The sequence below is a fragment of the Engystomops pustulosus genome, chromosome 3, assembly GCF_040894005.1.
Source record: "Engystomops pustulosus chromosome 3, aEngPut4.maternal, whole genome shotgun sequence".
In the NCBI taxonomy this organism is placed as follows: domain Eukaryota; kingdom Metazoa; phylum Chordata; class Amphibia; order Anura; family Leptodactylidae; genus Engystomops; species Engystomops pustulosus.
In genome coordinates this window covers 167110913-167399270 of record NC_092413.1, presented here as the reverse complement: position 1 = coordinate 167399270, position 288358 = coordinate 167110913, and the positions used below count along the sequence as shown (strand labels likewise).

The following is a 288358-nucleotide window of genomic DNA, read 5'->3' as shown; positions in this document are numbered from 1 at the left end:
CACGTTTTCTAGATCTCTGCTTGCTGTCCTTCTATATAAAGCATCTGTTTACTTCCAATGGATAGAAACCTGTCCTGGTCATGTGATGGACTCACAGGTGCACCAGCAGTTTGTATTACGCGGCTCTGACTACTCTCTGGGCTGTGCCCCTGTGTGTCCATCACATCACCAGGACAGGTTTCTATCTACTGGAAGTAAACATAGAAGCTATCTATGCAGGACAGCAAGCAGAGATCTAAAAAACTGAGGAATTGATACAAAAAGTATAATGGAAAATTGTAAAACTTACACAAACAATATTCATTATTTGCTGAAAGTAGACAACCCCTTTAACAATGATCAAAAGGCTATCACACCATCAGTAGTCCTGGCAAGTGGAAGGTTATCCTTGGCAATCTTGTTGGCCAGTGTTAAGGTGCCGTGGATCACAATGGAGAGGGGAGGGGTCACCACCCCTCCTCTTCATTGCGCGAATGTTTGCCAGCCGGCCGTTCGTGTGAATGTAGCCCAAGTCTTTTCTGAGCTATTTAATTACAATAAAATTGTGTGTTTTAACTTAACTGGTTCCCTGCCAGAATACTTGGGACGGTTTTTTTTTTTTTTTTGCATCTGTATTTAGTGAAAATGAGGTCCCTGGTGGCAGGTTCCTTTAACCCCTAGGCGCACCTGAACGTTAAAGTACGCCCTTGCGGCTAGATACTCAGCACACTGGGACGTAGTATAGCGTACTGCTTCTGGCACCGGCTCACGCACGGAGTTCCCACTATGGATTGGATCCCCTGTGCCGCTTACCGGGGGATCCGATCCTCTTCTGGGCAGCCCCGAAGTCTGCCATGTGCTCCGGGGCTGCCCGATCTCCTTGGCAGTCAGACCTTTTGGGTCTGACTGTAAACTGTCTGCGCATGCGTCTGCATGCTCAGACAGTTTACACTGCTCTACAATGAATAAGTATTGTAGAGCAGTGTATTGGACTTGAACCAGCGATCAGAGCATCGCTGGTTCAAATTCAAGTAAGTAAAAAAAAAAAAAAGTGAAAACACTAAAAGACTACACATTAAACTAAAAAATACATACCGTATTTTCCGGACTATAAGGCGCACATAAAAGCCTAGGATTTCCTTAGAAATCCAAAGTGCGCCTTATAGTCCGGTGCGCCCTATGTATGGCACAGGGCAGCGGACCCTACTTACATAGGTCCCCGCTACCGGAGACAGCAGATCTCCAGCGGGAACTGCAGACCACGCGGCACGAACAACTTCTGCCGCGTCGGTCTGCAGTTCCCGCAGGAGATCTGCTGTCTCTGGTAGCGGGGACCCATGTAAGTATGGTCCGCTGCCATCCTCCCCCCTGAAAGGACCCCCTTCCCCGCTCACCTCTCCGGTCGCTCCGTCTCCGCTCCGCCACGCCCCCGGAACTCCGCCACGCCCCCGGCCACCCTGCGCCTTATAGTCCGATGCGCCTTATATATGGAATAATTCCATATATAAGGCACATCAGACTGATGCGCCTTATATTCCGGTGCGCCTAATGGCCCGGAAAATACGGTACATAAAAATAGAAGCCCCTAAAATCTCACTTTTTAATTAATACCCTTTAAAAAATGCTCTAAAAAGTGATTTTAAAAAGTTACGCACTCTAAAATAAAACCACTAAAAAGAACAATCCTTCTCGCAAAAAATAAGCCCTTAAACAGATTTGTAAGCCAAAAAATAATTAAAAAAATATACAGGCAGTCCCCGGGTTACATACAAGATAGGGTCTGTAGGTTTGTTCTTAAGTTGAATTTGTATGTAAGTCGGAACTGTATATTTTATCATTGTAATCCCAGACAGAACTTTTTTGGTCTCTGTGACAATTGGATCTTAAAAATGTTGGGTTGTCATAAGAACCAGGATTAACACGAAAGCTTCATTACAGAAACCTGTGATAACTGTTACAGCTGATTATTGTAGCCTAGGACTAAAGCACAATAAATTACCAATATCCAGAGGTCCGTTTGTAACTAGAGGTCGTATGTAAGTCGAGTGTTCTTAAGTAGGGGACCGCCTGTATATATAAAAGATCTTTTCGTAATCGTGGAGACCCATATTATAAAAATTATATACTATTTTTACAGTATGGTAAACCCTCAAAAAAAAAAAAAAAATGTTCCTAAAAATTGATTATTTTCATTTCCTTCACCAACAAAGAGTTAATAAAATTTCACCAATTAGCTATAGATGCCCCAAAATTATGTACCAGAAAAGTGCATGTCCTGTGGCAAAAAAATAAGCCCCTATAGGTCCACAATAAAAAAAACAAATTATAGCCTGTACAATGTGACTATGCACATCTGCTCTGGATGGCGCCTCCTTCCCTTTTTGCCCGTCCGTGTGCCCATACAGCAAGTTTCCACCACATAAGGGGTATCACTGTTTTCGAGAGAAATTGGGTATCACACTTTGTGGAGCCTTTTTTCATTTAATCCATTACAAATGTTTAATTTTCCACCCAAAATTAATGTATTGTGAAAAAATATTACAATTTGCAGACTGCCTCTCCATATTGTTTTAACCCCTATAAAACACCTAAAGTGTTAACAAACTTCTTAAAAGTGGTTTTTCATACGTTGAGGGGTGTAGTTTCCATAATGGGGTCATTCACAATTCTAGCTATTATTTAGGCCTCTCACAGTCAATTAAAAGTTGAGCAGATTTACTGATGGTAGACTTTCCTAACTTACTTGATCGTTATGGTCTCTGGGGGATGGCACCGTGTTTTTTCTTTTAAGTTTTTCAAACATTGCTTTTACAATGAGCACATTTGTTTTTGTATCCCCTTCCAAAAACCCATAACTTTTAATTTTCCACCGAGTGAGGTTTTTTTTTAGTTGATTAAAATATTTTTTTCACTATGTTGTTCACTCTACATGACAATGCAACATGTTATTTGGTTGTGGTGTTATGGACACAGTAATACCAAATAGGTTTTTATTTAAATTAAAATATGCACTTTATATAGGGAAACTGGGATAAATATTTTAACATGGGTATTTTTAATTTTTACTTTATTGACTTTACATTTCTTAGTCCTACCATGGCAGTTCCATATGGAATCGCTTTTATAATAGAATTCAATATTGTCTTGCAGTGCGTTACACACCTCATCTGAATGGGGGGCTTAATAGGATTCCCACATGGCAGACCCAGAGGCCATAGTAAAGAAATTTATGGCATGCTGCACTTGAAAGCAGCCTTAGGCCCCTTCCACACTAGCGAGTGTGATGCGATGAACTCGCATCACACTCGCAACGCAAGCTGCCGGGAACGCACGGCCCGAACGCTGCACCGCGGGAGTGAACTGACATGCTGAGTTCACTCCCGCGGTGCAGCGTTCGGGCCGTGCGTTCCCGGCAGCTTGCGTTGCGAGTGTGATGCGAGTTCATCGCATCACACTCGCTAGTGTGGAAGGGGCCTTAGACTATCCCTTTAAATTGGAATGGTGATGAGGTACAGAATAACCTCCATACACGGAGAGATAATTGGTCTAAAACAATTAGATCTGTAAATGTTTTACTGCCATGTGACTTCTCCATGTAACTTAGTGGTATAGTCTATAGCAGTGATGGCTAACCTATGGCACTAGCGGCAGAGGTGGCACTCAGAGCCCTTTCTGTGGGCACTCAGGCCATCACCAGAGATGACTCCAGGTATCTTCCTGCAGTCCCAGACAGCCCAGGACTTGCTGTGCACAGAGCTATGGTAAAGTGACAGTGCTACCTGGGACTATTTTCTGCTTTATTGGGGTCCTCAGGGCACTGCTATCAATGAAAACTGTGACAGAGAAGGGAGTATAAATCACTTTGTGATAAATAAGCAGGTCTTTGTTGTAGTTTGGGCACTCGACCTCTAAAAGGTTTGCCATCACTGGTCTATAGTATAGAACATTTTGGAAACACATGAGCTTCTTACCACATTTTTTGGATATGGCTAGCTTTATGCAGCGCCGCGTAATCTGTAGTTGCTATATAAAGACTTATTATAATTATATACCTATTAATTGGAACCTTAGGGGAACATTTTGAACTGTACTGGAAGACCCTCCTTGGCATCATTTCAATTTACCCAATCCTTAACAAGCCATTTTCTAATTTTGTGTTTGCTTTTCACTGCCTTTTCAGTTTACAGAGACATGACTACAGGGCCCGCTATCTGAGAAGCAAATTGTATTTTATGGTGGCGCCATTTTCAGCATACAGGGAAGCTGGAAAAAATTGCAAATGTGGTAGCATTGCCAAAACAAAAAAAACACACAACAAATAACACTTCCCCTTTATTAACCCCTTAACGCTCTGCGCCGTAGCTCTACGGCGCAGAGGTATAAGGGATGTATGAAGGGGGCTCACGGGCTGAGTCCTCTTCATACAGAGGTGGGGGTTTTTGCATTTTGCACAAAACCCCCACCGCTAATAACCGTGGTCGGTGCTTTCACCGATCGCGGCTATTAACCCTCTAAACGCCGCCCGCAAAGTCGCGGGCGCCGCCATCTTTTTTCCGATCGCCACGCCCCCGAACGTCATCGGGGGGCGGCGATCGGTTACCATGGTAGCCTCGGGTCTTCTCTTGACACGAGGCTACATGGTTTATGCAGGTTCGTTACAATGAGCCAGTGGCTCATTGTAATGTAAGACCTGCAAAAACGCCATATATTGCAATACTGTAGAATTGCAGTATATGGTAGGAGCGATCTGATCATCTAGGGTTAATGTACCCTAGATGGTCTAAAAAATAGTGAAAAAAAAAAGAAAAAAAAAGTTTAAAAAATAAAAAAAATTAATAAAATATTAAAAGTTCAAATCACCCCCCTTTCCCTAGAACGGATATAAAACATAACAAACAGTAAAAATCACAGACATATTAGGTATCGCCGCGTCCCAAAATGCCCGATCTATCAAAATATAAAAACGGTTACGGCCGGCGGTGACCTCCGAGGCGGGAAATGGCGCCCAAATGTCCGAAATGCGACTTTTACACCTTTTTACATAACATAAAAAATGAAATAAAAAATGATCAAAATGTCGCACAGACCTCAAAATGGTAGCAATGAAAACGTCGCCTCATTTCGCAAAAACCCCTCACACATTTCCGTGCGCCAAAGTATGAAAAAGTTATTAGCGTCAGAAGATGGCAAAATTTTTTTTTTCTTTTTTGTACACATTCGTTTAATTTTTGAAAATGTATTAAAACACAATAAAACCTATATAAATTTGGTATCACCGTGATCGCACCGAACCAAAGAATAAAGTAGGCGTGTTATTTGGAGCGAAGAGTGAAAGTCGTAAAAACTGAGCCCACAAGAACGTCACGTGCGGTTTTTTTTCAATTTTTCCACATTTGGAATTTTTTTTCAGCTTCGCAGTACACGGCATGTTAAAATAAATAACATTACGGGAAAGTAAAATTTGTTACGCACAAAATAAGCCCTCACACAGGACTGTACACGTAAAAATGAAAAAGTTATGGATTTTTGAAGTTGGAGAGCGAGAAATTAGCCGAAAAACCCTCCATCCTTAAGGGGTTAATTGGGTTGGTACGATCACAAAAGTACCAAATTTATTTAGTTTTTCCATATTCTGTCATATTTCAGGGTACAACCTCACAATCAATTTTTCAGATGCAGTTTTTGATGCCCAAAGCAGGAATGGAGTAAAATTAGGAGGAGCAGCACCTTTCAATTATTGGTCTCAACAAATTATCATCTGTACCTGCTTTTCCAAAAACTGACTCCAAAAACTGCATCTGAAAAACTGAGCATGTGGACGCACCCGGAGTGTATAGAGCTGTGTAAGGTACTTTTTTTTCTTACCCTCAGTTTGTCGTAGTGGGGTGTTAAATGGATGGAAGAAGTCCCTTGAATAAGTGACATTTTGAGCTCAGTTGTGCTTATGTGCTTCCCTGGGTATTGCAGGAAGAAGAATTGAAAAGCAATATATAGTATAAGTTGGTGCCAATGCTTGCACTATACACTGTGTGAGTTTGTCCAGCCCATCTTATTCTTCACAGTACCACAGGTTTTTGCTGGAAATTTTAGAGAAATATTAATCAGGCAAACAACCAGTAGGAAAAATGCAAAAAACCAAAACAAAAGACTGAAACATTATGCTCCTTTTCATCACATAGAAAAGAGACTTGTTCAAAGCAGGCCTGGGTGTAGGGATTAGATGTCCGACACTCCAGGCTGCTAATTATCCACGCCTCTGGCACCACCTCCTTTCAGGGGGCCTGCAAAATTAGCACTCCAACCTGATTTTTATAAGTCTCTTTTCTAGGTGATCCCAACATATGAAGACTATGGGAGACAAGAGCTGGGATCAAGATGAAGAGGGGCAAGTATTTTCAGCTTTTTTTTTTTTTTCACTTTTTCATACTGGTTGATTTCCTTTGACTGTATTATGTTTAAAACAGTTTATATTTATTTTCCATCAAAAGATCATTTACACCTTCTATAAGTTGCCTCATTCTAGTTACTCTCTTCCTTGGAGAGTAGCATTCTTTAAAAAAAATCTTATTAAAATGGAATCCATCCTCAGTTTTGACCTTGTAAGGCTCAGTTCACATTTGCATTAGATCATTAGTTATTTCCTTCAGTTATTGTGTAACAAAAGCAGGAGAGGTCAAACACACAGAAACAGGTTCAATCTTCTTAGAGGGATGGTATAACGGAAACACTCACTCTTGTTCCATATGTTTAGCCACTAAGCCCTGGAGAGCTGTATAAGCATACCACCTTGCGTGTTACTCGTAGCACTGTAGCTGGTGCACTGGTATGTGAGATCTCTCCTCTGAGCCCAGCACAGCACCTCCAACAAGTAACTGCTGTAGTATTCAACCAGAAGCAGTCGGTCACCATACTGGATAACAATTTGTGGGCTTAACATCTCAAAAAGTGGAAAACCCAATTTCAGGCTGACCCAACTTCAATCTCAAAATGGCACAGGGCAAGTAAAAGAGGGTCGGTAGTGTGTGACCTCCATGCCCCCGGGCAGGTTACTGATGAGGTGGCAGATCTTCTCCTGAGGGATCTCCTTCCAGACCTGGAAAAGCATCAGCAAACTCTTGTCTGTGGTGAAAATTAGGCGGATGCAAACTGCCCAAATTTAATCCCAGTTTAATAAATTCCTAACTCTTGCCAGGTCAGATAAAGAGCTGCTTCGGCATTAAAACTTACGCAAGTTTGTTATTTTTACTTGATGAAATAGCAATACCATATACCCATAAATAACATATTCCATTCCACCGTGACCAATGAGGGCCCAACAGCAATCTGAATTGCACTGCCAGTAGAAAAAGTCATTATGTCTCTTATTTATTTTTAAATCTGGTTGTGGGTTTCTCTTTTTATTAATATCTTAAAGGAAATAGATCAGGCACCATGTCTGTAGTAAAATCCATATACCCATGGCATCCTTGCTTCTAAAATCACCTTTTAAAATTATGGCAATTAGCCTGAAACACTCTGTGGCATTACAGGAGGCCCTCTGTGCTGCAGCTTCATGGGCTGTTACATTGTGTGGGAGCATGTCTTCCCCTCCCCCAACCATGTGCTGAAAAATCCTCTGCTGCAGTGAGATTACATCAAGCAGAGGGAGGGATAAAGTGCTGAGGGAGCAAGAAAGTCTAACACTGTGAAGCCAGAGGATATAGTGGTAATAGTAACATCCCCCCCCCCCCTGATCTTTTCAGGTGCAAATCTTAAAAGTTGATTCTTAAAAAAATTTTTAGAATGGAGACATGGCACAGAGAACCACACTGGGAAATTGGAAAAAACAAACAAAAACCCTGCTTTGTCCTCATCTAGAAATGGGAGGAGTATGCCGAATCCATACATCACCAAATAGTCTGAAGTAGCACTCACTGCAAGGGAAATTATGTAGCTCTGCGGAATCTGTGTGCGCTATATATGAAGGGATCATATTTAATTAACACCCATCCAGGGCTCTATTCAGACTAAGACACCCCCCCGTGTTGTCTATAAGCCATTCAAAATTCTTCCTTGGAGTTTTCATTCTAGAAAACAAGTATCAGAAGACTACATTGTTAGAAGAAAAATACATTATTGCAGACAGTTTTGTTTTGGCTAAATAAATTCTTTATTTTTTACCATTGTAACTCACATTTATGGGAAAGGTGTGTAATATTAGTTCCACTGTCAAATAAGGTAAAAAGGAAAACATCCCGTTAACTTGGTTTTCAATAATTGAGCGTTTTACAATGTGCCAATGATCATCATGCCCAAGTTCACTAGATACAGCAACTATACACATTATAAATCCTGCTTAGATCAAGACAGCCTTGACAAGTATGCTTGTTACATCAGCATGCCACAATAAGGTTGCAATGTCCATGCACATAATTATAAGTGTTAAAATAGGGTAAAGAAGTCATCCTTCAAATATATATTTTAAATGGTAGGGCTTCAGGGGGCACACAAGGAGATCATACATACTTCTATTCCATACATAGGATAAATACCGTATGTTAGGATACTAAATTGGAGGGCATCCATAAGAATATAGGGATAGGGTAATTGTGTTGTCTTATACAACCATAAACAAATGTATATAGATCTATAACCTACATGAAAACTTATTTTAAAGTTAGAAATGTTCACAAAAAAGGTACAAGGATTGACTAAATACAATTTATTTAACCCCACAAGTTTGTTAAATCATCTTACATCCCCACTCTGGTATACAAGCACATCTGTTCCATCTACACCATGTAATAGTACCATCATCAGCCAACAATTCAGGAGTAATTGCTACAGATGACAAATTCTAACCTGCAACACGTTGTACACGCCGAACATAGGACGACTGAGCTGTAATGCTGAGCTCTGTTCCACAGTTCTACATTTGAGCCAGTAAATACCTGACACACATGGAGCAAACTTGCTTGTGTATAACCGGCCTCAGGAGATAAAGGGGTTGGACACCATCTTATGGTTTTTGTAATGTGTGTAAGTGGGGGCCTGGGGGAGGATATAAGGTAATTTACAGATTTACATCTATTAATAGTTCTGCTCTTAAGTCACAAACCAAAGAGTTGGTGGCCCTGAGACCACCAATGACATTTAATATAGGTGGCCAAGGTGGCTGGCAAAACAAGCAGTTTTGGCAGTTTAAAGGGAACCGGTCACCAATTTGCACATATACAGCGAGTGACAGGTTCCTATAGAGCTCTAATAAGTGACTGACAGAATTCTTTTAGCTAAAAATTGTTTCACTTTCATCCACAGAAATCACCTTTTATCTTGTATTACCGGGCATCAGGGGGGAGTGTCCTGCTCCGCCAGCACCTCCCTAGTCCTACCCGTGCCTTAGGCCTGCTTACAATTCATGTCAGGTGACCAGAGTGACATCTCAGGTCCTTTCGCGTCTTAATAGCAAACTGCATCCCGTACATGTATCTGACCACATGAAGTCACAGCAGCCTCCATGGACTTCTACTCCTCTCTATCCCCCATGGAGGCTGCTGTGATTTTATGTAATCACATACATGGGGTACAGTTTGCTATTCTTAGAAGTCTGAAGGACCTGCGATGTCAACACAAGGCATCTTGTAAAAAGAATGATAATATTTCCCATCTGTAGAGCTTTATATGTCTGTAGTTGAATATTAGCAGGCGGTCCCCAAGTACAAGGAGGCAGAGCAGTGATTTGGAGACAGAGCTGTCATGGGGCGTGGTTCACTAGTATCTCTGACTCCTCTTAGGAAAGTCAGAAAACCTAATTTGCAGATCAGTGTATGTTGGTGTGATTAATTTTCCATCAGATTCCTCATCACATTTCCATGTAGATATTATAGAGCACTTCCTAAAGTAAATGGCCATCCAATCCAGCCACTCAGAAACCAGGCTTTCAGTAAAGCCAGCCCCACACTCCCAGTAAAGGCTGTGATTTGTAATGTAATACAAGTTTTTCTAATCTTTCTGTATGCGATAAATGTTAATATTTGGTCTGCAACCCTTCTTATCCAAGCTCTACCCACCTCTCCCAACCCATAGTCCTATTTATTGGTCAAGAGACAATTATTTACATATTCACAGTTATGAATACATAGGAAATCTGAACATCTGAACTACAAGCATCGAAGAGAAGAGTCGAGTGACTTCCCAGTACGTGATTGCAAACTGAAGCTTAAATGTCCAATATAGAAATCGTGGAATAAAATCTGCAACTCACCCCTGCATAGGAGGCTGCGCCTCTGCTCTCAGAGATCTTAAACTTGCAACTCTAAATTCAGAGATTTGCTGCAGAAATTTGTGTAATTTTCCCATTCACTAGAAAGGGGTTTCCCAAAATCCATGCACATGGATGTAGACACAGATGTGTCATGTGCAAGTCTATCTTTATTATGCGCTGCTTAAGTCTCTCCTCCCTGCACACAGGGAATATCTTCATGAAGGACACAACAACAACTTTAACCATTACTGGCAACCAACAATTCTGCTATGTTTTACAATAATGTATATGCAGATTACTACATATTATAATGCATACTCTGTAACCATATGTTACAGTTAGGTATGGGATGTGTGAACCTAGTTGTATCAACTTTGCAAGCTAGATACGCACAATTCAGGAGTCATCTATAAACTGGTCGTATCTATAACAGCAATGGGACCAAAAGGTAGCACAAATAAGTAAAAAAAAAAAAAAAAGCAAGCTAGGCATATAGCTACACAACCCTGAAGTACCACATTTCTTAAAGTAATTATTTGTATAAGAACTAGTATAGTACAATCCAGTTGGCACTAAAATCACACGGCAGAGCGCCATTCATATTCGTCCATTCATATTCGGACCCTCATTTGTGATGCATAGAGCACCCAGTGTGACATGATCATACACTAGATTAAGAAGCTTCATTTGTGCTATAAATTCCTTTTAGCAAGAATGGTGGACAGTAGCGCCAACTTTGTCATCAGATCTTCACACTTGCATTCAGTAGCAGAAGAAAATAGCAATGCAATCTGCATTAAATAACGCAAGCATGATAGGATCTACCGCTTCAAAAAAAAAAAAAAATAAAAAAAAAAACTCTGGGAAGACCTTCCATCTCTTGTTTCCGATACACTCTACAGAAAGGGGCGAACCCAACGAGGCATGAACGGGTCTGAAATGTGCGTGGTGTTAAATATAAAGAGTTTAGAATGTGGACAGGTTGTAGTAATGTAGGAGCCACACAGTATATGGCACCCATGTGTATACTACAACCTATTGCTTCATAAAAGCTAGCTACACATTTTCTTTAAATGGAAGAGAGGAAAAAGAAAACACAAAATGAATCAAATGGTGTCTTAAGGATTACTCTTTATTTCCCACAACAGCCTAGCTTGTCTTCTACATGAATAAGTTTACAAGCTAGCTAGATTCTGCTTCTAGATTTAACTGTAACCATGTTTCAGATGACAAGGAATGCTGCAAAAATACTCTAATCCAACAAAGTAAGATTCACAAAATAATCTGTATCCACTCTACAGTGTTTTTACCAGTTATCGTTAACACAAAAGTATAGATATCGATGCGAATGGTGGCTATAGTTGTATGTCTTCTAGCAACTTGTTGTTCATGCAACACTTGTGCTCAAAAGGGAAGGCACAGCATTTCTACAATGAGCCACCTTAAAGAGTTCAGCTTCTTCTAGAAATATCCCCGTTGCTTTTAATTTAGTGTGCATTACCTCAGATAGAGGCGGTCTTCCAATTAAAAGACACTTGCATTTGGTCAATGCAAGTAGTAAAAATACAAAGTTATCTCCCTAAAGTGGCTCAAGATAGATTGTTCATGGCTGCCCACATCTACTAGATAAAAGAGTCTAAAACAAGGTAAGGGCTTCGGTATAGGAAAGGTGTTGAGACTATGAATCAGTTTGTACATCTAATCACACCTCCGAAGAATCTGAATGTAGCAGTACAAATGCACCAAATATCTTTTTTTCCCCCAAGTGTCCATATCATTTTCATAGAAAACAAATGTTTGATAACTAACAAGATTGAACACAGCACAGTGTCTACCACAACTGAAACATCTGAACAGGACTCAACAAAATGTATCTAAAAAAAAAAAAAAAAAAGAAAAAAGAAAAAAAAAAATGCTGTTCGTTGCCACATGCAAATATATTCATGAAAATGAAAGGATTGCGTGGAACCATCTCTCTGTATGGCGTCTCGTACGGGGTAGAAACAGAAAATATAAGGGAAATTCTACTTTTCATGCGTATCCTTTTAGTACACAGATCAGCTCTGATGATATGGAACGGTTTGCATAACATCAAACATTTATCTGGTGCAGATGCACAGGGTTGCCTTCTTCAATTTCCTTATTTACTTAAGCAACTTAAAATATTACAAGCCATACAAAGTAGAAACTAAAAGAAAAATTAAAAAAAAAAAAAAATAATTATATAGGAAAGTAAAAGAAAGCACTCAGGCTGCAAGATTAAACCAAAAATCTGCTGCTATAGCGGTCTTTTGTTTTGAAGTCCAGTGTAAGGTAACACTTATGAACTTATTGTATTCTAGGTTTGGGATCAACCCCCTGAAGGCGATTCAAGCTTGCATGCGTTCACATACAGCACCACACCCATACTCTCGTACACACGCCACTCCTGGACTGGGAGTCTGCTTCATGAGTGAATTGCCTCACGTTAGTAAAATGAGCCTGGCTCCACAACACTGTGTCCAGACATTCATTCAATGCTGTCCATTCATACGGAGCTTCTTAGCAAGGCCTGGGTTTATTCTCCTTGGACTTGTGTGGGCATCCTACCCATAGGTTTTTCATTTTAGGCTAACAAGGCTTGATGATGACGACAGTACTGCATTTCCTCAATTGCTCTGTTAGATCAATGATCCCTCTCAGGCACTGAAGATCTTTGACCTGTAGCCCTTTTCCTCTGCACAACCTATATAAGCATTCGGTGTGAAGTTTTCATTACATTTGCCACTCATTCTCACTCGCACCCACTCGCCATCTTGACATCATTTGGTCATCCAAATGAAGTCCGCACATTTCTGTCTCCGATTAATGCAGCAGCAGATCCCATGAGCCAAGCTTGATGGATCAAACCAGTTTTCAGTGCTGCACTGTACCTAACTTCCAACCATTCTTCCTAAAACTGGAACCCTTCTGCTGGTACATTGGCAGCTGAATTGAAATTGAATGTTCCACCCTGTATTGTCTCCGGAACAAGGCTAGAATCTTCATCAATCTATGGGAGAAGAAACAAACGTATACATATCAATATACACAATTTTATACACACAGTGTTCCAAAACTTGTACTCCAAAGTTGCACAGAAATAGCACAAGTCCCTTTGTGATGTAACAGGATGTCATGCAGCTCCTATGTTACCCTCTGTTCAAAACAGAGCTAGTAAAACTTGAATGAAACTTTGAGAACAGTATCAGTTTATTCGTTATGCGAATTTCTCTAGACCTGATAAAGACCACATCAGAGAAAAGAGACTGTATACTATGAATAACCACTGCATGGACAATAGATACACTACAGCTACTTACATCATCTGATGAGAAAAACTGGTCAATTATTTCAAAGGCCAGTTTGTAGATATCTTCATTTTCGTGACTCTGAAGCTGTTCAATTTTTTCCAGACCTATAAGAAGACCACCACATCATTATTAATGAATATGCAAAATAAGTAGTACAATACAATACAATGCATTGAGCTGCAGCAGATTGCTTGAAAATGGGTGTCTGGGATGTCTTACCAGCAGCATATTCTAATAGATACAATACATACTATACAGAGACATACATCATTCACAAAAGAAATTGACACTTGTCAATTTAAAGAGGACAGGTGCAATTTAGGGTGGTTCGTTGAACCCATTTTGGCTTGGACACATACAGATAAGGCATCAGTAAGGTACAGTAAGGCCTCACTGAAAAAATAAAATAAAATTTGAAGCCAGGAAAAGAAAACCAATTTGTATGTGTCTAAGCCAAAATGGGTTCAGTGGAAAAAAAAAAAAAAAAAACCTGATGTAAAAGAAAAACTCCCATCTTTACAGTCCTAGTATTTAATAGCACACACAAGTTTTTCCAATTTATTGTAGTCAGTAAGAGTTCCTGTACTCTGGCAACATAATAAGGTAATGAAAACCCATCCACATCCTAAAGATTTGTCTCAACCCCATGACAGCTTCTGGTCAGAAATTCAAAAAGAGGCCACAGCACTCTACACTGAAGTCCCCAACACATGGACAGCTCTACAAAATGCTCCTTTCTCATCTCAGTCTGCTTCTGGGATCTGCCAGTGATCCAAGTTTATTCTCTTCAATAACCTCTTTGAATCTCATATCTCCATGACTTCTGAGCTGCACCAGTTCTCTAGAATAGCCTACCGTGGGCCATCAGACTAATACCCACCCTCCAATGCTTCAAACATGCTCTTAAAAGCCATCCCTTCAGACAGTCTTATCATTTTCCCTCAAGGCATGCAACTTTCAGCTTAGTCCTGATGTCAAGCTCTCCCCTCCGATGCATAGACTGCTTAATTTGTGTTCTTGGACTTTCTACAACCAATTACCATAAAAGCTATGGGTGATGACACCACACCAGGCCCGAACAGGATTTGGAAAAAGGTTCTCTGACTAAAAATATACTGTTCATGGTTATTAGGTTCCCCTTGAGACTAGAATCTGTGCACATCCACAGAAAAAAAAAAAAAAAAAAAAGTGTTAGAGGCAAGATACAGTGATAAAGTTACCAACCTCCACATTCTTCAATTAGGTTGGCTATAGTTTCAGCCTCGTCGTCAGCCATTTTTAATATGTTGCTCAACCCGTCCAGCACAACTTGAATGACTTGGGCATCTTTCACAGTCAATAGGTTGCAGAATGGTGGAATCACATTTTGCTGGATAAGATATGCAACCTAAAAAAATTAAATTAGCATTTAGCTTACCAGAAAGCATGTGGGAAGACTTTGCAACTATAAAAATACACAACTGTCTTCTCACAAGTAGAAAGTCAATTTAAATTAAAAGGACAGTATAACCAAGAGACAATTACAACTAATTCTTAGCAATCAGACAAATAAGAAATTTTTTTTTACCCAGAAGCTACTCACTTGGTCTTTTCTTCCGCTAATTGTCAAGTTGCTAATAGCCCAAGCAGCCTCCTTCTGTGTCCCAAAATCACCCTATTATATTTAAAAAAAAAAAAAAAAAAAACAACTTTAAGAGGAATAAAAAGTGCACAATAAGATGAAGGCTGCTCAGTAACTTTATGCCACAAGTGAGCACAATACATACGCAACTTTTTCCTTTGAATATTGGCGAATAAAATTTACATTTTAGTGGTCTCTGCTCAGTAACTTTACACTGCATTACCTTATCCAAGAGGTGTATGATCATTGGTACAAGGTTAGCATCAATAACCGCTTGTACTTGTTGCTGGTTGCCAGCTGTGATGTTGGACAAAAACCAAACTGCTTCCTAGAAAGAAAAATTACAGATCAATATTAAACAGTCTAGTTAAAGGAGTTCTGTTAAACACAAGTTTTTATTAAAAGATTAATTCTATAAATGTTAATCAAACAGAGCCATCCAGCTATAATAAGTGCAAGTTCGGATTAGCGCCCCCTGCTGTTTCCTCGATAAGTCTCTGCTTGTTCATACAGTGACAATGTGCAGGTCAGGCATATTCAGTAAAGCTCTCCTCGTTGTGGTATAGTGATTTTCCTACCCCCTTGAAAAGCCCAACATATTCAGTTATAGGAGCAAGAAGAGCAGAGAACCTGACAGCAGTAGCCATAGATAATATGTGACAGAAGGCTCCCAGGCCATCACTACAGAGTTTAAAGGGGCTGTCCGAGTTTTAAAAAAAATAAATAAATAAAAATAAATAAATGTGTCTGGGAGCGGGCTGCCTAAAATAAAGCTGTACTTACCTTCCGGTGCCCTCCGGTATCCAGCGCTGCTGTCGCTCCGGTTGCCTTGTAAACAAACATGGCCGCCGAAGCAGCGCTGCATTCAGCTTCCCGCGTACGCCTATCCGTCCCTATACACAGCATTGTGTATGGGGGCCGGAAAGTTGTTGGGTCCGGCCGGAAGCTGAATGCAGCGCTGCTCCAGCGGCCATGTTTGTTTACATGGCGCTCGGAGCGACAGCAGCGCTGGATACCGGAAGGCACTGTAAGGCAAGTACAGCTTTATTGTTTTAGGCAGCCCGCTCCCGGCCACAAATTTTTTTTTTTTCGCAAAACTCGGACAACCCCTTTAACAGACAGGACTCCTCCTGCAGGTTAGGACATGCCACTTTCAACTATTTTAAAGAAACACATCCTGATCTGTCTGGGACTACAGGAGGAATGAGAAATGAAGGACAGACCAAGATTGTCATTAGAGCTCATGCTATGGCCTATGCGATTCTTCCTGTTTAGGGAATCCTTGAAGGAAACTACGATCAAAATTTCTGTGTTTTTACTGTATTGATAGCCACAGGACCACAATACGATTGTATGTTGTGAGCAGGAAGCAATACAATGCTGTTTAAAGTGCCATGTTGCCACTTTCAATAAACGTGGGTTTTAATTGTAGTTTGGGCACTTAGTCTAAAAAGGTTCCACATCACTGCCCCACATCAAAGGATGTTCTAGGCTAAACATTTAACCCCCCTTTTCTTTCAGCAGTAAGAACAGATGCAAGGAGGCTATAAATTCTGCACTGTAAATCATATGAGCAGCACTCCATACAGCTGGGAGAAACTACATACCTTGTTAATCTTTTCCTTGACATGAGTAAGCAATGCTGGGAAGTGTGAAAGGGCATCACAGTTCAGAACAACCTGTGTCTGCTCATCAGTGCCAGTGACGATATTACCTACAGCTCTCAAGGCAGCAGTCTAAAGAGACAAGACACATTTAAGTACTTACTACATTGATGGTATAAACAATGTGTTAAATACACCAGGTAAATTTTGATGTTGAATAAAAAAAAAAAAAAAAAAAAAAATGGGTAGGACCTGCATCCGTCACTTAAGATATATCTTATGGACATAAATATTAGATGCAAGAACATCCATTTAAGGTTTGTCATCTTTATGAAGGGGGAAGAGATTTGGATAAAATTGTAAAATCTGTTATATTTCTGTTTCAGATAGTAATAAAAAGGAAAGTGTATATAAAGAAAAGGCAACACTCAAAACAAAAATAGACGTGAAAAAAAAAAACAAAAAACGGCTTATTCCATATACAGTGGTGACATAAGCTCAAAACGTATTAAGCCCATAGGTAAAATGGTTATTTTGTTTATGGTAAAATACCAAGGAGGCTAATATATTCCACAATGACACCAAGACTTACCTGTACTTTCACTTCTGGGTTGCTTAGAAGAGGAACCAGGTTTGTCACAATACCAGAATCTATTACCATCTGAATTTGCTCATTACCAGCATCTGTTAGGTAGGAGAGAGCCCAGACTGTGTCCACCAAAATCTAAAGGAAACAATCAGGTTTATTTTATGCACACACACATTAGAAAATAAATTGCATAAAAATGTTAATCATGGGCCAAAGCATCAGAAACTTACATTTACATCTGTGTGGTGAATGAGAACACAGAGTGCTGGCAGAATCTGAAAGAAAAACCAAAACTTAATCTAATGTACAAAAAAAAAAAAAGAAAAAAAAAAGGAAAGTTTCTGTAGAATGCTAAAAAGGGTATTCAAATGCTGTCTGGATCAGATCACAGGTGTGACATAAGCACACCTGTCAGAGATAAGGGTAAACAGGTTATTCAGGGGACCACTGTGGGGCCCTAATCACTGGAATTGTTGCTGTACAGCCCCACTTCTTACAACATTCCTCAGATGCACTCCGAAATCAGCAATACTCTGTAATTTCAGAGTCCCCTTTTAATAACCAGATACGCATGCACTCACACAAACACACAGAATTAAGAACTACAGAAAAACCAATAACTCTATATTACGATATACACATTCTCACTTATACCCCGTGACTCTATTTCATCACATCCAGGAACAGCTACTTGCACATTATCTGCTACATTTCCTGCCCCTGGAAGTTGTATTTACCTCTTGAATGGTTTCCATAGGTGGGGGAGGGTCTTTATGCCGACATAAGTTTACCATGACCCAAGTGACATTTCTCAAGAACGTAATGGGTATTGATGGGTTGATAAAGGAAAGCAGAGGCTTCACTACACCAAGGCTGATAACATAATCCCTGCATTGTGGCCCATCACCTGATGAGAAATTAGAATAAAGTTTAAATATAGCTTATAATATAAGGCAGTGATGGCGAACCTTTTAGCGGCCGAGTGCCCAAACCCCCCCTTATTTATTGTGAAGTGCCAACCAAAAATTAAAGCAGTAACTTATTGCTCCCTGTCCTTCGACAACTTTCAATCATATTGGCCTCCTGAGGACAGCAACACAGTATAAAGATGGAAAATTTGCATCATTTTAGCTTCTTTCCAGTTTTCCTCAGTACTCAAGAGAATCGTAGGGCCAGCAGGAGGTCCTCCAAAGATAATTCTGCCCTTTCTATACATTCTCCCTCTTCCTACAGTCCCAAGTAGCAAAGTAAGTATCAAAATATGACTGAAAGCAGCATCTTTTAAGTTGCTTGGAACTGCAGGAAGATTCTTTATGACCTGTCTGGTGTGCTGGGGCGATGGCCCGGGTGCCCACAGAAAGGGCTCTGAGTGCCGCCTCTGGCACCCGTGCCATAGGTTCGCCACCACTGATATAAGGCCTTTGTACTAAGGGAAATGATTACTAATGGCATGTGTAAGCACAGCACTAGAGATGAGCAGACCTGTTGTCCGCTTTCCCGGACGTATTGCTGGCAGAACAGCCAATCAGGCAAATGAACGGCCCTAGTTACTAGCCATGGCTATAATTGGCCAGGATAATTCCTCCTGGCCAATCAATTAGCCAGACTGGCTGTTCTACTGCTGACATGACCAGGTTGGGTGGCCAAACCCAAAAATCAAGTCAGTTCAACCCTACACAACATATACATGAATCAGACCTTGAGAAGTCATGATTGGTACAAGAAAAATATTGTGAGCAAAAAAAGCAAAAACACACCCCACCCCACACAGTATACTGGGTGGTGGAGACCCTACATACCTATGATGTTCCCAAGTGCCCACACAGCCTGCTCACACACATTCTGATGAGGGGAATGCAGCAGTCTTAGGAATAGAGGAACAGCATCTGTTAAAAAAAATAAATAAATAAATAAAAGGGTTAATCCAGCAATTGCTTTATACAGTTCATTTGTCTAGAAAAGTCCCATCTGTTCTGGCAAATTTCCTTCATGACCTGTTCATATTTATATAGTACAGAACTATATTTTGCTCCAAGGCTCTTCTGTGATGCCATCAAGTTTTGTGATACATTGGACAGCAAGACTGGAGAAGTACAAGATCAGGTAAAATGTGGTGGACCCCTTCATAATGTAATGCTGTTGGCTGTGCATCCTATGGATCAGTCATGACAGAGCCTATATGTAGCAGATGAGCCTAGCACTTCAAAAATCGGTCACAAAACTGTATATAGGTTGAGTACCAGACTTGCACCATAAACATTGGTAGGATAACCAGTTGACTTTATACATTAGCCATGTGGAAAGATTTAGAATATTTTCTTATAAGTGGTAGGGGGAACGAAAAAAAACAAACCAAAAAGTTCTTATGTACTCACGTGATTGAACCACAGCTTGTGTTTGCTCAGATGTTCCTGAAGCAATATTGGTGAGAGCCCATGCAGCTTCAAACTGGAGGGAAGGACTATTGGGGAAAAAAAAAAATAAAAAAATTAAGAACCAATTATTTGCCTAAGCAGAACACAAGGAAAAAAATAGCTTACAGAAACACTTACTTGTCATCTCTTTCTAGACAGTGGACCAGAATTGGTAAAATTCCTGATTTAATAAGATCATCAATTGGTGGATTACGGTCACTGGACAGGAGTTTCCTGATGAAAAAATACCAAGTTAGTGTGTGCCAATGAGGTTCATATATGGTTATCAAGCTCAGATGTCATAAAAAAAGTTAATATCTTGTGTATGTTAAGGTTACCTTGATGTCCATTGTTTCCTACTTATAACAATGCATAGTGGATCAATACTTCCATAGCCCGAGCACGATGCAGTGCCATTAGCAAACCGCTCAGTTATGCACAAGATAAGAACTCATTGACCATTTAAAGTCTGATGGGAACTTTTCATGCATGTATGGATCTAACACACAACGTTCAGTGGTAAATTAAAATCAATAAGTAGAACCTGTTACATAGAGAACAGAACTACTGATAAGACAAAGATTTATGGAAGCTACAAAGAGCAAAACTTTATTTTGTCTTACACTTAATTTCACAAAACTTATATCTTAGCTCAACCTTGAACACTTTAGGCATTTTTAAGGAGGTTTCTGCCATAAAATGCCAAAGGAGAAAAGTCTGCAGGATTTTCACATGTTCCAAAACAAGCAGTCCTGTTAAAAATTCTGCAGAGAACACAGGCAGACACAAACAGAGGAGGAGGGGGGTGCTGCAGGAACAGCCAAGTCCAAAGTAAAGGAAAAGATTCATGGGGATGCTATGATTATTTGTTCATTCTTCAGGTTATTTATTCAAAGACTTTATACTCTGTTTTATTGAAATAGGTCTCAACCTCAATGGAATAAAATATTACCTTGCTGCCTGGACAGCACTGAGCTGAATTCCTTGATGGTCACTGGATGCATTCTGGACACACAACAAAAATTATAAGTTATACAGTTGTCATTCCAAACATGTCTGGATGTTACATTAGTCTAACAAAGGCCAGTTCAGTTTTCACACTGTCTGGGAAACAAGTATACCCACATATATCACATCCAATATGGCAGCTCTCATGTGATTTACTACAATCAAAACTGCATGGAGATTTTTTCCAGTGATTCTACCCAGGCCACAATACAGGCCATTATACTGTATATTAAGGCTAAAAGTTATTGGACCGTTTGTATCAGTAACCTAAAAATCGTATTGAAAAAGGATTTATTTCTAGAACAAAACATGCAGTTCTGAAGGTCTTATCAGGCTTCTCAACTAGGTGATCATCCACCTTGATGTAGCCCATTGTCCATTACAAAAAATGCACTAAGCAGCACTATGGTGGGGGTTTCATTAAGTACATTAACTAGAGGACAACAATGAAGGGAACAGAGCCTGTGTTTCACATTACCTGTACAATTGCTTCCAAAGAAGTGTTTTGCTGCAGGGAATAAAGAAAAATCTGGTTAGATTATTTTAAGTCAATAAAACGGCAATAATATATGCAAAAGAAAGTTTGGCTTAAACTGGTATGCAGAAATGAAGCCTTGACAGATTTATACAACAACGCGCCACAATAACCAATTTTCTTTGGATGCCTTGGGAACTGCTTTAATTTCATGCATAGCCTCTGTTGGTGATGCATTTCTGCACCAATGCCCCAGTGAAATTCTAGTAAGAAGCGCCCCGTTCACTTAGTGTGGAAACCACTCTGTCTCCATTGGTTATGAAATTTAAAAAAAAATCCGCTAGAAAAGTCAATCCCTGGTGACGATTCTGTACGGCTCAAGCTGGGAAAGCTTATCAAAAACCTGGTGTATAACATCTCTTAGCCTTCAAAGTGGAAACATCTGTTCTGAATAACTATACGATGCCATCCCAAGAAGCGCTCCACTTCATTCAAGCCTATGCTTCTGAGAGTCACCTGCTGCAATTTTGACACCAGTCTTAATAAACGAATAAATGCTGTCATATACTTATATTACCGAGGTCTCTAGAAACAAACTCTAGGTACTACAAGATATTACAAAAGCTTATTAGGAAACATGACATCGTGCTGCTAGATGTAACATTATAAGGATAAGAATAGGTAGGTACACCAACACTGCTCTTTTCCCTGTACTCACCACTTTAAAATCTGCATCCACATCAGAGTCCTCGCAGACATCCTCATGGGGAACATTTCTTCTCTTTAACAGATGCTCATCTCTTTTATTCTAATTAAAGAAAAATGAATGTTATGACATCACTAGGTATCTGGGAAAAACCATGGTGCACCAACCAAAGATGACATGATGACAGTAGTGATAATGCAGAAAACACCCACTGTCCCCTTGAGCCCTCTCCAAACCCGCTTAAAAGCATGATGTCCTATTCCGGTATAGGCTGTTAAAGAGTTACCATTTTACGTTTGCTTGCATGTTAGGATTTCGGTAACAACTGTTTTGACCCACAAGGAGATGCCGATTGTTTGTACAACATACTGCATTATTTATGTAGTGCAGTGTATTACACGGTCTGTCAGGAAATAGTATATTATAATAGAAACTTTCTAAAGCCAGTCCTGGGGTCCTTCAATAAATCGCAGGAGTAATGTGATGCCATTAGCCCCCACAAAGGTGGTTGCTGCAACAGAGGAAGTTCACGCCCTCTGATATACCTTAGACACCACTATCCGTGTAGGACACTGTATTAGGAGTAAGCACCCAGGATGGAGATTTTCAAATACTGATACTATGTCATAACACATCCGTAGTAAGGTGGCACAGTAGAAGTAGTACCCTAAAAGACTGATTTAGGGACTAACCCCAGTAGTGTATATTCCAGGAAAATCATACCTTTCTTAGCTCCACAACAACTTCATTCCTCTGTCTTCTCATGCTCTGAAAGACAAGTAAAAACGGTTAAACCCAGGAAACACTGGCAACATTGTGCTTGAGAAACACTTTAAATTGACACCTGGTAACCCACAACTTTAATAGCGAAAAATAAACCATATTATCAATGCCAACTGTAATGGGCTCCAAACTTTGCAACACTGCAGCATTTTTGGTACAATAATACAAAATCTTGCAGTTTGCTGTGATAAAGTGTACCAAAGTGTTGCAGTGATAAAGGGTGTCCGGATTTTTAAGACATGGCTGCTTTCAACCAGAGACCGTAGAGCACATGAATATAGTTAATGTACAGTATTGCAAGTAAGCTCTATTCTTTCTATACAGCTGAGCCGCAATGACAATATATACCATGGTCAGATGTGGTTTGTGGAACAGCTACAATGGAGAGGGGCTCCTATATATACACACACACCACAAGATGCTCCGGCCTCTTATTAGAAGCATAATACTGTAGAATTTCACTGCACTCTTAATAAAAAATCTCAGGTGCTCCGGAAGGGACCACATCCCGTCAAAAAAAAATTCATTTTTGATCTTCAGTTTCACAGTCAGTGTCTGAAGGTGGTCTATAACAGACCAAAACGTCACTTGTTTACTTGAAACTCAAGATCAAAATTGAATTTTTGGTTATCAGTGTGACTGGAATTACACCATCTTAATAGAAGCAGGCGCAATCTCCATCAGGCTACATCTATTTAGGCCTGGAAGAGGTTTCAGCTATAGTCTCTGCTGGTTGGTGTTCAGGGAGAAAATGCTCCGAAATGGTGGAGGGTGGGAGATTTTCATAATAAATCTCCCCCAATGAGTTTACCCTCCTGGTACAACTACTTTATACTGAAATTAGCATGCTTTTTCATTCTAGCTTGAATGACAGCAAAATTCTAAAATCCTCTAAAATGGGAAAAAAAACAAAACAGGAAAGAGGTATTTACAAAAGAAATACTGTAAATACTTGATTATATGCAGACCTGAGTTTAAGCAGTACCCAATTTTACCACCAAAAACTGAGAAAACCTATTGGGGAGGAATTAACAATGTGTCTCAGGCTCTGCCAGTTTCTAGCTGGCAAAAACTAGTCTTGTGCCAGATTTATCACTGTGATGATGAATACTGGTGCAGCATAAGGTTCCTACATTAGACTTACTAATGGTCTTTACTGTGTGCCAGAATTTTGGGCCAATGGACGATTTTCGCAAGCCTCGCCCCTTTCTTGATAGACTACACCACTTTCACAGAGGCCATGCCCCTTATCGGACAAGTCAGGAAAGTGCCAAAAAAAAAAGTTCTAAATGCCTTGATAAATGTGGCGCAAGGCATTTTAGACTGTTTTTGGCTCACATCCACCAGAATTGTGGTGCAAAAGCATTTATAAATTCCCCCATTGACTTGAGTATAAGCATAGGGTGGGAAACGCCTTGGTCACAGCTCCCTGTGGTATATAGCCAGCCCCCCAGTATGGCCAGCACACAACATCTTGGGCAGAAGCTCGTCTGTCTTCATGTGCATTGGTGCTGGCTCTAGGTCCGCAATTGGTTCGGGCGCGCTGCCTGGTCTGCGCTTCATTGCGTCCTATCCTCAGGTATACTCTGTTATTTTATCCTGTGTGCGCTTCAATTTATTCATTCTGATCTGTTTATGATGTGTTGCACTTTAGGCTATGCACTTTATGATATTCATTATATGCCTATTGTATATGCTGGCTGGCCAGCACCTTTATGGTTTTCCCATGTAATCACCTGTATTTGTTTGATGTTCTATTTTTAAGTGTAATCAATAAACTTTACATACTTTTTAAGTACTGTGTGCTCACTACATTCTCCTTTTTGGTAGTGCTTGCTCCTGAGCAAAATAGTTCCATACTATTGGTGTCCTGCCCTACTTGAGCAATTTTCTCTTACATTCTTTACCTTTTGCGGTTCATTTCTTCTAAAATTGGTTTCAGTGGGATTTATAGTCCGGTGTAAGTGCAGTGTTAAATGCCTTCTGATGTGACTATCAGCTGTGTGTGCTCTATGCGAATAGACTGCACCAGTCGCACGTATGTTTAACATCTGCTCAATTTTCTCCAATTCCTCAAACAAAGTTGAACAAAAACGTCGAAATTGAGTAAAATGTGAAAATTGTGCAAGTCTGAGATAAATCTCCCCCCACCCCCAGTAGTAGCAATGAACCCAAATAATCCCCTCCTATGTGGCGTAGTTTTGCGATTAAATTTGTGTTCTTTTGAAAATTCTCAGTTGATAAATGTAGCGTTGCACATTCTGTGGTGTATTTTTCTTTGCCATTGCGTAACTTAAGAGTTGCTGTTTTTCTGGCAAAAAACAAAAAAAAAACCCCAACAAAAACAAAGTTTGTGCAAAAATCTCTCCCATACAGCAGGTCTTTTCTCACAGAGTGGTTGCATGTAGCGTTTAGAAACAAAGTCAAAGCGCACAGGGGGACTGTCAAATCACCATTGCATATGCGTATATGGAAACGAATGAGATCAGTAACCAGCACCTTATATCGTTTAGATGCAAGACACTGGGTGCTGGTTACCAATCGCATGTGTTTCCATAGAAACGAATATGATTTTGGGATGTACGCCCCCCATGCACTTTGATTTTGCACCCTGACAAGATTGCAAATAAAAGATACAACTACATCAGCCTTCACCATGTAGCATCACCAATGAAAAAAACAGAATAAACCAAAGTAATGACAAGACAGAACCAATCAGTGCCCATTCATGTAACCAAATAAACAGTACACCCTTAAAGGGGTTATCCGGGTTTAAAACATTTTTTATGGCCGGGCTTGGGAGGGCTAGTTAAACATAATAAACATGTACTTACCTCCTCCGGCACCGCCGATGACCCGCGCCGCGGTCCCTTCGATCCGTGCCCCTGTTTGTTTACAGGGGCATGGAAGCCGCGCACAGGAAGCTTCCGGTCTGCGATGTGGACGGCTCCTCCCATCCGTCCCCATCTCTCAGCGTTGTAAGCGCTGGGAGATGGTGTCACATGGGAGCATCCGGCCGGCCGGAAGCTCCCTGTGTGCCCTTGTACTGAAACCGGCGCACAGAGAAGACCGGCCGCGGCGCGGGACATCGGCAGCTCCGGAGGAGGTAAGTACATGTTTATTGTGTTTAAATAGCCCTCCCCAGCCCGGCCATAAGAAATTTTTTAAACCCGGATAACCCCTTTAAAACAAAACCAAAAAAGTACAGTGGTAAAATGCAAGAGTCCGATGCCCATGTACACGCAGAGGATGAGGTGAAATAAAGTATATAAATGGACACATAGGTTCCTGATGAGCTATTGAACGGACACCCTTCTTTTAGCAAAAGATTGTTTCCATTAGATTCCCATAATCAACCTTGTATTATATTACATGGCATCAGAGGGGGCTTGCCCTGCTCAGCCATCCCTGTTCTATCTACACCTCCACATGCTTCTTCTCAGCATGTCATGTGTCCATGGCAACATAATCACAGGTCTTTTGGCCTCCTAACATTATTAAACTGTACACCATGCATATATCTGATCACATGGCAGTATCATGGCATGGTTACAGCAGCCACTGTGGACTTCTATTGCTCCCCATCCACCATGGAGGCTGCTGTGATTGCATGTGATCAGATACATACATAGGGTAGATTGTACAAATGTATGTAACAGGACCTTGAAGTGACCAATTATGTTACAAAGCTCTAACTCAACGCTCCACATAGGTCCATTACAGAACTGCAGCTATCAATCAGGAACAAGGAGGCAGAGCAACTTAAGTCAGTCATTAATATACAGGGCTTTATTGGACCCGTGTCAGGTTAGTTGCATACAAATTTACAAACTATTTTTTTTTAACATTGCAGCCATGTAAATGAACCAGGGATAAAGGCAATATAAAGGAAGTATTTATTTTTGGTGGGTCAATTTGCACGACAGGTCCTCTTTAAGAACTGCAATTCACAGTAGCATAGCTTTCAATAGCTCTGGAAATATTGCCCCATGCAGGCAGCATAACCTCTTGCAGTTCTGAGAGTTAGATGGGAGGTATCGATCAGCTGTGAACAGATCATCCTGTTAGGATCTAGTGGATTATAGTTCACCCCTCAAACAGTACTGTGCCATGAAAAACTTCCCAGCCTGATTGCATCCTATTCCCATACATGAAGGTCTGTAATAAATTAGGCTGTGTAGTCACAGCTTTGCCAGGCGATGCCAATTCATGGTGCCCGCATTAATACTGCAGACACTAGGAAATGCATTATCGTTTTCAGCTTCACTGGACAAGAGCCATGGTCCCCAAGTACACAGTGTCCTACAACAGAAGCCAGGCACAGGAGCCATGAGTGTGCAGTATAAATTTAGACAGACTTTGTAATCTGATAATGCAAGGCATGTGGTCCAAAATAGACAATTGTATTAAAACCGAATCAAATAGATCATCCAGGGAGGTAAAGCATGACAAACCACATACAATCCTCATGGTGAGTCAGCAATCGGGGAAGGATCAGCGAGTCAAAACGGGAAGTATGGCAGCACAAATTACCATTTAGAAATGTCCATTGAAAATTAAAAACCAACAACTACTGGGGTCAATATAAAGGTGGTCCACTCTAAAGATGAAGATTATTCTAGTGGAGCAGGGAAATATACAGGGAATAGAGGAACAAAGAGCTAAAGGTAATCCTGTGAATATAACTCAGACAAAATGGGTTTAAGTAAAACAAAGTGCAGAAGTATGGGAGCGTTTGACATTACCAAGCAAAGCTGTGACATTCCCGTGGAAAGTGAATAGCAGTTCTGGAGATACCAGATTGCTGCGCTTGGCAATTTCCCACATTCAGATTGTTTAATGGAGTAGCAGAAAGCATACTTGACCAGCCACTGCATCCAATAGTGTGAACAGGTTCCAAGTTTTACTGAATTCTGGGGGTTCTGGTTCTTGTGGGGTTACTTGAATGCTCACTAAATCATCTTGTGAATAGGGGCCAACTTCAACAAATATGCCATAATGGTCAATAAAATTTGGTGACATATCTGGACTCTTGGATATCTTCAGGACTTCATGGAAGTTAATAGAAAAAGCCATTCGTAAATAAGCATCACTTAAAGCAGTTACGCGTGAAAAAAGTAAAAAAAAAATGCTCTAAACCCTTTAATAAATGTGGTGCACAGCATTTGCGACAGTTTTAGCTGTAGGCAGCTTGATAATCTTGTTAATCTCTCCCACTGTCAAATTAATTCTATGAAAAGGGACAGGATGCAAATATGAGCAGGACTAAGATTTGCTTCAAAAAACAAATAAAAAACACTTTACAGATGTGACAGATGCAGACCTGTGGAAAAAACAGAGTGCACTGCTACACGGACATGCGAGACTGCTGTAAAGAACACGCATGAGATTGCCCAAAAACAGGTTCAAAGCACCACTGTTTCACTGGCAGTTTTAATGCAGTGTGTTTAAAAAAAATGCATGCGTTTTTGAGTTTTTACTAATTATCTTAAATAAGATAATTGGGAAAAATTCTCAAACGGACGCGTTTTTTGACAGACTGATTAAAATCTGCCTAAAATCAGGTTCAAACCACCACATGTGCCACCACCCTTGGTAAAAGCAGTTCATTTTAGCACACAAAAGATAAGGTCAAGGGTGCATTCACACATCCTAAACAGTTTTGAAGTGGTTTTAGGAGCAGAGTCTTATTTTAACAGGTGAAAGACATGAACGGAACAGGTAATTTTATATTTAACAGGTTTCCCCTTCAACATTTAACGCATGCGGTGTTTGATGGACTGCTTAAAAACGGGCCCAAAACATGTTCAAAACACCACGTTTGCCATCACCCTTATGCAGTGGTCAGACACTTTGCTAGTGTTGTGTTCAGAACGCGAAGCTAGCACACGGGGCAGGCTGTGGCCCGATCGCATATGAGTTTCCCGGGAAACACATATGCAATCGGGTCGAGGCCCGTCCCCTCTGCGCTAGTGTCTCAAAACGTCTTACCGCGGCCTCACGGTGACGGTTTTAGTCTGTTTTTAAGCATGCATTTTCAGTCTAAAAACGCATGCGCTTTTTACCTTTTTTTCCAATTATCTCAATAGATAAACAGGTCATAAGCAGCAAAAATGTGTAAAAAAAACGGATGCATTTGTAAACAGACTGAAAACGCATGCTTAAAAACGCCACATGTGGCAACATTTTTTTGATGCATTTCAAAGGCTTTAATCATGATCACATACTGAGGTTACATTGTGTTTTAGCAAAAACAGTGGAAACGCGATGTAACCTTAGCATGTGATCAAAGCTGAAGACTTTAGAATGTGTCAAAAAAGCAGCAAAAACAGTGAGGCAACGCATCCTGTGAAAGCACCTTTAGTTGCAACTTCCCAAAGTTTAAAAAGGTCCTGCTGAGCAATTAAGCTTTTGCACCATTTGTGAAGAGCCAGAAATAAAAGAAGCACAAGACGTCTGTAAGCTTATAACATAAATCTTGATAATTTAGTTTGTGGGAAAACATCAACTGGACCCATGACTCAGTGACCTGGACCAGTCCGCCGCAGATCCATATGACCCACATGAATACAACTCAGCTTCTAGAACCCGAGGATTAGAACAGCAGGGGGAATGCAAATACAGTAACAGAACATTTGTTTTAGTAAATAGGAGTGAACACACATCAGTCATGAGATCAGCTACATTGTACAGGTAGTAACAGGTGCTCCAGCACTCACTGTTGTCTGGTATCCAAGGGAGCGTCTGCACATATAAAACTGCAGGAAGTGGCTTCATACTTGTGCTACTAGACATTGGTAACAGCCCAAGGGCTTACCCTGCTCTGGGCACAGTTCCAGCATTGCCCATTCACCAGGTGATGTGAAACAAGTGATGTCACTGGGGAACACCAAGGACACTGCGAGTCCTGTGATCGCTGACACTTGTGGTGAAACAGCACAAAAGCAATAGTGGAACTGCAAACAGGCGCCGTTTAAGTGCCCCTAACCAGTGTGTTATAGAGCAGGATGAGCTGCACAGTCCGTACATAGCATCTCATCTGCAGGCAGCATTTAATAAAGCAGGAGGAGCCAAACAGATTGCACAGCATATTATTTGAGAAAAGTGCATCTTATTTGCCAGTGGCAGGTTACAGAGCAGGATGAGCTGCCCAAGCTGTACATAGTGCCCGATCTGTATGCAGGACATTGTACAGCAAGAGGAACTGAGCAGAATGACTAGTAGTTTTTATGGGGAAAGACCAAATTACTACACCAAATTACACGTCGGGCACACACACCACTACCGTTAGAAAAACATGGGTCACTGACCCCTATTCCGGGCAAGGATAGGACATGCCCTATCGTCCTCCCGGCTACACAACGGTACCGCTCATGTACAGCGCCCATTACAATCTAGGGGGGAACATGTATACTTCCCCCATACAGCAGTGTGAACATAGCCTTAGTGATAGCTATCCCAGTTTGTTTTAGACAAGCAGGCAGTGCTCCAACACGGAGGTCTATCAATTATTGAGCCCATCCTCTGGACTCCTAAGAATAGCAAATTGACTCAAAACTCAGACAATATGAGTCACAGCCATTTTTGGGCGATGTTAACTGGCGTAAAGTAGACCAAAAGACAGATTTTGGTCCCAGGGACAGAGAATGGTCTCGGAACCAGAAATGTCTCTGCACAGCTCCACAATATTAAATGTGTATCTTCTTTCCGAGAGCAGGTCGGTAACAAAGCCAGTGCAGACACAGACACTATATGTAAATGTCCCCCAGTGACTTATTCAGTACAGAATCCTATGTATCCTATCTATGGACACAAATATTGGTGCTCAATCCTAAAGAGGAATCGTAACTAAGTATATTAGAGATGTGGACTGACTAGTAACCTATGATAGTGTCTAAGCGCTGCTACAGGTAAGGAGCAATGATTATATATGAGAGGGCACAGATTTACAAAATAAGGACACCATGGTTGTCACAGCACCAGGAGCTGGAGGTTCAGGCCTAGTGCAGTCTCATAGCACTCAGTACATAGAGGGCCTGCTCTTATCTGTGACAACAGCCCCCATTATCTGGAGTATAACACCCAGCAGCAGGGGGTGTGGTGCCAACACAAGGACGTCACCTGCCCGCGCCATATGGCTCCAGCCCTCACCTGTGCCCTGCTGTAAGGGGCGGCTGATAATAGCGGACAATAGCCAGCACTCAGGTGCACCGTGCCCTAGTCAGCTGTGCCCCCCGCAGGGGGAGATGATGGGGGCGTCCAGGACACGGCCCCGGGGCAGGGTGCGGGCGGGAGGCGAGGAGCAGGCCCCATCCCGGCACCGCGCCCTCTCCCCACATTCCTCCGGCGGTACATACGTCACAGCCGGGCCCAGGCTGACACGAGGCGGTAGTACACTGCGCGGGGCGCGGACACCTACCTCCAGGTCGCGGCCTTTGTTCTTGAAATTCTTCAGCCGCTGGTTGTCCAGTTTGTCGTTGTCAGCCATGATGGGAGCGCCGGGGCCTCTGTGTGTCAGGGAAGGGGAAGTCTCCGCTGGTCAGACCTCTCGTCACCGTAGTGTGCGCCTCAGGGCCCGCTGCCAGCACGCTATTACACGCCGCCTGTGCTCCGGTACACGCTGCGCGATCCGCTGCCGCTCGTCTGGGCGGAATGCCGGTAACAAGAAAGCCTCGAGCTGGGGAAAATGACTCAGCCCACTCACAGGAATCCCCGCCGCTTATTGGCTGCCCGCTGACCCCGTGGGGTGTCAGTATTGCGCAAGGCTGCTGGGCAGGGAGGGCGCCCTATAGGCTGCGGGCGGAAGGATGGGGGCGTGTCTTTGTGTGGTGACGGCTTCCGGGAGCCGGGGAGCGCGGCTTGTATCTGCATGAACTCCACACATAGGCGGCGCCGTGTATATAGCAAATACATCACATACATGGGCGGCCTGCTCGTCTGTACCACTGCGTACTATGTATTCCGTGCGCTGCTTCTTAGCATTCCTTCACAAGGCAGAAATGGTGCCCGTGGTGTAGGTTACAGTTGGTGCTATGTGATAGTGATGCAGTGCTCTCAGCTCAGTCCTAGGCTACGCTCCGAGGATTTGTAAGCTGTATAATCCACTTTCAGCAAATAATTGATATGGTTTGCATTTTGGCCAAATCCTCTCCCTCTTGTGAGTTTTCGCCATGTAGGAATCCGTGTTTACACTGCGTTTTGTCCTGCATTTTCACTGCGTTTGAAACACATTGCAACAGCTGAGGAGAGGTGATTTGCTTAATTACATTACTGTCTACATTTGTTAATGCAATGTTAACTCATGTGTTAACCAATTGCATGTGTTAATATCGCATTTACTATGCGTTTTGTAAATGGTAATGTTAACAGTAATGTTATTAGGCAAATCACCTCTTCTCAGCTGTTGTAATGTGTTTGAAAACGCAACATGTGAACGCGCCATTAGGGTTTTCTAGATCTCTACTTGCTGTACTGTATAGATAGCTTCTATATTTATATCCATATTTTAAACGGCATGCATTTTTAGTTTGTTTAAAACACATCAAGAACACACCGGGGCACATTTACTTACCCTGCGCACGGAGTTCACTGAAAGTGCATTGTCCGAAGATCGTGCACTAAGATTGTGCGCTGCCATATCCTGCATGTGTCGCTTCCCCGCTCAGGTCCGCCAACGTTTACCATCTTTTTAGTGGTGCATGTAAGTGCTCGGGCTTGCGATGCAATTTAAAAGTTAAATCCTGCGCTCAGTCTGAATAAGTCGGATTGTCCGCCCCCTAAGGGCGCGTTTTGACCGTTTTCATTGCGTTTGAAATGCATATACAACAGCTGAGGAGGGGTAATTTGCCTAATTACATCACTGTTAACATTTCCGTTTACAAAACGCATCATTAACGCATGTGTTTTGTTAACACATGCGTTAACATTGTGTTTACAAACGTAAACGGTAATGTAATTAGGCAAATCACCTCTCATCAACTGTTGTATATGCGTTTCAAACGCAATGAAAACGCGACCAAAACGCAACGTGTGAACGCGCCCTCAATTGTGTCGCATGGAAGCCAACGCAGCTGTTTTTGATGTTGCATTTTTGGTCTACATTTTGAAACACATGTGACTTCATACACAAACAGCAGAGAGAAGATGACTGCATATTTACAGTTTCCAGGAGACACAGCTGCATGCAATTACCGCACATATAGAATTGTGTTTTTAAAAATTCAAACCCAAGCAAACATTTGAAAAACGTATGCGTTTTCAATGCACTTGAAATCTCAGAAATGCAACAAAAATGCCTCAGTGTGGGTCATTTGATCAAGTGATTTTTTTCACTTGATTACACTTAAAATCAAAACCGAATGTAGTTATTTACATTGCAGTTTTCACTGCAATGTGTGAACACACCCTCAAAGTAAACAATTTGCATTCACATGTTGTGTTTGTTGTGCGTTTGGCAGTTTTTAACACCAGTTGAATGCATTAAAATAGAATGTGTGCATTTTATTAAAGAGGTTACACCAAGTTCTATTGTTGTCCCCAAGCTACAGGAAAGGGGATAACAATCTGATCAGGGAGGGTGTGACTGCTAGCCGCACTCCAAACTAGCAATACACAAATCAGTTTCTCTTTACAAGGCTGTGTGGTTCATGCCTCTCACATCTCGCTTCCCTATAGGCCCTTATTAATCTGCTGGATCTATTAGCCCAGGACTGATAATTGGCCACTATCAGATACATCAGTGGGCGTTAAGGTTTGCTGGGGCCATATTATTGATGGGCAATGTTGGTAACTTTGAATAGGAGCTTAGCTCCAATAGCCCAGTACAGACACTACACAGTAGATGGAGCCTCTTACTTCTGGCTGTTTGTTAATTCCCTAGAGTGGCTGAAATCATCTGATCAACCTATTTTAGACCCCTTTAATCAGCTGAATACTATATATTCTATGTACAAGTCAATGATATTAACTTTTTGGACAGAAAAAGCTTGGTAGTGGACAAAGTGCATAATTTGCGTATTCTCTTCCTCCAGCAAAGTAACTGAACATGTCTTTGCTGTAGGTTTATTCAATTTTAGTAAAATTGAAAAAACCTATAATATTAACCCCATAACGCAATAAAGACGTACCCTTACGTCTTGCTGCGCATGGGGGAGTATGAAGAGGGCTCATGGGCTGAGTCTTCTTCATACTCACCGGGCGTTTGCTTCATAATGAAGCAAACGCCCGTTGCTAACACCCGAGTTCGGTGCGTGGGCACCGCCATCTTGGCTGCGTCACCCCCCCCGTGTCGTCACCGGGGAGCGGCGATCCGTTGTCATGACAGCCTCGGATCACACAAAGATCCGAGGCTGTCATGATCGAGGCCAACTATTACAATGTGCGATCTGCACATTGTAATAGATGGTATGCAAAATCCCCATATACTGCCATACTGTAGTATGGTAGGATCAATCAGACAAGCTAGGGTTAAAGTACCCTAGGGAGTCTGAAAAATAGTAAAAAAAAAGTAAAAAAAAAACCTTATATTAAAAAAACATAAAAATTCAAATCACCCCCCTTTCCCTAGAACTGATATAAATATAAATAAACAGTAAAAATCATAAACACATTAGGTATAATAGCCGTTTTTTCACTGCGTTTTACCCCGTAGCGGAAAATAGCGCCCAAAGTATAGAAAAAAATCTATAAAAAGTGATCAAAAGGTCGCAGAGGCCTAAAAATAAAAGCGTTGAAAACGTTATCAGAAGTTGCAAAAAATGACACCACCCACAGCTCTGTACACTAAAGTATGAAAAAGTTATTAGCGCAAGAACACTGTAAAATGAAGAATTTTTTTTCTGTACAGGAGGTTTTAATTTTTGTAAATGTATGAAAACATTATAAAACCTATACAAATTTGGTATCCCAATGAATGAAGTAGACCTGTCATTTGGGGCGCACAGTGAAAGCTGTAAAAACCAAGCCCACAAGAAATGGCACAAATGTGTTTTTTCATCATTTTCACTGCATTTAGAATTTTTTTCCCGCTTCCCAGTACACGGCATGGAATATTTAATACCATCACTATGAAGTGAAATTTGTTACGCAGAAAATAAGACATCACACAGCTCTGTACATGGAAAAATAAAAAAGTTATAGATTTTTGAAGGTGGGGAGTGAAAAATAAAAACGCAAAAACGAAAAAGGGCCTGGTCCTTAAGGGGTTAATAATAATCTTTATTTATATAGCGCCATCAAGTTTCTCTGCATTTTACAAATCATAGGGGACGTATACAAATACAGGCAGTCCCCGGGTTGCATACAAGATAGGGTCTGTAGGTTTGTTCTTAAGTTGAATTTGTATGTAAGTCGGAACTGTATATTTTATCATTGTAATCCCAGCCAGAACTTTTTTGGTCTCTGTGACAATTGGATTTTAAAAATGTTGGGTTGTCATAAGAACCAGGATTAACAATAAAGCTTCATTACAGACACCTTTAGTAACTGTTATAGCTGATCATTGTAGCCTAGGACTAAAGTACAATAAATTACCAATATCTGGATGGTCCGTTTGTAACTAGGGGTTGTATGTAAGTCGAGTGCTCTTAAGTAGGGGACCGCCTGTATATAACATTACAAACTACAAACAGTCATATGGAACAATAGGAGTGAGGGACCTCCTCACAAGAGTTTCCCTTCTGTAAGGATGAGGGGGTGACACAAGAGCTTACATTCTGTAAGGATGAGGGGCTGACATAAGATATACAAGAGCTTGTATAATGGTCCAGCCATTCCTTATAAGGGAACAGAATAAAATAATTTAATAAATAAACATTCTGCCCCTTGCACTTTTCATAAGACGCCATCTTATCTTATTTACAGAGTCCAAGGTGAAAGTGACTGCAGAGAAGCCTGGAGCTTGGTATGTAGCTGGTGCTTGCCGGATAACCGACAGGAGGACAGAGGTTGAATTAGCAAAAAGAGAGTTGACATTTCATGCAGTTAGCAAATGTAATAGGCCTACCTAAAAAAATTGGTTTAAAGAGCACTTTGGGGATTGGGTATTAGTCTGGGGAAAGTCATTCCAGAAAATTGGTGCAGTTTGAATTGTCCTCGAGTCGGGTATTACAGGCTTGAATTAAGGTAGAGATTAAGCTAATATCACTGGCAGATTGGAGAGCACGGGTTGGACAATAAACAGAAATGTGAGAAGAGAGATAGGGAGGTGCAGCAATATGCAGAGCTTTGTGCATGAGGGTTTTTATTTTAAATTGAATTCGGAAGGAGGCGGGCAACCAGTGCAGTGATTGGCACATTCTGTATAGCATTTGGTCTTAAAGGAGCCTGGCTGCTGCGTTAAAAATAACGTAGAGGAGAAAGTTTAGTTAATAATTCCTTAATTTATATAGCGCCTACAGATGGGGCTCACAGTCTAATCAACCTACCAGTATGTTTTGGAGCGTGGGAGGAAACCCACGCAAACACAGAGAGAACATGCAAACTCTTTGCATATGTTAACCCTGGGATTAGTTAGTGGAAGACTGATTAGTAAGGAGTTACAGTAGCCTAGACTAGAGTGAATTAGCATGACAATTAGCATTTTGGAAGGTTCAATTGTCAGATGTTTCTGAGATGCATGAGGCGAGAGATTGAATATACGGTGAAAAGGAGAGGTCAGAGTCCAGTATAACCCCAAGATGGTGGGCCTCTGCCTCAGTGCTAAAGTGATCCCACAGACCGAGATGGCAGGTCAGGGTAGTATTTGTTTTACTCTTCTAGAAGATGAGACTGGTATAGTTGGGCTTAGGTGCGTAACTAGGAGCCTCTGAATGGAGCCCCTCTTTCCCACTTAAAAAAATATACATATTTGTATACAAATATATGATTTACAATCACACACATTTATATATACATCAAATATACACACACATGCAGTGCCATAAACATACGTACAGCATATATACACATACTGTACAGCATATCCACACTATAAACACAGGCCCACATTTATTTAAGCACCCGCGTCAGTTTTTGTCTGATTTTGCACATTCTTTTTCAGTGCAAACTGCTCGCACATATATTGTTAAGGTGCAACACATGGTATAACCGACGCGAAAATTCTGCACTGTAAGGGGTGTTCTGGTGTACAGTCAGACCGTGCTCCACATTTATCAAGCAGTGTCTGACAAAATTTTGTTACATGCTCTATGTTAAAGGTGCACCAAAAAAAATTGGTGCACTCTGTCGGAGCAGTGCAGGGGGTGCCAGATTCATGAAGAACGGGCACCACAAATCATGAATCTGGCGCACCCTGCACAGTTTGCAATGTTTTTGATAAATGTTGGCTACAGTGCCAGAATCCTGGTGTACTTTTATTTTTGACCACTAGTAGCTACTGTTTCAGTCTTATTGTGCTGCACTTTTGTTCCTCACCACTGGATGTATAAACACATCACATATTGTAGCATAATATGTATATAACGGTGCACATCCTCCAATTTTTTAGTGTGTCTGGTTGGTTAACAGGGCCCCATGACACTGCAGGCCCCACAGCAGAGAAAATCATAAGCCCCAGGATATACATATATCTACTATATGGTGCAGTGTTTGTTTTCTCTTCTAGGAGATGAGAATCACATTTTCGTGCTGCAAGCTGTACTTTTGTCTCATCAGACCAGAGAACATTCTCCTAAAACATTATAGGCTTTCTCCGGTAAGTTTTGGCAAACTCCAGCCAAAACTTATGTTTCTGTGTAAGAAGGGGGGTCTTCCTGGGTATCCTACCATACCGTCCACATATAGTATGTGGTGACACTGTTGTACCCTCAGACAGCAGGGCACACATTCGCACAATCTTGCATTGAAATCTCTTGTCAATTTTCCGTTTCCGTCCACATCTAGGGAGGTGCCACAGTGCCATGGGCTTTACACTTCTTTATGACACTACGCGTGGTAGACACAGGAAAATTCAGGTCTTTGGAGATGGACTTGTAGCCTTGAGATTGCTCATGCATCCTCACAACAAAAAAACAAGTATTATCTGTCAGAATTGCAGGGGTGCCAATACTTTTGGCCATCACTGTAGGGTGTATTGAGGGCTGGTACAGAAAATCAGACTACTGGGAGTAAGGGAAAATCTTTGTTTTTTTGGTAAACAATTGGCTTAGCGATAGAGGGCTGAGCCCTCTACATACAAGGTGGGTTTTTGCTGCATATGGCAGAAAACACCCACCGGTAACACCCATGGTAAGCGCTTGGGTGCCGCCATATTGGATTTTATTGGTTACTATGACAGTTTCGAGTCATACAAAGATCTCGAAGCTGTTAGATTGTAACCCATGTATTACAATGTGTGATTTGCACATTGTTATAGATGATGTGTGAAATCCACATATACTGCCAGGCTGTGGACAAGGCGTGCAAGGCTGCACTAGCTAGCCACTCTGGTATTCAGGACCCTGGCTTCCTCCAGCCACGAAAAAGGTCAGGCCCTGGGGGGTGATGTTGCAAGTGGCGTCACAAACAGGATAAATACTTCTGTGCCTTATAATGAAACTGTGAACTGTCTTTTATTGAACTATGTTGCCTAACCCTTCTGCTAAACGGGTTAATGCCCTACTGTGATTGAAATCAGACTATGTAATTATGCTGTTTATTACAGTGTTAATACCCGCAAAGAACTGTGTCCATTCTGCTGTGCCGTGCTGTGAGAGCGCAGCTCCAGCACTGGCGGGGTTAACCTCTGCAAAATCTGTCCTATGCAGCAAGAAATTCTCTGTCAGTCCTGCTGTACACAGTTTCAGTTGCCCCTAGACACGACCCTGTAACTTCTGACTTTAGAGTCGGGCCTCCTTCTTGGATTTCTGTGTGACATACGTTTGCGGAGTTTCTGTCTCTCTCTCTGCTCTGAGCCTGTAGGCCACTTCCCCCAGCATTGACTGCACGGAGCTCACACTGATTCACTTCCTGCCAGAAAACAAATTGTGAGCAGAGAGAGGCTGCAATCTACAAACTACAAGGAGATAAGTGATCCAGGGGAAGGCAGGCACAGGGAACAGAGATGTAGCATTGGTGACAGTGTAAAAGTGTCAGCCTGTGTCTGTCATGCCTCGGTGTAATAGAAATCTCATGCATCTCTGATCTGTCTCATCTCTTTTTCTATGTGTCAGTGTGTTAATACAGATAAAAGTGGATATACACCTGTACCCTAATAATGTAACCACATTGTCACCCCACAGAACTAGATGGATCATAATGTTTCTGCTTAGAAAGTCCCTGCCCACACTGGCACTGAGCAGCGTAGGGAGTGATAGGAGCTAAAACAGCAATAAAACTGAGTAAAATGGTAAAGTAGGGGTTAAAATGATCTTTATTGTGTAAACATCACCTGGGTTTTGAGATGTGAGAATTTTCTTTTGTGGGAAAACCCCTTTAAGGTCTTCAAGACGGTGATTGTTGTGGCAGCGCACCTGATCCAGTGGCCCTCCGCTGCCCACCGGCTGCATAGAGATCTGACTCGGGCCTCCATCCTGAATACCTACCTCAGGTTGGTGACAAAACATGTTCCCCCAGAGGTGTCTCGAGAAGAAGCCCCGACACCTACAGCCGGGGCTGTTCCAGACGTTCCGGCTCCCCCTGTGGTCCCAGCCCAGCCTCCCGCATGCGAACCCACCTGTGGTGGCCTCTGTCAACTACCACATGGAGCCTGAGCCAGCGGCTGATAGACTCCCACCTGCACTGGAAAAATCAGACACCCCGGGGTTGGGGCAAGGTCCTCTGCCACAACCTTTGGGAGGCTATCCTGGACCAACACCTCCAGGAACAAGATGCCCAGTGCTTCATGGCAGGATGGTCTGCAAAAGAAGCTTATGTACAGCAGAACCATACCAACGGACAAGTCCAGTCCTTTGACAAGGGTAGGGGCTTCGTGTTCACCACCGAGGACTATACAGGGCGGGAAGTATTTATTCCTCGTCACTAATTGACTCAATCTCCCGGAGTGCCTCCACAACTTGAAGGTGGGAGAGTATATTGAATTCAACCTCCAGGAGGGACTTCGAGGACCTTGGGCTGTCGGAGTTACCTGGATTCCGAATCCTAAGGAGCCCCTATACTCTAAACCAGATGAAGAAGACTGGTGGTCCAACATCTCCCTGAGCTGCAGTTCCCAAAGCGGTGACCCACATCAGTTCCCCGTCCACGGACCAGGCATAGTCCAAGTAAACACTCCACACGCCTCTCCTCCAGCCAGTGCTACTGGGTCCCAGGGGTCCTTTGTGGAAAGACCGATGGAAGATCTACCTCCAAGTTCTCCGGTAAGAGGCTCCCGACCAGCAGCCCCCTATGAATGGGGGCATGTCATGGCCCCAGATGAGCTGGAAGCTGCCGCTGACACTCATCTTCTTTTTCATGGATCCCTCCATGGCGACGTCTGCTGTGGATTTCCAGGCTGATGCTGCCGACAATCCAGGGACCAGCTTTCCTCTGCCGAAACATTTTCAGGCCAAGTACCCTTTGTGCTAATTACTGCAAATGTGATGTTTACAAATATATAGTAACCATATAATCAATAGCCATCTGGAGGCTGTGTACTACTGTCCAGCCCCAGTCCTTATTAGATTACGGACCATAGCTGGAATCAATTACGGTTTTGGGGTTGGCAACAAACAGATTCTTTGTAAATGTTGAAGAGAGGCCTGGATGCATGAGCCAAACTACAGCGGTAGCAGCCATAGCAGTTACTATGGGGCCTGCAGTGTCAGGGTGCCCCTGCTTCTGATCTGACACACTAAATAATGGAGGATGTGCGCTATTATTTACATATCATGCTGCACATTGTACAGCATAACATATATATAACAGTGCACATCCTCCACAGTACACAGCATAAATCCGCAGCTCAGTTACAAAATATCGGGGGAGAGAGAGGGGTCAGCAGAATCACAGGACTAGGGATCTCTCATCTCTAATTCATGCTGTGTACTTCCCCCATGTGGCCAGCAGCTAGTGGGATAGATCTGTGTAAGTAAGTTTTTAAATGTGTAAGTATACAAATATGTATTTTTTCTGAGGGGTTAGGGGGAACCATTCAGAAGGCTTCTATGGGGCCCTGCCTCTCCTAGTTATGCCACTGCCTGGATGCCTTTCTGGAGAGCAAAAATATCACGGGTTATGGGGAAAAAACATTTATTGAATTTTTTTAATTTTGGACTTGACGGACTTGATAGTGTCTTTTTCCAGCCTTATATACTATAATACTATAAACCCCTGTAACAGAGCCCTATTCTAGTTTAAGACCTCATACAAAGCCTTATATGTAGAAAAGACTCCATATAACAACTCTATTTTAATATGAGACCCCAATGTAAATTTTTGGAAGGAGGAACTCTTTTTTTTAATTATATTTTATTTTATTCTGTATTTCAATAATAATTGCATGGATTACATATTTAAATTTAGAGGTACAAGGTCCCTTTCTACTCAGGTACCTATGAGAGTGGGAACTAACTGACAAGAAATTGTAATAATAATGCAGGTCTATAATTTATTATTATCTTTTTTTTCTGTGACGGGACCAGTCTGTAGAGATTTGCTTTCTAACAGCACCTCCATGTGGAAATTTACAGTACTGCAATAGTTCATATTTCCTTAAAAAGAAATAATAATCTTTATTGATATATAGCGCCATCATATTCCATAGCTTTACAAATCATAGGGGAGAGATACAAATATAATATTACATTACAGACTACAAACAGTCATATGGAACAATAGGAGTGAGGACCCTGCTCACAAGAGCTTACAGTCTATGAGGATGGAGGGGGTGCCACAAGAGCTTACAGTCTATGAGGATGAAGGGGTGACACAAGATATACAAGAACTTGTATAATGTACCAGCCATTCTTTATAAGGGAACAGAATAAAATAATTTCATAAATAAAAATTCTGCTATTTGAACCAGCCATCAGCCGCAATTTTATAAACAGAGTCCAGGGTGAAAGTGACTGCAGAGAAGACTGGAGCTTGGTATATGTCTGGTGTTTGCCAGATAACAGACGGGACATAGGACATAGGACAATTAGCATCTTAGAAGTTTCAATGGTCAGAAATAGGCGGATTCTGTAGATGTTTCTGAGATGCATGCGGCAAAAGTCAGCAAGAGATTGAATATGTGGTGCAAAGGAGAGGTCAGAGTCCAGTATAACCCCAAAACAGAGGACTTGCTGACTCGGTGCTATGATCCACAAAGGATGGAGAGGTCAGGGTTGGTTCGGTTAGTAGATGGTGGAAAGATAAGGAGTTCAGTCTTAAAAAGATTATGTTTTAAGAAAAGAGAGGACATGATGATAGATACAGCAGAGAGACAATCACTATTGTTCTGGAGTTAGGCAGGGGTGATGTTACGTACAGAAGTATATAGCTGGGTGTCATCAGCATAGAGATGATAGTGGAAACCAAATCTGCCTATGGATTGTCCGATGGGGGCAGTATAGAGGGAGAAGAGAAGATAAAGACTGTTCAAAACAAAGAAAAATAGTAATTCTCTATCTATTATACTATTCTTTGGTCATTAATGAGCATTTAAGTTGATCTGTTGAAATCAGAGAAAGTGCAAGGATCTGAGCAAGAACAACAGGAGGCAAATTGTGATAGCTGGATGACTGGGCTAAGGCATCTCTGTAATGTTATGTCTAATATGAGGTCATGAGCTCCCCGGATACATTAATGCATATAAGGAGTAGAGACCAGAGTCTACAATGTATCAGATCTGGACTATAAGACCATGGAAGAAGGAGGACCATGAAAGATGAATCACATCTTCTATTACATCATCTTGTTCAGACACAATAATAGACATTTTCATAACATCCAGGAGACTCCACTTTATCTGGTCGTACAGTGATGTCATCGTATCCAGGCAGTGGCTGTGACCTCATCGCATGATGACTGTTATTCTATGTTCTCTAATAGGAGCAAAGGCTCATTATAGAAGATGAAGACGAGAACAGAGGAGGCTGCAGGATACAGCTCCGGGATACAGATATACATATATATGTGAGTGAGTGGAGCAGTGACAAGTTAGTTCTCAGCCATGCCAGGTAAGTAGTGATTGCTGTGGATGGTAAGTGTTATTGTCAGGTTCGCTAGGGAGATTGCTGGGACTTCTGGTTCTTCTGGTGGTACCAGCAGCGTTCTCCGAACCCCGGCGCGTATCCGCGCAAACTCCACCTCTCGTCCTGGGCAGCGGCTGCTAAGATCTCGCGCTGTCTAGGAGTGGCTGGGACTTTGAACCTCTGCTTGGTGCCTGGTTGTTCTGCACCATGAGGGGTTAATTCCCAGATGCTGTCCAGCTCCTATCAGGTTCTGGAGGTGGAGTTCTGGCTGCATAAATTGCAGCTTCACTAGTCACCTGTGCCAGTGTTTGAAAATCCCTTTCTCCACTCGCTGCTACTAGGTTGTATTGCTCAGTATCTGTATCTGTATTGTTGTTACCTCGGCTAGTTTTTGACTTACTGATTTTGCTATTGACGTACCCTCTCGTTGTGACTCCGGCTTGTTTACTATTCTTTCGTGTTTTATGTTTGTCAGTCTGTTTGTGTTTCCCTTCCCTCACATTTATCCAGCGTATCTCGAGTCTTCAAGTAGTCGCCCCACGGTTTAGCGTGGGGGGGCTATAGGAAGGGACAGAGGTTGGGGCAAGCTCAGGGCACACTTTCCCCTGTCTTTTGTGTACCAATCTTAACAGAAACACTGGCCACACATAGGTCTGCATCCTGTATCCGACCTGCTACATTCTCTCCTCCCATGGAGCCTTTGTCAGCTGTGGTCACTCAGGTCCAGACCCTAACTCAGCTTGTTCAGGATCTAGCCTCCCGTCTCCAAATTCAGGAATCTATGCAGGTTCCACGGCAGACATCACCGCAGGATCCACTGCCACCCACACCTGAACCTAAGGTTCCTCTCCCTGACGTGTTTTTTGGTGACCGTAAGAAATTTTTTTCATTTCGGGAGGGCTGTAAACTTTATTTTTCTTTACGTCCTCGTTCATCGGGCACAGAGATTCAAAGAGTGGGCGTGGTAATTTCCCTGTTGCGTGGGGATCCGCAAAATTGGGCCTTTTCTCTCCCACCTGACTCTCCATCCCGTTCTTCTCTTGACGCTTTTTTTTCTGCTTTAGGCCAGATTTATGACGAACCTGACCGCCGAGCACTTGCAGTTTCCCACCTTAGATCTCTGTGTCAGGGAAAACGGACAGCAGAAGATTATTGTGCCCAGTTCAGACAGTATGTGACTGACTCGCAATGGAATGACTGCGCCCTAAAAGACCAATTTATGTCCGGACTGTCAGACCGAGTACAGGACTTGGTCTTAGCTTTTGCCGAGCCTCAGACATTAGATGATGCTATGACTCTGGTCATCCGAGTTGATCGTCGCCTAAGATCCAGGCGATCACCTCGGGTGTCCTCTGACTGTCAGCCAGCGGCCAGTCTATCTCCAGGTAGTCCGGAATTGGAATCCATGGAGCTGGATAGCATCTCTCCTGCACAGCGGAAGCAACATCGACTGAGACGTCATCTTTGTTTCTACTGTGGAAGTCCTGATCATCTGGTCAACACCTGTTCCAAGAGGCAGCAGCAGGAAAACTTCCGCTCCTAAGCAGTAGTCGGGGGGACTGCTTGGGAGCTCAGGTACTCCCAATTGTGTCTAGAATGTATTTACCTTGTACGGTTAAGTTTCAGTCTGTTTCCTGCACTGGTCGCGCCTTTTTGGATTCAGGTGCTGCGTCTAATTTAATCGATTATAATTTTGTCTCTCAGTTTTGCATGTCATTGATTCCATTGTCCACTCCTATCCAGATGTCGGGTGCGGATTTGACCCCTCTACAGGCAGGGTTGATCAAATTCCGAACCCCGCAGATAAAGCTTATGGTAGGAGCTATGCATGAAGAATGGTGTTCTTTCCTAGTTATGGAAAACTTGTCTGAAAATGTCATTCTTGGTCTACCCTGGCTCCGGATCCATAATCCGGTAATTGATTGGGAAACTCTGGAGCTGGTTCATTGGGGTCCTCACTGTAGGGATCACCTGTCCAAAGTTTCATTATGTACACTAGTGGCGGAAGATCAGAGTCTTCCAGGTTTTCTCTCGGATTACTCAGATGTGTTTTCAAAACCCTTGTCCCAAGTCCTTCCTCCTCACAGGGAGTTTGATTGTAAAATTGACCTTCTTCCTGATGCTAGATTGCCAAAGGGTCGTATATATAACCTGTCAGTACCCGAACGGGAGGCACTGAAGAGTTATATTGATGAGAGTTTGGCAATCGGACATATCCGTCCCTCTGAGTCGCCCACTGGGGCCGGGTTCTTTTTTGTTGAGAAAAAAGATGGTGGTTTACGGCCGTGTATTGATTATCGAGAATTAAATAAGATAAAGGTAAAAAACTCAGGTCCTCTCCCCTTGATCCCGGATCTCTTAAATCAGGTTTCTGGGGGCCCAAGTTTTCTCTAAATTAGATCTCAGAGGGGCTTATAACCTGATTCGGGTCCGAGAAGGGGATGAGTGGAAAACCGCATTTAATACACCTTTGGGGCACTTTGAATACCTGGTTATGCCCTTTCGTTTGAGTAATGCCCCAGCGGTTTTTCAAGGGTTTATGAACTCCATCTTTCATGATTACATCGGTGTGTTTATGGTGGTGTATCTAGACGATATTTTGATTTTCTCTCCTGATATGGTTTCTCACCAGCAACATCTCCGCCAAGTACTTACCAGGTTGCGCAAAAACCACCTCTTCGCTAAGCTGGAAAAGTGTGTTTTTTGCGTCCAGAAGGTTTCCTTCTTAGGTTATGTTGTGACTCCCTCTGATGTACAGATGGATCCGAGTAAGGTTCAGGCGCTCACGGACTGGGTTCGGCCTACCAATCTTAAGGCCCTACAACGTTTTTTAGGTTTCGCTAACTATTATCGGAACTTTATAAAGAGCTTTTCCGTGATCGCCAAACCCCTCACGGATCTGACCCGTAAGGGTGCTGATCCGAACAATTGGTCCCCTGCCGCTTGCACAGCGTTTGAAACTTTAAAAGCGGCATTCTCGTCAGCCCCGGTTTTGGTTCAACCTGACCTCTCTTTACCGTTTGTTGTGGAGGTTGATGCCTCCGAGGTAGGAGTAGGTGCAGTGTTGTCTCAGGGGTCTTCCACTCTCACCAGACTTAGGCCCTGTGCATATTTCTCTAGAAAATTTTCCTCTTGTGAGAGGAATTATGATATTGGTAATCGAGAGCTCCTTGCCATTAAGTGGGCATTTGAAGTCTGGCGACACTTTTTGGAGGGAGCTCTTCATCCGATAACTGTGCTCAAGGATCATAAGAACTTAGTATATTTGGATACGGCTAAACGCTTGAATTCACGTCAGGCTAGGTGGGCCTTGTTTTTCTCTCGCTTCAATTTTGTGGTCACCTACCGACCTGGGTCAAAAAATGTGAAGGCTGATGCCTTGTCCCGTAGCTTCGGGACTCCTGAGCTTCCAGAGGCTGCTGACAGTAATATTTTGTCTCCAGGGGTTGTGCTGGCAGCTGTCTCCTCCCACCTCTCCTCTCAAATTTTAGCAAGACAAAGATCTGCACCTAAAGACCTTCCGGAAGGCAAATTATTTGTTCCTCCTTCTTGTCGTTTGAGAGTGTTGGAGGAGACGCATTGCTCGGTTTTGGCAGGTCATCCGGGAATGCGGAGTACCTTGGATCTCTTAAAGAGAAGTTACTGGTGGCCTCACATGACTAAGGATGTGCACGCATTTGTCCAAGCCTGTCAGGTCTGTGCGCGAGGAAAGACTCCCAGGAGACGTCCTGAGGGGCCTCTTCTTCCGCTTCCAGTTCCCACCAGGCCATGGTCTAAAGTGTCTATGGACTTCGTCACTGATCTGCCAGCATCTCAAGGCTGTTCAGTGGTTTGGGTGGTAGTGGACCGCTTCTCTAAAATGGGACACTTTGTTCCATTAAAAAAGTTGCCTTCAGCTGAAGAATTAGCTGAATTGTTTATACAGAATATTATGCGCCTCCATGGTATACCAGATGATATTGTGTCAGATAGGGGCGTACAATTTGTTTCCAAATTTTGGCGAGCATTTTGTTCTAGACTGGAAGTTAATTTGTCGTTCTCGTCGGCGTTTCACCCTGAGTCTAATGGTCAGTCCGAGAGAATGAATCAGGAGATGATTCAATATCTGCGACTCTTTGTCTCGGACAGTCAGGACCAGTGGGTGAAATTCCTTCCGTTGGCAGAATTTACTATTAATAACCACTGTAGTTCGTCCACACAGGTATCTCCGTTTTTCTGCAATTATGGTTTTCATCCTCGTTTCTCTTTTTCATCTGTGCCTGTCTCTAATATTCCTCGAGCAGAAGCTATTACATCCAAGTTGCGCACGCTCTGGTCACAAGTTCGGGAGAATATTCAGAGGGCACAAAATTCTATGGTCCAACAAACTGAAAGAAGGCGCACTGAATCCGATACGTTTGAGGTGGGGGATAAAGTGTGGTTATCCACGAAAAACCTTAAATTGAAGGTCCCCTCTTTGAAGTTTGCGCCCAGGTTTGTGGGTCCGTTTGTTGTTACTCATATTGTTAACCCAGTTTCCTTCAAGATTACACTTCCAGCAGGGTGGCGGGTCCATAACACCTTCCATAAGAGTCTTCTGAAGCGCTATGTTGAGCCTGTTTTGCCTCTTTCTGACCCTCCTTCTCCATCTATTGTGGAGGGGAATCTGGAATTTGAGGTGGAAAAGGTGGTGAATTCCAGATGGGTAGGTAACTCCCTGGAGTACCTGGTCCATTGGAAAGGTTTTGGTCCTGAGGATAGGTCTTGGGTTCTGGCTAGAGATGTTCATGCTCCACGGTTACTCAGGTTATTTCATCAGACCTACCCTCAGAAGCCGTCTTTAAGATCTAGGGGTCCGAAGGCCCCCCGTCAGGGGGGGGTACTGTTAGGTTCGCTAGGGAGATTGCTGGGACTTCTGGTTCTTCTGGTGGTACCAGCAGCGTTCTCCGAACCCCGGCGCGTATCCGCGCAAACTCCACCTCTCGTCCTGGGCAGCGGCTGCTAAGATCTCGCGCTGTCTAGGAGTGGCTGGGACTTTGAACCTCTGCTTGGTGCCTGGTTGTTCTGCACCATGAGGGGTTAATTCCCAGATGCTGTCCAGCTCCTATCAGGTTCTGGAGGTGGAGTTCTGGCTGCATAAATTGCAGCTTCACTGGTCACCTGTGCCAGTGTTTGAAAATCCCTTTCTCCACTCGCTGCTACTAGGTTGTATTGCTCAGTATCTGTATCTGTATTGTTGTTACCTCGGCTAGTTTTTGACTTTGACTCTTTGCTTACTGATTTTGCTATTGACGTACCCTCTCGTTGTGACTCCGGCTTGTTTACTATTCTTTCGTGTTTTATGTTTGTCAGTCTGTTTGTGTTTCCCTTCCCTCACATTTATCCAGCGTATCTCGAGTCTTCAAGTAGTCGCCCCACGGTTTAGCGTGGGGGGGCTATAGGAAGGGACAGAGGTTGGGGCAAGCTCAGGGCACACTTTCCCCTGTCTTTTGTGTACCAATCTTAACAGTTATTTACTGGATCTCTTATACTGTCTAAGATGTTTTATATATTGCAGTTCCCTTCTGATAGTTGTATTGTGGTGTATAGCAACTTTATAATTATTTCCCAGGAATAACTCCGTAGCCCATATTTCTTTTTGACTTTGCATGATGAATGTGTCGTGCGGTCCGACTGAGCACCGGAAAGCCCCCTTCACGCAAAAATTTGTGTCACATGGAGAATACTGCAGCCGTGACACAAAATGGTTGTGTGCGGCACATATGTGTCTCAGACACTTCCTAAATACCTGTGCAAGTATGCAAAGTCTGACAGAAAACTGGCCCCTTGTAAATGTAGGTGTCAAGATCAGGGGTAGTGGACCCACTGAACCACCACGAGCGATGACGTAAGCTGACACCTGGGACCAGAATGTAAGTGGCACCCAGTATGCACCAGAACCTGCTGCAAAGCGGGTTGGACTTGCTTGGGCGGGATACCACCAGGTCACTCCACAGGCTCTCGGTGGTGGCCAAGGTACATGTTTGGAAGACATATATATCTACTATAGTGTTTATTTTCTCCTTTAGCAGATGAGAATCGTATAGTCGTGCTGTCAGAAGATGAAAAGAAGAGGGGCCCCAGGATATGTATATCTATTATATGGGACAGTGTTTGTTTTTCCCTTCTAGGAGATGAGCATCCTATAGTCGTCCTGTGAGTGCTCCGAGGAAAAAGAGGCACAACTAGGACACAGATCAGAAGATGAAGAGAAGATGAACATAAGCCCCAGGATATACATATATCTACTATAGGGGGCAGTGTTTGTTTTCTCTTTGAGGAGATGAGAATCACATAGTCGTACTGCAAACTCTTGACTGTGATCTATGAAGGAGAGTCGCTGCAGGGAAGCAGGGGTGCTACAGAAAGGAAATCCTACTAGGATCCATAGAAAGGAAATCCTACTAGGATCATGATCAAAAAGATGAAGATGAAAAGATCAGAGGCCCCAGGATATATAAATATATACTTTTGGGGGCATTGTTTGTTTCCTTTTTCAGTAGATGAGAAGCAAGGAAGGAAGGAAGGAGAGGCGCTGCCAGAAAGGACAGAAGGAGGAGAGGTGCTGCCCGGAAGGAAGGAGATGCACTGTCAGGAAGGAAGGAGAGGTGCTGCCAGGAAGGAAAGAGATGCAATGTCGGGGAGGAAGGAGAGGCGCTGCCGGGAAGGAAAGGCGCTGCCGGGAAGGAAGGAAAGCCGCTCCCGGGAAGGAAGGATGGAGAGGCGCTGCCAGAAAGGATGGAGGGAGAGGTGCTGCCGGGAAGGAAGGAGATGCGCTGCCCGAAAGGAAGGAGAGGCGCTGCTGAGAAAGAAGGATGGAGAGGGGCTGCCAGGAAGGAAGAAGAGGCACTGCCGGGAAGGAAGTAGAGGCGTTGCCGTGAATAAAGGAAGGAGAGACACCAGGTTGCTCCACAGGTGCGACTTTGCTCTCGGTGATGGCCAAGGTACAAAATCGGAAGACAGACGGAATCGGAAATCAGACAACTACACAACTAGAACACAGATCAGAAGAGGAAGAAGAAAGAGGCCCCAGGACATATATATATCTACTATAGCGGACAGTGTTTATTTTCTCCTTTAGCAAATGAGAATCATATAGTAGTGCTGTTAGCTCCAGTCTCCGATCTATACAGGAGAATTGCTTTCAGGACATAGATCAGAAGATGAAAAGAAGAGGGGCCTCAGGATATGTATATCTACTATATGGAGCAGTGTTTGTTTTTTCCCTTCTAGGAGATGAGCATTGTGTAGTCGTGCTTTGAGTGCTGCGAGGAAAAAGAGGCACAACTAGGACACAGATCAGAAGATGAAGGAGATGAGAATCACATAGTCGTACTGCAAACTCTAGACTGTGATCTATGAAGGAGAGTCGCTGCAGGGAAGCTACAGGTGCTTCAGAAGGGAGAATCCTACTAGGATCATGATCAAAAAGATGAAGATGAAAAGATCAGAGGCCCCAGGATATATAAATATCTAATATAGGGGGCACTGTTTGTTTCCTTTTTCAGTAGATGAGAAATGTAGAGTCTTTCTGCGTGCTCCAGACTGTGATCAATGAAGGAGAAAAGCTGTCGGGAAGGAGAGGAGCTGCCAGAAAGGACAGAAGGAGGAGAGGTGCTGCCCGGAAGGAAGGAGATGCACTGTCAGGAAGGAAGGACAGGTGCTGCTAGGAAGGAAAGAGAGGTGCTGCCAGGAAGGAAAGAGATGCAATGTCGGAGAGGAAGGAGAGGCGCTGCCGGGAAGGAAGGAAAGCCGCTCCCGGGAAGGAAGGATGGAGAGGCGCTGCCAGAAAGGAAGGAGATGTTTGTTTCCTTTTTCAGTAAATGAGAAATGTAGAGTCTTTCCGTGAGCTCCAGACTGTGATCTATGCAGGAGGGGAATTGCAGGGAAGGAGAAGCTCTGTCGGGAAGGAAGGAGTGGTGCTGCTATAATGGATGGATGAAGAGGCTTTGCCGGGATGGAAGGAAGGAAGGAGAGGCGGTGCTGGGAAGGAAGGAGAGGCGGTGCTAGGAAGGAAGGGGATGTGCTGCTCTGAAGGAAGGAGATGCGCTGCCGGGAAGGAAGGAGATGCGCTGCCGGGAAGGAAGGAGATGCGCTGCCGGGAAGGAAGGAGATGCGCTGCCGGGAAGGAAGGGGATGCGCTGCCGGGAAGGAAGGGGATGCGCTGCCGGGAAGGAAGGGGAATGCGCTGCCGGGAAGGAAGGGGATGCGCTGCCGGGAAGGAAGGGGATGCGCTGCCGGGAAGGAAGGAGAGGCGCTGCCGGGAAGGAAGGAGAGGCGCTGCCGGGAAGGAAGGAGAGGTGCTGCTGGGAAGGAAATCTGCTGCCCGGAAGGATGGATGGAGAGGCGCTACCAGAAAGGTAGTAAGGAAGGAAGGAGAGGTGCTGCTAGGAAGGAAGGAAAGGCGCTGCCGGGAAGGAAGGAGAGGCGCTGCTGGGAATGGTAGGAAAGAGAGGTGCTGCCAGGAAGGAAGGGGATGTTTGTTTCCTTTTTCAGTAAATGAGAAATATAATGAGAGTCTTTCTGTGAGCTCCAGACTGTGATCTATGAAGGAGAGGAATTGCAGGGAAGGAGAGACTCTGTCGGGAAGGAAGGAGTGGTGCTGCTATAATGGATGGATGAAAGGAATGGAAGGAAGGAAAGAGAGGCGCTGCCAGGAAGGAAGGAGAGGCGCTGCCAGGAAGGAAGGAGAGGCGCTGCCGGGAAGGAAGGAGATGCGCTGCCGGGAAGGAAGGAGATGCGCTGCCGGGAAGGAAGGGGATGCGCTGCCGGGAAGGAAGGGGATGCGCTGCCGGGAAGGAAGGGGATGCGCTGCCGGGAAGGAAGGGGATGCGCTGCCGGGAAGGAAGGGGATGCGCTGCCGGGAAGGAAGGGGATGCGCTGCCGGGAAGGAAGGGGATGCGCTGCCGGGAAGGAAGGGGATGCGCTGCCGGGAAGGAAGGGGATGCGCTGCCGGGAAGGAAGGGGATGCGCTGCCGGGAAGGAAGGGGATGCGCTGCCGGGAAGGAAGGGGATGCGCTGCCGGGAAGGAAGGGGATGCGCTGCCGGGAAGGAAGGGGATGCGCTGCCGGGAAGGAAGGAAGGAAAGGTGCTGCCGGGAAGGAAGTAAGGAGATGCACTGTTGGGAAGGAAGGAGAGATGCTGCCGGGAAGGAAGTAGATGCCCTATTAGGAATGAAGGAAAGACGCTGCTGGGAAGGAAGGAAAGGCGCTGCCTGGAAGGAAAGCCACTGCCGGGAAAGAAGGCTGGAGAGGCGCTGCCTGAAATGAAGGAAGGAAGGAGGGGTGCTGCCGGGAAGGAAGGAAATGCACTGTTGGGAAGGAAGGAAAGGCGCTGCTGGGAAGGAAAGCCACTGCCAGGAAGGAAGGATGGAGAGGCACTGCCAGAAAGGAAGGACGGGTGCTGCTGGGAAGGAAGGAAATGCACTGTCGGGAAGGAAGGAGAGGCGCTGCTGGGAATGGTAGGAAAGGCGCTGCCGGGAAGGAGTGATGGAGAGGTGCTGCCAGGAAGGAAGGAAGGAAAGAGAGGTGCTGCCGGGAAAGAAGGAGATGTTTGTTTCCTTTTTCAGTAGATGAGAAATGTAGAGTCTTTCCGTGAGCTCCAGACTGTGATCTATGAAGGAAGGAGAGGTGCTGCCGGGAAGGAAGGAAAGTCGCTGCCGAGAAGGAAGGATGGATAGGTGCTGTCGGGAAGGAAGGAGATGCACTGTCGGGAAGGAGAAGGGCTGCTGGGAAGGAAGGAGAAGGGCTGCTGGGAAGGAAGGAAAGGCACTGCCGCAAAGGAAAGCCGCTGCCAAGGAAGGAAGGAGATGCACTGCGGTAAGGATGGAGATGCACTGCCAAGAAGGAAGGAAAGAGAGACGCAGGGGCTCCTGATATATATATATATATACATTGATATCTACTATAGGGGGCATTTGTTTTACTCTTGTAGGAGATGAGACTCGTATAATTGTGCTCAGGGGGTAACTAGGAGAGACGGGGCCCAAGAGCAGGCCTCTGAATGGAGCCCCTGTTCCAACTTAAAACTAGCACAGTTTGCACTGTTTTTGATAATATGTAAATAACGGTGCACATCCTACTCTTTAGTGAGTCAGGTCAGATGAAAGGGCGCCCTAAAACTGCGCGGCCCAAAGCTGGTATGCTGCTACCACTGTAGTTTCACCCCTGGTTGTGCTGTGAGCGCTGCAGGCAGGGGCGAACTTGGAATTCAAAGTGGCGCTGGAAAAAACTGGCCCCATTCTGTGGGCGGAGTCAAAACATGTAGACGTGACCATGTGACGTGGTGGAGTTACTAAACTTCACACAAACTGTTGATAGATGGTATTAATCAACATGTATAGTGCAGAGAAAGAGACTCATACTGCCTCCCTTGTACAGGAATAAAGCTTCTTTAAAAGAACAAATTTTAATACTGCCTCCTTATATATACACAAAAAACTCTACTACAATACTTTTTCCGATAGAAAGTAACTAGTATAATACTGCCCTTAAGTAAAATATATTATAATACAGCATTTTATGTACAAGATTATAACTACTATAATCCTGCCCCCTATGTACAGGAATATGACTACTATAATACAGCATTTTATGTACAAAAATATAACTACAATAATACTGCCCCCTATGTACAGGAATATAACTACTATAATACTGCCCCCTTTGTACAGGAATATAACTACTATAATACTGCCCCCTTTGTACAGGAATATAACTGCTATAATACTGCCCCCTATGTACAAGAATATAACTACTACAATACAGCTCCCTATGTACAAGAATATAACTACTCCCCCCCCCCTCGGTATACAGCCAGCCAGCCCCCCCCTCAGTATACAGCCAGCCAGCCCCCCCCAGCCCCCCCCTCGGTATACAGCCAGCCAGCCAGCCCCCCCCAGCCCCCCCTCGGTATACAGCCAGCCAGCCCCCCCCCCCCTCGGTATACAGCCAGCCAGCCCCTCCTCAGTATACATTCAGCCTCCCTCGGTATACAGCCAGCGAGCCTTCCCCCTCGGTGTATAGCCAGTCATCCCGCCCTCAGTATACAGCCAGCCTGCCCCACTCTCGGTATACAGCAAGCCTGCCCCCCTCCAATATACAGCCAGCCCCCCCCAGTACACAGCCAGACAGCCCTCAATATAAAGCCATCCCCCTCTCAGTATACAGCCAGTCCCCCTCAGTATACAGCCAGCCCCTCCTTAGTATACAGTCAACATCCTCCTCAGTTTACAGCCAGCTCCCCCTTCAGTATACAGCCAGTCTGCCCCCCTCCAATATAGAGACAGCCATCCCCCCTCCAATATAGAGCCAGACAGCCCTCCTCAGTATACAGCCAGCCTGCCCCCCTCCAATATACAGTCGGCCCCCGCTCAGTATACAGTCAACCCATGCTCATTATACAGCTAGCCCCTCCTCAGTATACAGCCAGCCAACTCCCCCTCAGTATATAGCCAGCCAGCTCCCCTTCAGTATATAGCCAGCCAGCTCCCCTTCAGTATATAGCCAGCCAGCTCCCCTTCAGTATATAGCCAGCCAGCTCCCCTTCAGTATACAGCTAGCCAGCTCCCCCTCAGTATACAGCTAGCCAGCTCCCCCTCAGTATACAGCTAGCCAGCTTCCCCTCACTATACAGCTAGCCAGCTTCCCCTCACTATACAGCCGGCCAGCTCTCCCTCAGTATACAGCCAGCCAGATCCCCCTCAGTATACAGCCAGCATCCCCCCTCAGTATACAGCCAGCCAACTCTCCTCAGTGTACAGCCAGCCCCTCCTCAGTATACAGCCAGCACCCCCTTCAGTATACAGCCAGTCTGCCCCCTCCAATATAGAGGCAGCCATCCCCCCTCCAATATAGAGCCAGACAGCCCCCCTCAGTATACAGCCAGCCTGCCCCCCTCCAATATACAGTCTGCCCCCCGCTCACTTTACAGTCAGCCCATGCTCAGTATACAGCCAGCCAGCTCTCCTCAGTGTACAGCCAGCCCCTCCTCAGTATACAGCCAGCTCCCCTTCAGTATACAGCCAGTCTGCCCCCTCCAATATAGAGCCAGCCATCCCCCCTCCAATATAGAGCCAGACAGCCCCCCTCAGTATACAGCCAGCCTGCCCCCCTCCAATATACAGTCTGTCCCCGCTCACTATACAGTCAGCCCATGCTCAGTATACAGCCAGCATCCCACCTCAGTATACAGCCAGCCAGCTCCCCCTCCAATATACAGTCTGCCCCCGCTCACTTTACAGTCAGCCCATGCTCAGTATACAGCCAGCCAGCTCTCCTCAGTGTACAGCCAGCCCCTCCTCAGTATACAGCCAGCTCCCCCTTCAGTATACAGCCAGCCATCCCCCCTCCAATATAGAGCCAGACAGCCCCCCTCAGTATACAGCTAGCCTGCCCCCCTCCAATATACAGTCTGTCCCCGCTCACTACACAGTCAGCCCATGCTCAGTATACAGCCAGCATCCCACCTCAGTATACAGCCAGCCAGCTCCCCCTCAGTATACAGCCAGCCTGCCCCCTACAATATACAGCCAGCCTGCCCCCCTACAATATACAGTCAGCTCCTGCTCAGTATACTGCCAGACCCCCTCCTCAGTATACAGCCAGCCCCCCTCCTCAGTATACAGCCAGCCAGTCCCCCCTCAGTATACAGCCAGCCCCTCCTTAGTATACAGCCAACATCCTCCTCAGTTTACAGCCAGCTCCCCCTTCAGTATACAGCCAGTCTGCCCCCCTCCAATATAGAGACAGCCATCCCCCTCCAATATAGAGCCAGACAGCCCTCCTCAGTATACAGCCAGCCTGCCCCCCTCCAATATACAGTCAGCCCCCGCTCAGTATACAGTCAACCCATGCTCATTATACAGCTAGCCCCTCCTCAGTATACAGCCAGCCAGCTCCCCCTCAGTATATAGCCAGCCAGCTCCCCCTCAGTATATAGCCAGCCAGCTCCCCCTCAGTATACAGCTAGCCAGCTCCCCCTCAGTATACAGCTAGCCAGCTCCCCCTCAGTATACAGCTAGCCAGCTTCCCCTCACTATACAGCCGGCCAGCTCTCCCTCAGTATACAGCCAGCCAGCTCCCCCTCAGTATACAGCCAGCATCCCCCCTCAGTATACAGCCAGCCAGCTCTCCTCAGTGTACAGCCAGCCCCTCCTCAGTATACAGCCAGCTCCCCCTTCAGTATACAGCCAGTCTGCCCCCTCCAATATAGAGCCAGCCATCCCCCCTCCAATATAGAGCCAGACAGCCCCCCTCAGTATACAGCCAGCCTGCCCCCCTCCAATATACAGTCTGCCCCCGCTCACTTTACAGTCAGCCCATGCTCAGTATACAGCCAGCCCCTCCTCAGTATACAGCCAGCATCCCACCTCAGAATACAGCCAGCCAGCTCCCCCTCAGTATACAGCCAGCCTGCCCCCCCTACAATATACAGTCAGCCCCCGCTCAGTATACAGTCAGCTCCTGCTCAGTATACAGCCTGCCAGCCCCTCCTCAGTATACAGCCAGCCAGCTCCCCCTAAGTATACAGCCAGCCAGCTCCCCCTCAGTATACAGCCAGCCAGTATACAGCCAGCCAGCTCCCCCTCAGTATACAGCCAGCCAGCTCCTCCTCAGTATACAGCCAGCCAGCCACTTTGCATTGCTCCCAGTTCCAGAGAGACACAGCTCAGTGTCTGGGAGCGCCAGTGGTCCGCCGCTGATGGCACAAGTCAAATGGCCACATACATTATTAATGTCAGTGATAGATATTGCCATCTGGTGGCGGCTCACCCTGGGAGCAAGATTGTGGGGGCCTTGGGGCATGCCTCCCCGGAGCCTTTGCCTATAATCCGGCACTGATGGGATGTATCAAGAGAGGACTAGATACTCATGATAACAACATAGTTTTGCCCTTATACAAATCTGGTTTGGGCACCAGTGTATAAAAATGACATAGTAGACGTGGAACAGGTACGCAGCAACCAAGATTATTAGGGGAATGGGGGAACTAGCATATGACAGATTACTAAATTTGGGATTATTCAGTTTAGAAAAAAAGGATGAGGGGAAACCCCTGTACAATGTAGAAATATCTGAATTGGCAGTACAGGGATGTCTCCAAAAATCTTTCTATACCTAGGCCTGTGGCCTGGACTAGGGGGAATCCTCTACAGCTAGAGGAGAGGCGGTTATACCATCACCACAGACAAGAGGCATCCTCTACAATTAGAGGGGAGGCAGTTCTACTATGGCCATAGAGCTGGAGGGGAGGTGGTTTTACTATCTCCATAGACAGGGGGCTTCCTTTACAACTAGAGGAGAGGCAATTCTACCCATAGATAGGGAGATGCCGAGAGGTGAGGGGGTTCTACCATTACCATAGAAAATGAGCATCCTTTACACCAAGAGGAGAAGCAGTTCTACCATCACCATAGACAGGGGGCATCCACTACACCCAGAGGAGAGGAGGTTCTACCATCGCTATATACAGGGGTCATCCTCTATGCCTAGAGGAGAGGAGGTTCTGCCATCACCATAGACAGGGGGCATCCACTACACCTAGAGGAGAGGAGGTTCTAACAACACTATAGACAGGCGACATCCTCTACACCTAGAGGAGAGGCGGTTTTACCATCACCATCGACAGGAGACATCCTCTACATCTAGAGATCATGTAGATAGAAGCTACTGGGACAGATTTGTGTAAGTGTATAAATGTATAATAAATGTATATATCGGTGTATAAATGTGTGTGCATAAGTGTTAAATGTATGAGTATACAAATATGTATATTTCTGAGGGGCTAGGGGGCCACATTTATAAATATGTTATGGGGCCCTGCCACTCCTAGTTACACCACTGATTTGCTACACTGGCTAGTATAGATGAGGGGGGACTTGCATGGTGAATGAATTGTCCACAGCTTTGTCTTCCTTTCTGTCTGTCATCCGCAGACTCAACACAACAATTTATCATTTGAATGAACACCTTGTAATACTAGAGATGTTGCAGAAAAATATCCAGGTGAGAGTTTCCCCAAAATATATCAGCTAGGGACACAGTTTCTGAATGTGCAGCAAAGTCTTGGCTTTCTGCTTCACAGATCATGATCTTGCAAAATAGCAGGTGCATGTTGGGTCCTGAGCTGAGAAGATGTGCCACAATTCCAATCTGTTAGATCAGTAATCATATCATTGAAGGATGCCACTAGTCATTGCACTGAATGGCATGGAACTAAGATGACTATAGATGCCCCAATTAAGTCCTAAAAAAAATGATCATTTGCCCTATGACACTATTAACACCAACTTCAATCATAATGAATACCATCTGGTCAACTGGTGATACAACATAGGTTCTGATAGTTTGTCCTTAGAGGACATCTACATCAGATCGCCTAATGGTAGATGACTATTACGTACCTCCCCATCCCTGTGAATCCTAAGCTTAATTTCTTATATCTTTGCATGGCCGCATTTCTGTAAAAAATTTGTTTACAAGATATGCAAATTAGTCTGTGGTGCTCTGCAGAGCACCATCAGGCTCCACCGTATATAACGGCAGCCACGTTCTAAGAGCCCAGAATGGGGCTAAGTTCTAAGTTCTCAGAATGGGGCTGGCACGGCCCCAGGGCGAGCATAAATTATATTACAGTGGAGCCACAGGCTAATTTGCGTATCTGCTAAACTTAATTTTTACAGAAATGTGGCCATGCAAAGAAAGGAAACTTGGGACACACGGGGACGAGGTGGGAAGGTACGTACATAATTTTCATCTACCATCAGGTAATCTGATGGTGGATTTCCTTTAAGTTGAATGTGTATGTAAGTCAGAACAGGTATATTTTGTAAGTGTTACTCCAGACCAAATTTTTTTTGGATTCTCAAAAATTTTAGATTGCAAAGTGAACAAGAATTTAGACTAAAACTTTACTACAGACACCATCCATCACTGCAGCCTGGGGCTAAGGTTCAGTATATTGCCAGCACCCAGAGACCATCACCAGAGGCAACAGTGGACAGAGAGGTTGTTCACTGCACTGTTGTCCACTGTTCTGTTGTTAAGTCAGAACTACCTGTATATATACTGTAATATATATATAGCAAACATTGTAAAAGAAACACAAATCTTTCTCTGAAATGTTTTTTAACAATGACTCTGTGGCATGAAAAACAGCCCAACAAATAAAAAACTTATCGTTATTAATCACCACCATTGTGGGGAAGGGTCTGTCTACCTGAAATCCCCTCCCATCTCATTGGGCATGCCAATACTGAAATGTAGAGAAACTCTAATGCAGTCATAAGATAATGATTTTTTGGAATATTCAATCAGCTTATTTAGATTATAGAGCCTTGAAGTGACAAATGGGCCACTAGGGGACCCTTCTCACTAGAAATGGATATCGAAAGCAAACAACTTCATTGATCTTAAGGTTTTAGCATGCTATACAGTACGTAGATAGAAAATTACAATGTCCTACTTATTTTACACCTTTTTCCTAGAAATACCTTACGGTATTAGGCTTTTTCCTGATTAGTGTTTAAGGGTCTTATTTGGGATGTGAACAGAGCCTTCTACAGTAAACTAGAAAGCTATGACCTATGTACTGTCACAATGTAAAGCAGCCACTCAAAATAACACAAATTAAAAAAATATGGATTTAATAGAAAACGATGATGTCATTACACTGGTCACATTGATAAAGTCATTTTCTTTTAATATTAACTAAATATAAATAAAGCATTGTGTTTTATACAGAAAATAATTTTCTTCTATCATCTCTATAATACTGATGGTAAGTATTACAACAGTGCAGATATTCCAGATGCATAATAATACCCTACACAGGGCTGAATGTCTTATTCATAGACATAGCACTAACGGTATGTAGCCACCTAATAAGATGCTGCTATTCCAGACAGTCACTTATTTCCCTAATATTGGCCCTTTATACTGTAAGCCTTCTTATTCTGCAGGTTTGTAATTCAGTGCATGTGCATAGCCTCCTATGAATGATGTATTCTTGTGCAGGTAATGACAATGAATAACTTATAACAGCTTTTTATAGCTTTTTCCTTCATTGCTATATTACAGTGTGATGAATCGGTCAGGCTTTACATTTAAGGTGCATAAAGTTAATGGTCCATGAGCTGCAGGGGAGCGTTCACATTTTACGAGACGTTTTCAGTGTTACATTCTGCTTGGTGAATCTCACAGAATCATCTTTCGATCTTTTCACAAATTCCGTCACTTTGTTAAAGCCTTCAGCTAGACCCTGGCCTGTAATGGCACAACATGGCTGGACATACCAATCGCGGTCACTGCAGTATTTCTTCATGTTAAATTTTCGAGTAATTTCATCGGCATTCAGAGCTCCAGGCAGGTCTTGCTTGTTGGCCAGTAAGACCACCGGCACATTCTTTATTAACTCGTTCTGGAGGATGAACTGAAATTGTTTCTTTGCTTCATCCAAAGTGTGTTTATTAGTGCTGTCCACCACGTAGACCAGTCCATCAGTATTTTCAAAGTAGTAGCACCAGAAAGATCTCATCTTCTCTTGTCCTCCAACATCCCAAATAGTTAACTGCAGATGCTTCTCAGTTTGTATCATCTCCACATTAAACCCCACTGTAGGGATCGTTGAAAAGGGCTCCTTGAACTTGAACTTATACAGAACAGTAGATTTCCCTGCTGCATCCAGGCCGAGTAGCAGGATTCTGGCGTGTTTCACCTTGGAATGAGCAGAACCTGCCAAGCCCATGTCTTGTATTTACTAATGATATAGGAAGTAAAGAGGAGAATACATTCAGCATGATGCATTGTAACAGCGGAAGCTGTGTACTTATAGCTTGTCTTATCAGTAAGTAGAAAGGTGTATTGTTTATGAAGGTTTAATGTCCAATGCTTGTCACAAAGGTGGAACCTGTCACGAGTAATAAAGCATGATCGATAAAGGAATCAAAGTGCAAAGTATGTGAGAATGCAATGATGGATGGGAATTGTACTGATACAAGTATCCAAGTTTATTTTACAGTAACTAGGTTAAAATAACAAGCTACTGACTAAGCTGATCAATATATTGAAACTTTGGGAGGGGATCATCGGGCCATCTTTTATAAAATTATAGTTATCATGTTCAGGTCCATTCTTGTACACAGGTCCCTGTGGATCAATACTACAGAGACATAGATAGTCTTTGTCCTCCATATGGTACTCCGGTACATAATAACCTTCGAGAATACCCCTATAAAGGCAATGTGCTACCAAAATAGTTTTTTTTTTTTTTAATTATTTCTCCTTTGAGGAAATAATATATTAATATAATATATTGTGTTGAGGCAACACACTTTACACAGATGATTTGTACATGGTTGAAACCCCTGGATGTCTTGATTGAGGAGGAGTGAGTGTACTGCTTTTGTTCTCCTGAAAGCAGAAGACCAAGTTTTGAAAACAGAGGATTCTGTTCATGGTGCTGTGCGGATCTGGTTGTTGCGGATATGTGTAACAGTTAAAGGAAAACAGGATAATTGTGCAACTTTGTGGGGTAAAGATAATAACACATTTCTTTAGCAGACAATATGGAAGCTTAGCTGTGTTCATGTATATTTCTCTGTCTCTCGATCCTCTCGATCCTGCCCTAGGCAATCTCAGTGCTTACACCCCTTATTGGAGCCATCAAGCTAACGCCTCTGTCCATAATCCCCAGTTAGTTACTAGAAGGGAGCAGCACTGGGCGTAGAAGGAGTCTCTTCAATGATCCACTGTTGGAATTCGATAAAAAAATAGCTTCAGGTTACATTAACACAAAGCAATTGCATTGTGTTTTAAAATGTATTGAGCAAAATGCTTCACCACATGTAAATACATGTTCTTCATTCTCGTTCTTTCTTCCATTGCATGTGATGTGTGACATTGTGGGTGGTCACTATTAATGTTAAAGGAAGTCTACCACCAGTATATGAGGTTTGTTAGCTAAAGGCACTTACTGGTGGGCTCTGTGCTGCTGATCCTGGAACATATCATGGTTAGGCACAAAAACCATAGCTTTTGTCAAAAATCTACTTTAGATGATATTGAAATGAAGCTCAGGTGCTACCTCCACGTCATAGCTTCCCACCCTCACTGCATGTTCATGGCACCTTCCTTCACCTCCCTCACCCCTTCACCTTCACATACTTCCTGATTATGTGAAATACTATTTTACTTGTTTTTATAAATTTTTATAATTTCTGTTGGCCCTCTTATCATTTGGGTCTGGTAACGTGTCTTGGCATCATGCATGGGAAATATAGTGTTATTATTTATCATACCGCATAACCAGATACCTTTCCAAATTTAATGTACCTTTTGGTTATTATTATGTATTTTGCACCATAATATATATATATACACACACTCACTCACCGGCCACTTTATTAGGTACACCATGCTAGTAACGGGTTGGACCCCCTTTTGCCTTCAGAACTGCCTCAATTCTTCGTGGCATAGATTCAACAAGGTGCTGGAAGCATTCCTCAGAGATTTTGGTCCATATTGACATGATGGCATCACACAGTTGCCGCAGATTTGTCGGCTGCACATCCATGATGCGAATCTCCCGTTCCACCGCATCCCAAAGATGCTCTATTGGATTGAGATCTGGTGACTGTGGAGGCCATTTGAGTACAGTGAACTCATTGTCATGTTCAAGAAACCAGTCTGAGATGATTCCAGCTTTATGACATGGCGCATTATCCTGCTGAAAGTAGCCATCAGATGTTGGGTACATTGTGGTCATAAAGGGATGGACATGGTCACCAACAATACTCAGGTAGGCTGTGGCGTTGCAACTATGCTCAATTGGTACCAAGGGGTCCAAAGAGTGCCAAGAAAATATTCCCGACACCACCACCACCACCAGCCTGAACCGTTGATACAAGGCACGATGGATCCATGCTTTCATGTTGTTGACGCCAAATTCTGACCCTACCATCCGAATGTCGCAGCAGAAATCGAGACTCATCAGACCAGGCAACATTTTTCCAATCTTCTACTGTCCAATTTCGATGAGCTTGTGCAAATTGTAGCCTCAGTTTCCTGTTATTAGCTGAAAGGAGTGGCACCCGGTGTGGTCTTCTGCTGCTGTAGCCCATCTGCCTCAAAGTTCGACGTACTGTGCGTTCAGAGATGCTCTTCTGCCTACCTTGGTTGTAACGGGTGGCGATTTGAGTCACTGTTGCCTTTCTATCAGCTCGAACGAATTTGCCCATTCTTCTCTGACCTCTGGCATCAACAAGGCATTTCCGCTCACAGAACTGCCGCTCACTGGATGTTTTTTCTTTTTCGGACCATTCTCTGTAAACCCTAGAGATGGTTGTGCGTGAAAATCCCAGTAGATCAGCAGTTTCTGAAATACTCAGATCAGCCCTTCTGGCACCAACAACCATGCCACGTTCAAAGGCACTCAAATCACCTTTCTTCCCCATACTGATGCTCGGTTTGAACTGCAGGAGATTGTCTTGACCATGTCTACATGCCTAAATGCACTGAGTTGCCGCCATGTGATTGGCTGATTAGAAATTAAGTGTTAACGAGCAGTTGGACAGGTGTACCTAATAAAGTGGCCAGTGAGTGTATGTGTGTATGCATCACTCAGTTTTATGGATGTTTTGCAATATTTTTTCTGTTCCCTTCCTTTTATTTTTGTTCTGTGTACCTGATCACACCTTTAGCGTAACTTACCTGATACAATATCACATCGCGCAGGCGTCTTAGTTAAATGCAAAATGCAGTGTACGACCAGGATCTGTCAGATGACAGTCATTTCATGTAGCGGCGATGTATTGGCTCCTGCTATCCCTACTACGCATGCGCCTGAATATATTGCAATGAATGACATGGTGTGATCACATGCTGCAGAGATGTATTCTATTGGCCAGCTAACTGCTTATAATATTACCTATGACCTGGATGACGCCACCCCCAGACGAAGGCTCAGTTGAGCCGACATGCGGGTCGGGGCTGGAATCACCCAGGACACGTGAACCGGTGTAACCATTATGGGTGAAAAAAACCTTGCTTTCTACTTGGGGCATGTTTGCACATTGCACTTTGCTTTATATTATCTTCCCAAGTTTGCTACTAAGAACACCGTAAGGTTCCCACAGTGTCTAAACTGAGTGATTCCCTTGTTTGTGGTTCACCATCTGTGGTTGTACATTTTTAATAATTTTTGTATATGTATATTGAATAAAGATTTATGATATTATTTGAACCTATGTGGTCTGTGCTTTGGGTTTGTCCATTATGTGGACACAATAGGCTTATAATTCTGCTATCTGGAGTATACATCATCTTCTTCCCGTCAGAACTGAGCTCTGAAGATTTAGATATACAAAAATGTTAGGTTCCTCATTTTACCGTCATCTCCTCCACCTTCTTATGACAAATTCAATAGTGTTCTGTTGATCCCATAGAGATCCCCTACAGTGGCAATACTCACAGCACCTGCCCCCCATAGCCAGTGCTACTCCAAGTAGTCACACAGGGCTTCCCCCTAATAGTCACACATGGCTGCCGCCAAGTAGTCACGCGGTGCTTCCCCCCATTGCCCCAGTAGTCACACAGTGCTGCATCTATTACCCCACTAGTCACACAGTGCTACCCCCATTCCCCCAGTAGTCACACGGTGCTGCCCCCCAGTGCACCAGTAGCCACACAGTGCTGATCCTGTTGCCCGAGTAGTCAAACAGTGCTGCCCCCAAGAAGTCACAGAGCTGCCCCCATTCTCCAGTAGCCAGTGCGGCCACCATGCCCCAGCAGTCCATCAGGTGAATTCCTTGCCAGGACCACAGCACTAAACAGATGGTTAATCGGCCAAGATGAAGCAGCAGACGATCCATCACCTCAGCCACAGGACAGGGACCAGAACGACATAACAGCTTTGCACGGTCTCCTATAACCCAGCGAAACATGCAGTTGCTACCAATGCAATGAAATATTAAAAATTCAATAAAAAGTGATGAAAGGGCCGTACAGTCCTAAAAATAGAAACATCAAAAGTCACAAAAAATGACACCACCCACAGCTCTGTACACCAAAGTATGAAAAAGTTATTAGCACCAGAAGATGGCAAAATTAAAAAAAAATTCTTATGTACAGGAGGTTTTAATTTTTATAAATGTATGATAACATTATAGAAATACAAATTTGGTACCAACCCAAAGAATAAAGTAGATATATAATTTGGGGAACACAGTGAAAGCCGTAAAATCCAAGCCCAGAAGAAAACGTCGCAAATGTGTTTTGTCACCAATTTCACTGCATTTTTTCCTGCATCCCAGTACACAGCATAGAATATTAACCTCTTATCACCGACACTAGTTTTCAGCTCAATGACCAGACTCGATTTTTCAAATCTGACATGTCTCACGATAATTGGTTATAACTTCGGAACGCTTTAACATATCCGGGTGATTTTGAGAATGTTTTCTCGTGACACATTGTACTTCATGTTAGTTATAAAATTTAAGTGATAAGTTTTGCGTTTCGTTCTGAAAAAAAGTGAAAATTTGGCAAAAGTTTGTAAAAATTCTTCATTTTCCAAGTTTGAAATGTTCTGGTTTCCAGACAAGATGTAAAACTACCCAAAAAGTTTGATAATTAACATTTACAGAATGTCTGCTTTATGTTGGGATGATATTTTATGCTTCTGGTCATTTTTCTAGGATTTTTCTTATTTTCATGAAAATTGCCAAAACTCACATTTTGAGGGACAACTCAGCTTTCAAGTAACTTTGAGAGGCCTAAATAATAGTAACACCCCACAAATGACCCCACTATAGAAAGTTCACCCCTCAACATATGTAAAACAACTTCTATTAAGTCTATTAACCCTTTAAGTGTTTCACATGGGTTAAAAAATATGGACCTGCGATTTAGAAACTATGGAATTTTTTTGGAAAATACATTCATTTAGGCCAAAACTGACATTTTCAGAATAAATTAAATGATGAAACGCACTGCAACGCTTGATGCCCAATTCCTCCCGAGTTTACTGATACCCCATATGTGCTGGTAAACTGCTGTACGGGCGCACGGCCGAGTATAGAATGAATGGAGGCGCCATTCACAGCAGATTTCTATTGTCACATTGTACGACCTATAAATTTTTATTTTTTGGTAATACAAACATATGAAGGACTTATTATGTACGGGATGAGATACAATGTATAGATAATTCATTTTGGGGGTCTATAGCTTATTCTTGAGATTTTATTAACTTTCAAGGGGGACACAAACAAAATCATCAATTTTTATTTTGGATTTTTAGCATTTTTTTCCCCCCGCTCACCGTAACGTAAAAATAATATTTTATCTTTATTCTCTGGTTCACTACGATTGCGGTGATACCTCATTTATATAGTTTTTCTTATTTTTGCTCAATTTTCCTGAGCAAAACCAATATTGGAGAAAATCGCATTGTTTTTACTATTGACAACTTTTCAGGGCCATAACTTCTGTATTTTTCTGTTGTCAGATCTGGTTGAGAGCTTATTTTTTGCGAAAACAGTTGTTCTTTTCAGTCGTATCATATTAGGGAACGTAACTTTTTTTGATCACTTTTTAGAACATTTTTTGTGATGGTGTTTGATGGAAAATTGTATATAATGGGAAGTTTTTCGAGTTTTTTTTTTACGTAGTTCACCGAGCGGGTTCAATATTGATTTAGATTTATTGTACAGATTAATACGGACACGGTGATACCAAATATGTACGTTTTATTTACTTTATTTGCATTTTATGTGTTACTGGGGAGATTATGGGACTTTTATTTTATTTATTTATTTATTTATTTAATTATATTATAAAAAGATTTAATTTTTTTTTTTAACTTTTTTTTACACTTTCTACTTCTTGGCTTGAATAAGCGATCATCCGATCGCTTATTCAAGCCTTTACACTGCAATACACTTGCTTTGCATTGTATACTGTAAGTAACTGAGCATGCTGAGCATGCTCAGTTACACACAGCCGGGTCCTGCCAGGAGGCGGAACCCGGCACAGAGAGGAGCCGACAGCCCCGGGTCACTCGTCGGAACCCGGGGCTGAGGCAGGTGGGATCGGATCCCCCGGTAAGCACACCGGGGGGGTCCGATCCACGGGGGACACACTTGCACACACTTGACCGCGGCGTGTAAGGGGTTAAACCCGGGTGTTAGTGCCGGGTCTGGGCTGTGATATCACAGCCCGACACCGGCACCAGTGAGACCCGGTGTCCCGAAAACTTCTTCTGACGCGCCGCCGTAGAAAGGCGTACGCGTCAGAAGAAGTACCCTTAATGACCGCCGTAAAAAGCCGATAGGGCGGTCATTAAGGGCTTAAATACTGTCACTATGAAGTGCAATTTGTTACGCAGAAAACAAGCCCTCACACAGTTCTTAGATTTTTGAAGGTGGGAAAAAGAAAAAGGGCCTTGGCGTTTAAGACAATTATCTGACATACTACAACATGGGTGTCACTTTGTCTCAAGAATGCTACAACCATTGGCTCTATACTGGCACCCAATCATTTTCACGCACAAGTTTCAACCACAACGTAGTTACATAAAGGGGGAAGTTACAAATGTGGAGGCACCAGGTGTAACTTAAGTACATGGAAAGCACAAAACATTTTTTTTCATCTAACAAACAAATGTTTCTGATCAAAAAAATATTTAAACTGTAACTCGGACCATATAGTATACATCATTAAATGCACAACATGTGATGTACAGTACATATGTTGCACCATACGTAAACTAAATGTCCAACTAGCAGAACATATTTCGGCTGTGTCACCTGCCACTATGCCTTAAAAGCATTTTAGGGACCACTACCTCTTGGCACATCATTCCCATTGAATGAGTAAATAAACCTAAGAGGAGGTTACTGGATGAAAAAACTGAGATCCAGAGAAGCATACTGGATCTTAGCACTCGTGTTGCCTCAGGTTTAAATTGTCGTAATGATCTGTTGTGTATCTACTAATATTTTTATTTTTCGCCTTAAAAGATACAAAGGGGTTAATAACCCATCAACACATCCACCAGGTGTTTTTCTCAGTACGGTGTTGGGTACAAAGTTCCGGGGATGAACAAACCACACATAGCTATTTAAGTTTGTTTGCAGCATGTACTTTTAAGACTATGGCTAGGAATTGTAAGATTTGAAACGCGTCAGTTGTTTTTTCTCTTTTTGTCATGACGAATTGAAGCTATGTTTTTAACTAGATGGAAATAAAACTATTTTTTTAACCTAAATGAATAGATGGATATAAATCACTTGCTGGATTCCTTTTTCCATAACAATGGAGAAGGAGTAGTTTGCAATTTTTGTTGGAATCTAAGAGTGCGCCAAAGGAGTGAAGTGAGAAGGGGGAAAGGGTCTGCAATAAAGGTTGGCATTGGGCCTGTCATCCAGAGCAGGCTTGGTAGTGTGAACAGCACATCCATCTGCGTGCGTTTTTGGGAGAGGGAATAGAGGCAAATTGGGTTACTTGAGCTGTATAGTAAATGGCAAAATTGGGAAGTGATTCAGCCTTTTTTGTTTGAAGATGGTAGATGCTAGGTTTTTGTTGTTCCATACAAATTTGGAGATATGGGAGTGGATAAGCTTGAATGTTTTTAAAGGGATTAAAATGGGTAAGGATCGGAAAAGATATAAGAACCGTGGTAGGGTCACAATTTTTATTGTAGAAAGAGTGGGTTTGGACCATTTGCTCAAATCTATGTGGAATTGTTGTATTAGTGGTGTGTAGTTCCAGCAGAATGATGTGGACCTGTGGTTTGTTAGGCGCATCCCAAGATATGTGATGTAGTGTGGTTGAATCTTAAAACCAAAGGAATTAACTAGAGCTTCTTGAGTCCTAGCTGGCATATGTAAACAGAGCGCTTCAGATTTGTCCATATTCACTCTTAGTCCTGATACTGGGTGAAAGCAGGCAAGGAGTTGCGTTAAGTTCAGGAGGGATGTGTGAGGGTTAGTGATGGAGAGGAGCAGAGAGACTTACTTTGTAAGTATCCTGTGTGGTTTTAAAGCCCTGTATATCAGGGTTGGCTCGTATGGCTGCCACCAGAGGTTCCATAGCCAGAGCAAATAGGGCTTGGGATAGGTGAATAGGTGTGGGCTGCATCGTAGGGAGCTTGAGATAAGCAACTGGGTGGTGAGGTGTGCAGTTTTAAAAATGGGGTGATATGTGGGGGGGGGGAGGGTTCTAAAATCCCCATAAAAATGAATTGTCCTCTAAAATTATTCAATGCATCAGTTCAATATCTAGGGAGTGCTGAGTAATGAAGCTCCTGCATAACTTTAGTGCGATGCAGTGGGGAGTGGAGAAAGGATAATCGTGGGAGCAGAAGAAAACTACAGTGTCGTCTAAATTTGTCGCTGCAGACTCTGGACTTGGGCCAGCTGATGTCTAAAGTCAGTGGCCGGTCAGAGTGGGGTTAAGAAAAAAAAACTACTTTAAAAAATGCAATAAACAGTTGCTGCCGTCACGTTGGTTTGTAGATGAAGTGTAGAAAAATATGCAGATTTTATTACCTTACAATGTACATTATCATTCTGTACCAAGATAATACAAACCCATATCTGTATGGTTTTATGAAAATTGTTATCCGCACAATATTGTTGCATCAATGTATCTAATATAAATTGAATTGAACTACCCACAGGGTTTGCACTGTATTTAATGGTATAGCACTTGTCACTTTATTATTTGAGCACCTCTGTCAGTGCTTCGGTATATATAAAACACACGGTTTTAGTACTATTTATCATAATTATATGTATGTTCTACGCACAGTAAATCTCTGATTCTGTATTGAGTATTCATACTCTACCTATTTGTTACTTCTATGGTATTACCTGTATGATAAGCTATGTAAATCGCCTATGGAATATTCCAAACAATTTCTTCTATCTATTTTTTGATTGTGCTACAATATCTCGCCGATATAATCTATTACCACACGTGTTTTGTGGGTATGACATCTTTATTAGTCCGTAGTACCGTTCTCCATCTACAATCAGCATAGTGGGATATTTACCTATGTCGCGGTACATAGCACCGTCTTTTTTCTTATAAATGCGTTCATGTGATATTTCTCCAGCTTGGTGATATACAGTTTGCGTCCCACTTACCTGTTAACCAAGGCCTTACGACGTACCATCGGCTAGTGTGAAATGCATCACGCATGCGCCATTATCTCTCTAGTTCGGTGAGACGCAGCTTGCGCTCCATTTACCAGGTAACCAATGCTTCATGATGTACTTCCGGCTAGAGGGAAATGTACTGCGCATGCGCTACAACCCGGACCGGAACTGCACGCCGAGCAGTTGCAGGTATAAAGGGCAGTCCTCCCCTGTCATATATTTACTTCTGATGAAGCCTACTTGATAGGCAACACGCGTCGGGTCATCCTCCTTCAGACGCAGGTTGGGACCGGTAACTTATTTCTTATTTATTTGTCATGTGCTCGGATTGTGCTTTATACATTTGCTGGCTAGTATAACTCTGGCCATGTAGGAGACTACGATTTTAGACTTATCATACATAGGTACTATTTGTTATATGCATTGGTGCTTTGTTCTATATACTTTGCTCTGGTCTCCATACATATACAGGTATCTTCTATATTCTATAACATGCATTGAGTGCACATCTCTGTCATTTGTCATTGTTACCCTCATGCATAAGTCCCATACCTTTGTCTGACTTTGTTTCTCATGTATGTCCAGTTTAGGACTTTTTAATGGTTTTTAAATTGTGTTTATGTATATGCTGAATAATAAAAACTTATTTTGTTTGATTTTGTACATACGCATCCCTCTTTTTCTTTTGATATTTACACAAACCCATATCTAATAACATAGTAATGTCATAATTGTGTCTCTTGTCTTACAAACGCTACATAACAAAAAGACAATGGTTCATTAATTCCTTTACCTATATAGCGCCATAATATTCTGTAGTGCTTACAAATAATGGGGTACATATACAAACGAAGTAAGACATTATGGAGCAATTATATAATCAGATGACACATCAGGAGTTAGGGCCCTACTCGGGTGACAAAGGAGGTGACATTGCTTGTACAGTGGTCCAGCCATTCTTTATAACGTATCAGAGTAAATAAGTAAAATGTATTTAATCCATTTAAAAAGAAATGTAAAGCACAGCACGTAGGAAGGATAAAAGGACATAAAGGCAACAAGCCTATGCGTTTCGGTATAACACCTTATTCATGTCTGCTGCGTTACTTACTGCAGTATTACCTTATAAACCTGACTTCCGGATCACATGACCATTTGGACAGATTTAACTCTTACCATGCTTAAAAACATAAAAAACAGTCCATTTCATGAATTTCATAAACAACACATGATAAACAAAATCATATATGTTTTAACAAAAGTGAATTAGATCATAAGACCAAGGGGGTTCTCTTGTTTGCAATGTAAATATCCAAAAGGTTTTGTGATTCAGAAGAATTCATTTAAGGTCACCACCCCTTTTTGGTCTAATGATTTTCTCAATTACCCTGCACCTAAGGACACTGTAATCACCCGCATGACAGTCTCTGACATGTTTCGAGGCTGCAGAAATCTTAATTGCATTCTCTGCGTTGACATCTGACAGGTGTCTTCTGATGAATGTTTTAAGGCTATTAATGGTACATCCAATATAATCTATGCAACAAGAAGTGACCGCTGTAGAATCCCGATAGGGCAGTCATTATAGGGTTAAGAAGCTAAAGGACCTGAGATGATGTCACTCTGGTCACATGACATGAACTGTGACCAGTGAGGAGGCATAGGGCATAGGGAGGAGTAGATGGGAGGGGCCGGCCGAGTATTTGCAAAGAGATGGACAACAGTGCAGTGACTGGCACAGACAAGAGGCATCCATGTAGTTTTAGCACTTTCTTATATCTTGTCCAGTCCATCCACAGTGTCCAGGAAACGTCCTTAGGAGAAGTGTCCCTAGGTGAGAGCAAAGCTTCTCCTTGCCTGAATGTTCCTGTTCTTCTTAATTTTGGAACAGGCAATCTAGTTCAAGTATCAGCCTTCCTGGACTCTGGCTCTGCAGGGAATTTCATGATGCCGCCTTGGTCTCCCACCATCACTTTCCTGTGGTTCGTACAGAGAAACCGCTGGCTATCTCTTCAGTCAGTGGACAGATTCTCCACGACCAGGTCCAGTATCGTATGGAGCCTCTGATTCTGCAAATTGGGGCTTTGCAATAGGAGAGACTTTCATTTTATGTGCTCCCCCGGTCAACTGCCTCAGTGCTTTTGGGCCTCCCGTGGTTGCAGCAACAGAGGAAATTCTCCGTTGGGGAACGGAGTGCCATTCTCACTGTCTCATGGCTCTCCATCCAGTGTCCGCCATGCCTTCTGCGGAATCCTCCAAACATCTGGTAGGTCTTCCCGCTTCTTATAAGGACTATGCAGATGTTTTCTCACAGAAGCAAGCAGAGATTCTATCATCGCACCGTCCCATTAACCTGCTGCCGGGTACATCTAACTCAGGAGGTCGGGTATACCCATTATCTGGGCCCGAAACCGCAGCTATGTCGACCTACATCAAAGATAATTTGCAGAAGGGATACCGCCGCAAGTCGTCTTCCCCTGCCGGTACTGCATTCTTCTTTGTGGCCAAGAAGAATGGTTCCGTCCGTCCGTGAATCAATTACCGCGGTCTCAATAAAGTCACCCTTTGTCTCTCATCCCTGAACTTTTTGGTCGCTTACGGGGTGCCACGGTTTTCACCAAGCTAGATCTGCGAGGGGCATATAACCTCATCCGCATCCATGAAGGGGATGAGTGGAAGACAGCCTTCAATACTTGTGACGGACATTTTGAATATCTTTAATGCTATTTCTAATGCTCCAGCAGTGTTCCACGAATTTGTCAACAATATCTTCCGACACTTGCTCTACACTTGTGTCCTTGTCTACTTAGACAAAATTCTGGTGTTTTCTTCTGACCTAGAGTCTCATTAGGTCCACATCCGGTAAATTCTCGGCGCCTAAGGGCCAATCACTTTTATGCCAAGCTCGAGAAATTTCATCAGAGTAGTCTTCCGTTCCTGGGATAAATTATTTCTGACAAAGAACTACAGAAGGATCCTGCCAAGTTGTCTGCCGTACTTCAGTGGCCTTTCCCAGTGGGACTATGTGCCATACAGAGATTTCTGGGCTTCCACATTTCTCCTTTCTTGTATCTTCTATTGTGGCGCAGACCAAGAAGAACGTCAATCCTAGACTCCGGCGGCTGAAGAAGCTTACACTAAGCTGAAGTCTGGCTTTGCCTCTGCTCCAGTTCTCACCTGACTTGATACAGAGAAGCCATTCCAGCTGGAGGTTGAAGCCTCATCCGTTGGTGCTGGAGCCGTTCTCATCCAGAAAGGGCCCAAAGGTCAAACCCTCACCTGCGGCATCTTCTCTAAGATCTTCTCACCCGCAGAGAGGAACTTCTGGCCATAAAGCTAACTTTGGAGGAATGGCGCTATCTTCTGGAAGGAGCTCATCATCCAGTCTATATCTACCCTGACCATAAGAATCTCCTATACCTCCAGACCGCTCAGAGTCTCAATCCTCAACAGGCTTGCTGGTCCCTCTTCTTTTCTCGGTTCAACTTCTTGATTCACTTCTGTCAAGCTGAGAAGAACGTCAAACCATCTCTTGTGCCTCTGATGTTGTTGGGGAAGAACCGGCTCCTCGTCATATCATTCCTCTGAAACATCTGGTTGTTTCTGCTCCTGTGGACATACATCCTGGCAAGATCTATGTCCGACCAGCTCTTCGGAAGAGGATACTAACTTGGGGACACTGCTCTTGTGTGGCTGGGCACCCTGGGCTGCAGAGATCTATCGCTCAAATATCTGGTTACTACTAGTTGCCAGATCTGGTCAATGACATTGGAGATTTTGTACGTTCCTGTGCTTCCTGTGCCCATAACAAGTTGTCCGTTGCCGATACCAAGTTGCCCATGGACTCACATAGCCATGGACTTTATTACGATCTACCATCTTCTTCCGATAATATGTCATCTGGGTGGTTACAGATCGGTTTTCCAAGATGCCCCACTTTGTGCCTCTGCCTGTTCTGCCGTTGCCGTCTTCCCAGCTTGTCCTTTCTTCACATCTTTCGGCTTCATGGGCTTCCTCAACACATCGTCTCGGACTGAAGGGTCCAGTTTGTTTCCAGGTTCTGGCATTCCATGTGCAGCCAACTGCAAGTTAAGCTGGACTTCTCTTCTGCCCATCATCCACAGACTAATGGGCAAGTGAGGGTCAACCAGACTCTGGCCTGCTATCTACGGCACTTTGTCTCTGCTCGTCAGGACAATTGGTCTAACCTCTTACCTTGGGCAGAATTCTCATATAATTCTCTGGACTCCGAATCTGCCGGTACTGCTCCCTTCTTTGTTGTCTTTGGACGACATACACTCCCACCTCTTCCTCTGTCAGTGCCTTCTGATGTTCCTGGCGTGGAGGAATTGGTTTATGTCCATCTGGGAGCAAAAACGTCAGTCTTTACTTCAGGCATCCGCCCGCACCAAAACCCAGGCTGACAAGAGACGCAGGTCTCCTCCAGTCTTCTACCCGAGTGATAAAGTGTGGCTGTCTTCTAGATACGTCTGGCTAAAGATTCCCAATCTTGGTCCTTGCTATCTAGGTCCATTTGAGGTGCTGAAAAGCATCAACCCCATGGCCTACATGCTGCGCCTTCCTCCCACCATGCACATCCCAAATTCCTTCCACATCTCTCTTCTAAAGCCTGTCATTCTTAACCGCTTCTCCTGGCAAGTACCACTTCCAGCTCCTGAGGCGGATTACACCGATGTTTATGACATAAAAGAGGTCCTGGGTATGAAGTCGTCAGAGTGGTTCTTTCTTGTCGACTGGAAGGGGTTCGGGCTGGAGGAGAGGTCTTGGGAGTATGAAGACAACATTCTGGATCGTGGTGTTCTTCAGAGGTTCCTTCAGACCAAAAAGAAGGGGAGACTGAAGGGGGGTGTACTGTCATGGGTGCCCCTGTGACCCATGTCTCGGGTTGCAGGCACACCCATGTGCCTCCGTGTGCTCCTCAGGGCTGCCGACACTTGCAATAACCTCTCCCTATTCCAACAGCATCTCTCGTGGCTCGGCACGCGTGTCCCGACCTCCTTGGGCACGCGCATGCCGGTTCTGTGAAATTTAAATTTAAAGTGCGCCAATTATTGGCCGGGCCGGCTTCCCATTCTGTTAAATATCAGCCCCTTCCTGTGTCCACTGCTGGATCTTTGTGATTTTTTGCCTGCAAAAAAGCTTTGTTCCATGCCCTTTGTGATTCCTTATCCTGATTTCCCGTTGTGACCTCAATACCGTTCCTGACTCCTGTGCTGCCTGTCCTGTGCTACCTGTCCTGACCTATCGCAACGTCCCCGACTCTGATCCTGTGCTGCCTGTCTCAACCTCGTCCGCGGTGTTCCAGAGGATCCACTACCACTGATCCTGACAATAAGTAAACAAGACTGTTTGAAAATTAGTCTTCATGTATGTCTGGGCCCACTGCTACCGTTTCTGTTTGTGAGCTCTGGTTAGGGGTTGTCGAATAGTAGGTTTATGCACCATAGCAAGTCTTTGAAGTACGGTTTGGCAGCAATTAAAATTCATCCACATGGCTAAATCCATTAAAATCCTTCTTTATTATAAACATGCAAGGCACGGATAAATACAAAGCAGATCTACGCAAATCTACTGCATCTTAGTCATGGTCCATAGCAAGTCTTTAAACCTTGAGGTTCGCGGGACTACAGATGCACCAACAGCTTCAAATATCTGTTTGCTGGTTTTTAATGTGTAATGGCACTTTAGCAGCTACTCTCTTACAGTAATGCTGCAAATTCAGCAAATGACCATTTTCAGTTCTTTACAACCTTTATAAAATGTTTTGAAACTCTGCTTTGCATAATAATTTGGAACTGTGCATTTTTCACTGATCAGTGGACACAGGCAGTGATACAACTGCTGCCTGCGCCATTTGTGTGATTGGGCACCGACCTCGTTGCCCAGGTGGCGGCACCTAGATAATAGAGAGGATTAGAGGAGTGTCCACTCCTCTCTATGGAAGTGAAGACGAGCAAGGTAACGTGGGTAATGGCTGCAGGGAGCAGAGGTAGGTGAGTATAAATTTTTTTTATGTGTCATTTGTGGGACTATGGGGCAGATTTACTTACCTGGTCCATTCGCGATCCAGCGGTGCGTTCTCTGCGGTGGATTCGGGTCCGGCCGGGATTCACTAAGGTAGTTCCTCCGACGTCCACCAGGTGGCGCTGCTGCGCTGAAGTTCCCCGAGGCCCGCCAAAATGCACTCAAGTTCACCGGCCTATTCCTGGTGAAGGTAAGCGTGAGTCTCGCGACCCTTTTTTTTTTAAATGCGGCGGTTTTTCCGAATCCTTCGGGTTTCCGTTCAACCACGCCCCCCGATTTCCGTAACGTGCATGCCAGCGCCGATGCGCCACAATCCGATCGCGTGCGCCAAAATCGCGGGGCAATTCAGGGGAAATCGGAGCAAATTGGAAATATTCGAGTAATACGTCGGGAAAACGCGAATCGGGCCCTTAGTAAATGACCCCCTATATGTCTGTATATTGGGGGAGCTTGTGGTGGACATATACACTGGGGGCAAGTGTGAGACTATCTGTATACTGAGGGGGCTGGTGATGGACATGTCTATACATTGGGGGCTTGTGCAGGACTATCTTTATATTGGGCGGCTGGTGGTGTAAATACCTATACACTGGGGGCATGTGTGGGACTATCTGTACACTGGGGGCATGTGTGGAACTATCTGTACACTGGGGGCATGTGTGGGGACTATCTGTATACTGGAGGGCTGGTGGTGGACATAGCTAAGTACTGGGGGAACATTTGGGACTATCTGTATACTGGGGGCACGTGCAGGGACATTCTATATACAGGGGGGGGGGGCAAAAATTGATATTGTTTGTGTAATGAAAAGTTAAAAATTTTTCCATACACTTTCTATGTCAATTCCCCACAGTTTTTTTAGAACTCTGCTTGCTATCTGCTTGCTGTCCTTCTATAGAAAGAATGTTTACTTCCAGTGGAGAGAAATCTGCCATGATGATGTGATGGACAAGCAGGTGCAGGAGATGTTACTATCGCACAACTCCTATTACTCTCTATGATCATAACAGCATGTACATGTAGATCACATCACCATGGACAGATTTGCTTTGCAGGTGGCAGCCAACGGGTTAGCACTCACGCACCCTGCTTGTATGGAGCCCTTTCTATAAAGGACATGTGACATATTCATATGATTGCGCAGCTCTCCAGGGATGCTACCTAACACTGTCTGCAGTTATGCATGGTCAAAACTGACTCCATTTGCACTATCCCTGTGCTGTAATTAAAGGGGTTGTCCAGAGAGAGAAATGTTTGCAATATAAACCCCTGCGTTCAACAGGTTCTCACATTTTGTTTTAACAACAGAAAAACAGGGCAGCATCCCACATTTTTTTACGCTATTAATACAGATGGTCTATTAAAGTCTATGGGGAACGGAAGGAAGACCTTAAACTTTCAACAGAGAGTGTAACAGAAAGCACAGGTGTGAACTGGGCCTCATGCTGCACCTTCTATTTTAAAATGAAGCATCTGTCAGCCACAACACAAAATAATCCCCTTTTCATTCTGGATCTGGAGACAGTCACCTCTCTTCAGGCATTTTTTAAGACTTACCTGTACTGTTTACAAGTGTCTCGGGAGCATTGTGAGAGTGCTGAGATGTGATTTTCTCCAGACATGGAAGAGAGGTTTATTATTTCCTGCTGTTTTCCAGAGGAGCTTCCAGTCAAGAACTAAACAAACTAAATCTCATCCAGAATTAGTATCTAGGACAATGTGGTCAATTCTTGTAGAAGTGTATATTCTTAAGTTCACCAGAGACTCGAGAATCCTTGAGTAACTTTAACAATCAATCTATTCTTGAAATAATAATAATTTTATTTTAATATTCTTTATACAAATAATAAACCTCATTTAGTGTTCATATTGCAGCAATAGTAGGATTTTTACAATAGTCATATCAACTGCAGCTTTTACAGGGATCATTTACCGCCCAGATATCTGGTTGGACATAGTCCATGTGAGTTGTTTCTTGACCTCATTGGGGTTCCTCCTCAATACGATAATCACCAGATACATGAGGATGTTTACACTGGGAGGTGTTCACAGGTTTTCCTTTATGTGACCTTGATAGATGAAGATATCCCTGTTGCCATTTACAACAACAAATCCTTGGAAAATTACATTCATGTAAGTTAGAGAGAAAACTGGAGTGAGTAGTCTTTTATTTTGGGTTGTAATCACATAGTAATGGCAAAAAATCTGCCATATATGTAGTAGGAAATGTGACCGGTGTATTAATGTTGAATACTGGATAGCATGCAGTACACGTTATACTATGGAAATGTGGGTAAAATATTAAAAAGACTGCAGTTCTGATCATGCTGAAATAGATTTTTAGCAACTAACAGGTGACAATTTTGCTCCATTACATACATTCGGTGCAGATCTCCATGATGACTTCTGGCTAAAACTTTGCATTCTCGCCTTTGCAGCACTTCTGCACCACAGAAAATATACTCACAGAGTACAGTGAATGATAGCACACTGTGCAACACTCTGCTGTACCAAACCCACCACCCCTCTACACTATGCCCCCTGAATAAGCAAAGACAGGATTAAAGGGCTCACCTTGAGGCTTACATATTGGGCCCTAAACATTGTCACTTCTCAAAAAGAACTTGTACTTGAATAATACACTTTAATAAGTACCTCTTTGAGAATGTAAAGCTTGAAATGTTGAATATACGTTCAAGATATCAGCTGGTGTGTTACAAGTAATAATTCTTTATTTATATAGCGCCTACGGATTACAATCTAATCAACCTACCAGTATATTTTGGAGTGTGGGAGGAAGCCAAAGGACCCAGAGGAAACCCACGCAAACACAGAGAGAACATACAAACTCTTTGCAGAGGATGACCTGGATGAGACTTGAACCCAGGACCCCACCGTTGTAAGGCTGTAGTGCTAACCATTAACCCGCCGTACAAGTCAATACAACATGTATTATTAGATTTAGTTTTTCAGATTCTTTATCTCACATATGAGCCTGTCATATCACCTCTTTCCAATACTGCTGATTTGTGAGTGTTTTTATCATTTATTGACTGATTCACCTGATTGACTGCACTGTATGTGTATGAGTGCCATCCAGCTTTATCTCAGTGTATTTTGTACACTGGAGGGTACAATGGTCACACTCATGACTTTGCTATCTCTTGCAAACCTTCACCTTTGTAAAAAATAATTGTACCATCTTAGTTATCAGCATTTCCAGGCTTAATTAACATAATGTATTGTGCAATACACAGGATTTTTTTTTTTGTAATTTAGATTTATAGTGTAACTGTCATTCTGAACAAATAAAAGCTAAAATACATAATTCTGCTCCAGGTGTCCCTGGGAACCATTCCTAAAAATATTTTTCCTCTCGGTCCTCATTTAGTGTCTCCTGTTCCGTAGTCTTCTTTATGAAGACGGAATGTCCATAGTAACGGCTATCTGAGAGATCACTGCCATCTAGGGGAAGTCTGCAGAATACAAGAGGAAGGAGCAAGATTTGGGTAACTAATCCAATTGCAAAAGTGCTTAAAATTACCTGCCCTACAACATATCAAAAGTTTTTTGAAATGACGGTTACACTTAAGTACTGTACCTTTTTTATTATAGTTTTCAACTGTTCTTGTGTGATTACTTATTGATCTATAGTGGATCACTTGCTGTAACTCCTGGTTATTCTGATTCACTAACATTTGCTTTTTGTTTGAATATTCTCTTGCTTCTTGGGTTAAACCCTCAAAGTTTTGACCCACTCTGTACTGACTTCTATTCTGTGTAGTTTATCTTGTGTCTTTTTCCCTCCGTCCCTTTGCTTTGCATAAATCAGTGTAGGTACTGCCACCCAGTTGTTTCACAAAGCTTATCACAACTCTGGCAAGTAGGCAAGGACGGATGTTGTGGGGAAGTTTAGAGTTCAAACTTCACTCTTGTCTCAGTGCCTAACTAGGATGCCTAGGGCCCACAAGTGAAATTGATTCTGGAGGCCCACCCCACTGCTGCACAGACATGTTATCTACTATATCACACAAGTACTGAGGAATTTGTAGGGAATGGCAGGCGAGGCAGTAAAATCAAAATAATGAAATACCTTTCTTTCCTCTCTTCTAGGGCATGGTTCTTGGTTTGCATAGAGAGGCTTATTTTAGGTTAGGGCATTAATGTTGGGGATTACCTCTGGTTTTCTGGGAGTTATGCTGGTGGATGGGATTTGGTTAGGGATGTCAGTGTCAGCACTCAGTAGCAAGGTTTACTATAAGAAATTGCTGACAATATTTATAATAACTGATGACCACAACTCCCTGGGTTCGGCACATCCATTAAAGAAGTAAAATTTGTCTCTCTGACAATATTAACTATAATATTACACATGCTGAGAGTTATCACACTTTAGAAGCATATTTAAGTACTGATCAGACATAGGCAAAAGTGGGATCTAGTACCTCACAGACGACATGTCCTCCTTCGATCCAGCATTTCATGACGACTTTGGGTTCAGAAGTATTATGACTTACCACTGCCAGGTCCCAGCAGCACATCTCCACCCCTCCACCCTCCAGCCCCTAAATAAATATTAATGTACTGCTATTTATATCTTGTGTCCCCACCATTTATACATTTGGAAATTATTATGCACATTCAGGCCTCCAGATCTGACCTGGAGGCCACAAGCAGATAAGAGCCAGGGCTCATGTCTGATGAAGACATGGCCGGCGCCAGCACCCGGCTTACCCGGGCAAGTGCCGGGGCCCCAGAGGTCTCAGAGGGGCCCACAGCACACACTGGTAAGATAAGCATACTCAATTACATCGGCATGCTCATTGCCGATGTAATTGAGAGAAGCACCTTATTCACACTGCCGACGCGTCTGACAGGGGGCGGCACCGCAAGCGGACCCCCACAGAACATAATTGCATCGGCGTCGCCAATGTATTTCTGCCACACAGCGCCTATTGCTGTGCAGGACGCTGGCCGACGTGATGACTTCATGCCGCCAGCGTCCCTGGTGCTGCACAGTAGACGCTGTGCTGAAGATGTGGCAGAAGAGCGGTGAGCCCCAGAAGAGATTAAGAAGAAATCGCATGCAGCCCTTGAGGTAAGTTAACGTTTATTTTTTTTTCCTGGGGGGTCTATATTAATGAATTAATGGATCCTGGGGGGTATATATTAATTAATGGAGCCTCAAGGGGGTGTATATTAATTAATGGAGCCTGGGGGTCTATATTGATGAATTAATGGGTCCCGGGGGTATATATTAATTAATGGAGCCTCAAGGGGGTGTATATTAATTAATGGACCCTGGGAGGGTATATATTAATGAATAGAGCCTGGGGGGGATATATTAATTAATGAATTGAGCCCGGGGAGTATATATCAATTAATTAATGGATCCTGGGGGGTATATATTTATTAATGGAGCCTCAAGGGGGTGTATATTAATTAATGGAGCCTGTGGGGTATATATTAATGAATGGAGCCTGGGGGGTGTATATTAATTAATTAATGGAGCCTGGGGGGGGGGTACAGATTAATTAATGGAGCCTGGGGGGGCTTTATATTCTTAATAAATGAAGCCTGGGGTGCTGTATACTGATGGACCTGTATATGGGCTGTATATACGTGATTAATGGAGCCGTGTGTGTGTGGGGGGGGGTAGTTGTATATTAATATTTGTATCTTAAGATTCTGCGTTTTTAATGCCACCACATTTCACTCCTAAGGGGCCCACTGAGGCTCTGTCGCCCAGGGGCCCACTGAAACCTGGAGCCGGCCCTGGATGAAGAGAACTAGTATTCTCGAAAGCTCACCATCAAATATACTCAGTTAGCCTCAAAAAGGTATCGTCTGATTTCTTCACTCTTCTTCTGTTCTCCATGGCTAACACGGTACAAATCTACACTACTTGCACATTTTGGAGACTTTTTGCGACATTTATTTAAAAAAGTTGCAAATTAACTACAGCCCAAACACCACATGTACCAATAAGGAAAAACCACTAAGATACATCTGACCTGCAGGAAAGCCAAGAAAAGTCTCAAAAAAACAGACGGAAAAAGCCGGACTTATACATGAGCGTTTTTGACTAGTTAAATAATTGTGTGTACCACTGCCACCTAGTGATTGAACTTGAAAGTGTATTTTTAATTTTCAAATTTATTTACATCTAATTAATTGTTTTTTTTACCTGTGATGTAACTTGAGAGAACTGGGAGAAACAAGTCCCTATTTGTCAAAATAATGTATTATTCCCGACCAAACCATTATTGTGGAAACACTGCCCACATTTATCAAAACTAGTGCACTCTGCACTATGGTCAGTTTGCCTGTTGAGTGTGCAGGGTTCGCCATCTTAATCAAAACCGGCGCACAGTCTTCATTAATCTGGCACCCCCTGCACTGCCCACGGAGTGGGAACCAGTTTTTGGGGTGTTCTTGCTGCAGAATTGTGGCACAGAGAGAATTGTGATACACGTCAGTAAATGTGGCGCCAACTCCAACTAAGCGCTAACACACCCCTTTAGGTGCAAGTTTAAGGGACACAATGCAGCCGTAATGAGGACACTGCTCACAAGAGCTTACAGTCTATGATAAATAAGTTGAACACATGTAAGAATAAACAAATACTATTTGTGTTTACTAATAAATGAGCAGTTAGTCAAATGGGTCTTGCTAGTTGGGCTGTGTCTCTGCACAGTCTTATACTGTCCAATCAGTGCTTATAGTATTATACTGTGCAGCCACACACATTTATCTGGCAACACCCACTTGGCTAATTATTTATATATTTAATTATTTTAAAATAAAGAACAGCACAATACCGGGTTATAAGACATGATGATCCAGTCATTATTTCAGCCAAGTCAGGAGAGTTGTTGGCTCCCTGTAAGACATTGGCCCACATTTCTCAAAACTAGTTCAAACTGCACTGTGGTCAGTTTGCCTGTGGAGTGTGGAGAGTGCACCAGATTAATCAGAACTGGCGCCCGGTCTTCATTAATCTGGCGCCCCCTGCACTTCTCTGGAAGTGTGCACCATTTTTTCTTTTGGTGCAATTTGCTCATGCTGCAGAATTGTGACACACGTTAGTTATAATTGTGGCGCAAACTCAAACTAAGCACTAACAAGCCCCTTTAGGTGCACCTTTTTCTGTCTTGTCAGACACAGAGCAGCCGCCACACAAATCTGGTGCAGACACTTTATAAATACATGTGCAAGCAGTTTGCAGTGCAAAGTTAGACAGAAATTGGTGCAAACGATTTAATAAATGTGGCCCATTAACTACAAAAAAAAGCAAGTAAACAACTCTCCAAAAATACTTTGATCAAATAATTAATACTGCCTAAAACGGAACCTTAGGGTGTGTCCACATGTTCAGTTTTTCAGATGCAGTGTTTGATGTCTGTCAGGGTTCGGGTCAGTGGACCCCCTGGAGCACCGCGGGAGGTGGTACTAGCCGACACCTGGGACCGGAGTCTAAATTGCACCTGGTTTTCACCAGAGCCCGCCGCAAAGTGGTATGGTCTTGCTGCGGCAGGGTGCCACCAGATCGTTCCACAGATACGACTAGCCCGTGGTGGCAGCCGAGGTCGCAGTACAGAAACGTGATCCAAGCTCAACGTCAGGATGCTGAGGTCAGGTCCAAGGTCGCAACAAGAGGAAAACGCAGAGGCAGGGAACGGGAACAGGGAACGTCACCTGAACTCACTGGGGAGCTTTTTCTATGGCAAATGAGCCCAAAGATCCACCAGGGAATCCGGGGAACAGCCTAGGGAGCGGGGACGTGCGCCTGGACCAGGTCGGACGGGAGCAGGACCGTGGAGAGGTGAGTTTGGTGCTGGGGCTGGGGGCAGCGCCATGGAGAGGGGCACGGGTGTGCCCACGATGTGAGACATGGATCACAAAGGGCACCTGGGATGATGTCCAAACCTGGAGCGGAGTGAAAATAGAGATGGAGAAGCACTTCTAAATGATAAGTTCTCACCCATTATGATCCATACCTGTATTTGTCTTCAAAAACTGCATCTGAAAAACTGAACACACCCGGGAAGCAAATTTCTAATTGTATTCTGGCTAATCGGCTAGGCTGTATGTTATTTCCTGAGATTGTGATTGTTATTCCTTACAGCTGTGCAACTGATACATCTGCAATAATAAAAATGCTTATATACTGCTTTTCAGTACACAAATGGCAAAGACACCAATCTGTAATTTGTTTTGATATTATCATTTATCTGTGAAGATATGTAGAATATGGAGAAGGATTGAACATCCATTGACTTGAGCTCTGCAGTTTACATGAGCATCACTAGATGGCGGCATTTCTACTACGGACAGTTGGCGTAACAGGTTATAAACTATTATTATTTTTATGTATTTCTTTTTTTGGTATGTGTGTTTGTGACTATATGTATATAGATATGATTATGTGCATTTTTATTATTTAATTTTAAGCAATTGTCTTCCAGCATGCTCCTTGAGCTGGGGGTAGGGGGGCTTTGGGTGGTTGAGGTTTTGTTTGTACAGTGAATAACTTTTATAGTATTTTTAAACCTGTTTTGTATTAAAAAAAAATCTTTATAAATAAAGTGTAAAAAAAAGGAAAGTTAAGCCTGATGGTCTGGTCAGGGGCCAAAATTGAAGAGCAAGTACAGCTGACCCCTAGCTACAGATGGACCCCTCTGCCCACTGTAACCTCTGGCAAATCTCTCTGGGTGCTTTACTTTAATACCAGGCTGCACTGATCACCTGTAATGTGTCTGTAATGAAGCTTTATTCATGATCCTTTTTCCCATGACGCATGCTTTTTTTTATGAACTGAAAACGCATGCTTAAAAATGGACCATAAATGCTGTGTGTGGCATCACCCTAATCAGAGCTGTGTGATATAATGAACCTTGCACCTGTGTGACCGTGGACAGATTTCTATCCACTAGAAATAAGCATAAAAGCTTTCTATATAATGACAACAAGCAGAGATCTAGGAAACCACGAGAAATTGATAAAGAAAGTATATTGGAACATTGTATGATTTCTCATCATACAAATGCAACACCCCTGCTAACAGTCTATTAGAGGTAATTAGCAGTGGTAGACCCTGCCTGTACAGCAAGGGTTAACATGGTATGTGTTTTCAACCGTATAAATTATGACAGACACAAAACTAACACCCAGGACAAAGCTGCAGCTTCCATACCTGGACACAGCTACCTCCCAGCCTACATCTACTACCAGGCTGGTGAATCTACTCCTGAGGATCACTCTCCATGACCACTCCAGTAATCTAGAATTCCTCCAATATTGTTTCGGCCTGTTGCCTGCAGTTGTTCCAATAAAGAACCATGAGTTATCTTTGCACCATGTTGCCTCCGTCTGTTCCCTGGATATGGCTGTATCACCATCACGGGTGCCCCATCCATTACTCAGGGACATACATTACAGACACTAAAGTGTTGCCCCAGGGAGAACCAGTGCACCAGCTCTCCCTCCATAATTCTTGCACACACCACCTGCTGGAGTCCTGCCAGGCTGTAGGACAGCCCTCCGGTCCCCATACCAAGCACCGTGACACTAGCATGCCTAGGCCGCAACCGCCAGCCACTCCGGTATTCTGGGCCCCGGCTGCCTCCAGGCCCCAAGAAAAGGCTAGATCCCGTGGGGGATGTTGCACAAACAATAACATTAATTTTCTGAAATGTGAATTACCCCTGTTAGCATACCTCTCAACATTTGTGAAAAGGAAAGAGGGACAAAATGGCGGCACGCGTAGCCCCCTAAGCCACACCCCCAATCACTCCCTGGCCACGCCCCAAATTTTAGCCATATTAAAATAATAAAAATCATCTCAATAAAAAAAAAAAAAAAAAAATTATCCTCATTGGGATTTGAACCCAGAACCTGCAGTGTCCATGTACAATAATAACACAGCGCCCCAACCAACTGAGCTATAATCTCAGTGATTAACAAGATGGAGAATTTTGGTAACTAAGAACTATGACTATATACTGCCTTGGTATATAGGGAGGGATCTTCTCAGATTATTGTAATTATTGAGACTATTATTATTATGGAGATTATTATTATTATTATTATTATTATGGAGATTATTATTATTATTGAGATGATGATTATTATTTTTTCTAGTATTAATAATCATCTCCATAATAATAAAAATAATAAAATTTATAATAATAATAATAATAGTCTCAATAATTACAATAATAATCTCCTGAGAAGATCCCTCTCTATATATCAGTGCATTAGTCTGTATCACAATGTAACACTGGCTGATAACATGTCTTAGTTACCAGATATCCTCAGCTCTGTATCACTGGGCTTATAGCTCAGTTAGTTAAGCTTCTGGCTGCAGTGCAGAGGGTCCCAGGTTCGATTCTCAGCCTGACCAAAACTTTATGTAATTTAATTAAATAAAGAGCTTGTGTCTGGGGAAGATCAGATCAGATACTGATCTGACCTGATGACGTGGTCCCTGCTCTCTCCACTAAGCCGACACTTCTCTGAAAAGGATTCCCTGCCCGATGTCTGCTCTGGGGAACCCTAGGAGATGTGACCATATATGGAGAGATGCTGATCTGACCTGATGACGTGGTCCCTGCTCTCCGCTAAGCCGACACTTCTCTGAAAAGGATTCCCTGCCCATGTCTGCTCTGGGGAACCCTAGGAGATGCAGTGACCATATATGGACAGATACTGATCTGACCTGATGACGTGGTCCCTGCTCTCCGCTAAGCCGACACTTCTCTGAAAAGGATTCCCTGCCCATGTCTGCTCTGGGGAACCCTAGGAGATGCAGTGACCATATACGGACAGATGCTGATCTGACCTGATGACGTGGTCCCTGCTCTCCGCTAAGCCCGACACTTCTCTGAAAAGGATTCCCTCCGATGTCTGTAGAAGCCATTCTGTACTGTGAGTTCAGACTTTCAAAGTATTTACTATGGGGACACAGCGGGACCTGGGGGAGAATCCGTGACAATCTCATAGCTGCCCGTGACACGGGGCAGAGGTACGAAAAACGGGAAAGTCCTGTCAAAATCGGGACGGTTGGGAGCTATGCTGTTAGTACAAACTTGTATGTAACCTGGGGACTGTTTGTATATGATGATATTGATGCTGGTATATCCGTTATATAAATGATACTTGGATACATCATTGTTTTCCCTATTTTCAGTTCTATTTAGCTAGAATAATTTGAGAGAGATGTGGATGGAGACGTTGGTGTATGTCAGTAAGATAAGACATATATGTGAGCTGGACCTGTCTCCCCAGTATCCAGCTGTACATCATCTACACTCCACTAATGCATCATTATCACCGGAGTACAGTGCACCGTATCAGTCTGTAGGGACAGAACCTCTCCTTCCCTTTTCCATCAAGTATGTGCCAGATCTAAAGTTAATGGTCCATGACTGTCATTTTGTAGCTGGATAGACCCGCTTTATATGTCATCTATGATGAAAATGTCTTTGCAGGTGTTCGCTGTGGAAGATGTGGAGAACAATTTACTGTCTTCTAATGATCCATTTAACTGTAGAAAAGCTGGAGGGATGGCCTGTATTTACAGCGAAGATAACATTCCTGCGGTTCCAGAAATATGAAGGTTTTAATTTTTGTACATTTCTTAGGAAAGATAACAGCCACAGGCAGGATGTGTAATGTTTCCATTAACAGTAATGGTGCTGGTGCATGATGGTATGTGGAATGCAAATCTGTCCGCCTGGGGCCATTTCCATTCAGTCTGCGGAGGGCAGTCCCGAAAAAGAGAATATCGCCATGTGAGGGCTGCAGGAAGACACAATGCTGACAGCTATTCATCACAATGGAGGACAGAAGACAAATGGAGCCACTGTTGGGATGACAGACTGAACGGAAATATGTGATGTGGCTTGAATGATTCAGTTCTTAGATGTCCAATAGTTTTTGTTCAGTTTTCAAAATGTTATCCTGACAAAATTTTACAAAAAGTGTGTTAGTGACCCTCCAGCCATAAAACAACATGTGACTATAATCTGTATTTACAAAGCACTATCATATTCTATAGCGTTCAAAGCAGCCAAATGCATTGTAAACAGTAAAAAACGGATGCGTTTTTAAACGGACTGACAACGCATGCTTTAAAACGGTCCAAAAACGGGACGTGTGCCATTACCCATTTACTGGGTGAATAAAGAATTTCATCTTCTTTTTTACATTGATGTCCTAAAGGCGGCGCCTTCTCCCCTGGATTACTATACATTAGGCACATATAGTTAATGCTCACCATTCTGCTACAGGTGCCTCCACAGCTTTATTCACCTTCCTTGTGGAGTCTCTACTGAAATGGCTGATGACTTCTACAAGGAGGTTTGTGTAAGTTACATGCAATAATTTTAGGTGACACCTGGTACAGCAAGTGAATAAAGTAATGGAGTCACGCAGAGCGGTGGACACCACCTTTGTTACTGTTAAATGGGACTCTCTCACCAGCTTTTACTATATTAAAATACCAGCCCCCTCAGGTAGGGTATGGAATTCTACCATTCCCTCTTTTTTTTTAGAATTCTTGTTTGTTTAACTACAAAAACAATCTCTTCCAAAGTCACGTGAAGATAAGCAGAGAAGAGTCACTTTTTGTATGAGATGAATCACTTTAAGAGGCTGATGGGCGAGAATCACTTCAGAAACATACCTGGAAACATATGTTTGCTATATTAACACCATGGCCGGCGCCAGCACCTGGCATACCGGGCAAGTGTCCGAGCTCAGAGCTGTGTGGTTGGCGCACCTACATGTTAGACACAGAGGTCTTCTTCTGACCTGTCATTTCAACCCATAATCACCCTGCGATCATGTTTCCGGGAGACGGGGTGTGACAGAGGTAACACTGTTCCCTCTGTATCTCTCCTTAGCTGCCATGGTCATGCTTGTTTTCAGCAGTCAAAGGGGTCACTTCATGATCCCTCTGTGCTATGAGATGCTGTGTGCTGACAATGTGCTTAGATTATCAGGGTACAGGTTTATCTACACTTTTATTTAGCTTCTGATAATTCTAGTAGTATCTAACACAAAGAAAAGAGAAGTGAGACAGATCATTGATGAGAGACGATGAGAACCATGAGATGGATATAAAACACAATGACACTCAGCTTTTTCTAAGTCACCTTTAACACAAACTGTCAGCTATGCTATATGGTTCCCTCCCCTCGATAAAGACCTTATCTGTGTATAGCTAGTAGAATAAGTCTCTCCACGCTGCTGCTTGCCATCAGGAAGTGCTTGTGTCTGAGCTGGGCTTGTAATGTAGTGGGGGGGCAGGACTGGAGGCACAGAGGTATGCAGACAAGATAAGCTATTTTTAAGAAAAATCCGACTATAGTCAGAAGATTTACAGTGTGATCCACGGACAACCGAAATTGTAAACACCATGACTGATAGAGACAGGTTGGAATTATAACTATGAAATGCTGTATTTTTGTTAACAGTGAATCAGCGAATGTATTATTTTGTCATCCTGAGTACATTGTGTTTGTGGGAAGACCCCTCTAAGGTTAAACTGACTGGCAAGGAGAGATCTCTTTTGTAGGCAGACGCAGCAGGGACTAGGCTGTATGTAACAGCCTGTATATTGCTGCAGATCAGCAACGGCCGCTAATTAGGACAAATTTATATTGTAGTCTGGCATTAAGCAGTTAAAGATGAGAATGTTATCTTTCATATTGTAGAAAGAACAGAAGATACAAACAGCTAAAGAAATAATTATGGAATTCTCACCTTTTCTCCAACTGCCTGTATCTGGTTTTGTAGCAGAACCAGAAGCCTGATGTGGTTTGAAAGATGAGATTCTTCTCTTAACATACTATGGAGCCCAATATAGGGCCATCTTAAGTGACACTCCGCCTCTAAAAGTAACTACTCTCAGGCCAAAAGTGACTTTTCTCTGCTAATCTGCTTATTAAATTGAAGTAAAGGTGGGGAGAATTCACATAAAAGAAGCAATAAAAGAAAGGACACTGCATACCCTACCCGATGACAGTATCGCTTTAATGCCAAATGTATAGTCAAATTGCGGTTTCTGGCTGCATAGATAACACTATAGACTCCAGGTGCTGACAGCAGTACTTTCAAGCCTGAAAACCAACCTGAATAGAATTGCCTACAATACACACTGCTATCCCCCTCTCACCCATTGTATTATGGCCAGCTCCACATGAACATGTTCAGTCCATGTAAACAGGCCATGCGCTGGTCAGATCCCATGACCCGAGCACAGTGCGGTGGACTGGGGTGCTTGTAGCAGACCTGGCTCTCTCATTGGAGATGGAAAAGTGGAGGAGCGCAGAGCCCCTCAGGTTCATTAGCATAATTTCTGTAAACGCCTTTTTTGTAAAAATTAACACCAATTCATAATTGTTTGAAGGGAAAATAAAGGAATTCTGTGCCCGTTCAATTAACAGGTTGTCTGTACCTGTGCTCCCTCTGGTGGTTGGTGTTTGTATTACTCAATGTTCAGAATCTCTGACTTGGTATCACTGACTCCAGCCAACAAGCCTCAACCATGACAACTGACTACTAAACTTGGATTGAATCTTCAGTCTGTTAGTTAATCTTGCTTGTCCAGGAAGTAGAGGGTGTCCTTCCTATTATTCTACCCATTGCCTGAGATTAAGTCTAGGCTAATTTGCTGCCCGTTTGCACTTACACATATCCTTGAATTATTTGGGTTCCCTATTGTGACTTGTGACTCTGCACTTCTTTTGCCTGTCCAGACCTATTACTTCTATTCCATCTTCTGCTTCTCTTTATATGAAGGTTTTGTACTTTAGCTTTCCTCTTAGTCCTTATGAGGTTTGTTTAACTACCTATTCAAGGTAGGGACTGTCGACCAGTTGTCACTTGCAATTAGTTCAAGACTAGCAAGATAGTCAGGGAAAGATGCTTTGGGGGAGATTAGGGATCACTTCTCTCCTTCCTGACAATCTTGTAGTCTAGGACAGGTACTCCAAGTAGAGATACTGCTGTACACTCTAGCCAAGAGGTGACAATCAATATATTATATCAGAGTTTACTACTGGAGTAAAACTCTAAACTGATCAACCCGATTTATGATTTATAGCAAGTCCCTTGTAATATGCTTTATTAATTAACCTGTGCTTACATAGATGGCAATTTTCAGGTGCATGCAGCAAAGCTACTCCCAAAATGATAAATAACTAACTAACAACGAAAGTCAAAAACTATGAAACAAAAAGGTCCTGTAAAATGATCTAGAATCTCAGATACACTTCAGTAAAAATAACTAAATCATCCCCTTTGTAATGTATTTGTAATGATCTATTACCTGCACTTGCGGCGATCCTGTGGTTGGCAGAGCTCTCCTGCTGCATTACTATTGACTGATGCCACATAATTGACATTGAACTGGATGCATTAACAAGCACAGCCAACTGTACAGATGCAGGGAAGAAGGGCGTGCCAAGGAGTAATGTGGCTGCCTTACGCTGCTGTCCTAAAAATAAGCAATATTTAAAGGGGTTTCAAAGATTTGAAAAAAGAAAATCAAATTTTTTTTCCATTATGAGCGCCACATTTATCCTCTGGTATAGTAGAACATACACATTAAATGTCAAGGTCAAACTGCATTACTTGTTTGATATGAGTTTATGTGATTTTTATTTCCAAACATGGGGAAAAAAATCAAATATCACAAACTACAAACTTGTCCTATAACCGTGCAGTGATCTGTGTAATCCTTATAGTGCAGCACGGCGGCTCAGTGGTTCGCTCTACAGCCTTGTAGCACTGGGCTCCTGGGTTCAAGTCCCACTCAGGTCAACATCTGCAAAGAGTTTGTATGTTCTCTCCGTGATTGCATGGATTTCCTCCAGGTCCTCCAGTTTCCTCCTACACTCCAAAACATACTGGTAGATTGTAGATTGTGAGCCCCATGGGGCAGGGACTCATTTGGCAAGCTCTACATAAATAAAGGAGTTACTATTATTATGAGTGGATGTATTGACATGCTGGGCTGCTGCAGCCTACATGCTGTTTTATAGAGAAGATGGAGATTATTATGTGTATATGAAGTATATTATATCGTTGTTAACTCTACATCAATGAATTATCGATGAACAGAACCTTATTCCAGTAAAATCTCTAGGAAAAATTTGTAGCAACTATATGGAGTTTACAAGTCTAATAACCACGTTCCTATGTTCCCCTGCGTGATGTAACTCAAGCGGTTCATGGCGGCCCGAGGCAGGGGTGAAGACCAAGAATACAAAAAGAAAACTCCGGCACTTCTAATCTTGGTGTAACAAAATAATCAAAATTCTTTATCTCGTCTTCATGACTTCATATCAAATAAGAACCTCACATCCCAGCAGTTTACATGTTTCACCATGAGCCTTATTCATTACCGAGTCAGGAAAAGCTGGAGCTAAACACCAAAGAAGGTGTGGGTCAGGAGAATTGACTCCTTGTGGGCTCTAGTCAGAGAGGGAACACAAATGCCACATGTTGAGACTTTTTGGCCTAAATTGAGACAAAAAAGTTTCACCTGCCACAAAAGTCTCAGAAGAAGACCAGACAATTTAGTGATAAATCTGAGTGACTCCTCCTCTGAGTGACTCCTGCCTCAAGGAAATGTCTGGTCATCTGTGAGCGGCCGGTAAATAATAGTAAAGTAAAATTTGTATTTTCAAAGTTTACTTAAAAACTTTTATGCTGCTAATCCATCTGATAGGTTCTCTGATGGTCTCCAGCTCACCTCTCTCCTTTCCTGAAGGATCCTTTAAGCTGATTTAAGGCCAAGATGAAGTTCAATTAGCCAAAAATCACCTATCCTGGGGAGGAGGAAGAGGGGCTAAAGAACAAGTTATCAGACATCTTGTATAAACATACAGCTTTGGTAAATATGTTACCAAAGTCCATAGCATAGTTGTTTAAATTCCTGTTGTTGAGGGCTTGTCGTACAGACTATACTTACTAATAACAAGTATTTTACAAATTGGACAATTTAATGGGAAGCAGTAAAAGAAAAATCTGAATTGCTTTTATGAATGTCATTTACTTTGCAATGTAAATTACATCTTTCCTTTAATGTGTGGCTCAGTATGTTACATGAATACAAAAGGTATAATATTTTTGTTATGTTTATGTTGATTGAATTGCATATGCCTACCAACCATTTCAGTCACCTCTATGATTTATACCATATCATAGAATGGAAATATTTTTATGAGAATTTTTTAAATTTAAATTGTAAAATTGGTGATAATTGGGTATTTGGATGATACTAGCTCTGGCGCCTTAGAGGTTGTATAAAGTTTTACATTTGTTCCCTATTTACAGGATGGATGTTATATCTGTGCTTATGTTTTTGTTAGTGTTTTTTTCAGAGTTAACCTGATTTGATAGACAGAATTCCTTTCCAATCACCTTCTGGCCCTGAATATGGATTCTCATATAAGATCTTCATGATAAGTAATCTTTGCCTGCTGTTGTTTAATAATTATCTAGCTCCTGTTCACAAAGCCTTTTGTATTTTGACTGTTTATCTTGTGATGTTGTACTGCATTTGTCCTCTTGGCTTTGAATCAATTTTAGTGATTCTTCTTCTGTTTATTTATCTTGTCTCCATGTTTGCATTTTGTCACAAGAAGGGAACATCGACACATTATCTGCCTTTAGGATGGGGCAGGCAAGTAGGCAGGGACAGCTGGGGTGGATGATTAGTCTCAGGGCCCTGTCTGTGTCTCCAGTCCATTCCAGACCATGCAAAAGACAAAGGGATATAAGTATGATTGTGCATCCCTCCCCCACCCTCTACATTATCTGCTCAACAGGGGACCATAAGTCTCCCTGACCTGCTAAATATCAGCAGGACTTATGTATTTAGGACCCACAGAAGTAATTGAAATTTAGGATGGAACTCTCTCCTGGATGCTCCTGACTTTAATGAGATTAGACTTTCAGATTGGGTGGGTCGGGGGGCTGTAAATATATATCCTTTCAGAGGCGTAAAACTTGATAAAACCTCTTTAAGACCCCCAGAAAACCCAAGGATAAAGGGACATGAGTGAAACAAACTTCTCAGATGCTATGGTTGCTTATAAACAGACTCAAGCCCCCTTAATGAAATAAATAATGTGGTATTTCATTGACTACAGACTACACTGGGTGAGAAGTTTTTTTAGAACAGTGAAAGAAGGTTATTCATTTTTAAGGACACTAAATAATAAAGCTGAAGTACAGTTCTCAGTCGCTGGACTTTTGGCTAGTAAGCTAGTTGCTGGTTATTCTGCAGATAACACTTCCAATAATGGCTTCATTTCATGGAGGTAGCACTTTTGTAATATCAGGAAGAAACTTACTGATGTTTTTTCATGGTAAACTAGAAAATTCAATGGTTATAGTTTAGCTCCAGAGGAAGAAATGAACTCAAGGATAAGGCGTAAGAAGCCAGCGAGATTACGGTTATTTTAGAGCCGGTAGAATATAAAGGTCGAGCTGACCGATGCACAGGTTAAGTAAATGACAGTGGCAGCTTGTTACTTCCAGCATGTGTCCTTATGTACCACCATCCCATGTAATCTCATTTCTCTTTAAACATGCACCAGGATCTTGACGTTGTGTATGCCAGTACTTGGGCTATTCCCATCAGAGTGGTGCTACCAACAAATGGCTGTGCAAAGAGCTGCAACACATTTTTTTAAAAACTGTGCAGGAGAAGCAGCACTTATGCAACTCCTTTACTTTGAGAATTGTGGGAATCCTGGCGGTCGGTCCATCAGTGACCTTGGGGACATGTCCTCCATGAACTCCTAGGAAATAATTCATTCAAATTTAGTTGCCTTCTGGGAAGCCTCTAGGGTCTTGTAGGAGGATGCTCTGGTATTCTGGTAGGCCAGTCCAACACTGCACCTAAACATCACCAGAATCCCCATATGTGGGGATTACACCACAAGGCCACGTTGATGGGGTTTTCAAAATAATTTATTTTACTGAAAATTGCTTTAAATTAGTGGAATTTGAATTGCACACTTATTTTTATCACTGACAACACAGCTACATACATGTATTTAAAGCCCACCGGTCACCATGAATGTCATTTATAGATGGTAACAGGTTTCACTAGCTTATGCTGATTTTAATAATGCCTTTGACAGGATGCTGAATTATTTCAGTACTTTATAAAACTTTTTTTCACATTACCCGACACCCTGAAAGTGTGTGATGAGTCCCAATTGAGGGGGGCAGCTGTGGCAGTCTGTGTCCTAGTCTCTTCAAGCATTCTTCCTCTCCTTCATACTAATCCAGCTCCCTTCCCCCTCCCCACTTCACTTCATGTGTATTGAGCAAGCAGGGAGCGGTTTGTCTGCTGCTGCTGCAGATGGCCTATACCCCTGGACTCACCACACACTGCTGGAAGGAACCAAGGTAATGTGAAATACATTTTTATATAGTAGTAGCAGTATTTAGGAAACTGACAAAGGCATTTTTAAAATCAGCATAGCATAGGCTATTGAAACCTGTCCCCGGCTAAAAATAACATTTCTGATGATAGATTCGCTTTAAGCTGGGAACCTTTAAAGTGAATCTGTCAGCAGTTTAGTCCATACAAAGTTGTATAGGCAGATTTAAGTATTTGCCATGGAGAGCTGTACCACCATACCTGGGTATGTGTTGTTAGTACAAGCAGTGTTGTGAAAAATGCATTCATATTCCATGTTGCTGGACCCTCAGTCTAGGATTCACAGCAAGTTATTGGTTAAACCTTCCTGTGTATGTACTCTAGTAACCTGACATCACCTCTGTCTGCTGACTACCCTCTTTATTTATGATTTTGTACTGGGCAGACATCTTGGCCTTGATTAACATTGGCGTAGATTATTCTCGTTTGTTATTTTGTCTTGAAGCAATGGTCCTGGTTTTGGGTCAAATTTCCGAATACAGTATTGTCTCTTCACTGGCCTAAGCTTCACCTTTTTTAGTGTAGGGAACATTGCCCAGTTGGGGGTTGTCATTTTGGGCGGTCTTCAATTAGGCAGGGGCAGGTTGGGGGAGGGGGGATAGTATCAGGGCTCACTTACCTTTTCCTCCCATCTGACTTGACAATACCACACAGCACTGTGACTACTACAAGTTTATGTTGTCTTGTTAAACCACAATTCAAAAGCAAAGTCTCATTTATTAGATTTTCAGTAAATTTAAATGTATTATAACTGAAACTAACAAAGGTAATTCCAGTAGCCACTCAATGGGTACCAACAATGTTGTCCATGTGTGATACTACATGATGGTACTTGGTACTGAATGCTCAATGTTTAAATTTAGGCAACATCTCCATATTGGCTGCAGTGTATGTGGACCTTTTATGTATTTGGAGTCAGGCTATCAAGTAGTTCCCAGAAAAAAACATGTGGAACTCTAATAATCATGATAAACCACCAATGTTTTTCATACTTATTTTGGAGATTTTATTAGATGTCTATCATCCATGTTTAAAAATAAGTTGGGAGTATCCCTCTTCATGTCCTAATAACGAGAGCAGACCATAGAAGATGGCAAACAGTTTAGCAGGTAAGCTTTAAATTCGTCTTCAAGGCAAAGCAACGCGTAGGTGACATCATTATTAGAATAATAATAATACATTTTTACATTTTTCACAATGTTTTTCCCTGCATATACATTAGACAAATGGCTGATAAAAGTAAAACACTTGCTTCATTCATTGACAGTGAGGCATGGTTCTCAAATCTCGTATGATGGACCATGGGACTTTTCACCTCCACCCAAAAACAATGCCTTAAAGTTTTTTTGGAGGGGTAACACTTTAATTTAATACAGATAGTTGCTTGTTAAATATGTAACATTGTTGGGTTGTATAATATAAGCTTTCCGTGTAAGTTTACAGTTGATGGATACTTTAGCTGCATGAGTCCATGTTAAGGTCTAGGACATGGATATGGAGTCATGGGGGCAATCTCAATCATGTTTCCACATTTTCCTACCTAATTAAAATAAAATAGTTTGCCTGAAGTCCGTCTGTACATAAGTAAATACCTTATTGTTCATCTGTTCTACTACTATTCCTGAACTTTACTACCATGACTGTTATGTTATCAGGACATCCTCTGTAGAAGGACTGTAACACAATGCTTTTGGCTCCAAAGTGAGGTTCATCCAGGCGTTCTTTAATGAACCGGACAGCTTCTTCATTGCTGAAAGCATCCCAGAGCCCATCAGATGCCAGGATCATGAACTCTGGCTGCAGCTTATCAAGGTCAAAGCTCAGGATATCAGGATCTGATATGATGACGTTCAGATTTTTCAAGGGATAATCCCCTAAAGAACGGGACATTGCCAAAATTCCTTGAACTCTCCAAGAGCCATTGAAACTGATGAAACCACCTGGTAAGAAAAAACAATGAGACTGTTATTCTCGAATAAATAGTCAATAGCAAGTACATTCCACAATCATCGCAGGAACTCCTAATGTTGCATAGATCTACGTACAGATGGCCTTCAGATGGAGTCAAAGGAGCTTATGTGTGTCAGCTATTAATTTTATGCTTGTTCATCTTGTTCACCTTTCGTCTGAAAGGTGTTGGCCACTAATGCAACAGCTTACCAGGACAAGGCACTCACGGTGTCACCAATATCATACTTATCCTGGAAACTTTCCTCTGCAGGAGCTGCAGGTCATGTGACACTGGCAACAGGACTCCCCACTTCCTGTTTGGCTGGCGGGTCACATGACTCCTGTGGACTATAAGATCATTAAGTAAGTTCATTATGGGTAACCCTATTAGGGTCTTATACTTACCCTGATAAACTTTAAATAGTGGCCACCCCTGTAACTATAAAGATGCATAATTGTTACAGTGATCTGTAAAAGAGGACCTTTCATCCACCATAACTCTTATTGTAGGAGGATGTTCTAAGGATTTGGCACATTTGGAATTGTTTTTCTAGTCCTCACTGTTCCCAAACAATCTTTGCTAGTTTTGGCACCCAATATGCTAATTATGCTCTCTAGTGTCAGATGGGCAGTGATGGGCTAGAGCAGACGGCCTGGCACAACTCACTTGACTGCAGTAATAATACTGATGGCTCAGGAATGATGTGGACTGGAGAAAAATATTCCGGCTACCCCAGAATCAGTACAGTTGCGTCATATACAAACAATTTAGGTTGGTGGAAGTGGTAAAAATCCATCTTTAAAGGGGTTATCCTGACGTACTAATACTTTTGATCTATCCATAGGTCAACAATATCACAACAGTGAAATTCCAACAACCAAATAAATATAGCTCAGCTGCAATAACACAGCTAGGCCACTACAAAGAGAACGGAACAGTTCCTCAATATCAATAGGCTTGGGAACCCCTTTAATCTATAATACTATTCTTCTATTCTATAAATGTACTTTCGTAACTGAAAGTAGAGCAATTCAACAAAACAGCAGTTCTCTATTAGACGGAGCTGTGCCTAAGTGTTATGCTGATCAGCACATGCCAGTCGAAAAATCTTTGTGACACTTCCTAATTCTCTAGGGACCAATCACAGGGAATAAATGAGAACATCACGTACACTCCAAATCATTGTGTGCATGATGCTTCTCTAAAAGTTGGTTTTCAGGTCATTTGTTGCTCTGTGTAAGGTTTGCAGAATTAAACAGATATTGGGATTGTTTGCTCAGTTGTTTGTTCTTAGAACATAAAATACATTTATTGTTCAATCTAACAGTAAAAGCAAGACTTCAATAAAGCTGAATGCTGAAGCAGAGATCAATGGTGGCTCAGAGAATTATCCATAAATCTGCATACACATGGGATTAAGATGAAGTTATCTCCAAATGTAATGTGGTAAAATGTGACTCATAGCGCACATTCATTCTTCAGTCTTTTTTTATCTTGATCAAAATCTATCTATATACAACATCTAACTATATCTAGCTATCAAAATGGAAATCCAAGTCAGCACAGTGGTGCAGCTCCTGAGAAGGAGGGTTCCGCTCCCACAGGTCCTGGCAAGGCCTTCAATAGTTAAATGTAGAAACACAGGCAGCACTCCATTGAACCAGATGTAAAAAATAATGGGAAAATGTGGCAACATTTTGGTGCCAACCCCCTTTGTCAAGCCAATAACAAGTGAACCCATCCGTTGTCAAATTTTCAATTAATTCCACCTATTTTTGAAACCTGGTTCCATGGAGTGCAGCTTGCTTTTCTCTATCTATCTATCTATCTATCTATCTATCTATCTATCTATCTATCTATCTATCTATCTATCTAACTTCTATTGTTCATATCATTATGTACAAAAGTTCAGATAATAGTTCTGTAAAAAAAGCTACTTAAAAGTAGAGGAATACCAACTCCTTGGTAAACTGCTGTGGTTTTTTAATATTAAAATTGGGGAACTGTCACACTTTAATGGTGAATTTAGATGTCACAGTACTCCCTGTAAGTAATATGAGTCGTGATGTTGGGCCCAGGGATCTTTTGAGGCCATGCCATCTGTTGAAGAACCCATTCTTCTTCTTTTTGCAGGGTATAACTATTTATGGCAGCGTGTTTGAGGTTCTTTTTATTACTGTGCAATGAAGTTAGGACAGGTTAAAATAACTCTCTGGGCTCCCCCTTGCTAAGGCTCATTTACTCCAGTGTGTGGCAGATACCTGATGATCCATTTCTCACTGGTGGCTTTTAGTGTGTACTTTACAATCATTCTACTCTTACTGTATAATAAACCACCTTCTTCAAGGCTTATACTCTGGTAAACCTTGGCTGGACACAGCTGCTAAATTATCATGTGAAATATTCTCTTGGAATGGAAGGAGTTAAGCTTTAGCCTCCTCTCCTTATCTATTTGTGTATAGACTTGAGAAGGTTTCCAAATACACTGCTCACTGTAGAAGAACAATGCAAAAAATGGGAAACAGAAGAATAAATAAATAAATATATTAGAAAGATTATGATTATTTGTACTGTTTACTACTGAAATAATGATTTTTATTATATTATAGAATTACAACTGATACCTAAAAAATAAAGTATTCACCATAAAATTAAATAAGATCTTATTTGCTTTAATAATGATAACTGCCCACACATATATTAGTGTCCATGCAAACGACCCACAGTGATTTTGGGTGGGTGTTTGGGGAGGAGTACTTCCCAGAAGACTATTTGTCTGTTAGTGCTCTAATTCCTGGCTTAATCTACATCATTCATTACATCCATACTAATAACTGGTCCAGATACTAATACATGAAATCTTATCCTCTGCAATGACTCTTGTGAGCAGTAAAGTAGAAGCGTGTAATGTGTATCTACGCGGCCAGGATCTTACCAGCTCTCTTAATCCTTTTTCTTTCCTTTAGCTGATATGGTTTGTGATCATGTGATAAGGGAATTGCATTTCCATCCTTGTCACACAAGACACCGCGTGAATCCCCAACATTCGCCACTGTCAGTTCTTTGTCAGATAACAAAGCAATTAAACATGTGGTACCTGCAAAGGGAAACAGAGATGTGCTGAGTCTTTTGTAGTCAGAGACATAGGATCTACTTGATAACACACACTGGTTAATTCTTCCTTCTAGTAACATTCATTTTTTAAGAAGACACTTGCCTAATGTTACACAGGATTCTACAATCACACAAAAGCTTCCAGGCTATCCGTGCCTTCCTCATGTACCTGGTTGGCAAGCTTTGTGCTATTTTATAAATATTAAATTAATCATCAGTTTTTTGGGGACAAAATCTAGTACAGGCGGTCCCCAACTTAAGAACACCCAACTTACACATGACCCCTAGTTGCAAACAGGGCTGTGGAAGTATGTAGTTTTCTGTACTTTAGCCCTAGGCTATAATAAACAGCTATAACAGTTATCACAGGTGTCTACAATGAAGCTTTATTATTAATCCTGGTTCTTATGACAACCCAACATTTTTAAAATACAATTGTCACAGAGGCCAGAAAAATTTTGTCTAGAGTTACAATTATAAAATATACAGTTACAACTTGCATACAAATTCAGCTTAAGAACAAACCTACAGACCCTATCTTGTACATAACCGCCTGTATAATTTATACATTTATATTTCTATTAAGTTGAGAAATAATACAGATGGTTGTATCAATAATTGACTTATAGTTTATTGGCTTTTTCTCCCCACAAAACTGTGTATTATCCTGTTCAAGTCATCTTGCTCTATAAGATGCTACCAACATAAGGGAAACTATCCAAAATCTGCTTAGATCCACCTGCTCTAAGACGCGATTCCTGCAGATAGGACACAACCTACTCAGTTCATCCTGCTCTATAACTTACTGCCTGCAGATAGAATACCATGTTAAATCTGCTCCTCCTGCTCTACAACATACTGGCCCAGATATATATATGGTGCAATGTGCCTGGCTTTAGTTTACACTTTCTTGGTGCAAGTTGTACCACATTATTTAATAGTGTTGTACGTTCTTAGCTGATCGGGTCAGTTTCCAGGATGTGACACATTTGCACCTATGTTTTCTTGGTGCACTTGGCTATATGCTATTGCAACAGAATTGTGTCGCATGCCAGTAATAAAAATGGCGTAAACTAGGAACACACACTACCACTTTCTTTTAGGTGCACAGGAGTGCCAGACAAGATAAATTGTGGTGCACACATAATAAATACAAGTGCAAGCTCCAAACACTCTTTTTTCATGCAGACATGGACAAAAAGTGGCACAGCCAGGAACACCAGCATGAACACTAGACCTCACTGCTACTGAGATTGCAGCAGCAACTACAAGAAAATCTTGATGAATTTGTGCTTCACCACGTGGCCCACTGTAGCTCAGTACTTGGCGGCCACAGCGACCAGACAACAGGCCGACTGACTGATGACTGACACCCCAAACTACATAGAAGCACATGATCTCTGGTGCACTAGGATGCCGGGATCTTGGCTGGGAAGAATGCAAATACATTTTCCAAGATGTTAAATGGAAAACAATACCTCCTTTTGCTACCTTGAAAGGCAGCCCCCTTTACACCAAGTATGACCTACTCGAAGTCTAAGAACATGATGTGGGATGAAGCCAATCCAGTATATCTATTCCAGAAGGAACAGACTCCCAACTGTAGACAGCGCTGTTTCGATCTGGTTGGATCTCCTCAGTACAATGTTGGGAATTGGTTTGGCTGTGGTACCTTGGCTGCACATAGCACCTGACCTGAAGGCCAAAATGGAGGTCCTAATAAGGAAAGCACAGGCACCAACTTATGTAAGAAGTCTGAGAAGCGCAGTTGTCGACATTTCAGCTTGTTTAGTATCTTACACTAGTAAATGGTAACTCACAATGCCAGAGGCGTCTATTCATTTACTCTGTCCGGTGGGACATTACTGCTTATCTAATGCCTTTTACTGTACTGAGTCTTGGGTGAATATCAATAGCTGCCGGCCTAGATAAGAAGTAAAGAGAAACGCTTAGTGACTCAAAAGAAGCCCAAGGCTACAGGGGGCCCAGACAGAACAACCAGAATAAGAAGAAATATTGCTTGTTGTAATATACTACAACACAAACGATTATGTGCTGCTCCTGGTTACTACACAGAAATATATAACATCGCAGAACGCCAAAGGTAGCGCGAAATGTGACTCCAAGACCATTAACACTGTTTGTTTTGGACACTTGGAGAACAGAGAGTCTTCTATTAATAATTTACACTTGGTCCCTTTGTTGTGGTGGCCCGGCCTCTTCAGCTGCTGATCCATATCATTTGGAAGCCATGTATTGTGTCTGGATTACTAAATCATGCCCGAGACACACACACGTCCTTCTGGCAGCCCAAAAACAATCATCTCTCACATCCTCTTTATTTAGCTGATGAGTGTTTACACAAGTGTCACATTTGTTTCTTGGCACAACCCATAGGAACTGTTACGTTTCGGCTTCGAAAGAAAACATTTCTGAAGCACCAAGTAGATTTTGCAACTTATTTATATATCTGATAGGGAGATTATATAGGAGCACACACTCCTGGCCTCGCCTTGCATCACCCTGCCGGTTTGGATAACACACAATAATAATAGGGTGCCACCTATGCATTTTCTACTTTTAGCGTTTCAGTTCTTTCATCTCCTCTTTCAAAAGTCAAAATGATTTATTTTTTTTACCATTACTGGCATGCAAAATATTCCATGCAAAATCCTGGGAATCTGGAAAAAATTCCACATGCTGTTAAACTGACGAAAAAAAAAGCATTTGCATATATTGTGCATTCATAAACTCTATTTTTACGGCTTTTCACCATGTGGTCAGATTCCAAACGACACCTTCCCTTTATTCTTTGGGTCAGTACAATCATCCAAAAAAGAAAAAAAATAATTGGCTGTATTGTTATATTCTGACACACAGAAATTGTTCACAGTTTGCTACAAGGAAGTGTGTAAGGTGTATTTTTTTGTTTGGGATATGCTGAAGTCTTCAGTGTTAACATTTTGGAAACTGTATGACCTTTTGATCTCTTTACAAATATTTTTATTTGTGGTGAAATGAAAAAAAGTGGTACGGTTTTGTTTCCATTAAGGTGTTCACTACAGGGATTGATCGGGTATTTTAGGACGCAGCAGTACGTAACACGCTTGTGATTATACTTACCGTATATACTCGAGTGTAAGCCGACCCAAGTATAAGCCAAGACCCCTAATTTCAACACAAAAAACTGGGAAAACCTATTGCATAGGTCACAGCCTCCCAGTATATAGTTTACCAAGCCACTGTAGCATACAGCCTGCCCAGCCCCTGTAGTATACAGCCTGCCCAGCTCCTGTAGTATACAGCCTGCCCAGCTCCTGTAGTCAGAAAAAAAAAATAACACTGTACTCACCTTTCCGACGTCCCCCGTAGGTCCTCTTCTGTCTTAGACTGTCTCAGACAGAAGAGGACCTACGGGTGACGTCAGAAAGGTGAGTTAGACTTTATTTTTTTGTTGACTCGAGTATAAGCCGAGGGTTTTTGAGCACAAATTTTGTGCTGAAAAACTAGGCTTATACTCGAGTATATATGGTATTTATTTATATTTTGGTTCTAAGCTGTTATGTTTATTTATTTTCCTTTTTTTTTAAAGTCAACTAATTTTAGATCTCCTTACTTAGAACTTTGGGTGTTGCTAGCTGGTGGTCCATCCCCACATGCTAGTGGTAAGGGACTGCTGGTCGCCAACCTCTACTCTCAGAATGTGCTAAAAACAAAAGCAATATGAACAAAGAAAAAGAAAGACAGATATACAGACACAAGAGAATTGGGGACATGCTTAGAAATGGCGCTCAGAGTTCAGGCTAGATTTAGGCTCAGGTATAGGGTGAGGGTTCCAGATCAGGTTGGAGTTCAGAGTTCTTGATCAGACAAGATTCAAGCTCAGTTACAGGTTTGGTAGTTATGGATGATGCTGGGGTACAGTGTTCCTGATCAAGCAGGATACATGCTCATGTACAGGTTTAGCATTCTGGATTAGACTGGGGTCTACTACAAATCAGAGGAGAAAGTATAACTAGCCCTAAGTGAACTGAGGATTAGCTATTTAAGTTGTTTCTAGCTTCCATCCTTGGAGCTGACTGGCTCGACTGTCCATCAATCACACCACACCTGAAAACCCCCAGCTCAGAAGCAAGATGAGACCAACCAGCTCAGCCAAGGGAATAAACTCTGCAAGGCAGCTGCCAATCACAGCTGCGGCAGAGAAGGCCCGGGTGTGGTAACAAGCCAGAATCTATTCAGTGGGTTATGACAATCACCGCTGACAGTGCCAGAATGTATAGAGAGAAAATCGTTTTTGAAGGTTTAGGCTACATTCACACGACCGTATGATTTCTCCAGTCCCGTATTTACGGGCCGTATATACGTGACGTTTTTCATCCGTATGCAGCACGTATGTAACCCGTATGTAACCCGTATTTTATACGTCCCCATAGACTTCTAGGGCATACGGAACTGAAATACGGGAGAAAATAGGACATGCTCTATATTTTTATACGGCTAGTATACGGTACGGTACGGAACGGATTTAACAACGGCAATATAAATGGTCAGACGTATTGTCCATTGAAATGAATGTGGCCGTATGTAATCCGTAAAAAAACGGTACGGTACGGATACGGCCGTTTTCATACGTCCGTGTGAATGTAGCCTTACAGTACATAAATTAACACAGTTATTTGATTTTTTTTATGCTAAACATCTTATAATTGTGATGATGATCCAAAGACTAGAAAAAAAATAACTTTCTTGACAATGTGGCCTGATTGGTTTCTACAGTCAACACTGATAATTTTCCTCCAGCAGTCTTTAAACATAAGCCCTATTATCTCTCCTCGCTGACCACAATCTCTGGTAATGAATGCTCTCTTACTATTAGCTACCTCCCTCTACATTAATTAAATACTACTTCACCACAATTTCTACGGGAGACAACATGTCAGGCCAACACTAACATTAGCGCTTCAACCCACATTTGGCACTTTTACATCATAAACCTTCTATACACAATGGCAGATTTGTGAAGATTATCCAGGGCTGAGCATATAGTGGTGCAAATGTTTCATGAGAGCAGCTGTGGCCCTTTAAACCAATTTTGCAAGGCTTTAATGTGCGCTCTGACCGCTAAGTGAACTATTAACCCCCGCTTAGCCAGAGACCCGATCACCCAGAGCAGTACAAATGTGCAAAAGTCTCAGAATTTTCTTGTATTCTTTAAATAAGCGTGCCAGGAACGGACAGGTCATTTTACAGAGTATGAGACCCTGATTATTCATTTGTTCCATTCTGAATTATGACAATAATGTCTATTACAGTTCATTGTTTATGCAGATAAATAGACCAAGGATCCTTAACAGCTACTGCTAGAACCAAGCAACATACTAGGATGAAGAAAGGTGCAGCTTCTTCCAAAATGTATGGGGGCAGGACAACTCGGAACAATGGGAAATTATTCTGACAATAACATAATAACAATAATTTACAGTACATACAGAGAAAATGCTGCTAACTGAAGCATACAATTTCCAGGTAACACCAGACACTATGTATATGTACTGTAAGTATATACCATAAGAATCACTGGCAACAAAACTGAATTTAATTAAATATCAAGTAATTTTGATAAAAGAAGTGAAGCTACAGACATGTCCTTTACTGCACCACAATGGGAGAATTGATGGGTTATTGTATTTTCAGGGAATGAAGTTCTGTTTCTTAATGCAAATATAATGCACATTTTCTCCAATATTATGCTACCATACTTCACTATTGTACCATACCCAATATCCTATTTTGGTTATCGCCCATGGTCGACGAGGACCATGAGGATCACTCTTTGACAGAAAAGTGGAATTAGCATATTGATGAATAGTGAATATTAACCATAGGAAGAAAGTTATGGTGATCCATAATAAACATAAGCAATTTCTAGGCATACACATGCAGATATCTGTCTACACATTTCAAATGTTCCAACAGAACATACAACCAAAAATACAACTTTACACTTACATTATGTAATGCAGTGATGACATCACATATATCCACCCTCATTACTCCTAATGGTTATTGGTTTTATCTTACCGTATTTTCTACTGTTGCCCACAGTCAGTGCCTTGTATTACTTATATCTTATGACCAAAAATGATACAATTGTATTTTAATAAAACACACACCATTTTAAATGAACCTTCTTTTTTTGATAAAAATGTAAGAGAAAGTTTAATCTTACACTGGAACCCGAGTAGCAGACTGTGGTACTGTAACTGATATGGGCCATTTGGGAGGCAGCCCATGGCCCAAAGCTTCTAGGGGGCCCATGGCCATCAAAACCGTCCACCAAGTTTGATCCTTTCCTGAAGAGATAATAAAGAGAGGAACCTCAAGCCCTACAACTCCCATACATACAATGCTCTGGATCTTGAAACACATGGATACAAGACCTCCCAAGACCTTTGATGGTTCCCCTAACATCCTCAAAGTACAGAAGTAAACGCAGACAGAAGGGACCCCCCTCCTTTCCCAAGAAGCTTGGTTCTGGTATCATATGTAGAAACTAAATGCCAGACAACAACTTTCATACAGCCCGGGGCTCAGGCGGTCTCATTCCACCCCTACTATGGTTACAAATGAAATGGTTATGTATGATCCAATCCATAGCTGTAGTCATAGCTCACACATCCTTCTGACTCTAAGTTAATAGATTTCCACCAATAATTACAGTAAACTTTACTTGCAGGATATCAGTCCCTCATGTTTACACATGAATAAACCCCCTTTAAAAGCACTTAACTGGTAAACTGCAAATTGAAGAATTAAAAACAACACAATGTGAAAAGAAAGATTGTTCTACTGGTGCACAGATCAGGAGGTTAAGTGCTGGAATATAGAATCAAGTTAAGAAATTTTGTGTCCGAAGAACTTGGGGATAATTATTTATGAGGAACAAAGATAGGAGCTATAAAAACCGCGGCTGTATGATAATTTGTGGCGCGGATCATGAAGAGACGCTTCTGTAAGTGTTTGCTAATTGCAAAGAGGGCAGGAATTTGTTTCAACTAATAGGCAATGATGAACAGTTACATTTTGAGCCTATTTTAAGAAATCCCAGAAGACAAGTGGCTAACAATATCACGCTAATCAGTGGCATGAAAATGAGAATGACACTTCATTTAAAGACACCATTCTCCATCGTCTCGATGAGCCTGTACATCTGGGCTGCTTCACCACCAAAAGAAACCCAATCTGGGCACGGTTCTACATGTACAATTTTATAGAGCAATTTCGCATAATTACAGCCAGTATTTATCACCAAATTCAGATTTAAAAATAGGTTGGAAAGTACATGAAATTTATGTATTTTCAAAGGACATGTTCATATTAAAGAGCCATTGGCACTCAGTATGTGAAACGCCCAGAGCAGGTATGAAACCGTTGTCACCCTTGAAGCACTGCAGACGGGTCTGTTACAGCTTTTAAGAGAAAGAGTAGGTGGTAAGTATAAAGTTTTTTTTTGTCTGAATATCCTTTCGAGTGTGTGCTTCTGAACACTGTAGCAGAAATGGGAGGTTTTATGTCTGTGTTCTGACCTCTGTTATTATCTTCAGTCACTAAAGCGACAATTATGAATGTCAAAGAGATCTGTTATATTGTCCCTTGATTTCCACTTGCACCACTTCCCTTATTTCTCCCGCTCGTTTGAGTGCCTTATTGTCTTAAAGGGGTTGGCCACTTTAACTCATTTTTTTCTGTATTGTGTGGGAGACAGGATATTAGATAATTTACAGATATACATGTATTAATAGTTCAGCAATGCTTTCCTAATATGTAAAGTAAAGCCCCTGGCTTTATCTCATAATAATAATTTCTGTCCATAAAATAGCACCCGTGGTCCTAACTGTCCTTCCAGAACCTTAACCCCTTAACGACACGTGATGTAATAGTACGTCAAGCCTCGGCTGGGAGTGAGTGGAGAGGGCTCACGGGCATATTGCAGCAATAGTAACCGGTAACACCCACATGTTAAACCGTCCATCGCTGCCGGTGGCTTTAACGTGACGGTGGCGCATGGGCGCCACCATCTTATTGAAGACCGGCACTGCCCGTGACATCATAGTACAATAACGGTTTTTAGCGGCATTTAACCTTGTAACGGAAACTAGTGCCCAAAGTCAAAAATGACATTTTTTGCTATTTTGAAAAGTATAAAAATTCAATAAAAAGTGATCAACAGCGCCGTACACCAAAGTATGAAAAAGTTATTAGCGCCAGAAAATGGCATAGTATTTTTTTTTGTGCAGGAGGTTTTTATTTTTATAAATGTATTAAAACATTATAAAACCTATATAAATGTGTTATCCCGCTTGATTGTACCAGCCCAAAGAATAAAGTAGGCATGTAATTTGGGGCGCACAGTGAAAGTCGTAAAATCCAAGCCCACAAGAGAAAGCTGCAAATGCGTTTTTTTCACCAATTTTACTGCAATGTTTTCCCACTTCCCAGTACATGACATGGAATACTAAATGCCGGCACTATGAAGAGCAATTTGGTACGCAGAAAACAAGCCCTCGCACAGCTCTTTACATGGAAAAATAAAAAAGTTATAGATTTTTGAAGGTGGGGAGTAAAAAATGGAAATGCAAAAACAAAAAAGGGCCAGGTCGTGAAGGGGTTAAGCTTGTATTTCAGTATACTTTAATAAGGTCCTGGAAGGTACATTGGTCATGGACAGTTTGGATCACATGATTCTCCACTTTATAGACAGGAATAGCAGCTGATGAGGTAAAAGACACTTCTGCTCCAGAAGGCTTCACATTTCAGGAAATCTGTACCGAACTTTTAATAGATATATACTGCCCCCAGACATTACAAAAACAAGTTGCCAATTGATCATTGATCTGATCTTAAGAGACATTTGCTTAGAATTATGTATCAGGTTTATAAGCATGAAAACTTAAGCCCTGCTGGGAATATTTAAAAAAAATCGTATTTTACCTTACTACTCATCGTAGGCCAGAAATATTAAGTAATGAATTGTATCCACAGTTTTGAAGCTTGGTTATCAATGATCCCCATACAGGCAGAGATCCTATAGTATAACAGTATATAGTATATATTATCTCTCTACTGAAGAAACCACCAGTAACAGCTATACCATGACTCTGGACTTGTACATGGACAAGAGCAGCAATTGCATCATGAAAAAAACCCATCTGACCTAACCTTCATCCGTCATGCAATTAACCATATGCATGCATTGGCAGCCATCCCCTGGGGATAATTATAAAATCAATTCAGGTGGATCCTAGAATTCAGACCTTTATAATTAGATGCCCACAACCTAGAGTCACATATTTCTTCTATCACATTCTACTGGAACAACAGCTACAGTCTAGAAGTGGCCATACACATCATATCCATGTGCCAATCAAAAGTACAGACCTGACGAAAATTATGTGGCAGGTCTGTACCTTTAATAAAAGAAGAAATTGCATCTGTATCTTTAAGATACAGATACAATTTGTAAAAGCTAAACAATCAAAATGAACCATCTCTATAACCTAGGCAGCATGACGATAACACTGCTGTGCCTGTGCAATGTGTGGAAGAAAATAAGAGTGATAGAAGAGAGGATGATGCTGGTTGTAGTAGCAAATTCTGTAGGTGTTGAGGCTTCTCTGTGTGTAAAGTGCTAAGCTCAGGGTTGAGGAGATACAACGAGCTGCAGGGTGTGAGTGGTGCTGTTATCTGTGGGATGACTGGGCCTTGTGGTGCACCACAGCCTTAGTCACTGACATGTCATGGACTCAGGTGGACACGAGGGCTTCCACAGGAACTGACTACTCTCTGAGGCTTACCTGTAGTCTCTCTCTCTCCTGGGGGCCGCTGTAGAGGTTTTAGGGGGGCCTGCACCCATGTTTGTGGCTTGTTGGGTTGACCTGTAGTTCCCCCAGGGCCAACCCCTGACACTGCTATGCGGCCACATGGCCCTTAAAGATAGTGAGGTGCAGATGGACCAGACAACAGGGAGACAAGGAGGAGGCGGTGTAACAACAACTCTCTTACTGATAACTTACTGGACCTTGTACAGTCCATTTACATAAAGATCTTAATACTGGCAGCTTTGAACGTGTTACTGTGCTTGTGGGTGAAGAGATGGACAGCTTCCTGAAACCCCAGTTTATCACTACCACTTGGATGATAGTCAGCCCCGTAATTCTGACTTTCCCAAAGGAGCTTGAATTTTTTCCCTCCCTATAAGGCAGGGAGCTTTCTATTTAAGTATCTAGGTTCGGGCCAAAAGCTACTGCATGTGTTTCCTAGAATTATCCAAAGGTCCTTGTGCAACTTCTTTGAATTCCAGAAAGATATGGCACAGAAGACGTTTGAAGATTTCCCTGCCTACCAATAACAATGGTACAAGGAATATATAACACAGTTTACGTAAGAACATGCTAACTCATGATACCACATGATACCACATAAGCACTTGTGCACAGATGCCATCCTAGGCCCAGCCGCAGGAATTGTGCTGTGGTACACTACACCTGTATTCTTCTGAAAGTGCCAGGACAGAAGAGCCTATTTTCTGGCTAGCTTACGACCCCCGTTAAAAGGGTTATCCGGGTTTAATTTTTTTTTTATGTCCGGGCTGGGGAGGGCTATTTAAACATAATAAACATGTACTTACCTCCTCCGGTGCTGCCGATGTCCCGCGCCGCGGCCCGTCTTCTCCGTGCGCCGGTTTCATTACACCGGCGCACAGGGAGCTTCCGGCCGGCCGGAAGCTCCCATGCGCACCATCTCCCAGCGCTTACAACGCTGAGAGATAGGGACGCATGGGAGGAGCCGTCCACATTGCGGACCGGAAGCTCCCTGTGCGCGGCTTCCGTGCCCCTGTTTGTTTACAGGGGCACGGATCGAAGTGACCGCGGCGCGGGCCATTGGCGGCGCCGGAGGAGGTAAGTACATGTTTATTATGTTTAACTAGCCCTCCCCAGCTCGGACATAAAAAAAAATTTAAACCCGGATAACCCCTTTAATGTATATTGTTCATTGTCCAGTGAGGCCGCTGGGTGCCAGGCACTTACAAATGACATTCCATGTCAGCAGGACCACCAACAGGGTTGGCTACAGGTTTGCCCAGTATGCCCAGTGCTGGTGCCGGCCCTGACCACAGACAACGAAATATGAACCACTCTTTGCCTGGATGCGGCCCTCGGGCAAACACGTTCCTGTGCAGGAGGTCTTAGGTTCTTTTAGCTCTGTGTTTCGGGAATACATGTCTGGACAGCAGCCTCGGGTAGCAGTCAGATGATTGGGGATTGAGCCGCTGACGCCCTAATGAGAAGATGAAGCCAGAAGAGGGATGATACTGGTTATCTAAGCATCTAGATATAAACTGGAAAGTTGCTTAAATGATATTATACAAATGCAATGGGCGTCTGTGATGCTTAACATCTGAACGAGCGTTATGTGTTGCACAATTGCTGTACTTTTTTATGGCTGTATACTTGTAGAACTATTTTTTTACTTTTATATATTAAATAGATTATATGGTAATTCATACTCAATAACCTTTACTGACAGTACAGTTCAATAGTATAAGACGTGTGCATGTAATTTATATGCCCGCCTAGCATTCTTCAGAAAGGTTTTAATCTTCTCTATATACAACGTGAAAAAACGATTGAAACTGAAATGATGCGCCAGTGAATGGGATCAATACTTATGGATATGCAAGAAGGGTCGTGTTTCCTAGATGAAGCGCAGTTTGCAGCACTGTGGTGGTGGAGTCACTTTAGCTGTAACACTACTTGCTTTAGAAAGATCATTGTTTGATGAGCGGTGAATGGTAGTCATTATATCCTTTGTGTAAACCACTGTAAGGCATAGTGTGAAGAGCTCTAGTGGTATTAACCCCTTAAGGACGCAGCCTGTTTGCAGGTTAAGGCTCGCAACTTTTTTTTGAAATTTGACCTGCGTCTCTTTATATGGTTATAACTTTTGAACACTGTTACTTATCAAAGCGATTCTGATATTGTTTTTTCCCCACATGTTGTACTTCATTTTAGTGGTAAATTTTGGCTGATACGTTTTGCGTTTATTTACAAAAAAAAGAAAAAAGTGATGAATTTTTAGAAAAATTTGCCATTTTCGAAATTCAAAATCACCGCGTTTTCAGGCAGATAGATTTACCACCTAAATAACTTGCAGAATAACATTTCCCATTTGTCTACTTTACATTTTCATAATTTTTGAAATGTCTGGATCATTTATTTTGACGTCACGCGGCCTACAAATCGAATAGCGCTTTTCCGTATTTTCGGAATTGACTATTTTGGGGATAAATACTGTTTGAAATCAAATTTTACATATTTAGCAACAAAACCACCTATATAACCAACCCATTTTCAAATCTGCACCCCTCAAACTATCAGAAACAGCATTTACAAAGATTGTTAACCCCTTGAGATCTTCATAGTAATTGAATCAAAATGGCGGTGAAATTTAGAATGGTCAAATTTTGTCGGTTATACGTTCATCTAGCCCTAAAATTTACACATTTCCAAAAGATAAAAAGAGAAAACTCACCATAAAATTTGTTCTACAATTTCTCCTGAGTGCAGCGACCCCCCACATGTGGACATTACTTGTGTTATGGGGGCACAGCAAGGCGCAGAAGGGAAGGAGCACCCTGCAGCTGCCAGGATTTTAGTTTCCTCGTTGCCCCCTTTTGAAGGCTATAACATTTTCGCTTTTCCGTTATTTGGGCCATGTGACGGCATTTTTTTTGCGGGACGAGATGCTTTTTCCAGTGTTACCATTTTGGGGTTGGTATCACCTATTGTTGAAAATTTTGGAACTTTTTTTGAGGTCATGAGTAGAAAAGCATCAATTCTGTACTGGATTTTTTACTTTTTTTTTTTTTCGTGTTCACCGTATAGCCTAATAATCCTGTTATCTTTATTCTATGGGTCGATACGATTACGGGGATACCAGACATGAATATTTTTTCTTATGTTTTACTAAATTTGCCAAATAAAACCCTAATGTGGGGAAAAATCTATCATTTTTGCATCGCCGTCTTCCAAGTGGCATAACATTGTTACGTTTTTGGCTACAGAGCTGGTTGATGGCTTTTTATTGCATTTTTAGTGGGATATAATAGGTAAAAATCATAATTTTTGGCGGGTTTTTAACGTTTTTTTTTTACGGCGTTCATCATATGGGTTCAATAGTTATTTAGTTTTATTCTATGGATTGTTACGGACGCGGTGATACTATATATGTGGGGTTTGTGTTATGATTTAGACCTTTTTGAGTGTTATATGTCTCTTTATATGTTTTGGGGCTTATGGGCATTTTTAGTGATTTATAAAGTAATTTTTTATTGAAAAACATTTTTTTTACATTTTTTTACATGATCCACCATGGGATATGAACAAGCAATCATCTGATTGCTTGTTCTTGATAATACTCTGCAATACTAATGTATTGCAGGGTATTATCAGTGCCAGCCTATGCAGATGCATAGGCTGACACTTTGCCTTTAAGATGACGTCACAGACGCCATCTTAAAGGTAAAGCCTCCAGGCTTCTCTGGGGTCCCGATCGGACCCCAGAGGTGACAAAACAGCAATCGGCCCCCCCGAAAACGGTGCGGGGGGGCCGATTGTGATGTAAAGACCCCCAGAAGGCATGTTAAAACACCGCGGGTGTTAGCCGGGGATGTCAACGGTAGATTACCGTTGAAATCCCGCGGCTAACGATGCCGGTTCGGCTGCTATACAGCGCTGAACCGGCATCGTCTCTGCGCAGTAGCTGTACTGCGCTGAGCGCTATTCGCGGGACTCAGCGCAGTACAGCCGCTAAGAGCGCTAAGGGGTTAAGTGTAATATACCACTCTCTATGAAAGGAAATGAGATTACTCAGAGCTGAAATCAATGAGTGGGATGTCACAAGCAAAACAGCCTTCTGCACAGTCAAGTGGCCTGCACATTGTAATTCCCTGCAGAAAAGATGGTGGTTACGTGCACTATTACTGCAATATACAAAAAGGCTGAGCGTAGGTGCAATAATACTGTATAGCAAGTAGAGATGTGGCACACGCGATGTGGACAAGGTACACAGACACCACATTCCCGGCACACTCCACAAGATCTGCTCTATAGCCATTACAACCTGTCTATATCCCAGGTGGAAATCATACAATACACATTATTCTGTTCTCCTGTTCACTAGAGGAACCATATGGCGGAGAGTTAGAGAAAAGTATGATATAATCATGGAATATATTTATAATAATATTTAATATAATATATTATATATGGTATTAAAATGACTTTTATCATTGGTATTATGAGAAATACTCAGAAGAACACTAGGGGCACCAAACAAGTACCATATTTTTCAGACTATAACACACACTTTTGAGGCAAGAAAGTGTCTGTGTGTATTTTTTGTGTTGCTATGCGTTTATAGCAGTGCTGGGTGTGTTGTTGTGTGAAGATATAACAGTACTGAGTGTGTTTCATTGTGTGTATAGCCGTGCTGGGTGTGTTTCTGTTTGAGGGTATAACAGTACTGAGTGTGGTTCCTTGTGTATAGAAGTTCGGGGTGTGTTGCTGTATGAAGGTATAACAGTACTGGGTGTGTTTCATTGTGTGTATAGCAGTGCTGGGTGTGTTTCTACGTGTATATAGCAGTGCTAGGTGTGTTGCTGTGTGAAGATATAACAGTACTGAGTGTGTTTCCATGTTATATAACTGGGTGTGTTGCTGTGGCAGGGTATAACAGTACTGAGTGTGCTTCCTTGTGTATAGAAGTGCTGGGTGTGTTGCTGTGTGAGGGTATACCAGTACTGGTTGTGTTTCCATGTGTATGTAGCAGTGTTGGGAGCAGAGGTCGCACTAACATTTTTCCAGAAGGGTAATAATATTCCTCTCACCATTTTTGAGGAGTATTTTTATCCGAGGAAGAGTAGGGAATTTTCAGTAATACAAATATATAACTCCTAGTCGTATACATTGTTAATAGCCAGTCCCAAACCCCCTACCTCCCCACGCTGAGCAGGCTGAGGCTGCCGCCACTAAATTTATTTAATATTTATTTTTGGGGTGTTGAGTTTATTTATTACTAAAGTGTATTGGGCAATAGTCCTTCTCAAAAACATATGCCTTCTGAACAATGCACTTGCGTTCAATAACTAGCAAGATGTATTTGGCCGCGATAAAGTTGCTGCTTACTGTTTTGGTTTGGGGAGGATTTTGTTCAATAGAATGAGTTTCAATACAATGTGAACACAGCCTTAGGGTCTTTGGGGTATTTATTTATTTTATACCTTACTTGAAATGCCTGGATCATTGTACAAGCACTGTCATCTCCTGTATCCCATCCTCCTCATAGATTGTAAGCTCTTGTGACCATTGTACAAGCACTGTCACCTCCTGTGTCCTCTCCTCCTTCTCATATATTGTAAGCTCTTGTGACCATTGTACAAGCACTGTCACCTCCTGTGTCCTCTCCTCCTCCTCATAGATTGTAAGCTCCTGTGACCATTGTACAAGCACTGTCACCTCCTGTGTCCTCTCCTCCTCCTCATAGATTGTAAGCTCCTGTGACCATTGTACAAGCACTGTCACCTCCTGTGTCCTCTCCTCCTCCTCATAGATTGTAAGCTCTTGTGACCATTGTACAAGCACTGGGGAAGGAGGGGAGGCGGAGCAGAGAAACCCAGTAAAGGTCACATGTCCTGTCCTCCTGCCTGTGCCTTGCCCTCAATGTAATGTGATTCCCCTGCTGCTCCCTATATGCTAGTGACACTGGACACAGAGCAGCTGGGAGAAGACAGTGACTGCTCCGTGCTGAGGGGGGCGTGGCCTGAGCTCCTCTTCTGCGGGGGAGGAGCAGATACATCTCTGCAGTGCAGTGGGGCATTGTGCAGGGCACGTGACTGCTCTGTGTCTGAGCTCCGCTGCCAGCTCTGTCACTTACACACTAGCAGGCGGCAGCTGCACATCACCAATGCCGAGAGCCAGACAGCGGTAACACAATTACATCACCAAGTGTATTTATAAGCTTGGTGGTTTTTTTGGAGCGTAAATGAGCCTAGACGCTTGTAGAGGCGTTATTGCAATCTCTGGTTGGGAGTGTTTCTTTGGGAGGGTATAACAGTACTGATTGTGTTTCCATGTTTGTATAGCAGTGAGTGATGGGTGTGTTGCTGTGTGAGGGTATAACAGTACTGAGTGTGTTTGCATGTGTGTGTATAGTAGTGCTGGGTGTGTTGCTGTGTAGAGGTCTAACAGTACTGAGTGTGTTTCCATGTGTGTATAGCAGTGCGTGTGTGTTGCCGTGTGAAGGTATAACAGTACTGAAAGTGTTTCCATGTGTGTATAGCAGTGCTGGGTGTGTTGCTGTGTGTGTATAGTAGTGCTGATTGTGTTTGTGTGTGTTCAGTGTATTGCTTAGTGTATTGCTTGTGAGAGTATATATGTAGCAGACCTGAGTGAGTAAATGGATGTAGTTGAGATGTGTGAATGAATACAATGTAGCAGGGCTGAGTGTATGGATCATAGTACAGCTGAGTAAGTGTATGGATGTAGGAGAACTCTGTGTGCTGTGTTTGTGTGTGACCAACAGAATTCTTAATTAATGTAAAATATATTTTTCCCTTTTTTTGGTTGACTAAATCTGGGGTGTGTCTTATAGCAATAAGTGTTTTTAATCTGAAAAATACAGTATCTTTGAGCAATATGTATAAATGTAAAATTATGCGTTGTATAGTTTCATTATGACATCTAGCATGTATTAATGTGAAGTGCCCCATCCAAGAAGGGAATTGGCTTTGTCTGGTATACCATCAGTGCATTTTATTTCTTTATTATAGATTTTACTGGATTATTCTAAAAAAGAAATTTTTATGATGCTTTATTGATGTCCAAAACTGTAAATGAGGCATCAACAAGATGCATCGTGAGAAGTAAACTTACTGTAAGTGGCTGTCTCTATTTTATTCGTTTCACCTTGCGCTGCATATATAAAACATTTGCCTCTTGGTGTCTGCCAGTAATAGCACAGTGGAAAATACACAGTAAAAAAGAGCTAAATTGAGCACAAATGCTTTATAGATCCCAAGACTCTGCTGGCTCAAGGAGAATGCCAAGAAATGTGGAGAGAAGTTCACGGGGAAATAGAAGCAGCTCGGCCCCTCTGATTACCAGGTGCTTCCAAAACAAATCACTGCCATAAATAAAGGGGCGATGTAGACACTGCAGGACAAAGGGAAATGGCTAATGTATCTTATAGAGGACAAACTGAAAGGAGAAAGAAGAAGTGTTCAGAAAATCTCATCTTTCTCTTCTGTAGCAGACAATCTTGTCCTGATAAATCAAGAGTAAGAAATCTTTACAAGTGTCATGATGATGCCGATCTATACAGCCATTCTTCCTGCTCATGACAAACCATAATAAATGTTACTAAATATTGCTAAACCAGTATCTACATCTTCCAGATGCTCCAAGGAGCTGCCGCTCTATTCTCCAAAAGAAAGGGAACTTTTTCCCCAATGTTAAACAAAAGTAGCTACTCTATAGGTGTCAGTGGGGCCGATCTACTAACACTGGCGATTTGGGTGCTGGAATATAATCTGCATCAGTCCTGGGCTGAAAGAGATGTCAGTTTTCTGATATCCATAAGATATTGCAACTTTTTCATGCACCCAAACAAATTGCCCAATGTGTCCCCTTAAAGGAAAAAGGTCAGCAATTTCTGTTCAGTTATGGGTGGTCCACGGCCCCTACCTACCTCTTCGAGTAAAGGCTGTAGTAGGCTTGTACAGATTTTACTTACAGTGGAGGGGAGGGGCTGTGGAGCTAATAGACCGCCCTCAGAGCACTTGCAGAGCTGCAGTACTGCATTAAGTTTATAATCTGTAGGAAAAAAAAGTTACAGAAATAAAAAGCCAAACCGTAGTAACAAAAAATTTGATGATTTCCATTAAATCCATAAAAAAGCAATATACAGGCAGTCCCCGGGTAATGTACAGGATAGGTTCTGTAGGTTTGTTCTTAAGTTGAATTTGTATGTAAGTCGGAACTGTATATTTTATAATTGTAACCCCAGCCAGAATTTTTTTGGTTTCTGTGACAATTGGATTTAAAAAATGTTAGATTGTCATAAGAACCAGGATTAACAGTAAAGCTTAAATTACTATATCAGTGGCAAGCCCGTGGTTCCTGTAGTGTAGGTTCGTGCCCTAGTCTATCCTCTCTGGAAAACACACCGATAGCTATCTGCCTCTAGGGTCTAATATTATCCTAATTGACCCTGAGTTTATATGAATCTTTTCCGCAGCATTGTGGGAAATGAAACATTTTTAATGGGTTTGACCATGTAGTGGTCCACTTTTAATGCAACTGTGAATAAAAGTTATTTTTTAGAATATCCACAGTCAGATCCCTCTCTATGTATCAGTGAATCCTCTTCCCATTTGAGAGATCTCTAATTTTTGCTATTATCTGTATTTGTCAGTGATTTCTTAAATTACAGACACCTGTGATAACTGTTATAGCTATTCATTGTAGCCTAAGAATAAAGTACAGTAATTTAACAATATCCAGAGGTCCTTTTGTAACTAGGGTCACCTGTAAGTCGGGGACTACCTGTAAAATATATATATATATATATGTGTGTGTGTGTGTTATTGTAACAGCTGCTTTGACTGTATTATTGTAAAAATCATGTAAAAATGATTCAAAAACATTAAAAACAACTTAGACCTAAGGGCCAAAAATGGTTGTGGATGGGTCACACAGTAACATCCAGGGCCGCACTACATCAAGGACATTGAATCTATCCTCAAACGAAGTCTAGAATATTAAAAGAACATTTTTCAAGCAGCAAGATTTTTAAGAGTCAGGGGATAAACGGACTGGAAAGATGTTAGTTCCGTGCTGTAGATTCCTCATTTTTAGCAGTAACACTGCGACTCTTGTACAGGCATTTGGATATTACAGCTTTGCCTTATTAACTTAAATGCAGCTCATTTCCAAGATGAGACGAGGGTCAAGAGGAATATTTTGTATGGAAAAAGCAGGCTATTTTTAAAAGTCTTCTTTAAAAAATTTGAACAATGTTGGAATGGCTGCTTTATTCCAAAAAAAATAAGCAAGTGAACTGTCCATCGGTTGTGTGTAAATCACAGCTCAGATTTTCTAAAGTGAATGGGGCTGAACTGTAATACCACACTCCACCTGTTGACAGGTGTGGCACTGTTTTTAAAAGGAAACTGCCAAGTTATTGTAATCCTGTATAAAGGATTGCATGTCAAGATATTTGTCGGATTAATCATGTATACTTGGATAGCATCAAAACAATGATGTATTCTGTTTTAGCCTGTTACTTACTCACGTGGCAATATGACCCTAAAAACAGTCTTCCTGTAAAGCTAAATAACAAACCAGAAATCTTTATCATGAACTTAAAGAACTGGATAATGGAGAATAAAATTCCACATCATCTTGGAATTTGTTTTCCATTATGTAAACAGGCCACCCATTACTGAAAGGCTAAAACTGAACGGACTACAGCAGGGTTTCCAGTTATTTCAAGTTACCTCCTATGAACAGGATATCAGATTAACCTGCTTATCATTAGGACCCTAGCTATCATTAAAGGAAACCTACCACCACGGATCTACCTATTGAGGGGCGTGGAGTAGACTCTACTGGGGCACAGAACGCCGACTTTGCGGATGAGGGTGTGCAACTACATGCCGAAGATATGCCGGTAGGAGTATCAAAGAGGCTACTGGGGCGTGGAGTGGCCGCGCCATGTAGCATCAGCTCCGGCTACTCCACGTTCCAGTACCCTCTTTAGAAAATTAGCATATTAGGGCAACAAAAGTTATAAAAAGATACAGGGGACGTGAGGATTAGCCCTTAAAAGTGATATCCTCACGTACAATAGAGGCACCTACCACCCGTTCTACCTTAATAGGTAGATCAGTGGTGGTAGGTTTCCTATAAAACAGGGTTCCCTTATACCCTCATATAAATGAAGTAACTGGTCACACAAGGATAGTCATCCATTTCTATGTGACTGCTTGAGACAGTCTACAGTAGTAAACAATCTTTGTCAGCCAAACAGAAGGTAATGGAGAGGCTGTATATGTGCATCCAGCTGTTCCATCCACTGAAATTTACAAGAGACCCACATTTTTATGGAGGGGTTAGACTTTGAATGGTTAGCAATATCTCCCCTACTCGTGAAGATGGGTTATCTGGTAACCACAATACGCAATAAACCAGTCTCTGCGCTATAACTGTAGTATTGGATACTTATGGTATGGCCGATCATAAGAAAACCAGCAAGACCTCATATATACATATGGTTTTATATATGGTTGTGTATATGGTTTTATACAGAACAAATACTCTCCAACATTACATGAAAGTGAAGTCAAGCCTGCAATTCATATTAACATGTGGCCATACATTGGAAATGTTGCCGTCCAGGCAGAGGTAATTATTATGGTATGAGCTATATTAGACAATTTTATTTTTCATGCTCGGTCTCCTATTAATCTATATTGGGTATAATCTTGTAAAATATGGCCACATGTCATCTCTAAGGGATAGTGATTAGCCGATTGTGCTGCCTCAGTAGCTCTACATCATGAATCAATGAAGCAGCTTCTCTTCTACTTTACAAACGCTTCTAAGTTTTCTGTTCTGCAGTTTCTATTTAATGCTACACAGCATCGGTAATAGACCCGCCAGCTTCTCTGCTGCACATTACTGCAATCTAATTCACATACTGACTTCACCGAAAAGCTAAAAAGTGGAAGACAGGCCACAGAACATATTAATAAAAATGATATGTCCTCTAAGTCCTGAACGGAGAGACGCTGGTAGACTATATGGGGTGAGACCATGATTTGTAGCCACTGTACATATTGCATCAGCAGAGTGCATTATTTCCTAAGATAATTATATTTGTAGCAGAATTAATCCTTTGCACGCACAAGCCAATTATAATTCTTAGGCCTTATACAGATGATGGTAGTATGATTTCATATGACTTAGATGTACAAATAATAATTCACCCATCCACTTCTGTAGGATCCCAATTTACCTCTGTACACATCCTAATATGCAGGATCCCTCCTGCACACGGCTCTGCAGACAGGGTCAGCCGAATATCAACACTATTATGTATCCTGTAAGAATTCTTACAATGTCCAACTATGTCAACCTATGACAACAGTCCCATCATATTAAGAAATTGCTTTTGATGTCACAATAAACTTACTCTAAAAAAATGATTGCTGAAAATTAAACTAATACAACACTTTCATTGGCTGCTGAGCAGGTCTGTCTTTATGACTTTATATGAAATCCAAAGAATGTTACATAGGTAGTAGTCTGTTCCTCCCCACCAGGAAGGCAACACCAACAAAGAAAATCTACCACCAAGATCAAGGATTGTAAACCAAGCACACTCACATACCATGTGTTCCCCCTGTGGCAGGATCCGCTCTTCTTTACACTTCCTATGCCCTTGTTTTTAAGGAAAAATGGCTTTACAATTATGCAAATGAGCCTCAGGAGTTCCAGTCTAGATTAACACCTATGCAGCCTGAGGGGCTCCAGGCTCACTTTTAAAAGCCTTTTTGTGTAAAAACCAAGGCATAAACGAAGAGCAGATCCTGGGAGAGAGGACACACACCAGCATGTCAGTGTGCTTGGTTTACAATCCTTCATCCTGGTGGTAGATGTCCTTTAAACGTTATAAGAAGAGGGCATTGGAAACAAAACTGGTTATAATGAATTAATGTATTTTTTAGATTTACTAGCCAAAGATAGATTAACCATTGAGCATTAGGGTTGCTGCTTAGGCTCCATATTAATAGTGAATAGTGAATTTTTAGTATGGTTGGTAAGACAACCTTTAAGAGAATCCCTCAGGGCAATGCAGACCACACTAAACCAATTACAGGTTGTTATGGATGATCCTAATTCTCCTGTTACCTCTCTCTTTATGGCCGCTATACAAACCTAGAGATGAGGCTCATGTGGACCTGTGGGTAGTGTGATTTCCCAAACTGTCTTGACAGGTTCCCTTTAACATACATATTTAGCTTGCCATTATTACCAGTTAACTTAGCTGCTGAATGCCTAAAGAACCCTACTTTCTAGAATACATAGAAACAATAATACAATTTGGAGGAGGAAGGATATTGGAAAAGGCCTTTTTTACGGTTTCGGCTGAATTACTGCACATAAGGGCTATATAAATCCTAAAACATAGAAATCCTTTTTTTAAAATTACATACTTAGTGACTGCACTTAGACACTGTGACTGCTTGCTACCCAGAAGAATTGTCAGAAATGTTTAAGAATTTTTGGGGAAATTTTAAAATATACATAAAGTGAAAATATGTCATTACCCTTATCCTCTCACAATTATATTCTGAAGATCTAGCCTGATACAAATGCCCTAACTAGGGCATATATCACAAATTTATAATAGTGAATAACATTACAATGTTATTTTTATTGTTTATGCATTTTTAGGCGCTTGAATAAAAAATAGTAAAAACAAATACTGTATTGCTCATTTATTAAACCCATTTGAAATAAATACTGCCATTAGTAACCAATTAGAGCTCAGCTTTTGATTTTTTAACTGTTAATCCCTAATTCAGAGGTGAGAAAGATAGAATAAAATTTAGAATTTTAGAAAGAAAGCAAGTGCTTACCCCATTCTTATTGACACTAAAAGCCATGTCATAATATTGTGGGAGCGGCTATAAGAATGCTGGCTTTGATTACCATCCAGTAATCCCTCCTTAGAGACCAATAAATCAAGGTCATTTTACAATCTATTTGGGGGTTTTCCTTGTTGTAATCAATAGAGCTGAAAATTAATAGTCTTTGCTTCCAACCAGAAGAACCACTGCCTGCTCTTTACATAAATAATTACGTGTATTAGCTGTACAGCAAAGGGACTGGAGAAACAAAGTTGCCTGAAGGCTTTCAAAATGAAAAATGAATAGGTGCCCTGGTAGAAAAGTTGGCACATTCTATAATTGGTTGGAAAGCTAGCAATGCAATTAACCATGCTCAATGACTAATGCCAGCAAACAAATAATTAAAAAATTCTGTAAGATCAGGGGAACAAAGTGAAATGTTTCTGATTATTTTTTTCTGAAGCTCAGCAGGTTTTCTTGCTTTGGTATCAGAAGTTACTGTATATCATGAATGGACTTTTTTTTCCTTCCAAGCACAAAAGAACTGTCAGCGGCAATGTCCCAGTGATGAGTGCAGCTTACACGGCGGGAACATTATCCAGTGGGGAGCAGAAGTCAAGGCATCATTTCCATTTTAATGACACCCAAAGGTCATTTAGAGTAGCACATCCTCTTTACAACTTCAAAAGTCAAACTTAACCAGCATAGAAATAGTGGCAGACTTCCTTTCGGTCACTTTTCTTTCAGTTTTGCAGCAGTTAGATACAGTCGTCACAGTCATAAAGAGTAATAAGTAGTTAAGAGCACACATGAGCGCTATGGGGGGGATATGCCGAAAATAAACATGAGAGTTCAGCTAATGCTACAATTTCAGGGTTTATAAAAACCCACACGATTACAATTTTTATCCCACCAAAAAGAGCTGCATATAGCCCTCCACTAATAAATTAAATCATATGGAAAATTGCTAAAGCAGACATGCTGTGCCTCCCTCCGCTAATCCAGAGTTCAGAAATAATGGTCCTGAGCACAAAACGAAATGACAGGCTTGATACCACTTGTGGTTTATTATCATCGCTTTTCATTTAAGGGGTTTTAAAAGGTTAACATTGTTCTAACCACACTCTACACCCACAGAAATGTCTCGTTGAAATCGGTGATCCTGCCGAGTATATTACTCACATTCAATATGCCTTTGTGGTTATAAGTCATGCTTAGTAACTTCTCTTAAAAGAAGAAATATTGCAGGTCCATTATACAAATACAAATATATTCACCAGGTAAGGTGTTGTTATGTTAATAATCATTACAGCTGTCCCTGCCTACTTGCTTTGCCCATCCTAAGTGGTGGGTGGCAATTTCCTGCGCCAAAGAGCAAAACATGGAGATGAAGGCAAAACAGAGAAGAATAGTCACCAGAACAGAGTCAGAACAAAGAGGACAAATGCAGTACAAATACACTAGGTCAAAGGATAGTCTGAATACAAAAAAAAGAGTCAATACACCAGGATACGTAGGGCAGAATAACATAATAACCAAGAGTTTACCAAGTACTAATACTATAGCAGACAAAGAACCTAGGGCAGGCTGACCTCTTATATGAGGTCAGAACCCTGGCCCCAGTATGTCATTGCACCAGAACTCTGAAATCCAGACAAGACAGAACTGCAAGGGAGTGATGTGACTTGATTAGAGTCACAGCGGGTTAACTATTAATGAACTGGAGCATAGCTGCAGGAGACTGACGAGTGTGGACCAAATTCAATCAAAACATAGAAAGTCATAGAATGTAATATACCACACAAATAAAAAAACATCATAAACAGACTGATATGTCCATATGTACCATATGGACAGAGGATGACATAGGCACAGTAACAGTATCCCCTTTTTTATTCTTGCTGGAGACCCTTGTCTGCTTCTCAGGGCCATACCCCTTTTAATTACCAGATACGGAACCCTATAAGAATCCAGAATCTTTTCCACTTTAAACTACAATTCACCCGAACCACAACTGGAGCTGTCAGGTTAGACAATGTTAGAGGTAACGATAATCTGTAGGACAATGGACTTGAAGGTTGGACTTGATGGACTTGCGTCTTTTTCCAGCCTTATATACTATGTTACTATGTAATGGATTAATGATTTCCCAGATGGAACCTTGAGGCGCAGGTACGTGGTAGACAACCACACTTGCTCCCCAAAAACATACTCAGGATTTGGAGATCATTTTCTTTATTTGCCTGAAATCATTGTCTGGCTCGGGCTTTAGATAAGTTAGAAAGAGCCTGGTCCCAGACTGTACACAGGCATTGATACACAGTTTTGGCGAATGATTAACAGACTTTTGAAAATTTTGGGGTTAAACCCATGCTTACAGAAGAAGAGTTGTTGGGAAGTTTACTCTGTTGTGGAAAGCAAATTCGACAAGTCGGAGAAAGTATTTCCATTTCTGTTGAGCCTTTGAGACAAAGCATCTTAAAAATTGTTCCGGTGTTGAGTCTCTCTGTCTGCCCATTAGTTCCTGGATGAAATGCCGATGATAAGGACAGAGAGATTCCCAATCTCCCACAGAATACTCTCCAGAACCTAAGGCCAAACTGGTCTCCCCGATTTCACTAGGTGCTAGATATTGGGTATTAGCAATAGAACTTTCTAGATCATGGGGTATTGTAAAAACTGTGAGAGAGGGAATCTGCCTTGACATTTTCTTTACCAGAATGGTACAGAAAGGTGAAATAAAGGACAGTATAATATAATGCCCAGCAAGCTTGTTTGGGGGAAAAGCGCTTAGCACTATACAAATACAATAGGTTTTTGTTATCTGTAATGTAAGTAAGTGATGTTAGCCCCCTTAAGGAAGTGTCTCTGTTCTTCAAATGGCAATTTGATGGTAAAAAGTTCATTGCAGTTTCCCAATCTGGGGACAATATAAGGATATCATCCAAGTTAACCACTATATATTGATCAAGGAGACCCAAAAAGTGTCATTTACAAACTACTGGAAGACTGACAGGTGCACTACACAACCCAAAGGACATCACTAGGTATTCAACATGTCCTACTATGGTATTAAAAGCAGTCTTCTTCTTGTCTCCTTCTCCTTCTTGTAGGGCTTCCAGAGATCAATCTTACCGAACCAAAAAGTTCACAGCAGTCTATACATGGTGTATAGAGTCCTTCTTCTCAACAAATAAAGTTAGATGGGCGGATGTGTCCCTTTTGAAGTGTGTCCCATATGTATCTTTGCATAACTTTACATTCTGACGGAGATAAATGGAATATCCTTCCTTTGGGATACTTAGATACTGGGAGGAGCTCAATACCACAGTCATAAGGCCTATGTGGGGGTTAAGACTCAGCAGATCTTTTATCAAAAAAGTCAGCAAAATCTGAAATATACTGCAGGTTATTCTCCTCCATCTGACACAAGTAATGAAACGAACAGTATGGGCCCCAATCAACTAAATCCCCAGTACTCCAATCAAAGACTTGGTTATGCAATCCTAACCATGGAAGACCCAAAATAACACAGATGATTAAATATTCAAGATAAAAAAAACTCTCATTGTGGAGTCTTGAAATTAAAAGAAGTATAGTCTGCTCCGATATTAAGGATTGGGGAATCAATTGTAACCAATTACAGGTCTAGAGTCGAGATAAATGCTAATTTAATGAAATTAGTGACATTAATACCCTTCATCTGCCAGTATACCTGCTATCTTCCTTTATGACAGCCCTTAGCAACATCTCCCTAGTTTCCCAGAATTATTCCTGTTCACTTCTATTTGCATATAGTCTATATTAAGAATTAATGTTATTGTTCACAATCTGTCAGCAAGCTTTTACTGATGAGGAGATGTAGCAACTCTCCATTACACCAGGTCACAGGACATGGATCAGTGGACCCACATTCTTAACAAAGGTAATAAGATCTATCAAGTATTTATATTCTGTGGATATTTCATAAATTCCGTTCATGAAAAAACTCCAACAAGAAAGTAGTCATCAGAGACCCGAAAAGGCCATGAATATAAAAGATTAAGATTAACTAAAGTACTGTATAGCGTTTTCCTTCTTCATTGTTATGTTGGACAAGCAAAGCAGCATGTAGGCACAGACTAAACTTTTCAAGCCATAACAATGACATGCCTATATACCTAAAACCATGCATGCTAGAAATTATCCAGCCAAATACAAATGGTAGCAAGATATAGGGACGATGAAAAGAACGGCATAACACCCCCACCTTTCCAATCCTTCAAGTCCTGACAATGAGTGTGCAGGTAAATGGCATTGTTGTAATTTTCTCTCTCTTCACAAAGGTAATAATGCACAAAGAGAGACGGCTCTTGTGACATCTGAATCCAGGAGCTTCCCGTGTGTTCATTACTACCCTATCTCCCTTCTTACCCTCTGAGGTATCTTCTGTGACGACTTTCAGGCATTCGGTTTTCCTCAAAATTGTCTTTTTGTTCCACAGAGCAAAGTTAATTACAAAGGATCATGAACCCATACTTCCCATAACCTGACAGTTTTCTCATTGTATTCTCTCTGTTTAATATAAATCCAGGGACATGAAGCGATTGCTGGGGTGTTCAATCATCTTCGTACAGGGACATGTTTGTACAGTATTAGGAGGGCAACAGCTATTCATTAGACGATTGTAATAATCCAGATGAATCACATTACAAAGCATCAAAATGGATATATGTGTGGAATTAAACACCGTTTATGGTGGACGAGAGAAGGATGAGATTTTGTTCTCTAGTTTTTGACCTTTATGAAGGTCAATATATCATGTAAGGGACCTATGTTAACAAATGACTGTCTTTGAATTGTGAGTTATGAATGGAGATTGCACCCTTAAACCGCCCTCAAAATCAAGAATGATAAACTTGGGAAACGTACTCATGTGACTCTGGCAATCTTCTTATATTTATAATCCATTGCCCCCTGTCCTTCTAAAATAAACTTTTAAAATTATGCTAATAGGCTGTTTCCCACTCTGCTCCTACTCTGCACTTCCCCCCTACTTCTGCCTGATGTAATCTCACTGCAGCACAGGATGTTTCAGTACACAGTAGGAGGGGAAAGTGCACACTGTAAGAGCCCGTGAATCTACAGCATGTAGGAGCTTTGAGAGCTGCCGCAGTAGCCTTTCAGTTTCATTAGCATAATTTAAAAGTTGATTTTGGGTGGAAGGAAGCCACGGATAACAAATTAAAGAAGATCACCACAGTCACAGTGACTGGATAAAGGCAAAAAGATGTCAGCTCACCTATAAATATATTTAAGTTCAAATGGGTTACAAAATGTGAACTGATCATTTTTAGATTTTGAAAGGCGTTGGTCTATGTACCACACATGTTGCACTTTGTATCCACTTTTTTATCTCACTAATACAGTCGTGGTGAATCTATGGCACGGGTGCTAGAGGTGGCACTTGGAGCGCTCTCTGTTAGCACCCAGGTGGTCACCCCAGCACAGAGTTTCCAGACAGGACTCAAAACCTCCTCCTGCAGCCCCTGGCCACCAAGTATGTGCTGTGATTTTAAAGCTACACATCCTTAGCTGCCAGGGATTACAGGAGGAGCATGGAGGTGCAGACACGGCTGTGTTATTATTGGAGCTCCTGCACTGGGCCCCGCAATTCTTCCTGTTCTGGGGACCCTAGAAGGAAGCTACAATGATAATCTGAATTTCTCCTCTTTCTTTCAACTGTATTGGTGTCCTCAGGACGTCAAAACAATTAAAAGCTGTGACAAAACCGATAGCAACATGTTACTACTTAAATTGCCATGTTGGCACTTTGCATTTAAATAAGTGGGGCACTCAGTCTCTAAAAGGTTCGCCATCACTGTATTAATACAATGAAGATATTTTAACTACAACTAGAGTGCTGGAGGATTGTGACTGGATCTATGAGAACGTTTCCCTGGTTTATTCCAATGGTAGATTTCCTTTAAAATGAGCCTGTGAGCAGCGGAGGACCCAATAACCAACTACCAGAATGATGTCAAGCAGATTAACATTTCCCTGATTGTGACTTTTTCATGGATCAATGCGGTGGCACCGTCCAAAATGTATACTTTAAAATGAAAGGTAAAATGGTTGTATAAAGTCAGCACTGAAGTCAAGCTCTCCCTTTCTCAGAATGTACCCTCTGTTGTGATGACATCATGCACCAGACTACAGGTAACCACAAACCAACTGAAAAACCTTTTACTACCTTCACCCACTACACCTCATTGAATCCATTAAGGTGTATTTCTACTTTAGTCCCCATTGTTCTTTAGCAATCATTGCTCCTAGTTTTGACAGCCTCTATAAACAGATGCAAAGAGATGTAAATGATAAAAAGGTTTTCTTGAATCAATCAATCATCTAAAACTGCAATTGAGTTGACAAAAAAAAATAAACTTATGACATCTGACACTGACTTCCCTGCTTCCACCTATATTTGCCTATATATTTACTTTAGTAATGGAGAGTATGAAGAGTTTTACCCCAAGTTTGACCTTCAGTGTAAGGAGCCAGCACAATGGATAAACTGGCTGCTCAAGGTTATCCTCATTTCCTTTCTTAAAAAAGAAAAAACAGATGGCATCTTGAGCTCCCGTCACAATCTGGTAATTCAGCTGGCTACACACAAGAGTTTCCATTGGCCAAGAATACTATATCCACATATTAGAAAAACACATGCAGCAATACATGTGGCCAGCAGACTTGGGAATCCACAACGCTCCTTACAGTTGACTTTTCAGACAGTTAATAATAGACATTATAAAGTATTTCCACATGTATTCTATCTCTTATTTTTTTATATTTTCTTCTAAATTACTATTGAATGCATTAAACTGAGCAGCTGCATTTACCTGAGATGGAGAACTCATTGCGTCCTCTATTCTATTTCAAGAAATACTAAACATAGAACAATAAAGCAACTGAGCAGCAGCTCCTTCTCCCTTTTGATGTTCAGTCTCATATTTAATTACTAATTAACCAATAAATTAGGACATATTTTCTTTTTGTTGCATCACATTAGGCAACTGCCTCGTCTCCTAAGTCTCAACTCTGGATCCTTTCCCAGCCACAAAGATAACAGGTCAGCAGTAAATCCAAGGAAACATATCATCTACATGTATTGCACTAAACAAGCAGTACCCTCTGATACGGTATGAAATAACATTTCTATAATTCCCTCTCTTATGTGAAATCTTGCCATCTAATATATAAAGCCAAATGTATGTGGGTGTGTATGTATGTATGTATATATGTCCGCTAAAGGAATCTGCACCATCGCGTTTACAATCACCAAATTTTGCACAGCCACTTTCTGTTATTCCGGGAACGTCTTAGACTCGGTTTTGAGCAGAAATTTTCACCCCACGCTTTCCAAAATCCACTTATTAACCACCATAAACAGGAGCCAGTGTCTGCTGCTGCTGTGGCAGCTGGAAGATGAGCCAATATTGTCACACAGTTCTGTCCAAGGTCATTAACCCCTTAAGGACCAGGCCCTTTTTCGTTTTTGCGTTTTTATTTTTCACTCCCCACCTTCAAAAATCTATAACTTTTTTATTTTTCCGTGTACAGAGCTATGTGATGGCTTATTTTCTGCGTAACAAATTGCACTTCGTAGTGATGGTATTAAATATTCCATGCCGTGTACTGGGAAGCGGGAAAAAAATTCTAAATGTAGTGAAAATGATGAAAAAACACATTTGCGCCATTTCATGTGGGCTTGCGCCCCAAATGACAGGTCTATTTCATTCATTGGGTCAATACGATCACGGGAATACCAAATTTGTATAGGTTTTATAATGTTTTCATACATTTACAAAAATTAAAACCTCCTGTAGAGAAAAAAAATTCTTCATTTTGCCGTGTTCTTGCGCTAATAACTTTTTCATACTTTGATGTATGGAGCTGTGAGTGGTGTCATTTTTTGCGACTTCTGATGACGTTTTCAATGCTTCTATTTTTAGGACTGTGCGACCTTTTTATCACTTTTTATAGAATTTTTTCTATTTTTCAAAATGGCAAAAAAATGCCATTTGCGACTTCGGGCGCTATTTTCCGCTATGGGGTTAAACGCAGTGAAAAACGGTTATTATATTTTGATAGATCGGGCATTTTCGGCCGCGGCGATACCTAATGTGTTTATGATTTTTATGGTTTATTTATATACTTTAACCCTAGGTTGTCTGATTGATCCTACCATATACTGCCATACTACAGTATGGCAGTATATGGGGATTTTGCATACCATCTATTACAATGTGCAGATCGCACATTGTAATAGATAGCCTCGATCATGACAGCCTCGGATCTTTGTGTGATCCCAGGCTGTCATGGCAACGGATCGCCGCTCCCCGGTGACGTCACGGGGAGTGACGATCGGAGCCAAGATGGCGGCGCCCACGCGCCGCCGGCTCTTTAATGCCGCCGGCAGCTTTGCCGGCGGCGATCAAAGGGTTAACACCCGATCGCGGGTGTTAGCGACGGGCGTTTGCTTCATTATGAAGCAAATGCCCGGTGAGTATGAAGAGGGCTCAGTCCGTGAGCCCTCTTCATACTCCCCCATGCGCAGTAAGACGTAAGGGTACGTCTTATTGCGCTATGGGGTTAATATGAGCTCTGAGCTTTGATTGGTTACTATAGGCCAGTGATGGCGAACCTTTTAGAGACAGAGTGCCCAAACTACAACCAAAATCCACTTATTTACCGTTAAGTGCCAATGTGGCATTTTAAGCAGTAACTTATTGCTACATGTTCTTCCACTTCTTTCAATTGTATGGGCCGCCTAAGGCCTCCAATACAGTAGAAAGAAGGAGGGCAAATTGAGACTTTCATTATAGCTTCTCTCCAAGTTACCTGGAACAGCAGGAAGATTTGATAGATTTGGTCCTGTTTGGTGAACGCTGTCCTGGGCTGATGTCCTGAGTGCCCACAGAAAGGGCTCTGAGTGCCACCTCTGGCACCCGTGCCATAGGTTCGCCATCACTGCTATAGGCAATGAAAGCTTATGTGTGAGGAAATATGGATAGGGATACAGAGATAGGGGGAGATTTATCAGAAATGTCTGAGGTAAAACTGTTCCAGTTGCTCATGGAAACCAATCAGCTGTAATTTATAAACAACTGTGCAAAAATGAAACTTGAGCCAAGTAGTCATGGCCAAGTAGAGCAGTTCTGCTCTCAGACACTCCTCAGACACTCCTTTAAAGAAAAAGGTGGAAATGGACCTGTATATGCAACTTGCATTCCCAACTATGGATTTACTTACACTATTAGGCCGACCCCTGATGAAGCCGGTTATCCGGCGAAATGTGTCGGGGGGGCTAATCTTTGATAATTTTAACCAGCGGAGCGCCTAGGCTATCTATTGGCTATTCTAGCTTATACTTTATGGTGTAGCGGAGCTGCTCTGGGGTCCTGCTAGAGCCCAAAAACTTATACTAACCTGTGACCAGGTAGTTACATACTTCCTCAAGTGGTGCAGTGTACAATCAAGCCTCCGGACGTGAGCACATTGACATCCTAAAGCAGAGTGTGAGGGTTTGGTGTGCAATGGGATCATACTTAAACCCAGTTTGGGATCAAAAGATAATAACCCCTTACATTATTAATTACTAGCTATATTGCTCACTCTGCTCACTAAGAAAAACTTGGTTATATCCTAGACTAGGGAGTACACTCACCGCTTCTGGGCACAGGCAGGGAATACCTGGAGCAGTCCTTACTCCCTGATTTCTTTTGTTTGGGTCCTGGTTATACAATTGCAGCATATCACTTGGTCCCAGGTCCCTACTACGTAACCTGTTAGCCTAAGGCATCTGTGTTTTTAAGCTTTTTGTCTCAAGTGTAGCAGTTAGTAGTGCGTTTACTGCCACGTTTTATATATACAGCATTAAAAGTGACGTTTTAGAAGTTCATTATCTGCCCGGATATGGGTATCTTTGCGCTGCTTTAGGTAGCTTTTTTCGTGTTAGCTATTGTTTCTAAATCCCTGCCGCGACAGTAGGTCCACATGTATTTTTTTGAATTGGCCTTACCAGGTAGTTACAACCTATTTGTATATTTTCCTATACACATCTGTACTATTCTGTATCTGTGGACAGTCAATAGCAGTCAACAACATGAGTTCATGATGTAGCATGGGACATAGAAATAGGTACAAGACAACACATGCCCATGTAAGCACCACTGAACCCCAACAAGGAGTATTTTGATAAAAAAATTCTCAAGGTCAACACAAAAAATTTGCAAGATGATTGGGGCCATGAGGGCCTTGCAATAGCCCTTTAATTACTATTGTTCTTTTATAGATATGTGATAAATGCAGCTCAGAATAAGATTATACATTTTAAATACGGTACATTACTTTATCCCTACTTCAGACCAAGCACCCTGCATATATAGTAAGGAGCAAACACAATATAGATCCCAAATATATTCACTATATACAGTAAAAGTGTTTTTTCTTAGAGAAATTGCACTGCAATACCAATCCTCGCTATGACTCTAAAATTAAAACCGATGAAAAGGCGGCCAGGAAAATGTGTCTGGGTGACATTTCATTGCCTCTATTCAACTGCATTCTAAGATGTTCCATATGTCAATTTCATATGCCGGGCATAGCTGAGCTCATAGAAGAGCGCAGGAGGAAGTGCAGCCGGTGTGCCAATGATTCCTAGTGCTCTAAATGCTCTAAGCTATGGAAGACCTAGAGGAAAATCAATTGCACATAAACTGCCTTCATGTTCTGTCGATATTCACATAATTATATTGAGCTTTTTTGATCTGCAATCCATTGTAATGGAGATTTGTGAGAAAAACAAATACTTCCCTGTGTTTCTTTGTGTAGAACAGAGACTGGTATAAATATCCTCAGGAAAAAATCATTTGTTAAATGAATGATTCCACAGTGGTAAGTCTTCGGAACAAGTTCTTCACTCTAATTTTACTTACAAGCAGACAAGCTCCTTTCCATTCTACTGGAGCAGGCATGAAGAATAGTTTTATGACTACAGGCTAGCCAACAGTATTTAGGTTTTTCTCGATTTCTTTTTATAGAGGAGTCAATTCTTAAAGGGAAACTGTCAGCTGTTTTGACTATGCAGAGATGGAGATCTGTGTTATCATACCTTTGAGTGTGTTGTTAGTAGCAGTAGGGTTGTGAAAAATGCATTTATATTCCAGGATTGTAGGTGGACGTCGAACACTGCTGCACTGGTGTGTGAGATCTCTTCAATGTAGCTGTACAACCCTCCCCTCTGCTGTAGTTTGCTTCTGTTGAATACTACAGCAGTTACTCAGGAGGTAGAGGCAGTGCAGCATTACATTGAAGAAATCTCACAAACCAGTGCAGCAGAATGATCCAAGTTCTGCAACAATCTTGGAATCTAAATGCATTTTTCAAAGTCCTGCTGCTAATAACAACACACACACAAAGGTGTGGTTACATAAATCTCCAGGACCAATACCTTACACTGTCTGCAGTTTTGTATGGTTAAAATTGAAGACAAAATCCATTCACAGAGTTCAAAATCAGTGGACTACCTGAAGAGTAGAAAAATGATTGGTTGTGGCTTACAATAAAACTATAAAATTCTGACCTATATAAAACTGATTTCAACATGTTTTTCAGTAATAGAAAAACGAAAATATGCCATTTGCTTTGATGCATTATTAACCAAACATACCTTGAGAATGCTGTAGCTACACTGATGTAGGCACATATCTTGTTTAATCCCTGAGTTAAGGTTTTGCTGAAAAAACAATTATAAAATTCACGACCTTGAGAAAGATGGATCAACATTACACACGGAGCTTTTTTTGAGCAGCCAAGACAGGACTAATCAACCTGAGCTGGATCACTCATACACAGCAGCTGGGGGATGGTGCAGCAATTGATTATTCTGCCTGTCAGGGACAACACAGTGATTGCATCATTCTCTGCTGCAGTGCATGATTAACGGGAAAGGAGAAGCGCCGAGCCCAGCCACAGAAGCGACAGAGCTTCATTATCATAATTTTATAATAGCTTTTTCAGTAAAACCACTCAACTCAGGGATTAAGCAAGATACATGACAGCATCAGTTTAGCTACAGCATTCTCAAGGTATGTTTGGTTCATAATCCATGAAATCAAATAGTAGGTTTCCTTTAAATCCCATGGTCAGCAAGTGCAGGGGCATGCAAAACAAATGGATATAAAGGATTTAGCTTCCTAAGGTTCATTTTTTTTGTTTGAGTGCATAAATATATACACAGTACATATATACACACAGGAAAATTGTACTAATAAAGCCAGTATCCATATAGGGTCTGCTGCCTGGAGGACCATATTGTAGCTGAGACTCTAAGCATGAACAGAAAGGTGTAAGACGAGATGATAAATCTTATTCTGATACTTCAGATCAATTACCATGGAGGGTTATTTATCATTAGGCCGGCTCTTTGGAACAGTTCTATGTCTGTCTTTGGATCTCCACTGCCCCAGGATTTCTCCTCCAAAAAAGTTGCAAAATGCATCAAAAGTGCCAGCAGGAGTGCAGTTACTATGCAATAGTAAGTCATGAATCCGGCTTTGCACGGCGTTGCACTAGATGTAGTTCTAGGTTTACACCAGAAAAGTGAAGAGATAGAAATAACCCTGTGCAACTTTTTAGCAATGAAAAAACCTGCAACTTTTTTGATCCTTTTTTGACGCCAAAAAATGGTTAAAAACCAATGATGAATAACCATGAAGATCAAGCTTCATGTACAATATCACAAAACATTTTGTCTAACAGAACCGAAAAAAACGTGTATACTATATATCACTTTTTTCCTGTCATCATTAGGAGAAAATGGCCCTGACGTGAACCATACTGGAACCATAAGGAGTGTAGCAGTCACAGGCACATGAATACATTTATATGTACTGTATGTAATGGATTCTTCATACTTGGCAGCAGTGACGCTGAGCACAGTTCAGACATGAGAAGTCAGTGTGACATCTGGCTTCTGATTTACCATGGGCTCTTTTGGCTCGGATTTTCAGGTATGGATTAGGCAATAGGAATGCAGTATTTCCTGATTCCTGAATATAGTGATAGAACACGATGGACTAAGAGCAGAGCACCCCTATAAATTCTCCAGATAATAATCTTTTCTTTTCCATATGCTGGCACATAAGGTGAATTCACAGATCTTCTAGTGTCACTAAAAGCAATAAATTGTTTCATCGTTCTCAAATGTATGGATATAGTTCAATGTATTTAATAATATTCACATCTCTGATACATCTGGTTAGCAGGTCTAAGAGAGGTATGATCAATCTACGGTATTACTTCTGTTCTGTGTTTAAATGGTTTTATTTTAATAGACACTTATCCCCTGTTCATTGGATATTTGTCCTGTGCCCTGCAGTTGGACTCTGCACATTCTTTATAGTGCAAACTGCTTGCACATGTATATAAGAAGTGTCATGCACCTGTGTTATAGGTGCACAAAAAAAAAGTTGGTGCACTTTGTAGGCGCATTGCAGGGTGGGCCAGATTCATGAAGAAAGTGCACCAAAATTCCTGAATTTGGAGTTCTCTGCACAAGGGCGTAACTTGAGGGGTTGCAGAGGGTGTGGTCACCCAAGCCCAAGAGGTTTAGGGGGCCCATAAGGTGTCAATTTCCCATATGAGAAGACTAGTACTATAAACCATACATTATAGTCGGGGGCCTGGCACAGACTTTGCACTGGGGCCCATTAGCTTCTAGTTACGCCACTGTCTCTGCACTATACACAGGCAAAATGCGCATAGTACACCCTGCACTGTTTTTGATAAATGTGGCCCAATGGTTTCCCAACTCTCAGACCGCCTGCAATCAGACATTTATCCCCTACCCTATGCTTAGGAGATAAATGTCCATTGTGTAGATACCTCTTTAACCTTCACGACTGCCATGCGGCTATATATACGTCTTATTTGCACATGCCCTTAGCAGATAGCATGTATATATAACCCTGCTGACAGTGTCAAACTTTAAACGGTCATATCTCCTGAACCATAGCACCTAGAAACACACATTTGGTGTCATATTAATATGAAATATTATTGATTAATAATTCATTATTAATATAATAACCGGATTGTATTTAGAAGAGAAACAGAAATGGAGATATCCACTGTTAAATTTATAGTAAAAAATGTTATTTTTAATACAGTTCTTGATTCCCAACCACAACTTTAAGACTACATATCTCCAGTTCTGTTACACATAGAAAAATATATACAGGAGGTCCCCTACTTAAGAACACCTGACTTACATACGACCCCTAGTTACAAACGGACCTCTGGATATTGTTAAATTAGTGTACTTTATCCTTAGGCTACAATAAACAGCTGTAACAGGTATCAAAGGTGTCTGCAATGAAGCTTTACTGTTAATTCTGGTTCTTATGACAATCCAACATTTTTAAAATCCAATTGTCACTGAGACCAAATAAATTCTGGCTGGGGTTCCAATTTTAAAATATACAGTTCCAACTTACATACAAATTCAACTTAAGAATGAACCTACAGAACCTATCTTGTATGTAACCCAGGGACTGCCATGTATATTATTTTAGGGGAGATTTGAAGCGAACACCCTCTGGCCTGTAAGATGAAGGCAGCAGAAGACACTTTGTAAAAGTACACGCTTTGGTAATGGATGATGGATTGACACTGTTCTTATTTATAACATATTATGGGAAAAGATTTATACAATTATACCGCTGATTAAAAAAAAATTTCAAATTACATAAAAACAAATAGTTTCACATTTTTATTAATTTGTCTACTAATCATATACAAAGAAAAATCTTATCAATGAAATTATTTTATCAAGTTAAAGGCTCACATGTCATGAAAAAAAAATGATTAAGTAAAGTTGTTCAATAGATAAAGTCATTTAAATAAGAGCAGAACTGACCTGTAAAAATTGACTTGGACATTCAGGCACCAATGACCCTCAGTCATGAAGAGGTTAAAAGGACATTCTACGTAAAACAAATTCATTGAATAATGCATAGTGTGGAACCTGCTGGGAGGATCACGTCTCATTTTCATTGTATTCCTAGAACCTTGCTAGAACCTAGAGTCACGTTCCTCCCTACAGTCCCTGCACAAGGTATATTCCAATTAATTAGCTTTAAATGGACTCTTCCTAAAGGTAACCGGATCACTGCCATGCGATGTGAACCCCCTGTTGCTAGATCAATGAGTGACCCTCATTCTTGTCATTGGTGAGAGTCCCTGTGGTTGGACCACACCAACAATACTGTTATCCCCTTCTCTGTGGATAAGAAATAGCAAATGAACTTCGAGACAAAACCCTTTAATGCAGTTGTACAGTCACTACAAGTTTCCCCCTGCAAGGTATATGTGATATGTGAGATCAGGGGCGATAGGTCTCTAGTTATGGTGGCCAGTTGCCTTTTTAGTCTTATTCAGTGGTCGTATGCCCGGGGTCTTCCAGGCTTTTCTTCATTATAGTCTGTTGAGGAGGAAGTATCAATGGAAGGGAAAAGAACAGGCTGAATAGAGTCACCCGGAGAGCTCAAGACACAATCGGGGAAGCGCTGCGTCCTTTTGAGGACGTCTGGCATAGCAGATGCCTAAGGAAACTTGCAATGCTGGAAACAACACTCATCCACTACACCGCACAATCCTACAACTAGAGAGCATGATAAACTACCACTTCCACCAGATGTGCTGCTGGACTTCCAGATTCCCAAATTCCTTCATCCTGAAAACAAACAAACTGTACAACCAAATAGTGTAAAAAATGAAGTAATTAAGTTCCCACACTGATGCATATATTACTGTGCTGACTTGTACTGCTTATTCGTAGTGTTCTGTACAATGTACAAAATGATTCCCACTTGGGGTAAATAAAGTTTTATTTCTATTCTATAATGGATCATTGCAATACTGCAATACGTTGGCAGAGAGGAGTTGCTGGAGTGGAGGGGGCATGTATTATGTGGCAGGCAGTGTCAGAGAAGCTGCTGTGTACAGTGTAATCTCACTATGCTCATCTATCACACTGTTGACTGCTACTGTGCTCCCAAGCTTCTGTCAGTATCATTCAGCACCAGAGCACAGCTGATAGGTGTCTGGAGTATGATGAAGAAGAGCTGGAGATTGCCATAAGGGACTAAGGAGTTGAAGATATACAAGAATAGAAACGGCTACAATTAGATTATTCACAGTAATGATTGTGGCACACAACTGTGGGCAGAAAGCACTTAATATAGCTGTAGCTCCTGGATTAAGACCATGTTATTTAACTGTAGCCACCTAGGCAACATGCTTGTCCTATAGAATTAGCCATCGAGGCAACTTGTTTATTTTATAGGAATAGCCACCTTTGCATGTTATATAGCAGTGGCTTAAGTTGGAAAAAGTAGGCCGGATGAGGAAGTTCTTGCTGCAAGAAAACTGCAGTCACATGTGATAATAGTTGTAGGCAAAAAAGACACAGAGGTAGTAAATTGGTAACAATGAGTGATTCTATCTTCTGGCCAGAGTTACCATGTAGAATATATGAAAGTGATTTTTGTATGGCTTTTCATCTCCTCCAGTATCTTACTAGCCGAGCTCCATAGTCATTTCAGTGCTGCCTTTAGGAAACTAACATTCTTTAAGGAACAAAGTAGTTCCATCTATGCAGACGAGCAGAAGCAGACATCACAGCAAGCCTTCCTCCATTCATCTAGCAAGTCTGTTCATCCTTTAAAGCATAACTTACTAGTTTCGATCTATTTTATGTTGAGCTTGATTTCTATTAATCTCACCCGTCTGTTGCGATTCTGTACAATTGTTGAATGTGGGATAAAATGCCTATGGGGGATGTATTCAGTCTAGAAGCAATCGTCTACCCTCTGCATCCAGACATTAAAAATGCAATATTCTTATACATAAGAAAATCCAGAGTAAAGCACAGACTGTTGTTATGTGTTAATGCCTCTACGGAATAGAACTTCACCAGAGAACTGCTGCCTTTAACTTCACTGCCTGCCATATAGTCACACTCAATTCATACACTAATAGGAAGCAACTTTCTGAAAAATGGAAAAAGGAAACCACAATGCATTTAGCATTTAGTGATTTCTACCTTTGCTTAAAGGACATCTACCACCTGGATCAAGGATTGTAAACCAAGGACACGGGGGAAATATGCAACTAAGTTTTTCAGGATGGGATAAGGAAAACCACGCCTCTGCAAGCTACCTTGTAAGGGATCTCCCTTGACATCAAGCATGACCTACAAGAAGCCTTATGACATAATGCGGGATTAAAACCAAATCAGTATATCTATTCCAGAAGGAACAGATAGTAAAGTAAGCTTCTCCCAGTGCTAAAACCTCTGATAACACTAACAAGCACTGCAGCGCTGTACACTAGAAACGCCGGACCACTCTCATGAGAAGGCAGGATTAGGGACGGTGACTGCCGCTTTGAAAGCTGTCCGGCATTTCTAGTATGCAGCGCGACAGAGTTTGTTAGCGTTATCGAAGGTTTCCGATAGCGCTAGCATTGTAACACTGCTTACTGAAGTACTCAAATATTATGGGAGTGTTAGAAATTAGCAAGCATAAGGCTTGTCTATATCCAGCACTTCCTTTCACGGTCTATATGAGTGCCGGAGATAGCCGAGCCCTGTGCTCTGCAATTTACTACACTCCCATAGTATTGAATGAAGCGGCAGGACCCATACTCATCCTTTATCTATAAGTGAGAACGAGACCCAGTTGTAGGATTTCACCACTGATCCAAGCAGGCAAACTCTGCTGTATGGCAGAGGGCAAATAGGTGGTTTAGGAAGCAAAAAACAGTAATGTGGGGTAATGGTAAAGGTGAGCAGGTAGCAGCTCTATTATATACCTTCCTTGTCAATAGTATAAATGAGATGCCAGCAGTACATATAGCTTGATGGAAAAGGTTTGAGGGTTCTGTACTTGATGATCAAAGAGAAGATTTTTATTTGACTTTAATCTTCAGAGGTTTATTACGGTACCCTGAGATCTTCATGTTTATACCTCCTGGGAAATTATGTAGTCACACATTTTTATTGTGATATAATAAACTGTTCCACAAACCTCTAAAGCCACTAAACAGCACCTACCTGCTTCATCATAGGAGCCCGAAAGCTTCTCCAGTAGTTCACGGTCTATTGCTAGAATCTGCTGCTCCAAAATTGTCTGGTAGGAAAGTACGCTGTTTTCTTTATCCCTTTCAAAGTCCTGAAGATGTTGCTTTAGCACCTCGGGCAGATGAGTCTTCACATATTCTGCTGCTGACTGCACAACAAATAAACAAAGTCATCATTTGTTTAATTTTCCGACTTTTTTTTCAGAATATGTTTTTCAAAACATTTCCAAAAAAGCCTTGAGCAAGAGGAACACCAAAATCTCATCATTCTGGGTAAATAACTAAATTTCCATCAATAAACTAGGGAATCATTTACTTTATACTGCATAATGTACTACAAATGTGATGTCTGAGGAGCCAGTTATGCTTCTTCCAGACAACCTGAATCTTCTGCCACTTTTATAAAGTACGGTATATGCCATTTTGTGATAGAACAGTCCATTAAACACATATATCTAGACCCACACTTGTAATATGTGCTTATCACTGGGCAGGCATATCCCAATTCTCTACTGCCTCCATTGACTATTTTAAAGGGATTTACCATATATACTCGAGTATAAGCTGAACCCAGTATAAGCCGAGACTACTAATTTTACCACCAAAAACTGGGAAAACTTTTTGACTTGAGTTTAAACGAGAGTGGGAAATGCATTGGTCACAGCCTCCCAGTATATAGCCAGCAAGCCCCATGTAGTATACAGCCAGCCCCCTGTAGTAAAAGTCAGCCCCCTTTAGTATATAGCCAGCCCCCAGTAGTATATAGCAATCCAGCACCCTTTAGTAGCCAAACAGACCCCAGTTTGCCCAGCACTGGGTAAACTTACATACTCACCTTCGGGTGGTTCTGATGCTCAACGCGGCTCCTCTTCTGTCTTCTCTGCAATGCTCCGGTCCCCGAGGCTCCACTTGTCTTCTCTCCGCTGTAACACCCGGCAGACCCGCGGCCAAGCGCTCTGGCGGCCGCAACATGATGCGTTTGCTGATGACGTCATAGCATGCACCGTCCGGCAGAGCGCATTGCCACATCTCTGCCGGCTGTTACAGCAAACAGAAGAGGAGCTGTGGGAACCGGAGCATTGCGGAGAAGACAGAGGAGGAGCCGCGCCGAGCATAGGGGACCCGGAAGGTGAGTATGTAAGTTAATTTTTTATTGACTCATGTATAAGCCTAAGTAAGGTTTTTCAGCACATTTTTGTGCTGAAAAACTCGGCTTATACAGAAGTATATACGGTAGTTTAAACAAAATATCAAAAATGATATAAGAATGGAAATTCGAGAAATAAGCATTGATAGGGCTATAGGGTTGCACCGATAGCAGAATTTTGAGTGCAGTAGGATACCCAGAGATATATCACGATACTTGATACTGATACAATACTTTCAAGAAAAGAAGAAAAGTATTATCTGAATGTTTAGGCTACGGTCACGTGGGGCGTTTACATTGCGTTTAAAAATGCAGTGCAAATGTCTGTGGGAGATTCAGCCTAATCGCATGAATTTCCATTAAAACACATGCAATAAGTAATGGGCAACCAGTGTTTTGCCAGGAGAGCTTTAGTATTTTATGACAGTTTATTATATGTATTGTAAAGGTTCTCCTGGAAATGGTAATATAAAATGTATAATTTAAGGCTCAGATGGGCATCTTTGATGGCCATATGCTATCCTTTTTTTGCAAATGCTATATGGATGCATTGTTTCCTATGGATCTGTTCACATGTCTGTTTCTTCCATAAATGTGCAGCATGTTTCACATGGGGACCACGTACATCTATAGAAGTCATTGGATCAAAAAATGGACAGCACATCCATAACATCTGTTTGTAGACTGTTTTTTCTCAAACTGGGCAGGGCATAAAATAGAGTACACCCAGAAGAACTGATAGAAGACACCCATCAGTTTCTACATGAAAAAGGCGATGCAAAATGGACTAAACACATCCATCATGTCCACATTTTTTCGCAGAGGCGCAACAGACACGCCCATCTTAATGAGCCTTTTTTGTCTTTTTGTCTACATTTTTATTAATTTAACTGTAGTATATGCTTAATAATAATAATAATAATAATAATAATAATGTAGTGATATAAGAGAGATCTCTAAGAAGATCCATCTCTGTATACCAGTGCATCTGTAACTCTATGGATGCTATAGTAAAGCTCTTGGTTACATAAAATAAGTAAGCATTCAGTTTTGACAACCACTAAGCCCATAGTCTAGTAGAGTTCAAACCCCAGGCTGGGCAAAAAATTATTTAACTGAATAAATTAGAGCCTTATGAGATGTAGCAACACCATATATGGACAGTTCATTACATTTCCCTGATGACGTGGTCCCTGCTCTTCTGCTAACCTGACACATCTATTAAAATGATTCCCTGCCCGATGTCTCCTCTTATGAATCCCCTGCAGACAGCTACTAGGAGTCTGTAGAATAGCACAAGTCATTCAGTATAGCAAATAACAGAAACCCAGTATTGATTGATACCGAGGTTTTGATGCATCATGCAACCTATAGGGCTAATTCCAGGATCCTTGAGAACATTCTTCCCACTTTCCCACTTTGATCCCTTTCATTGTATAGAGGGTTGCCCTATTATAAGTAAACCATAGACATAGGATCTGGCCATTTGACAGAATTTTTTTGTGTTGAGAAGAACTGACCAAACCATGAACCTAAATTATATCCTCTAAAGTAAAATGTAGAAAAAAGAAAGAGGAGTTCAGTATTTAATCAAAGTGAAAGTAAATCTGATTATACACGTCAGAAATCTTAGAGACAACAGAGCTCTTTCCTGAACAGATATACAAGCATGTTGTTAAAGCAAAAAAAGAGGTGCAGGCACTTAGCTTACCCCTGTCCCTGCCTACTCACCCATACCGCAATAACCCACAGACGACAACTAGACGACAGTCCCTATTCTGAGTCAGTGCACAGAAAAGAAGATAAACTAACAGAGAGAAAGAGAGACAGAGAGATAGACACTTGCTGAGACAGGACAACAGAGTCAAAACCAAATGGCGGCAGAGTACAGAATCATGAGCCAAAGTCAGATATACACATATAGCTGAACTGAGCAGGGAGAACCAGAAGTATCAAGAGACTACTATAAGCAGTAACTGGGTGAAGGTATGAGTAGGTATATGAGGAATTCCTGGATGCTGTCCCAGCGGCTGAGTGACACAGTTGTCCATCACTCAACCCACACCTGACACACACACTAAGCACCAAGATAAAACCATCTGGCTTTCCACAGAACACACACAAAGCTAAAACCCTGCAGAGCTAGCTGTCAATCAAAGCCGCAAACAGTGCAGTCCTAGATGTGGTTCACAAGCTCAGAACCATGCCACCAGAACCCATTCAGAGAGCTCTGACATATGCTTAGTTATGCAATGTGTGCATGTGTCCTAAATAGGAAAACGGTGGAAGGCTGCAGCTGAAACCCCAATAAATGAAAGATACAGTCCCTTTGAAATCACATAGCCCTATCCTTCTCTGCCCCTCCAGCATAGTCGCAAGTCTTCTATGTAAATTAGATGATAGACTTCTGCTGTCATACGGAGGAGTCTATATAATATTAGTGTGCAGGACCAGGGAGGACCTTTCTTGTAATAAAGTCTCTCCTGTAGATTCAACAGAAATCACTCAAAACTGCAGGAAAAGCCAGCTTAGACATGGCATTCAATCTATAGGTCACATACACCCTCAGAGGTGAGTCCTTGGAATAATACAATATAGATTTACTGTTTCATTTCTAGAATATCACAAAATGCAATTAACAACGTGTCGTGTCCTATATCATTGAATAAAACATGTTATATGTGTCCACTTGGGATCCATCAGTGTCTTGTCTCGAAAACTTAATGACCCATTGTGCACCGGCTACATTATCTACTTACGTCTTTGAAATTATGGCATTAGCTACCCCTATGGTCTGTGCAATAATGCTAAGAAAATGCTATGTATAATCTCTTAAGAGGATGTAAGTAGTGCTCTGATGTTGTGGTGATCCATTTACCATTCATAGTGTAAAGGACTTTGGCGCCTTTAGCACACTGGTTCAGGTAGTGGAGAAAGTAAATCAATAGTCTATGTCTTGACCCCAAGCATTCTCACAGAGGTGACAATCTTATTGCTTCCTTAGTACTTTGTCTTCCTCATTGCATCAATTTCCGTGTTATAATTTCTGCTTTGGTCTCTATTTGAATTATTTTGGGAGGATAGAACAATGTATTTATATTCATTTCTTCAGGTACACACAAGAAATCTCATGAGCACACAAACACACAGAGCCTGTATAAACACACCATGAATGGAATATTAGGCAGTTCATCCAATGCTGCGTCCCATACTGTTTGGATATAATTTACTAGTGTGTAAACTAGACAACTTTCAAAGCAATTAAAACCAAAGGTTTTTTTTTTTTTTATAGCGGATTAGTATATGTTCCAAAGGGTAAGGTCTATTGTCATCCTGCCATCAGGATATTGATAGTACCAGGTGTGTGTCTATGATTTACAGTATCCGAAATAAGTGGGATTAATGAACCTTATATGGAATTCAGGATGAGGTCTTGTGTATTCCCTAGACCAGTGATGGGCAACCTTTTGAGCTTGGTGTGTCAAAATTTGCCAAAAAACCGAGCATAACTCGGGGGAAGTGTCACCTTTAGAAAAAAACCTAATTTTGTAATAACATGTCCAGCAGCGGCCTCCCCTTATTAATAACATGTCCAGCAGCGGCCTCCCCTTATTAATAACATGTCCAGCAGCAGCCTCCCCTTATTAATAACATGTCCAGCAGCGGCCTCCCCTTATTAATAACATGTCCAGCAGCGGCCTCCCCTTATTAATAACATGTCCAGCAGCGGCCTCCCCTTATTAAGATCATGTCCAGCAGCGGCCTCCCCTTATTAAGATCATGTCCAGCAGCGGCCTCCCCTTATTAAGAACATGTCCAGCAGCAGCCTTCCTTCCCTAATAAAATACCCCTAGCGGACTCCCTTTACTACTAAAATCCCCCCCTAGCGGCCTCCCTTTACTACTAAAATACCCTCCTAGCGTCCTACTTTTACTATTAAAATACCCCCCTAGCGGCCTCCCTTTACTACTAAAATACCCCCCTAGCCGCCTCCCTTTACTAATAAAATACCCCCCTAGCGGCCTCCCTTTACTAATAAAATACCCCTAGCCGCCTCCCTTTACTAATAAAATACCCCAAGCCACCTCCCTTTACAACTAAAATACCCCTAGCCGCCTCCCTTTACTATTAAAATACCCCTAGCGGCCTCCCTTTACTACTAAAATACCCCTAGCGGCCTCCCTTTACTACTAAAATACCCCTAGCCGCCTCCCTTTACTATTAAAATACCCCTAGCCGCCTCCCTTTACCCGTTACCTGACGTCAGGTCGCCTCAGTCACGTGTAGTGCAGCGCACACTACAGCCTGGAGGAGCCGGAGGAGTTGCAGACGGTGGGCGGACCAACGGGGCGCCGGACAGGTAAGCAGGGGGCAGAAACACAGGGACGGGACATTAACACAGGGGCAGCACATTACACAGGGGCAGCACATTACACAGGGGCAGCACATTACACAGGGAGGGGGGCGGACTGTGGGCGCTGGGCGGCCGCGTGTCACCAAAAATGGCTACGCGTGTCAGTGGTTCGCCATCACTGCCCTAGACCAAGACATAATAAAGAACCAATAATATATGATTTTATCGTGGCTATTTTCAGTGGTATAATCCAACCTGACTATTCTAACAGTACAATCTCACTACAGCAGTGGTGGCGAACCTATGGCACGGGTGCCAGAGGTGGCACTCAGAGCTCTCTCTATGGGCACCTACCCCATCACCCCAGCACAGATTTCGCCACACAGGACTCAAGGCCTCTTGTAGTTCCAGGTAGCCCATGACCCTGGAAGGAAGCTACAATTATAATCTGAACTTCTTCTCCTTTCTTCTGTATTGGTGTCCTCAGGTGCCAATACAATTTAAACCTGTGACAGAGCAGGGAGTAATAAGTTACTGCTTAAACTGTAGCATTGGCACTTTGGGTAAAATAAGTGGGTTTTGGTTGTAGTTTGGGCACTGCCCTACAGTACATTTCAAGTAGTATAAACACCAGTAATAACAGGATAGTCCATGTGATAAATTTGTAGTTATATGTAGTTTGAAAGGTTTTCTAATCTTATATTTAGTTTATGTTATATGGCTGTTTACATTTTATTCATAAAACATATATATATTACCAAATGAGAGAGATAGAAAATCTGGGGGGTCCGCCACAAAATTCAGTTGGAAACGAGACCAACTAGTAGCCGGTCTAAAATACAACTCCACAGGCATAAACTACTGTACTCCAGAATAATCATTCAGCATGATTTATATGGCACAAAATATGATTGTGTACACTGACCTATTCACCTCCAATCTCCCCCAAAGTGTTCCTCAAGTATAATCCGGACAGTGAAGAGTAATATGGACTGATTCCTGAGGGTAATGCATAACATAATTGAACAACAATTCTTGGAGCTCCGGAGATCACGGGGATTTCATACAGTGACGGAATCAGGAGGATTCTCCAGGCACGGTTAATAAAAGATCAACTGATTCAATGGAGCCAACCCACATACTGTATAAGTGTACACAGGACACCTATACAGCTTCAAGTTCCCTTCAAGCAGGGAACCATAGAGTCTCTGCAGTACAGAGCAGAGCTGTGACAAGGGTCCCAATAACACCCCCCTTGCTTAGGGACAGGGCACCCAAAAATCCTTTCCAGACCACATGGATCTGTATAATAGCGAAGTACTTGTGGATTTACTTACCAACACCAAAAACAGAAACGGATCATTGTCAACTATTCCTATATACTTACTGTATAATACCAGACATAACAATATTATGTAAATGTGAGGCTGTACCAACCCATTTTCCTGGATAATAAACTGCGCACCACATTTTCTGAAGCAGTTAATTTTACCAAGTCCCAGCACAAAGGATTTCCCCAAGATATTATATAACAATGTTTCTTTACAGAAAAAATAACAAAAGTGTTTTTATTGAGGTAAAATATTAGAACTCTAATACACAAGAAAGTGGAGTCGTATGGAGCGATTGTCATGTTTATGCGAGATGTGTATGTTTACTGCTCAATTAGACCTTCCCGACCTCTACAAGAGTGTTATTTACTATCTCACCATCTACACATTATTCTTTCCTTCCGCTAAATCTTAGAAACATTTATCAAGGCCCTAAGCAGAACACAGAACATCACTTTATCAAAGTCCTGACCTTATAGAGGAGAAATTTCAATTTGCCTTTTGCTCTGATAACTGTGCCTTGGTCTACACCAATCCACTACTCGTCTCTAGAAATTGCTCTGTAAAATATTAAAAATGGTAGGAAATGTGACCAGAATCCTTATAACAGGGTGTCCAATGACCTTATGCTCTCATATATGGTGAACTTGAAATATTTGCTATGATATTGCAGCAAAAGAATACTTTGTTCATACAACTGGATGAAATAATTCCAAAACTATACATCAAACAAGAAAATATGCAATTACTAGCTACTAACCAGAATTAAATTGAATTATTTTGACCAGATCCATTACAGATCCAATGAAGATATATAAAAACAGATATGCGCTACAGAGATAAATCACCAACATAAAGTTATTTAATGGGAACCATAGACCACATGATACGACAAATTACCGTACTACACAAAAGCATCAATATTAAGATAACTGGATTTACTGTATATATAATCCAATTTTATCTATCTATCTATCTATCTATCTATCTATCTATCTATCTCAGAAAAAGGCAGTAAAGGGTCCCAGAGCAGGAAAAGTATTCAGACCCCTTTAGCTCTCTTAAGTGAGATGCAGACATAGTTAAACTTCTAGTACTCTTTCCATAACTGCCATAAAAGTGAAGATGAGTTATGGAAACAATATATTTTTAAGGTCAGAATATTAAAGGGAACCTGTCAATGGATGACCAAATAAACCACTACCTGTATGTTGTGAAGCAGTTTAACACCTTCCAGATCATGTCGCTTTTATGTCCCAGAATGGTGACAATATTAAAAACATCTACTTTGACGTAAGGTATAAACTGGTTGTTCAAGGTCAGGGCTAAATCAAGGCTTCAAAATGTCCACTCTGTGGTGGTTGAAATCATTCAGCAGGGACAGGATTGTCAATTACAATTAACGATTGTTCTGAGGCAGGGAGAGCTTGACTTCAGTGCTAAACACAGTGTACAGGCATTATACATCTCATGAGTTGATATTATTAATGAAGCCACCAAACTGGGCCATGAAAGAATGATTATCTCATTAGCTTGATGACATATTGATAACGGTCAATTTCTGCTGACAGGTTTCCTTTAACTTTTAACATAGCCAGCTCTTTGCCAATCACATGGCCATCCAATGGCTTTCCCAGGTACAAAGATAACACTATTCAAAGATAAAACTTCTAGGAAAGGTATTAGAACTTTGAAGACACTGAATGAGCAAGAAGTGCTAAGATAATTACAGATACTGTAACCAAGGATGTAAATCTACGTGGTAAGGGGGGGGGGGGGATTAATAATTTAAATAAAGTATGCATTAAGAAATATAGCTGACAAGGAAAGTTGTTATATTGTGAATGGATAATGTGAATTTTTTTTCTGATCTTCTTCATGTAATTTTGTAAAATGTCAATAAAAAGGTATGGGAATGTACAGCATTTACTCCTTTTTCTATATTTCTATGTTAAAATTGTGCACATATGCTCCCCCCAACACTCTGTATGTAGCATAGAGCTTGGTACAAGATCAAACAGGGAGGAAAACCCTTCACCAATTTACCAACACATGTTCTACACAGATCATTGTACTCCTGTCCTTGTCTCTGAATGATAAAATCATTCTCTGGCTCAGATAAATCTGTGCCCTGATATGTCCTCATTTTAATATGGAAAGTCAGAATATAATGAACACAGAGATTGAAAGGAAAGAGTCTCCCCACTCCACTCTCCTATTATAAAACTCACAATTATCCCTTGTGTTGTCCATGGTCAAGAGCCAACACTTCACATATCTGCATGTGAGACCATGTACAGTTTAAGGCACTTGAGACTTGACTTGACAAATCAGGTTACATTTCAGTCTGTCATTATGTAAAACATAACCGAGAATAATGTTTTATCTCCTTTGTAAAGAGAATATTTGATAAGTATTTTCACACAAAGCTCCCCAGTTCAGACATGACTTCAATAACCTTGTCTATGCGGCATATGCTTTTATGAGTTGTACAAATGTGTGATCTTCCCAAGATCAATAAAAGGATTCAGAAGAAAATTCTGAATTCTAAGTATGTCTGGGGAATAATATTATGGCAGGGCCGTCCTTCTAAAGGCCTTGATCCATACTGGGGCTGTCGCTTACTAAGAGAGCAGAATCTAAATACTGTGTCATGTTCTTCATGTGATCTCTAACCAAAACTGTCACATTGGTCTTTTCTTATATTAAGAGGATCAGCATACAAGATATTGGAAGAACTTCAAAACTGACCATACCAAAGGGAGTCTTCTGCTGACAGCTACCCCTCCCGTTTTACCCTCTTACCCACAGACACATGCACGTAAAGTTTGACTGAGCAGGTGTGTGTAAGTTGGGACCACCACCAGTTCATGCTTAAAAAGCTACATATATAAGGAAGCATGTCAGTAGGATGATGATGCCACCATACTTGGTCATGAAAGAAACATGATCTGGAAGGTGTTACGCTGCTCCACAACATACATGGTCAGTTTCTGCTGACAGGTACCCTTTATTAATCTGACCTTGAAAATATATTGTTTCCGTAGCTGGAATGAGTACTCCAAGTTGTACTATCTCTGTACTCCCATCGAGATCTCAATTCACTTTTACTATCCGGTTATGACTAAGACTTAGGAGGTCGAATAGCATCAGTCTATTTTCTAAGCTGCTGCTGCAATTGTATTTGTGATTATAAAGATAATAAAGAGTCAAATGTTATCCACAAAGTTATTGAAGTGCGGGATTGAACTTTAATATTTTGTGGATCGAGTACCTAGGCTTTGGGAGAAGCATCCGTACAAATAAGTAGGCAATTTATTTATTCACTCCCCTCACTCGTCCAGTGCCCCCTGGTCTCCCTGAAATTGCAGAGAGGCAGTGAGGTCACAGACCAGGCGAGACTGAACAAGTGAACGGGAGTGAATAAACTATGAGTTAATTTTTTAATTCTTATTTGGTTAAATCCCAGATTTGAATTATAATAAAAGAGGTTCTGAACAGTATAAATCCTAAATAGAATAAGTAGGATTAATCTACCATCAGTCAATCAGTTGGTAGATGTCCTTTAACTCTTTACAGACAGTCCCTGGGTAGTCCAATTTCCTAAAACAGCTGAAAGATATAGGGGCACAGATAGGTCCGAACAGCACATTCCCGTCGGGTTTCCTGGCTATTTCCGATTTGCGCCACATTTAACAGGGCTTTTTGGCGCACGCAATCTGATTTTGGTGCAATTGCGCCGACTTTCATGCGACACAAATCGTGGGCATGGCCATCGGACAACCTGACTGATTCGGACTAAGCGCGGGATTAAAAAATCAAATTGTGTCACAAGACATGCACTCACATACACCGGGAAGAAGAAGGTGAACTCCGGCAGACCTGAGTGGGGTAGCGACACATGCAGGATATCAGGCGCACAATCTGAGTGAATCGCCGGACTTCATCCTCGTCGGACACGCACCTCGAGGATCGTGACAGGATCGGGTAAGTAAATGTGCCCCATAGTGCAATATGCTCTAGGTATGGATAGAGTTAATCATTAGCCTCCTCTCCTTATCTCTATGTTGTGTCCAGACACATTGCTCCCCTTATCTCCTATTCTGGTACCAGGCTGTGCGGGGAGAGGCACATCTGTAAACTCTGCCCACGCACACACTTTGGGAGTTCAAAGAGGAGATGTGGGGAGAACAGGACACCGGGATGAGTGCCAGAAGGTAAGTACCAAGTTTATTTTTTAAGGGGGCTCTGTAGGGGACAATTTAGTCATTGGAGACTCTGCTGGGGATATTTTAGTGATTTGAAGACTCTGCTCTGACCATTTTATCCATGGGGGGCTCTGTTGGGATCATTTTATTGATGGGCAGCTCTGATGGGGACATTTTATTCATTGCAGTGGTTCTGCTGGGGGAGGCTGCTATGGGGATTTTATTAATAAGGGGTGGTTGCTGCTGGACATTTTATAAAAGAGTAGCAACTGCATTTCCCACCCTAGGCTTATACTTGAGTCAAAACATTTTCTCAGTATTTTGTAGTAAAATTAGGGGCCTCGGCTTCTACTCAGGTCTGTTTACACAGCAATAAAATATTGTTTATATCCGCACTGTTTGTCTCACTTTGCCCTACCTGGTAAAACCCATATTGAATCACAGCTGTGCAAATATTGCATGGCCCTACTGATACTACGAAACCCAATGAGGCACATTTACTAACTGCACTTTTCCTGTGTAGTGTGCAGGGTGCGCCAGTTTCAGGATTTCTGGCGCCTGCTCTTCATGAATCTGGTGCTCTCTGCACTGCCCCGACAGAGTGCACCAATTTTTTTGGTGCACCTTTAACATAGGGCGTGCTACACAATTCTGTCGGACTTTACATTATAAATCTGGTGCACGGTCCAACTGTGCATGGGAACGCCCCTTATTTCTGGTGCAGACACTTCTTAAATAGCTGTGCAAGCAGTTTTAACTAAAATTAATGAGCAAAGTATGACAGAAAATAGGCGCATGGACCTTAGTAAATGTGGGCCAATGTCTATGCCCACTGAACCTGGCAGCCTGCTGTTAGGTACTTGCTAGTGCCACAACATTGACTGATCTGTTTTTACCTTTCCGTGATGCTTATAAAAGCTTGTCAATAGGATATAAAACATTAATCCTAACAGTAAGTCGCTTTTTCCACGGTGAGGAAACTTTGTTACTTCTAAATACAATTTGAAGGTATTAAGTCTCCCGAATGTTTGAGTTGATGGCTTTAATTCATTTGGAAATAAAAAATATGTAGGATAAGACGCAGAATAATCCTTCTGTGTGTTTGCTGAACGAAGAAAGGTTTTAATGCGCTTAGATTACTTTCTAATCGCAACACGAGATTTCCTCTAGACAAACAGGAATGACAGCGTGTTCCCTGCATACTCTAGACCACGCTCCGGTTTATATTTAGATTTATTAGGTCAGTGACTGATTCAATTACAATATTTAAATATCACCGCAACTCAAGTATGATGAATAGAATCTGAGGCCGTTTAAGACATTTATTTGTAATACAAACCTGTGTCTACTACTCTTGTAGTGCCAAAAAGAGACTTATAATTTTGGCCCCAATAGGTAATATATGTAATAAATACATAAGAAAAAACAGGATAGTAAAATTAGCACACCCGCAGCTACAATTTGGATATCGCACATAAAGGGAACCTGTCAACAGAAATTTACCTAATAAACCACTATCATTTTTTTGTGAAGCAGCTTAACATCTACCAAATTGGGTTTCTTTCATGGCCCCGTGTGGTGGCATCATCTGGAAAATTTACTTTGAAGTGAGATGTAAATTTGCTATATATAACATTATACGTCAAGGAGGTGGAGAGTTTAGAACTGAAGTCAAGCTCTCCCTGACAGAACACCCACTTCAATGTAATTCATGAAAATCAGGAACTGGCTCTCCTGAAGTCTTGTGCATATCATCAATCAAAGCAGAGGAAGTTTTATAAGATGGGAGAAGCCTGAATTCCGTGCTAAACTCTCCTCCTCCATGACTTTATACAACCAATTTACATCATACTTCAAGTTAATTTTCTGGATGATGCCACCACACGGAACATGATCTGGAATGTCCGGGTTACGTACAAGATAGGTTCTGTAGGTTTGTTCTTAAGTTGAATTTGTATGCAAGTTGGAACTGTATATTTTATAATTGTAACTCCAGATAAAAATTTTTTTTGCTCTGTGACAATTGGATTTTAAAAATGTTGGGTTGTCATAAGAACCAGGATTAACCATAAAGCTTCACTGCAAGCAGCTTTAGCTGTTTATTGTAGTCTAAGGCCCCTTCCACACTTGCGTTGCAGTTCACGTCAGGGTGCAATGCGTGAAAAACCGACGTTTTTGGCTGCGTTTTTGGTCCTTTTTTCCATGGAGTCATTAGCGTTGTTCACGTTTTTTCTTGCGTTTTCGGTGCATTTTTCACACGCGTTTTTTAAATCACATCCTTCTTAAATTGGTACTTCATGACTTTGTTTCACATCACCTAGAAACCCATCCGTTTAAAACGCATTGCACTCGCATTGCACTTGCAATGCTCATGAGTGCTATGCGTTTTTGATGCGTCTCCAAAGACTACAATGGGACAGAGTGCAATGCAAATTCTGCGCGTCAAAAGCACGCGCAGAACTCGCACGTTAAAAACGTTAGTGTGGAAGGGGCTCAAGGCTAAAGTACAGTAAATTACTAATTACCAGAAGTCCGTTTGTAACTAGGGGTCGTCTGTAAGTCGGGTGTTCTTAAGTAAGGGTCCGCCTGTACCAGTAGTGGTTTATTATGTCATTTGCTTCTGACAGGTTCCCTTTAAAAACTCTAAGTAACTCTGAACCTGCAGCATAATGCATTTTACACAGCATGAGGATGGGATTTGCTGTCACTGGAAATCACTGGCCTTCTATATAAAGCATACATGCCGATCTATGGGTCTCCCAGGAAACAGACTACAATGAAACGCAGTGTTGTCAAATATTTCTTAGGAATAAGCATTGGACAACAGCGTAAAGCAGTTTGTAAAGGCATACACAATGCACCTGAGATGTGAGGGGATTTTACACGGCACATAACTAGAAGCAATAAATATGGCAGGTAATATTGATGGCAGATTTTATCCCCAGGTTGTAAGTGACATTTTGTGCTGAGATCAGGAAGCTGCCTGCTGTATTAATGAATCCATTAAAATTAACTGTAATGAAAAATGACTCATTCTGCTTAAGAAGCAGGCACAATACAGTGCGACTTAACACTGGAGACGCCAGAAATAGCTGCAAACAAGATGCAAATTCCTTTATTCCAGCTGTTAGTGTAGTGTGAGGAAAGACGCTAACGCTGCTCATTTAGCAGGTATAAAGGTTGACACCTTATTAGCATATGTAGAAATACACGTCTCCAAATTCTCAGCATATTCTAATTATCTGATAGTGTTGTGAACTAAATGAGACAAATATAATGTTTTTTAAAAAACAGATATTGCTTGATAATACCTTGAGAATGATGTAGCTACACTGATGCAGAAACATATCTTGTTTAATTCCTGAGCTGAGTGGTTTTGCTGAAAAAAACATTTTTAAAAATCAGGATAATGAAGCTGTGTCGCTCCTTTACCTGGCTCGGTGCTTCAACTCAGGGGTTAAACAAGATATGTTTCTGCATCAGTATCTCTACAGCATTCTCAAGATATGTTTGGTTCATAATGCATTAAATCAAGTGGTAGATTTCCTTTAAAGTAAAGCGCCATTCATCTTCTGTTACCCCTTGACTTCAATATACGAAAGTTTACTTTCTGGGGAAAAAAGTCAAGGTCAACTGCACTACTTTTTCCACTATTTGGTAATGGAAGGTGTGAACATATCCTTGAAGAAATCATTATAGGCCAGGACTGACGTTGTGGCACGTCATGATGTGCTTGAATTTAGCACACCTTGATGTTCCCCAATGTCATGGAGATTGCGAGGCCTCAGAATCCGTGCAGGATACTGGCGGTATGAGACAACCCAGGTTCTACATGAACAGCTAGGATTGCGATAGTCGTGATCCCAGCTGTTTAACCCTTTAGGCACAGCAGTCAAACATGCCTGCATCGCCTAAAGAGGTCATCCACCTCTCCCCCCCCTATGTTGTGTCTGACTGCCTGGGACAGGATCTAGCAGTGTGTGTGTCAGCCTATGCACATTGCCCACAAGTAATGGCAGTGTATTAATCTGAACAAGTGATTAGATGATCACTTGTTCAAGTCCCAGAGAGTGGAAATAAATGTCAAAAAAGCCAAAAAATCAATAATAAAAATGAAACTGGGTAACTGAGCAACCAATTTGGGCAGTTAATCAGAAAATCTCAAATTTCCATTTTTTTAAATAAATAAGTGCAAAAGAATTTCAACTACAATATAGCATTAATGTGAAGTACAACACGTCATGAAAAAACTGTCCGAAAATATACCTTAATATATCTTATTAAGTGTTCCAAAGTTATAACTGCATATCGTCACGCAGGCAGATTTGAAAAATTAAGCTGTCTCCTAAACGTGACAATGACCTGTGTCCTTCAGGGGTTAAATAAAACACTCACACTAATATCCTTTATTAGCTCTGCAAGATAATGTTGTGTATATTTCTAGGATGAGAAAACTAAAATGACATATTAGAAGCAGAACCATGAACTTCCTCCGGTCTGTAGAGCGTGACGGAGAAATCCTCCACGTCTTTCCTATCAGCGATACACAGCCATGGCTGCCCGCAGTCTGCGCAGGTAATCATGCAGGGCACTCTCAGCTCTGCTTGACCAACCTGGATACATATTTACCAATGACAAATCTATTTGGAAATTTCCATTGTAGTAGGATTTAATGCTGTCATCCCTGCATACCACCAAAGAGGGCAAAGGTTCCACTCCTGATATTATGTCTATCGAGGAGAAGGTAAATAGCAGAAAAGAATTACCAGAAAACAAATGAAACAAATCAAATATAACTTTTACTAAATGCATCTTAAAGAACTATCATCAAGTACAGAATGCCCAACTGCATAAGGCTTTGGATTTCTGCTGCACCCCAAATAATATGGGAATTAACTCATTCTAGCTAAGAGGCAATATCTGGATTAGAATAATTACTTAATTCAACATATTGGGGCTCATTTACTAAGGGTCCGCGGATTGCACTATGGCCGGAATATTCAATGAGTTCCGATGTGCACCGCATTTAGAAGTTTTTTTGGCGCACGCAATTGGATTTTGGCTCATCGGCGCCGGCTTTCACGCGACACAAATCGGGGGCGTGGCCATCGGACAACCTGGCTAACTCAGACTAAGCGCAGGATTTCAAATTTTAATTGTGTAACAAGACACGCACTTACATACACCGGGAAGAAGAAGATACCAGCGGACCTGAGTGGGGAAGCAACACATGCGGTAGACTTCATCCTCGTCAGACAACGCACCTTAGGGATCGCGCAGGGACCGGGTAAGTAAATGTGCCCCATTGTGCTATGGACAGGTCACGTGTATATGAGTATATTAGATTGATCTATAGTTAGTGGGTGACTATAGCCCATGGATCTGGATATCAATGCTTTGTCCGGCGAATTCATTATGTTATTGCATGTATGTCCGAGAGCTTTGGATCAGCTAATCTAGACTAATCTAATACTGGGCCCAAAACCCACCATCATTTCTTTTGGTGCATGCAGGGTGACTCAACTAGAGGGGAACCCAGGATTCATCTCCGGCTAACTAAAATTTCTGAAACTCAAAACTCCAAAAAAACATGGACATATAATAATGAGAATGACTGGTTTTGCGACAAAGGAAAGCCATTAAGTGAACCGTCACATGACCATCTATCTATTGATGACGGGTGAATGCTAGTGACTATTGTACTAACTGCTCAAGTAAGATCATTGTTCTGTAGGCCACTAGGACCCTTACTGTTTTACAATGACACTTTCTATGTGTAGAGTTGTCTAGGAAAAAAGTGGTCAGAATACCCAGGCTGAACCACGCTCAGCAACACTAATGGCAACTTTGAGCATTTTGCCATCAGAACTGGACCAAGATGCAGTGAAGGAAGGTTGTCTGCTCTGATGAATGACTTCTGTAAATATGTCTGTTGCCCACCTGCGTAACAGACAGCACGAGGATGCACTATTTCGGAAGAGGCAGTGTCATGCCTGGGCGATTTTCTGCTGGTAATACCTACATGCTATTGCAGACCAATTACAACCCTACATGGTATTTCCTTATGGAACTGACCTCTTTTAACAGGTTACGGTTATATGTTAACCTGCTATAATTTACACATTTAAGGAACAAGACAAAGGGGGTGTGCCGATGTATGAGGGGGTGCACCCATCCGATGGTCATGGTCTAGGTAGTGCCCACTCCGCTGCAGCCCGAATACTCCTTCACGGTGAGGTGGAGCGTGGAATTGGTGTAAAAGGGATAATCGCAACACCTGGCGGTTTGCAAGGCATTGCAATTATTAAAGGAGTTTTTCATGGGAAGTCCTGAGTCCTGCGGCTCCCAGTGCCAAATGGAAAACTTATAGTGAGTATAATATGTGTGAACCGATTAGCGTCTTATACATACCATTTTAAAGTTTAGTACTAACAGCCAACCCCTTTAATTTTGGAGTCTAAAGAATCTACTATCTAATTTGTATAGTTTTACATTAAATTGAAACAGTTGACATTAAAGATCAAAGATTTCTTTAACCTAATTCTACAAGCATTATGGCCTTTGGGAATATTGAATAAATTATCCTGGTTCATTACAACTTGAGTAATAACTGTGATCAGCATAGATGCGACTGTATTATCGTATTAGTCCTCAATCCAAAGAACTGCGCAGTGGGGTAAAAAGTCACGCTACACAATACACACAGTTTTATTTTTTAATGGAGACAATATTATCCAGCTCCCTTGTGTCTGTCTGGAGCATTGCCTACACATCTAATCATATCCTGTGTAATCAGCTAAAATAACAGATCACTTAGAAATGGCTCTTCATTTGCATTACAGAATCGGATTATGAGGAGAGGAGACCATATGACTGGTAATTAAAAGAATGATTCATTCTGCACATTAGAGGTGCGAATATTCCCAGTCTTCTGTGACACTGACCCTTTTATGACAGGGAAAAAATCTTCACCCTAATGAAATAATATTAGAAGAAACTACTCGAGCACAGCTTATTCATAATGTAACATTAACTTGAAATATAAGAATTAGGGTACAGTAATTTTTTCTATGTAGAGCTTAATATAAAGATCCAAATCCTGTCTTTACCTGTCTGTATCCCCTCCAGCCTCTAGAAGTGTCTCAACTCAGGCACAAAATAACTCTTCTCACTAACAAAGGACCGGCAGTGACATACAGCGCCTCAGGAGAACTTGGACGGAGGAGGAGGAGGTGAATATAAAATGTTTATTGTTTTCACAGCTCCCCTTTGCCCCCACAGCCATATTTAGGGGTTGTCGAGGTTTTGAGAAACGGGACTTCTTTCTTTCATTAACAGCGCCACACCTGAACATAGTTTGTGCTGGTATTACGGCTCTGCTGTACAGAAATCCCAGACAACCCCTTTAAAAGAGATTTGGGTTCAGAATAGGTGCCTAAATCATTATCAAATACGGAGCATGTGATTAGGCCATAGGCCTCATGCACACTACTGTATATGATCCATAGAGGTCTATTACGTATGGTCACAGTGAAGTGAGCACACTGTATGTCACCACACCAGGTCCAGCCCAGGTGGCCTTTCATCTGCTGTGGAGTTCACCCCAAAACAGGCAACAAACTTTCCCATTTGCCGTCTGTCTCTGCATACAGTTGTGATTTGCATACATTACTGCTTGGAGTTTGAAGGGAAAACAGAAGATTCTCACTTATCCATGAGGAACACATACATGCAGATGTTACCCTGGTCACATTATTTTTTTCCAATATCAACGCAATTGACGGAAGTGACTATGCTTCTGGCTTATTCCAAAACTGTTATACAAACTACTTCAAATCTGTTCCACTTGGTGGGAAAATTGTATGAGTAGAGTTATCGATTTTCCTGGGAAGCTGGCTTAGTATGTACAGCACATCATGCCATGAAAGAGCCAGATCCATCCTTACGGATTCATTTGGAAAGGTTCCAGGAAGCAAATAACTGGAAAGACCCACCAGAGAATCCCACTTATTGTACACAGCGGGAAACCTAAAGAAGTATGAGTATTCATTTTATAGTCTAGTAGGGTATATGAATACCATCTCCGCTTCCTGCTCCGGATATCGCTGTTGATTTTAAAGGAAAGTCTAATCCGACAATATGGTAATTATGACATTTGGCGAAAGGACTTGAGGTGGTTGAAAGCACTGAATAGCTGCTGGCTGGATTCCCATATTAACATACATGTCAGGAATAGCTAGAAATGCAGATTATTTTACTAGAGCTAGCGGAAAGGTTGATGCTGGACATCTATGGCACCTGTTTTCTCTGAAGGTAAGAGAAAGAGTATCAAGCCGGAAAAAAAACTGAAGAATACATCTACCAAAAGCAGCCTATGGCCAGCGATGGAGTTGTCAATAGACAGAATATAGCATGTACGTTACACAGCCGCAAACAAGGACTTTCTAATGGACACGTAACTAGCTTAAGCACCATTTGTACATCAGCTAAGGCTGCGCTTTCTGTTAACATCAATCATGTAAAAATGTGAGCTAATGAGATTTTACTGCTTTCTATCCTAATATGCTCCTGGAAAGTAAAAGACGTAAATGCACGATTTAACAACCATAGAGCACTCTGTCTACTACTGAGAAGCTTATTGTGGAAGTGTAGTAAAGTGAGTACGGTATGTCCATTTCACACTAGAAATAGGTTATTTTTTTTATGGGGAAGCGGAACCTAGACTCAAATGCAAACAGACATAAAAGGTAATATACAAACAACTTTATTTTAGCTAATATCCCAGTTATAAGGCTTTACTTAGACAGAACTCATAAAGGTATCCAGAGCTATAAAGGTATAAAGGTGTACCTCCAAATGCCTCTAACATCACATGGTCGCCCTGCAATATTATGTAAGGTACTGCCATATCTGTCAGGCATCTGGGTTAGTCAACCCACTGGACCACCGCGGACGAAGACGTAAGCTGACACCTAGGACTGGAATCTAAGTGGTACCCGGTTTTCACCAGAGCGCACCGCAAAGCTGGTTGGACTTGCTGCGGCGTGGTACCACCAGGTCATTCCACAGGTGTGACTTTGTCCGTGGTGGCAGCCAATGAGAAGCTTTCTCTAAGGCACAAGATCCGGCAGGGATAGGCAGGTTTATATAGGATTCTGGGAAATGGGCAGCGTCAATTAATGTTGCTCTGACCCTTTAAATTTTCTGAGGCCGGGGCTTGCGCCCTAGGAGACGGGGGTGCACGCACGGCCCTAGGCCTGGGATCAGGGGGTAAGAGAAGCAAACAGCGTGAGCACCGGGCTATCAAACATGGAGGGGCACGGTAAGTCCGCGACACGAGATATGGGTCAAGGAAGCACCCGTGACTCTGTCATTAGGTTTAATGTTGAAAACCTAATCATAGGTTCCCTTTAACTTTAGCCTATTTTTCTCAACTCTATCCTGTGCATGGGGATTTCAGATACACTGCTCACCGCAAGAGAAAGAATAGCAGAAAACAAGTTACTTAATAAAGTATAATACAAAGGGGCACATTTACATACCCAGTCTGAAGGATTTCCCGTAAGTGCATTGTCCGATGACAGTGCACTGTGCCACGATTCAATAAGATCGTGCTCCCAGTTTCCTGAATGTGTCGCTTCCCCGATCAGGTCCGCCGGAGTTCACCATCTTTCTCCTGTTTATGTAAGTGCATTGTATGTGACACAATTTTAAAGTTAAATCCTTTGTCTGAATCAGTCGGATCCTCCGACGACCTGCCCCCTGATTTGTGTCTCATGAAAGCCGCCGCTGCGGCAAAATCTGATCGCGTGCGCCAAAAACCCCTTCTAAATGCCTGTCTCAGCGGTGTACATCCAAAAATGGCAGAATATCCGACAGAAGTGCGGTCCGCGGGACCCTTAGTAAATAAGCCCCAAAGTTTTCTATTAGCATCTGAAATATTCATTTCTGCAATAAATATATTTACTTCAAAGGTTTAGTTATGCTTTGAAAGAGGGTCTTCCATAAGTAAAAACTACAATGTGTAGGGCACTTTATATGCTCTCCTGACATACCTTTAATTTCTGTTTTTACGGAAAATTCATTTTTCATCAATGTGGAAACATTGATCAACATTTTTTGTAATTGCAAGACGCGGCCACACAGGTTATAAATGTTATACTTAAGAAATAACTGTGCTATTAATATTGTCCACAGTCCTCGGGTTGGGGGGAAGTTTGTGTGTACCATAATGCTTTCAAATTCTTTCCTAAACATATCTTAATCCGTCTTCAAAATTCACAGGTACAAACCTTTTTTTTTCAATATGTTACAATGTCCTTTTTTGCAGCTTTATAAATCTCAGCACGACAAATATACAAAGCACAGTAAGCACATCATAAAGTGAAGAATGGGCTTTATACAGAAAATTACATATTGCAATAAACAGAACTTTAAGCCTTTAATTGGAAATCTGGAGGTTTTTATTCATACATTGCTACTTCAGAGAACAGGCTTTTATATTTAGAATAAAATAATTAATATGTTGTTACTTTGTAGAAGTCATTTCATCAGGCTATTCCAAATTCAGCGGTGGGTTACTCTAGTTCTGTTCCTGCTGGAGCTATTTTCTGTATCCTGAAATATTCCAGGACTATTAATAGGCCAGAGATGTAAGATTTTACATGGTTCTCTCTTCCATAAAACTTGATCTGTCCAACTAAATAAAAATGTACATATAATATTTTCAAGGGGGGTTCCTTAGAGGAATAATAAAATGTTTGGTGAACACTACATGTGGTGTAAAATTACAAACTAAAGTCTTAAATTCTGTGGACTCCCTATAGCAGTGATGGCGAACCTTTCAGAGACCGAGTGCACAAACTACAACAAAAATCCACTTATTTACCATGAAGTGCCAACATGGCATTTCAAGCAGTAACTTATTGCTACCTGTTCTTCAACATCATTCAAATGTATTGGCAAATTCAGACCATCATTGTAGCTTCTCTCCAGGAAGAATGGTGGGTCCAGCAGGATGACCTCCAAAGACATGTGTCACTTTAAAATAGAAGTGAGAGCAGCATGCTTTAAGTTGTTTGGGACTGCAGGAAGATATGGTGGATTTGGTCCTGTTTAGTGAAATTGGGGCGATGGCCTGAGTGCCCAAAGAAAGGGCACCGAGTGCCACCTCTGGCACCCGTGCCATAGGTTCGCCACCACTGCCCTATAGTGTATAACACGGCATCCTCTTGTAAAACTAAGTTTCTATCTGAAATTTCGGATGAACTCTGTCCGCAAGTTGTGCATCGTCTTCTAGGCTTTTAGTTGAGGTAAATGCATTTCGAGTACATGATCAGCGGTGAAGCTACTCCACTAAAGATGTTAGAACTGCTAGAGTGATCAGGAAAATTGAGTCATGGAGTTGGAGTCAGTGACCTTTTTAGTGGAGTTGGAGTTATGGAAATTGAGGAATTAGAGTCAAAAGTATGGTTTACCAATTCCACCGCCCTTGGGGATGATAGGTCTAATTACGATACTTACATGACGTTATCTAGGGACCCAGAACAGATAGGGGCTCATTTACAAAGGGTCCGTCGGACGCATTTTCGTCGGGTTTCCCAACGATTTCCGTTTTGTGCTAAATTGCCCCGGGATTTTGGCGCTCGCGATTGGATTTTGGCACATCGCCACCAGCTTGCACGCGACCGAAATTGGGGGGCGGGCCGTCGGATGCAGGAACTCGGGCGCATGAGCTTAGTGAATCGCGGCAGACCTGAATCCTTGTCGGACAACACAACACGGGATTGTGACGGGACCGGGTAAGTAAATCCGCCCCATAGAGTCCTCTATGGTCTCAGATTCTGATCAAAACTGCAGGAAAGGTGGGAGCTGTTTTATTGTGCCAACCACTTGGTTCTTTCCTGGGATATTATAAATGTGTAATTTTCTATTGTGACTGGTTACTGTGTTGTACACGGGACTATCCTAATTGTATAGCAGTAGATGGTTAGCTATTATTTGGAGCGTGGATTGTTATTATTCGCTGCACATGATTAATGGCGGCAATGAATGACTTTTCTTTATTAACTAATGAACACAAAAAATAAACAAATGGTCTCTTCCTAAATTAGTTGTTTAAAAAGAAATCAAATAATCATAAAAAATTTAAGGCACTCTACAGGGACATGCAAAGTGTGAATTAGTATGCACAGAACGCTGACAGGGATATATTAAATCCATAATTACAATAATCCACAGCTGCTGCAGTGCTGGAAAATAATAAATTGCCCAGTGAGATCTGGTGTCTATATAAAATCTAAGGGAGGAGACATCTGTTGTGTGCTGGGGCTCCACACCAGGCTTGTTTTGCCTTTGTACAAAACTACATAAACTTTTTTGGATCCATTTCTAAGGCCAAGGCTGAAACACTGTTCAGAGTGAGATTTAAGTCTTATTTTGATGCCCATTCTAAGTTCACATCTGCATTGTGCTTTCAGTTTTTGTATTCAGAGGATGAGAAACAATTAGATAAATGGATTAGTTATAACACCTACTGATGGTCTTTAAAGGGAGTCTACCGCACCCCCATTGCTTTTAAACCACAGCAGCACTGTCACCAAGAGCCTCCTACAGTGAACCCTGCTATTCAACACTGCTGATACTAAATCTTCAGTACCATCTGCAGTATACAGAACCCCTTACACACAATGAGGGAACCTAATCAAGACCTCAGGTGTCCTAACCTTATGTGTCCTCAGTATACAGATAGAGCTAAATGGTGAGGCAGGAAGCCTTCGGCTCCATGCATCACCACCATGCCTCTGCCACTGTTGTGTAGAAATGTCACTGCTCCTGCCGGCCTCAAAGCCACACACACAGCCTCAGCAGTGTAGGAAGCAGGACTGTTCTGGGGGAAAGGTGAGTTTTTTTTAACAAGAATTGCTTTTTTAATAATTCAGGAACAAGGAGCAGAGAGGGAAAGTGCTATAATGTGAGAGAGGATGCTACAATATGAGCAGGAGGGGACCAGAATGTGAGTGGGGGGGGGGGGCACAAAGTGAGGGGGGCATTTTTAGAAAGGGAGGGTATTAAGAGTAAGTTATACGGGCCATTATGGTGAGAATAATACTTTTTTTTAAATAGCAGGGGCAGAATAAGGATCAGGTGCACAGGGTGGGGCATCACATCCGGTGTCCCTGTTTCTGCGTCACAATAGTCGGGATGTTTGGGTGCATTATAGTTAACTGAATGTGACTTGGCCGATTGACATGCTTAGACTAGTTTAACTAAGCTACAGCTTGAAAGGTAAATGAGCTTTCAGGCCCAAAGTATGTCTAAGAGTGTATACACCAGAATTAGTAGACTAGTAGACTTTAACAGAGTCTTAACAAAACCTGTTCACATAGTGGCAGTAAATACCAAATGTTATAATAATCTTTATTTATATAGCACCATCATATTCCATAGCGCTTTACAAATTATAGGTGACATATACAAATATAATATTACATTACAGAGTATAAATAGTCATATGGAACAATAGGAGTTAGGGCCCTGCTCCCAAGAGCTTACAGACTATCAGTATGAGGGGGTGACACAAGAGCTTATAGACTATGAGGATGTAGGGTATGACATAAGAGCTTACAGTCTATGAGGATGAACGGGAGGACACAAGATGCATAAGAACTTGTATAATGGTCCAGCCATTCTTTATAAGGGAGCAGAATAAAATAATTAAATAAAGATGCTGCTGCTTGAACTGGTCATCAGCCGTTATTTTATATACAAAGTCCAAAGTCAATGGGACTGAGAGAATCCTGGAGCTTGGTATATATCCAGAGTTTGATGGATAACAACTGGAGATAGGACATAGGATGGATTAGTAAAGAGAGAGTTGACATTTCATGCAGTTAGAGAGTGTGATAGGCTTGCCTAAGGAGATGGGTTGTAAGAGCACATTTGAAACTTTGGAAGTTGGGTATAAGTTTGATAGTCTGGGGGAGGGCATTCTAGGAAATTGGTGCAGCTCAGGAGAAGATCAGTGGCAGATTGAAGAGAATGGGTTTGGCAGATGAGAGCGGAGAGGTAGGGAGGTACAGCATGCAGAGCTTTTTATGGGCCGTTATCCTCTTGCTGTTGGTGTAAATATGATGTTGTTTTGTACAACCATATATTGAGCCCTTGCATCGATCCATCTATTAGCCTTACAAAAGATGGAAGTTTGGACGTAAAACTTTAACTCTCCAATGGATGTTACTGATTCCAGATTCTAGAGTAAAAAGTTCCTTCTCAAGCAGATTGAAACTATAGCCAAGCAACATGGTTTCCTATCACAGTGTGCGGCACAGCGTCTGGCGTCTGAGATGAAAAGACTCCATCCTTATTAAAATGTACACTGTCATGTATTTTCCACATGAATCTTTAAAATGCCACCCCAAGACGGCCTGAAGCGTACAAACCCAACTAAAATAAAATATACTTCAAAAATAATTAACAATGGAGGAGATTTATGGAAATCAGTTCAAGGAAAGGGGCAGTGGTTCAACACAGCCAGCCATGATAAAAAATGCCTAAATAATCCACTTGATAAAGTTAACCAAAATACCTTGCTACAGCATAAAGTATTCAGATGATATAGGTAGTGGTATATGGTCACACCACAGCCACCTTTGTAAAATCATTAAAGTACATCTACCAGCAGGATCAAGCATTGTAAATTGAGTGCACTGACATACTGGTGTGTACCCCCTCTGGCGGGTTCTGCTGTTCTTTAAGCTTCTTATGCCCTGTGTTTTTTTTAAAGCTTTTAAATTTACGCAAATGAGCCTTGACCCCCTCAGGATCATTTGCATAATTTTAAAACCTCCTTTTCCCTAAAAAGAAGAGCATAAGAAGCTTAAAGAATCTGCCATGCTATTCCAAGTAGCATGTGTGGTTAAGAATGACTGGCTAGGAGGGGGAAGACAGGTGTTGATGCCAGGTGGATCTTGCCTATATTCTTCCCCAAGTGTCAGATTTTTCTTCTTCGCCTTTGTTACTCTGCCTTAATGTGACATTTTTGTAATTGTTCTTTCCCTTTCTCTTTTATATGATGTATTTTTTACATGTTTAACATAACAAGTTTTAAAAAATTGGGCAAAAAATGTTGCAACCCATAACATTATCCAGTTAGAATAGTGATATATTAACACATGAAAACCTCCTCATCCATTAGACATCTGTTTTCTTTAATCCTCTCCTAGGGGACTTTAAAAAGTAATCCAGATATGCCACAGTCATCATTAATTGACTTATATTAATTACTATTTAATACTGGTCACATCCATACATCTAAGATCCACTCCTGCAGCTGCTTTAAAGTATACATGAGGGACCATTACAAATAACAATTCCCCATTTGATGTTGTCTATATAGCCATATGGTTGTTCTAAAAGATAGTCAACAGATAAAGCAAGGCAGTCATATGGCAAGCCCCCAAAGAGTAACAAATTAGTAGTACAAAATGAGGGAGGCCATGATATACAATGTCCTAAAACACAGTTGTTAATGTCACTCACTGGATAATTAATAAACATTATCTGGTTTTGATCATCAATGTCAGGCACATGTGACCCGTTGCTTAGGGTGATCAGTCTTTGAAGCCCCAGCTGTTGTAAAACTACAACTCTCAGCATGTATGCTTGTTCAGCTGTTTCTAGAATGCCCATAGACATGAATAGAACTTGCTGGTACTTGTAGTTTCAGCTGCTGTAAAAGATACAAGAGCATGACTCCAGCCTCTTGGGTACAGCAGGATTATAGTGCAGGTGGATCAGTGATGGATCTTCCCGTGTGCAGGAGAAATGTGAAGCTGTCTAAAAGAAACACTATCTATGCTGCCTAACACTACCATTCACACGGCAGCCTTCATTTCTTATACAGTTCTTGAGAAATTAAACTACATTGTGATGCGTTGCTATGGGCAGCCAAGACAGTTTTCATACATCTGCCTCAGTATTGTGGTAACAAGTTTTACGAGTGTGGATAGTCCATAAAAATATGTTGACATTCTGCACATAATCTATGAGTAGACACGGGGTCTGTATCTGCTGAAGGGTTTACTGTAGGAGATAGTCAGAGATTCACTTTCCACTTGCTCATAATAAAGGGAATTTGGTATTAGATGAGCATACAATTCACTACTACATAAAATGTGAAGGGTTTCTGGTGCTAAGTTGTGATACAACCGGCTGACATAAGGAGACTTTAGCACACATTTATCAAAACTAGTGCAAACTGCACTATGCGGAGTGTACATAGTGCGGCAGAACTGGCGCACAGTCTTCATTAATCTGGCGCGCCCCCCTTCCCTGCACCATTTTTTCTTTTCCGCAATTTGTTCAAGCTGCAGGATTGTGATACACATCAGTAACAAATGTGGCACAAACTCCGACTAAGCAGTAACATGCCCTTTTAGGTGCACATTTTTATGTCTTGTCGGACACAGAGCAGCTGTGACGCAAAACTGGCGCAGACACTTTATAAATACATGTGCAAGCAGTAAACTTAAACATGTCTAAGGAAAACTAAGAAAATGAAAAGAAATGACTTGAGACATGTGTGCAACATTTTGAGACATTTGCAGCAAATGTCCCAAAAAGATATAAAAAAAAAAAAAAATTAACACAAGGAAAAAGTAAGATTGATAAATTATAAAAGTAGCAGATGGAAAAAGAAAGGCAAAAACTAGCCAAAACAAAATAAAAATGACCCCTAGGGAGATTCTTCTTCCATTCAGCTCCCAACAGTAATCATCATTACAGGGAAGAAGGGACTCCTTTTATCATATATCTATAGTTTGTGTTAACTCTCCAAACTTAGGGCTCATTCAGATGGCCGCCCATTGGGATGTATATGCGGCCGCACAAACGCCCCCATAGACGTCAATGGCGGCACACATGTGTGGCACCGTTCCGCGCCGCACACCGGGAAAAGATAGAGCATTCTTTATCTTTTCCCTAGTGTACGGTTGTGCGCCTGCTGATTCCTATGGAGGGGGGAGGAGCCACCTCCTCCTCCTGTCCAGCGCACGGCGGTATGCCCGATCGATGTAGCCTTAGCTAGAAAATCCAGCACACAGCCATGAATCAAAAAGTAAAAATACTTTGTAAATAGGCTGCTTTGTTTCACACTGTTATCCCTTCCGTCTGGCATTGACCTTTTCAGTGATTAGGGGAATAAGACGATTTGGAGAGGTGAAATAAGCTACGGTACATAAGGTATCTGACTCTCATGGATATATCTGGTGGATTGAAATTCATGGACTATGAAGCAGTTTAAAATTAATTCAACCTACATCTATAAACTGGGTGTCAGGCGCAGCAAAGGTTATCCTAGAAATACTCCTGGTGGCGGCAGAACATTTCCTTGGTATTTAGAAGAAAAACTTTCAGTTTCTATAATTAAAAAAAGTGCAGCCTCATCCAGCAGATATTGGAAGTGTGGCATTTTACCTGGGTGGTGTATCATTAAACAGAGTGGAGTTAATGGCCGTTCTTATTCTTTTTAAGTTCAATTACGGCTTTTTCAATGATACTCATTCTTCATTCCTGGTGGTGACAAATGCAAGTGGAGGGGGAGCAACATAACAACGGACATTGCATGGAAAAAGAACTAGGACAAGAAGACTGCCTCCTGATTCAATATATATGTGTCTATTAATAAACATTGTATCAGGGTTGTGATCTGCGCTATCGTAGAGAGAGAACATTTATGTGTGTAACGAATTTAGAGCTTGAAACAACTTGGAAAACAAATTGTAGTCAGTGGCTATACTATACTCAATGTTATTCATATCATAGTGAAAAGTGCGCTACCGCTCTCTTTACACAGGAGACTGGAGACCCCTGTTCTTGTCTCAGCAGTGGGACCACTTTTACTTTATGTGAAAAAAACCTGTAAATAACATATGTTTAAACAATGATGGATGGAACTGGATCCCCATTACTCAGCTTTCCCAGACTCCTTTTTTTTAAACCAGAAAACATTTACGGTATTTATGCTTTGAATCACAGAGCAAAACAGTTACATTGACATATTCCACATAGTGATATACCATAACATTGTCAAATATGCATTATACACACATAACAAATCCCCAACATCACCATTGCTGCTGATCACTACCTCAGGCACTGTACACACTGGCACTGGCCCTACACCCTCTCTGCTGATCACTACCTCAGGCACTGTACACACTGGCACTGACCCTACACCATTGCTGCTGATCACTACCTCAGGCACTGTACACACTGGCATTGGCCTTACACCATTGCTGCTGATCACTACCTCAGGCACTGTACACACTGGCACTGGCCCTACACCATCTCTGCTGATCACTACCTCAGGAACTGTACACACTGACACTGGCCCTACACCATCTCTGCTGATCACTACCTCAGGCACTGTACACACTGGCACTGGCCCTACACCAGTGATGGCAAAACTTTTAGAGACCGAGTGCCCAAACTACAACAAAGACCAGCTTATTTATCGCAAAGTGCCAACACAGAAATTTAATTTGTGATTTATACTCCCTTCTCTGTCACAGTTTTCATTGATACCAGCACTGAGGACACCAATAAAGCAGAAAATAGTCCCAGGTAGAGCCATCACTTTAAAATAGCTCTGTGCACAGCAAGTCCTGGGCTGTCTGGGACTGCAGGAAGATACCTGGAGTCATCTCTGGTGATGGCCTGAGTGCCCACAGAAAGGGCTCTGAGTGCCACCTCTGGCACCAGTGCCATAGGTTAGCCATCACTGCCCTACACCATTGCTGCTGATCACTACCTCAGGCACTGTACACTCTGGTGCTGGCCCTAAACCATTGCTGTTGATTACTACCTCAGACTCTGTACACACTGGAACTGGCCATACACCATGGTGATCACTTCCTCGGGCACTGTATGCCATGGTACTGGCCCTACACCATGGCTGCCGCTTATAACTTCCAAAGGAACTGTACACCCTGGCACTGGCCCTACACCATTGAAGCTGCTGATCACTACCTCAGGCACTGTACACACTGACACTGGCCCTACACCATTGAAGCTGCTGATCACTACCTCAGGCACTGTACACACTGGCATTGGCCCTACACCATCTCTGCTGATCACTACCTCAGGCACTGTACACTCTGGCACTGGCCCCTACACCATCTCTGCTGATCACTACCTCAGGCACTGTACACACTGGCATTGGCCCTACACCATCTCTGCTGATCACTACCTCAGGCACTGTACACTCTGGCACTGGCCCCTACACCATCTCTGCTGATCACTACCTCAGGCACTGTACACACTGGCATTGGCCTTACACCATCTCTGCTGATCACTACCTCAGGCACTGTACACTCTGGCACTGGCCCTACACCATCTCTGCTGATCACTACCTCAGGCACTGTACACTCTGGCACTGGCCCCTACACCATCTCTGCTGATCACTACCTCAGGCACTGTACACACTGACACTGGCCCTACACCATCTCTGCTGATCACTACCTCAGGCACTGTACACACTGGCACTGGCCCTACACCATATCTGCTGATCACTACCTCAGGCACTGTACACACTGGCATTGGCCTTACACCATCTCTGCTGATCACTACCTCAGGCACTGTACACACTGGCATTGGCCTTACACCATCTCTGCTGATCACTACCTCAGGCACTGTACACACTGGCATTGGCCTTACACCATCGCTGCCGTTGATAACACCTCAGACCTGCAATCCCTCTAATCAAACAGGATATAGAACAATTTACATTGCACAACAGATGTCTACACTGCCAGGTACCAGATAGGGGAAAGTCCCTATACGTTCTTTATAGTACTATCATATAGAGTACATCTTTGAAGTAACTTAAAGCGTTCACTGAATTAACAAGTACCAACACATGTAGCTGCAGCACCCTGTGTCCTAGTGTCTCAGTTTCCTCATACATTCTTCCTCCACACCATCCTCCTTCCTCCCTCCCCTGCCTACTGTATATGACAGGAAGTAGGGAGGGGGGAAGGAGCTGGATGAGTGTGGAGAGAGAGGAGACTGAGACACAGAAACACAGGATGCTGCAGCTGCATACCCCCTCCTGGGGCTCAACACACAATGCTGGCAGGGAGCCAGGTTATGTGAAATAAAGTTTTTTAAAGCACTGAAATAATTCAGAATGGTGACAAAGGCATTTTTAAAATCAGTATAGCACAGCTTATGGGAACCTGTCAGCAGACTGCATACACTTCTCTGAAGCATACAAAAAAATAAATCGGTTTGTAAGTCGTTGGCAATTTCACATATCCTCCCCATATATTCCAGGTCCGTGCTATATTTAAGTGTACCTTGTAGCTTAGTAGCTTATGTACAATGTAAGCTGGCACTAAAAAGAGATTCACTTCATTGTCCATGCTAGTAGTACATCAACTCATAAACACACTTGTAGACCCCATGATTGGCATCATTTATTTACTTTGTTATTGCAAGTGGCACGAACTTTACACATATTATTGTACAACTGAACAACAGCGGCTAAAACACTTTTAATCAGAATTGGATTAGCCATCGGGAAAGCTCCATTAATTCTCATTTCATCGCCGAGCAGGAAAACAGGCAAGTGGTTTGATTTAAAGTTCAAATAAGAGGCTTTTGTGTTGTTGTTTCCCAGCAGTTCTGCATTTGGACTATTTTAGAGACTGGCTCGGTGCATTAAATGTCCATAACATTGCACAGTAAAACTTCAAAGCCCCGACTGCAAATTATTCTGCCTTGCCTTTAGAAGTCGCCTAAAAGACCTTCTGCTGAGCAGAGATAACAGCCGTGCTTTTGATTTGTAGTCTTTTGTGTTGGTCACTGACAGTGTTTATATATTTAGCAGGCGCAGGCTAAAGTTCCTGGTTTTGTAGTAAAGATCCAGAAAAGCCTATATATCGAAAAATAAGAATCTCTGACCAAGAGCGATACGCTCATCTCACAGTAGAAATAGAGGTGAAAGAAGAGATACACACGGAAAATACAACGTTACAGGTCAGAGATAAGTTGGAGTAAAGAAAACGGTTAAATTATGTCATATAAATTTTATTTTGTAAAAATTAAAAGGAATTTGTAAATTATCGTATTTTTATAGGCCAGTGCGCCTTATATATGAACTTATACAGAAATGTACTACAGACAAGATGTACTGTACATTTACCAGTGTTTAAAAGCTCCATCCCCAGAAATTTCCTGCACCTTCCCACACAGTATACAGGGACCCTAGCTCCTGAAGTGCCCCCACCCTGCCCTCCCCTAGCACGGAGAGACCGGAGCCGCCATAGTGCCGACCACGAGGCAATCATCATTATCATAAGCAATCCCCCATACCTGACAGCCCTATAACAGGGGAAAGAGAAGGAGCCACAGGGAACCCCACAGCAATAACACCCTGGCTGAGGAGGGAAGGAGAAGGGGCAGAGGGAGACCGCTTAACCCCTGCTGCATCACCCTGCATTAACCCCCAGCAGCCCATACCTCTGAGATCGGAGCTCTCTGACACGCTGAAGACAAGTTTCCCGGGAAGTGTAGCTGGCTTGAACTGTGCACAGGTCTGCCACCTGCTGGTCATTTTTAGGTACTGCATTTGATCCTGCGCCTTATACTCCAGTGCGTCTTATATATGAACCTAGATGTCTTAGCAGGCATTTATTAGAGGTGCGCCTTATAGTCCAGTGCGCCTTATAGGCCGAAAAATACGGTATTTAATAATCTCAGGCTGCCTGAACATAAACATGACCAATTTCGCCTGTGAAAACTCTAAACATAAATTTTCCCTTTTCATGTCTGATTTGCAGCAGTTTGGCATCAGTTTTAATGGATCCGCATAAACTACAGCCTCTGAATGATCTGTGAAAAACATGTTAAAAAATACTAGTTGTAGAGAAGCACAACTAACATCTATTGTACAGTTCTCCGAGAAGTAGTGCTAGAGAGTAGTGCCGAGTGCCAACCGCACTAATCCATTTAAAATTTTGTAAGTAAAGCATAATATACTCCGCAGAAGCGTCTCAGATTATATGTTTTATTTTAAAATAAAAAAATTAATCATCCTACCAGAAGGAATAAAAAATATAGATACATGGAGAGGCATTTATCAAGTTTATCTCTTCATCCTGCAGATTCACAGACTGTTAGTCTGTTTTCTCCTTCCCTTTTGCTCCCTCAGCACTTCCCCCTCCCTCTGCCTGTTGTAATCTCACATCAGCAGAGGAAGTGTAACTGTTGGTAAATCTGTAGCACAGAGGGGTTCCTGTAGCAGAATTTAACATAATTTTAAAGATTGATTTTTAGAGGGAAGGAGGGCATGGATAACAAATATAAGATGATTACCACAGTCACTGTGCCTGGATCTATGGTTTATTCGCCTTGATTTTGATTAAAGGAAATCTACCCCTTCGGAAAAGTAAAAAACACACTGCACTCCTGTTTAGCACTGAAGTCCAGTTTTCCCTGCTTGATGGTCCTGCATCCAGGGACATCATTTATCAGATCTCCTGAAGTCTAGCACATGATGTCAATCACATGGGAGGAGGTGTTCAGAGGCAGGGAGAGCTTGACTTCAGCCACTGTGACTTTTATATATCTAACTTACATCTCACTTCAAAGTTGATTTTCTGGATGACGGGCCCTGAAAGTGCCAGGATCGGAATGTAGAGGAGCGCAGGTGAGTATTTCTATGTGTTTTTGTTTTTTACTTTTCCGGAGTGGTAGATTTCCTTTAAGCCTGATTCAGGGTCTTTATTTAGGCGGTCTGATATAATGTCTGTAATTAGGGAGTCTGATCTAGGGTCTGTATTTTGGCGCTGTGATCTAGGGTCTGTATTTAAGGGGTCTGCTTTAGGATCTGTATTTAGAAAGTCTGACCTAGGGTTTGTATTTAGCGGGTGTGAACTTGAGTCTGTAAATATTTAGGGGTTTTGAGTATGTATTTACTCCGGAGTGCACATTTCAAAGGAATTACTTTTTTTCAAGCTTGCATCTTTTTTGGAGAGCTGGGATTGAAGCTTGAGAGTAACCTTGCTACAATACCCGAGAAAGTTATGAATTACATCAAAGCATATGAGATCAGACAAGCAAAAGAGTTGTTCTACTGATGGAGACAACACATGGATTTATTTTGTGAAAATGCACTTGATGATGGCCGGCATCCACATCTGATGACTACTTCTTCTGGTATAAATACTACACAATGACTGACCTATAAAAAATACATTAACCCTCAAATTATTCTGCATCAGCAGAGAAGACAAGTGATAACAAGTCTGGCATGTGAGACTTCCACTTAGTAAACCATCCATGGACCTCCTAAATGTAATCCCTGCACGATGACAGCTTTCAAATAACACTATAATAATAGAAATGTTCTCACAGATCAAATGCGGCAAAATCAAGGACTGACATCAACTTGTTTTAGTTTGGAAACTGGAAACAGTCCCTTGAGTAAAAAAAAAAGTTTGCCCTTTCTCATGGCCCAAGATCTCATATTCCACAGAGCACAGTCATCCAGACCTATGTGCCTTCTTACGCGAATGTAAAATGCAGAAATAAATTATTAGGACAACGTGTTCACATTTAGATCACACTGAAAATTACCTACAAGTTGTAGTCTGAAAACAGATGCTGTCTACCTAGTCCATTCACTTTTCACATGACACACAAAATTTCAACAAAATATTTTGTTGAATACATCTGATGTCTTTGGCTAGAAGTGTTTCCATTCATACCTAAGACCAGTCGCTGGTATACCTGGGATAAACACAGAGAGTTTTTCTTGCTCAATGGCAACTGGCCTAAGGCTACATGCGCCCAGCTGTCACACTGACACATGCATTGCAATGGACCCATGCACATGAACATAGTTTTCATAAAACCCTATGGAGGATGTAGAAAACACAGTTAAGGTCCAATACCTGCTCAAGTTCCTGCTAAATTCCAGCTCAAGTCTTTCCATAGAAGTGTATGGGAACATGCAAAATACGGATGAAACACGCATCATCAGTCATCTGCATGTGGTCTGTATTTGTAGATCAGCTTAAGGCTTCATTCATACTACTATTGTGAGGACATAAATACAACCCCAAGCTTGTGACCGTATATACGTCCTCATAGATGGCAATAGGCACTTGGCGGCGGGGCGGTACTACACCGTACACGAGGAAGAGAAAATACATCTTCTGTATGTGTGCTGATAACTTCTATAGAGATGGGTCCCCCTGCCTCTGTGCTGCCCGCCCATGTCCAGGCGGGCACATTTGCGGCTATATTTGTGTGAATGTAGCCTTAAGGTAACACAATCCCGTGACCCTTTAAGAGGTTGGGATAAGTTAGTGACATCATTTGAAAGCGTTCAAATTTTTTTTGCGGATCCACAAAAATGGATCCACACCTAATGACCACAAAATTGGGCCATGGTTCCATTGTTTGTGGCCCCAGAACCATACATGTTCATGTGCAGATGGCCTAAGCCTTAGCTTTCAACCTTTCCCCAAGACAAATTGCGCCATTTTAGAGGTTTCTTTGTTTTTTCCCCCATTTTTGCAGTGGTGGCAGAATTCAGGAAAACATTACACTGAAATTGTGTGATGAAAATTCAACAGGGTGTTTGCCCTGTGTGACCATAGACTTTTGGATCAGCTGAGGAAGATAAAAAAAGATGCTAGAGTTTATTTTATTTCTTCACTATGTGGAGGCTATAAACACTAGAAGGCATCTAGGAGACATCTCAGAAAACATACAGGCGTATTGCTTCACCTACTCACCTGCTTGCAGTAATTATCACCCATGATAATAATGGTTACCATTTCCATGGTACTAAAAGCATTGCATCAGAAATATGTTCCAAGTATATTTAATTTGAGGAAAAATTCCATACAGAAAGCAGACCATGCGCTTTGTGTTATGATCAAAGCAGATTGTGCGACACAATCCATGGCATGTAAAAATGGCTGATTAATTTTTTGTATGTTCTTGGCAATCATACTTGGCTGTATCCAGCGGTGGGATCCGGCCAGCTCTCCCTGGTTTGGGCAAGCCAATTTTTAAAATCACGACCATCGCACCGAGTCGGTTGGAAGCAAGGCACAGGGCCGGCTCCCATTTCTTTCAGCTCCCTGCTGCGTTGATCTCCATCTCACAGACTGCAAAACTGCATCTCCTGCATTGGAGAGAAGAACGCACCAAGAGGAGAGAGAAGGCACACAGATGAATACGGTAAGTATTTTAATTTTGACTATTGACTATTGGCTACTGTGACTATTGGCTACTATGAGAGCAGGCACTATGACTTCTGGCTACTGTAGGGCAGACACTGAGTATTTGCTACTGCAGAGCAGGTACTGTGACTATTGGCTAATGGGAGGCATATTTTAGCACAAAAAAATCGGCAAATAAACTGGGCTTATACTCAAGTCAAGAAAAAAAACAAACAGTGTTTGTCCCCCAGCAGGTCCTCCTCTATAAAGCGATGCTCCGGCATTGGCTTCGTGTTCTTAGCACCGTACGTCACAGGGATCATGATGTCATGAGGTCATGGTGCCTGCGATGGACGGCGTGGAGACACGGAGCCGATGTTGGAGCATCACTGTATAGAAGAGGACCTGCCCAAGGGGCGTCAGAAGGTTTGTTTTTTTCTTACAGGCATTATATTGGGGGCAGGGGCTGCAGGTTATACTAGGGGGCAGGCAGGCTATACACTATAGAGGGGTGGTAGTCTATATACTACAGGTCCTGGCAGGCTATATACTACAGGGCCAATATACTACAAGGGTGGCAGGCTATATACTACAGGGGGCTGGCAGGCTATATACTAGAGGGGCTGGCAGGCTGTATACTACTGGGTGCTGGCAGGATATATACTACAGGGGGCTGGCAGGCTATATACTACAGGGGGCTGGCAGGCTATATACTACTAGGTGCTGGCAGGCTATATACTACAAGGGGCTGGCAGGCTATATACTACAGGGGGTGGCAGGCTATATACTACAGGGGGCTGGCAGGCTATATACTACAGGGGGCTTGCTGGCTATATACTGTGGAGGCTGTGACCAATGCATTTCCCACCCTCGGCTTATACTCGAGTCAATATGTTTTCCAGTTTTTTGTGTTAAAATTAGGGGTTTCAGCTTATACTCATTTGGCTTTTACTCAAATATATACAGTACTTATTGGTTACTATATGGGGCACTGAGACTACTGATTAAAGTGTGGGGCACTTTGACTAGTACTTAGTATATAGGTCTTGCAGAGAATACTGTATAGTGTTAACACAAAGTGTATGAGGGTGCACAGAATGGATCTTTTTCTTTACTGGAACATAAACCTTTCTTTACAGCTTTCTATTCGTATCGTTCTTGACAATCTCATTTTTGTCTTGTGCCAGAAGCCACCACAATGATGCATTATGTAAGATAATAAAGCTAAACTGTTTAGATCGCCTACAAGCAGCTGCATCACTTGCAGTACAATGTAAGTTCTCATCTGCTCTTAAAGCTTGAAACGCAGAATGTGCCGTGGGTTATTGTGTCAGCTCCAAATTTTATTTTACCTTTTATAACTGAAATTACAAGTGCAGTGCGGTGTAGAGACATTATCGCTATGATGTAATGTCAGGCCCAGGCAGTACATCAGCAATGGCTATGGATTGCATAGACTCTCCAGGGGATACTAACAGCTCTTCCACCAGCCACAGAAGGGGCAGAAGAGTCACTTGATACGATTGTTACCAAAATCATATAATTACTAGAACAGTCTTATCACTCCCCAAAAAATCTAATTGCTAAAGAGCATCCCCTTACCCTAATATTATAAAAAGGACAAGTAAATGCATGTCCTGAAAGTATTCTTTACTGGCATAACCAAAATGTTCCAAAATAAGATTTTGGTTAATTTTAGTCACTATGGGGGCAGGGGCTAAGGGGATGGGGCCACTAAGTGGATTGGGTTAATCAAGACAGATTGAGAAGTATCTAATTTACTAACATGATCCTTTAATAAAATAGCTTCATCTCTGGCCCTCCTCCATTCCTTCTTTCTTTCCTAATCTATATCTTACTCTAAAATTTAACCAGAACTCCATCTTGTTAGCAAAACAGACCATAGATCGGATTAATAAGACACTAGCGTCTTTCTAGATACTATAGACGCCACTTTCGTCGGACATCCTGAGGATTTCCATTTTGCGCCGCTGGGACAGGGATTTAAAAGGGATTTTTGGCGCAATCGCAACAGCTTTCATTCAACACAAATCGGGGGGCGGACAGGATTTAACTTCAAAATTGTGTGGCAAGCCAAGCACTTACATGCACCGAGAGGAAGATGGTGAACTCCGGCAAACCTGAGCGGGGAAGCGACACATGCAGGAGTGCATTCCGGACGGACAATGCACTTTCGGGAACTCTGTGGGACCGGGTAACCAAATGTGCCCCTATATAACCAAAGACAGGGGCATCTAAAGTGACCCTCCTCCTGAAGCTTCTAAACTTCTATCATCTTAAGCAAAATATGACTCCTTTCTGGTCATTTTCACATGATTTTGGAGGATATTATTTATAGGTAAACAGGTGAGATTTCACATAAAAGAGGGAATTCTAGAAAGGACATTTAATACGCTACCTGAGAGGGCTGGTAGTTTTATATGGTCCCATTAAATACAATAAGTCTACTATTAGGTGGCCATGCTATATCACTTCTTAACACCCAAACATTGTAACTGGTACAGGGATCTGATAAATTCCCTCCTAAGATAATAATTTACAGAGCATTTAGACTTCGGATGTAGAATTTCAGGTCAGACGCCTGTGTTATGTTAAATTCCACACTACACATCTGCACCACAAATCTTGAAATATACCATGGATCTGCAAACAGATTAGCACAATTCAATGGGGCATAATATGAATGTGGCAACCTGCTATGGTTTCTGCATAGAATACTTATAAAGTCAAATATGTATGAAACAAAAAAAAGCAAATTATGAATTAAAATATGTGTAAAATTTCTACATGTAACACAAGGATAACTAGAGATTCCTCTAGCTCAGTGGTGGCGAACCTAGGGCACGGGTGCCAGAGCTGGCACTCAGAGGCCTTTCTGTGGGCACCCGGACCATCACCCCAGCACACCAGACAGGACTCAAAGAAGTTCCAAGCAACTTAAAATATGCTGCTTTCGGTCATATTTTGACACTTACTTCGCTAATTGGGACTGTAGGAAGAGGGAGAATGAGTAGACAGGGCCGAATTATCTTTGGAGGACCTCCTGCTGGCCCCATGATTCTCTGTGTACAGAGGGAAACTGAAAAGAAGCTGAATGGTGAAAATTTTCCATCTTTCTACTGTATTGCTGTCCTCAGGAGGCAAATATGAAGTTGTTGAACAGGGAGCAATAAGTTACAGCTTAAATTTTTGGTCGGCACCTCGCGATAAATAAGGGGGGGTTTGGGTTCAGTTTGGGCACTCGGACGCTAAAAGGTTCGCCACACTGCTCTAGCTGTAAATATTTGAGAACATTTATGAATTGCAATTTTTGATTCTATTTTTTAGTAGTGTTAGAGATTTTTATCAAGGGCTTAACCGCCCTTCATGTTGTACAGTGACTTTCAAATGAACCCTTTCATGGTTGTCCCGGTACCAGAACTTGAACATAAACCAAGACACACGTCAGTCTCTTAGTGCATGTAAAAATCTTCTTCCCGTTTATTTCCCAACCGCAGTTGCATATCCAAACAAAATAAAGCCACATTGGGGAGTGTGAAGAAGGAGATAAGAATACTGTAATGCTATTGGCCATAATGAATTCACCAGCACATTCTGGGAAAAAGTTAATAGGCCTTGTTCACAGACATGTTTATCTACAGAATGTACAGAGAATGTCTCCAGAAGCTTCTTACTAACCAAAACAAGGGATAAGCAATGCTAGAGAACAAGATAAGAAGGAGAACAATCATCTATAACAAGTGTCAAGGAGAAACCCTTACAAGCAGGTTACAAAAAAAATGAAGTTTGAATCATGAAATTAACTGGACATTGCTTGACCCCCGGCGTGACCCCCGGCTTATACTTAAAATGGTGGACAGTAGTTAAGATGGCGTCCAAAACCAGTGCGATCTTCTTAACAGTAGCTTGCTGGTTTTTTTCAAAAAGACACAATGGTCCAGATTTAATAAAATGTTTGCTCCAGTTTTCTGTCTGACTTAGAAAGAACTAGAAAGAACGTGCAAACTGCTTGCACATGTATTTATAAAGTCTCTGCGCCAGTTTTGTGTCACGGCTGCATGTTAATACTTAGTCGGACGTGCGGCACACTTCTGCCTGCGCCATAATTCTGCAGCATGAACAAAGTGCACCAAAAAAGTATGGTGCCCACTTACAGAGCAGTGCAGGGGGCCCTGATTCTGGAAGACCGTGCTCCACATTTATTAAGTGGGTTTCAGTTTGCCTGTGAAGTGTGAATTATCAATCAATTCTGCACAAAATGTCTGCATTTGTGTCACATTGGTGCCGTGTAAGTGGATGGGAGTGGAAGACTTGGAGTGGGGCAGTTCACAAATAATTGCTCTAGGAATAAGTGCAAAGACAAAAGAGGAAAAATTAAGGAAAAAATTGCCCATATGAACTGTAAATTAGGTGCACACCATAGAAACCATTCAAAATTAAACAAATACCTATACATTTATTGGGCAATACTAAAAACCTCAGGTGAATGGGGCAGTAATATCACAGTAATATCAGAAAAAATTATACTATGCAATAAAGCTATAAAAACATTGTAAACATACAGGATTTTTTTTTTGTTTTTTCCCCTATAATTAAGTTGTGTTGCTGTGCTCCTGCGATACTGCTAGAAAATGAAGAGCTGTAGCTGTTGGAAAAATAGAAGTACTGTATATACTGGCGTATAAGACTACTTTTTAACCCCTTAAAATAATGGCTACAGTGGGGGGTCGTCTTATACGCCGGATATACAGGGGCCGCACTGTGTGAGGTGTTTTTTTCCCCCGTCAGCGCGCCGAGAGCCGCTTCCTGGGACCACCGCGCATGTGCGGCAGTCCGCCTCTCACAGTCATTAGAAGAGGCTTAGTACGCGCTGACGGGGCGGCGCGCTGTATGCTAATGCAGCCGCCCTGTCACAGCGGTCGGCGTCACAGAGCTGGGGGTCACAGGCGGCACTTACAGAAGCATGTCGGATCTTCATTAATATCGCAGCTTACAGTTATGATCACCAGGCACTTGCTCTCTTGTTTGTTTTGCAAAGTTTTAAGCAGACTTTTTTTCATTTGGGAGAGGGGTAGTCTTATACAGTGAGTATATACCAAATTCTATATTTTTAGGGCAGAAGTTGGGGGTCGTCTTATACGCCCAGTCGTCTTATACGCCGGCATATACGGTATGTATGAACTTGTCATGAAGAGCCCCTGTCCATAGGATGGGAAGATTTGTCATGAAATGCGCTACACACACATATCCATACACATCACCCACTTCTGGTTTGTCATTACAATAAGGCCATTCAATGGGGCAGAGACAGGAATTTACATCTAAGATTCCAATATGTTCTAGACAATGCAGAATCTAAATTATAGAAGCCAAACAGGAAAATATTGCAGAGATGCTGTATGAAGCTGTATCACACATCCACTCTATAATGATCTTTAACTATACGTAGTGCCCTCCTGTGCCTCCAATCCCTGTCTTACTACACAAGTACTATGCAGGCAAAACGATGCTGCACAAGGCACTACCAATCTAGCCTCAATCCTTTATCTTCGTTAAAAAAGGTAAAGAAGGGAGGTTTAAACGACATCTCCTATCAAAACCCAGAATCATAAACCAGGAACATTAAATGGGTATTCCAGGAATCAGCATATTTCATATACTGAAATACAAATAAAAGTTAATATGTAATCACTGTATATACTCGAGTATGACCTGGCCCGAACATAAGCCGAGGCCCCTAGTGTTACCACTAAAAACTGGGAATACCTATTGATTCGAGTATAAGCCTAGAGTGGAAAATGCATTGGTCACAGCCCCCCCCCCCCAGTATATAGCAGCCAGCCGCCCCCACAGTATATAGCAGCCCCCACAGTATATAGCAGCCAGCAGCCCCCCCCCCAAGTATATAGCAGCCGGCAGTCCCCCACAGTATATAGCAGACCGCAGCCCCAAAAGTATATAGCAGCCAGAAGCCCCCCCCACAGTATATAGCAACCAGCAGCCCCCCAGTATATAGCAGCCAGCAGTCCCCCCAGAGTATATAGCAGACAGCAGCCCAAACAGTATATAGCAGCCAGAAGACCAACCCCCCCCCCCACAGTATATAGTTAAAACTTACCTTTCCGGCGCCCCCGCAGGTCGTCTATTCGATCCATCGGCCCACACAATACTATTGCAGCTGTGGCTGACGTCAGAGCCTGTGACGTCGCACGGACATGCTGCTTCCGCCTGATGGATCGAACAGAAGACCTGTGGGGGGCGCCAGAAAGGTGAGTTTTAAATTTTTTTTTACTCGAGTATAAGCCGAATGCTGAAAAACTTGGCTTATACTCGAGTATATATGGTAGTTATTTCAAATTCTGCTCCCCTTAGGAGAAAAATGCTGTGGACATACAATATAATGAAGGCTTAAAATGCTACTGGCCCTTTAGTCAGTAAATTGATTTTGTACATGCGGAACAGAAAGAGGACAGAAGATGCCACTGGTCACATGTCCACATCACATGTCCTGCACCTGCCTGGGCAGGTCATGTGATCACCACTATGTTTGGCTCTAGTGGGTTGGTTGCAGTGCATCCAGCATGGCCAGTGTTGTGGTGAGACATCATCTCAGTGATGTAATGTGCAGTGATGGCGGTTACACATCATTACTATGGTAACAGAGCAGGATAGTCTGTTACATCATCACTGGGAGCAGAGCATAAGAGGAGGAGGAGTTACTGATAACTAAAGGATCATGGGACTTGGTGATAACTCCACCTACTTTAGAAAGCCCATAACATTTTGTGAATCATAAAATTTAACTATTTAAGCTCCATTTTGTGACTAATGCATTGCGTTTTGTTATATAGGAAAATGTTTGTCCATGACTTCTTTTCTTCTTAAATATTAAAATTATGCGAATGAACCTGAGGGGCTACCCTAGCTTTACACACTAGTACAATATCTCACCTTTCCCTCTGCTCCGTCAGCACTGAGAATACAATAGGAAGAGAGCATCGGGAGAGAAACAGTGTAACAGTCTGTAAAGCCAGATCACAGAGGGGCTAGGGTTGCTCTTCAGGTTATTTTGTATAATTTTAGAAGTTTATTTTAGAATAAAGGAGGCCATGGATAACTATTATAAGAAGATTACCGCAGTCAAGGTGCCTGGACCTATGAGTAAGTGTCACAGGATTATCATGATGGATTTTGATGGTAGATTTCCTTTAACGATTCAGTTCAAAATACCATTGACATCAATGTAAATTTTATGTTGTCCGTTATGGTCAGTTTGGCATGGGTCTGTTATCCATGTGTTTTTCTCAAACAGAGGAAAAGTACTGCAGCCACCATCTAATATACACCGTCTAATCTAATATATAAAGCTGAGAGTGTGTATATATGTTTGTCCGCTAAAGGAATCTGCAGGTGGGCAGGCAGAGTGATAGACAGGCAGGATGAGTGAGTGACATAGAGACAGGCATGGAGAGAGAGTGACAGAGACAGACAGGGAGAGTAAGTGAGTGACAGAGAGACAGACAGAGTGTGTGAGTGTGTTAGAGACAGACAGACAGGGAGAGAAAGTAACAGAGACAGACAAGGAGTGTGAGTGGGAGACATGCAGTGAGAGTGAGTGAGTGAGAGAGAGACATGCAGGGAGAGTATGTGAGAGACTGGCAGGGAGAGTGAGAGACAGGCAGGGAAAGTGAGTGACAGAGAGAAAGTCAGGGAGAGTGAGTAAGAGACAGAGAGACAGGCAGGGATAGTGAGTGACAGACAGGCTTTGTCAAAACTCTGTACTGGAAATACTAATTTCGACCTGGTGACCATGAAGTAGCTTGTCCTTCAGAGCTGTAATCACTGCATGCACTTTGACCAGTTTAGTGCCGAATGTCTGACTCTTCTGCTGCATAATATGTAAATGCAGCTCCATGTTACAATGGGGCAGGGGTCAAGAAGTGAACTTACAGATATATTCGGCAGCAATCACGTCTCTTCAATAGTTTCATGTGAAGATGCCAGCAGCACAGGATACTGCAGCTCCCCCATCATGCCCAGATATGTTAATGTAACAAGAAGACCATGTATCCGCCTGCTTCACCCAACGTATGCTGCGACCACAGACTATGTTTTCACACTGTTTATGCCAGGAAAGAAGTGGAACACGGTGTTACTTTCCAAGTGACAGCTGTCTGGAATAATTGACTCTCAGATCTATTTGGCTTTGGCCTGCGGCAGGTATACGGGCAGAACCGCAACAGGATTTTCATTCTTAATTATGCCAAAATGCCTATTTGAAGAATGGGGAAACGCTTTTGGTATAATGAAACTGTGAAGACTGCCTGATGCGCTCTCCGGCTGCGGTTTTATCATCATGATGTATTAGATGCTCTCCCGCTCGCTTCTTACAAGGTTGAGAACAAGTCTATAACTTTTATTGTTGCCGTAACATCACTTTTCAAATGGACTGAAGTTGCCATTATTGTTTCATTTTACCTCTTTTAAAGATTAAAGAATTAAAGGCAGATTTTCAGATGGTGTCCCCACCCACCAAATGACCAGTACCACCGTAGTGAATGATTAAGGGGAATAAAGGGGATTTAAATTTGAGAATTTTCTTTCAAGTGAAAAACCCTTTTAGGCTTTTTAAAGGGAATCCGTCAGCATTTTTTTATCATAGAAAGCTTCAGACAGTGTTGGCCCTAAAGAGTTGTATAACCATACATCTTTGTGTGTTAGTAGTAGAAGGACTGTGAAAAATGCATTTATATTCCAGGATTGTAGCTGTATTTGGAGCACTCAGGTGCACTAGTGTGTGATATCTCTGCACAGTCCTTCCTTCTTTCTGAGTTGCTGCTGTAATAGCTTCTGGTTGAACACAACATAATTTACTTCAAGGGGGAGGGGCTATGCTATGTATAGTGAAGAGACCTTCCTGACCTGTACACAAAGGTGCTCCAAGTCCAGATGCAACCCTGAAATATAAGTGCATTTTTCTCAGTTCTGCGGCTACTAAAAACAACACCCAGACAGATATGGTTACCAGATGGTTACCAAACACTGTCTAGAGCTTAGTATGGGCAAAACTGCGGATATATTCCCTTTAAATGGCCAGACACTGCCTTACATAGTAGCTACTTATATTGTAGGTGACAGAAGAGAAATGTTTTCTTTCTTCAGGAGTAGACTTTACATAACACACATGCATAAAACTGCCTTTTATAAATACAACCTTGTTCTTATAGGATAAGAGTATTCATATACAAGGTACACCTGCCACTGGATAGGCATACAATAGCGTAGGCCAGCTTACTGCAAAGCATCCCTTTCTCTAGTGGTATCCTTCCATATATGCAGAAAAAACAGAATGTTCTAGTCCAGTGTATGTCTAAGGCTATATTCACATGGCCGTATGGGGGACGTATATACGCCATAGATGGCAATGGGCACATGTGTGGCACCGTACCGTTTGGTAGCCGGGAGAAAGATAGGACATGCCCCATCTTTCCCCGAAATACGGTGCCGTACGCCATATATCACTAAGGAGAGGGGCGGGGGTGAGCAGCGCTCACCCCCTCCTCCTCTCCCCTGCGCCGACATGTGCTTGCCGTACTACGGTATGACGGTCACACGTTAGTGTGAATATATCCTAAGAGCAAGATAAACATTGACAAAAAAAAATAAAAACAGAAAAACAACAACTCATTACAGATAAAAGTAAACTTCTTGTAACAGATATGAAGTACATTACTATGATTTATCAAAGAAATATTTTAGACTTTAATAAAGTCTGAAAAGAAGATAATGATTTGCTTACCAATGCCCTGTTTTATAATTCATGATGTACTCTTCTCAATGTCTTAGAAGTGGCCAGCGCTGCAGATTGATAACCTTACTCATCAGAAAGTGCCGGATCTCGCTATTCAAGGATTTTGGATTTATATGCACAACACTAGGAGCGTGTATGAGTCATTTGTCAAATTATTTTTTTTCCTCTACCTTTATGTTGTTTTTGTTACAAAGTCCCTTTTCACAAGAATGGGACCTCCAGCTCTCCAGTTCCCACTGATGGGTGGAGCAGCAGGACAAGCAAGTGCCCCTTGCTCCATGCACTGGGAGAGTCAGTGGGAGCAGTCAGAGATAGACGAGCACTGTGATTGGCTATTTCTGTTATTCCCATAAAATTGAATGGAGCGGCATGTCCTGCTGCTACACCCTTTAGTGAGAACGGCATCCCCGTAGCTGACTACAAGATACCTTTAGGCTAAGTTTTCCTTGGAAAACATATTTGCACATTTTCTTCCCAGATTTGATCATCTGAAAAACCGACCACCCTCTTCAATACTTACAGCATGTTCTATTCTGCTAGTTGTTCTTGACCAGAACATTACATGTTAATGTGCAGAGATTTTTATGCACTGTACATTGAATACACAATTATTTTTATCCACCATGGTTTGTGAGGGGCTACGTAGGATTAAAAAAAATCATTCATGTGAATAAGCCTTTACTCACTTAATCCCATTTCTGACATATTGATCTGACCCTACAATCGTTTGCAATGTGAACACGAACAAGAGTTATCAATGTTGCGTAAGCATTAGATTAGAGGATACATGTGATATATGGGCGCGTGGCTGTACAGTGAGTCCAGGGCACAATGTATTATGTGATAAGCATCTGATGGGATAAAACTGTCGCCTCTCCTTTGCTCGAATGCTTCTGGACGCTTTCCAGACATTTTCTGTTACAGCACTGAAAGCAGTGGTAAAGTACTTTCCAAAGTGTTTATAACACAATTTATAATTACTTTTTACAGTGGCCATTGTAAACTGTTTTACTATTACACTTATATATCAATGTGCACAGTTCCCTCGATAAGGAACATGTTGCTTACAGAATCTACCCTGCATGTTCACAGTGATTGGTTGTCTTTGTTTCTTCATTACCACATCATTAAAAAACATACTTTAATTGTGTTCTTAATAATATGGGCTTGTTTTTTGTGTGACAAGTCGTTTTTTTAATAGCCCGATTCTGGGAAACATAGATCTCACATAATTGTTTTTTATGTTGCCCTTTTCCCCCCTTGTTCACTGTACATTAAAGGGGTTTCCCCATGAAGGAAAGTTAGGCCCCATCCAGGGGATAAGGTCTAACTTGTTGATCAGTGGTGGTCTCAATGCTGAGACCCCCGCAGATCGCGAAAACTCTGGGCCGAGTGCCCATCTCCGTCAGCTCCATAGAAATTCATAGAGCAGAACGGTCATGCGCGGCCCTCTGCTGCATTAATCTGACGAAGTGAAGAGGGGTCCAACGGGCCCCTAGTTTTCACGAGGGTCTGCGGGGGGCAAAACTCAAACCCAAATTAGGCCCTGTACCGTGTATAGGGCCTAACTTTCCTTCGTGGGAAAACCCCTTTGAAAGTAAAGTGTTACCTTACCCAACCATGGTCAGTCCGTGAAATATGGACCATGTAATAGCTAGACTTAACGGACAAACCACAGTGCGGAAGCCAGGACTACAAGGTCTGCCTTGGTTTTTTTCCTTTCGCTTTTTGCTTTTTTACTATAACAAAAATAATATTAATTATTATTAGGGAGGTTTGTAGAGAAAACCCACAGGAAAAAAAGCCAATTTCAGGTCTTATCTTGGTCAGCTGCTTCTGCAGTGCAATATCATCGTACAAGGTATATTGACAATTCATAACTAATGTATAGTAAAACGTGATTTTCTGAGTGGAGGGTGACTTCGAGTGTTTCTTCCCTAGAAAGAGAGACTATAATAGCACTTATCTCAGGAACAAGTACAGGAAAACTAGAGCAAAGGGATAGTTAACAAAGCACAGAGCGCTATACGGCCAATTAATACCCATTAGTCAGTGCAGTGAAGGACTATCGCACTCCCTGGTACTCTCTAATGCCCAGGCTTTTACTGAGGAATAGCAGTGCCCACCACAGTCTGGGTGCCTCATGCTCCCGGCCATCTGTCAGGAATGACATTAGAGCACTAAAGGGAATGCTTGTCATTGCTGGGAAAGTTTGTTGATGCTGGAAGAAGATTTTTTTCCTACCTCTGTAATTAAAAGGTAATGGATTTGTCACACAAGAGATGCTGCCAAGTGATGTATATTGCTTATGACAGCGGTAAACAAAGAGCATCTGCAGCATCTTTACAGCAAAGTCAAGGAGATCAGCGTGTCTGGGGCTGGCGTCTCTCCTCAGATAAGAGGGATACTGCAAGTGCCTCTGACCCGCATGTCTTTGTCAAGCACGCCTGATGATCAAATGAAATCCATACTTCAGCTTTTCAGAGGGTAGGATGTGGCGTACAGAAAGGCAGATGGGAGGTGTACAGGCTTACGGTACATTGATGCAGGTGGGTGAAACAATACTGGTATAAGAGACATGCGAGGGCAGGGGTACAAACAGGAGGGCAACAAATGAACATTTCTAATTAATAATAATAATCTTTATCTACAAAGCGCCATCAAATACCGTTGCGCTGTACAAATCGTGCAGATGCATATGACAGGGTAATATCAGCCATTTGCGCTCTGGTTTTTTCAGCGGGCAGCACACAGCGGCTCTAAACACAATACTTTTAATGTAGGAATGCTAATTTAATGGACTGTTCATCCACTATGTTAAAAGATAGAGAAAGTTCTCGTCAGAGCTGTTTTTCAGGGATTACTCATAGACAACAGTTCTAGAGGATCCGTGAAAAATGGATGCCAGACTAATACAAACAACCATTTACACAGCTAATTTTGACAATGGTCTTGTGGAGATAGCCTTACACTAACAGGACGAGATATTCACATCCAGGGTCTGTCCCCTGCAAGAAGAATAATAAGGACATTAGAGCATGTGCATTGCATTGTGAACCAAACATACCTTGAGAATGCTGTAGCAACACTGATGCAGAAACATATCATGATTAATCCCTAAATTAAGTGGTTTTACTCAAAAAACTATTATAAAATTCAGGACCTTGGGAAAGCTGGATTGCATGCTGGATGCTGTACATAAACACATTACTTCCACATGCCTGAACTGTCCACACATGTCAAATCAACCTGATCTGAATGATGATGATGCAGCAATTGATTACTTCAGCCTGTCAGGGACAACAAATTGATTACGTATTCTCAGGTTACGCTGGACAGGACAAGGCTGAAGCAGTGCATAAATATGGTAAGAGGAGAGCGACAGCGCCTCATTATCCTTAATTTTTATAATTGATTTTTCAGCAAAACCACTCAGTTCAGGGATTAAACAAGATATGTTTCTGCATCAGTGTAGCTATAGATTCTCTAGGTATGTTTGGTTCATAATGCATAACAGCAAAGGGTAGATTTCCTTTAATAACTGGGCCCACACTGATCTAACACACTAAGATAATGCTATCAGTATTATGTTAGAAAACCTATTTAATGTTCTAGGAAATACATATAATTAGCGATCCGTCACAAAACATATATTTTTAACATATTGAAAAATAACTGGTCACCAGCTTTCACCCCACAAAGCCACCAGGTAGGGTGTGAAATATTCTTTCTAGAATTATCTCTTTTATGTAAAATCTCAATCATTTACCAAAAAATAAAAAATATCCTCCTAATTATATTCAAATAAGCTAAGAAGAGAAAAAAAATAGATTATTATCTTAAATATGCCAAATCATACCAAAAGCATAGTTCTAGGTACTATAAATCCCCAAATAAAGGGATATAAAGTGAAGCTCCCCCCCCCCCCCCCCCGGTCTCTAAACTTGACTCATCTCTGGTAAGAAAAAAAAATCAGCTACTTTCATAAAACTTTAGTGTTTTTTTTGATAAACGGGGGCGAGGTAACATAAAATAGGACATTTCATACACTACCTGAGGGGAAAGTTAGTACAGAGTCCCTTTAAGTGACTAATTTGGTCTAGGGTGAACTGCAACCAATTCAATGCAATGGCTGAAAGCTTCAGAAAACATCTGCAGCAATAACTGACCAGAGTCTACACCCTCAATGTAAATCATTCTGCACTCATGTTTTTCAGGCAGCGTGTGGATGGGATTAGTATAAATCCTCTATAGATGCTACTGTAAATCACTGAGGATTAGCAGCTCACCACCATAACACTGGGTTTCTACTCTACATTTTTCATGGTTTTTGCTGTTATTACTATAGAATTAGATACAAGACTGTGACAAACACTAACAAAACCTGAAGCCTAAAAAAAGAGTAGACTCCTAATGCATCATAGAGGTTCCCTCCCCTATACCCGCCACCTGTTTCATTGTGAAAACATGTCACATATTTTCTATATCAAAGAATCAGAAAGCTAAGTAGACTTCATAGAACCTATTTAAGTCTGTGTTAATGAGCTATGACTCCACCACATGTCCACCAGCTGTGCACAAAGCCGAATCTTCTACATAGCGAGATCGTATCCTATAGGAATAACGGGAGATATCGTACCCCAGTCATATAGTGTAGCAGGAGAACTAAAGCCAAGCTGCTATCTCTACTCTGATCAGCCATGCACTTCTCATTATAAACCAATCACTCAGCTGTATCCCAAAATTTGGACTTGCTTTATCCTGAAACGGGAACTTTGGATGATACCAAATCCAGAGCTGGAAAGATTTCTACCTTTTATTTATGTCATCCAGCTCAGTTCTATTTTAGGTAAATGTGTTTTGCATTAAGAAATCCAGCAACTAATTTAATTTCCTTATTAATGATGTATTTAGTCAATTATATAGACACTTGCAGCCTCTCCATCACATCTTAGGTTTGGGTGACCTCATAGCAAACCAAGCAGGTGATAAAGCAGAATAATGGAGCTACTGGTCCCTGGATGATGGAGTGATGTGTTTCTCCCCTGCACTAGAGGCACAGAGCACATTAAGCAGAGAAATGTGCCATTACAAAACAACACGTTCACCACCGGCCTCATTTATCTTCAGCCCCATCTGAACAGCTATCTATGTGTGAGGGCTCCTCTCCACTTCTTTACACTGAAATTACAAAGGACAAATAGAGAACTCTGAATGTTTTATAAAGGACATTCACGCTCATAGACTATATGCCAACAGGGGAGTGCCCACCACTGGATATGGAGGCACAGAGAGGTTCACTACCATGGGATGCAGACGCTATATTAGGGATCATTCAGATGGCAATATTTCACATCTGGATAATTTTCCATAGACAGGATGCCAAGACTTTATTGTCTGTATGGCTATTAATACATGCGTTTTATTTCATGGACCTACTGGAAAAAACCGGAGCATCCACTCTTTTGGCAGACTTTTGTGAACTAATTTAACTGACTTTCCACATGGAAAATGGATGTGAAAAACCCAATGCAGATACAAAATGGCCACCACGTGGTCTGCACATGTCAAGGACGTAACTACAGTGGTAGCACCCATTATGGGGCCCGCAAAGTCAGGGGGGCCCATCATCTGGCCTGACACTTATGAATGGAAAATGTGCACCATATATATATATATGTGATGTGTATATGCTGTATGTGTGTGTATCTGTGATGTATATATGCTGTTTGTGTATATGGCGTGTATATACTGTGTGTGCGTATATATGCTGTACACCTGTATGGCACTGTATGTGTGTATATGTGAGGTGTATATGATGTATACGTGTGTGTATGTGTATAAGGGTGTATAAATACGTGTGTATGAGTGAAGAATTGTGCTGCAGCTTTATAGGCTGTTACACTGTACAGGATCACTTCCCCTTCCCACTGTGTGCTGAACCTTCCTCTGCTGAAGTGAGATTACAGCAGGCAGGGGGATATATAGAGAGTGGGTAGTGGGAGACAACATGCGAATATGCAGAATGCTCTGGTAACGCCCCCTAGAGCCCTTCCGGCTCATTAGCATTATTTAAAAGTATTTAAATATCAAAAATATTGATTTTAGAAGGAAAGGAGGCAATTGATAACAAATATAAGATTACCATAGTCACGGAGCCTGGATCTATGAGTAAGTGTCCCTGGTTTATCATGCTTGGTTTTGATGGTTTATTTCTTTTAATATTTTTTCACATGTGATGGTTTGAGTGTCTGTCAGTCTTCCAAAAATATTATTCAAACAAATAAATGGCTATTTATGGAAATCCTTTTAAGGCTAGGAAGAAACGCAGTGTGTTTCTGCTTTATACTGAGACTTAAAGCCAGAATTTTGTGAAGGTTAAATTCCGAACCCAGAATCCACAGCAATAATGGACATGAAGCAGGTTTTTTCATAGCATGTACATGAACTTTAAATACTTGTCATTTTCACACGACATTGCCCATTGTTGTATTCTCAATAGGATACGTTTTCTTGTTTTTCAATCTCATTCACTTTACTTATAAGGAAATCTTCACCATAACACGTCAACTCTCTTTAAAGAGGACCTGTCATCTTAAAAAAAATGCACTAGGAGCCGCTTACTAAACTGAGCAGCTCCTAGCGCTACCCCAGATGTAGCAGTGTTAAAGAGAACCTGTCATGCAAAATAACCCCCTGAACTAAATATATTTTAATAAACTGCCATTAGAAAGCATTGCCTCTATCCCTTCATTGTCCCTCTACATGCCTGTAAACTTAAGCAATGAGGTCCTAAAGCTGTATGCAAATGACCTGTGAAATGTCCAATGAGTCATTAGTATATTCAAGCTGTCCAGCTTATTCATGAGTGGGAGGTACGGCCACACCCCCAGTGCTTGACTGACAGCTGCCCCATGTAATGGCTGCTCCATGTGCTTGTTGGTGGCCACGCCCCCTGCAGCCTGTGTGTGCATGTGTGTGTGTGTGTGTATAGGAGAGATACAACAGCTCCAGGATGCAGCCATGTTATAGCAGAACATGTCAGGTACTTGTGTAGCTGATGTCTGTGTGTCACACATGTGTATTAGGAGGACAGAGCATGTCAGCAGATGCAGCACACACACTAGCAATGCTTTACTATACATTACACAAAGACATGAGCAGGGGGAGGAGAGGGGAGGAGGAACAGGGGTGACATCACTGCATCTGACCATGTGACCAGCCTCATTTACATAATAAAGAAAAGATGATTTTATAATGATTAATGTATGAAATAACTAGATAAAGGCTGAGATGGAATCCTTGTGAGCTGCTCCAACAGGTAGAGGTGACAGAAATAGTGACAGAGACCTAATGACAGGTGCCCTTTAAAAGCTTCCGATAAAGGGTGCCGATAAAGCTAGCAGTTTAACATTGCCAAAAATGTGGTAGCGCTAGAAGACACGCAGCTGTATTTAGAACAGTTACTATATTTTGTCCTTGTTTTAAACCATTTGCAGAAGAAACCAATATTCCTGCAATTTATACAAAGAAAAAAACTACTTTTCTCCTTTATAATGTATATAGGTATAATGCAATGCAGATGTTGGGTTTTTTTTTTGCCCTATTCTTACCCCTTTACCCCATTTCCAACCACCTGCTCTCAAGTATCTACAATAATCCTCTCAGCACAATCCAATAACCAGGATTAGATCGCCTGGAAGAAAGTGAGCAGAGGTCACGGCAGACATCAGTGCTCACACAAGTCACAGCGATGAATGACTTGACTGGAGGTGTGAGGCTGATTATTAGACGGCTCGCTGATGGTGTCTTCAGGGCCCTCTTATGTAAGAGAGATAGTAACACCTGCACAGCTTTATATACCAGGGATTCCTCACTATGACACATAGAATTAAAGGGAAGAGTAGCCCATGCCATGTATACTATATATACACTCACCGGCCACTTTATTAGGTACACCTGTCCAACTGCTCGTTAACACTTCATTTCTAATCAGCCAATCACATGGCGGCAACTCAGTGCATTTAGGCATGTAGACATGGTCAAGACAATCTCCTGCAGTTCAAACCGAGCATCAGTATGGGGAAGAAAGGTGATTTGAGTGCCTTTGAACGTGGCATGGTTGTTGGTGCCAGAAGGGCTGGTCTGAGTATTTCAGAAACTGCTGATCTACTGGGATTTTCACGCACAACCATCTCTAGAGTTTACAGAGAATGGTCCGGAAAAGAAAAAACATTCAGTGAGCGGCAGTTCTGTGGGTGGAAATGCCTTGTTGATGCCTGAGGTCAGAGGAGAATGGGCAGACTGGTTCGAGCTGATAGAAAGGCAACAGTGACTCAAATCGCCACCCGTTACAACCAAGGTAGGCAGAAGAGCATTTCTGAACGCACAGTACGTCGAACTTTGAGGCAGATGGGCTACAGCAGCAGAAGACCACACCGGGTGCCACTCCTTTCAGCTAAGAACAGGAAACTGAGGCTACAATTTGCACAAGCTCATCGAAATTGGACAGTAGAAGATTGGAAAAACGTTGCCTGGTCTGATGAATCTCGATTTCTGCTGCGACATTCGGATGGTAGGGTCAGAATTTGTCATCAACAACATGAAAGCATGGATCCATCCTGCCTTGTATCAACGGTTCAGGCTGGTGGTGGTGGTGTCATGGTGTGGGGAATATTTTCTTGGCACTCTTTGGGCCCCTTGGTACCAATTGAGCATCGTTGCAACGCCTCTGCCTACCTGAGTATTGTTGCTGACCATGTCCATCCCTTTATGACCACAATGTACCCAACATCTGATGGCTACTTTCAGCAGGATAATGCGCCATGTCATAAAGCTGGAATTATCTCAGACTGGTTTCTTGAACATGACAATGAGTTCACTGTACTCAAATGGCCTCCAAAGTCACCAGATCTCAATCCAATAGAGCATCTTTGGGATGTGGTGGAACGGGAGATTCGCATCATGGATGTGCAGCCGACAAATCTGCGGCAACTGTGTGATGCCATCATGTCAATATGGACCAAAATCTCTGAGGAATGCTTCCAGCACCTTGTTGAATCTATGCCACGAAGAATTGAGGCAGTTCTGAAGGCAAAAGAGGGTCCAACCCGTTACTAGCATGGTGTACCTAATAAAGTGGCCGGTGAGTGTATATATTATATAAAGCTGAGTGTATGTGTGTGCATGTATGTCCGCTAAAGGAATCTGCAACGTTGCGTTTACAGTCCCCGAATTTTACACAGCCACTCTCTGAATCATGGAATGTCATAAACTAGGTTTTGAGTCAAAATTTTCACCCCGCACTTTCCAAAATCCACTTATTACCCACCGTTTACAGAAGTCATTGTCTGCTACTGCTGCTGTGGCAGTTAAAAGCTGAGCCCTCATTGGTTGCTGTTCTGCCACAGGTCATTAATATGAGCTCTGAGCGGTGATTGGTTACTATAGCCAATGAGTATAAGACACTTATGTGTGATTTAAGATGGATAGGGATACAGAGAGATGGACAGGCTGTGATAGGGACTGATGGACAGGCTGTGACAGGGACTGACAGACAGGCTGTGACAGGAACTGAGACATGCTGGACTGACAGGAAGGCTGAGACAGGAACTGACAGACAGGCTGTAACAGGGAGAGACAGGCTGTGACAGGGACTGAGACAGGCTGTGACAGATAAAATATATTTCTATTTCTATTCCTATTTTGTATAGCTAAGAGCAGTTATTTACTATCCCAGGCAACACCAGAAGCTACATCTAGTAATATATATGAGAGTGCCAGCGACAGACAGCCCCTGAAATGAGACTGCCAGCGACAAACAGTCACTGAATGAGACTGCCAGCGACAGACAGTTCCTGAAAGAGACTGCCTGCGACAGAGACGGTAAAAAAAGTTTATAAAAGGGGACGGTCAGTGACAGAGATGGTCAGAGACAGTCTATAGATACATATAAAATATCTTTTGCTTACCCATTCTATTTTGTTGTAGCTGAGAGCAGTTATTTACTATCCCGATCAATGCCGGGAGATATATATTCGGGTCCGTCACTGCACTGCTCTATAATCAGATCAAACTGAAAGTTTATTTATTTGCCAGGATTTCATTGAAGGACATATATTCCAGCTTTTGGCAGTGATAGAAGAAGGGAATAGTGAAATCTGGACGAGTAATTTATAAAAAATAATATTCAGAAATGAAATAACAGAAGGCAGACCTAGTAGCTCCAAGTCTTGTTTTCCTTAAATGACCCATTTCATGGAGATGGGGAAAATAAGGTATCTATCTTGCATGGCGTCCGCCGCTTCTGTGGTGCGGTGCTGGTGGGGGCCTGGGCCCGGAGCCATGGGGGCTATGCCCGCCAGTATGGGTAGTGGGGGGCAACCGGGTCTTGGTCGCTGCCAGGTCTGTGCTGCGGCTGTGGTGGACGCCATGTGATGCTGCACAAAATAGCGTAGGGACCCACCATAAAGAGGTCACCGTGAAGTGGTTGGTGGGCTTATACAATTTGATCAAAATGTAACTAAGAACCTCGAGTTCGTTATATAATGTAGCCTAGCGGCATTAGATCATTGTGTGATGTGTGGATGTGCGGTCCAGTTCTTTTTCTCTCCCCATGAAGGTATCTATCTATCTATCTATCTATCTATCTATCCATCCATCTATCTATCCATCTAGTTTAATCCTTTTTCCATAGTGCAATGTTTTGGTGACAGGGCACGTTTTTAGAGCATAATATGAACAGCCATAAAACAGGACCAACATACAATCAGATTGGTCAGCACTATGTACATAGAATTAACATTAAAAAAGCGAAAAAACAAAACATATGATACATAGATGACTTAGGAGAGACATACAGGTGGTCCCATTCCAATTAAAGGGGTCCATAGCTTTATTATTTTTTAAGTTTCCTATGCCCTTGTTTTTCAGAAAAAAAGGTTTTAAAATTGTGCAAATGGTCTCCACATGAGCATTTTCATAATTTTAAAAGCCGTAAAAAACAGGAAATGAGAAGCAAAAATAAGAGCAGATTTTGCCAGATGGGGCACACATCAGTATGCCAATGTGCTTGGTTTACAAATTTTATATCACCATTTATCTAATGGTATCTTCCAATTTATCTATCTCTAACCATATCTATCACTATCTATTTGTATCTATTTTTCTATCTATCTGCATCTATCTATTTTTATCGATGTGCATCTATATCTCTGTATGGATCTGTATCTATCTACAGTATATCTAGCTGTATCTTCCAACCTATGTATCTCTCTGTATCCCTATTATATATCTAACTATACGTGACTATATATGGAAAAGCTGTCATACATTGTTTTTCCTTATATGACAGAATGTCAGTAGGCACTTTGGCATCATGTTTGCTTACAGCTGAGTTTCCTTTGACAGAAAAGATATGCAGATAATTATTGGTTTGCACAGCTCTGGTTGTTGTGCAGCTATGTATTTTTCTTCTCTCACAATAAGGCTTTCAAATTTTGCTTTTTATTTGGGAAACACAGATTTCCATTTTATCACATTGTTTTACACTATTGTGTTGAAAGGATATAAATGTGTTTCTATTATAGCTTTCAGACACTGTAATAAAGAGAAAAATATGTGATGGATAAGCAAAGCTTTTTTTCTATTAAATACTTGGAAGGATTTAATATACTGAACAGGGAAATTCAGCATCCTTATAAATTAAAGGGCACGTTCACCTTTGAACACAAGTTTACACCTAGAAGTAATCTAAATGGTCAGTTACTTCATGAAAACATAAAATTACTTAACCTGTTCTGTTACTGAGCTACTGTCTTTTAAGCTGAGAGCTACATGTATGTTTGCCAGTATCGCTAGCTTTAGCATTTAAAAGGGTTGTCCAGAGGCTGAAATAAATGGTGACTTTCTTCCAAAAACAGAACGACATCTGACCATGGTTTGTGCTGGTATTGTCGCTGAGATGCATAGAAATGAATAAAAGAGCTTAGTTGTAATACTGCATACCACATATGGAAATAAGCGGAGCTGTTATTACAAGAAAGCAGCCAGAAAGATAATAATACCAATATGCATCTACTTAGTTCAGCACCACGTTCTTGAAGTTTAAAGTAAAGCCCCTAGTTCAGAAATGTCTTTTACCTCATCAGCTGCCATTCCTGTCCATAAAATGGCGACAGAAGGAGGATCATGTGATCCTAACTGTCCATGGACAATCTACCTTTAAGGACCTTATGATAGTATTCATAAATAAGAGCTTAAAGGAAATCTACCATCAAAGAAACCACCACCACGAAAGCTGGGAAGAGCCTCTGATGACAATTCCAACAATACCTGTATCATGCTGCTGGTTTCTTCCTAGGTTTAGATACAGCCTGGTATATCTATCAGCCCTTCTTATAAAATCATGTTCAACTATTCCCGAAATGCACCGCACTTCCTGTTGTTTCATCAGCTAAGGGCACTGAGGCCAGAGCACTGGCCAACCTGAAGCATGTGATGAGTCAGATGCTTGTGATGTCACTCAAGGTCCTTTGCCAGAAGACTAGGGCCTTTCACATGAATCAGGACAGCATTTTTATATTTGGACGACCTGAAGCATGTGATGAGCTTGGGACATCACTGAAGGTCCAATTTTCTTGCACTCCTCTCCTACAGCCCCTCCCAACAAGCGTCCTGTCGTCTCTCTAGTTGTCCTATATGGTTTTACCTTGGTTACTAAGCAGCATGTCAAATGGAGATTAGCTTGGGGGGACAAGGTATAACGTCTGGTTATTTACTAGGAACCTACTTTAGTGGGTGTTAACCAATAAGCTTCTCTTAATAGTTGCCCTATAGGAAAAAAAAGTACTGCTAACAGTAAGATGCTCTATGTAGGTATCAATACAATGGCCTTAGACAGTTACATTGAAAATGTCTAGTTCATGTTTCCCATTCCAGGTACTGCTTTATAGCTTTATCTTAATGTTTTTGTGTTTCAGAATTTTCCTGTTATCAGCAATACAATTTTTAAGGGTTGCTGAATCCCAATACACCACTGACCTGGCAATACAAAACACAAACACATAAGCTATCATCATTCTTCAATGCTTCAATGAACCCGTGAAACATATTGAATGCTCTGAATGATATATTGTGTGTGCGCTGCAATACCCCTTTGTCTCTTATGGAAGATAACAAAATTCAATCACTCTGAGTGCATGTTTCTCCAGCATCCTGTGACCTCATGACAGTGCTGTATAGGACAGTGAGGGGCTGTGTCTGTAAACCAAACATGTTAGAGGATAGCTTCTTCGAGTATCCAATATGTGCAGGGTTTATATTTAGGCATTGATGAGTGTCAGAAATTTTCCCGTCTATCAATTATAATGTACAAGTTTCTGTCATTGAAAAGATTACGTCCTTATTGTCAAACTTCTGCATAAATCTACATTATATGTCAAGAAGCGGTGTATGTAATATATTATCAGAGAAACATGACTCTTTCTACATTTATATGGCTCTTTCCTGCTCCACCTACTAAACTAATTTTCACTCTAAAATCTCTGCTGACATAAGAAGTCTACTCTAGAAGCCATGATAGAGAATTTGTTGAGCAGATTCTCTCCTGCTTTCCGTGTGCTGGGTATAGGAGAGAGAGAACATAGCAGCTGGTCTCCAATTCTAGCAGACAACTGAGAATTAGAGAAAAGAGTAAAAGTGCTTGAAAATGCTTTACACTATGTCCATAATAGTGCTATTTCTCATGTAGAAGAAGAGTGAAGATACCTTTTTGAGGCTAGCTGAGTATACATGATGGTGAGCTTTCGAGAATACTAGTTCTCTTCGTCAGACATGATGTTATGCATGAAACAGAAAATTCACAGCATTTTATACACACTAAACAGTGATCAGCAAAGGATATTAAAAAAAACCTCTAAAACCATCAACTATACTCAAAAAGGTATCGCCTGATTTCTTCACTCTTCTTCTGCTCCCCATGGCTAACACGGTACAAATCTACACTATTTCTCATGTACTCAGCCTCTACTAAGAATTTGTGCAAAAGTTGTTGAAAAGATAGATATACAGGCGGTCCCCTACTTAAGGACACCCGACTTACAGACAACCCATAGTTACAGACAGACCCTTCTGACCTCTGGTGAAGCTTTCTGAATGCTTTACTACAGTCACAGACTGCAATGATCAGCTGTTAGGTGTCTGTAATGAAGCTTTATTGATAATCCTTGGTCCCATTACAGCAAAAAAAGTTTAAACTCCAATTGTCACTGGGGCCAACATATTTTTTTTGTCTGGATCTACAATTATAAAATATACAGTTTCGCCTTACATACAAATTCAACTTAAGAACAAACCTCTGGATCCTCCGGGTACTGCCTGTAATAATATATCTTTAGTGGCTGATAAGCCAAAATGAGCAGCTCCCCTTCGAGACAACTTGTGGCCCATTCCATATATTTATCCATTTTTTTTTATCCATCTACTGATGACATTATTGTATGAAATAATGAATGCAGCAGTTCCATTTGCTTCCACACCCGGTCCTGCTGACTTTTATGTAAACTAATCAGAGATAAACATGAACATTATTCTTTTTCCATGAGTTGTTTGTACACTTTTTAAATGTTGAAAGAAAATACATGAAATGGATCACTAGTCATCACCATATAGATTTTATTTTGGTCATCAATTACTAAACAAAAAACTGGATAAGATTCTCGGATTCAGCAGGTGATTCTCTATAGTTACCCACTCAATTCCTTCCTAACACAAGACAACATGGCTGAGTGTTAGAGATCAAGAGGAGCTGAGCAGAATACAATGTAGTTTTATGTGAAGAGATTTGTAACACATCTCAATCATATTCCCCTTCTATGCTTAGAGAACCCAGTTACTTAGTGGCTTGTTAAAGTACCCTGGGGGGGACTGAAAACTGTAAAAATAAATTTTAAAAAACCTGCTCCATCTATATATAAAACAGTTATTCCCAGCCGTAAAGTCCATAACAGAAAAAAAATCACCAAATGTACGAATTACCACTTTTACATATTTTGCAACACATAAAGTTTTTTATAAAGAGTGATCAATAGGGTCGCACAGTCCCCAAAATGGTAGTAGTGAAAACAACATCTCATCCCACAAAAATAACACCTTTCATAGCTCCGTAGCTTCAGACTATGGCATAAAAAATAAATTTGCTTCCTTCAAAAGGTATTTAATTTTAGACATAATAAAACTGAGATAAATTTAATATCCCTTGTGATAGTACACAAATAAAGAAAAATGTCATTTGGAGAGAACAGCGAAATCCGTAAAAGCACAGCCTACAAAAAAATGGCAAAAATGCATTTTTTGGGCAATTTCACAGAATTTTTTTCCGCATCCTAGAAAATGGCATGAAATATAAAATATTGTCATGAGGAAATACACAAAAAACAATACAGGACTCATACATCTAAAAATATAAATAGTTTTTTAAAATATAAAATGAATTTTTTAAGGAGAGGAGCAAAAAATGGAAACACAAAAATGCAAAAGGGCATAGGCAGGAAGGGAAGTCTAAACTTTTTTTTTTTTTTTTTAAAGAAGCCACAAACCAATGTGTTATAGGGCCATTTGGTTCACCAATGCGACATGTACTGAAACTTTTCCTAAAAACTATATATGTGGTCCTACCAAGCTGCTAACTGCCTCTTCAACATAACAGTTTCCCTTTTTTGTAAATTTCCATATCATTACGGCCTATTTTTACTAGTACACAAGAGGAAGGAACTCCTACACTGAGCTAAGGAAAACCACATGGTAAAGAGCTAGAAATAACAATATTTATCTTCAAAAGGATGTGTTGGATACAGAGTGTGATGGTAATATATAATAAAGTCAAAGGGGTTGTACAATTTTCCAATATACTTTCTATACCTATTCCTCCTCATTTTCTAGATCTCTGCTTTCTGTCATTTAACAAGCAGTTTCGTTGTTTACTTTCTGTGGCTAAAAACCGGTCCATGGTCACAGAATGGGCTCGTTATATCACACAGCTCTGATTACTCTCTAAGAACGAGCCGTGCACCTGTGTGACATCACATGACCAGGGATCTATTTTTATCCCCAGGAAGTAAACAACAAAGCTAGAATGACAGCAAGCAGAGATCTAAAAAATTGCAAGGAATTTATACTGAACGTATATTTTATAACTTTTCATTAAAAAAACAATATCAATTATTTACTGAAAATGGACAAACCCTTTAGGCTGCAAACCTATTTTGTGGCTTACAGTATTATTTATTGGATTTTTTTTCATTGTATTCCAGAAGTTCTGCTTTAACTAAAGCGTTTCAGGTTACCTGATTTTGGTAGACATCTTAGAATGACTGCATAACAACACAGTAGAATCATTTGTATTTATAGCACCACTTCAAAACTTTACTTTAAAATGAGACAAAATGTACAAAATGGAAAGGGAAAAAGTCATATGAGAGATTCAAAGTCAAAAAATCGATTAACATGCTAACGAGTGTTGCAGCGGAGGTTAGAAAAGGGCATGAGAATATGCAAAATGTCCTCTGGCAATGATTTATGGTGAAGCAGTAAAGCGGTTGCAGCCTGGAATTTGTGTTTTTATGGCATGCATCATATTTAAAACAGCAGGAGCAAATCCATTTATTTGTAAATCATGGTGCGGTAGGAACGAGTATGGCCATTGTTAAAACTCCATTTTATGTCACTTCCAAGGTGAAATAAGCACTTAAATCTCCGCAAAGAGGCCTAGTGCAACGCTTGCCATTATGTAAAGCAAGTATATTTATGTGCTCCAGGATTATCAGAACTCAGAGCAGGGATTGTGTTTCTCCATAGGAAAAGCAGATACAGATTAGAAGCAATTGGCTTTATTTAATGGGGACTATAAATATGGACAAAAAGTACAAAGAAAAAAGCAAGCAAGAGGCACAAGCTACACGCACCTTCGCGTTCTTACATCGTCTAATCCAGATCCACACCTGATATGTGTCTACGCTGGAAGAGGTCTATAGAATACAGTGTATACTGTTACAAAATCTGCACTATACCGTTACAAAATCTGGACTATATCGTTACAAAATCTGCACTATACCGTTACAAAATCTGGACTATATGGTTACAAAATCTGCACTATACCGTTACAAAATCTGTACTATACCGTAACAAAATCTGCACTATGCCGTTACAAAATCCGTACATCGTTACAAAATCTGCACTATGCCGTTACAAAATCTGCACTATACCGTAACAAAATCTGCACTATACCGTAACAAAATCTGCACTATACCGTAACAAAATCTGCACTATACCGTAACAAAATCTGCACTATACCGTAACAAAATCTGCACTATACCGTAACAAAATCTGCACTATACCGTAACAAAATCTGTAAGATGCCGTTACAAAATCTGCACTATACCGTAACAAAATCTGCACTATACCGTAACAAAATCTGTACGATGCTGTTACAAAATCTGAATTATACCGTTACAAAAACTGCACTGCACCGTTACGAAATCTTCACTATACAGTTACAAAAACTGTACTATACCGTTACAAAATCTGCACTATACCATTACAAAATCTGTACTATACCGTTACAAAAACTGTACTACACCATTACCAAATCTGTACTACACCGTTACAAAATCTGTACTATACCGTTACAAAATCTTCACTATACCTAAACTGTATTATGTCGTTACAATATTTGTACTATGCCATTACAAAAACTGTACTATACCGTTACAAAATCTGCACTATGCCATTACAAAATCTGTACTATACCGTTACAAAAACTGCACTATACCGTAACAAAAACTGTACTACACCGTTAGAAAAAAACTGTACTATAACGTTACAAAAACTATACTACACCGTTAGAAAATCTACACTATACCGTTACAAAAACTGTACTACACCGTTACAAAATCTGTACTATACCGTTACAAAATCTGCACTATACTGTTACAAAAACTGTACTACATCGTTACAAAATCTTCACTATACCATTACAAAAACTGTACTACACCATTACAAAATCTGTACTATACCGTAACAAAATCTGCACTATACCGTAACAAAATTTTCACTATACAGTAACAAAATCTGCACTATACCGTTACAAAATCTGCACTATACCTTTACAAACGTAGAAAGAGAGAGACTTTGCATGACTAGTTGCCAGGCATCAAAGGTACGGCTATGACTACACAAGTAACACTGCACACAAGGGAAAGAAAATGAGACCATGTCTATGTTTTCCTGTATATACAGAATGGATAACTGGGTGACCCCAGAACTTTTTCACTGCACTTTGGCTGATTACAGGCAGTCCCCGGGTTACATACAAGATAGGGTCTGTAGGATTGTTCTTAAGTTGAGTTTGCATGTAAGGCGGAACTGTATATTTTATCATTGTAATCCCAGCCAGAACTTTTTTGGTCTCTGTGACAATTGGATTTTAAAAATGTTGGGTTGTCATAAGAATCAATATTAACACTAAAGCTTCATTACAGACACCTGTGATAACTGTTACAGCTGTTTATTGTGGCCTAGGACTAAAGTACAATAAATTACCAATATCCAGAGGTCCGTTTGTAACTATGGGTGGTATGTAAGTCGAGTGTTCTTAAGTAGGGGACCGCCTGTATAGTTAGAACTCTCTGTCCGCTATCTGATCAGATCAGAAGCTAAAATTGCTGCTCCAACAAGAAAAACATTTTGAATTAAATACATAGTTGATTTTATCAATTATTTTTTTCCCTGTTCCTCTTTGAGATAATGCTGGTTAGGAAGATGATGGGGAGAAAAAGAATAATTTACATAAGGTTATTGTAACGTTTGTACAAGTTTGGGCTTCAGTGCCGTCTTCTGTTCCCAAACTACTGCTTAAGATGTGCTGATGAGTTAGATTTTTTTGTTTAGGTTCTAGGTTACTAGACTGAACACTTCTGTATTCCTACACCCCTGGCTTTGTCTGGATGTCAGGTAACTGATCCAATCAACTTCTGGGCTGGTAGTCCTTTATCTCATATAAGGTTTGCCTGCTGTTCGACCTGTGCTTACTATAAGTTTTATTAGGAGCTTGCTGAAGGTTATCATGATTTTGGATCCCTTGCCCATTTTCCTGTTATCTAACCATCCATTTTGCCCATCAATACTGTACTGCATTGTCCTCTTGATTCTGATCCCGCATCTGCTGACTACTTTATTTGCATCGTCCATTCTTTGTCTCTGGGTTTGCACTTTGGGGTAAGAAGGGAATGTCGATAGTTGTCATCTACCGCCTAGGGTAAGATGGAAAGTTGGGTAGGGACAGCTAGAAAGGGAGTTTGGGCTTAGGGCTCACTGTTCTTGTCTGTCCTTCCAGTCCATCCTAGCCGTTCCTTCATTGCATTAAAGTTATGGAAAGATAATTGTAAGATGTATATTGTATTAATATCATGACGTAATCTGGATTAATTGATGCTTTTTTTTTTCTTTTATGGAAAGATTAAACAAAAATTAAATAAGAAATATATTACATGCCTTTACCACTTTGGGCTTAGCACATAAGCAATGCCAATACAAATTAGATGCATGAAGCTACTCTTCTATTTATCAGGGAGGGCTTCACAACACTTGCCCAGTTGTAGATGAAGGATCAGGCGACTGGATATCACACTTAAGGCCCAGTTCACACCTATGTATCCCTCCTGTATTATCTTTCAGCTCTAAAACAGTAATGAAAAAAATTTAGTTGATCCGATAAAATATCTGTTTATTTCAATAGACTTTTAATGGCTTCCATTAGGCTTCTGTTGCTTGAAGCTTCCGTCCAATTTTTCACTCAAATAACGGAAGGGATGCACTCGGATACCAATGGAAGCCATTATAAGTCCATTGAAATTAATGGACGTTTTAACCCCTTACCAAAGTGTGACGTATATGTACACCACATGTCGGTTGCGAGTGTAGGATAGGGCTCATGGGCTGAAAAGCTGTCAGAGGTGCGTAGGCACTGCCATCTTGGCTTGGATCGCCCTCCCCTTGACGCCATCAGGGAGGAACAATCTTTTGCTATGACAGCCTCGGGTCATTCGTTACAATGTGCCAGTGTACAACAGAGTGCACACTGACCAATAGCACATTGCAAACATTTCCAATGGCTGGTAACATGTATAAAAACATCTGTTGATAGAGTCAGTCCCGGAAAATGTCCCTCAAGCTATTCCATAATAATAGCAAATAGATGAATCAGAAGGAATTGGGAAATTTAAGAAAACCTATGTTAATGACCATAAATTAATATTTACCTGGAGTAAATAGAAATCTTAGGTTGCATCCATAAAGATGCCTCTTTAAGCAGCTATGTCTAAATCTGTTTAGCATTAGCCACCGATTGTTTTGTATGCAGGGTGTTATCCAGAGGATTTCTACTTATTCCGTATTCTGAATAGTATAGCATGGAAAATGTGTAATTAAAATACAATAAAATTGTGTTTTGATCATGACCAGCAATCATGTCATGCTGGGTGTTCAGAACTCGCACAGAATTCATTTCACCAGGCAATGTGACCACTAACTCTAGGCTTCAATGTGCGGAATAGATTTCGAGAAAAAGTCTTTCAAGTTAATTAGCGTAGTTAAAATTCTAAAAATTATTGCTGTGCTTTACCTTCTATGTGAAAACATTTAGTCTTCTTTGATTTATTGCAGTTATTACATTGCTTGTTGATATTCAGAAGAGTAACCTTCAAAGGGAACAGCAAATGAACACTAATTGGTGGAACCAGTGGCTTCTCGGAGGAAGAACAATACAAAATATAAATACAAAATAAAATGAAAATGCTTTAGTTGATCAAGTGTGTAAATAATACTGTACTGCCCAGGAAACAAAGCATGGACCAGTGGTTTTGCATTTATCATAACCCTATTTTGTCACGTAGTAAATAATTATATTCCCAATGAAATAACAGTCTTGGAAAATACCAAGGACATGGGACAGGAGAAAATTCATTTGTATATTCCTTACCTAGAAACAACCTCAGAGCCTCATATGCATGCCTTGACTCTGTACGCCTATAATAATGTGCAGGCAATCTCTAGCGACCTATTATGGCCTCTCTTTTAGTCAAACCAGCCAAGGAGAGGTTCAGCCCCTGCAAACTGCACAGGTTACAGGTTGTGGTAGATGTATGCCTCATGAGGTTCAAGCAATGTATTTGATTTATTGAGAGGTACATACATCTCACTCTAGTGCAAAGGGGATCCAGATTGATATAGGTAACGCCCACCTGGATAAATTCCCCCCATTGTTTTAGTGCTATTTAAATATTTTTCACAAAATCTAAAACCAGCAGAGATATTTAAATTTTTTGGCATAGAAAAAAGAAAGGATTTGTCTTAAAAAAAAAACATTAAGCACTAAGAGGATTTTGTAAAAGGATTACACTGATAATGACATGACAAGTGAATATAATGATAGGTAGGAAATGCTGATGTGGTGGTTCAGATATCTTTGATGATTCAATAACCAAATTACATTTGATTGAAGAATGAGATAGAAATAATTATTGCAAGGGCATTACAAATGAGAAACTTCTATGCATAAACTATATAGACGGCTGTTAAGGGAACATGTCACCATGCAAATCACTTATAAACCACCAAACTTTATATGGGCTGTTGAATGTTTCTGCACGTGTCTTTATAATAGGCCAACACTTGTTTTATCCAGAAAAATAAAGTTATATACAGCTACCAGTCAGGGGGGTGGGGTTCGGGGAACAGCAGTTAAGCAGGCAGCCACCCTCAAGGCTGCCTCGTCAGGTAACCCCGCCTCCTTACCGCTATGAAGCTGCTAGCAGCCCTGCCTCCTGACTCTTTGTCACCTCCCTATCCTTCCATGGTTTTCTTTCAAATCACGAGCATGCACAAGCGCCTCCTACCCTTGACCCTGAGCGTACCCAGAAAGAGAAAAACAATGTGCAGTTTTCCCTCAAGGTGCACACCGGTCCGGTTGTAGATGAAAGACGCAGTGCGCCTAATTAGAGAAAAGACAGCAGGAGGCAGGTCTGATAGCAGATTCACGGCGGTAAAGAGGCAGGGATTACCTGACAAGGTGGACTGTCTGTTGAGTGCTCTTCCGCGAAGCCCCCCCCCCCCCCCTAACTGGTAGCTGTCCTAGAATATAACTTTATTTCTCTGGATAAAAGAAGCGTAGGCCAGTTATAAGACATGTGCAGAAAAAATTCAACAGCCCATACAAGGTACATTTGGTGGTTTATAAGCGATTCGATTTCCCATGAAAGAAAATTTCCCTAGTGATGTTAACACAATAAAGACAATTTTTAACCCCTTACGTTACAATTTTACGCTATTGCTGTTTTAGCTCCTATCACTCTCCAGACTGCTCAGTGCAAAATCCCAGAAGATGCATGATCAATCTTGTTTTGTGGGGAGACAATGGGCTTACATTATCAGGATACAGGTTTATATACACTTCTGACTTCTGGACATTGTACTAGTATCTGACACATAGAAAGAGAGATGAGAAATGAGACAGATCAGAGATGATGAGATCCATGAGATGCCTATTAGACACAATTACACTTCTGTAGTCAGTTCTGCAACATCTTTGCTATTCCACAACCCACTATATCTGCTGTGTCCAGATAAAGAGCTTATCTTACTGTAACTTTACATTGACTTCAGTGTATGGAAGGTTATCTTTTGTTACACATATTTTATAATAGCGGAAAAGAGACATGCTTTTTTTTCTGTTATCTGACAACGGAAGGAGGGACGTAGATGTGAAGTGAGCTTTTCTGTTACAGAGGTGTCTCTTGAATGGTATCTATCATTGTAGCTAAAGTTCCTCTATCCAAACATTATACAATTTATCTTTTGCTGCTAGGCTATATTTATGCATACAGATATTGGGGCATATTTATCAGGACCTCTGCGCACCGCCAGTGGCGCAGAGGCCCTGAAATAATCACAAATGGCACAGCGGGACGGGAGTGGGCCGGCGCAGGGCGTTACAGTCCCCGCGCCTGCGCACTCGCTGCTGCTGGCGACTTTTCATACGTGAAAAGTCGCCGGCTGCGTTTCTTTCTACGCGTAGCCTGGCGTAGGATAAACGCTGCGCTACTGGCAGCCCGATACATCAAGAGGCAGAAGCCTCTTGATGTATCGGGCTGCGAATTCGCAGCGGCGGGGCGATCATACGCTTGGGTACGAGCGCCAGCATATGATAAATATCCCCCATTACCTCAGTTTATCTCAAACATTAAAACATAATATAAATGTGTTTTCTGAGATTACAATATCAGAGCCAAGTCTCATGGCTTTTCAAGGGTGACACTTTTTATGCGCATGTGCGAACACTCTGGCGCATCTCCCAGACACGATACTGGGACATGCGCAGTAGATTAGCCGGCATACCGGCACTCGCAGGATGTCTCGGTACATCGCGAAACCAGGCATCTCCTCCAGGCATGCGCACTTGAGAGACCGACACGCCGGCACCTGGAGTAAGTCGTGCACATGCACATGGGCGGGCCTTGGAGGTAAGCACCTTCCGGCTTATTCCTATAAATACTCCAACATATAATCACTCCTGAGGGACCCACTGGTTCACTCAAGACAGCGGATGCTCCTCACTTGAAGCACCGCCAACAGGACACACTCCCTTGGGATAAATACCTAATTCCCGGATAGGAGACATCTTCTCACACAGCACCCTTGTTATTGATCAAGGTAGGAGAAACTTTGCTCATTTTACACTTATGTTTATTGTCATATTGACTTTTTGACATATTGACATATGTTCCTATAGAAAGTAATCTTACCCCCACTTTTGGTTTCTTTGATTTTTTGTCAGGTGGCTGCGTTATATATGTCCCCTGATGAGCCTTAAGTAAGGCGAAACACGACTTCCGGATCGGCATGACGTGACGCGTGCACGCACGTCCGGATCCGCCCCCTCTCCTCGGCTCTGACCGCGAGCCGCCCTGCTGATGCCGCCGAGGTAACGGAGGCTGCCTCCACCGCTTCCCCCGCCAAGACGCTGCCCTAGCCTGGTGTCGGCTCCTAGTGGGTCCGGGCAGTTCGGGGTGACGCCGCACCGTGACGGTTTCTCTGGTCCGGCGCCCAGAGAGAGAATAGCCCCAGCTCCAGGTGAGAGCTGGAGCGGAAGCCGGCTGACAGGGAGCGGAGATTGAGCACTCCAGGTGGGGCAGGAGCCGAGGACCCCACTCCATGTTGGATACTCCAGGTGAGAGCTGGGCGTACCAGGTGGAGTAGGAGCAGAGGGCCTTATCCCAAGGCGGATTCACCAGGTGAGAGCTGGAGTGGTCCGAAATATTGACCTGTCGGGCAGACCAGAGGCGGCCGTTTGGTCGGAGGGCCCGTCGCTGCTATCTTGGCGGTCTACACGACGTCTCGTGCCTGGAATCATGGTATGGATCCGGAGAGCCAATGGAGAATTAAGGGTCGTCTGAACAGCTGGTGGTGAGATACCTTCGTGTCGCAAGAGTTGTGGTCCCTTTGGGGCCTATTGTGTGGAGGTCCCCTATGCTGCTCTCTCTAATGATAGATAACTGCTACCCCTCTTGCTTGTTGGCTACTAAAACTCTACTAATCTGACTGTGCTGCTAATTAATGCTACTTGCCCGAAAAATCCTGGTCGCTGGCTTGCGCCCTCTCTAATGATAGATAACTGCTCCTCCTTTTGGTTGTTGTCTACTAAAATTTTACTATTCTGACTGTGCTTGTTGGCTACTAAAACTCTACTAATCTGACTGTGCTGCTAATTAATGCTACTTGCCCGAAAAATCCTGGTCGCTGGCTTGCGCCCTCTCTAATGATAGATAACTGCTCCTCCTTTTGGTTGTTGTCTACTAAAATTTTACTATTCTGACTGTGCTGTTAATTAACGCTTTCCGCCCGAAAAATTCTGGTCAGTGCCTTCTCCCTATTAATTACACTTACTAACGAACTGTGTTCTTTCTGCGGTGAAGAAGGAGAAAGGCCCCTCTTGCTTGTTGGCTACTAAAACTCTACTAATCTGACTGTGCTGCTAATTAATGCTACTTGCCCGAAAAACCCGGGTCGTTGGCTTGCGCCCTCTCTAATGATAGATAACTGCTACTCCTTTTTGGTTGTTGTCTACTAAAATTTTACTATTCTGACTGTGCTGTTAATTAACGCTTTCCGTCCGAAAAATCTTGGTCAGTGCCTTCTCCCTACTAATTACACTTACTAACGAACTGTGTCCTTTCTGCGGCGAAGAAGGAGAAAGGAGGAAGGTGGAAAGGAGAGGAAAGATAGAGAAAAAAGAGGAAAAAAAAAATAAAAAAGGATAAAATAAGGGGCTCAGCCCTGGGGGCTACTTGACTTTTTCCCCGCTCTGGACTACTTCACTCTTTGTTGGAGTGGACTCTGATAACATCTCGCTGGCTGCCTTCCCCGTCTATCCCACCTAATTCACCCCCGGATGCTCCATCTGCAGGGCTCCTATAGGCCCCCCAGGTGGCGTTTTTGGGTATCACCCCCCCCCCCCCCACGGCAGTTCATAATATTGTTCTCTTTGCTTCTCTGTATTTGAACTGAAGTGTTGTAAATTAATTCTGTTGATAAGTGTGTATATATAACTTGGTTTAACTCCGAGGGCCGGTAACAGAGAGCAAGAAAAGGGACAAAAAGGGAGGAGGGGGGAAAGGAAAAGGGGAAGGGGAAGGAAGGGGAAAGGGGAAAGCAGAAAGGGAGAGAAAGGGAGGAAAGAGAGGAAAGGAGAAAGGAGGGGGGGAAGGAAGAAAAAAAAGAAAAAAATAAAAAAAAAAGAAAATGCCCCCAAAATCTACAGGGAGAAAATCTGGGGGAGGGAGTGGAGGGTCCCCGAAGGAGGGGAAGGATCGGAGTGGTGGGAAATCAGACTCGTCTGGAAAACTGGAAAAAATATGGAACTCTCCAATCACAAAAACTCGTCAAAATGCAAAAAGTGGTAATACCCCCTCTCCCCCCCTCCAGAGTGAAGGCCCTGCTAAAACTACCCCGGAGGGTGTAATAGAGACAACAGAAGATGCTACTAACCCAATCTGGGTGGAAATCTTGACAACTGTACAGAAGACAGGGATAACGGTGGAGGGGTTGGACAAACAGGTCTCGGCCCTATCAACCGAAATAGGACTAGTGAAGGAGGAAGTGGTTAAGATTCGGGACAAGGTCTCTAATGTAGCGAGTCAAGTTAGGACCCTGGAGGGGGAAACCAAAAGTCTGAAGAAGGAAGTTGGGGGTTTGGGGAAAATACAGACTCTCCTGAGGGAGAAGTTGACGGACTTGGAGGACCGCTCAAGGCGCTCCAATATCCGCATAATTGGTCTCCCCGAGGAGGTTGGGGAAAATTCCCTAACGGAATGGGTTCAAGTGTGGCTCAAAGAAATAATGGGCCCCGATGAGCTTTCCTCTCTATTTATGATTGAGAGGGCCCACCGGGTCCCTGGCAAACCTCCGATACCAGGTGCCCCCCCTAGGGTCATCCTAGCTAAAATTTTATGTTCTCAGGACCGGGATAGGATTATAAGGTTTTCACGTTCCAAACAAGACCTGACTTATAATGGGGTCAGGGTCTCAATTTTTCCTGATTTTTCACTAGCAACACAGCAGAAGAGAGTGAAGTTTAAAGATGTTAAAATGCGCCTGAAGGAGGCAGGGATGAAGTTCTCATTATTGTATCCAGCCAAGCTGAGGGTGTTGTATAACGATCACACTGTCTTTTTCGATAGCTCTGTTGAAGCCTCTAATTGGCTGGAATCAAAGGGCTTTTAAGAATGATGGTTTACCTTGGCGGAGACTTTGTAATAAAATTGTATCATGTATCACTTTGGGCGGTTTGGGCGGAGAGGAGGGAGGGGGCTGGAATGGAAGTTAGGAGGTTTTTTGAGTCCTGCTCTTAGTGGCAGGTCAGAAGGCAGGGGGGGAGGGGGGAGGTGAGAGTGGGTGGGATGGGAGGGATGGGGGGACAGAGAGACATATCGAGCCAGCTGGGGGAAAAAAAAAAAAATTTTTCCTTTTTTTTTTTTTTTTCTTCTTCTTTTCTTTGATCTATGTCTACTCAGGTCTATGTGTGGAATGTCAGGGGCCTGAATGATCGCCGCAAGCGATGTATTGTAAATGATATAGTGGCCCGTCATTTGCCCGGTATTGTTTGTCTAATAGAGACACACCTTACTCCCGACACTACGGCCTGGTTAGATAGAAGGTGGGCATCTTTTGTCTTTCATTCTTGTGGGTCCGCATTCTCCAGGGGAGTATCCGTTCTTATTCATAATAGGGTGGATATTAAAATTTTAGCGGTTAAGACAGATAAAAAGGGGAGGTTCATCTTTTTATTCTGTTCTTTATATAAAATCCTGTGTGTTTTGGCTTTTATATATATTCCGCCCCCCTTTTCAATGGAAGTTCTAAATGAGTTAATCCAGTTTACTAGAGATAGAGAGGACAATCCGGTCCTGATCCTAGGGGATTTTAACGCAGTTCTCGATGGAGATCTGGACAGACGTAGCCTGAGCAATTCTGCCGGGCATAGGGATAGGGGGTCCTCAAGCTTAAGAACTTTCTGTGAGAGTTGGTCATTGAAGGATGTCTGGCGCACTAAATACTTGGATAAACCTGCATTCTCTTGTTTCAGTCGGACTCACTCATCTCTCTCCAGGATTGACTTATGCTTGGCTAATGATGCCTTCCTTGGTTTCATTACGAGAATGAGGTATGAGTCTATAGCGGTCTCTGACCATGGTGGGATATCCCTCATATTGAGGTTACAGAAGGGAACATGTTTGGAAAGAGGAAGCTTCTTTAGACTTAATCCTCATTGGCTTGCAATCCTGAATAATGAGGAGAAGATCAATAGACTGATTCAAGAGTTCTGGTCTCGTAACTCGGGGAGCGGGGAACCATGGAGGGTGTGGGATTCATTGAAAGCTTATCTGCGGGGTATCTTCTTTTCAGAGATTAACTGGAAGAAAAAGGAATTCAGACAGATGGAGCTTAAACTTAAAAAAGAATTAGACCTTAATCAGAAAACCTGGGCTGCTACCTCTACGGAAGCAGATAGAGATAAGTTTCTAGAGTCCCAACTGGCTTATACCACCTTCATGACAGAGAAATCCCAACACAGAGCTTTCTTTAGGGGATATAGAAATCACGCGGAGGGGGGTAAACCGGGTAAACTTTTGGCTAATTTTCTCAAAAAAAAAGAGAGCAACCAAGGGGTTCATGCCATTTTGGACCACACTGGGAAACTGGTCCAAGATCAGAGAGTAATACTGGAGAGCTTTAGGCTCTTTTATGAGGCGCTCTATGCATCTGAAGCAAGGTATATGGATAGTCAGTTAAATGGCTTTCTGGAATCAATCCCTATCCCTAGTTTGTCAGAGGAAGAGAGGCTCCCTCTGAATGAACCCATAGGGGTAGAAGAGATTTTGGAGGCCATTAGGACTTCAACATCAGACTCAGCACCCGGACTGGACGGTTTACCCGCCGCCTTCTATAGAAAGTATCAAAATGTTCTGTCTCCAATATTAGAATCGGTGTTCACAGCAGCATATGTAGAGGGGGCGATACGGGGTTCAATGACGGAGGCTGCCATAGTATTGATCCTTAAGAAGGATAAAGATGGAGCTGAGATGGGCTCTTATAGACCTATTTCTCTATTGAATTCAGACATAAAAATTTTAGCAAAAATTCTTTCCTCCAGATTAAAAAAGGTAATTTCCGTCATTGTTCACCCGGATCAAAACGGGTTTATCCCGTCAAGGAGTACGGGACATAACCTCCATAGGCTGTTCTCAGATATGCAATTGGGAAGTAGGGGGGACCGCTCCATCCTGTCCCTAGACGCTGTTAAAGCGTTTGACAGGGTGGAGTGGCCTTATCTATGGAAGGTGATGGACAGATTTGGGTTAGGAGGGGACTTCGCTAGGTGGGTTAAGATCATGTATCACTCCCCCATAGCGAGGATGTGTGTTAATGGTTTGCTTTCTGAACCTTTCCAACTATATAGAGGGACTAGGCAGGGATGCCCCCTCTCCCCCCTCCTCTTTGCCCTATTTATTGAGCCGTTGGCTATTTTGATTCGGGAGTCCAACCATATTAAGGGCTGGGGGTGTGGGGGAGAGAGGGATAAGATTTCGCTCTATGCGGACGACATTTTGTTGACGATCCAGAGTTCAGATGACTCTATAAAGGAGGCCATTAAATTGGTGGATGGGTTCGGATTCTTTTCAGGTTTAAAGATCAACTGGGGCAAATCAGTCCTCCTACCGTTGGATGGAGTGGGAAGAGTGGAAGACCTCCCTATTTCCCGGTTAGAAAAGGGGGCGTCCTTCAAATACTTAGGTATATGGGTTTCCGGGGATTTTGGGAGGTTTGTGGAATTAAACATAACCCCGCTTATTAATAAGTTAAGAAGGAATATCTCGGGATGGATAAAAATGCCCTTTTCTAGAGCTGATAGGGTAGCTATCGTCAAAATGATCCTCCTCCCGCAGCTCCTTTACCCTCTAGCGGTGTCCCCAATTTGGCTCCCCGGGAAACTGTTCAGAATTCTTGAAGGCCTGGTTAGAGATTTGATCTGGGGGAAAGGGCGGGCCCGGATCGGGTTGCCCTCTCTCTATTGTTCTCTGGAGGATGGGGGGCTCGGGGTTCCCTATTTCTTTGGTTATTTTTTAGCCTCCCAACTTGCTTTTTTAGTTATAAGAAAGAACTGTAGTGCCTATGGTAGGTTAATAGAGCTTAGTGTTGGAAGCAGGGATTCCATCTTCTCTTTGCTAGAAAGTGGGGAATTTAGATTTAACAATTATAAGAGTATTCATATGGCGAAGTTATTGGATAGATGTTGGGGAACATATAAAAAGTTAAAGGGTATAAAGGGTATTATGTGGTTCACCCCAATTTGGGAGAATTTTCACTTTGATGAATTTAAATCTATTCCAGATAGTGAGCACTGGTTTAAGAAGGGGGTTCGATTTTTTTCACAGATTTTGGATGGGTCTCAATTATGTGATTACAGGATGTTTGGGAATCGTTTCACAGGGATGGATTCGAGTTTTTTTCGATTCATGCAGTTACAGCACGCATTTAATGCGGTGAGGTGTAAAGATAGATTTACCTTATGCACTGATGTAGGAATAGAATTTTTGATTAGCACTAGTCTTAGGAAGAAGGTGACTTCACAGATGTATAAATATGTTATGCACGGGTTTGCGAAAGGGGTGGTTCATCCCTCGAGAAATAAATGGCACATGCAAGTTGGGGAGATATCGGAAGAGCACTGGAAATTGTGTTATAAAGGTATCGGACTGTCCTCTCAGTCTTGGAATCACAAGATGGTTCAATTTAATTTTATTCACCAATTATACTATACGCCCAGGGGTTTATTCAAAATGAAACTTAGGGCCGATTCTAGATGTCGGAGGTGCCCCCTGGAGAATGCGGACTTTCTTCATGTAGCTTTCGGTTGTCAGAAGTTGAGGGACTATTGGAGTGAGATACTGGACTTTATAAATGGTACTTATAATTTGAGACTAACTTTTTCAGCTCGGGTTCTGCTCCTAGGCCTCATAGACTTGGGGAGAGATGAGTCTAGGAAAATGCCGATAGTCCACAAACTTCTGTTCTTGGCTAGACTGATTATCGCCAGGAAATGGGGTAGTGCAGTAACCCCATCTTGTGGAGAATTTATGGCAGAGGTACAAAAATGTAAAAGCTATGAGAAACTTACCGCAGAAAGAGGTGGATTTATAAATAAATGGAAGAAGATTTGGTGTGTGGGCATATAAAACAGGGTTTTTTTTTTTTTTTTTTTTTTTCTCCTCTCCTTCTTTTGATTAGTTCTGGTTTAGATGGTTAGTCTCGAGTCTCCCCATCATCCTCCTGGTGGGGTGGGAGTGGGAGGGGGTGGGAGGGTAGGGGGGGCAGTATGGGTTCTATAAGTTTGGATCACATTTTAGTACTATGTGCAATATGGTATAACTTATATGGTATTTATTTGTTTGTACATATGTATTTTTGAGGAATGGTATTGTACATGTTTATTAGAATTTTTTCAATAAAAAAATTTATATAATAAAAAAAAAAAAAGAAAAGAAAAAAAAAAAAAAAAAAAAAAAAAAAAGTAAGGCGAAACATGACATGTTGGGACTTCCACCTGATAACTCCATGCAATATACTCGTATACACCTTCCCTTAGACGTCTAGGCTTTTAACAGGGCCAGATTTACCAGGGATAGGTTCCTGTCGGGGTGGCAGCTTCATAGGGCTGCGGCTCCGAGGTTAGGTTGCACAGGGAATAATAGCTATCTGTCTCAGCAGGGAATAACAGGGTCAGCACTGTACGATATCCGTATCTGTCCTTCTTCCCTCTTGACAGCTGTATCCCTCTATAACTTGGCACTGTTCCTCCGTGACTTCTTTTGGACCAGCGATTGGATTATCTACACCAACTCCAACCTGCATAGACAACACGGAAAGGTCTGGACGATTGTGCCCCGCTTCTGGTCCTAATACTACTGCTGGTGAGTCCGCACCGCTTAGAGATCAGTTCTATTTATGTAAAAAATTATCGAAATTACTGATAGACTCCTCAGGGTTAGAAAGGACACCAGAAATTTAGACATATGACTTTTTAGGCAGTCATTTTTTTGTTTAGGAGTAACCGTATCATATACCTTTGCACTACTTTTTACTTAACTTTTTAACAATGCTACATTAAAAGTTATATTTTATTCACCACTTAGACTCTCCCTCAGTAGCAGCTGTGCAGCGTAATAAAACTTTACCGCATATAACTTTGTAATACAGCTTTAACTTGAATAGAACAGAAGTGCACAGCATTTTAATGTATGAAGTCATGTGCACAATAAGGACGTTCTAGTCGTACCCCAAATATGGATAGTCTTATCACCTATGAAAACTCCTATAAGATATAAAGAACTATTCTATAAGTAAGAACAATACTAGACAAATGTACCTAAGCTTCGCCAATGTTTTTGACATACAACAATTTTATTTTTTACAACATAATTACACAATATACAAGTTTATTTGCAATGTTACATGGAACCTGATATGCATATTATATCTAGCACCTCAGTTTGTATAGTATAGTAATCATCTCCTAATAAAGTAATATGATGTACAGTGTATGTAAGCACTGAATAGGAAGTAGGGACTAAAATAATTTAATCCTGACCTTCAGTAAGAACGCCCCTTTATGACAAATTCAACTATTCACACATACATCTAATGCCAATGGCACCTTTCTAACCGGCTCCAGTGGCCTTTATTATTGTCTTCACAAAGTGTCCCCTCCATTGCTGCAGAATACATCTTATGCTCATGAAGTTGTCAACCCCCTATGGAAACCCATTGTAACCCTGTTATTATTATTATTATGTTATATCACAATATTGGCCTTGATGTTTCATGCCTTGTATGGCAGTTTTTTTGCATACAAGGCATGAAAAAAAAAATAAGTTCCTGGCACATATCATAGAATTTTTGACCTCTTTAGCGCCAGCCAAATATAATATAACTATATTCTGGCGCAGTCCAAAGTTGGGATCTAACCTGGGCTTGGCCTGCCATAGATTTCCATTTACTGCCCTGGAATTATGAAGAGGCATCATTTTGCATGTCCTGTGCCACATGTGCCAATGATAAAGACTAGTGCACAATGTGTCGGTCTCAATTCAGCGACCCCATTGCCTTTTGCTTCACGTTTCGGATTTGCTGCCCACAGTTTTCTTTGGATTGGACCCTTGACTACTAGAACTGACCACATAACTGGCTTGTTCAGGATCTCTCTCTTAGAGGGTTTCCATGAAGCCATATTTGGGATTGCAGCTCACTTGTATAGTATGGGCTTTGTGCAATGTGATGCAGAAGTGATGTCATTAGAGGGGGAAAGGATATTTTTTAAAAACTTGAAAACTCATTTATGTCCAAACCTCCTTGCAAGGGGTTTGTCAATCCCTCCTCCTCATTTTAGTGATTGCCAGAGCTTTTGCTGTAGCAGGTTCATCTGCCCAACAATGTCTATTGAAAATGCTTCTGCATTCAGAACATAATGACAAGACTGTGGCCATGTGTAACTGATGGAAAGTTCCTACTTTCTTCACCTTTCCATTACTTTGTCTATAAGGTAATACTGAAAATTCACATAAACTCCGGTAACTGATGTTGAATTGAATTTTATTTCTACTTGTTTAGTAATGTTTTTGTATTACCGTATAATCAACATATTATATATGCTGTGTCCTACCCAACGTAGCTCCCCCTGAGATACCATCTCATCTCCTACTTAACCAAACTAATCAAGGCTTATCTAGACGCCAGCGCTGGGAACACTAACACGCAGCGTCCCTGGGATTAGAACCTTTCTTCCCAGCATGCTAAACTGCTGTCCCAAAGTGTCCTGCAAATTATCAGCGGAATCTGTATATCCATGGGAACGCTACAATCATTGACTGTAAGATGAATAATACCGTGCAAACAGTTTCAATCATTTTTCCTTTTATGTCGTGCGATTCTGATGAAATGTTCTTCTATAGAATTATGTGGGATAGAGATTAATGGCATTAGACAAAATTAGTGATGGAGGAAGAGATCAGAAGCGTACAGATCAAAGGCTTCCTATGGGTTTTGAATGGATTACCATAGTAACTTTGCATCTCATACGTACAATGCGTCCTGCTTCATGTCTGTGAACTTGTTGGTAAGAGAACATGAAGTAAAGCAATGTTGTTTGTCAGACTTCATGCACCGCAACACATCGGAACACAAATACAGAACACAAAAAAGGCCAATCGAGGCCACGTCAGTACTTTGTTCTAAACACGCTCCATATTTTTTTATTCATTCAAAATACTGAAACAATTTTGGAGTATAACAGGGTAGACTGGGCCATACAATTAAATCAAGGCATTAATCCAATAAGAACATATCAGATTAGTAGATGAGGATCTTATTGCTCTGACTGGGACTGAGAAAAAAAATCACATCATTGGGGCATAAGAAGTAAATTTAGGGAACTTTCTAGCACTGGTTTCATGATGGATAGTGTATAACTGCTTTAAAAGAAATCTACCATCAAAATCAAGCATGACAAACCAGGGGCACTTACTTTTAGATCCCGGCACTGTGACTGTGGTAATCTTTTTATACAGGCAGTCCCCGGGTTACGTACAGCATAGGTTCTGTAGGTTTCTTCTTAAGTTGAATTTGTAAGTAAGTTGGAGCTGTATATTTTAATAATTGTAACCACAGCCAAAATTTTTTTGGTCTCTGTGACAATTGGATTTTAAAAATGTTGGGCTGTAATAAGAACCAGGATTAACAAGAAATTTTAATTACAGACACCTTTGATAACTGTTGGAGCTGTTTATTGTAGCCTAAGGATAAAGTACAGTAGATTACCAACTTCCAGAGGTACGTTTGTAACTAGGGGTCGTATGTAAGTCAGGTGTTCTTAAGTAGTGGGCCACCTGTATTTGTTATCCATGGACTCCTTCCTTCTAAAATAAACTTTTAAAATTATACTAATGAGCGAGGCTCTGAGGGTTTTACCAAAGTCCTTCCGTGCTGCAACTTCAGCGGTTGTTATACTGTGCAGGAGCACATCTAACCATCCCCCTGCTCCCTCAGCACTTCCCCCCTACCAGTGTGTGAGACTACATCAGGCAGCGGGAACACTGCATTCTGTATGGGTCTTACTTTTAGGCTGTCAGCTGGAAATCATGTAATAGAAATGTTGAGCACATACTGTATACACTGTAACATTAAAAATGAAAGGTATATACTAACGCCTTTTGAAAACCTGTGTGTCTCAAAAAGGTTTCTGGCTCTCCTGCGACCAGCTCGACTAAAGGGGTATAGTCTGTGAAAAGGGAGTGTGGCCTCTTGCCAAAAAAAAAAGGTCCATGCGCCAAAAATACTGCCGACCTGACAGAATTTTGTCCTAACTTTCTGGCGTAAAGTAAGCCAACTAATAGGAGGTTAAAATAGCAATCCTCTACTACTATGAAAAGCATGTTGGTCTTCTGCGTAATATCCTAACTGAAATTTTCCGTATCCATTGAGTTTTTTTTCCACCCCCCTCATCCCTGTATGCTCTTACTATTTACTTCATGTTTGTACCCATATAGCATTTTTCAAAAGCTGTTATTTGACATATGATGCTTTAATAAAGAAAGTTTAAAAAAAGGATATTATCCGAACAGAACATGTCGTTTCTGAATACAATTAAATGGAATACACAGTTAGGGTTCATTCCCACGCTGTCTGTGGGGACGTACATGCGACCCCAAATTTGCGGCCGTATATGCGTCCCCATAGATGGCAATGGCGGCACGCCAGAGCGTTCCGCTCTGCACAGCGGTAACGCTTAGGTCACGCTCTATCTTCCTCCTGGTGTGCGGCTGCGCGTCGCTGTTTTCTGTGGAAGGAGGAGGGGTCACCTCCTCCCCAGCGCACGGCGGGCATACCTTATGTGAATGCACCCTTAGTGAAACAGACTATAATAAGACAAAATACAGTCTAGGGTATTAATATTAGCAAATACTAGGATCTCTCATAATACTACAAACCACAGTTATTGTGACCTATGTTTGGTTTGTTAGGACCACAGCAGATGAGTCTCTACGGCTTCACGATATCTTCTGTGTAAAGGCAGGTACACACTTCAAAAAATCTGGCACATGTCATCCATATTGTAATTAGACGGCACACGCCTGTCATTTAGGGATCATTCATAGACTATAGTTTATGTAGATCTATGACAAAGAGATTCCAAACTGATGCAAATTGGCAGTGAAAAAACTGAAGAAAACTGCATGGCTGAGATCCGACATTTCGGCTGCCAGTAAGTGCTACCTTGAGAATGCTGTAGCAACACTGATGCAGAAACATATCTTGTTTAATCCCTGAACTGAGTGGTTTTGCTCAAAAAACTATTATAAAATTCAGAACCTTGGGAAAGCTGGGTGTAGACTGGCTGTGTACATAAAAGAGCTGCCTGAACTGTCCAAACTGGACTAATCAACCTTAGCTGAAAGACTCATACACAGCAGCTGGAGGATGGTGCAGCGATTGATTACTTCTGCTTGTCAGGGACAACACAGTAATTACATATTTTCAGCAGGACAAGGCTGGAGCAGTGAATAATTGGGGTAAGAGGAGAGCGCCGAGCAGCCACAGGAGCAACAGAGCCTCATTATCATAATTGTATAATAGTTTTTTCAGCAAAACTACTTAGTGCAGGAATTAAACAAGATGTGTTTCAGCATTAGTGTCGCTAAAGCATTGTCAAGTTATGTTTGGTTCATAATGCATAAAAACAAATGGTAGATTTCCTTTAATGTGCTGATCTAGAGGAAGATGGAAGATACCTAGAAATCTCTCATGATAACTTGTGATCATTTATGGCTGTGGTAGAATTAAAACAAGATTTCCCTAGTCTCATTGCTTTTATTCTCCTTCTTTCCTTATATTCACATGCCTACAGTAAGTATAAACCACTATATTGTCCCTTCTTGGCTGTACATGGCAATCTCTCCCCTATAGTTATCTAACTATATTATACATATTATGGAGACACTTACACTCTTTGGTTCCTGTCCCCTTATCACAGTATATATTCAGCCCTAGGGTCTGTACACACTCGTGTTTAGTGTGCATCGGGTTGCCGCCTCTGCTCCATCCTATTTTCTGCTCAGCAAGGTGTCCCATTAACCCGCTGCAGGAGAATGCACTGTGACGCCCTACAGCATGCTAAGGTGGAGTATTCTCCCTCATATCAGATGGATCAAACATTTTTGCTAGAAAAGTTCATTTATGAAGATCTCAAGTAATGCCCATGAAAAAGAAAATCCATTAATCCACACACCTCTTTTAGGAATAATTTCACAAAGCTTCATCACTCCTACATTTACAGCTTCCATTTCTGGTACATACAGATATATTGACTTGATACTTTAACACGGCACAAAGAGAGAAAATACTTAAAATTAATGTTCCCTGCTGCTGGGCTGCGGCTCGATTTACAATGACATAAAGAGAGTGATTAAAGAGAACAGATCTCTACTGATGCAAACTGATAATTGCTGCCAATAGTGGTAATTTCATGTAATTGTGCTGCTTGTACAAAGAAGGGAATGGAAGCAGTTACATTGTGTAACATGTTGAGTAGAGAGACTTTACATGTCCAGTTTTGACATATACATTCTTAAAGGGGCTGATCACAGAAATCATGATTTCTAAATGGCGCCATCATGACGTAGTGATTTATAACCCATTTATAAACGCTGCCACAGATTAGAGAAAACATAGTATGGGCTTTTTAAGTGTTGGTTTTTAGAGGTAGTGTGCCTAGGATGGCTTTACTCAGCCTTCCACTAGATGTGCCCAAATAGAAGGGCAACAAACACATAAAACAGTCAGCGGGTAACACCCAGAGGCTCGCTATTAGGCAGTGGTCTTAGAAATTGTGCATTAAAGGACATCTACCACCAGCTCTTTTTCCTGCTAATTTTTGCAACCCTTTTTTGTTTTGTTTTTTTGCGGTCAGATAAAAAAAGATGAATGGGTGCCATATAGACATGAAAGAAAAAGAAAACAGATGCAGATACTATAGGGACAAAAAACAGCTGTGGTTTTGTTGCTGTGCAGGAGACATGCTTGTGTGAATAAGGTCTTAAGAAAGATAATCCGGATTAATGTCATATGGAATGCAACTATTTAATAAAACTGGAGTTTTGTCAGGTCCACTTAAAAATATTTAAAGTACAAAAACAAACATTAATGTAGGGATAAGGATTTTTTAATGTACAAAATATTCATAACCTACAGAAAGGATTCAGTCCAGGTTCACCTTTGTAATAATAGAGTCTGATTAGGGTCACAGTCATTGTGTGCGCCATAGAACCCCCATACCTATGAAGGCATTTGAGAGTCAATCTTCACATCTTATTGACTTTCTAATAAACTACCAGAGAAGGGATGGTATATTATGCGCTTTATCTATTCCACATCACAATGATCTATGAATTCTCAACTACAGAACAGAATGGGGGTTGTATATCTGTGAAGAAAGAGCATCTCTGTGTCTATTCACATTTCGAGCTGCTAAATATAAGAAACCTGAAATTGTAGAACATGTCAATCACAAGAGGTTGGGTACAATCAAGATAACGACGGCTCTTCTTCCTGAATATGAATGTCTTAGCTAACAAGAAATATGTCTCGTGAGATAGAATACAAGATCGTTAATCAGGGAACCTCATTAACTAATCTGATTACGTAATAATTAAGACGAATTAATGTTTTACTGCTGCAATATTTATTCCCACATCTCTGTTAAATCAGTCAATTTCATTACACTAATGTGAAGAATAGAGATTCTGTATATACAGAGTCAAACGTGAGGCCAACTATCCAACAGCTAAAATTTGTCCAAAACTGGGACATTGATTTCAAGCACACCAGCAAATCTACAACAGAATTGTAGATCGAGACAACAATCAAGGTGTTAACCAAAAACCAGAGAAGATCTGGTGTTATGAGGCCTTATACAAATAAAGTGCACTTATGTATAAAACTTAATGGGGCTTATTTACTAAAGGGCCCCGCGTACCGCACTTTCGTAGGACATCCCGATGATTTCCATTTTGCGCCGCTGGGACAGGGATTAAAAGGGTTTTTTGGTGCAAGCGATCGGATTTTGGCCCAATTGCGCCAGCTTTCATGCATCAGAAATTGTCCGGATTCGGACAAGCCGCGGAATTTTAACTTCAAATATGTGTTGCAAGCCAAGCACTTACATGCACCGGGAAGAAGATGGTGGACCAGAGAGGGGAAGCGACAGATGCAGGAAATCGGGCGCCCAATCTAAGTGAATCGCGGCACCGTGCATTCCGGACAATGAACTTTCGGAACTCCGAGGGACCGGGTAAGTAAATGTGCCCCAATGTTTATTGATATGCCTTAAAAACATTTAAAAAAAAAACCATCAAGAATTATGTGTTTTTGCTACCAGGCACCTATAATATCAGGTTACTGGTATCTCACCCCCACTGAAATCTCAATTGAGACACAAATAGTGACACATTGGCAGCAGTTACTAAAAGTACAGGTAACAAGAAAATAACAAATGAACCATATTACATCACCACTGTGTTCAGACTGGGGGGAGCCAAAGGTGTTTCAATTGTCCTATCAGACTCCAGGCCTCAACCTAGATGTTGTAGTGGAATCATACGAGAGTTGCATATAAGCGGTTAAAGGACATCTACCACCAGGATGAATGACTGTAAACCAAGAACATACAGGTGTGTGCCCTCTCTGGAAGGAACTGCTCTTCTTGAAGCTTCCTATGGCCTGGCTTTTAAGGAAAAAAAGGCTTTAAAATGATACAAATGAGGCTCCAGGCTCCATAGATGATAAAGGAGCCTTGAGCTCATCAGGATCATTTGCATAATTCAAAAGCCTTTTGTTTTTGTAAAAACCAGGACATTAGAAGCTAAAAGAAGAGGAGATCCTGCCAGAGGTGACACACACCAATACTGTATGTCAATGTACCTGCTCTGTATGGAGAGGGAACAGACTATGAACCTTTTACATTTAGCCCTAATCTTTTTATGAGGTATATTTACATTGGGCAGTCTTTAAAAGGGTATTCCCATGAAGATAAAATTCTTAAATATACTTAGGATAACAAAATAACACATTCTCTAATTCACTGTTAATAACAAACAGCATTTCACAGGTTCCAACCTGTTTCTATCAGTCCTGGTGTATACAATTTCAGTTGCCCCGGGATCTGAACCTAAATCAAAAGTCTAAGGTCGGGCATGACAGATAGTTCTTCCGTCTAACACTGCACTGAGCTCCTCTCTGCATCGGCCCTACCCCTTGCATTCCAAGACAAGCTCTCACACACACAAAGACACTTACTGCCGGCAAGCAGCAACATGAGGAGAGTAAAGCTACATATAGATATGATCTCTATCCAGGGGATATAGTTATCTCACCTGTATGTAGTAAAGCTGAGAATGCCATTGTGTGTAATATGCATCTCATAGATCTCATTATCTCTCAACTTTCTCATCTCTCTTTGTATGTTTCAGATACTAGTAGAATGTCCAGAAGATAAATGTAAGTGTATATAAACCTGAACTCTGATAATCTAAGCACATTGTCAGCATACAGCATGTCACAGCACTAGAGGGATCATGAAGTGTCTGCTTAGAGAGTCCCTGCCCACAAAAATTGTAAAGTAAGGGGTTAAATTATATAAACATCACTTGGGAATAGAAAGTTGAGAATTTTCTTTCATTGGCAAATCCCTTTAAGCAGTCAAAAAAAAAAATTACTCTCAGAATCAACCATGATAAGCCAGGAACACTAAATTTGGAGAAATGTGAATATTAATGCTGATTTTCTATTGATATCACCCCACTTTATTCATGGGATTACAATATACTGAGAAAATCAGCGGCATAAACTGACTGTCAATGAATTTAGGAACTGCAACCCATGTCAGATGATATTTGTTAAAATTCCACAGTGTCTTTTGAGGATGTACCATTAGACCAGAATAAGCAGCTCTAAAACACATCTCTGCAGGAAACTTCATGATCTTCTTGCAGGTAGACAGGAGCAGTGCTTGTACCTCGATAGTGAGATTATATCAATCGCAAGTAACAGTAACAAATCGTCTGCCAAACTGTCATCAACATTCCTATTTACCCACAAACTAGAGATTTATGAGCTGTTTAATTACTGATGAGTTTTAGATGCAGATGATCATAATACAAATCAGTTGGATCGTCCGACGGCACGCCACACCCTCCAATTATAACAGAGGGGAGTGCAGACAGTAACGAGTGCATCAGCCCGAAGCCAACAGAATGCAGGAATTCTGCAATTTCAATGAATTGGGGGTCATAGCTCAAACTCTTGGTCAGGTACTTTTTAGGCTGTGTTCACATCTCTTTGTAGGACATGTTCAACAACAGGAAAACTCACGACAAACACCCTGAACTTAGCAAGAGTTATTTCACTTGAGAAACACCCTAAAAATATCAACACCATTGCCTGCTGATATTTGCTACTCCTTCGGCTTTTGGGGGGAGGTGCTAAACTGCGCTTGTGCCCACTATTGTAAGGATACAGTGGGAATCCTCATGCCCCATTACAATGGAGGAAAAATATGTGATAAAAGCATATTACATATTTCCTCACTTGGTTTTGTGACTTCATAGGGAAATTCCTTAGATTTCATAGGCTCTGCCAGCCTCTCTCTACTATGGTATAAACAGTTGCAGGTGCCCTCTGCATATATAAGTCTATTACTACAATAAATCCTTTTAAGTAGCTCTAAATGACACTTTAACATACGAGTCCCAGACCCTATTTTAAGATGACATTCCTTTGTGAAATGGGTTCTTGGCCACCAGTCACACTACAAGGTTTGCTTAAGTTTTGCCTCTCGAAAAAGTAGCATGCACCGTAATCCTCAACAAAAATAACATAATCTGGATTATTGTATAATGACACACCGTTTTAGCTCTTTTGCAAGACTTTTTTCTCCGATGCGCTGTTTTTTAAAAAAGCTTTAAAATAATTCAACAGAAACTGTAATTTTTCACTCAAATTTAATTTTAACTCCAATTTCAATTTCCAACTTTGCTCCAGCTTCTCTCCTGGCACCCATCATTTGAATACATATGATATTGGCTCACAATATACGAGTATGAGGTAGAATGAGACTATCAGACTCGAACAATGGAAAGACATTCATGCGAAAAGAAAAAAAAGTGATGCAGTATTCATAGCGGTAGTTAAACCAGACAGCTATAACTTATTCAGTCAACACTAATCTGGAAATTGTATGGGCCGGGTGATTTCAAATATTTATACCTTTACTCTTCAGTTAGATTTATGTAATCCTTGGATGTAATTTGGCATTAGTCTTGGATGTAAAAAAACGCACATTGTCCTTTATAAAATATGAAAATTGCTTTGGAAAGTGATTTGTGCTTCTGTTGAAGTAAGATTGTCTTTGGATCACGCTTCCTTGAGAATAGGACATCTATTTTCTCAATGCTATGCATAATGTAATAAGGGGATAGTAGACTACTTAACCCCAGCTACAGCAGTGCCCCTCCTCCATCCCACCACATGATGCACAAATGCCCAGTCACCCTCTAAAAATCCCAGGAGGCCAAATTACTGCTCGCTTGCATCTGATAAGAACAGTCACATAGTGAGCCGTCAGAGGCCAAACACAGGAAAAATATAAACTGAATCAGACATCTCAATGCTTTCTAGTAAAGCATTGTTTTTGGTTTTATTTTCTTAAATTGTTTTCATGTTTTTTTGTTTGGCTTTACCAATTTAAACAAAGTAAAATAGTAGTAACACAGCAGGTGTAGACCAATAGTGCTACTAAATGGCTATTTCTAAGGGTCTTGTCTCTGTGGTCTGCCCCCAGGTATTAAAATCTGTTGGCAGCATTTTTGTAGAAAAATACACTATGATTTCAAAAGTATTCTTATTATTCATATCCATTATGTTTTTGAGAAACTAACATTTTAATCTGTATGCAAATTAGGCAGTTGGCACACTCAGGTCGTGTCCTCAGCACCTGGGGCCGTGCTATTATTGCCTGGCCCACTAGCAGGAGATATGTCTTGCTAGAAGCATGGGTGATGCTTGGAAGTAATTTAGTGGGGAATAGGAGAGCTCCGGGGGACAAAGTCTTGGTGCAACCACTGCCACATCAGCATACAAGTTATACTGGGAATACCTCAGAAATGGTATAACAGACAGAAATAATTAAGATAGTTTTGAAATCAGACAGAACTTCTCTAAAACATGCCACCAGCAGATTATTAGGCTTCATGGAGGGGGTAGATTCCCTTTAAATCGCTGTGTGGACATTCCTGCAGGGGACAACTAGGTTCTACTTCTAGAAATACTCTTCATTCTTTGACAGTTAAGTGCAGAAAAAAAAAACATATAAGAATAAGGCAGGACAGGTGGCACAGGGTCAAAACACAAAATCCGCACCAGAACTCCCCTTTAGGTGCAGTTTTCTGTCTTGCTGGTCACAGTACAACATGACACAAAACACTTCATAAATACAAGCGCAAGCAGTTTGCTCATGTATTTATGTGCAATGCGCAGCCAGCTCGATAGATATAGGCTTGGCTCAGGAATTAACATTGAGGCTTCTTCATTCAGAATCTCAATGAGGTGTCTGAGATACTTGATAATACTAGATAATTCTCTAATACAATGGGCGATGTAGTAGATGAAGAGAACTTCACATATCCATAAAGTGTACATAACCGCCATAACACTCATAGAAATAACATCGAGTAGCAGATTAATCAGAAGCTTCACTGTTATAGTCCGTCTGCCAGTTGTCTCCCGATCCAAGAAGTGAAGTCAAACATTTACTTTAGATATTCTTTTTAACAAATCACACTTCATGGGGCTCCGCCAAGAAAAACATCTCACTACGTGCGGAGCTGAACTTTGACTGATCACTAGTAGATTTTCTGTTGTGTGAAACTGATACGGGCTGATAGCTCTGCCTGTATTACTTTCCATCCAGATAGACACGTTCTCCCTTTCTGTTAAAGCCGATTATCAGATGAGAATAGTCTGTTAACCTCTTCATGTCCAACCCTCTGGGCACATACAAGCTAACAGTTCTACATAAAATGAGATGATGCAAATATATACATTAAAATAAAAAACAGGATTTATTGTAATATTTTTGTAATTGATGATGATTATTGCTATGTACTGTCTTGTAAATGCGAAGAGGTAAAAAGCCGTGGGTGGTAAGTGCATTCCCAGTACAACAGGTGCATACTGTATAATAGAATCGGAAAAAGGGGAGAGGCAAAGAAGGATTGGAGAGAAGCAGAAGACTCAGTGGACCGCCCACATGACTCGGGATCTCTCTGGCGCCATTTTCAAACTTGGGTTTTAACAGCATTAGGTTGATATGTCATAACTTGATAACAGGATATCTTTTAATTACAACTTATTTTGGGTTTCTTACTGTAACCATATCATATGATATAAAAGGAAGAACGGTCCGGCACTGCAACGTCAAGGTCTGACAAAAACATCTCTGTTGAAATGCGTTGGTCTGTGATTCTCAGCATTGAACAGGGCTATTATGCCAATCTTTTTATGACTTTGGAATAAAGCAAGTTTCTACTTTTTAACCAAAGATGTTGGAGTGACGGACTGTTCTTCCTTTTATTTCTACAACGCGTCTCTAAATCTTTGCATTGGGGGCCGTGCACACTATGTACGTCTTGAAATTCGGCTGAGCGGTTTCAATCTCCTACTATTTGTTTCATATCATTAAAGGATCCAAAAAAATTATGTCCACAACCCAGTGATTAACAAGCCTCTATCTAGTCCAAGTGTCTCCAGGCACGTTAATACAATCTGGGCAACACACAAAAAAGAAGTTACACAGTCACTTTTGGTTTTTTGTCCATCAAAGGGGTTGTCCACTTTCAAAAAAAAAGTATATTGTTTGTCTAATGAAAAGCTATAGAATTTTACAATATGCTTCCTCGCAGTTTTCTAGATGTCTGCTTGATGTCATTCTTTACGACGCTTCATTGTGAAGTTCCTGAGGATAGAAATCTGTCCGTGGTCATGTGATGTCACACAGGTGCAAGGCTCCTTACAGTTATTTAGAGCTGTGTTATATAGAGCCCTGCATCTGTGTGACATCACATGACCACAGACCGGTTTTTATCCATAGGAAATAAACAATGAAGCTTCCTATTGAATGACAACAAGCAGAGATCTAAAAAGACTCATAATTGATACAGAAAATATAATGGAAAATTGTACAGCTTTTTACAGAAAACAATATCAATTATTTGCAGAATGTGGACAACCACTTTAAAGTAGAACCCCCATCTCCCTGAATGAAAGAGCAGAAGTGTCTGAAATAACACTATATAGAGTGTATATTAAGCAGAAGAGTTACCCTTGAGTGGGGGGGGGGGGGGTAAATACTTTACAAAGGATGCACAAATCTTTTATTTTCTTCTACTCGGAGTACATCATAATGTATCTATCTAACACAACAGCGTCAAACATTAAGCAGCGGTGATAGTAACCTGAAAACCACTACTACTAAATCTGGAGAGTACAATGAAAAGAGCATTTATATCATGTAACACTACGCCAGTACCCAGAAGGCAACACGACGATGGCTCCTAATTAATGACTCCTCTCTTGATACACTTTCAGCTTGAGAAAACACATTTTTCAGCTAAGAATAACACACAACACATTGGTTTTCTGATGCCTGATTTCACATAATTAAACCATGTGGCTGTAACAACCTCAAACAAAAGCAGAAATAGAAAGAGCGCGGCGACAATCTCACAATTAATTCCTGTCTTTGTTTAACACAGCTGATTATGTCGAGCTTATTTCTTCTAAACAGGGGATATTAATGATTACATAAATAATGAGAGGAGCTTGCCATACAGAACAGGCGCTATTCATATTGCATACACATAGTGATATGGAGGGATGCTGATTTATAGGAGTAGAGGTATCTGCGGGGCACTACTACAATGCAGCAGTTCACAATGTCAACTTATTTACTCATATTAAATATAGGTGACCTGCAAACTGATGTATTACAGATTTAGGTAAAACAAAGCATTTTCTGTGAGTCTATACTATATAAAATCATAATGGAGTCCAGTGACTCCTCCAAAACAGGCTGCTATTAGTGCCAAAGTACCTAGTCACACAGGGGCACCATAGGTTGGCACATGCAATGCCTATGGTAGTGTAATACAAGGACTCTCTAGGGGTCATTTACCTTATCTCTGTTTGTTTTGGCTTGTTTTTGCCCGCCACCTTCTTTGGTCATTTATCAACCTCACTTTTCCCTTGAGTTAAATGGGTGTTTTTTTCAGATCTTTTTTTTCAAAATTTGTTTCAAATGACGCAGACATGTCGCACATATGGCTCAAGTCACTTCTTTCCATTTTCTACGTTTTCCTTAAGTATGGTTTCGTTTTGTGCCCAAAAATGTTGCAAATTTAAGACAATTTGAAAAGATAAATGTCATTTGCCACATCTAGAACATCTGGAATAGAAGATAAATGTGTCTTACTGAGGATAAAATAAATGATTTTGGTGCATATTTCAAAATGTCCCCAAAAAGTATCAAAAATTGCAATGCGCCAAAAAAAAGTCTCAAAAAAGACAGAAAAATGGAAGAAAAATAAAGATAAATGACTCCCATGTGTCATAAATGTGTCACATGACCCCAAAACAAAGGATGTTCTTGCAGCAGCAGTGCATGGTGCCAATGTTCAAGCCCGAATGCTGTGGGCGATAAACTCACATAGATATAGTACTGCAGGGTCTTGCTGTAAATGAATGTAAAATGTGTCATTAATATTAGTACATCAGGATGGTGACTGCTAATGGCACATTAGTCTAGTAACTGATTACAGACAAGTCCTTCACACTTCACAATATTGTTAGACCTGACCAGCTTGACGTTAATGAAAAAGATAATTTCGGCATCCTAGGAGCCATAAACGTTATCCGGTATACACATCAGCACAGCTGGGCCAAGCCTTCCTTCTTACTGGGGTAATTATGAACAATCACTCATTAATCTGACATTTCTTTACATATATCAAGGCAGAATCTCTGTGTTCTTTATGAAATGGTTGAACTAGAACTATTAATAATAAAGTTTATTATAACAGCCAAAGGATTCTTAGAGCAAAACGTAGACATAGTGTGGTGTAAGTTGATGCTGATGGGCCTCAGTGTAAAGTCTGTGCCAGGCCCCGACAATAATGTATGGTTTATAGCACTAGTCTTCTCACATGGGAGAGACAAGTGAGACCTCATGGGTCCCCTAAGCATCTTGGGCACCCTCTACACCCCCTCAAGTTATGCCCCTCAAATTTTAAAAAACTAAAAATTCAAATCAACCCCCTTTCCCTAGAACTGATACAAATAGAAATAAACAGTAAAAAAAAAACATATTAGTTGCTGCGTCCCAAAACGCCCTATTTATCAAAATATGATAACAGTTATTCCCGGCGTGTAACTCTGTAGCGGAAAATAAAAAATCCCACTCTTTTGAAATTTTGAAAAATATTTAGAAATTCAAAACAAAGTGATCAAAAGGCTGTACAGCCCTTAAAATGGTAGCATTGAAAACGTCATCAAAAGTTGCAAAAAAACGACATCACACACAACTCCATCCACCGACAATAAATGTGAATTTTTGTTCATAGAAAAATAAGGCATCCCCTGAAAATAAGACCCCTTTAGGAGCAAAGATTAATACAAAACACTAGGGCAGATTTATCAAGCTATCTGAAAGTCAGAATATTTGTAGTTGCCCATGGCTCTCCTTTAAAGTATTCACGAGAACTGCTGAGCTGTGATTGGTTGCCATGGGCAACTAGAAATGTTCTGACTTTCAGATAGCTTGATAAATCTGCCCTGTTGTCTTATTTTTGGGGAAACACGGTATGTATAATAACTATGTATAAAAAACCTAGTACTTCCAATAGCTGAACATTGAGTGGCTCAATTTATAGATAAATGCTCTATATTAAAGCCTAATATGTAACTTAATCTCCCTTAATAATTTTAACATTTACACATGGTTTAACAATGTGGTAAAAAATTCCACATTGCTGATGGTCTGCTAAAATGATGAAAGGTCATAAGGAAATATATGACCTCTGTCCAGAGAAATCCTGGAGCAAGCAGTTCCTGGGAGCTTTGAAAGCATTTTATGCCCTAATTAACTATTAATATGGAAAAGGAAAGGAAATATGGAGACATTTTACTGGTAAGTCAATATTACTCTTCCCAATAATTTCCACGCTTGGTGCCTTGCAATGAGTAGAAGTAATTCTTTATTCTTGGAAGAATCTAAGTTTAAACACTGATTTTTATGGTAATTATCCTTGCCTGCCATACATCAGTGCACCTTATAGCCAGATACTAATGAAAGTAGCCACGGCTGGATGGCCTGTGATGTCTTATCAATATGGTTGTATATAGTTGTAAAGGAACATTAGAACAACACAATAATTTAGTCATTATTTTAGTTATATGACCTTTGATGTGTCACAGCTTTAGTCTTCCCTTCCTGTAAGCAAGACATAGGTGACACATGGAGGGTTCACAAGGCAAGACTACTCCTTTTTAACTTCTAGTGAGGAGCTAATTGCTTTTACTTTTTCTATGCTTTAGGTCTATGTTCTATACCAGTGATGGCCAACCTATAGCATGGGTGCCAGAAGTGGCACTCTGATCCCTCTCTGTGGGCACCCAGGCTGCAGCCCCAGGACAGAGTTCATCAGACAGGACTTCCTGCAGTCCCAGATAATTTGAAATGGTGCTCTCAATGCTCTTTTAAGGTGACACGTTTGATTGATTGGAACTGCAGGCCAGATTATCTTTTAAGGTCCCCTTGCTGGCCACATGATTCTTCCTGTACAGAGGAACCCTGGTGAGAATCTACTATCTCTGAATTTGCCCTCCTGCTTTCAGCTATATTGGTGGCCTCAGGGGGCGATACGATTGAAAGATGTGGAAGCAGGAATGCAAATCAGGTAGCAATAAGTTACTGTTTAAATGGGCACCCGGTCTCTAAAAGATTCACCATCACTGCTCTATACTATGCTTCATCACAGACACTGTTTGCACAAGGCACCGTGCACAATAGACCTCAACAGTGGCCGCTTGGTCGTGTGCATGGGGTCTTAATTTGGTGAGTAACTACAGGCGGTCCCCTACTTAAGGACACCCGATTTACAGACGACCCCTAGTTACAGACAGACCCCTCTGCCCACTGTGACATCTGGTCAAGCTCTCTGAGTGCTTTACTTTAGTCCCAGACTGCAATGATCAGCTGTTAAGTGACTGTAATGAAGCTTTATTGTTAATCCCTGGTCCCATTACAGCAAAAAATTTTGAAAAGATTTTTGTCACTGGGACAAAAAATGTTTTTTATCTAGAACTTCAATTATAAAATATACAGTTTCAACTTACAAATTCAACTTAAGAACAAACCTCCTGCCTGTATATGTATTTTTTGTGTCCCAATGTGTACAGTCATTCTGACAAGTTATTAAAAGCATTTCCTGCAAAACACAGCAAAATCTTTACAGAAAGCTAAAGAGTACATATTGAAGATTACCATGAATAAGTAATGGTACGGTACTTAGACTCCAAAAGGTAATAATAACAATAATCTTTATTTATATAGAGACATCAATACAAGTATAGAGGCTCATTGGTGCAGTTAAGAATTTGATTGGCTGGAAAACACCCTAAAAAAGGTCTATAAATAGGTATAAAGTTTGGTTAATACCCCTCGTCATGTTCCAGGGCTAGAAATTCCAATTGGCTGATAGTTCTCTATCCATAGGTGGCCATTTACATATCAGATAAGCAAAAACTGCAAAGCAAATAAGCAGGCTCTGTGCCATCACACATGCATGCTAATTCTCATTCACCATCATGAACATATTTTGCTAAATTGAAATTGAATTATACACAATTCAGTGATTCCTTTTGCTTTTACATTGCCTAGAGAAGACGAGCGCTGAGATCGGGATGAAGAGGAGGACATGTGTAGGTTTTTACTTTTTTCGAGAGTGGTGGATTTCCTTTAAGGAGAAGAGAGAGACAGAGACCAAATCATCTAAAATTTACAGTGTGAGTCATTCAACATTGATGAAGTTTTTCATTCTCCATGTATAGGGTTTATTCTCGAAAAAACACATGGAATGTTTGCATTTTTCTATTCTGTTAAAAAGTTAAAGGAAATCGAAATCAAGGCTGATAAACCAGGGACACTTACTCATAGATCCAGTGACATGTGGTAATCTTCTTATATTTGTTATCCATGGCCTCCTTCCTTATAAAATCAACTTTTTATATTATACTAATGAGCTTGAAGGGCTCCTTGCTGCAGATTCACAGACTGGTTATCACGATTTCCCTTACATGTTACCAGGTGAATTAGCGAATATGAAACATCATTAAAGGAAACCTACCACTTAGTATGGCAGGGGTAAGCTGTAAGTACCGAGCACCAGCTCAGGGTGAGCTGGTGCCGGTACTTACTTTCGTTAGTGTTAAAACCGCGGTATCGCGGTTTTAACACTTTTTAAACTTTAGGGCAGAAGACACTTCGGCGCTGCGTGCGCACGATCGTGCGCGTGCCTCCATAGGAAATAGCGGAGATGTTGCGCGCGCACGGTCGCGCGCAGCGCCGAAGCCCCTTCTGCCCTAAAGTTTAAAAAGTGTTAAAACCGCGATACCGCGGTTTTAACACTAACGAAAGTAAGTACCGGCACCAGCTCACCCTGAGCTGGTGCTCGGTACTTACAGCTTACCCCTGCCATACTAAGTGGTAGGTTTCCTTTAAAACTTAAAACAACTTCGCGCTGTATTAATTACTGTAAAAATTCTATATTATGTAGGTTTTCATACGTATAATCCGAATAGTATGGCAATGTTTTGATCCCACACCACTCCTCGGCCCCCATGGTTTTCCATTTACCTGACACGTAAGAAATACCTGCTCATGCCGGATGCCTTATTAATAAGATAAGAATTACGTGTTACCAAAACGTGCATTTAAAAAAAATATATATTGTTCTGTGCTGGATTCCATTTTATATGGCAAAATACATATAACATTTTCATTAATCTCTGTGGGAAGTGCTGGATTTATATGGCTTCTCCTTGCATTTATCCGTGGCCTCAGGTTGATCCATACCCCTATGATATCGAGGTGCTGTGATGTGTTAAATTGGCAACACCAACACTTTGGACACCAGGCCAACAAAACACACAGCTTCCAGTCCTCAATTATTTTGTTCCGGATAATTATCGAATCAGTAAAATATGCCCAAATTGTTTGTAAAATTATGCCAAACCATGAGAGGACGGGGCCAAGTTTTGACAGACTAAAGCAAACAATTACAGAGAAAGTGATTTAAGTTTATTAACTGACAAGGTAAAGATTGCTCAAAGGTTAGAAGGTCCTATTGCCTGGATCACATAATCAACTTAATTCGGCCGCCTTTGGCAACGAATTACATTTTCTCTCTGCTTTGAATGACCCTTGTTGTACGTATTTCTCCATTTAATTGCAAATCACAATTTGCCCTCGGCTGAGACGGACCACAGTAAAATCTATAACGGGGTCTGCAGTTATCACAGGGAACACTCACTGGCCTCAAGCACTTTCCTTACTTGCTAGGTAAAAAGTAAAGAAATTAATTCGTTTAGGAGGTTTATTGGCGAAAACTACTTATCCAATATAATTTAGCTATACGAATTTATTAAAATTAAAGGCCCAGGCTCTAGGGGATCTTTTATTTTATTTTTTTTGAAGATCTGCACCAATTCCGATGGCTTCCACGTTGCAAGGAAAAGGCAAATACTGTACAGCTCTCCGGAGGAGTTTTAAGGTTTGCCAGCAGAATGTTGTATGGATAATTGCAATGAGGTTTAGCAGGGAAGACACGTACTTTGATTGTCTGGTTGGAGATGTCAGCTGCTCACACAGCTGTGAAGCAGACAAGGTCGGAGATGATGGCAGCGATTCTTCAGCAACATCATCAATTGCTACCATGTGACTGGCTCGCCATGTTACCATGCAGCTGTGAAGCCATCAGATAAACCTATATTCTGTGCTACAGTATAGTATAATCTTTTACAAAGATAAAGTCATCCAACCGGCAAAGCCTTTCACAAATATTTATAGAGAAACCCTCTAATTAAACAAAGGCAGCAATTACCGAAGCCGTTATTAGCACTATTTCTGGAGAGCCCTAGTGTCTGGGATCAGAAGATATGTCTGATTTGCACCAGACCATGTTGTAGAGTACAATGCACTTGGCATATGGAGAGAATAACTGGCCTTTTGGCTTCCGAATCCACAATATGTAGAGGTTTAAATTTATTACTAGTTGTAGGGAATTTCAACTAAAATATTAATATGTTTATAATTTTGTTTATATAGGTATAACATGGACACTATGTAGAATCTTCTCAGCTGCTCCTGCTCTACAACATACTCTATAGGACTCTATGTAAAATCTGGTCAGCTCCTCCTGCTCTATAACATATAATGCCCACTTTGTATGGAGATGGCTCTGCCTGTGAGCACCATAACCACCATAACCCTGGCCTGATGCTGCGCTGTATCACCATGGTTTAAGCAATATTCAAGTGGCTGGCATAAACAGACAGCTCCTCTCTACTGAGGCACAGCTGGATGTCCGAGTGACACACAAAATCAGTCCACTGCAGAGCCTTCATCTAATTCCTGGAAGTCACATACCGAGTCAGGAAGGGCGAGGGGAGGAAGAAGAGGGTGATGTAAATAAAGAAGGATGCAGGCTCTGCAAGACAAGATTCTTATATGTAGTCAGGATAACAAAATAACACATTCACTAATTCACTGTTATTAACAAAAATACAGCATTGCACAGATATAAGTCCAACCAATCTCTATCAGTCCTGGTGTACACAATTTTGGTTGCCCCTGGCCCTCTGACTTAGGGTCATCAGCCATAATGTTTTCCTGTCTGACACTGGACTGAGCTGCTCTCTGACTCTGGCCTCTGCATTCCAGGACAAGCTCACACACACACACACACACACACACACACACACTGACTTTTTGGCAAACAACAGCACGGTGTGAGGAAAGTAAAGCTATAAGCTACAGGCAGATAAGATCTTTATCCAAGGGAGAGTGAGGGAGGTATATAGCAGATCTGGCAGCATGTAACGGTTGTGATAGCAGAGGGGGGAATGTCAAGTATAATATGCATGTCATCTTCCAATCTCTGATCCGTCTCATCTCTCTTTTTATATGTGTCAGATACTAGTAGAATGTTCAGGAGCTAAATGAAAGTGTATATAAACCTTGCGCCATGATAATCTAACCACATTGTCAGCACACAGCACTACAGGGATCATACTGTGTCTAGTAAGACACATTCCCCTTACTAAAGTAAGGGGTTAAAAAATATCTTTATTGTGTAAACATCACTAGGGGATTGAAATATGAGAATTTTCTTTCCTGTGCAAAACCTTTTAATGACTTGAAGAACATTCAGGGATAATGTAGAAGGCAGTAAAGGCACATCAGCAAGTTAAGGAATGGCCAACCCCTTTAAGCTTCTCAGGGACTGTCCAATATCCTTTATTTTAATAAAAGATACAACACGATAATGCCATCTCTGTCCTTACACGTTTAATTGGAATGTATTTCCCTTTGACATATAGTGTAGAAGTAATTGTAATACTCATACAAAGAAAAAGTAGGTTATCTCCCTAGGATTCTTAAAGAATTGCTTCTGCTAGACAAAAAAACAAGGATAAAATCTTACAAGTAAAATTTATTCCTTCTAACAAACAAAGTTAGAAAGGGAAGAATTTTAGCGGCTTCTGTATGGATCACACTGGTTTAACTTTGACTGTTTTGCTGTTCTGAAGCCGACTCTACGGAGATGCCCTTGCATTCTCAGAAACTGGCATCACTGCTTAGCTGCTGGCTGTGTAAATGTTGAAAGCACAGTGTGACCGAGGATATTGCAATGCTCATCAAGTCACAACTCGCTCTGCTAACATATGAGTTTTATAATTAAGCCCCCTGGTTATGAGGCTTGGCTAAACTCTATGTGACAGTGAACGTCTCCAGGTACCTGCAGGCACATGAATACAAACTCCAGCCAAGGTGTGACTCGTAAAAACCTCTGGATTTGTTTTGTGTCATCTATCATTTTATCTGTTCGCCATCGTGTTTTCTGGAATGAAACTTTAACAAAGGATTCTGGCAGGAGTGAAGACTGCGTATAAAGTACCATATATATACTCGAGTATAAGCCAAGGTTTTCAGCAAAAAAATGAAGATACCAGAGCATTGATCGATAGAAGAGGACCAGCCGGGGGAGCATCGGAAGGTGAGTACACTGTTTTTTTTTTTACAGGGGCTGGCAGGCTATATACTATAGGGACTGGCAGGCTTTATATTACAGGGGCAGGCAGGCTATATACTACAGGGGCAGGCAGGCTATATATTACAGGGGGAGGCTGGCTATATACTACAGGGGCAGGCGGCTATATACTACAGGGGGCCGACAGGCTATACACTACATGGGGCTGGCAGGCTATACACTACAGGGGCTGGCAGGCTATATACTATAGGGTCTGGCAGGCCATATACTACAGGGGCTGGCAGGCTATATACTGGGGGGGCTGGCAGTGTATATACTACAGGGGGGCTGGCTGGCTATATAGTACAGGGGGCTGGCAGGCTATATAGTACAGGGGGCTGGCAGGCTATATACTACAGGGGGCTGGCTATATACTACAGGAGGCTGGCAGGCTATATACTACAGGGGCTGGCAGGCTATATACAGCTTCTTCATCTTATATCCAAATACAGACATGTAGAGATATAGAAATGCGAGAGAGACTGTTTCTCATGTCAGAAGGGAGGGAGACATTTTGTGCCGAGTAAAAGAAAAGTTTACTTCAAAATGAATTTGGGTTAACATTTTTTTTTAAAACTTACTTTTTGTTTGTGGCATTAATCAAAGCAAACCTGTCAGTCAATTAAACCCCTACATAACATATGGTTAAAAAATGGAATAAGTAATAACTATCCCTAAAACGTTCACCATGGCTTATATAATTAACAGTTAGTACCTAAAGTTTTCCCGCCTGTATGGAAAGATGTGAGTCTGATCTGCGTCTAGTACTGAAGCCGAGTCCAGTTTGCTCATGTGTCAACTGCACAGCCGCACTTCCCTGTTATTGAAATTAGAAGATTTGGAAATGGTAAGGACAACCATTATTTTAGCACAATAGAATAGAGAATATGTCTCTCCATGATAAATACATTATTAAACGCCACATGGTGGTGCACTATAAGGTACTGATTTCACAATTAGTGGTTGAGTTGATCTAACAAGTTCCCCTTACGCAACTCCATAGCCCCTCCCCTCTGCTCTGAATGAAAGCCACTACAGCCATTCAAGGGAAGGGTTAAGGAGGAGTTCAAGGATGAGAGCCTATAGCACTAACAATATGATATGATTTAACACATTTGCAGGTTAGTCTCGTCCTGCTCCTCCCTGTCCCTGTGTATGTCAGTGAGATGGCCTATTAGAGAAAGAGGCACAGTGGGTGACGCCATTAGGACTCACTGGAAGAGTGAGAAAAAGGATGGTGAGTACAGGGAAACGCTGAAGCTCTCAAAGGGGGCAAAAGTACAGATACATATACAGGCAGAGATATGTCTATTGGAAGAGATTAATTGAAAAGTGGGCAATCCCTTTAATGGTGACCTCAACCTGTAGGGCACATCAGTGCTGAGGTCATTGTTGCAGTCAAGCAGCAATGTGATCAAATTGGAAAGCGCCCATAATATTCTCTTCCAGGAGGATGGTGGGGTATGTTTGAGCCTACAGTCTCTTTTAAAGGAAACCTACCACTTGTAGTGGCAGGTTTCCGATGGCAATACCGAGCACCAGCTCAGGGTGAGCTGGTGCCGGAGCTTATTTTAGTTAGTGTTTTAAACCGCGGTATCGCGGTTTAAAACACTTTTTAAACTTTATAGCCGGCGCAGGCAGGTACGCGCTCGGCGCTTACCGTGCGCGCGGCTACATAGGAAGTGAATGAGAGCCGCGCGCATGGTAAGCGCCGAGCGCGTACCTGCCTGCGCCGGCTATAACGTTTAAAAAGTGTTTTAAACCGCGATACCGCGGTTTAAAACACTAACTAAAATAAGCTCCGGCACCAGCTCACCCTGAGCTGGTGCTCGGTATTGCCATCGGAAACCTGCCACTACAAGTGGTAGGTTTCCTTTAAATCCCACAAATGCTTATTGTCATTGTACCAGGAAATTTTGTTACAAGTGGTGAAATTAAGTTTCCAAAGATTTGGGGACGAAAAGAGTCTTCTGATGTGTACCTGCTTCTGTTCCGCTAGCTTCACAATGCTCCCACTTGAGGCATATTTTGGCAGCATTCATGTTCCTGGCAGCAGAAGAAACTAGATGCAATCTAGAAGTAGTATAATTGAGGGCAACAATTCTGCAGTTTATCTCTCAAGCTGTCATTTGCCATCACAGTCCTACAGATTACATCCCGATAGGCTTTTAGAGTCACACATCTGCATGTCACTTTACTTTGTGCTACCCTAATTCTAAAACCATGTTGTTTCAAATTAGAGCTAAATCCTACTCACAAGTAAACCCCTGACGCCATCTGCACTACTCTGAATATATATCCCATGGCGTTCGCATGTCTTCTGTGTACTCGGAAATGAAATCTCAATTGCCACTTGGCAAGATGAAATCCTGCTCTCCTTTACAGTGTTGGAGAAGGTTTAAACGGAATCTACCATCGGAAAACTACTTTCTGAAGTAGTTTTCGATGCAGACTCCTTTCGCCTGCAGCAGCTGCATCCTGTATTTTTCCTAATTCTGGGACCCAGCTGCTGCAGAAATAAACTTTAATTGAAAATGATGCTGATTATTTTCCTAGGCATGTGCAGAGCTGGCCATGTGCAGTGCTCACGAGCAGCAGGGAGAAGAACTAAATAATGAAGGGGGTGGCACGTCTGAAATGGCTACAGGGGGCGTGGAGTAGCCCTCGGCCCTCTCAGACCATTACACGCCCCTAGTAGCCTCTGAAGTCAATTAGCATAATCTTTGATTAAAGTTTATTTCTGCAGCAGCTGCATCCCATAATCATAAACGGTATGCTGCAGGCAACGGGAATCTGCATCGTGAACTACTTTAAAAAGTTCCGAAATGGTAGATTTCTTTTAGGGTGCGGACACACGTACTGCTAGCAGTACATGTGACCAAACCCTTAATATTTACCTTTTCAGGATAATCTACCATGGCAGGGATCCCCAATCTTTAGATTTTGGGGGTCTTGATCTTGTGATCATCGGGGTTTCCAGCATTTTGACCCTCACTAATCAGTTAGATCCTCACTGATCACAAACTTGGAGCTATCCCTTTAACCCTGGAGATTGAAAATTGTCTAAAATATTCATTTGTCTCTTTGATTTGGGAGATGACCTACTCTAGGGTTGACTCACATCAGCATTTTTTTTTTTTTACATGAGAGGTATGTATAACATTTTTACCCCCACAAGCCAAATATAAAACAATTCATATTCCCGGACAACCACTTTAAGCCCCTGCTTGGAAGGCCCAAAACAGTGGATGGAGAGAGACAGTCATTAGAAGCCACATCTCTTCATGGTGACACCGTGGTACAGTGACTCTGCTCTCATGATAAGAATGCTCTTATAATAAAAAAGCAAAACAGTAGCCGCAGTAGTTGTAATGGCCCAGTGGTCAACATTTTCTGTAGAAAGCAGTGAAATACACTCTATATGAGTAATAATTGGTATAACCTGCACCCAGACACTGAACTACTGCTGGCCCAAGTGTGTACATCCGGAGTGGTCCTCAGCACATCTAGCGGTACAGAAGATCTAGTACGTTCAGTAAAGTTTTGTAAGGGAGTCTGACATTTAAGTCCACTTTGAGATGAATTTAATAATTCATCAATATTCTTATTGGCAAAGTTATATTACCATAATGAGCTTTAACAATGAAGTGGTAGATGAGATTTCCAGAGCAGCAAATAAGATGGAAACCAAGCATTAACATTATCTTACGCTCCATTAATAGTACAGAAATGTAATAAAGACATAGGAAATCTGACTCATCTGATGACTGGGGGTGGGTACTTATTAAGACAGGTGAGTAAAGTGTCAATCTGAAACCATTGTACATTAAAAGTGGCAAGTAAACAGCTCTATACTTATTATGAGACACTCACCTCTTACTTAACGCGCCTCAGCTTTGGCTGTCCATGGGAAAACATTTATACCTATTCCTCACATCAGGGAAATGCTAAAAATTGTTAATTTTTTTTTCCCAATTACTATATTGAGTATATTGTATTACTAGGATATATACATACACACACATGTGACAAAGCAGCAGGTTCCCATATAAAGACAGGGCAGTAATAATGGATTATAGATGGAAAGCTGAAACAAAGTTGAAGTGGATGAAGATAAAGCTCATAGCTGTTGCTCCCATCATCTCCCTATGCACCTCCAGGAAGCTCCTCACTCCCCCAATGATGTAACCTCACCAGGCTGTGACCTCTGTGAATCAGCAGGAGGGAGGAGCTGTAGAGGAGCACAGAGGTGGGGGCTGAGAGTTGAGGAGTGAGTCACATGTTGTTTTTGGAAATGCCCCCAAACCAAAGCCCAGCCCTCGGTACTTAGCAGAGGATTCTGATAGGATGCAAGGTAAGTTATAACATACAATTATATTGTAATGCAAATGCTTAAGAGAAGGCAGAGAGGCATTTGTGGCCTACATTTACTAAGGTTCATCCGCCAGTTTTCTGACGGACTTTGCACCTTTTTTTTTTTAAATGCAAACTTCTTGCACAGGTATTTAACCAGTTCGCGACCGCCCGCCGTGTATTCACGGCAAAGCTGCCGGCAGCCTCAAAAAGATAGTGGCGCATGGGCACCGTCATCTTACCTGGGATCGCTGCTCCCCGTGACGTCATCGGGGACCGGCGATCCATCTCCATGGATCCGTCTCCTATTTCGTTTTAACCCCTTCATTACAATGTGCTGATAGCACATTGTAATGAATGAGGAGGAAAATCCCCATATACTGCCATACTGTAGTATGGCAGTATATGATAGGATCGATCAGACAACCTTGGGACCCTAGGGAGTCTGAAAAATAGTAAAAATAAAAATAAGTTAAAAAAAAATTATAATAAAAAAAACCTAAAATTTCAAATCACCCCCCTTTCCCTAGAACTGACATAAATATAAATAAACAATAAAAATCATAAAAACATTAGGTATTGACGCTTCCGAAAATGCCCGATCTATCAAAATATGATAACAGTTTTTCAACCCGTAACGGAAAATAGCGCCCAAAGTCGAAAATGGCACTTTTTGCCATTTTGAAAAATATAAAAAAATCTATAAAAAGTGATCAAAAGGTCGTACAGTCCTAAAAATGATATCATTGAAAATATTATCAAATTTCACAAAAAATTACACCACCCACAGCTCCGTACACCAAAGTATAAAAAAGTTATTAGCGCCAGAAGTTGGCAAAATCAAAAAAATAATTTTTGTACAGGAGGTTTTCATTTTTGTAAATGTATGAAAACATTATAAAACCTATACAAATTTGGTATCCCCTTAATCGTACCGACCCAAAGAATAAAGTAGACATGTCATTTGGGGCGCTCAGTGAAAGACGTAATATCCAAGTCCACAAGAAAATGGTGCAAATGCGTTTTTTCACCATTTTCACTGCATTTGGAAATTTTTTCCTGCTTCCGAGTACATGGCATGGAATATTTAATACCATCACTATGAAGTGCAATTTGGTACGCAGAAAACAAGCCGTCACACAGCTCTTTACGTGTAAAAATAAAAAAGTTATAGATTTTTGAAGTTGGGGAGTGAAAAATGGACATGAAAAAACAGGAAAGGGCCTGGTCCTTAACCGGTTAAGAAGTGTCTGAGACACATTGCGTGTGCACGCAACACTATCCTTCATGCAACACAAATTTCTGCACTGATATGGGCGTTGTGGTGCTTAATTGGACTGTGCGCCAGATTTCACATGCAAAATTCGACAGAATTGTGTTGGAATGTTAAAGGTGCACCAATGTGGGCCAATATGTATAAAATGGTGCACATCCTCCATTCTTTAGTGTCCGGTTGGATAACTTGGTCCCATGTGGCTGCTACCACTGTAGTTATGTCCCTTATACTTACTGAGGAATGAGTCCAATAAGGCACACTGGTCTCATCTTTGGTGCTCCCTGTGTCTGCGCAGTGATTCAGTGAAATCGGAATGGTATACCCATTGTGTAAGCGCTGTACCTATGGCACATGTGCAGTGAATCCAGTGAGTACTATGGCAGCCTCACTGCATGACTACACAAGTACCAGCAGCTCTGCACCAAGGTAAGTATACAAGTTTTTTTAAACGGGTACAGAGGGAAAAACGAATGGGCAATTTGGGATACTATTCATCGGCCCATAGGGATCTATAGATGGTTGAGTGTCTCAAATAGCCCTGACAGGTTCTCCTTAATAACAACAAATAATTGATGAATGAAATAATGATGTGTAAGAAGCAAAATAAAAGTGAGATACTATGTGATCCATTCTTTATCTCCCATTTAAGATGGTATTTTCACAGTAGCATCTCCCACTATTTGCTGGAATGAAGTGTCACTCTCACATTAATTGGGTCGGCAGAGAACAAGACGTATACATCTGTTGGAGTATACAACTACAACTAGATACAACTACAATCAGAGGAATATACCATACCCATTCAATAGACATAATTATAATAACTATCAGAGACCTCGATATGAAAATCAATATAATACACAAAGAAGAAATAAATATGAGTATGATGATAAATATAAACATCAGGGACAACAGTTTACCCCATATGGGAGAAAATACGACACTCAAGAATTTGGAGGTAATTACAGATACAATGGTATTACCACTAATAATAGATATACCCCCTTAACACAGACTGAAGATAGGCAGCCAGTCCCTACACATGCCAATCCCTCAAATGAACCAAAAAATTTTCCACACCAACAGAGAGGAAATGGCCAAATATTGAGACTACAAGAAATCCCCATAGAGTCCAGCCAGGAGAACAAATCCACACCAATAAAACGGAAACTAGAAAAGTTAGAAGAGGAGGTAAGAAAAATGGAAGTAAATGTCTTAGCTCCAAAGAGACAGAAAGACAAATAGATCCCATTGATAAGGGGATCTTTAACTTAAGTAAAAAAATCCTCTCTACCGCACACGTTAGCCTCCTTTCAAAAAGTTTAAAGTATATCCCTGACAGAAAAATGAACAAATTTGAAGTATTTATAGATATTCAAAAATTTGTAAGATCTATAAATCTGAAAAAATATTTTCTAATGCATCCGTATCAACCGTTAGAAAAAACCACCAAATACATAAACAGTGGTCTAAAAGAAAAATCTACTTTCGTTCCGAATCCCTCAGGTAACGATTGTACAGGCGGTCCCCTACTTAAGGACACCCGACTTACAGACAACCCATAGTTACAGACGGACCCCTCTGCCCCATGTGACCTCTGGTGAAGCTCTCTGGATGCTTTACTATAGTCCCAGACTGCAATGATCAGCTTTACGATGTCTGTAATGAAGCTTTATTGATAATTATTGGTCCAATTACACCAAAAATTTTGAAACTCCAATTGTCACTGGGCAAAAGAAAAAAAATGGTCTAAAACTTCCATTATAAAATATACAGTTTCGACTTACATACAAATTCAACTTAAGAACAAACCTCCAGACCCTATCTTGTATGTAACCCGGGGACTGCCTGTATTAACACTTTTAAACGGATTGTTACAGAGGAGTTGGAAAAAATTCCACTGCAAACTAATCCCCACCCTAACCTGACCAATAAGGAACGGCAAGCACTAAAAGACCTTCAGAAGGATCAAACAATAGTGATCAAACCGGCCGATAAGGGGGGGGGGGTGGTAATTATGGATAAGGGGTACTATATGGATGAAATGACTAGGATTCTATCAGATACAAACACATACCATAAATTAAAAAACAATCCAACAGAGACCTATAGAAAAGAACTGGTAGTTATTCTAGATAGAGCTAAAGAAAAGGGGATTATAAAAGATAGGGAATATAATTTCCTAAATCCAAAATTTCCAAAGATTCCTACCATCTACTTTTTGCCAAAATTACACAAGAACAAAGAAACCCCACCAGGACGGCCCATAGTAGCCGGCATTGATTCCATATCTAGTAAGACATCAGAATATGTAGATAAGTTTCTCCAACCGTATGTACGTAGTACAGCCGCTTTTTTAAAAGATTCAGGGACCCTTCTGGAAATAATTAATAATGTTATTGTAGATGAAAATACCATCTTATGCACTTGTGACGTTTCATCATTATATACGTGCATACCACATACACAGGGAATAGCCGCAACGTCCGAATTCTTGAAGAAAGATGAAACTATTCTGGAGGAACAGAAAGATTTTATAATAGATCTTATAAAATTTGGGCTGTATAAAAATTATTTCTGGTTTAATGATATGTTCTTTCTTCAGACGTCCGGCACGGCAATGGGGGCTAAATTTGCCCCCTGCTATGCCAATTTGTATATGGCAACCTGGGAGGATGGTTGTATTTTTAATAATAATCCCTATAAAAAATTTTTAAAGCTGTACAAAAGGTACATAGATGATATTGTAATTTTATGGCAGGGCCCTCCAGAGTTGTTAGAAGAATTCATACTATATATAAATAATAATGATTTTAACCTCTCTTTTACTCATAATTTTAGTCAGACAAATATTTGTTTTTTAGACTTGGAATTGATTAAAGAAGGAAATGAAATCTATACAAAAACCTATTTTAAAGAGACTGACTGTAACAGTTACATAGATTTTAATAGTTGCCACTTTACCCCCTGGTTGAAAAATATTCCAAAAGGACAATTCAAAAGAATTAAAAGAAATTGCACTAAAGAAAAAGACTACGAGACACAAGCGACATTACTGAGGGAGAGATTTTTAGAACGTAACTATAGCAGTAAGGATATTGAAAAAGCACGGAGGGAAATAGAATTAGAGACTATCACACCACAGGGAGAAAAAAATGATACCCATGGGAAGAGCAATGAGGAAAAACAGAACAAACTGACCATTCCATTTATCACTAATCACACTTATGATTCACATAAAATAAGGAGGATCATTAAAAAACACTGGCACATCCTACAACATGATCCGATTGTAGGACATTTGTTAGATGAACCAAAAATAGTTCACCGTAGGACAAAAAATCTAAAAGATCACATAGTTCATAGTAGTCTTAATAATCATGCACTGGGATCAGAAATGTCCCACACGGGTTTTTATCACTGCACAAAATGTAAAGCCTGTAGAAGTATAGGCAAATTAAACACAGGAGGCATTCATCAATTTACAACCTCTGATAACAAAAGAGTGTTCAACATCAAACATCTTACCAACTGTGATTCCTCTAGGGTTATCTATATGATCATATGCCCGTGCGGCTTGAAATATATTGGCAGGACAGCAAGAAAGCTTAAAACTCGAATAGGAGAACATCTCAGAAATATTAAAAAAGGAAAAACTGACCATTCTCTATCCGCACACTTTGCAAAAGTCCATGGTAAGAATCCCAAAGGGATGGCATTTATGGCTATAGAACACATATCTCCTCATTGGAGAGGAGAGGATATAGAAAAAAAGATAAATCAGCGAGAATCTTTCTGGATTTTCCAACTAAAAACACTATCTCCATATGGTCTTAATGCCGACTTTGAAATTAAGTGTTTCCTTTAACTAAATAAGGTTTTTCATTGTTGTTTCTACATTTTTATATATTTTATTTTTTTGTCTGTTGCGCTATTATATCAATATATTCTGCACTGACACTTTATTAATATATCTTGCATTTGACACTTTACACATAATGGTATAGAAATTCCGAAAATGGTTTACACAGAGTATATAGTAATATATGTCTCTTCCCCTTTAAGGAAGGGTGTGGTATAGGTAACTACACAGAGTATATAGTAATATATGTCTCTTCCTCTTTAAGGAAGGGTGTGGTATATATTTTGCATTTGACACTTTATATTTTGGTATATATTTTGCATTTGACACTTTACACATAATGGTATAGAAATTCCGAAAATGGTTTACACAGAGTATATAGTAATATATGTCTCTTCCCCTTTAAGGAAGGGTGTGGTATAGGTAACCACACAGAGTATATAGTAATATATGTCTCTTCCCCTTTAAGGAAGGGTGTGGTATAGGTAACTATAAAAAAAAATCCTAACTTGTGCACGACGGCCACCCCGGAAGAAGCCGCTACTGGCGAAACTCGAGTCGGGTATTGACGCCGAACGTGCACCACAATCTATTTTTAAGGCCTGTTTTTTAATCTACTTTTGTGAGTATAATATTAAAATATTTTCTTCACTAAATAGAAGCTCTGCTGCACTATTTTTTCCGTATCCCTTTCTTTCCTATGCGGACCACTACGGAGTAAAGTGGAACCAAAAGGGCTGCGATCGAGTTTCCATCTGGAGGAAATAGTAACTCACACAGCCGCCTGCTGCATACCGCAAGTGGAAACATGGGATCCACGTGAACATCGCAGAGCCAGTGACACATGGAGAACCTGATGATCTTACCTTGTTATTGCATCGCTTAACAGATTTAAGGTACTGTCCCACATCTACATTGAATACCTGAAAGACGTTGATGCAGAGGGAAAAGCTTCTTAGACAATTTGTGACTATAAGGAATACTGGACTCCCATTCCTTCCCTTCTCTCATTGCGCCGTCATTTCTGAACAACTAGCCTGATCTTTAGTTTCCAAAATCTTGTTTTATATGTCCCTTATACTTACTGAGGAATGAGTCCAATAAGGCACACTGGTCTCATCTTTGGTGCTCCCTGTGTCTGCGCAGTGATTCAGTGAAATCGGAATGGTATACCCATTGTGTAAGCGCTGTACCTATGGCACATGTGCAGTGAATCCAGTGAGTACTATGGCAGCCTCACTGCATGACTACACAAGTACCAGCAGCTCTGCACCAAGGTAAGTATACAAGTTTTTTTAAACGGGTACAGAGGGAAAAACGAATGGGCAATTTGGGATACTATTCATCGGCCCATAGGGATCTATAGATGGTTGAGTGTCTCAAATAGCCCTGACAGGTTCTCCTTAATAACAACAAATAATTGATGAATGAAATAATGATGTGTAAGAAGCAAAATAAAAGTGAGATACTATGTGATCCATTCTTTATCTCCCATTTAAGATGGTATTTTCACAGTAGCATCTCCCACTATTTGCTGGAATGAAGTGTCACTCTCACATTAATTGGGTCGGCAGAGAACAAGACGTATACATCTGTTGGAGTGAAAGCTCTATTACATTAGCACGTCATGCAGATAAAACCAAATCAAATGGCTGGAGACAAATGTCGTCTTTGATATAGGGTAAATCGCTGTGATCTGGGCTGCATTACAAGACTCCACCAATGACCAATAAGATCCAGCTACATCTTTTGTAGGAATCTAAAAAAATGTATAGGAAAACAGATGAAGCTGGAAAGAGAATTGCAACATCTGCCAGTTACCTAACAACACATCCAAATTATTCCTCCAAGTCTAAGGCCGGAATTGTAAGCATCTGATGAAATAACATGCTATGGAATGAAAAAGACTAAAGCTAGAATATATATTAAGAATGAGCAGGCAAATGTAAAAGTGACCTACATAGATCAGACAATTCATTATATTATAATAAACAAGCCGCAATGCACTAATGTAACTCAATAAGTGAAATTTCTACAATGCTTGTGGGGAGACAACTCTGTAATATGACATGTATCAAGCTCTAATATTAACAAATGTCACAGACATTCAGCACCTAATGAACGCAAATAAGGGGTAACCCACGTGTATATCCACTGCTATATCAAAACGCATTGTAAATGCCACATGTGAACACAGTCTTACACATTGCTTTTGAATAGCTTTTTGAAATACAAGTCTGTGGGGAGGAGCTTGGCCCAATTGCATTGCATTAACATTTAAAGGAAACCTACCACTTGAAGTGGCAGGTTTCCGATGGAAATACCGGGCACCAGCTCAGGGTGAGCTGGTGCCGGAGCTTATTTTAGTTAGTGTTTTAAACCGCGGTATCGCGGTTTAAAACACTTTTTAAACGTTATAGCCGGCGCAGGCAGGTACGCGCTCGGCGCTTACCGTGCGCGCGGCTCTCATTCACTTCCTATGTAGCCGCGTGCACGGTAAGCGCCGAGCGCGTACCTGCCTGCGCCGGCTATAAAGTTTAAAAAGTGTTTTAAACCGCGATACCGTGGTTTAAAACACTAACTAAAATAAGCTCCGGCACCAGCTCACCCTGAGCTGGTGCCCGGTATTTCCATCAGAAACCTGCCACTACAAGTGGTAGGTTTCCTTTAAAGGGGTATTCCCATAAAGTCAAGATTCTTAGATATACTCAGGATAACAAATAACACTTTCTCTAATTCAATGTTATTAAAAAAAAACACAGCATTTCACAGATATAATTCCAACCTGTCCCCATCAGTCCTGGTATATACAATTTTGGTTGCCCAGGGATCTGATGTTTAATCTTCTGACTAGGGTTGTGCATGGCAGATTCTTCTCATGAATAGCTTTTCCTGACCAAGAGAAGCTCAGACACAGGCACTTCCTGCTAACATGCACCAGTGTGAGAAGCTTACTCTACAAGCTACAGATAACATAAGATCTTTATAGCATGGGAACAAGTTATTCAGAGCTGACTGTGTGTGTTATAGCAGAGATGCAGCGCAGCTGGAGTGTATTTGTGTGTAATATACATTTCCTGGATCTAATCATCTCTCGTCTCTGATCCTTCTCATCTCTTTTTCTCTATGTGTCAGATACTAGTGAATGTTCAGAAGCTAAATAAAAGTGTAGATAAACTTGGACCCTGATAATCTAAGCACATTGTCAAACACAGCATCTCACAGCACTAGAGAGATCATGAAATGTTTGCTTAAAGAGTCCCCGCACACACACTGGAATTTTACACTGACTATCTGTAACGTCCATGCCAAAACGTCGCACTACATTATAATAAAAAAGGCAAACTAATTTAGCATGAAAAAACTAAATGTAGTCGGGACATTTTACATGCATACATACTTTTTTTGTACAAAAATAGAGCTAGAACTGTTCTGTCAATCCTTTTCTCAATCTAGCTTCCTTACTGGCTGTACATGAGGTCTACTTTTTAGGGGAATAGTCTGTGACAAATAAGGCGCAAACGAATTGCCCGTGCGACAAATCAAAACACATTTAACATGGAAAAACAACAACAAACATAAATTACGAGAAAAAGAACAAACCAGGCACACAAAAAAGGCGACCCTGAGATACAGTATGAGTAATGTTCCCTATGTGTGAACATGGCTTTATACTAATACAATATTGGAAGCCGTTTGAAGGTAAGGGGGACTAGAATGGCTCAATTATGACTCATTCATATATTATATTACTGATTTATGACAATACAAAACGTAGTGTGTTATTTTAATATGTCTAGAAAAAAGTGGTGGTATAAAAAAAACTCCTCCAGCAACATTGTAAGTGCCTAAAAACCAGTCTATTTGCATTTAGTTGTGAAATTAATTTTGGATAGATATATTCCATCAGTAATATCTGCCTCAGCCAATAACCTGCTCTATATAGTGACAGAGAAAGGCAGGGGGACAATGTGACTGCTCACGCCCGTGTGTCTCTTGTGACATTGGAAACATTTTAGCGCTTTAAATGATTTCACTTTGGAAATTACTTATCAAGGAGAAAGCTGCGGCTGCTCTGCATTGATTTATTCTTTGCTGTTGTACTTTGGCTTTAGTGCTCTATATCTCCATCACTGCTGCGTGAGACCAGACATGATACCTTCCTGGAAAACAGAGCGGCCATCCAAACATCTGCACCCACTATCTATTTTCCTGGCCGTCCTGAACTAATTGGTCCTTTTATTTTTTATTCTGATAGGATTTCCATCTCTTCACTTTTGGACAATGCCATAAAGCCCATAATGAAATGATATTATAATGTCTACTGTAATAATTCAAGAAAACATAGACCATGACCTTGTGATATACGGGGTATATTAATTAAAACAAATTGCCATTATTTTAATTGATAGGAGAGGAAACTGTCGCAGAATAACATTCAGTACTTCATACCGATTTGTATGGGGGGAAAAACCACCACATTGTATTTGTTAAGAACCTATTAGCCAGTATTCTTCATTTGTGTTGCCGTTAGTATTTTCCCCATGGTATTGATTGAAGTATGGATCTGTGTTACAGGCTCTAATGACAATATATGGGGAGCATGTGGCTGTCATCTGGGTTGAGAAATGTAAATTGGAAGTAGAATAATATCATATAGACAATCTTACTGATGGAACGCTGTATACTGCATGTCAGGCCAAAATTAATTTCACAAACAATTTCAACGAAACATTTACTGTGTTATTGGAGAAGTCTTTTATACCGAGGTTTTTTTTTAAATATATTAAAACAACTTACTACTCTTTGTATTGTCATAAATGAGTTGTATAATATATAAATGAGCCTAAATTGGTCCATACTAATCCATCTTACCCTGAAACGGCTTCCAATACTGGATTTGTATAAAGCCGTGTTCCCACAAAGGGGAGACTTATTATGGCTTCTCTGACAGTTTTCTGGCAGAGAAACCATATAAATCTTTCTGTCCCTGGCACTTTCGTAGTTTCTCTGACACTATGTGTCACTATGCCACTATGTGTATGTGGGGGCAGAGACCGGTCAGTGAGCCGGGAGGGTGGGCCTGAGCATGAAAGGAAAACCGGCAGAGACTACAGTAGAAAACTCTGCCAGTTCCAATGTGGTCAAAAGTTTGGGACTGACCGAGTTTACTCCCATACAGGCGGTCCCCTACTTAAGAGCACCCGACTTACAGACGACCCATAGTTACAGACGGACACCTCTGCCCACTGTGCCCCTTGGTGAAGCTCTCTGGATGCTTTACTATGGTCTCAGACTGCAATAATCAGCTGTAAGCTTCTGTAATGAAGCTTTATTGATAATCCTTGGTCCCATTACAGCAAAAAAATTTTAAACTCCATTAATCACTTGGGCAAAAAAAAGAAATGGTCTGGAACTACATACAAATTCAACTTAAGAACAATCCTACAGACCCTTATCTTATCTACGTAACCCAGGGACTGCCTGTATACACTAAAAGGAAGGAGCTTCTTAGTGAATATGGGTAGTTTTAGGACTGGCATTCTTAAAGTGAGTCTTACTGGATCTCCCTCACAATGTTTCAATTCCATTTGAAAAAGGTGCCGGGAGAAGCTCATGGGAATTACATGGCATTTACATTGGTCACATTTATCAAAAATAGTGCAAACTAAACTAGGTGCAGTTTGTAGAGTGTCCAGGGTGCTTCTGATTCAGGAATTGTGGCGCACATTCTTCATAAGTCTGGCGCACCCTACACTGCCCCAACAAAGTGGACCAACAAAAGGTTGTATAGTCCTTAAAATGGTAGCATTGAAAACAGCATCAAAAGTTGCAAACTATAACACCACCCACAGCACCGTACACTGAAGTATGAAAAAGTTATTAGTGCCAGATGGCAAAATTAAGATTTTATTTTGTACAGGAGGTATCCCCGTAATCACACTGACCCACAGAATGAAGGAGACATGTTATTTGGGGTGCACATGGAAAGCCGTAAAATCCAAGTCCACAAGAAAATGGTGCAATAGAGTTTTTGTCACCATTTTCACTGCATTTGGAATTTTTTTCAGCCTTCCCAGTGTATGGAATGGAATATTAAATATCGTCACTATGAAGTGAAATTTTTTTTACGCAATAAACAAGCCTTCACACAGCTCTTTACATGGAAAAATAAAAAAGTTTTAGATTTTTGAAGGTGGGGAGTAAAAAATAAATACGCAAAAATGAAAGTTGCACTTAAAAAGAATTTGCAAATTTAAACAAAAATCCTGGGTAGGGGCTTAATAAATGTGGGCCATTCTATTGCCAGTGTCCCACATTTATCAAAAGTAGTGCAAAAATCACTTGGTGCAGTTTCCCTGTGGAGTGTGCAGGGGGCGCCAGATTAATCAAAAGTGGCACCTGGTCATCATTAATCCAGCACCACCTGCACTGCTCTGGACCAAGGACGAGTCCACACTCGCTTCAGGAGACTCTCTAATCTCCTCCCGGGCATCAGCTCCACGGAGAAGGGAGATAAGATCTCCATCCTGCTGGGGGAAGAGGAGACCACAATGGCCATAGAGGCACAATATGTCACTACCTGCCATAGACTGAGGCTACCATAACACCCCACAGCCCTTGTCCCACATCACCCTGTTCTCCATCACCATGCACTCTACCTTATCCCCCACAATCCCAATGCTAACATGTATTTAGTCCTGCCAATAAAGCTTTTTTGATTTGATACGTAGACACTCAGGGATCCCCGTTCTCATGATTAGATGATTATTGTCTCATAGTGAAATCATTATTATAGTACAGTGACTCATAGCATCATAGGTGACTATATAACAATTGTTATTTTACAGTTATTTTAATATCCTTTCATGATCACTGCCGAGTGTGCTAAGCATTAACCTCAAACAAGTAACATAAAACTCAATCTCAACGTAGTACTGTCATTTCCAGGAACGTATTGCAGAAAGGACAACACTTCACCACTGCTCCATCCCTATCATTGCATTATCTTCACCCCAAATACTAGCGACCTGACAACTGTGCAGCTCAGCGTCACGGAGCAGATGCAAATGTGGTTATGTGGTGATAATTGCAGCTTCCTCTGAGATTTCCTATGACATTTCAGATTTAGTCACAGTCCACACCAGCAGAACTATTGTAAACAGTTTATTGTACTTTTCACAATGTATTTTCATAGAGACGCATCATACAGGAATAAAAAGTTATGTGACAGATCTCAACTTGGATTTTTTTTCTATGTGGATCTGATCATCTGCAACATTTTATCATGCGCCCCATTTCAGGTCCTGCCAGTACACTCCAAAACATACTGGTAGGGTGATTAGATTGTGAGCCCCATTGGGGACAGGGACTGATTTGGCAAGATTTGTGTAACGCTGCAGAATATGTGTGCGCTATATAAATAAAGGAATTATTATTATTAGTAGTAGTAATATATAAACTTATGATGTGACCATAGGCATTCATTATTGGCTTTACGCTATTTTTCATAGCCAGTGGGTCTTTTTGTGGTCTGGGACATATGCGCCATATTAATGATGTGCTACAGTTTTGCTCATTTTCTGGCGCTCATTTGTTCTTCTTACAGAGTGGCAAATACGTTAGGGCCGTGCGCCATATCATAAAAGCACCGCTAAAATTGGGCACCAACAAAAAATAACGCATGCTCCCCATATAGTAGATCTAAAATCAGTTTTGTTATAGAAATATCGGATCCTGAACTCTCCAGAATTCTAGTATCAAAAAAGTTACAATCTAGAGTTTTGATGTCTATAGAAAACTAGGTAAAGGGTGAGCTCGTGGGTAATGTTTTGTGTGCCAAGCTAATGTTCACCAGAGTTATCACACATAACTAATAACATGTTACAACAATGTTTGCAATCTCACTCCCTCTCCCTCATGGTAAGGTATAACCTCAGGACAAAAGAAACAAGCTTGAAAAGTCCCCCTTAATGTCTATATTTGAATGCAGCCTTAAAGGCAAATACGTGTTAACAAATGAAGCGATTCTATGACTTTGTTGTATGATCTGGGAGGATAAGACACTGTACAAAGGACATACAAGCCATTTATACATAGAAGATAACATCCCACAGTATATAAAGGTGCACTAACTATAGAAGCAGAAGGTGGCGAGTGAGTCCTCTCTATCCTGGAGGGCACATGTCACATAGATAGGGTGATACAACACTGCTTCACAAACAAGCGCCGACTAATAAGCCAATGAAAGAAGATCGTTCTTACATACCAATTCTCTGTATTAGATTCTTCATATAGGCAGTAGCTCAATACACCTCCAGCTATAGTGTGATGTAGCACCAGATCCTCATAGTATAGCACCACCAAGCCATAACATTATACAGGCAGTCCCCTACTTAAGTACACCCGACTTACAGACGACCCCTAGTTACAAACGGTCCTCTGGATGTTGATAATTTACTGTATGTAACCCAGGGACTGTCTGTACTACATGCATCCTCTGGACGTGCAGTGGTCACTGATAAAGGGGAGGTTATCAGTCTATACGTGGCTATCACATTACTAGAGACAATTACTGGGGCTATATCTCTGGGAACTATAAGTTCTATGTAAAAGAATTGGATACTTTTCTGCTACAAATCGGCCAGATGTGAACTCCCAGCAGATCTCCAGTCCTTGCACTCATAATTAGTGATAGTAGGTCGGTGCTTGTCTGTGTGGATCCTACAATATTTTACACTTCACGTGGCCCCTCCATGTAACACCCATTGTTAGGTCGGTATATTTCCAACACAATACAGAGTAGTCATATAGACGGAGCGCTGATATTTCACCCGTATTCCTTTGCGTAGCAGATTTATTCAGAAGGCCAAAATGGAGACAGTACAAAACCAGAAGAAACGGATATAAACTACGCCAAATTTATTGCGCTGTCTTATAGATGTGGGTAACACTGCTAGACATTTCTTCATGACCACTTGGCTGATCAATGGTGGCGCTGCCCATTACTATATCCTGTGTCTATATATTAGATCATCCCTTGTATAATATGAGAGGCAGGTACATAGTGGTGTAATGTCACACACCCAGGTAGGTGTCTGTGCCCACTACCCCCTGCCCTCTTTGTTCTACCTACCTCTCCTCCATGCCCATCAAAGATGCCGAAGATGGAGGGGTGGCTCTTGTTGAGCAGGTCAGTGATGATCTCGTAGCGGTCCTCCATGTGGTCCCTCCGGCCCTGGATGGAGTACACGGCCACGTTGTGACTCTTGAACTCCCAGGTCTTGGAGAACTCAGCCTCCAGGACATCGAGTCCCCCGAGGCGCTCGTTCTGCATGATCTCCGCCACCTTGCCCTTCACCATCTGCACGGCGTCCCGGCTGGACTTGACGATGGTCTTGACTTCGTCCGTGTGGAAGAAGTAGCTCCAGAGCGCCAGGCTGATGCAGAGCAGGAACAGGGTCTCGGGTCTGAGTAAGAAGTAGCGCATGATCCTACCCAGCAGAGACAGCAGAGTCATGGTATCCTCTATCATTTATGTCCTGGATGAGGAGGAGGGCAATCAGTGCATGGCAGTGTCACTCCTCCCCGGGCACAGCACCTAGCACAGGGGACTGGCGGGCACTGGCATGGGACACACGCTGCGGCTCTAGTTGCGGTACCGGATGCTGAGCCTCCGGCTTCTGTCCCTTCAGCACCTCGTAGAGCTGTCATAAGGTGCAGACACCGGCTGTTGTGTGCGTCTCCCCCACAGCAGGGTCTACGGACCCCTCAGGAGGGGGAGCCGTATTACACTTATGTCTATTACACCTATGATAGCTATATCCACCCCCACATACAGTGCATTATACTCTGTCTATACTACACCGCGCTGCCTCTACTGTTATATGGCTACTATACACTAGTAAGCAGCCCTGGCAAACATCCTCAGAAAAAACTCCCCCCGCACTGCAGCCAGCACATGGTACGGTCCACCACGAGCAGGAGCACTGCAAGCGAGGAGGGACACAAATAATCAGATGTGCGGAGCATGTGCCCCAGCCAGTCACAGGGGACAGTGACAGCTCCCACAGCACAGGGCACACAGCCTCCTACATGATAGCACCAGTGCTTCCCAATACTGCGCTGTTATCCGCTACGCCCCCTGTGCCTCACATTGTGTATAAAGAGTAGAATGTTACTGTGCTGGGGATTTTCAGGGTTAAAGGGACTCTACCATCAAAATCCATCATGATAAACCAGAAGCAGTAACTCATAAATCTTCTTATATTTGTTATCCATGGCCTCCTTCCTTCTAGAATCAACATTTAAAATTATGTTAATTAGAGACTGCCTCTCTGGCTTTATAGACTGTTACACTGTCGCACCTTTCCCCCTGCATCTTCAGCAATACTGCAGGAGGAACTTCCTGCTGTATTCTCAGTGCTGAGGGAGCAGGGGGAAGGGTGAGTCAGTGTACCAGTCAGAATGGTCAGCAATATTATAATTCCAAAAAAAATCTTTAAACACCAGGTGCCATTTCAGCACTTCCATGAAGTCAGAGTTTGGCATCCATTCTAGTATTTAATAAAATATTCGTCCAAATCTTGTCAAGGAATTTAAAAAAATTGAGATCTACTGTGCAGACCCTAATATAATAATTCGTTATTTCTATAGCGTCATCATATTCCGCAACACTTTACAGATCATGGGGTACATATACAAATAGAATAAGACATTAGAGAGCAATAACATGGCCAGATGAAACAGCAGGAGTGAGATCCCAAAAGCTTACAATCTATGAGATCCGTAGCTCCCCAACATCCCCAATCACATCCATTCGTATTAATGGATTTTCAAGTGATTGACACTGTCTCAGCAGGCAGACCCTGCACTCATACATTTACCATTAAAAAAAACTATGAGTTGGGAAGGGGTTAGTGTTTCTTATGGTATAACCTTTTAAGATTTTGTCTTGACATCAGCGGGAGACAAGCTGCAGAAGTACGTACTGACCTCTAGAAATCCTCTGTACCAGAGCGCTGCACTGATCACATGTGCAAACGTAAGTGGCCAGGATCTTACATACATAATATAAAGGTATTGATCTAGAGGAGATTAGACAAGATGTTCCGAGGCAGCTTTCTAGTAATGACATTTACAGACCTGAAGGGGGAGTGTATGAGCCGTCCATTCTTATTTGTCATCAGACCCCCCCTTTCTGTCTCCAGTAAGGGTACATTCACACGCGGTATGCCCGCCGTGCGGGCATACCGCCGTGTGCTGGAGGTGAGGAGGAGGTGGCCCCTCCTCCCTCCATAGAGAATAGCGGCGCACGGCCGCACATCCGCCGAAAGATAGAGCTTGCTCTATCTTTCTGCAGTGTGCGGCCCGGATCGGTGCCACACATGTGTGGCACCGGATCCCCGCCGTGCCGCTATTGCCGTCTATGGGGACGTACATGGGGACGTACATGCGGCCGCAAATTTGCGGCCGCATGTACGTCCCCGCAGACGGCCATGTGAATGTGCCCTAACAAAGAGAATCAATAGGGTTGGGACAAGCGCCCATTGTAAGGAGACATGTAGCAGTTTTTGGGTTTTGTAGCACTCTAAATCCAGAACTGTTGGGGGGCCTGTGATTTGTTATGTACAGTTGAAAACAGAACTTTACACTTTATAAAAGGACACATAGACATGTTTTTTTTTTAACATGAAATCAGAATAAACCTTTCCAGTTTTAGGTCAATTAGGACTATCAACATTATTTATATTTGGCAAATGCCAGAATAAAAAGAGAGAATTTTTAAGGTTTTTTTTATTATTACTTTTGCAGAGTCTTCCACAAGCTTCTCACAAACGTTGCATTACACCTCCCAACCTCTTCCCATGTGTCACAGTTGCGATGGTGTTCTCAGCTTGCATGCTTCTCCTATTTCCTAACAATGGTTATTATGGCCAAACAGATTAATTTTTTTTAACTGTTTAGAGAAAAATATTACAATCACTTTGCACATGAGTTATAGAAGTAACAGTATGAAAACTGTGTAAAAAAAACAACTCCACGTTCAAATAGTAATCCCCCAACATGGGGTGGAGGTGGCGTAGTCACAGGAGTAATTGAAAATTTCTTAAACTGGAGTGGAAGCAGCGCTAAATCTCCCACCATGTTTTATTTACACACAAAACGTGATGCTTATTCCCAAGCATTTCACGTGAAACACATCTGCAATAGGACCAAGCCCCTCCTTGAACAATTTAGAACAGGTACAGATGCAAAAATAAAAAGGACCTTTTTTGTGACGAAAACCTGTGAGTTTCTACGTGTTTGTCCGACCTTCGTTCTCCTTCGCACAGAATTCAATGCATTTCAAGTCTTCAAGGCTTCAAGGCTTTCTATGCTTGTTGTTTGTAATGTTTTCTGGTTGTACTTTACACATGCATTTGTACTTCAAAAAGCTTATGGAAGGATTGGGACAGAAAACTGAACACAACAAGTAGTGGGAGAGGAATAGAAAGGGTCTAGTTTGGGATTATATTTGTGTTTGGGGTATTTTTTTTAAGATATTTTAATTAAAAAAGTGTTTTTATTTCTACTGTGTTAACACAACTTAATAAAAAAACAAAAAAACATCATGTCTAGAAAAAAAAGAAAGAAAAACCTGGGCCTCGGAAAATGTTGAAATACATACAGTCTAAGAAAATGTCAGAAGCTTTCTGTATATTAAAACCTGTATGGTATGCTGTATGTGATTGACTGAATAAATCACTGAAAGCAGGTCTGTCATTCCCTCATAAAAATCCCTCTATTATTATGTAATAAACATCTTCTTAGGACCTTGTAATAAGTAGTAACATGTCCTGTCATCCACTCTCCCTGAGGTTAATGTCACATCTCTAATGTACACATAGTGAGTATTAGTTACCTGTATGTCTACAGCCATATGAAAAAGTGTTTTCTTCTTTACAGATGTCTCTTTAATCTCATCTTTATCTCTACTTGTGGCATTTCAAACCTATAGGTGATGGCTGTTATTCTTGTATTCCTGCTCTATTAAGGCAGATTTACAATCTGTGACTCTGCCATTGGTGCGGTGCCTACAGGGGTCTAAGCTAGCCTAAAGTCGAACTCCTGTATCATTGTTGGTTTAGCTGCAGCTCTACTCTTCCCCTACCCCTGCTAAGAGTGGGTATGATCCTGGAAGCAAACATAGAAATCTCTTATGGTACTAACACAAAATAAGGTATTTCACAGTTACTATTGAGCTGGAAACCAAGGAAACATGTAATGCAAAGATATGTCAATTCCTGCAGAGAAAAAATGGCAAGAAACCACCCTTAGGGTGATGGCACACGTGGCATTTAGAACGCGTTTTTGGGCCGTTTTTAAGCAGTTTTTTAACGGTTTTTGACCAATTTTCTTAATACAAACTGGTCAAAAACGCATGAATTTTTTGACAAACTGCTTAAATAGGTGCCAAAAACACGTTCAAAACGCCACGTGTGGCATCACCCTTAAAAGCAATTAATGCTGAATGATAGATCTGGAATATTTTATGCTTATAAAGGCAGTCCCTGGGTTACATACAAGATAGGCTCTGTAGGTTTGTTCTTAAGTTGAATTTGTATGTAAGTGAGAATTGTATATTTTATAATTGTAGCTCCAAACTAAATTTTTTCGGTCTTGCGATAATTGGATTTAAAAATTGTTGGGTTGTTATAAGAACCAGGAGTAACAATAGAGTTAAATTGCAGACACCTTTGATAACTGTTATAGCTGTTTATTGTAGTCTAAGGCTAAAGTACAGTGAGTTCCCAACATTCAGAGGTCCATTTGTAACTAGGGGACACTCGGGTGTTCTTAAGTAGGGGACTGCCTGTATAGTCATTACACTGCATATTTATAGGCTTATTTTCTAATGTGCGTTTTCAATGGTGTCACAGAATTTGGGCCATTGATCAATTTCCTGCAAGATACGCCCCTTTCTTGTGAGGCCACTCCCCCTTCGTTAGTCAAAACCACCAGAATTGTGGTGCAAGTGCGTTAATAAATTTGCCCCCCCCCCCAATATGAGACATACATCTCCACTTTAAAGGGAACCTGTCACCAGGAGACCCATTTTGAGCACTCCCCCAGTCCCCACAGAGCATAGTACGCACACTGCCAAAGTGTTTTTGTATTAAAAATTGGTTTTACAGAAAAAAAGATATGTTATATTGTACCTTTCATTAGCATCTGCTGTGTGACTAGGCAGTTGCCTATTGGGAGGGGCTGGAAAGGAGCAGTCCCCCCCCCCCAGACTTGGGGAACAGCTTCTCCATGTGACCTTTTCAAATATATGAAAACAGCCATCACTGGGCTTAGCGACGCCCCCTCCTCCTCTACAGCCAATCCTGAGTGTGGGGAGTTATTAATTTATTTGAAAAGGTCACATGTTTCCCAAGGGTGGGTGGGGGGAACTGCTTCTTTCCAGCCCCTCCCAATTGGCAACTGCCTAGTCACACAGCAGATGCTAATGAAAGGTACAATATAACATATCTTTTTTTCTGTAAAACTATTTTTTATACAAAAACACTTTGGCAGTGTACACTCACCGGCCACTATATTAGGTACACTCCCCACTGGCCACGTCCATACCCAAGCCGGCCACGTCCCCTCTCCCCCACAAAAGTACTAGCAATAGCAGTTGCTCGCAAGTACTAGCAATAAGATAGCATTTACAATTATTTCAGGGCTCCTACAACACTGGTGTGGCACAGAGACCATGATAAATTCATGATAAATTCCCCCCTATATGTTTATGTTCTGTGTGACTATCATTCATGCATAGGAACTAGGAATGCTTTTATATATGTTTATATATTTCTTTTTTTTCGGTGTGTGGCATGCATTATCTTTTCCCTCAGCATGAAGAAATAAATCAGTTTTATATTTGTCACTAAGGATCTGAAATAAGACAATGTTCTGGCCATAAGCATGGCACAATATGCATTTCATTATAACCCTGACTGCACATGTCTTGATCCTAGACTTGCTTATTATTTCATAGTAAGATTTATAGGCCATGTGGTTCGCTGTCTATGACACAGCTATTGTTATTCTGGGTTTCATCCCACACCCTGGCTGCATGGAAAGCTTTGAACATCTGACAACAATGATTATATTATACCACTGATCCCACTGGTAAACACACACTTTTTTATTCCCACACATCAAAAGTGATTTCAGCCAGAGGCTTCAGTACACAATGCGCTTTATGTTATAACCAGGCCCTCACCTATCCTGCAGGGATATATGCAGATCCCATGATACCTCAAGGGCAAATCTGTGATGTGTACAAGTATTTACTAAATTCAATATCTGGAAATAGGATCTATGGCAATGAGGATATCACAGCTCTGTGTACCCTTTTATTCAGGTGTTCACAGGGCTTGTCTGTGGCTATCTGATTGGTGCGGATCTCCTATAAAATGTATGTCCAACTTTTTATAAACCAATAGTATAGCTCAGGGGTCAGGAACCTTTTTGGCTGAGAGAGCCATAAGCGGCAAATATTTAAAAATATAATTCTGCGAGAGCCGTACAATATGTTTAAAGGGCCACTGACAGAACAATCGCTCCAGTAATCATTAGGACAACAAGGAGTGTTCCTCCCTGCTGTACTAAGCCACAACTGGAGCAAAACAATGGTAATTCCCTTTAAAATAAAAAATAGATAATTTACATTCGCGCTTGTGATGCATGACATCTCGTCCAGCACTCTTCCTTCTTCTGCGCACGCCTGAAAGCCGCATCTCTCATCAGGTGGGAAGAAGCCAGATCTAGTCCATTAAAAAGAAGAAGCCAGAGTCCTGGAAGAGTTGTCAAGCATCACAGGCTCCAGTGTAAATTATCTAGTTTTTTATTTTACAGGGAAATACCATTGTTTTTGTCCAGTGGTGGCTTAGCACAGCAGGGAGGAACACTGTTACGCACAAGCCTCAGCTGCTGCAGAACCTCCTCATACATGCAAAGACGGCAGGAGTAAGACCTGTCATCTTTGCATCCCACACAGTCCCTTACGATGGACAGTGGCGAGATAAGTACCATTCACCCCACTGTTATCAGATGTTATCACCCCCAGAGATCGCGATAACGCCTCTACAAGCGTCTATGACGCATGCAGAGGCTGATTTACTCTCCAAAAAAAACACCAAGCGTATAAATACGCTTGGTGATTTTCTTGTAAAAGCGCTGGCTCTCCGCAGTAGCGATGTGCAGCTGCCGCCTGCTAGTGTGTAAGGAGCAGAGCGGACAGCGGAGCTCAGACATAGAGCAGTCACGTGCACACGGACCCACTACACTGCAGAGACGTCTCTGCTTCTGCCGGCAGAAGGGAAGCTGAAGCCACGCCCCCTGAGCACTCACTGCTGCCGGTCACTGTCTCCTCCAAGCTGCTGTGTCCTGTGTCATATCACATATATGGAGCAGCAGGGGAATCACATTACACTAAAAAGGGGCGGGGCAAGGCACAGGGAGGAGGACAGGACATGTGACCACTACTGGGGTCTCTGCTCCTCCTCCCCTCCTGACCCGTCTCTCTAGTTCTAATAGATATAGCTGCACATGCGCACTAGCAGACTTGGCAAAGTCTGAGAGCTAGAAGGAGAGTGGAGAAGCGTTTGATTTCAAAGCTGTTTGTTGTCATCTGGTGTGGTGGTCGTATGTTTGCTGTGGTGGTCCTGTGCCTGCTGTGGGGTCTCACAGGTTTTTGTGACTGACCTATTCCCAGGGAGTTCAATTGATTAATAGTGGTTCTTACAATGGTCACAAGAGCTTACAATCTATGAGAACGTGGAGGGGACACAGTAGATGACAGTGCTTGTTCAATGGTCACAAGAGCTTACAATCTATGAGGAGGAGGGGACACAGGAGGTGACAGTGCTTGTTCAATGGTCACAAGAGCTTACAATCTATGAGAAGGAGGATGGGACACAGGAGATGACAGTGCTTGTCCAATGGTCACAAGAGCTTACAATCTATGAGGAGGAGGGGACACAGGAGGTGACAGTGCTTGTCCAATGGTCACAAGAGCTTACAATCTATGAGAAGGAGGAGGGGACACAGGAGATGACAGTGCTTGTTCAATGGTCACAAAAGCTTACAATCTATGAGAAGGAGGAGGGGACACAGGAGATGACAGTGCTTGTCCAATGGTCACAAGAGCTTACAATCTATGAGGAGGAGGAGGGGACACAGGAGGTGACAGTGCTTGTCCAATGGTCACAAGAGCTTACAATCTATGAAGAGGAGGAGGAGGGGACACAGGAGGTGACAGTGCTTGTCCAATGGTCACAAGAGCTTACAATCTATGAGAAGGAGGAGGGGACACAGGAGATGACAGTGCTTGTTCAATGGTCACAAGAGCTTACAATCTATGAGAAGGAGGAGGGGACACAGGAGATGACAGTGCTTGTCCAATGGTCACAAGAGCTTACAATCTATGAGAAGGAGGAGGGGACACAGGAGGTGACAATGCTTGTTCAATGGTCACAAGAGCTTACAATCTATGAGAAGGAGGATGGGACACAGGAGATGACAGTGCTTGTTCAATGGTCACAAGAGCTTACAATCTATGAGAAGGAGGAGGGGACACAGGAGATGACAGTGCTTGTCCAATGGTCACAAGAGCTTACAATCTATGAGGAGGAGGGGACACAGGAGGTGACAGTGGTTGTCCAATGGTCACAAGAGCTTACAATCTATGAGAAGGAGGAGGGGACACAGGAGATGACAGTGCTTGTTCAATGGTCACAAGAGCTTACAATCTATGAGAAGGAGGAGGGGACACAGGAGATGACAGTGCTTGTCCAATGGTCACAAGAGCTTACAATCTATGAGGAGGAGGAGGGGACACAGGAGGTGACAGTGCTTGTCCAATGGTCACAAGAGCTTACAATCTATGAAGAGGAGGAGGAGGGGACACAGGAGGTGACAGTGCTTGTCCAATGGTCACAAGAGCTTACAATCTATGAGAAGGAGGAGGGGACACAGGAGATGACAGTGCTTGTTCAATGGTCACAAGAGCTTACAATCTATGAGAAGGATGAGGGGACACAGGAGATGACAGTGCTTGTCCAATGGTCACAAGAGTTTACAATCTATGAGGAGGAGGGGACACAGGAGGTGACAGTTATTGTCCAATGGTCACAAGAGCTTACAATCTATGAGAAGGAGGATGGGACACAGGAGATGACAGTGCTTGTTCAATGGTCACAAGAGCTTACAATCTATGAGAAGGAGGAGGGGACACAGGAGATGACAGTGCTTGTCCAATGGTCACAAGAGCTTACAATCTATGAGGAGGAGGGGACACAGGGGGTGACAATGCTTGTCCAATGGTCACAAGAGCTTACAATCTATGAGAAGGAGGAGGGGACACAGGAGATGACAGTGCTTGTCCAGTGGTCACAAGAGCTTACAATCTATGAGAAGGAGGAGGGGACACAGGAGGTGACACTGCTTGTCCAATGGTCACAAGAGCTTACAATCTATGAGGAGGAGGAGGGGACACAGGAGGTGACAGTGCTTGTCCAATGGTCACAAGAGCTTACAATCTATGAGGCGGAGGGGACACAGGAGGCAACAGTGCTTGTACAATGGTCACAAGAGCTTACAATCTATGAGGAGGAGGAGGGCACAGGAGGTGTCAGTGCTTGTACAATGATCCAGGCATTTCAAATAAGGGATAAAATAAAGACCCCAATGTTTTCACATTGTATTGAGAAAAATCCTCCCTGAACCAAAACACTTGTGCTCAGTAAGTAACAACTTTATCGCGGCCAAACACATCTTGCTAGTTAGTTAACGCAAGTGCATTGGTCAGAAGGCTTATGTTTTTGGGAAGGACTATCTAGTAAAAAATAAACAGTGTAAAAAAAAGTGTTATCCCCTCAACCCCCGAAAAATAAATGAAATAAATTTACAGGCGGCAGCCCCAGCCTGCTCAGTGTGGGGAGGTAGGGGGTTTGGGGCTGGCTATTAACAATTTATACAACTTGGAGTTATATATTTGTATTAACTGAAAATTCCATACTCTTCCTCGGCTAAAAATACTCCTCAAAAATGGTGAGAGGAGTATTATTACCCTTCTGGAAAAATGTTAGTGCGACCTCTGATCACCCCACTGCAAAATTCACCCGTGTTCATGTGCATGTGGCCTAATACTGCACACACATAAACACACAGTACAATACATGTCACACACCACACTGCACACACACACAGTACAATACATGTCACACACCACACTGCACACACACACAGTACAATACATGTCACACACCACACTGCACACACACACACACAGTACAATACATGTCACACACCACACTGCACACACACACATTACAATACATGTCACACACCACACTGCACACACACACATAGTACAATACATGTCACACACCACACTGCACACACACACATAGTACAATACATGTCACACACCACACTGCACACACACACAGTACAATACATGTCACACACCACACTGCACACACACATAGTACAATACATGTCACACACCACACTGCACACACACACAGTACAATACATGTCACACACTGCACACACACACAGTACACTACATGTCACACACTGACACTGCACACACACACACACACAGCACAATACATGTCACACACTGACACTGCACACACACACAGTACAATACATGTCACACACCACACTGCACACACACACAGTACAATACATGTCACACACCACACTGCACACACACACACACAGTACAATACATGTCACACACTGACACTGCACACACACACAGTACAATACATGTCACACACTGCACACACACACAGTACAATACATGTCACACACTGCACACACACAGTACAATACATGTCACACACCACACTGCACACACACACAGTACAATACATGTCACACACTGACACTGCACACACACACAGTACAATACATGTCACACACCACACTGCACACACACACACACAGTACAATACATGTCACACACTGACACTGCACACACACACAGTACAATACATGTCACACACTGACACTGCACACACACTCAGTACAATACATGTCACACACTGCACACACACACAGTACAATACATGTCACACACTGCACACACACAGTACAATACATGTCACACACTGCACACACACAGTACAATACATGTCACACACTGCACACACACACAGTACAATACATGTCACACACCGCACACACACACAGTACAATACATGTCACACACCGCACACACACACACAGTACAATACATGTCACACACCACACTGCACACACACACAGTACAATACATGTCACACACCACACTGCACACACACACAGTACAATACATGTCACACACCACACTGCACACACACACAGTACAATACATGTCACACACCACACTGCACACACACACAGTACAATACATGTCACACACCACACTGCACACACACACAGTACAATACATGTCACACACCACACTGCACACACACACACACACAGTACAATACATGTCACACACTGACACTGCACACACACACAGTACAATACATGTCACACACTGACACTGCACACACACACACACACACAGTACAATACATGTCACACACCACACTGCACACACACACAGTACAATACATGTCACACACTGACACTGCACACACACACAGCACAATACATGTCACACACCACACTGCACACACACACAGTACAATACATGTGACACACTGACATTGCACACACACACAGTACAATACATGTCACACACTGCACACACACACACACACAGTACAATACATGTGACACGCTGACACTGCACACACACACAGTACAATACATGTCACACAATACACACACACACACACAGTACAATACATGTCACACACCACACTGCACACACACACACACACAGTACAATACATGTCACACACCACACTGCACACACACACACACAGTACAATACATGTCACACACCACACTGCACACACACACACACAGTACAATACATGTCACACACCACACTGCACACACGCACACACACAGTACAATACATGTGACACACTGACACTGCACACACACAGTACAATACATGTCACACACTGCACACACACACAGTACAATACATGTCACACACTGCACACACACACAGTACAATACATGTCACACACCACACTGCACACACACACACACAGTACAATACATGTCACACACTGACACTGCACACACACACACAGCACAATACATGTCACACACTGACACTGCACACACACACACACACACAGCACAATACACACTGACAGTTACTTCTACACACTTACATCTTCTGAATAGATCCCAAATCCCCCAGGATATCAGTACAGGGGTCTGTACAGAGGCTGCATAGGAAGCTCAGGCTCTGCTCTCTGAGCTGGATCCCGGCAGACATGAGCTTCAGCCCCTCCCCCCTCCTCACACAGTCGGCTGCTGCTGCAGAAGGAGGTGAGGGACAGCTCCAGCAGCACGAGGCTCAATCCCGGCAGACCTCGTGGTCATGTGACCGGAGCAACAACGGTATGTACACAATTACTGGCTCCGGATCCTTCGGGCGTAAGTGTCTGCCAGGACTGAGGGAGGAGAGAAGCCACAAGCTCATTTATACACTCGGGGCTTTTTTAAATGAGTACATTTTTTGAACGTGATCTATGGATGCGGCCCTGGCCGCGAGCCAGATGCGGCCATCAAAAGAGCCACATCTGGCTCGCGAGCCATAGGTTCCCGACCCCTGGTATAGCTGATATAAGAAACACTAATACATTAGACCCATCAGTGCAGTTGTTTCTACTGTAGTAGCCCACTTATTTAAAGGGGTTAGCACATGAGGTGCCCATGTGCCTTTACTGTCTTGTAAATAATTTCTGAATGTTCATCAAGTGATACAGCAGTCCGGCCAATTTCTGCAGACATACACATTAAAGAGGACCTGTGAGGACGATTTGGAACACTAAACCACCCACACATCCATATGGTCCTAAATCCCCCATAAGCTAGTCCCTTTGTACCTCAGTTCATAACTCACCTGCATAGTTGCACAGTGAAGCTGGTGTACTACACCCCAGTGTCACTGCGCATGGGGTGGGTACGGTGCTTGCACAATGACACCAGGGTGTACTGCTCACGCTCAGGACCCACTGAAGAATACAATGATGAGCCAGTCTAACATTGGCATAGGATGCAATTAAGTCCAGCTACATTTATTAGTTTATATGGAACTTTTAGCACCACTATATTAATTGAGATGATTTCTGTAGAGTTGGGCACTTTCTATCCGGGAGCATCTCCTTTCCCCCTGTGGTTGGAGATGGATACAGCTTCTATTGGACATAAGATATTGAAGGAAGGGAAAGGGAGGAAAGCAGCCTGATAAGTAGGAAGAGAAGCATTTTTCTTTAATAACTTACATGGAATTTTGTTGAAGAAAATCTGCAGCAGAAATGAAACATTGATTTAATATGATCTAAAAGACCTTCACTTGTGGATCTTTGCTTAGCTATAATTATCTTTCATTGATTTGTAGCATTTTCTCTTGAACAAGGTACTGTATATAATCCTCAAACTGCCGTGCTCTTTCGGGTTGTACACATAACCCACATAGTCTGGATTTTAAACATCTTTTTCAGTCCTAACAACATACACAGGGAAGGTTACACAGCTCTTCAGGACTTCTAATTAAAGAGAGATTCCCATTTTGGCAAATGAATGTTATTGTTTGTATGATGAAAAATAATACAATTTTCCAATATACATTCTGGATCAATTCTTCACAGTTTTCTCGGACTCTGTTTGCTGTCATTATATAGAAAGCTTCTATTTTAACTTCAGGTGAACAGAAATCTGACCATGGTCACACAGGTGCACGGCTCGTTAGTATCATAGAGTAATCAGAGCTGTGGGTTATAATGAGCTGTGCACCTGTGTGACCATGGTTAGATTTCTGTCCACTGCAAATAAACAATGAAGCTTTTTTTATGGAATGACAGCAAGCAGAGATTTAGAAATCCATGAGGAATCGATACAGAAAGTATACTAATAATTTGTATAACTTTTCATTATTCGAACAATATCAATTACTTGTTGAAATGGGAGTACCCCTTTAACACTGCATCTTTATGTACATATTTAAATCTAAATAAAAAATATATCCCTATCAATAAAAAAATGTTCCTATGTGACAGGCTAGAGTAGAAAAAAGAACAAAAAAAAAAACATTTTTGGGATGAGTCAAAAAGATGACTCTTGTGATAACCTGTGCCTGCAGCAATGTCTTGAAAACTTTTTTTTCAATCTGCGAAATTGCTTCTGTCAATTATAGAGCTATGAAGATTTAATACTTGAGACATATTTACCTTTAGGCTTCTTCCCGTCTGTTTATATGCCTAATAACTAATTGAAATTTGATGATCATAAAGACTGATATTGCTGTTACAGCAGCCATCTTTAGCCTCAGGTGTACATCTTACCACATATGTGTCTGACCTACTTCTCACTGGTTCATGATACCTCAGGCATTAAAGGTGACTCAAATCTGACACATACATTGATCTTACCTGCGATACCGTAATGTATTGCTTTATTTTCATATTTTATACAGTAACTTTGTTAAGCAGGTTAATACTATCCATGTTGTGTTCTTTATTCAGTTTATATTGATTTAAGTCTTTTCCTGTTACATGTTTATGAACACTTTTCGGACACTTTTATGTAATATGTGCTGTACCTTTAAAGATAATCTACCATTTGATTTCATGCATTATGAGCCAAACATACATTGAGAATGCTGTAGCTACACTGATGCAGAAAAAATAATTATAAAATTATGATAATGAGTCTCTGTCGCTTCTGTGCCTGGCTCGGTGCTTCTCCTCTTACATTAAGTAGGCACTCCCCCAGAGAATGATGTAATGTTGTGCCTGACAGGCAGAAGTAATCAATCACTGCACCATCTCCCAGCTGCTGTGTATAAGTCATCCAGCTCAGGTTGATTAGTCCTGTCTGGACAGTTCAGGAAGCTCTGTGTAATGTGTTTATGAACGGCAGGCTGAATGCACTTACCAAGGTCGGGAATGTTATAATTGTTTTTTCAGCAAAGCCACTCAACTCAGGGATTTAACAAGATATGTTTCTGCATCAGTGTAGCTACAGCATTTTCAAGGTATGTTTGGTTCATAATACAAAAAAATCGAATGGTAGATTTCCAGAGCGTAGACTACTAGTAGTCAAGATTAATGGACCTTATTGCTGATTAAATATTTGGGTGAAGTAATTAGGTAGGTGATTGATACCTGTGGATGAATAAAGTGTGTACAAGCCCTTGTGACGACATGGAACTTCTGCTTAAATTTTCTCTGATGCCATGTGTAACCTGTGACACTAAAGTAGGTTAAAGTGGATTTTTGGGATTACCACTGTGGGGCTCCTTCCTGGCACTCTGTATGGTGGATAGTTATGACCTCAGCATAATATCACCATGACTATAGGTGTATATTTCCAATGCAACTGACATTATAAAGTCGCCCACAGTGAGACAGGGCAGGAGACTAATTTCTTTCTACTGTTTGCTGTTCTTGATTTTCTTGCCTACTCTCCATTTATTCTCCCAGTAGAAACGATCCACATCAATTCTTCACTCACCTTTGTACTTGTACCTTTCTCTCACTCACTTTATACTTATAGTAACTTACATAACCCTACTATCTATCACGGCTTTCTTTTGTGAAGCAAGAAAAAACCCTTGTACATCTTTGAAGCTGTAGGGGACATCTTTCCAAACCCTTGCCCACTTTCAGCTCATTTAAACACTTCACACAGAAATTCTGCTCCCCTTGTTAAGATTGTGAGTATACATTCTTCTCTTTCTCCTCCACCCATCACCCCTTGTAAATGTGCCCCAGGAAATTCCCGCTGTGTGCAATAAGCTAGAATATTTTGATGACTTTGTTCTTTCTAAGTCCTTTGACCTGCTGGCCATCTCTGAAACTTGGATCTAGCAAGATTACACTGCCTCCCCTGCTGCTTTGTCCAATGGTGTCTTATACTTCTCTCACTGCACTACACTTGACAGTAGGCACAGAGGAGGTGTTGGCATATTCCTCTCTCAATGATGCACTTTCCAGGTCATTCCTCCTGTTCTCTCTTTCACCTTCCCATCTTTTGAGGTCTACAACCTCAGGTTTTAGCGCCCATTTTCTTTCTGTAGTATACTGTCCTCTTGGCTCAGTTCCATGACCACTTTGCCTCTTGGCTCCCTCACTTTTTATCATGTGAGATTCCAACCATCAACATGGGAGACTTTAACATCCCTATTAAAACCTCCATCTCTCAGCTCTTATCACCGGCGTATAAGACGACTTTTGAAGAAAAATCTTCTGTCTAGTCTTATACGCCGGTAATCGCGACCGCCCGCCGTGTATTCACGGCGGCGGTCGGGTCGCACTGCATGGAGAGGGCTCACGGGCTGAGCCCTCTCCATAGCCGGTAAGTCTTTGGTGCATATTGCAGCAAAGGCTTACCGGTAACACCCGCGATCGGTGCTAGTGTTTTCACAGTGATGGCTGCCGGCAAAGCTGCCGGCAGCCTCAAAAAGATAGCGGCGCATGGGCGAGGCTATTTCGTGTGCTGATAGCACATTGTAATGAATGAGGAGGAAAATCCCCATATACTGCCATACTGTAGTATGGCAGTATATGATAGGATCGATCAGACAACCTAGGGTTAAAGTACCCTAGGGAGTCTGAAAAATAGTAAAAAAAAAAATTATAATAAAAAAAACCTAAAATTTCAAATCACCCCCCTTTCCCTAGAACTGACATAAATATAACTAAACAGTAAAAATCATAAACACATTAGGTATCGACGCGTCCGAAAATGCCCGATCTATCGAAATATGATAACGGTTTTTCAATGCGTTTAACCCTGTAACGGAAAATAGCGCCCAAAGTCGAAAATGGCCCTTTTTTGCCATTTTGAAAAATATAAAAAAATCTATAAAAAGTGTTCAAAAGGTCGTACAGTCCTAAAAATGATATCATTGAAAATATTATCAAATTTCGCAAAAAATGACACCACCCACAGCTCCGTACACCAAAGTATAAAAAAGTTATTAGCGCCAGAAGTTGGCAAAATCAAAAAAATAATTTTTGTACAGGACGTTTTCATTTTTGTAAATGTATGTAAACATTATAAAACCTATACAAATTTGGTATCCCCTTAATCGTACCGACCCAAAGAATAAAGTAGACATGTCATTTGGGGCGCTCAGTGAAAGACGTAATATCCAAGCCCACAAGAAAATGGCGCAAATGCGTTTTTTCACCATTTTCATTGCATTTAGATAATTTTTTTCCTGCTTCTGAGTACATGGCATGGAATATTTAATAAAATAAAAATTTCAGGTACAGTATGGTAACATTTACAGTAAAATGGACGTTGGTAATGTTGTTGTTGTTTGCCTTCTTCACATGCTATTTTGGGCGCACCGTTCCGCGCGTATCTCCCGACAAGTAAGCAGATGTGCCGAACATCTGTAATCTATTCTGCACTGTGTTCTGCACTGTGTTTTTCTCTTAAATGATCCTGTGTTCACTGTGTTCACTGTTTTTATTCTATTCTTCACTGTTCTTCACATCTGCTAACTTGTCGGGAGATAATATACACGGGGAACAGTGAAGAATAGATCGCAGATGTTTGCAACTTATCAGAAGACATTATTTTTCAATTAAATAACACATTTTAATCCCAAACCATGGTCCCTTTGAAAAATGCTCGAGTCTCCCATTGACTCGCGCGTGAAAAACGCGCCGAAAACGCAAAAAAAACGCTAACAACACGCGCATGAAAAACGCAAAAACGCTAATTACTCCAAGGAAAAATGGAGCAAAAACGCAGCCAAAAACGTCAGTTTTTCACGCATTGCACCCTGACGTGAAATGCAACGCCAGTGTGGAAGGGGCCTTATACACCAGGTCGTCTTATACGCCGGAATATACGGTAACTACCTCTTTGATTCTCCTACTCACCTTTTGCCTCCTCAGACTTTCTTCAATATATAATTTTACTAACTCTTCCCTCTTTCTGACCACATCCTATTTTTTTTTACTGTCAATAATTCTTCACCTTCTCAGAATTCATCAATCCATCATATATAATGGAACTCATGTGCCATTGATATTCACTAAACCTTAGAGTTTCATTTTCCTCTATCTCCTCCAATATGATCTGCTTTTATGAATCTCCTTTTTGTATTAATAAAGTAAGTAAAGAGAAAAAAAATACTATTTTATATTCTTAACTCCTAACTAACAGCAGGGACCTGTTAAAGAACTCATTGAGTGTATCTAACAGGAAATTTCCTATTCACAAACTGCATGAATCTGTACCTCGACCTGTTTGCTCTTAAACAGGTTGTTGTAACCCCATTAGTAAAAAAAAAAAACTTTCCCTGGACCCATTCAGCACTGTTAGCTACCGGTTAGTCTCTAATCTGCCCTTCGACTCCAAACTCATGGAACACTTGTTTTTTTTCCTAAGGCTACATTCACACACATGTATGGGGGACATATATACGGCCGACATATATACATACACCGATAAATGTCCCCCATACACATCTATGGGCTCATGGCACCGTACCGCTCCGTAGCCATATCCATTTCCGCTCTATCCATTTCACTGAAACTGCTCTTTCTAAAGTCTCCAATAATCTCCTCAATGCAAAATCTGAAGGTGACTATTCTCTCCTCATTCTTCTGGATTTCTCGGCAACATGTGACACTACGGACTACCAGTATCTACTCAGGATGGTTCACTCTATTGGACTGAAAGACACTGTGCTTTACTGGTTTTCTTCCTATCTTTATAACCGCACTTTTAGCGTCTCCTTCTGTTAATCTCTCTTATGTCTTGCTGTTGGGGTTCCTCTGGGCCGAGTTCAAGGTCCTCTTCTCGTATCCCTCTATACTGCCGCTATAGGACAAACCATTAGCAGATTTGTTTTTTAGCACCATCTTTATGCTGATGATACCCAGATATATACTTCTGCAAATATCATCACACCTACAGTTATTTACAGAAAAATACTAGTAATGGTATTTCTGCTGGTTTTAATATCATGACTTAGGCAGCAGGCCTGCTATTGCAGGTTGTGCTGAACTCTGACCTCTCATTTGCTATTGCCACTATAACCTCAAAATATTTCTAGAATCCGTCCTTTCATGACTATGGAAACTTCTAAAACCTTAATTGTCACACTGATTCACTCTGGTCTTAACTACTGTAAATCCCTACTTATCGGTTTTCCATTTACTAAACTTTCTCCTCCTCTACAATCAATTCTCAATGCAGCAGTCAGAAAGGTCTATCAATCCCAATGCGACACAGATGCCTCTACTTTATGTCAGTAACTGCACTGGCTGCCCAACACCTTCTGTATTCAATTTAAATTAAGGGCCCTCATCCATAAAGTTTTGCACAGTGCTGTACCTCCCTACCTCTCTGCCCTTATATCGCTCAGCCTGTGCTCTTCAATCCCCAAGGTTACATACAAGATAGGTTCTATAGGTTTGTTCTTAAGTTGAATTTGTATGTAAGTCAGAGCCAGTTTATTTAGTAAGTGTAACCCCAGCCAAATTATTTTTTGCTCCCTGTGATGATTAGATGTAAAAAAATACTTTGTTGACAAAGGAACAAGTTTTAACAATAAAGCTTCATTGCAGACACTTTGCAGGTGAGTATTTCGGCCTTGTACAAAAGTTCAGTAAATTACAACCATCCAGAGAGCTTCACATGGTTGAAGAACTGTGCTTTCTATGGGCTTGGATGACTTATGGCTATAGAAAATGTAGAGTAGTACAAGAAAATTCTGTATATTTAAAAAGATATACAAGCCATAATATAACTATAATATAATATAAAACCATAATATAATAACAGATTACAGAATAGTCATACAGGTTACAAAAGATAAACTGTTTTACAGTATCAGAATTTGACATGACAAATGTGGCCTCCGTCACTCCATTTATCATAAGGATTTTTTCATCTGCTCTGGTTGGCAAGATGGATGTCCCGTTCTCTCCTTGCAGCTGCAGGACTATGGCAGACAACCCTTCTGAAGTTGATGGCAGCCGTGTTGTTTTACATAATCAATCCTGAGTATATCCTGCTAGAGCCTCCAAATTACATCAAGGTTCAGTACCCAACTACTTTACTATAGTCAATCTCAAGGTTTCCAAGGACATCAAATATGGCACTGAACATGGATGCATGGAATATTTTATCATTAATGTTTTTCATAAACATGTTGTTATGACATCAGCACATTTTTACTATGACTAATGGCCAGTATTACCACTGTTACTCATTATTATTATGTTTAGAAAACAAAAGCAAACAGTCATATGGTACATGTGTACATAGAAAGATAGAGAAACAAGTTATAATATAGACAGTAATTAAACAGTTTTATTGCAAAGAAGAATACAAAACCAAAGCCAAAATGAAATACCGTATATACTCGAGTATAAGCCGACCCAAGTATAAGCCGAGGCCCCTAATTTTACCACAAAAACCTGGTAAAACCTATATTTTTTACTCAAGTATAAGCCGAGTTTGGGTTTTCAGCACATTTTTTGTGCTGAAAAACTAGGCTTATACTCGAGTATATAAGGTACTAAAAAAATCTACATAAAAAGAAATAAATCAGTGAAGGGAGGTTTAGGAAAGGGAAGAGGAAAGGGAAGTACAGGGGTAATTTGTGAAAGGGCAACCAGCACTTGTCCGCCTGCCTGTTCAGAGTTTAAGGATGGGCGCCTCTAGAAAGCCAGCTACTAAGACCACTGGGACCTCAAAAGGTTATCGAGGAGCCTAAGATAAAAAGGATACATGCAATCTGCCTTCATTGTCTGCTTTAAGCTCTTCTATATGTTAAAGAGGACATGTCACCTATAAAAAAGGCACTAGGAGCTGCTTACTGTTAAGCTGTTAAGAATTTAACAAGAAATTAACTACTATAATACTGCCCCCAAGGTACGGGAATATAGTTCCTATAATACTGCCCCCTATGTACAGGAAAATAACTACTATTACTACAATTACTACTTTGCCATTTAACACCACCAGCCAGTCTCCTGTATAAAAGCCAGCCAGCCCCCCTCAGTATATAAGGAGCCAGCCCCCCCAGTATATAAGCAGCCAGCCCCCCCAGTATATAACCAGCCAGCCCCCTAGTATATGCCCAGCCAGCCCCCCTCCGTCATATAACCAACCAGCCCCCAGTATATAGCCAGCCAGCCCCCTCCAGTAAATAGCCAGCCAGCCCCTCTAGTATATAGCCAGCCCCCCCAGTATTTAGTCAGCCAGCCCCCTCCCCCAGTATATAGCGAGCCAGCCCCCCAGTATATAGCCAGCCAGCCCCCCAGTATATAGCCAGTCTGCTCCCCCAGTATCCAGCCAGACTGCCCCAGTATACAGCCAGTCTGTCCCCCAGTATACTGCCAGCTTCCCCCCCCAGCATATAGCCAGCCTGCCACCTGTATATAACCAGCCAACCTCCCAGTATATAGCCAGCCCCCCCCCCAGTATATAGCCAGCCAGCCCCCCGATATACAGTGTGGGAGATTTGGCCAAGTAAAGTCTGAGGTAGCAGGGTTTTGTGATGCAGTTCAAGACAGTGACACCAAGGTACAGTCCAAAACAGGTCTCGTCTGCATTTATTGCAGCAGCATGAACAAAATAAAACAGCCTTCACATACAGGCATCAAAACAAACAATATCCTACCCATCTCGGTTCAAACTAAACAGAGTTTCTCTAACTCACCACTAAAACATAAAAGATGTTGCTGCTCCAGGCACAGAGGTCAGGGCTGTGTGTGCTCTCCAGCCTCCTTTCAGAGAGACAACACTCTCAACTCTGCTCAGCAGCTTTATGCAGCCTGATTAGGCTGCTCCCACCACCTGTGTCCAAGGTGCTGGACAACACAACCTCAGCATTAGGGCCTTGCATAGTAGGAAAACCCAGGGGAAACATACCGCCCATCCACAGTTAACCCCTTCAGTGTCTCACATACCCTCCCCCTCTGTTTGACCCTGTGGGGGCGAACACCTTTGGCCATCAGACAGTGGGTACGAGACAGGGCATCGGCATTCCCATGTAGTTTCCCTGCTCTGTGTTCTACTGTGAATTTAAAATTCTGTAACATTAGGAACCACCTTGTGACCCTTGCGTTCCTCTCTAGCCTGACTCATCCAGGTGAGGGGACAGTGATCGGTTACTAGCGCAAACTGTCGCCCTATCAAGTAATATCTCAGGGATTCCAGAGCCCATTTGATCGCCAAGCACTCCCTCTCAACTATACTATAGTTCTTCTCAGGGGGTGTGAGTTTGCGGCTCAGGAATGTCACGGGATGTTCCTCACCCTCCACTACTTGGGACAGGACAGCCCCTAAGCCCACATCAGAAGCATCCATCTGCACAATAGAGGTCTTGGTGAAGTTAGGGGTGATCAGTACCGGTCCCTCGCACAAAACCGTTTTAAGTTGCTGAAACGCCCCCTCAGCCGCTTCACTCCACTTTACCATCACCAACCCGTTACCCTTGGTCAGGTCAGTCAGGGGTGCCGCTATTGTCGCAAAATCGGGAATAAATCGGCGATAATAGCCCACTATGCCTAGGAAAGCCCTCACTTGGTTTTTGCTCACAGGTCGTGGCCACTGCTGTATCGCCTCCACTTTGTTTACTTGGGGCTTGATGACACCTTTCCCAATACGGTAACCCAGGTAAGCCGAGGCATATCTACGGTGAGGTTTTAGCACGAGATCCATTAACCTCTGGAACGTGGCGGGAGCCCCATGTAGCCCAAAGGGGAGTACAACATACTGAAATAGCCCATCAGGAGTAACAAAAGCTGTCTTCTCTTTAGCCCTGTCTGTGAGGGGTACCTAACAATACCCTTTCGTCAGGTCAAGGGTGGAGAAGAACCTAGCCTGTCCCAGCCGCTCTATCAACTTGTCAACTCTGTGCATAGGGTAAGAATCAAATTTAGATACCTCGTTCAACTTCCTAAAGTCATTGCAGAACCGTATGGAACCATCAGGCTTGGGAATCAACACAATAGGACTCGACCAGTTACTTTTAGACTCCTCGATAACCCCTAGGTCTAACATCTGCCTGACTTCTTCGGATATTGCTTGCCGACGCGCTTCAGGGACCCGGTAGGGATTTAGGTGTACCCGGATGTGGGGTTCAATTATAATGTCATGCTTGATGACTGAAGTACGACCCGGTAACTTAGAGAACACATCAACGTTTCGGAGCACAAACTCCTTCGCTTCCTGAATCTGGGCCCTGGAGAGGGACTGCGAGATCCGTACTTCAGGCACCTTGGCATCGGGTACACCTACCTCCGGTGTCACCTTCTTGGGGACAGACGCTTTTTCTACTCCCACGGCTATCAGGGACTCTCTTTCCCTCCATGGCTTTAGGAGGTTCACGTGGTATATCTGTTCGGGTTTCCTCCTCCCCGGGTGATATACCTTGTAGTTAACCTCCCCCACTTTCTCCATGAGTTCATATGGACCTTGCCATTTCGCCAAGAACTTACTCTCAATGGTGGGCACAAGAACTAACACTCTGTCGCCTGGGTTAAAGGTCCTGAGTCTGGCTGATCTATTGTAGACCCTAGACTGGGCCTCTGGTACAAGGGGCATTACTGCCGCTAGGTGGTCCTGCATAAGGGAGACGTGTTCAATCACACTACGGTGGGGGGTCCTTTCCTGTTCCCAGGTCTCCTTAGCTACATCCAAAAGCCCACGTGGGGAACGGCCATATAACAGCTCAAAGGGTGTGAAACCCGTGGACCCTCTTTAGCATCCCCTTCAAGGTCTTGTTAAACCTCTCGACCAGGTCATCTGTCCGAGGATGATATACAGAGGTGCGGAGCTGTTTAACCTGCAGTAATTTACACATCTCCTTCATTACTCTAGACATAAATGGGGTACCTTGGTCAGTCAAGGTTTCCTTGGGAAGGCCTGTGCGGGAGAATACCTAGAACAGCTCCCTAGCAATGTTTTTGGAGGAGGTGTTCCTTAACGGAATCGCATCTGGATACCGCGTAGCGAAGTCCAGGATAACCAGGATGTACTGGTGCCCCCTTGTGGATTTGACTATAGGACCAACCAAATCCATTGCAATCCGTTCAAACGGCACCTCTATGATTGGTAAGGGGACCAGAGGACTCCTGAAGTGGGACACCGGAGTAAGTTGACACTCAGGGCAGGAGCTACAATACCGGTTTACCTACTCCCACACCCCGGGCCAGAAAAATCTCTGCAGGATCCTCTCTCGGGTCTTCTCAGCACCTAAGTGCCCTCCCAACACATGTTTATGTGCCAAATCTAGCACCAGTCTATGGTGAGATTGGGGTATCTGTATCTGGTCAACCCTGTACAACAGTTCCCCAACAATCACCATTCGGGGGTATATTTTGTCAGCCCCTGGTATTTGGAGTACCCCATTTATTACTTTAACATTCTCCCGTGCTTTAAATAAGGTAGGGTCCTAGCTGTGCAGCCCCAAAATTTTCACGGGAAATCTCAAGGTCCGGCATGTCGGCCACCTCCTCGTGACCCTCGACCTCACCAGCTAGGACCTCTAGGGGAGAGAATTCATCACCTGGGGTCACCCCTACTGCTGGTGTGGGTACATTGGCCTCAAAGGGTTCAGGGGCCAAGGCCGGACATAGCCGATGTCCATTATCTGTAATAGCACCTGAGGTGGTTCTTCGTCTCCAGAGGTCCCAAAACACCGGTAAGTCTCTGCCGATAATAGCCTCATGAAACAGGGTCCCCACCACCCCCACTTCATGGGTGATAGTACCACAAGGTGTGTGTAGGTTGATGGCGGCAGTGGGATATTCGCGAGTGTCCCCATGTATACGTAACACTCCCACTTTACGCCCACTGTATAGTCCAGGATCAACCAAAGTTCCCCGCACCAGGGTGACCAGCCTCCCTGAGTCTAGCAAGGCTTCCACTGTGTGACCACCGATTGTGACCATACACACTTGGGGTTCTGCATCCGTGACCGACTCGGCTGCCAGAACTGGCTGGGCAATTAGTGACATTCGTCTGGTTGCAGTGCATTGGCTCCACTGACAGGGGACAGTTGACAGCAATATGGCCCATTTCATGGCATCGCCAGCACTGGATACGGCTATGACCTCTGTCACGAGCCTCATTGGGTTTCTGTGTATCCGAGCCCCCCAATGAACACCCTCCCAACCTGACCTGTTTCCCATTTTCTGCAGTAGCAGTCTTACCAGATGGTTTAGTGGCCTTGTCACTGGCACTGCTTTGTGAGGGAGAGGTAAGTAGAAGATCCTCCGTAGCCCGATATCTCTCTACTAGGGACACGAGTTCCTCAGCATTTGTGGAACAGGCCTGTCCAACCCATCGCTGGAGCCGAGAGGGCAGAAAACGGGTGAACTTGTCAAGAACCACTCTCTCGACCATCTGTGCTGGGGTGCAGTCCTCTGGTTGTAGCCACTTCCGGACAAGATGGATCAGGTCATGCATTTGGGAGCGCGGGGGTAGTTTTTATGAGTATGCCCACTGGTGGACCCGGCTGGAACGAGCTTGTATGGTGACCCCAAGACGAGCCAGAATCTCCGCCTTTAGCTGGGGGTACTCACGGGCCTCCTTTTCACTCAGGTCGTAGTAGGCCTTCTGCGATTCGCCTGTCAGGAACGGTGCCAGGACATCTGCCCACTGCTCAGATGGTAACTCCTCTCGCTCAGCTACTCGCTGGAACACAGTGAGATACGCCTCCAAGTCGTCGGTCGCTGTCATTTTTTGTAAGGCCTACTGCACTGCAGCCCGTGCGGAATGCTGGACAACCGGGTACCCTTGCAAACCAGTATGGGACCCCTCAGTAGTCGATGCTTGCAGTGCTGCCATAATGCCAGAAAACTTTTCCATCATTAGCTTAAACATGGCTCGGGACTCTTCCTGTTGTTGCTGGAACATGGCTTGCTGCTGGCGGGACCTCTCCTCCTGTTGCTGGAGCATGGGTTGCTGCAGCTGTAGCTTGGGGCTCCTCCTGCTGCAGTCGGCGATTAGCTTGGGACTCTTCTTGCAGGTATTTAATAAAGTCCTCCATCTTGGCTTTATCCTGCAATTTGCCTGCTGCTTTCACCCAGGCCATGCAATGTTGCAGGATGTAGCGAGCCTTTTCAGGTGTGTGTCTTTTAAAATGCCCACAATCCAAAGCACCATATGTGGGAGATTTGGCCCGGTAGAGTCTGAGGTAGCGGGGTTTTGTGATGCAGTTCAAGACAGTGACACCAAGGTACAGTCCAAAACAAGTCTCGCCTGCGTTTATTGCAGCAGCAGGAACAAAATAAAACAGCCTTCACATACAGGCATCAAAACAAACAATATCCTACCCGTCTGGGTGCTAACTAAACAGAGTTTCTCTAACTCACCAATAAAACATAAAAGATGTTGCCGCTCCAGGCACAGAGGTCAGGGCTGTGTGTGCTCTCCAGCCTCCTTTCAGAGAGACAACGCTCTCAACTCTGCTCAGCAGCTTTATGCAGCCTGATTAGGCTGCTCCAACCACCAGTGTCCAAGGTGCTGGATAACACAAACTCAGCATTAGGGCCTTGCATAGTAGGAAAACCCAGGGGAAACATACCGCCCATCCACAGTTAACCCCTTCAGTGTCTCACAACAGCCAGTCTGCCCCCTCAGTATACAGCCAGTCTGCCCCCTCAGTATACAGCCAGTCTGCCCCCCAGTATACAGCCAACTTGCTCCCCCAGTATACAGCCAGACTCCCCCAGTATAAAGCCAGCCTGCCCCTGTATATAGGCAGCCTGCCACCTGTATATAACCAGCCAACCTCCCAGTATACAGCCAGCCCCCCTAGTATACAGCAAGTCAGGCCCCCCAGTATACATATAGCCCCCTGTAAACAGCCAGCTCCACTCAGTATATAGCCAGCCAGCTCTCCCAGTACATAGCCAGCCCCCTATATATAGCCAGCCAGCCCCTCCCCCTGTATACAGCCAACCAGCCCCCCTGTATATAGCCAGCCACCCCTTTTATACAGCTAGCCAGCCCCCAGTATACAGCCAGCCACCCCCTGTATACACCCAGCCCCCCTGTATATAGTCATTCTGCCCCCCCTGTATACAGTCATTCTGCCCCCTCTGTATACAGCCAGCCCCCCCTGTATACAGCCAGCCTGCCCCCCACCCCAGTACATAAAAAAACCCATGTACCCACCTTTCTGACACTCCTGCACAGCTCCGCTACTTTATGCTCTCAGTCTGGCTGGCGGTGACAGCTCTGTGTGCGCCGGCGGTTTACAGACTATGTCACAGTGAGGGACCTGCGGCCAGTGACGTATATGGAATTCTCTCCTCCCACATAGTGCTGAGCTCCAGGCTGTGATCCGCTGCTGCTCAGGCGGCACTGTGTGATGAAGAGGACAGCCGCGGCTGGTGTCAGTATATCCAGGGTGTACAGAGGAAAGAATGGCGGCCTGCTTATTACAGCCGCTTGCTGACGTCACAATCTGTGCGACGCCAGGGTGCATGGAGCTGTCACTGTCGGCCGGACTGCATCAAGTAGAGGAGCTGCGGTGGTGCGTCAGAAAGGTTTTTTTATTTTTCAAAAGGTTTTCTATTTTTCGACCGCCCCCACCATTCCCAGACTGCTTGGCCCAGTCTGCCCTCCTGATTGCACTGAAGACTGGCCATGCTACGAATCTGGGCAGGAATAGGACTTGCTCTATAATTTGCAGTTCAGCCAGTCAACACCGTCACGGTGCATACACCTTAGCTCATTGTGGCATTAACATTAGAAAACAAAGGGGGCCATGAATTAGCCACCAATTGCATACCTCCCAACCATCCCAGATAGAGTGGCATAGTCATGGTTTTTGGGGCTCTGTCCTGATATTTCAACCGGTGGGAAGTACGTGCCGGGACATCAACTATGTTGGCATCCTCAGTAATAATGCCAGCAC

At 41.8% G+C, this 288358-nt stretch overlaps 3 protein-coding genes and 1 non-coding gene across 5 annotated transcripts; all 4 read right to left on the bottom strand.

The window, feature by feature from the left end:
- Nucleotides 1-11335: 11335 nt before the first annotated feature.
- On the bottom strand, nucleotides 11336-31563 carry KPNA4 (karyopherin subunit alpha 4). Of its 2 annotated transcripts, none has more exons than XM_072142902.1 (17): nucleotides 31174-31563; nucleotides 22695-22739; nucleotides 21984-22073; nucleotides 21269-21298; nucleotides 20735-20787; nucleotides 19921-20016; nucleotides 19744-19829; nucleotides 19168-19254; nucleotides 18106-18275; nucleotides 17599-17643; nucleotides 17372-17503; nucleotides 16783-16911; nucleotides 15399-15503; nucleotides 15122-15208; nucleotides 14779-14941; nucleotides 13564-13658; nucleotides 11336-13253 (listed from the first exon to the last, which is right to left on the bottom strand). In XM_072142902.1, exons 1-17 carry the CDS (start codon nucleotides 31240-31242, stop codon nucleotides 13155-13157), a joined length of 1581 nt encoding a protein of 526 aa, XP_071999003.1. In that variant the 5' UTR covers nucleotides 31243-31563; the 3' UTR covers nucleotides 11336-13154. The 2 variants fall into 2 exon arrangements, with proteins under 2 accessions (XP_071999003.1, XP_071999004.1); XM_072142903.1 differs by having other exon boundaries at nucleotides 15137-15208; nucleotides 31174-31559.
- LOC140123297 (small Cajal body-specific RNA 7) lies at nucleotides 17744-18048 on the bottom strand. Its single transcript, XR_011854626.1, has one exon. It is a non-coding gene; the product is annotated as a small Cajal body-specific RNA 7 (non-coding RNA).
- A 27981-nt stretch (nucleotides 31564-59544) lies between the features above and the next one.
- ARL14 (ARF like GTPase 14) lies at nucleotides 59545-60675 on the bottom strand. The gene has a single exon (XM_072142901.1). The coding sequence runs from the start codon at nucleotides 60608-60610 to the stop codon at nucleotides 60014-60016; it is 597 nt and encodes a 198-aa protein (XP_071999002.1). The 5' UTR covers nucleotides 60611-60675; the 3' UTR covers nucleotides 59545-60013.
- Nucleotides 60676-96238: 35563 nt separating this feature from the next.
- Nucleotides 96239-261064, bottom strand: PPM1L (protein phosphatase, Mg2+/Mn2+ dependent 1L). The gene is made up of 4 exons (XM_072142900.1): nucleotides 260420-261064; nucleotides 141520-141694; nucleotides 100428-100589; nucleotides 96239-97481 (listed from the first exon to the last, which is right to left on the bottom strand). The coding sequence occupies exons 1-4, from the start codon at nucleotides 260816-260818 to the stop codon at nucleotides 97135-97137; spliced, it is 1083 nt and encodes a 360-aa protein (XP_071999001.1). The 5' UTR covers nucleotides 260819-261064; the 3' UTR covers nucleotides 96239-97134.
- Nucleotides 261065-288358: the final 27294 nt, after the last annotated feature.

Excerpts from the sequence above, each read along its gene's own strand:
- KPNA4 (XM_072142902.1), bottom strand. The coding sequence starts at position 31,242 with ATGGCTGACAACGACAAACTGGACAACCAGCGGCTGAAGAATTTCAAG. Across the intron at positions 22,074-22,694 it reads TTGTTGTGGAGCTAAGAAAG|AATAAAAGAGATGAGCATCT; the intron begins GTATGATTTTCC and ends TTCTTTAATTAG. Across the intron at positions 13,254-13,563 it reads AGTTTTTCTCATCAGATGAT|ATTGATGAAGATTCTAGCCT; the intron begins GTAAGTAGCTGT and ends CTTCTCCCATAG.
- ARL14 (XM_072142901.1), bottom strand. The coding sequence starts at position 60,610 with ATGGGCTTGGCAGGTTCTGCTCATTCCAAGGTGAAACACGCCAGAATC.
- PPM1L (XM_072142900.1), bottom strand. The coding sequence starts at position 260,818 with ATGATAGAGGATACCATGACTCTGCTGTCTCTGCTGGGTAGGATCATG. Across the intron at positions 100,590-141,519 it reads GGGCTCCTATGATGAAGCAG|GTACCACATGTTTAATTGCT; the intron begins GTAGGTGCTGTT and ends TTCCCTTTGCAG. Across the intron at positions 97,482-100,427 it reads AAAAAGGATTAAGAGAGCTG|GTGGTTTCATCAGTTTCAAT; the intron begins GTAAGATCCTGG and ends TTTTCTTACCAG.